Below are 243793 nucleotides of genomic sequence, written 5' to 3'. Positions count from 1 at the left end.
TAAAAGTAAGCATGCTGCATTTTCAGTTTGATTTTAAAATGGTATTTCTTCTTCCAAATAAAGTTTACAAGTAGAACAGTAATCATCAGTTTGGGGTCCAGACAGTCCCCACATCTCACCCGGCATTTCAGATTCCACAGTGTTATATTCTATGTCAACCACTTCTTGATTTTATCCCATTGAGATGTCCCCAGATTTCTCTGCTTCAGTTCCCTCTATATTTATGCCTAAATTTCAATGCCCTTTAATATTACCTCTGCTTTTTCTATCTTAAAATTGAGATTGAAGACAAGAATGTTAAAAGCCACATTTGCCAAATCGGTCTCAGCCAGTTCCACCCCCCCTCCCCCACCCCGCTTCCATTTAGTTATACATGACAGTTCTTGATGATGGGAAACTGAAACTAAGAGTCTAGAGTCGGATAGGAGAATAGAAACTGAAACCCAGTCCCTAGGCATAAAGGCAGGCTGCGGGGCGTAGGTGTGCCCAGTCCGACGTTGAGGCTCACCTGCGCTCAGTCCTGGGGCTTCCACTGGAGCTCAGCTCCGGCTCCTCTCCTCCTCTTTCCCTCGGTTAGGCGCGCAGTTCAGTGACTCTTTGGACGCTGCAGGTTCGGGATCCGGGATCCCGGGTCCCGAGTCTGGGGTCCGAGGATTCCAGTCCGAGGTGAGGAGAGAGGTGCTTCAGCACCAGCTAGGAAATGGGGAGTGTCAAAGTGAGGGATGTCCCTAGGGAAGGGCTGGAGCTGAGGTCTTCCGAGGGAGGTTGGAGGTCTCTTCCACTTCTGAAAGGATTGGTCGGGGAGGTGACCCTGGAACCGCTGGTGTAGGGTTCGGGGAGCGAGTGGGGCGCCCAGTGGACTTGGAGAAGCTGCGATGCACAGACCGATGGGCCCCAGAGGCTGCGCGTGGGGAGAGGCAGAGGGAGGGGTTGGGGAAGTTGAGGTGCGCACAGAGGTTTGGAGAGGGAAGCCAGTACGAGCATTTGAGGGATCATCTTCGAGGGGAACCTGGGCTATTGAGGAACAGCTAAGGGAAGTCTGATCTGATGAACTTGGTTATTTGACAGCAGCAAGTATGTTTCCTCCACATGGAACCCTGGGCCTGCTCTAGACATGCAGAACCCCAACCTGCATTTTATAAGATATGCCAGATGATTCCTATGCACCCTTACATTTCACTGACTTGAGACAATTTATGTCTCACTCTCATGAGGGTTAAAGGTATTCATGCACTGCTTGGAGTGGTGGTGCACGCCTGTAATCCCAGCAGCTCTGTTGGCTGAGGCTTCCTGGGCAATTTAGCAAGATCCCATGCCAAAAGGGAAGAAAGAAAAGAAAAAGGACCAGGGATGGAGAGCCCAAGGTCTATGCCTTCAGGTGCCAAGAGGCAGGCATTGGTTTTCTATTGTTGCATAAGGAATTATCACATACTTAGTGGCTTAAAACAATAAGAATTTATTTTTTACGTTTTCCGTGGATCTAAAGTCCAGGTACAGGTTAATAGAGTCCTCTTGCTCAGCACCCACCTCACTCTGCCAAACTCAAGGTGTCTGCCAGTTCTGTCCTCTCCTCCCAGGCCCTGGGTGCTCCCTCAGATTTTTAGCACAATGCTGATCTGTTTCCTTGCTGGCGGTTGGCTGGGCTTACTCTGAACCCACCCTCTGGTCCCTGTCACTTGGCCCTCTTACAAAGTGGCTACACCTTCCAAGCCAGCAGGAGACTTTCTCCCTTGTCTGCCATAAAGGTATCTATTACATAATGTAACCTAGTCATGGGAGAGGCTGTCCCATTACATTCACAGTCCTACTACTCTCAAGAGGAGGAGGTTATACAGGGCTTGTATGCAAAGGTGGTGGACTCCTGGAGACCCTCTGAACGTTCTGCCCTCGGGGTCCAATCAGCTCTCCGGGCAGATTTCCAATCAGGCGGCTTCATCATTCTGCTTCAATACATAACCCAGGTTTTCCCTTCTCTCAACTTCTCCTCCCTTCTTCCTCTTCTGTGCTTCCTTTATAAGATTTCTTGAATCAGAATGCAAATGCGATTCTGACAATACTTTGATTAGGTGACATGCTTTTTAAGTTTCTTTTAATTTCCTTATAATTTATTTGTTAAGATGTGTGTCCTGTAGAGATTTCCCCAGTCTTTTTGCAGTCACTTAACATGGTTCTCTGTCCTCTAAATGTTTTGTAAGTTAGTCGTTACTGATATAGACTTGATCAGATTCAGGTTTTTGATTGAGGTCGGGAGATGGGCTAGAGTTTTTCAGGGATGTTGAAGACACTTCTATTTTTGTCCTACTGTCACCTAAAAATACTAAGATCTGTTAATGCATTAGAAGTTGCAAATGGTGATATTCTATAGTTCCTCTTCTGTTTATTAGCTGGATTATCTCTCCCTTAGCCACTGCTTAGTAATCCAATGGTGCAGTACTTGTAATAAAGGCAGGAGAACGTCTCCATTCTAGAGGCAATTTTTTTTTTCATATATTATGCTTATTTTCTCTGAAATTCCTGTTGTGAAAGATGAGGAACTTAACATGTATTCTTCTACTCATCTTTTAGACCCCTAATTTATTATATAATTATTTTTATATCATCAAGGTTTATTATGCTTTCTAGATTTTGTGATATGAATCAAATTCTTGCAAAATTGTTTCTATGTTGTCAGAAGTGGAAAACCAATAAAAAGAGCACTTATAAAATATTGCTTATGAAAACAGTATTCACTGTAGAAACAATCTAAATTCCTGACTAGGAAATGCAGTTCTAGATCATAGAGACGACTATTTGAAATAGAATGTTCCTGAATTCAAAGTATCGTGTGGACTCCCTTTGCTTTGTAACTTCCTTAATTAATTTCTGGATCACACATAGTTTTATTTTTACTTGATTATCTTCACCGCTCTCCATTTTCTGTAATTTCTTTCATAAAATTGTCATTAATATATGTTTGGTGAAATTTCTGACTTAGTCTAGTTAATGTTGTTTTGCCTTTTCAATGAATCAAAAGACTATTTGGATAAAGAATTCTAGTTTCAAAGTATTCCCCCCTTAGAAATTTGAAAACATTGTTTTCTTTTGTCAAAATATTCAGCAATATTGCTTATTTCAATTTGTTCTAACTGTATGCCAGGCACTTATCGTAAGCCATTTGTATACATCAGTTCATATATTTAATTAACTTGAAAACAATTCGAGTGGAGTAATATTATTGTCTCATTTCACAGATGAGTAAACACAAAGAAAATAACTTGTCTAAATAACAGAACTATAGAATGTGCTTGAGAACCAGGATTAAAACCCAGGCCATCTCTCAATACTATTCATGAGTTTGTTCAATTCACACATGTTCTAGAATTCATTCCTTCATAACTCTCTGCTTCTCTCTTTGTTTGTAGAGTTTTGCAACTCTAAAGTATGGTTTTCTTTTTGGTTATTATTTCTGCTTAGTACTTGGGAAAACTTTTCTAACTAACTATGTCTGTTTTTTATCTTTAGTTATAGTCAATATTATATTGCTTTGAAAATATATCTTTGATTAACTTTCTGCCCATCCATTTTAGAATCCTAGCTCTCTTTTTCTGGAATTACCATTCTACACTTAGAACTTTTTCATCTGTTATCTATATTTCTTAGTATTTTTTCAATTTTTTAAAGCATCTCTTTGCCTTTTATGTGTGTCCTCTAAGAAATTTCCTGGCCTTTAATCCCCAGATCACTGACTTGAGATTTCAACAGGTTCATTGTATTGTTCTAAACATTAATTTTTTTCTGAAATTATGTTTTTAATTTTTATAAACACTTTCTGTTTCTTTCTTTGTAATAGTATTTTATGTGATAATATCTTTTTGATTCTTCAACAATGCTACTTAGAGATTTTTGAAGATCAGTCCTCAATCATGTTCCTCAATTTTTGAGGAACAGTCCTCAATCATGTTTATTCATCTAAGTTATTTTCTTTTTCTTTTTGCCTCTGGTGTCTGGGGATTCTGTGTATGTGTGTGTGTGTGTGTGTGTGTGTGTGTGTGTGTTCATTCAGTAGTAATGATAGGTGTACAGGTGGTAGATTATCTTTTCTGCAGCATGTCTCTCCCTGAAATGAGAGAGAAGTATGGATAAGGACCATGAATTCTTTATAAATGCTAAGACATGTATGTGTTTGGTGTAGAGTTTAATAGACATGCTTTATTGAGGGTATGTGAGAGAAGTATAGGCAGGCAGGCTATGGAATCCCTTAATTGTCAAAGTAAAGAGGGTTTTATTCTGCCACCATGGCAACTGTTGAAAAATAGTGCTGTGTCCAACAACCATGCACATCTCATTAGAAGTTATGGTTACTTTTATAGAAAACTATGCTATTCTTTTCAATTTAAGTGTATTATTTCTTCAAATATTTTCTGAGTTATCAGGACATAAATACTTAATTTGTTTGGTGTGAAGTACTTAATATACGGAATTATTAGGTATTTATTAAGTCCTAGCAGTTCCATTAAAAAAATTTCTGGAGTCCCTAAGGGTGCTGTGAATGTCTGGGAACTTATAAATTAGCCTATTTAATCTTGCGGAGTCAGACACTATCCCTTCCAAAGCTCTCTTTTCTTCTATGACATCCCCAGGGTTAATTTTCCTTGCTTGTTCAGTTCTGACTCACTGGTCTTTTCCCATGTGAGCTGGGTAGGACTTGAGAACCGAAGGAAGACAGTGCCACTATGTGCAATTAGCAAGTTTTCAGGAAAATGTCTGAACTCCTTACCTGGGCACAGGACCCTGTACAGTCTGATCGTACCTGCCTTTCCAGCCTCACCTCCAGTCAGTGCTTTGCCATGTAGAGCAACCTGCAGAGTCCCCAAGTTGTCATGCAGCTCCACATCTCTGAGTATTAGACTGGTGCTGATTTGCTACCTGCAACATCTTTGCTTCCATAAAATTCTTCATCTGCCCCTTATCCTGCATTGTTTGACTTCATTCTCCTTTACACCCACCAGGATGTGAGGACCACTCTCCATACATACTTGCCTATGTTGCATCAAGTACAATACCTGGAGAAGAGTAGATAATCTATCAATCATTGAAAAAGACAATAACTGGGTGAGCAGGTGACAGTGTTTACTATGTCTCCATTAAGTATTCTCTAAATGTCCCAGGGCACAGTATTTTCTTTCTTCAAACTTTCTCAATTTTAAAATCATATACATTCTTTCTTTTTAATTTTAACATCATTTCAATTTTTAATATCAGAGTGCATCACCATTATATGCTCTTCCTTCATGTCATGAAACAGTAATCTACATCTACACATTCATCCATCTGTCCTCTATCTATATTTAATGTTAACAACCTTTACACACTGTATGACACATGCCTATTTTGTTTCTATGACAAGATGCATAAGTGCATTTTTCTCCTGCCTCTTTAGTAGTTCTTTCTGTTATCTTTTTAGACTCTTCCTCCTTTCTCCTGCTGTTTATTAAATATTAATAATCCTCAAAATTGGAGTTTTGGTTCCTTCTCTTATTCCATGAAGCAGTCTCCTTCTGTCCAAGCAAACTAATCTATGCCAGTGGCCTTCCTTACCATTCATGACTTAAATAGTCAGATCTAGCTCAGACCTTGCATTTGACTTCTAGACCTACATATTTAATTACTTACTTAACATACCCTCTGGTAAGTCTCCAAAGTCTGCAGTATTCAGGTTGTCCTGACATTACGGTTACAAGTTTTCATTACAAAGTTTCCAGATGAGGGAATTACCTGTCATCCATCCCATGGCATGAGCTAGAATCCTGATTCATCCTCGACAGTGCCCTTCTTCTCTCTTCTTTATCCATATCTGATGGATTACCAAATGATGTCAAGCTCCCCTTTGTAAATGACCTTCAAAGAAGTCCCCATGTCTCCAGCTTTCTTCACTCAAATCCCCATCCAATGGCAATTAGATCGAACTACCATCATTACTGTCCTAAACAGTGACTCTCTCTGCTCTACTAACAAGAACTTTGCTCTCACCCTGTCTATTGCCTGTACTATCACTGGAGTCATCTTTTCAAAATGCAAAGCCATTATAACATCACCTGCTTAAAATAGACCAGTAGCTAGCCTTTTATTCCAAGATGGAGAGAAAATCCTGTTACATACCCACAAGTGCTCTGCATGCCCTCCTATTTCTGGAGATCTTCCTAGCACTGGCTTCACTGTCCCCACTGCATTTACACTGGCTTCTTTAAGAACAGTTCTATCGGTGTACCTTCATACTACAGAGTTTTTGCACATGGTGTTCTAGTGCTCCCTCTTGGAATGCTACTTTCTCCTTCTTTGCTTTGTTCTTGTTTAATCCTTTGGAAATCATCATCTCCAGCATTACTTCTTTAGGGAAGCTTGCTCTGATCTCTTTGTCACTTTTGAGATTTTCTATTGTTTATGAGATTATGTGATTAATAACTATCTTTCCTGATAGTTTTTAAGCTCCTTGAGAACTAACTGCACATTGACTTGGTATTTCCAGTGTTCTGTTGTTTCCTGTGCCTAATGGTTTACTTGACACATAGTAGTCATTCAGTACCTATTTGTTGATAGAATAAAAATTTTCTTATTTTTTCTCTTTCTTTGCAGTTCTGCCAATTTTATTAAAAACTGCCATTTAAAGGAACCAGAGGAAAGGGCATTTGATATAATATTTAATATTTGCCAGTTCAGATTGAAAACACAGCAGCAACCAGAATGGGTAATTTTCAACTTAAAATATTTATATAATTATAAAATATAATCTACTCAGAGTTAATGGAATTAAAATAATTGAATCACAGTTTCTGTTTTCTCAAGTAATAACCCCCTTTAAAAAGTTGGACTGAAAATAATCCACTTTCTTTGTCTTTATAGAAGAATGCACAGTGTTTTTAGAGACATTATCACAGTTCATTTTGGAACAAATGCCAAAAGCTGAGTGAGTATTTTTGTCACTGTAAAGAGCTGTGAACTCATATATTTCCTGTTTTCTATATATCTATTTGGCTTTATTCTGACCTATCCCTGTGTATCATATATACATATATACTCAGTGTATACATATATACATATGTATGTAATATATATGCATTATAATACATCAGTAGACAGCTATGAAACTAAATAAATTCAGCTAACTCACTTATGAATGATTAATAACTATGTCACTGCATTTTTGAGTCATTATTTAATTTATATGTGATTTCTGTTTTAATTCTTTTTTTTCATTTTAGCTATTCCAGTTTATTCAATGATTTTGTTGAATCTGAATTTTTTCTTATTGATGGAGATTCATTACTTATCACATGTATATGTGAGAAACCATTAAAGCCGGGACAGAATCTCCATTTCTTCTACCTGGTGGAACGCTATCTTGTGGATCTTAATAGTAAAGGAGGGCATTTTGCCATAGTTTTCTTCAAGGTAATTTGACAGTTGAGTTCTTCTATGATTTGAGATCCATAACTAAAATAGTTTAAATTATTTTATAATTTTTTTCTTTTATTACCAAGTAAAATGAATTCTTTAAAGTTCAGAAAATTTAAAGGGGGGGAAAAAAAGAAATATTAGCCACAGTCCTAGTATTCAGAAATCATCACATTTAACCTTATATTTTTAATTTGCAATTATGGAACTTTATTGTAAGGAGATGCAGATTCTTGAGGGTAGATGAGAAATCTCATCAGTAGCCCAGTTGTTTTCTGGGTTCTAATCCTCCAGCTCAAAGAACTATTTCTGTCTTCAAAACTCAGCAGTAAGTTTTTTTTTTTGAGCACAAAATAAAACATAATTGTGCCCAGGAAAACCCACTAATAATGCTTGGTTATTGTTTGCTCTATAGTAAATACCTTTGAGAGAACCTTATTTAGTGTTCTTTTACAGATATAATTAATATAATTTTAACAATTTTGAATGTATAACCACTGCCACCCCTTCCTCATTCTATTCTGAAAGGTCACTACCTAAGGAGTTTGGTATGAGTCTGTTCAATCATTTTGCAACCCACATTATCATTATAATTTTGAACATTGCTAATTGCCTGCTAGCAACATTTTGAACAAAGAGCTAGGGTTCTGGTTTAATGTTTACAATCTAGTTGGCTATGCAAATTTTGGTCTTTTGAGAGAAAACTTTGCTGTTTAAGGAAGGTCATAATGGGTTAAAATAGTTCTCTAAAGCAATGTGGTTCATTCCAGATAATTCCTGTCTACGACTTTTTACATAATTTCCCATCCCTTTTCTCTTTTGCATTGAGATTGGAGAGGAAAAGAATTAGATAATGGGGAAAAAAGCTGAGGTAAACCCTGAGTCTTATGGATTTGCTTTGCAGGGGAAAAACATTTTGAAATCCTAATTGTATTATATGGCATATCTGTGTGAAATGCCAGTCCAAGTTTTAGGGTCTGTTCCCAGATTATATGACAGAACAAAACCGTGTTGGATTTTAGTCCTGTAACGTCATTAGTGGTATGTCTTAACCAACTAAAGTTGCAAAACACTACGTGATCATTTCAAAATAATGTACTTCATCACCTCCTCCACAGGATGCTCAGTTTGCATATGTCAACTTCCCTGAACTTCTTTCTTTGAGGACTGCTTTAATTCTTCATCTTCAGAAAAATACCACCATCAATGTTTGCACTAAATTTTCTCGATGCTTATCAAAAGAGTGGAACATTTTCTTGGAAGAGAATTGCCCATATTTCCTGGTAGTCGCAGATGAAGGCCTGAACCATCTGCAAACACATCTTCTCAACCTTCTCATCATTCAATCTTGGTCCATGGAGGTCAATGTTGTGCTTTTCTCAGGCCAATCATCGGATATTCTCCGACTTTATGCATACTTTATGCCAAGCAATTATATGAACCGAAAGTTTTTCAAGGAGGTAATTTATATCAAAAAAGCAATGTTCTAGAATTTTATGAAATTTTCTAAATGACTTGACTCAGTTTTCTTTCCACCTCCTACCTGGGAATTATCATGGGTTTAACAGAGAATTATAGAAAATTAATAATAATGATCATTATCATAGTAATAAATAGTACTAATAGAAAATGATATTCAATAGTGCTTGGCACTTCTCATGAATGATTTTTATTTAACCTGTGCAATAATTCCATAAGGTAGTTGTTAGTATCATCTATAGTTTATAGCTGAGGAAATAGATACTTGAATAAGCAATCTGTTCATTATCAACATCAAATGAGTAAGAGAACAGATAGCTGAAAGGACACAGTATGACTTCAACCCCAATATCCTTATTGACTCCAGGTTAATAAAGGTAGAAAATGCATTAAATTGGAGTCAAAAGTTGTGTCTCTATTGCTGAGATATACTACTAAAATGATAGTTAATATGGTGGCCTTTTCTGAGAACACAATAGGGCAGGTTAATAAGGAAAAAAAAAAAAGGAATCGAGATAAGTTTGTTACTTCATTGAAATTCTCAGAGTCAAAAATGTGCACCTACTTGATAAATCTTGTTTCTGTTTATTTTTCACTACTTGTGAATTCTGAATAGGAAGATCATTCTGTGGTTCATCACAAAAATTTGGGGTCAATTAACTTTTATCACTTTTTGAGAATTGTGTCACAACCCTCATAATTATTGAACAAGTCCAGATGACTATCATAAAATGTTAAAATAGTTTATTTTGCTTCAATTAGTTTTCCTATCATTAAACTGTTTACCTCTGGCTGCCTTCTGTGAGCAGGAACAGCCCTGGTATTTGCTTTTATATTGGGAGGGAGGAAGTATTGGTAATTAGTTCATTTTATTCTATTAGAGTGATTTCTGAATCTGTTTTAAGAGTGTCCTACAAACATCCTGGCCAATCTCTCCTTAAGAACTCTTTTTTAATTAGAGGATTTTACTTCTGATAAAATAATTTATTTCCTAATTTTTTGGACTTTAAAGAGGTATTTCATCAATTAATTGTGGACTACCTGAAATAGAATTAAGAGCACAATGAAATGCATTTTATTAATTCAATTGAGGACCACTTGGAATGTTGGTAATGGCTATTGCTAGGGTGACGGGTACCTGTGGAGAGGTTACGCTGTTTGCTATTCATTTAATACAATATGTTTTATTTTGATAAATATGTTTTAAATAGGTCATTATGTTTGAAATTTGTCATAATGAAGTAGATTGCATTAAACAGAAATGATGCTTTTTTGGGGGGGGATGTTGGAAATGTTCTAAAATTAGCTTGTGATGACCCTTGCACTATTTGGTAAATTTACTAAAAACCTTGAATTGGACATTTAAAATGAATGAATTTTATGTTATCTTATTTACAGCTTAATGAAATCATTAAAAAATATAATGCATTATTTTCCCAGCAAAGATAAAAGAGTGCTATTTGGCAGGCTTACAAAACATTGCTGACCATTTGTAATTATGTTAGTACAGTTTCTTTTTTTACTGAAAGTATATTATAATTATATCTTAAGTATCTGATTTTCTGTAATTGGGAAATAATTATATATTTTATTTATGACAATTTATCTAACTTTTCTGTGTCTTGCAGAATGCAGGGAAGATTGTCAATACTTACAAAACCCTGCTTGAACAGTTGAAAGAATGCAGAGTTTTAGCCTTAGAACCTCTTTTGGGAAATTTAAAATGGAAAAATATGATGGAAGAGGTAATGAAACAATTTTTTTTATTTGGACTAACTTTTTAATTATAAAAAAACTTAAAAATAGTGTAGCGTTTCCATAATTCCAGCCCCCAGCTTTCCCTGATTTTAATTTCTAATGTAACCATGTGCGTTTATCAAAACCAGGAAATTAACATTGGTATGGTACTATTAACTAAGCTCAGATCTTATTTGAATTTCCCTTATTTTGTGACTAATTACTTTTTCTGTTTCAGGACTGTATCTAGGATGCCACATTTACTTAATTGTTAGGTCTCCCTGGTCCCTTCCAGTCTGTAATCATTCTTGTCTTTCATGATCTTGACAGTTTTGAAGAGTATTGATGTTATGTTTAAAATAGCCTTCGGTTTGGGCCTGCATGATGTTCTCTACTGTTTGGAATGAGGTTAAGCAGCTTTAGCAAGAATGTCCCTGAATTTATGCTGTCCTCTTAGGGCCTGATAGCAGAGCTCATGATATTGATATGTCTTAATACTGGTTAAGTTGCTTGGTGCGTTGAGAGCTCTCCCACCTCCCCTGTGAAGTCCCTGTCTTCCTTTTAGAGTTAATAAATATCTTGGATAATATTCTTTGTGACAATGCAAATTCTGTTTTTTCCCTACATTTTTGCTGATTAATTCTAGCCCGTGAAACTTGTCTGCAGATATTATGGATATTTTTGCCTAATGCTGATTTTCTATTTTGCTTTTTCCTGTGTTCCAAAACTGGAATTCTATTGCAAAAGAGCTTTCCTAATCCTGCAATCTCTTGTTTATTTTGTTAGTTACTTATGTCAGTGTGGACTAATGGGTATTTATTTTATAAGTTAAAATACAGTATTATTTGGTTATTTTAGTGCTTAGATAGTTCCAGGTTTGAACATTGGAAGTTCCTCTAGTTTGGCACCTGCCTTCTACAAAACTCTTATCTTTCGGGTCACTTTCTTAGTTTTTTTTTTTTTTTTTTTGCGGTACTGGGGATCAAACTCAGGGCTTTGTGCTTTTGAGGCAAGCACTCTACCAGCTGAGCTATCTCCCTAGCCCACTTTCTTAGTTTTTGAAATCCCCAAATGCTCTGGTCTTGTCTTATATTCTCCCTGGCCCAATCCCGAAATTAATCATTTCTCCTAGGAGTTCAAGTTGTTTTTTTTGGTTTGGCAGTGAGAAGCCCAGATCTGGGAACTCTGTTCATTGCTACTGGAATATCCTTGCTACTAGGACTTTCCAGAAGACAGAACTTGGAAATATATGTATACTAATTCCTGGGTGTGCACATGGATGTATTTTAATGATCTGTATTCCCACCTACATGTTTACCTACTTACCTTTCTATATTAAATATCATGTGTTCATACTGTCATCTTTCACTCCAATTCAATTCCATTGGTTCATTTTACTCTTCCCTTTATCTGTCATTCTTTCTCAAATTCTGAGAAATCCAGCTTTCATTGTCTATAATACACACACTTATTTGTTCAATTCTAGTATACACATAAAGTAATTTTAGAATTGCTAACATTATCCTGTGGGAAACATTCACTAAGAAGATTAAAAAAATTTGTCACAGATATTTTTATTTGTAGCTCTTAAATATGTCCATATACCATTTTCAAATTTATTCAAGTTAATTTTTCTTACCTTCCTACTGCAATATCATGTAACTATTATTTAGTATTTTTTTTGCACTTAACAGCATGTTTTGAAAATAATTTTAAAGCAGATTGTACATATAGTGTTATGTTATATAGCTGCATAGTATATAACTATGGAGTGGATGTACTGTATTGTTTTAGCCAATCTCATATAAATAGGATTTATTTTGTTAATAAAATCATTACTCTAATAAATAACAACATCATATGTATTTTGTACTGTTGGAGGTTTATTTTCAGAATAGACTCTAGATATGGGATTGCTGAAAGAAAAGATAAGTGGAGATGTAGTTTACTAGGTATTGTCAAGTTTCCTTATGGAATAAGGAATAAACACCTAATTTTTGCAGGCTTTTTGTTGTGGTTTTTTTTTTTTTTTTTTTGTATCAGGGATTGAACCTAGGGGCGATCAACCACCAAGCCACATCCCAGTCCTTTTTTGTATTTTATTGCAGTTAGGGTCTCTCTGAGTTACATAGGGCCTTGCTAAGTTACTGAGGCTGGGTTTGAAATCACAATCCTTCTGCCTCAGCCTCCAAAGTCACTGGGATTATAGGCATGTGCTGTGCTTTGGATTTGAATTTTAAGCATTTTATTATGTTACAAATATTAAGTCTTTATCTATGAAAGACTTATGAATATTTTCTCCCAATGCATCAGTTGTGTTTTGATTTGATTTATGGTGTTTTTTGTCTTGCACTTAAAAATATTTAATGTTATATCTATTAATCTTTTGTGGGGAGATTTTTTTTTTTATTTTAAAGTCATTGTTAGAAACCCTTTTCTTATACCTAGAAAGGAGAAATTTGTCTAAGGTTTCTTCTCATATTTATATTTTTCTACATTTTGATTAATAATCCCTTTGAAGTTTATTTTTGTGTGTAGTATGAGATATGGATATAATTTTTAAGTTTTCAAATGACTACTCAGTGCCTATTGTTAAAAAGTTTGTCTTTTCTCCAATTATTAGAGATGACATATTTCTTGTATACTAAATGTCTTCATGTATTTGGAATAATCCTGAACTTTATACTCTATTCCCCTATTTTATTTGAGACTTCGATGCTGTTTTGATTATAAAGACTTTGTGTTATTTTTAATGTCTCATTAGGCTAGGCTTTCCACATAGTTTTTCTCTTACAATGGTCTCAAATCTATTCTTGCATGTTTATTTCTCCATATGAAATTTTGTTCTCAACTTGTCTGTGTCAAAAAATATCTTATTGGTATTTTTAGCAGACTATATTGAATTTGTAAATTCAACTGGGAGAGAATTGGCATTTTTATAGTGATGAGTCGTTCCAGGCAGGCAGAGGGAATCTATTTATTTACATTTGTCAAAGTCTATTTTTGTGTCTTTCAGAAGAATTTGAAAAATTTCCTCACATACCTTTTATATATTTCTTGTTAATTTCTTCCTAAGGACTAGATCATTTTGGTGCTATTGTAAATGGGATTTTTTCCTGCCATTATATTCTCTAACCTATCTTTGTTTATGCTTATGAAATCTGATTTTTGTCAATTTTACATCCTAAGCTTTCATCAAATTCTTTTATTTTTGTTTTACTTTAATTATTGATTCTCTGGGTTTTCCCCATATCTTATCATCTGTGAATAGAGAGAAATTATTTTGTCTAGAATTGCTTTCTCCAGTCTAATTGAATTCATTAATGAATATGGTGAATAGTAGCAGAGTTAATGAGCATCTTTGCCTTATTCCTGATTTTAGTAGAAATATCTCTAGTGTTCCCCATAAAACAGGACTAAGATGATCTGCCTGTCTATATATCATCTATCTATAGATAGATATGTGCACATGTATATACATATATATGTACATATATATATATATATATATATGCTGTTAAAATGTAGCCCTAAACTTCTATGTTTGAGTATCATAAATGGATGAATATGCGTGTATAGATATATTCATAACTTTTTCTCTTAGCTTTATTAGTACTCTCTGTGACATTAATAAATTTTCTTACATTGAAGCAATTCTGCATTCCTGGTATAAATACTATTAAGTCATGGTGTATCACTTTCTTAATGTGGTGTTGGATTCTGTTCACTAATACTTTGTGTAGAAATTTTGCATTGGTATGTCTGAGGGATATTTTTCTGTAATTATCTTTCTTTATGTTGTCTGTATTTTATGTGCTTCGTAATAAGAATATTTTTTACCCTTTATTTAATATTGTGAAATAATTTGTAGATCTTTGGAATTGTTTGGTCCTTAAAGATTTGATAGGGTTTTGCTGGGTTATCTTTGAAAATATTAAACTGTGTATTGTTTTTTTTTCCTTAGTGTCTGGTAGTAAAAATATTTTCCATCTTTGTCTTTCATTTCCACTATTTCCTCTCTGACCTTTTTTCTTCATATTTTATGTCATTGGATTGTTTCATACCTTTCATCAATGCCTCTTACTACATTTTTAATTTTGGTTATTCTCTGTTGAGCATCTTGTAATACATTCTTTATTTCAGGAGAGCTTCACATTTTCTAAGATTATTTTACTGAATTAAACTAATTAAACTTATTCATTTTCTCTCTCTTTCCAATTCTGTCCCTAATTTTTAAGTTGCTGAATCAAGATCATTTTCAGCTCATAAATGCTTACTTAAGTATAGTGAACCTTATTTAGATTATAGACTTAGATTTCTTGTGCTTTATGGTGGTTGTTATCTTTCGGTATTTATGATGAGATTTTCCTCAGTTAATTTTATGTGAAATTTTGTCTCAGTTAATTTATGTTGGAATTTTGATTTTTGCAAGAGTTCTCCACTGCATTTTCATGATTTTGAGGGTGTGTCAAGATTCTTAATTTAATCATGCCATTTTCCATCAGTCAAGTTAATAGTGTTTTTGTTTGTGTGTTCATTTGTTTATTTTTCTGTGTTTGAGGGGTGGCGAGTCCTACAATTTTGAGGTTGTGTTTGACTTGAAGGGTCCTGAGTATTCTCCTTTGTACTTGGTACTTTTCCCACTTCACCACTTATTTATCAAAGGATTCTTCTTCTTTCCTTTTAGTATTGTTTTCAGAAAATTGTCCCTTTAAGTACTCCTGTCCTTTACAATTTTAAAACAATTTTTAAAACTTCTGTCAATATTTTTACTGACAAATCATAATCATGTACACTTATGGAATACAAGGTGATATTTTGATGTATGAAAAATGATGTTGGAATTTTGGTAGGAATTGCTCTGAATATGTGTTGCTTTGTTGCCTGGATATTTGCACAGTATTAATTATTCAATTCATGAACATGGACAACTTTCCATTTATTCATATTTTCTTCATTTTCATTCATCAGGTACTTGAAAGCCAGGTTTTACAAATAACTATTTGATGAACATCTTGATGTATAAAATCTTGGTGTACAGTTTGGATTATTCACTTATCCTAGAACTTGGATAACCAATCAAAAACTATTAACAATTTAATGATAATTATATGTATTTCCAAATACCCTTGCATTAACCCTGTAAATATTCCCACTCTCATTAGCAAAGTATAAGAGAAATGATACCCCATGTGATTTTTAGTGCTGCTTATTAACTTTAAAATGTACTTTGTTAACTTGAAAGTAAAATACACTAGTTATTTTTGTGTTACTAAAGAGACTGAACATTTTTATATTTTTATAATATCTGCATTTCATTAGAGAACTATAGTCTTATTAAAGGCTTAAACATTTTCTTATTGATTTACAGGAGCTCTTTACATCTTTACATTTTAATAGTTTCATTGAAATTTTTATTGAAATTATTTTCCCACTTAAAATTTTTATTTGTATAATATTTTAGTAGAAACAATTATAATTTTATAGTTTTATAATTATAGTTTTATAGTCATATTTATCTATCTTTTCTGTATGGTTCATTCTAGTAAGACTACTTATGGATAAACATATGCTTTTAGAAAAATAAATGCCATCACATGTTATAATTTGCTTCTGTGACAGGCCGGTGAGACTCTATTTCTGCTTAAGCAAGTCTGGCCAGAAGGATCTGACATTCGAAGTGTCCTTTGTGTTACTTCATGTTCGTGGTCTTTGGGAATGTATCATCGCTTTTTAGAAAACAGAAAGAAGACCTCCTCTGGTCAGATAGGTGACAATCAACAGGTGTGCTTGTTTTACCTTTCCTGGGAAACATTGTTCCGCTCCACTTTTGATATTCTGTTAATGTTCATCCACCATTTCCTCCCTTTGATACTCATGTTTTCCCCTTATTTATATAAAATTCAACTAGAGGAACAGCGCTAGAACTTACATTAATAAAGAAACATCTGCTGTGTTGCTCTGTGATTTAGTGTTTCACTGTACAGATGTTTCACCTAGTACACATTTAGTCTAAATCATGCAGAGGGAGGGGAAACAAGAAGGGGTATTAGCACGTGGAGGAAGCCTGCTCTGCTACCATGTTTTGAAATCTGAATTCATCATGCCAATAAATTCTCACAACAGCCTTTCACAGCAGGCATTATTATTCCTATTTCACCTATGGGAACATGGACTGAGTTTCAGGTATTCCAGAAAACATTCCTCAAACCAATGGAGCTAAATAGCCACACGGATTAAATTCAGGTTTTTTTTTTTTTGTGCAAATTCCACAATACCACAGTCTGGAAAGAACATGCCTCTTGTGTTGTTTTGATGTCACCCTAACTGGAGAGGTACTACAGTTCTTAACCTTCTTTATAGCTAATAAGGTCAAGAATCTGTGACCCAGCCTGGATCTCCTCTACAACTAAACATTCATCTCTACATGTATGTACTCTTGTATGCACACACACACACACACATATGCAGACACACTCACATACTGTGTGTACACGTGCTATTTTGTATGCAATCTGAGTACTGGGGTGATTTTAACCAAAAGTTCCTATTAAGGAAAAAATGAAGTTTTATCTCTATCCTTCACAATTTCAGAAAGGCACCAGGGATCACCATCATTTCCTCAGTATTGTTTTTGTTTGTCTTCAATCTCTCTCTCTCTCTCTCTCTCTCTCTCTCTCTCTCTCTCTCTCTCTCTCTCTCTCTCTCTTTTGTATCAGGAATTGAGCCCAGAGGCGCTTAACCACTGAGACTTATCCCCAGCCCTTTCTATATTTTATTTAGAGACAGGGTTTTGCTAAGTTGCTTAGGGCATTGCTCAATTGCTGAGGTTGGCTTTGAACTTGGTGGTCTTCCTGCCTCAGCCTCTGGGAGCAGCTGAGATTACAGATATGCAGTATGTGCCATAGTGCCTGGCTCAATATCTCTTTAAATATGTATGAAACATTTCTACATGATTTGGTATGCTATTTTAAATCATTCTCATAAAAAATGAGAAAGTAAGTCAAATCTCTCTGCAACTTCCAACCATTGGACCCTGTTTAGCCCTCTGGAGGGGCCCTAATGGAGTCTCACTCTTGCTTCCCTAACAACCATGCAAACATTTGAAGATAGACATCTTGTCCTGTGATATTCACTTCTTTCCCCTTGTTATTACTGGGTATGTTTGTCAAATATTGCCATTGTAGTGTCCTCACCCTGGTAACTTGCAATATTACTTTTAAAATTTAAAAATTTAAATTTAAAATTTTGGCAAATAGAACATGTAAGGTGTGGCTCCATCCATGCAGAGTCTTGTGGGTTCCTGACTTTATTAGTAGCTGGATCAACTCATGTGAAATTTGGCTTAACTGAAAATCCTGGAAAATGTCTTACTTTAACAATTATTAAGCTGGAAACTTCCTTTTTACTTCATCTCAATATGTATAAATGCAGTCAAGTTCATTAAGGAAAGTACTGTCTCAACATGCAGAATGAAGAATGCAGTAATAATGCTTTAATTCCTGCATGGAAAAGTTTGACTTCTAGCTATTGTGGTTCTGCAAGTTTATTATGCAGTTTTATAGGTTGCTGTTCTCTGGTTTACCTTCTTTATTTTGTTTAGGTGAAAGGTCATTGCTTAACCCTGCAGGAGCTGGAAGATTTGTGTAGACTGCATTGTCTCAGTGTGGTGTTTCTTCTCCACTTGCCTCTTTCTCAAAGAGCATGTTCCAGATTCATTACTTCCCATTGGATTAAAGACATTCAGCCTTTCTTTAAAATGGTAAATATACTCTTTATTAGATTATTTTTCTTTTGTTTCCATTGTTTGTTGGATAAAAACCATAATAAGCTGCAAAACAGATTTATATGTGCACAATATTGGCCCTTGGGGGGTTTTAAAGTTTCAATTGCTTAAATCAATCACGTATCTCTTTTCAACAACAATGTTTGGTAGTAATAACAAAATGTCATGATGTACATCCAACATAAATATCTTTCCTATTTTTTCTTCTTCAAATGTCTGTCAAGATCAGGTTTTTGTATCATCCACTGTAGGAGATTATTGGTGATTATGTGTTTTACTCTAAATAGGAACAGAAGAAATAACATAATACTTTATTATTTTTGTGTCCATTATAGATGATAGATGGAGAATTTGGAAAAGTTAGGAAAATAGAAAGAAAAAGCAAAAGAAAAACTTCACCAGAGACCCATCACTCAGATCATTGCTAGCAACTGTTAATATTTTGGTTTATTCTTTTTTAGTTTAAATGCATAGACTTTTCTATTGTTTCTCTAATTGGAACCACACACACATGCACATGTACACACACACAGACACATATTTTTCCTCTTCACATATATTTATATTTTCTTTCACATCACTGGTTAGCATCATTTTTAATGAATACTAATTACCTTTGAATGGTCTAATTACTCATTTCTGTATTATGGAGTGTTAAAAAAGACTTTGTTATGTTATAAATACTATTATTATATGAGTTTTTCCTTTTAATTTGGGGTTATTCACTTTGGCTCGATACCCAGAAATGGAATTAAGTATACTAAATGATATGGAAGTTTTTTTTAGGATATTGATAACATGTAGTCAAAATGTTCAAGGAAAGTGTTTTATATCCCCAATCAATTAATTAAGAAGTCAGTCCATGAACATTTATCTAGTGTATACATATTATGCTAATATGGTAATAGATTAAGGAAAACCTTATCCCACTCTAACTCTTTATTGGAACTATATTTTGCAAGGAAGACAGATAGAGTTTTAACAATTACTATGAAGGAGGAACTATAGGATGTTTTACAATCTGGTATAAAAAGAGCCAACCCAATCTGCAAAGAATGGTTTTGCTTAAGAAGTGAAGTGAACCAGGTCCTGAAGGATGAGTAGGAGTTAGCAGGATGGGGAAATAATGAAAGCTGGATTCCGAGAGAAGCTGCAGCATGTGTGATTGAGGATGTCTTGACCAGGGAGTTGAGATCCACCTCCTGCAATAGGATTAGAGAGCATGTGGGGGAGGGTTGAAGCTGAATAAGTGGGTAAAAGACAAATTAGAGGGGATCCTGTAGGGCCTGATAAGAGAGTGACCATATCACCAATCAGAAGCACTGAGAATCAAGTGGATGATTTCAAGCAAACCAAGGACACTTTCATTAAAAACAAACAAACAAACAAACAAACAAACAAACAAACAAAAAAACTCTGTCTTGCAGTGTAGACAAGGCAGATTTGGGAGTATTGTGTGATAACTACCTTTGTCATGTAAAGATATTGATGGTAATAGGGACTAAGGAAGTGGCCCATGACCATCAGTGGATCCAGTTATGTTGCTTGTGTGGAACACTGAACAGTGACACAAACTTGGACACAGGTACTCTTTCTCACTAAAACAAGAATGGCACTTGCAGAAATGCCTTGAATCAAAGGCTGGCATGTGGGCTATGCCGGAAGTTCACAAAGGAATTGAACTGAGCATGATGAAGTGATTGATTTGGACAAATTTTGCTTGGTAGTGCAGAGATTGCATTTACTGTATTAGCATCATGTAGATGTAAGGTCAGTAATTGAAGGTCAGGTATAGAAAAACACATTTCTTGATTATTTTGAGTTTTTGAACACTCATAACCATTTCTTTTTTGCTTTTTATTTATTTATTTTTAAAATTTTTAATACAATCTTTTTTTTATTTTTACAGACTGCATTTTCATTCATTGTACACAAATGGGGTACAAATTTTCATTTCTATGGTTGTACACGATGTAGATTCACACCATTCATATAATCATACATATACATAGGGTAATACTGTCTGTTTCATTCTACTACCTTTCTGTCCCTCACCCCTCCCAGCCCATTTTCCTCTACACCATCCAAAGTTCCTTCATTCTTCTCTTCCCACTGCCACCCACCCTGCATTATATATTGTCATGCACTTATCAGAGAAAACATTCAGCCTTTGGTGTTTTGGCTTGGCCTATTTTACTTAGCATGATCTTTTCCAACTTCATCCATTTACCAGCAAATGCCATAATTTTATTCTTCTTTATGACTGAGTAATATTCCATTGTGTATATATACCACAGTTTCTTTATCCATTTATCAATTGAAGGGCATCTAGGTTGGTTCTATAATCTAGCTATTGTGAATTGAGTTGCTATGAACATTGATGTGGCTGTATCACTGTAGAATGCTGATTTTGAGTCCTTTGGGTATAAATTGAGGAGTGGGATAGTTGGGTCAACTGGTGGGTCTATTCCAAGCTTTCTGAGGAATCTCCATACTGCTTTTCAGAGTGACTGCACCAATTTGCAACTCTACCAGCAATGTACGAGTGTGCCTTTTTCCCCACATCCTCGCCAACACATATTATTGCTTGTGTTCTTGGTAATAGCCATTCTAACTGGAGTTAGATGAAATCTTAGGGTGGTTTTAATTTGCATTTCTCTAATTACTAGGGGTGATGAGCACTTTTTTCATATATTTGTTGATCACCTGTATATCTTCTTCTGTGACATGTCTGCCCATTTCCTTAGCCCATTTATTGATTGGGTTCTTTGTATTTTGGGTGTGAAGTTTTTTAAGTTCTTTATAAACTTTGGAGATGAGTGCTCTGTCTGAAGTGTGTGTGGAAAAGATTTACTCCCACTCTGTAGGCTCTCTTTTCACATTATTGATTGTTTCCTGTGCTGAGAAAAAACTTTTTAGTTTGACTCTATCCCATTTATTGATTCTTACTTTTATTTCTTGTGCTATGGCTATCTTGTTAAGGAAGTCTGGTCCTAAGCCAACGTCGTGGAGATTCGGGCCTACTTTTTCTTCTATTTGGTGAAGGGTCTCAGGTCTAATTCCTAGATCCTTGATCCATTTTGAGTTGAGTTTTGTAAGGGTGAGAGGTAGGGGTTTAATTTCATTTTACTGCATATGGATTTCCAGTTTTGCCAACACCATTTGTAAGTTTTTTCTCCATTTGTAAGTTTTCTCCATTGTAAGTTTTTTTGCACCTTTGTCTAGTATGAGATAACTGTACTTATGTGAGTATGACTCCATGTCTTCTATCCTGTACCATTGGTCTACCTGTCTATTTTGGTGCCAATACCATGCTGTTTTTGTTACTATTGCTCTATAGTAGAGTTTAAGGTCTGGTATTGCCATACCTCCTGCATCACTCTTCCTGCCCAGGATTGCTTTCACTATTCTGGGTCTTTTGTTCTTCCAGATGAAGTTCATGATTGCTTTTTATGTTTCTGTGAGAAATGTCACAGGGATTTTAATTGGAATTGTGTTAAATCTGTATAGCGCCTTTGGTAGTATGGCCATTTTGATAATATTAATTCTGCCTATCCAAGAACATGGGAGATCTTTCTATCTTCTAAGGTCTTCTTCTTTCTTTAATGTTTTGTAGTTTTCATTGTAGAGATATTTCACCTCTAGATTGATTCCCAAGTATTTCTTTTCTTTGGAGGATTGTGAATGGAGTTGTTTTCCTCCTTTCCCTTTCAGATGTTTCATCACTTATGTATATAAATACTTTAGATTTATGTGCATTGATTTTATATCCTGCTATTTTACTGAGTTCATTTATGAGGTCTAGAAGTTTTCTGGTGGAGTTTTTTGGATCCTTTAAATAGAGAATCATGTCATCAGCAAATGACAGCTTGAGTTCCTCTTTTCCTATTTGTATTCCTTTAATTTCTTTAGTCTGTCTAATTGCTCTGGCTAGTATTTCAAGGACGATGTTGAATAGAAGTGGTGAAAGAGGACATCCCTGTCTTGTTCTAGTTTTTAAAGGGAATGCTTTCAGTTTTTCTCCATTAAGAATGCTATTGGCTATGGACTTAGCATAAATAGCCTTTACAATGTTCAAGTATATTCCTACTATCCCTATTTTTTCTAGTGTTGTGAGTAAGGAGGGGTGTTGTATTTTGTTGAACACTTTTTCTGCATCATTGAAATAATCATGATTCTTATCCTTAAGTCTATTGATATGATGAATTATATTTATTGATTTACGAATGTTGAACTAACCTTGCATTCCCGAGATGAACGCCACTTGATCGTGGTGCACAATTTTCTTAATATGTTTTTGGATGTGGTTTGCCAGGATTTTGTTAAGGATTTTTGCATCTATATTCATCAGAGATATTGGTGTAAAATTTTCTTTCCTTGATGTGTCTCTGGTTTGGGTATGAGGGTGATATTAGCTTGAATGAATTTGGTAGGGTTCCCTCCTTTTCTATTTCCTGGAATACTTTGAGAAGTATTGTAATGAATTCTTCTTTGAAGGTCTTATAGAACTCAGATGAGAATCCATCTGGTCCTGGGCTTTTCTTGGTTGGTAGACTTTTGATGGCTTCTTCTATTTCATTGCTTGATATTGATCTGTTTAAATTGTGTATGTCCTCCTGGTTCAGTTTGGGAGGATCACAGGTCTCTAGAAATTTGTTGATGTCTTTGGTATTTTCTATTTTGTTGGAATATAGATTTTCAAAGTAGCTTCTCATTATGTTATGTGTTTCAGTGGTTTCTGTCATGATATTTTCTTTTTTATCCTGAATTTTAGTAATTTGAATTTTCCCTCTCCTTCTCTTTGTTAGTGTGGCTAAGGGTTTGCCTATTTGTTTACTTTTTCAAAGAACCAATGTTTGTTTCGTCAATTTTTTGAATTGTTTCTTTTGTTTCAATTTCATTGATTTCAGCTCTGATTTTAATTATTTCCTGTCTTCTAGTACTTTTGGTGTTGTTCTGTTCTTCTTTTTCTAGGGCTTTGAACTGTAATGTTAGGTCATTTAGTTGTTGACTTTTTATTCTTTTCTGGAATGCGCTCCATGCAATGAATTTTCCTCTTAGCACTGCTTTCATAGTGTCCCAGAGATTTTGATATGCTGTATCATCATTCTCATTTACCTCTAAGAATTTTTTATCTCCTCCCTGATTTTTTCTGTTATCCATGTTTCATTCAATAGTATATTATTTAGTCTCCAGGTGTTGGAGTAATTTCTGTTTTTTTTTTTTTTGATCATTGATTTCTACTCTCAATCCATTATGATCTGATAGAACACAAGGCAGTAGCTCTATTTTTGCATTTCCTAAGGGCTGCTTTGTGGCATAACATATGGTCTATTTTCGAGAAGGTTCCATGTGCTGCTGAGAAGAAAGTAAATCCACTTGTTGATGGATGGAGTATTCTATATATGTCTATTAAGTCTAGGTTATTGATTGTGTTATTGAGTTCTATGGTTTCTTTGGTTGGTTTTTGTTTGGAAGATCTATCTAGTGGTGGCAGCAGTGCATTAAGATCACCCAGAATTATTGTGTTGTGGTCTATTTGACTCCTGGAGTTGAGAAGGATTTGTTTGATTTACATGGATGCACTGTTGTTTGGAGCATAAATATTTATGATTGTTATGTCTTCCTGATTTATGGTTCCCTTAAGCAGTATGAAATGTCCTTCTTTATCCCTTGAAGTTTTGGCTTGAAGTTCACTTTATCTGAAATAAGGATGGAAACTCCTGCTTTATTACTGAGTCTGTGTACGTAGTAGGTTTTATCCCATCCTTTCACCTTTAGTCTGTGGATGTCTTTTTCTATGAGATGAGTCTCTTGAAGGCAGCATATTGTTGGGTCCTTCTTTTTATTCCAATCTGCCAGTCGATGTCTTTTGATTGATGAGTTTAGGTCATTAATGTTCAGGTTTATTATTGAGATATGATTTGTATTCCAAGTCATTTGGGCTTATTTTTAATTTTTAACTTGACTGGGTTTCTCCTTTGAATGGTTTTTCTTTTAAGGTAGTTCCTCCCTTTTCTGACCTACATTGTTGTTTTTCATTTCCTCTTCATGGAATATTTTGTTGAGAATATTCTGCAGCACAGGCTTTCTATTTGTAAATTCTTTTAACTTTTGTTTATCATGGAAGGATTTTATTTCATCTTCAAATCTGAAGATTAGTTTTGCTGGGTATAGGATTCTTGGTTGGCAACCATGTTCTTTCAGAGCTTGAAATATGTTGTTCCAGGCCCTTCTAACTTTTAGAGTCTGGGCTGAGAAATCTGCTGATAACTATATTGGTTTCCCCTTATATGTAATCTGATGCTTTTCTCTTGCGGCCTTCAAAATCCTATCTTTATTTTGTATGTTAGGAATTTTTATTATAATGTGTCTTGGTGTAGATCTTTGTGATTTTGTGCATTGCGTGTTCTGTAAGCCTCTTGTATTGATTTTCCATTTCATTCTTCAGGTTTGGGAAATTTTCTGATATTATTTCATTGAATAGGTTGTTCATTCCTTTGGTTTGTATCTCTGTGCCTTCCTCAAACCCAATAACTCTTAAATTTGGTCTTTTCATAATGTCCCATAGTTCTTGAAGTTTCTATTCACGATTTCTTACCATCTTCTCTGTTTGGGCAACTTTATTTTCAAGATTAAATATTTTGTCTTCATTATCTGAAGTTCTGTTTTCCAAGTGGTCTAGTCTGTTGGTGATGCTTTCCATTGAGTTTTTTATTTGGTTTATTGTTTCCTTCATTTCAAGGATTTCCATTTGTTTGTTTGTTTGTTTTTTTTTTAAATCTCTATCTCTTTGTTGACATGATCTTTTCCTTCCTGCAGTTGCTCTTTCAACTGCTTATTGGAGTGATCATTCATTGCCTGCATTTGATCTCTTATCTCATCCTTTACTTCATTAATCATTTTAAATGTGTATATGCTGAACTCCTTTTCTGACATTTCTTCTACCATGCTGTCAGTGAATTCTATTAATATAGAATCTAGGTGTGTTTGGATCATTTTCTTCCCTTGTTTTTTCATGTAGTTCGTGTATCTTCCCCTCTAGCAGTGCAGATCTAGGGTATTGCAGTTTCCCCCCTATAGGCTTATAGTGACCCTATAGGTTTCCAAAACCTTTTCTTTAAGCAGGAGATCAATATTAGCAGTGCCCAGTACAGATAACATGCAGCCATAAACCAAATAGCCCCTATGAGGACATTAACAATATTGTCATAATAAACAGAATGAGTTCAATCATTATCTACAATATAACAAATAGATCTGCAATAAGGTCTGCAGTTTCTAATGGAGGACAAAGAGGATGGGGAAGGGTGTGGAATGTAGCTGTTAATGGGATAAGAAAAGAGTATACAGAAGTTCTAGATCGTAGAAAGAGTGATAGTATAATCAAAAGAAGTTGGTTGTTAGCATGCAAAAAGGGAGAAAGAGACTCTGAGAGAACAGGTATACAGAAGGAAAAATGAGCAAGAAAAGTAAAGAAATAAACACTTAAAAATTTTCAATAAGGAGAAAAACAAAAACTACACTATAGCAGTCATATAGTATTCAAACTTCCCAGTCTTCAGTAGCCTGATCTATGAGAGGTAACTGACAATGAGCTTCCAGTCTCCAGCAGTTGTCTCAGGATGATATTTGCCCCACCTAAAGATGGGAGATAAGACTTCCAGGATTATCCAAGATGGCCACTCTGGATTCCAAAGGTGTTGGCAAATGAGGAGCTGCAACTCGGGGTGTGGGTATGGTCGGCTGGGGGTCCTGGAGGCAGGGTATGGTCAGTCTGGTTGTGGGATCCTGGAGGCGGGGTGCAGTCAGTTTCTCTGGGGGTCCTGGTGGCAGGGAACAGTCAGTAGGTCTGAGGGCCCTGGAGGCAGGGAGTTGTCAGTTGGACTGAGGGGTTCTGGAGACCGGGTTCAGTCAGTCCGGCCAGGGGACCTACAGTTCCTGGCTGTTGTCTCAAAATGGCGGCAGCCACGTGTAACCAAACCTGCAGGCACTGTGACAGTGAACTTCCAGGCAACAGCAGGCAGCTGGCGCTCCACTGGCAGTCTATAGTCAGTCTGCTGGCTGTCATCAGATGGTCAGCAGGTGAACCTTGGGCAGTGGGTGATGGGCAGTGAAAGGCAGGCGATGAACAGGCAAGCGGCAGGCAAATGGCGGATGGTAGGCACGAGAGGGTGAGCCATCTGCACTCAAAAAGTAGTCCATATGCTGGCAGACTGCAGGTGATTGCAGTAGACAAATGGGGTAAACAGCAGGGGATTGATAAGCAGCAAAAACTGCCTCACCAAGAAACAGATTACCTCTGCTTCTCATAACTGTTTTAATGAAAATTTTAAGGAGTTTTGAGATGCAGTAAATATTAGATGGGATGAACATAGCACCATGTAATTTCTGTTGATGCTTTTATGAGGAAATACTTTCCTGGATTCCAAATCCCATTGCAGAACTTTCCTATAGGTATTTTGGTAGTCCATCAGGAGGCTGCAGACTGTGGTTCATCGAAAGAGGATAGGAAGATTCCATTTCTAGCTCCTATTCAATTTACTTAGACATTTTAACATAAATCTTTTCTGGTTAATAGAGTAAACCTGATGATACTATGTGTCAGATATTAAAATAAAAATTATAGCATTGATATTATGCTACAACTTTTGTTGTAAATTTATTTCTCAGAACTATTTAATTTTCTTTTATTATATTTATAGTGATTGAGTTATGTGTACTTAACTACCAAAGGGTATGAATGTAATAGTTGTGGTATTGAGTTACAGGTTTAAATAAAAGTTTTTTTTTTTAACCTAAAGATGTCTTTTATGAAGAATTTTCTACATAGTTTTTTTATTAAATGCATCTGAAAGAATTAGGTGAAAAAGATATTATAAAAGTTATAAATTTGGGACTGTTTTAAGATGGTTCTGAAGAATATGCTTTGTAACTTATGTGATAGAAATATCAGTCTTTAATTAGGATGATCTGGATTGCTGGAAGTCATAACAACACCATTATTTATTTTGCCCTTGCTCTGCATGTGTGGCTTTTATTTGTGTCACTTCATTTAGATATAACAACAGTTCTTTTATTTCTTCATTTTACAAATGAAAAACTTGGGCTCAGATAAATGACCCATGAGCACAATAATAAATGGCCAGGTTGAGATATGACTTCTGCCCTGTCCAGCTTCAAACATGTCCTCTGCAACAGTGGCTGATTTTCTGTGATCAGTCACCTTTCTCATCTTTCCCATACTCCATAGTCTCAATTGTTGGAAGCATCCTGTAACTTGAAATATAATTTCAGGAACCCCTGAAATTTTTACAACAGAGGATGTTTTTGAGACTCCTGGGAAAAGTTACTGGGAAAATTTGTGGGATAGCTCAGGGAGGTCTACTGTGGATCTCACAGTGGAGACCACACCAGAGGCACTTCTTATATCAGGTGAATGAAACCAGGCCCCATTGCTCTGCTGCCTTTAAATACTGTGGTTCACTCTGGGGCATCATGGGAAAGAGATCTGTGGAAAAACTACACTGCAGTCATTCTTAAAGTGTGGTTCCTGAAAAACTGTCAGTAGTACATGGAAACTTCTTAGAAGTGCAGATTCTTAGGCCTCCCCTCAGGCCTACTGAGTCAGATGCCCAGCAATCTGTGGTTTATTTAACAACTTTTCCAGGTGAGGCTTATGCTAACTTTTGAGGACCGTTGTTCTATGGATGTGTGCAGCTTTTTTTGGTGGTTCATTGGTAGATAAAACTACTCAATAGGTGGAAGATTCATGCTTTATTGATATTTATAACTTCATGATGAACCTTGGACAGTTTCCCTGAGCTACCTGGTTAGAGCCAGGCTATGTTGTACATTTAAAAGAAATATCAGAGAGATTGCACCAATTTGCAGTCCCACCAGCAGTGTGTCAAGTGTACCCTTTTCCCTATAACCTCACCAACATTTATTGTTACTCGTATTCTTAAGAATTGCCATTCTGACTGGAGAAAAATGAAATCTCAGTATAGTTTTAATTTGCATTTCTCTATGGAGATTCCTCAGAAAACTTGGAATGGGACCATATTTGACCCAGTTATCCCACTCCATGGTATATATCCAAGGGAATGAAAATCAGCATACTACAGCTCAATTCACAATAGCCAAGTTATGGAACCAACCTAGGTGCCCTTCAATAGATGAATGGATAAAGAAAATGTGGTATATATGTACATATAAATCACATTACTCGGCCATAAAAAAGAATGACTTTATGACTTTTGCTAACAGATGGATAGATCTGGAGACTATCATGCTAAGTGAAGTAAACCAATTGCAACAAAGCAAAGGTCAAATGTTTTCTCTGATGCATGGAAGCTAACCAATAATAAGTTGGCAGGGGCAGGGATTGAGGGGAAGAATAGAAGTGCAGTGAATTAGACAATGGGAGATGGGGGAAGGGAGAAGGGATAAGCAAAAAAAGACAAAAAAAAAGTGGAATGAATCTGACATAACTTTTCCATGTACACATATGAAAACATCACAGTGAATCACACCATCATGTACATCCATAAGAACTACACTCTAACTAGAATAAGATATATTCCATGCTTGTATATCTATATTGAAATGAATTTTGCTATCATATGTAAACATAAAAGAACCAATAAATAAAAAATAAAAGAGGGATGGAGTTGTGGCTCAGTGGTAGAGCATTTGCCTGGCACATGTGAGGCCCTGGGTTTGATACTCAGCACCACATATAAATAAATAAAAGACCCATTGACAACTAAAACAAAGAGGAAGAAAGAAAGAAAGAAATATCAAATTTCACAAAATTAGTGTGAAAAACATGCACACCGTTGGTTGATATTTTCACATTGATTACATGCTAAAATGATATTTTAAATCTATGAGCTAAATCAAATAAATTACTAGAATTAATTTCAGGTTGTTTTTAACATAATTTCTAGAAAATTTAAAGAGTAGCTTGCCCATGTTTTATTTCTATTATATAGCACTGGGTTAAAGTTCCCAATCAGTAGATAAATTTGTTCCCATTTGCAAAGCACTTGTATTTTGTTTTTAAGGGAGTGTGGAAGCAGAGAAGCTTTAGTTTCCTCTTTCAATTTAACTCTGCAGACTGCTAAGTGTCATTCATTAAAAGCTTAACTAGGTTCTGACTTGGATCCACTTTACTCAGAACTAAGTGTGGGTAGTCAAGACACTACCTGTGTTCCTTGGCAACATAGCCTCCCAGCCTAAACCTGGTTGGGTGCACAAGAGTGAAGGTGGATGGGAATCTTCAAGTTGAAGAATTCAGCATTTTTTAGATCCTGAATAATCAAAATCTTTTTAAAAATGCTCTTTTGACCTGAAAGTAAAATTGGAAAACATTAAAACCTAAGTAAGAAAAGAGGCACATTTGAAAACTCTACTGGCATGTATAACGAATTAGAACAAATAAAAAAAAATTTTAATAAAGTAGAAGTATTTTTGTAGCCTTGAGACTCTGTGTATCACAATGAGGAAAAAAAAATATTGAAAATCAAATACACAAGACTGGGGTTGTAGCTCAGTGGTAGAGTGCTTGCCTAGCATGTGTGAGGCTCTGGGTTTGAGTTTCAGCACTGCATACAAAAAAATAAGAAATAAAGGTCCATTAACAACTAAAAAATAAAAATAAAAATAAAAAAAGGAAAATCAAATGCACAAATTTCCTTGACTTGTGATAAATAACTGTACTAAATTCATCTGGGGGCAGTTTCAAATTTAATTTGTGCTTTAATCTTTTAAGTCATGAAGCATTCATCAGCACCCAGACTGAGTGAGCTTATATATTAATAAGAATTGGAACAGTTCTACCCACATACCTTGCAACTGAATTACAGAAGTGTATAAAGTCATTCTATACTTATTGCTAATGTGAAAATTATAAATAACTTGGTTTTATTTTCAATTTCAGAAAAGTTGGTGTGAATATTTCATCCTCAGTAATCTAAACATTTTCAAATCTTGGAATCTGAATTTAACTCACCTTTCTGACCTAAGTGATGGGCCTTTGTTGAAGAATATTGCTTTTTATTATGAAACTGAAAATGTAAAAGGTATCACTTTACCATATAATGATAATTAAACTTTCATACACAGGTAAACATTGTAGAGGTTTGAAAAGTTAAAAGAAATTTTGTTGAACTTTTACCTTATAACAGCAATTATTTTCCTTTCTTTTAATCTTTGTTCATTTATGTAAATAATTTTTACTTAGTTATAATCAGAATGAATATTGTATAAGGCTTACTCGTATATTTGCTATGTGTAATTTGTGTTTCTTTTAAAATTTTTTTCTTAGGATAAGTCCACTGATGTTTCTTAAATGTCAAAGAAAAATAAAACTCATTGTCATGAAACCATAACCGAGCTTTATTGAAGCTTTTTTGACAGGTTGAGTTTGGTCCCCTTGTATTGCTAACATTGGAATGAACTGGCTACTATAAATTAGTGATATTTTACTAATTTTTTTATCTCTTCAGAATCATATTTATGTGCATTTTTATTGACTATAAAATTATGTATGCTACATTTAAAAAGTATTAAAAATAATGAAAAACATTAAATATTCACCATCTGTTATTCCTAGTTACGGTAGTTATAATTTTAACAGTTATCAAATGGAAAAACAAGAAAAACTTTAAAATCTGCTATCTCAGTCAATACTAGTGACTATTTTCCTCTAGGTACAATGTATAACAGACTGAAAACATTTATATATGATGTACATTTAGAGCTTCATGAATTTAGTCAAAATATTTATCTATGCTTCTACACATGTATGAATGACTTTTAATATTTAGTGGTTATTTATGTAGGCCTACATTTGAATTTGGGAAATACCATCATGAGGGATTATGAACATCTCTGGAACACTGTATCAAAGTTGGTAAGACAGTTTGATGTGGGAAAGTCATTTCCTTTGAGAACAACAAAACTTCAGTTTCTTAGAAAGAATCCATCACCAATCAAAGGTAATAGATTCCTAATTTAATTCAAAATATAAACATTATTTCTCTGAAAATGTTTTGAAAGTACCACTAACCATGCTCCAGGAGGTATAAGTAATTTTCTGGCACTGTTTTTTAATACTTGTCATATCTTTGGGGTGGCATGCAATGTCTATAATTTTGGAAGATTTATGTTTTGCTTATAATTAGTGTTGTTGCCAGTTTAAAAAATGAGCCAGTTATATGTGAAATTTTGTTTTCAACAATATGGAAGTTTAGATTAAATGAAAATTCTTAGTGCAAAAACACTTGAAATTCTGGATAAGTGACAACCCAGCATTCCTGGGTTGGGGAAATGTACATTGTCAGGTAGGATGCACCTCTAGATATCTATTGTACTACATGAGGAGTACAGTCAATAGTATTAAATTTTGTATTACATGAAAGTAATGTTGGAAGAGAATAGATTTTAGGTATTCAGCACACACAAAAAGAAATAAAGAAAAAACAACCATCTGAAATGATGGATATGTTAATTTGCTTGGTTGTATTATCACATTACTAAGAGTTTATATATCAAGATAGGTATTCAACACACAGAGATAAAGATGGAAGCTAGAAAGAAGTTTAACTTTTAATACATTTTGGATATTCAAGGGAGAGAATGAACTAATGCGAGTTGGACAAGTTTTAAAGAAATGATTGAGCACTTGCCTGGCTTTACAAAAGGCAAGAATTTGCATGTTCAGGATGTATTATGAAACCCAATTGAACACATGTACGCATGTGCATTTAAAAATACATGTGGTAGAAATAGTTGAATTTAAAAATAAAAAAATTTAAAGTACCCGTGTAACCTACAAAGGAACAAAAATTAGTCTATTAACAACAATAGAATTCAGAATGTAGTGGAATTATTCATAGTTGTTAAAATATAAGAATGAAGGAGAAATGTGCACAATTTCAGAAAAACAAAAATTGATTTATTCATTATCACATCATCACTGAAGATACTTCTTTGTGATGAATTTCAGGAAAAATAATATGATCCAAAAGGAATGTGAGAAAGCTACAGGATTCTTAGGATAGATTGATAGAAAGATACTTTTCAGAATTTTCGAGAAAAAAAAATACTCTTTTCTTCTATCAGTATGAGTGCCACCAGACAAAGACCATTGAGTGCAAGTAGTTTATTGATCCCAAGAAGATTCAATAAGGGACTGCTTAGATAAGATCCGGAAGGGAAGAGCACCAATGTAGGACATGTTCATGAGTAGGTTTGCACTGAAACCAGTACAAGTAAATTTCAATGGAAATCTTAAAATGTGCAAAGCACCCTGGAGGTGTCTCAACTGAGGAGCAAGATAGTTGAGGTATTTATCATTCAACTCCTGTCATGTCCTTGGAAGAGGGCTGTCTGTCTTTATGGTGTTTCTCGCCTGTTTCACGTGGGCTGTAGGCAGAAAAGTGCTCAGCCAGGGATGCAGGAGCTTGGGACAAGAAGGTATCAGGGCAAACACAGGAACAGGGACATGGGAAGATAACAGGAAGAGCATTAGCAGCGTACCTAGAATTATGAACTAGTCACCATAGAAAAAGTCATTCATTATCCCATTATCATAGATACATCAGAATAGATGTCAGCTATATCTAAAATCTATGATATCTGTCTGTCTAACTCTCTATCTACCTATCAATCATCTATTTAGCTATTCTGTGTTAGTTTATAATATCAAGGAGGACCCAAGAGAATAATGTCATGGTAGAAAAGATCTCATTACCATCTCTATTTCCTCTACTTCTTTTTAATTTCATTTCATAGAAGTGTGTGTGTGTGTGTGTTAGTATGTGTGTTTGATATGAGACTTCCATCTTCAGATTCCTTGTCTCATAGTAGGGAATAATAAAAGAAAAAATATATGCAAAAAGAAGCATATATATATATATATATATATATATACACATATGCATAAATATATATCCAGATTATTCATCCATCCACCTACCTATCCACCTATACGCTTAATTTCTGTCTATTCTGCTGTGTTCCAAAATATTTTAATGTGAAAAATAGCTTTATAGGAAGGGCTTAAATTGATAAATGTAAATAAGATCAATGACAAACATTTTTAATGTGAAATTTTTAGAAACATGTATAATATTCTTGTATGACTATTTCACGTACAACCTTGTTTCAATATTTTGTTTGCAGATAGCTCTAATGAGAAGATGCCTAATTTGGGCTTTATTCCAGTGTCATCTAGTGTGATCAATAAGTTTACTGGAGACATTCTGAAAGACTTTCCTTTCCTAAAGAGGTAGATGGCTCAAAATGAACTTAAATAAATACTTGCATGGAATGGTGGTTATTTATTCAAGATTGTTTGAAATGTATTTCATTACATGTAATATTTGTTTGTAATGTACAATGAATTTAATATCAAAACATTCAGTGAACCAAGAGTGGTGGCGCATGCCTGTAGTTCCAGCTGCCTGGGAGGCTGAGGCAGGAGGATCACGCGTTCAAAGTCAGCCTCAGCAATTTAGGGAGACCCAAAGCAACTTAGCAACTTTGGGTCTCCCTAAATTGCTAAGCAGCTTAGCAACATCTCAAAATAAAACACAAAAGTGCTGGGATGTTGCTTAGTGGTTAAGCACCCTTGGGTTCAGTTCCCAGGACAAATATATACATATATATTTTTTTCAATGACCTTTGACCACTCCTATGTAAACATGTATGTGATTTTAATTTTAGAGTACACCACTCCAGTCACATGTTTTAATTAATGAATATTTGAGGATGTGGATGGGACTGTTAGAGACGTGGAGTGGTTCTAGGTTGTTAAGTTGCTTATAAACTCCTGTGTGGATTCTGTCACTCATATCATAGGACAGAGACCTATGATTTTCAGTAATTATTATAAACTGCAATTTGTGCTGTGCTATATTTGGAGGCAAGCAATCAAAGTATGTGTATATTTCATTTTGTTTCACAGTGACGATCCCATTGTTACTTCCCTTGTGAAACAAAAGGAATTTGATGAACTTGTGCATTGGCATTCTCACAGACCTCTTAGTGACCATTATGACAGGACGAAGCAGCCTTATTATGGTGAGCTCTGGGACTCTGATGAAATAAACGGAAATCGATTTCACTCTCTGCCTTTTATTTTATGTTGAAAAATTATCACATTTTTCAACAATTTTATGGGAATTCATTAGAATCACTTTTCAAAACTCATCATAACTCAAAGTATTAAGCCAAAGAAGGACAGTCATGAGCCACGAATTAAAATCAAAATAGTCTACAAGTATTAAGATGTAGCTCAGGAAGGATGGTAATAGAAAATTCTCATTTTGTTCCTGATGGTGCGTAGATGTCTTAGGAAGGTGTGCAAAAATAGGCATTTGTCTCTTCAAGAACTGAGCTCAGTTTTAAGGCAAGATAGTTGGTGATTTAAGAGATATGTGTATTCCCTGGAGTCACATCTGGTGAGACCCTAGTCTTTCCATCAATTTTAACTGTGGACTACATGTAACAAATACCAGTGTCGCATCTGCCTTCGTGCTTGATGCCACAAAAGGAAGACCATGGAACTACTACCAGTAGATCAGCAGAGACTGAATTAGGAATCTTGACTCCTCAGTTCATTCCTTGTCTTCATCTCACCTTTATCTACTTCTATGCTTACCCCACCCTCCTTAGAGTTGACAGAACTTACATTCAGAATCCTTTAATATGCTTGTATGAAATACTCATCAGTCTGTTTATAGAAATAGCTACCAAGACCCTGTAAGATATGAGGAGAGGTTTTAGATAAATCATTCACATCTTTCAAAGTAGTTGAACTTGATGTAAGTAGATTCCGACATAGAGAAATTAACCAGCTTTTTTATCCCATTCAGCTGAACCTGGTAGTTTCTTTTTTGTGTGAGGGGATATGGGAGTAACTCATACCTTGCTAGTTGGGCATTCTTCTGTCATTGGATTTTTAGAATGGAGAGAGCTTTCTTTAGCTGCCAAGCTCATGTCTGTGGTCCAGAGAAAAGATTATTATTATTTTTTTCTCATCTGGTGATGCAAGAAGGCAGAGTTTCTGCCTTCCTACTTTCCTCTTGACCTCATCCCTAGGGCATTTGAGAAATACTGCCCCCACTGTGTCGTTTTTTGGTAGTACCTAATTATTTGTTTTTGGAAGTAGCCCAAGAAAAACCCAACCTCTGTAAGTATGATCAGAAATGACTCTATGGAGAAGAGACAGCCTGAATTAAGATTTTCTTACCAAAAATAATCAAATCAAACTACTGTCCTATATCAGAAAGAAAAGTACATGTCTATGGGGTGGTGGGAAGAATTAGGTGGAAAATAATAGCAATGTGACATTTTCATCTTTTATTTTTCAGAAAACTCTAGAGACCCGTATGCTCTTAAATCCTTGCAAAAGTATCAACGTTTTCAACGCTTTTATGGGAATTCATTAGAATCAGTCTCTTCAAAACTCATCATAACTCAAGGTATTAAGTCAAAGAAGGATTGTCATGAGCCCAAGAGCAAAAAGACACATGTAAGTTTCTACAAATTCTATCATTTTTTACTTTCCTTAAATTGATATTTGTTCATCCTTTGGTGGTAAATTTCCAGGTGAGACTTTTTTCTTTTTTTTCTTTGATTACTTAATGTCTTACTTGCTAAGAAAATCTAACCTGCATGCAAAGCATTATATGTGATCCTCTGTACATAATAACATATTTATATGAAAAAGAAAAAAGACACCAAGTGACTAGAGGTTTGGATTTAGAAATGTTGAAGTAACATTAAGAATACAGTTGTTTATTAGTTAATGACAATGAAAAACTTTTTTACACAGGTGGTAAAATAGATAAGAAATAACTACCTGCTCATTTTTGCTTAACGGAATCATACATTCACATAGGGCAATGAGGTTTGATTCATTCTGTTATTGTTTTCCTTCCCCCCCACCCCTCCCACCCCTCTTTTCCCTCTATACAGTCCTTCCTTCCTCCATTCTTGCCCCCCTGCCACCCCCCATTATGTGTCATCATCCGCTTATCAGTGAGGTCATTCGTCTTTTGGATTTTTAATTTTTTTCTGTACCAAGGATTGAACCCAGGGGCATTTAACCACTAAGCCACATCCCCAGCCATCCCCCTCCCCCATCCCTCTTTTTAAAGACAGAGTTTTACTAAGTTGATTAGGGCCTTGCTAAATTGCTGAGGTTGGCTTTGAACTTGAGGTTCTCCTGCCTCCACTTCCTGAGTCACTGGGATCACAGGTGTGCAAATGTTTCCATATTAATTCTATGGCTAACCAGAATAGAGGAACATTTGTCAGAATTCCCTTGCTAACACAAAGTCAAATTTGTCTTTGTAGATGAAAAAGTCAGATTGCTAAAAACAAGGTAAAAGTGAGTCTGTATGGTGTTAAAGTCAATTGGAACCATTTTTCTAGGTAGGGGAAGTCATTTGTCTCTGTTGGTTCTTCCATTTCCTCCTGCCCATCATCATCTTTTTCTCTTTCCTCACGGACTCATCAAACATTATGGACCAAATGCTTTGTGCTTGGGACCTCTACGGCATAGTCCCATCAAGGATCTCAACCTAGTGAAGTATGACGAGTGGAATTACAACTGCAGTACACACTGATGAGTGCTTTGATAGACGCCTGGTCAGAGGAGTGATACATGACTTGGACATGAGAGAGTCAGGAAGGGTTTCGTGGTAGAAATGTCTTGAGTGACGGGGGACAGGAAGGTGACTTGGGAGAAATGGGAGAGGGCAGGTAATGCCAGCGAGAGTCCTGTGTACCACTGCCTGGACACACATGTTGCTTTAATTTTACTACATTTACTCTTTAATGTATAATCTATACCAACTAGAAAATTAGAAATTACCTACAGAGAGCCTTTCTACTTACTAATTTGATTTGTCATATGTTTTTAATTGATAGAGGCTTAATTTTAAGAAACAGACTTTTTAATGCCTATTCAAGAATGGAAGGATGGTCAAAATCATCAATACACATTTAAAAATATCATCTCACTCATGAAGTGTCATCGTGGAATGTTTTCAACTTATTTCAAAATATGATTTCTTTCTTCTTGGACAGGAGACCAAGGCTGAAATAATTACTAGAGAGAATAAGAAGAGGTTATTTGAAAAGGAAGAACAAAAAGAAGAGCAAAAATGGAATGCTCTGTCGTTTTCCATTGAAAAAACATTGAAAGAGAATTTAATCTCTGGAATAAAGAACCTGGAAGATTTTCTGAAATCCTGTAAAAGTAACTCGGTGAAAGTTCGAGTTGAAATGTTGGGGTTAACTGCCTGCTTGAAAGCATGGAAGGAACATTGCCGAGGGGAAGGTACGTGATTCTGTTTTCTTATTTTGGTGAGTTGGAGAACTAACACAAATGTAAAGGTGATAGTTGTCATTTATTAGCTGGGAATTTGTGTTATAAGACTTAACATACACGGAGGCTGAGGCAGGAAGATTGCAAGTTCAAGGTTAGCCTCAGCAACTTAGCAAGGTCCTTAGCAACTTAGTGACACACTGTCTCAAAATTAAAAAACAAAAGTACTGGGGATGTGGCTCAGTGGTTAAGCCTTGGGTTCAAACACCAGTACCAAAAAAAAAAAAAAAAAAAAAAAGTCTTACATATGTTATCTGATTTTATGTAGGTACTATTACCATTGTTTTATTAATGAACAATGACATTATAGAGAGGGTTTCAGTAGTGAATACCCGGGAGATTTATAAGCCCTATTTGCCAAGTATTGGGCATGGTTAAAGGAAATGACAATGAGGCACCCAGGGAGAATCTGTCACTTGCATTTGCTTTTGGGTTCCAAGGCATATTTTCTTCCTGGATAAATAAAAATTCTTGTTTTTCTACCATGCTTGGTTCTCCCAAAGATGCTGTGGATTCCGTAGTAGAATAACAGGTAGCAGGTAGTAGAAAAGAAAAGAGGCAGACAGAGGAAGACGAAGGTGAAATGGAACTGGGTAGAGACGTGCAGATCCATAGCAGTGAAGTGATCATGTTTCGTCATACCTCTGATGTGACAGTTCTTCTGAGTAAACCTAATGGATCTGTCTGGTTGAGCATTTTCCACACATGAATCCATTTACCATGTGACTCCCAGGTTCTCCTGGCCCCAGACTTTCATTCTACTATCTTCAATCTGCTTTAGCAAAGCCAGCCTCTCACTGTGTATTTTATCCCTGTGAGAGGCGTAGGCTTTAGCTTAGCATGTTTTCTTTTCAACTAAGATATTGAATCAGAATTTGCAGTTGTCTGTTACTAAGAGAGAGCAGGATTCACAGTGGCTTAAAGGAAATCCTGGTTTACTTCACTCATTTAAATGAGGTTCACACTTAGGCAATCCAGGGCTGCTCCAGCAGCCCCACTGTGACTTTAGGCTCTTTGATCTTTGTATTCCCTTATCCTTGTTGGCATGTGGTGTCCATTCTTCAAGTTATCTTGTTTTCCTGGATGACTGCATTCTAGCAAATATTAAGAGGAAGGGAAGAAGGCAGAACCTTCTCTTTGCAGCTCTGTGTTTCTCTTTTAAGCCGCTTTCCTGGCTGTGAACTTCTGCCTAGACATCCTTAGTCAGGACTTACTCATAAGGCCACAGGGTTCTGGTAATATAGACTTTACCAGGGTACATTGAACTTCCCAATAACATAGAGAATTAAATAAGGAATATTGAGAACAGAATTTTATAGAAGTATTTGCCACAAAAATAGCCTTGTCTTTATTTTTCATCTACTGAAACTCTACTTATTCTCTGAATCTATTCATGAAATGTCTTTCCATAAAGTCTCTCTCAATAGTCAGTTTCCTATAATACCTACAGGGCCAATCAGGTAACACACCTTGTCTTTCTAAGTGAACTGGAAGTTCCTGGAATGTAAGAACTCCCTATTAAATGTCCTTGGTACTCTCCTATAGCACTTAGTAGGTGTTTGATAATATTTATTATATAGATAAAAAATGAAAAGGAAGATGGAGTCCAAACAGCCCTGATATGGTAAGAATAAAAAGATTAGCAGAAGGAAAGGATACAAAGAATACATGTGGCTCTAAGAAATGGAGAGGGACTATTAAAGTCTGAATCTGGCTGTTGAAGGGCTCCAATGTTTATACCAAATACTTATGGTCGACACTTGTGCTCAATAATGTTGCTAAGTTTTTACCAAATATTTAAAGTTATACCAGTAGTTTTCTGTGAACATAGTAGAAGAAACCTGAAAGTAATAATGAAGAAAATATTTACTGTTCTCATTAAACATCTACAAAGTCCAGATTTAATGATCTTTTTTCAATCATGAGCTACATGATTTTTCTTTTTCTTTTTTTAGCCCTGATACAGATATTCTCAGTAATACATGGAGATGAAGCATGGATAATTACACTTTAATTTTATTTTGTGTAGGCCTCCCTACTCCCATTAATCTCCATTAATGCCAAGTAAGATAACAAATTTAAACAAAATTGATAGGTTAGATGATTCACCTTGGATAATGAAACTTTATTAATTTGATGGCTTTAATAAAAATTTGATTGTTTGTTCTTTACCAAGGTGAAACCACCAAAGATTTGGAGATAGCCATTCAAATGATGAAAAGGATCCACTCCTTGATGGAAAAGTACTCAGAGCTTTTACAAGAAGTTGATCGGCAACTCATAGCCAGATGCCTTAGGTACTTAGGATTTGGCCAGTTGGCACATTCCTTATATCCAACCCAGGTAATGTTTTTAAAGTAACTCTGTTTTAATAGCGTAATTATGAGGTATGAAGTGTCTTACAAATATAAAAACTTCTTTTTTTTTTTTTTACTGAAAATATCTTCATTATTAGTAATCCACTTGCCCATTCTCGAAGTATAAACTAGAATTACAAATCTTGAACAAATTCTTGCCTGGACATACAAATTAAAAACCAGATAATTTTGAAGACCTTTAAAATTAATCTTAATTCTAGCAAAACATCTCAAAACTATAGTGTGATTGTTCAATTCTTTTAACTATTTATCAGATGTATAGCCACAAATACCATAATGGATATTTGAAAGTCTTGATGTCTACTAATTAATTCACAATGAAGAGAATGAATTAAGTGCTAACATCTCTATGAAATTTAAAAGGGAATAAAATGCTTTTCACATGAAAGGAACTCAGTAATAAATATTTTAATTATTTACATGATGTAATTTAAAATCACTTTCAAAATCATCTTTTAAAATAATATAGGATGTGGTAGATGACATAAAGGAGAAGAAAAATAATAAATATTCAATTGGCATTGGGCCAGCTCGGTTTCAACTACAATACATGGGCCATCATTTGATACGAGAAGAAAGAAAAGATCCAGATCCAAGGGTCCAGGATTTTATTCCTGACACATGGCAGGTAATGATGTGAATGAAAAAAAAAAAAAATCTTGCATTTTCTTATTACATGTGAACTTGGGAGTTGCTCATTGTTTTGGTTTTATGTATTATATGTAATATAAGCTTGTTAATATTGACTCATGCCATTTAAAAATAATTATTTTAAATGCCAAGTATGCACTGTTCTTTTATTATTTAAAGAAAAGTAAAGTTTTTGTTTAATACATAGACAATTTCCTTGAAAGTATTTGACAAATTTACATATATTGATTTGAAATTTAAGATGTTCCTGTCATCCTCTGAATCATATGGCACAGCCTCCAGATTTGCCTTGTATCAATAGGATTTCATATGTAAACATATAAAGGTGCAGAGAGAAATTTGGGTGGTTTAAACAGTAGAGACAAGGGCTGGGGATATAGCTCAGTTGGTAGAGTGCTTGCCTTACAAACACAAGGTCCTGGGTTCAGATCCCCAGCACTGCAAAAAGGGAAAAAAAAAAAAAAAAAGAAAAAAGAAAAAGAAAAACAGTAGAGTCAATTGTTTAGATATATACACATGGCATCTGCCACCATTGTAGTTATTCTTCTATAAATGTACATAAAGCAAATTTTGATGGCTATCACTTTTAGAAGAAAATTATTCACTTTTGTATACATTTTGCATACATATAAAATTATCCACTTTTGCATGCTTTTTGCATACATACAAAATTTCTGATAAAGTGAGCATGTTTCTCTACAAAAATACAATTTCAGGGATTAAGTTTAATAGACTGCCCCACTCAGAATCAGACGGTATTCGTCAGCTTTTCATTAATATAGTGAAATACCTGAGTTGGCCTGAATTTGTAAAGAGGTTTATTTAAGTCACAGTTTTGGAGCTTCAAAGTCAAAGGTTGTGTGGCCCCATTGGTGCATCCTTCAGTGAGGGCCTAGCCATGGGATGGCATCATGTCACAGTAGGAACAAATGTGTGGGAAAGCATCACCTCTCAAAACCAAAAAGTAAGAGAGCTAGGTGGGGCCAGCCTCAAAGTTGTAATAAACCTCTCTTAAGAACTACCAAGAAGTCCCACCAGAACCACTGCTCAGGGCATGCCCCCAATGACCTCAGGATCTCTTAATAGGCCCCACCTCTTAGAGGTTCTAACACGTCCTACTTCCAGGATGTTTGGGGGACACTAAAACCATATCCAAACCAGAGTGTGGACTTTACCTTTCTTATGTCGATCATGGTGGGGTACCTCAAAAAATTCATGCTGCTTTTCCAGGAGCAGGAGAACCAGCTCCTTATTTCAGAGGCACTGTAATTTCGATGCCCACTTCACTCTGGGATGTGACCAGGAGTAGACCTAGATTGAAAGGGTGAGCAGGTTGGGATTTCCAGTATTTTTCCATCTTCTACCCTTCATGTAGATTTACACATCTTTTGACTGTTCATCATTTTGATGAATAAAAGCACAGCCTGTAAAGATGAAGTCTACCTGCCGTACAAAGTAGATATCTGGCATTCTTCCATATGGAAACTAGAAGATCAGCTGTAAAATGAAGAGTCTTTGATGTTTCTCCTCCTCAGCCATTTTTCATTTCCATTATTACAAAATGCATGTTGGCTGCTGTTGGTCCTTTATTTCTCAAAGCTAGTCTGCACTTCCTAAGTGAAAATCAACTGATGAAATCTTCCCACTAAGATATTTCATTCAGACTCACGTTCCACTTTTTAACACATCAAACTCACCTTTCAGATGCTCAAGAGCATAAAAAATTATGCCCTCTGAGAAAATGACAGGAGCTTTTTATACGTGTGTTGGCGACTCCTAGGCATTCCATCAGAGGTTCAGAAGATCAGACTGGAAATGTATTAATATGTCTGTTCTGGTACATGTTGTTCATATAATTGGCACAAATTGTACTCTGAACCCCACAGCGCGAGCTCCTGGATGTGGTGGATAAATATGAGTCAGCGGTGATCGTTGCCCCAACATCCTCGGGCAAAACCTACATTTCCTACTACTGCATGGAGAAAGTGCTGAAGGAGAGCGACGAAGGGGTGGTCGTGTATGTTGCACCAACGAAGGTAGGGTTCCAGAGAAGGCGATATTCTCTTTCATTCCTGAGCCTCTTTTAAAACATTGCACACAGTCACCTGGTAGATCTAATTCACTTTATTTATTTATTTTTCATGCTTATAAAAGCAGTAAGTGTTCATTGCAGGCAATTAATAAAATCTATGAAATAAAAGTTAAGATGATTAGAAGTACATTGGGAAATTCAAGATGCTACATATTGCCAAATGAGTCTTCTAAAATTTAAATTCATTTTTCTTCCCACTAGTAGTAATATAATATATATTATATTATATTAATAATGTATTAGTAATATAATATAATATTGTACCTTCTCTTACCTGTTCCAACCTTCCTATTGTCATTTAATAAGTTCTTGCCATACTGATAGATGAAACCTATTATCTCATATCTAGATAAGCATTTCTGTGATTCATAATTTGGGCACTTTTGTGAATGATTTAGGGGGGACTGACATTTCTTTATTCATAAGATATTTGTGGATACATTTACACTTTTCCTTATGGATTGGGATTGTCTTTTCATTAATGAAATTTTAAAAATTTTAATGAAATATTTAATATTTAATGAAAACATACTTTTCTGACAAATGATAATTATTTTAATGTAATATTAAAATATTTATGTAGGCTTTTATGTATTCAAATATAAGAAAATACATGAAAATGTTACCTCTAATATCTTTATGGTTGTGTTATAAAATTTACATTTTAATCTGTATGGATTTAAAAAATTTGTCATCAAGTGTGAAATAGATGCCAATAGGTTCATAGATTCCACTGGCTGGCTGGGATTCCCTACTTGATCTTGAGGAGCGTTCTACTCATTCATGTATACATTTAAACTTCAGACATCCTGGGGAATGTTCCCAAACATGAGGGACAAGTGTACCTGGCTAGTTCTCACTCGACTTTCTTCAATGGTAGACTTCCAGTTTCTAAGTTTTGGTCATCCAGGTATTATGCTGTTCACGTATGTTTTCTGATGTGTGGACAGCATTTCTTATTTTTATTTCAGAAGAAGACTTTTCTGTTCTACTTTAGGTTGAAGTTTATCAGTGAGGTTTGTATGCTTAGTCCAGTATCTCAAAAAGCACTTTAGCATATGCTACTTAGAAAATGGGTAGAAGGAAGGGGTTATTAATCTTTCTGCTCTCATGGCTGGACATACTTTTGGACGTCGGGGGTGAGGTTTCTCCTATCTCTACTTTATCATGAGACTAATGGATCTCTTTCCTTGTCAATCAGGCCCTTGTTAATCAAGTGGCAGCAACTGTTCAATATCGCTACACCAAAAATCTGCCCAGTGGTTTAGTTCTATGCGGTGTTTTTACACGGGACTATCGTCATAATGCCCTGAACTGTCAGGTAGGGTTTGTTAATTAATAAACTTGATATAAAATTATATGATAGTACTTAAGTATCTCTAATTAGAAATCTAATGCCTTTGCAAGGTCTTCTGAAAATAATTTCCTTGAATTTATGAAAGGCAAAAATAACTTTGGAGAAAATGTGATTTTGTTACATTTCAAAGAGTGAGAAAGAACTCACCCTTCTCTAAGGTAACTTACATTTTCCTTTCAGATTTCATTTTCAGTTCATTACTTCATGTTGGTTTATAAGTGGATTTAAAATCATCTGTAGATTTCTATAAATTGTGAAAAATTAACAGCAATTTCTAATCACAATTAGTTTCTCTTGATAAGCACTCATTATGTTCAGCATAATTTTTAAAATGTATTATGGATAGCGTACCCAGAGTTAACTAGAAGTCCTTATTGAGCTGGTAGCTCAGTGATTAAGACTTAACAGAAGGCGAGCATGCGATCATGGAACATTATGTAGTACACATGGAGTTATGCTACCCAGACTGCATTTCAAGAAGGACTTTTGCCCAGATGTGGGGAGTGTGGTCAACATAGACACCAGCTGTCAAGGTCTCCAGGTCTGCCTCCATAGTCCATATCCTTGTGATGGCGCTAGGCAGGGGGACAAACAGTGGGCTACTTTGGCTTGATGTGTAACAACTCTGAATGGCTATGTTCATCCAGAATACTGAGCCAGATAAGCTGAGCTTCCTTCAGGTCTGGTTGGCAGTTTGGCCTCTCCCTCCACCAAAAGGAACTTCCCTTGTTGATTCTTAGAAAATGTCATTCAGCACAACCTATAGTCAGGGTAAGGTTTTAAAGAATCAATGAATAATTCCTCTTTCTAATGTCTACTCATAAACCAGAATTTAAACTGCACATCTGGTATTTTAACTATTTTAGCCTTCAAAAATGGAAGTTTCATATGGTTCCAGCGAATGTCACAACATAATGAAAATAATTCTTGGAAGGAATATTGTATCCTCATTATCAGCGTGCATATTCAGAACTCATAAGCCTATCCTATAATCTTATAACTATGCTGGCACATAGTAAGTGCTTGAAATGTTAGTTCACATAATATTATTATTTTTAGGTACTTGTTACAGTTCCTGCCTGCCTTGAAATCCTTCTGCTATCTCCTCATCGCCAAAACTGGGTAAAAAGGATCAAATATGTAATATTTGATGAGGTAGGTGAGATGTTATTTCTCTGGGTTAATATCATCTATTCTTCATGTCCCTTTGGTTGGAGTTCATATTAGGGAGGCAGTTTCTTCTGAACCATTTCCCCAGTGGCTCACAATCAGCTTTTTGGTTCCTTTTTCTCAATAGGTCATATTGGCACACCCTGTGCAGCTCTGTGTGCAAGAGGAAACCTTCATGGGAGACTTTTGTTTTAGGAGAAACATAATTCAAACATCCAGGCATAAGTTTCCCTGGAGGGAGATTTCAAAATTCAATTTTTGATTTCTAAAGCAACAAAATTGGGTCTCTACCAATGAAGTCAATGACACAGATGATTTTATCTGTCTTTTCTGTCTTGTTAACCAATTCCACACTAAAAATTCAAGAATATTTTTCAAAATTGTATGTGAGGAATTCTATAAGGTGTAGTGTAATAATCCAGAGATAGTAGTGTATCCCTAGGCTGAAGGGGACAAGGTAGGAAAGTATTAAACTTAAAAGGAGATTCTGATTACGTTGGCTACATTGTGGGAGTAGTTACCGTAGTTGGGGAATGCAGTTGGCTCAAGGAAACCTTGAACTAAGGGGGCCAGTGGAATGAAGACCTCAGACTCTTTCTCCTCTCTTCATCTGATCCCCTGCCAAGACTCTCTATTGGCCAAATCCAAAGGAACCAGAGAACATGGGAGACCTCAAAAACCTATCGGTATCTCATAGAGTTCCTTCCCTGGGGAGAGAGAGAGAGAGAGAGAGAGAGAGAGAGAGAGAGAGAGAGAGAGATGAAAAACAATACAGAGTTATAGAGTCACATGGAAGATGTTTAGCAAAGTTCCAGAGCAGCATCATTAAGGATATTCGAAGATACTAAAATATTACAAAATGATATATTCTTTTGCTCCAAGGTATTTTTGATTTAAAGGGGGAAAAAGATAACAACTTTATATGGAACTTCCATTTTCCTTGTTATAAACTTGGAATTACCAAACAGATTGTGTTTTTGATTTGTGTGATGCCGATTTGCTGTATTTATTTTTGGCTAACCAGTACGTATTCTGTTCTGAGGACTTTGAGTATTCATGTTTAAAAAAGTCCAACAACTTTGTCTATGCAATTGAGAGTCTTGGATTATAGTCTTATCTTGAAACTTTGAAGTGATATAACATTGGGTATCTCTGTTTTACCAATTTTATATGGAGTAAAACTCCATAAAGACTTTGAACCTAATGTCTCTTCTGGCAGTCAGGGAAAAGTGCTAACCAATGCAAAACAGATTAATATTTTATAGAGTGATTTGTCATCTGGCCAGGATAAAACAAAATGGGCAGTGAGGAAATATGTATGTGTGTTTATATCCATACCTATATTTACATCTACATACTTAAAATTTCTAGCTCTTATAGTAAGTCCTTTTCAGTTGATTGCCAGATACATAATTTTAATTTGTTTAATTAAGATCACCTTTGAGAATCTTTCTTGAATCCACTTTAATTTGTTAAGGTAAAAAGACATTCATTGATTGATTCAGCGAATAGTTAAAGAGTGCCTCCTCAGTGCCAGGCATGTGTCAGTGCTAGGAATACCAGGTGTAAGGCCACAGTTTAACTGAGAAAGAGAGATTGTATGTGTAAGCACACAAGTGACTGTAAGCCCACATTGGTACCTACTGTGAAGAAAGGAGTGGGCCGCCAAGGCAGGGTGAGTTAGGAGCATGACTCAAGAATGGGGGGGTCAGAAAAGTCATTTTTAAGGAGGAATGTTAGGCTGAACTCTGTGTAGACTGAAGAAGAGGAAAGAAGTCATAGTACAGATGGAAGAGAGTGGCTTGAGATGAATCTATAGAGGCAGCTGTAGCCAAATAATGCCAGGCTTTATACATTGTTTTAGTGAGCTTTTTTCACTACTATGACCCAAAAACCTGACAAAAACAACATAGAGGAGGAAAAGTTTACTTTGGGGCTCAAGTTTTCAGAGATCTCAGTCCATAGACAGTTGGCTCCATTCCTTTAGGTTTGAGGCTGAACATCATGGCGGAAGAGTGTGGTGGAGGAAAGCGGCCCAAAACATCACCAGGAAGGAAGAGAGAGAGAGAGAGAGAGAGAGAGAGAGAGAGAGAGAGATATCTGCCCAACAAGGACAAAGTATATACTCCAAATACTCCAAAGGCACACACCCAGGGACCCACCTCCTCCAGTCATACCCTACCTGCTTACAATTACCACTCGGTTAACACCTAACAGGGGATTAATCCACTGATTGGGTTAAGGCTCTCATAATCCAATCATTTTACCTCTAAATCTTTTTGCATTGTCTCACACATGAGCTTTTGGGGGATACCTCATGTCTAAACCATAACATACATTCTATTAAGAAATTTTTAATTTGTTCCATATTCAAAGGGAAGATAGGGAAGAAATTTAAAGGGACATGACCTGATGTAATTTGCCCTTGAAATGTATCTTTTTTGGCTATGAAGTAGGGCACAAGAAGGGAAGGTAAGACTGTGGTTAGGAGAATGTGGTGGTAGTGCAACTAAAATGTAACAGTTGCTTGGTTGGCAGTAGATGTAGAAATGCATAGGATTGAAAGACAGTTTTCAAAGAATAATAAAGAGGAATTATTGGTGGGTTGGTTATGGGGATTGAGGAAAGTTTGGGTGACAAGATTTTCTATTACATGAATTTTCCAATATTTCCTTAAACTTGGCATGTCAATTATAGGTAATAGAAAGTATATATGATGAGTTCAAGGTTTCATGTTTTATTTTGATTTGCTATTTTTTACAACGAACTTTTAAATTGAGATTTTTTTTTTTTTTAAACAGGTCCATTGTCTTGGTGGAGAAATTGGAGCAGAAATCTGGGAGCATCTCCTTGTCATGATCCGATGTCCTTTTTTGGCTCTTTCAGCTACCATAAGTAACCCCGAACATCTCACTGAGTAGGAACTGGGCTCTATTCTGGACAGAATACCATTTTGAATGTTTGGATTTCATATTTTATGAGATCTAGAGTTTTATAATTTTGTTGCCAACTAATAGCTTATCTCTGGATCTTGAAGATGGTGTCTCTCTAGTACTCCTGACAGGTGTTAGTCACCCTGTACAAAGAAATAAGAAGGACTACCTCAGCCAGACCTGCAATTGAGTAGGGAATTTCTCTTCATGTCTCAAAAACTGTTAAGAAGAAATGATAGATGTATCTTCCTATTTTGTACTTCACTAGGAAACAAACAAACAAAAAAGGCATGACACACTTATCCATTGCCCTGAGATCTATTTTCCTACTCTGTAGAGATGTTTAGAAAGATTGCAAAGCTTCATTATTTGAAAGTGACAGATCATTTTTGTCACTGGGCTTTTTTTGCCACTAATAACAATTATAATAAGAAATTCTATACCTCCTATTGTTAGGTGCTGTTCTAAGGATTTTGCATCTACTAATTTATTTTAAAAACCAGCAACCTTTATGTTTACTATTATTTTCATTATTATTATTATCAGATAATAAAATGTAAATAACATATTTAAAATGAGGCACAGAAAAACTAAGTGATTCAACTGACAGTCACACAGAGAAGTAGTGAGACTGGGATTCCATCTCGGAGAGTCTGGCTCCAGAGTCAATTGCCTTCACTACAGTTTTTAAGGCCCATGAAATTTTCTTTACCTAAATCTTTTAATTTGGGAAAGTATTTCCATTTGCTCTCAAAATAATATGTAGATTTATTTTTTAGGTGGTTACAATCAGTAAAACAGTACTGGAAAGAAGAAGACGATATAATGGCAAGAAGAATTGCTTCTAAGAAAAATGCCAAAGTTCCCAAAGACTACTTGCAAGCCAGACAGTCATATAAAGTTAGACTTGGTATGTTCAATGTATTTATATCAGTTTTATCTTTCACTTCAAAATGATTTCAGACATTACATTTTCATTATTGAAAATTCTTGCTTTTCATTCTTAGTGCTCTATGGAGAGAGATACAATGATTTAGAGAAGTATGTATGTTCAGTAAGACACGGTGTCATTTGTTTTGATCATTTTCACCCATGTGCTGCGCTAACAACAGATCATGTAAGTAATACTTCAGCCATATTTGCTTTGAGAAATATAAGTTCTTTGTATTATATTTTAACTGAAAAGCTGCCTGATTTAAACTTAATCAGAATTATGAAACACATACTTGAAAACAGATATTTCAAATTTGATTTAAGAATAACAAGAATGATCATTGTTAGTTTCATTGATTCCTCAATGGTATCTGGGTCCACAGAGCTTCAAAACTATTTTAGGTTAAAATATTTGATAACCCCAAGCCTAGAATATAGAGGAAATCCTAGACTTAATAATACAATAATTCCCTCTTCCTTCCATCCTTCCCTTCCTTCCTTTTCCCTCCCATCCTCCTCCCTGCCTGTCTCTCTTCCTTCTTCCCTCCCTGCCTTTCTGACATTTTCATCATTACCTGGCATTTTAAAACATAGTATACAGTACTCTAAAAATATTTGTTTTGCATAAAATTGTGCAAGGCAGGTTATCTTTAAGCAGCAATGAGCGTAGTGGTTCAGAGTACATGCTGAAATGGTCACTTTGGTCCAAGCGCCTTTCCTCTATTCTTAGTGGCTATTAATGGAGTAACTGGAAAGCGAGAGAACCGCTGCAGTGTGCTCTGACCCCGTATGACTTTTGCAAAGGGCATGCTGTTGTATGAGTCTTCTTAAGACTTCTAGACTTTTGTAGCAGGAAGGCAGGGTAAATAGAGACAAAGGCTTGGGCATTATTATGTAGTTTTGACAACTGTGTGCATGGCATGGATTTATATAGGACATTTCCTGAAGTAGCAATGATAAAAAAATTAGTAGACTTCCAAATGGGTAAATAGTTTCTAACCTTGGGTTGTATACTTTAAGTTAATGTGAAAGAACCAAGAAATAAGAAGAAAACATAATAAATTCTGGCAACATAGAAAGAAGAACTGTCCACCTTGTTTCTTTCCTCTAGAGCAGTATCAGACAAATGATTTCAGAAGGGAAGGGACAGGACAGGACAAGTGAGCTGGCCTTAATCCAGCTGTGGCAAAGGATCACCCTCAGTCCATATATGGCTTACTTCTGGCCAAGAGCAGCATGGTTCCACTTTTGCTACCAATTGTCATGCCACGCAGGGATATCTGTTGACTTCTAAAGAGTCACCAGCTGAGGAAGCCCTTGAAAGAACTGCTGTCTCTTCCTGCTCAGTGTGGATCAATGCTTACCAGTGTTTGTGGCATTGCAGGCAAGGTGGACAGAAATAGTATTATGATAAAATGCTACTGTACTTAAAAATAAAAGATGGTACAAATGTATGACCTTTTATTTCTCTTCATTGTCTACTGAGACTGCCTCAAGTTTTGCCAGTTCATTCGTTATTGTGTAGTGGAAAAACAACTAAACTGAATTCCCAGCTTTGAGTCATAGAATTGCTAAATGGATTTTTTAAAAATTAACAATTATAAGTTGGTAATTAATTGATCACATTAACAGCTGAAGGACCAGTCACGTACCAGGCATTTTGATAGGTCTGTTACATGTAATATCTAATTTAATTCTCACAACAAATCAATGGCATAGGCAGAATTATCCATTTTAGGAATGAGAAAAAGTCAGGCCACTATAGAAGGATAAGACTTACGTCTTAATTAGTTAGGCAGCATAAGTAACCACTTTCAAGTAATAGTTGATAAGAGAACAAAATGGCAGCATTTCAAAATAATATGTTCATTTAGAATTTTGGCATAAAGCAGTCTTTACCATTGAGTCAGCTTTAAATGCTCAGATTAGGAAATGCTAAATGGTTATCCGTGCAATTTGTGTATCCTATGATTTTAAAAGTTTAAAGGATATGTGATTAGATTTACTTTCTTTGATTTAACCAATCTGTAAGTGGTGAAAGTATAAGTATTTTCATTCCAATATTAAAGATTTAGAGGTGGAGTTAGAGTCAGATAATCTGATTAAGCTCTTCTCAATTGTCCAATCTACCAAATATCATCTTCAGTTTTTTTCAGTTGTGTTGTGTTTGGAGTGGCTCCTTTTATCCCAGACTTTCCAAACTTGGGTTTTAGAACCCATTAACAGCCCTTTACTAAAACAGGTGAACTATTGTTGAATTATTTTGGAGAAATCTGCATACTCTAATTGCTTCTTCGAGGTTTTTTCCCAATGAGAAATCTTAAGGAATCCTGTTGAATAGGACACATGAAATTCCTCCCCTTCTTCTTTTATTGGCAGAGGTTTGAGGGATACTATCTTAGGTCATTGGGCAGGCTCCTATTACAAAAATACCAGAGATTACGTGACTTAGAAAACAAATATTTATTTTTCACATTTCAGAGGCTGGTAAGACCAAGATCAAGGTGCTTGCAGATTGGTGTCTGGCAAGGGCTCACCGTCTGATTCTTAGATGGCTACCTTCTTGCTATATCCTCACATGGTAGAAAGGGCAAGGAACTCTCTGGAGTTTCTTATATAACAAAATTAATTCCATTTGTGAGGGTTCCACCCTCATGAATAAATTACCTCCCAAAGACCTTATCTCCAAAAACCATTGCATTAGGTATTAGGTTTCAACATATGCATTTAGAGAGGACAAAAATGTTCAGTTTACAGCAAATACCTCTTAATGTTTCCAGGATCAAAGTTTCACATGCGATTAATTTGTAATAGTAACATCAAAATCAGTAGAACACATCACAGTAAAACTTTTTGAGGACAGAAATTTTTTATTTCCATTTAAAATATTTGTGGAAAAACAGAGTGGCCGGCACATACAATAGACTTCTGTGCAGACCTGTTAACAGACGTGTTAGTGGTCTCTGGAAGAAGTGTTTTGGAGTGTCTCGAAGGTGGTCTGAGATCTATTGTCTTGAGCCTGACCTAGTTCCTATCTTGGAACATAGGCAAAGATTTTCCCTTCTTAACCTTGCTCAGGACATTTAAAAGGGAATATTCATATTCTTAACTAAATTAATTTCAATTTTATTTGCAGGTAGAGTTTGTGATTAACAAAGTCCACAAATCTTTTGACTTCACAGCACTCTGATTTGAACTATAAAAAACAGTCCCCAGAAAATCAACCCAGTTGAAGTCTTGGGAAATAGATAAAAAGTTTTTGGTGAACTTTTTTTTTTTTTCTATTTTAGTAATTCAGGGTCACTCATGGAAAATATTTTATTAGCATTTAATACCTATGACTCAACAATTGATCATTTTAGTTTAATGCCTCTCAATGTTTTGAAACATAGAGTAAGTCAGAAGATAGAATGAAAAGGATATTAAAAAGTTCAATTTTATTTTAAACATAGATTGAAAGATGTGGATTTCCTTCTGATCTCACCTTTTCACCTCGAGAAAGCATACAACTTTATGACACCATGCTTCAAACCTGGGAAAACTGGCCCAATGCCCAGGTAAACAGTATTCATTGAATTAATGCCATTATAGAGGATGGTAATACTGCTGTTTAGAAAGACAAGCTCTCACCCTTTGTCACTGGTATTGATCTTTTAAAATTATTATTGGACCCTTTCCAAAATAAAATGGCCCCTTCTCATACATTCTTCTTCCTAACACTTTGTGTTTTAATGGTTTCTAAGTGGCGTTCTATTTTAAATCCTGCAAATGTTTCTTCTTTCAGTTTCTGGAATGCTTTAGTCTCCTCCAGTATCCTTGGATTTTTGGTCTGCTGTTTTCTTTCAAAACACTTGCCTCCTTATGTCCCAATTCTGTCTGTTTCCACCTTTGATTTTGTTGTTCTGCATCCTTTCCTTTAAAGAGGTCTTGCATCCTTATAGTTTTATGTTTTAGAAGGGGAGGTAAAAAGAACTTCAGCTCTCCTATCCCCAAGAGCTTGGGATGCTGTCAACGAGATATAAGTTGAAAACATCTTTAGATTTTCTGGCTTGATTTCATTTAATGTTGTGGTATTTGTTTTCCAGAAACTGTGTCCAGAGAATTTCATTCATTTTAAGAATAAATTAGTCATTAAAAAGTTGGATGCTAGAAAATATGAAGAGAGCTTAAAGGCAGAATTAACAAGTTGGATTAAAGATGGCAATGAAGAAAAGGTAATTTTCACAGGGTTTTTGGCAAAGCACTCATTAGCCTTTATTATTTTTTGAGTTATAGTATTCAGTTGATACCATTTTTGTGTTTTTTAATTTTCAGTGTTCATTTTAGAATTTTATGTTGAACAGGAAGTCTAGTGATTCTGAGATAGAATAAAAAGAGAGAAAGGAGTTTGGTCTTTGCCTGATCCTGTGTTCCCGACAACATGACCCAGAGGCTGTTGATTCTGTTGGGTGTTATTGCAGGCAAAATAGGAGTCAGTATCCTTAGAACTGCTGGTGTTGACACCTTGACAGTAGAAACCCGACTCTCTCAAGCTGAGAATTTTACTGTTTTTTCTTTTTCAGTCATGGAGTTTCTTTTATGATTTTTATTTCAAATTATGGGAACTATTGCTGTGTTAAAAATTTATCCCAGAATCATATTTTATAGATATTTATTTTAAACAAGTTGGCGGTTTTATATTTGTAGTTCATTGTCACAAATGGAGGCTTCTAGTTGCTTTAGGAGTGATGTATATTGGAATTGTTAGTGTGATATTTTTTCCCCACTGTAATTTGATCTCCTCCCATGCAGAGACATAATATAATTAGCTTACACTTTGTTTTGGTTATTTTTTTACTAAAGAGTTTTTAAAATGTGTTTGAAAGTGATTTTCCAGTATGGTTGGCAGAGGAACTGGCTCCCCATTGCCTCCTGCCATTGTGGAACCAGCATTCATTACTGAGTCATCTTCCTCTTTCTGACAGATTGTGCTGCCTTAAAAACTACACATTAAATTGTGTGTGTGTGTGTGTGTGTATGTTTCTGACAAATTTTTGTTTTCTGATCTTTGGAGACTCTTGGCATAGTTTCATAATATAGCTTCTTAGGACTATTTTAAGGAACCACAGAAAAGGATCAGACAACTATGGAAATATTTTAGCCAGAAATAGTAACTCCATTCTTTGCTGTGTAGAACTAAACACAAATGTGTTTTATTCCTTCCACAGGCCAGAATGGTACTGAAGAAACTGAGTCCTCATTCGAGCCATTATTCAGGAAATATGCTACAGCTGTTTCCTCTTCTTGTTGAGAAGCTAAAGGAAATGGGGAAGTTGCCTGCTCTGTTCTTTTTGTAAGTCACTCAATTATTTTTTTATTCAGATTTATATTAGAATCATTCCTTTAAGGAGGGGAGAGTTATACAAACTTCAATATTGTAATATACTATCTATTACTGTTTTTGGAGCCCATTTATTATTCACAGGCACATGTCATTTAAAAATACACCTTACTAGTTCAATTCTTATAAAATATTTTAGGTGTGCTATCACAAATTGTCTTCTTTCTTTACTCTGATAGTTTTTTCTGTAAACTATTTTTATTACTCTATTATTATTATTGTTGATATTTTTAGATCTTCTTTTTTTAATATATTTTTTAGTTTTGGGTGGACATGATACCTTTATTTTATTTTTTATATGATACTAAGGATCGAACCCAGGGCCTCACACATGCCAGGTAGGTGCTCTACCACTGAGCCACAACCCCAGCCCCATGGTATTTTTAGGTCTTCTTAATTTTCAGTACTTACCTAGGTCTTTTGCAAAACAAATTGAATGTACATGCTCACCAGGGTCTCACATGAAATTAAAATGTCTTCCATATGCTAGATTATTTATTGGCAGGGTGTTTTATTATTTTTAATTCATAGTAATTAAAACTATGACCTAGAGGCATTGATATCTTGCTAAATTTTATATATTATAGATAATATAACTTAAAATTAAACACAGTAGTTCAATTAGTCCAGCTTTGATAAACTGGCATCAAAGTATAATTTATGTGGTGGATCATACTCTATATCCTGGATTAACCTTGATAATGCAGTTTGGGTTCAGCATAGAATACTTGATTCACTTTAGATACTTTCAAACTACACTTAAGCCATGGAATCTTTATATAAACAAAGTCACAAAATCTTGCTCAGGTACTGAAGTTTAGAGAGATTTGTTCACATGTAAATAGTAATAAATCATTGTTGGCGATGTATATTCAAAAAAAATGATGATAGGCGAATGTAAGATTTTGTTTGGAAATTTTAAGGATTGTGATGAAATCACTCCTTTTATCCTCATTATTGGGACAAGAAACATAAAATTCTGCACTGTGAAGAATTCACACAGCTCACTTCTTTCATTTTCAGGCATCACCGTGGATGTCAGTGAGACACAAAAATCATTGTATCTCTGGAATATTTATGAAAGCCCCTCTACAAAATAGAAAAAAAATGGAATGTTTGTTTTCATAAACACATAATGCAGGGAAGGCAACACTTTACCTCTGTCGCCTTCTTGCTGAATTTGAGAATGAAATGGATGTAAGAAAGAGCAATGGGAGAAAATCCTACAAATTAATTTTAAAATAAATTTTATGTGGTATGGGATCTTTCATAAACAAAGATCCAAAGACACAGAGCTGCACACTGAATACCGAAATGGGCAAAGAGTAGCAAGTTGTGAAAATGTGACCTGAGCAAAAGAGATTGGATCTGGGTGGTTAATTGCATGGAGAAGTGATGAGGATGATAAGATTTAGTTCAACCAAGTTTGTATAAGATTTTCCTTGGCTTCAACTTCTCATCCTTGATGATAAGAATGTTATTTTCCTTTTAGGATGAGGAGAATATCTTTCACATGGGCATTTAGTCTCCTACTTTTATGAAAAAGTTCTTCTACCTGCTATTTTTCAAGTGCCTTTAACTCAAAATAGTTAATATGCTAGAATGGTATCATTTGGGGGTGGCATGCTTTGAACGCCTGGATGTGTGTAAAGTACTCAAGAAAGAAAATATTTCACAAAAACATCAAAGGTTTAATTCTGCTCAAGGAGTTAAATCCTGGTAACTTTCTATGGAATCCTGGGTTCTCTATAAATTAAATGGTGAAAATCCTTGGTCTGAAGCAGTGTGATTTAGTCCTAAGTAGTCCTAGATTGTCAGAGACCTGAGGAGTTGTTTGGACTTAAACTCTACCTCTAAGAGCTTTTCAAAGAGTAGTGTAGCTGTCAACTTTCTATAGCCTGGGCTCTGTGAAAAAAGAAATGTGTGGAACACATTATTTGGTGGCAACATCAGTGTATGCTTAAGGACATACACTTAACAGCCTGGCCCAAGCTTGTATGCCACCTCGTCCCCCTATTAGCTGTATTACTTCTGAACAACTACATAATGATTGTAAGCCTTAGATTTCTCATTTGCAAGAGGATATGATAAAAATTATAATGCACAGGGTTGGGGTTAGAAAGAAAGCAATTATTACACTACTACTGAATACTGGCTAAGGTCCAACCTCTAGGTCACATTCATCCTATATAGGTAATCAGAGAGATTTTAAAGGAAAAATTATTTCTAAATGATCTAGAGTTTTTTTTTTTTTTTTTTAAGTCTGTGCTGAAATACCAGTAACTTACGTTATTGTAAAAAGAGAAGCATCATCACATTATAGTTAAGAACATAGGTTTGGAGATCAGACTCTCCCACAGACAAGCTGTGTACTCTTGGGCATGTCACTTAATCACTTCGTATCTCCATTTGCACTTGCATAATAGAGATAGACATAGTGCCTGAAATAATACATTTAAGCCACTTAAAATAGCATATGACAATAGTAAGTATAATATAAGTGTTTAATATTATTATTTTGTTGTCTGAAGTATTAAGTGTCTTGCTATATGGCATAGACTGTCACTTTCTTAATCCTTACTTCACCAGTGTGCCAATTTATTTACTTTTCATTAGATAACCACATTTCCTTTTAATGCTGGCTCTATAAAGACTTTGTTAGAAAGGACCTTTGCCTCACAACTTAGACTTTAATACTTTATTATGTAGACCCAGCCTATTATTCGCTATAATAAGCTCTGGTTAGAATGGTGATAATGCCTATTGGCTACTTCTAGTCACCGCATTTTCTAACAAGTTTTAGTAGCAAAATAAAATCTTCCGTGCATTTTTTCTTCTTTTTTTTTTTTTAATCAGGGCTCTTTATAGAAAGCCCTAGATTGCAGATGCTGGGAAATGCATATGATGTAAACAGAAGGAATGTTTACTTTTAATCCTCTAGAGATATTTTACTTTTCCCCTCTGAGAATTTGATCTGCAGACAAATTAATTGATCAGATAAGACAGAATCAAATGGTTACAACCTGTACTAAGTCCATAGGTTAAGCCTCAAGGTGCCAAGAAGTCTGGACCAGTATTCCTAGGTATTGACATTTCCAATGGTATGAAGACTAGACCTTGCATTTCTGGATGGTAAAGGCACAACACCTGGGTTTTATCTGATCTCTGGAAAGAAGTAGTCATGTTGCAAAAGGTTAGGAGTGAGAACCTATGATTCTTTCCAACCTGCTAATAAAACCAGTCTTTGGATTGATCAAAACCTTTTTATCCCCCTTCAAATGTCAGACAGTGTTGGGAAGGATGGAATAGCTGTCTCTCTTCTGCATGTAAATATTCTCCTCTGGAATGTCTGAAATTCCCATAAGTGATGGGAGATGGGGGGAACTTCTGTTTACTATAAAAGTAGTCAGTAAGTTGGTGGATCACACCATCTCGTATGTAATTCATGATAAAATTCATAAAGATGGACTTTAAAAACCCAACAGGTATGTGTTAGGATAGCAGCAATAGATGGAAATATGATTTGAATTTTATTAGGATATTATTTTCAAGGAAAGCATTCTTCCTGTTTCCAGATTCAATATAGGAAATGTAGAATACAGTGCTCAGAATTTGATGGATTTCCTGGAGGAAAAGCAGGAGATGAAAAGGCCCCCCAAAGCTGATAAGGAAGCCCACATCATGGCTAGCAAACTTCGAAAAGTTAAAAAGTCCTTGGAGAAACAAAAGATAATGTAAGTATTTCACTAAATGAACTGGTCATCAAAGAGTTAGACATACCTCATGTGTCCCAGTGGGAAATACACTCTGAATGTGCTTTACAAAGAAGTTCTAGTTATTGTTTGGACTTACTTGCAAATTTGAGAGAGAGAATGGGGTAAAGGTAAGTGACCATTATTGTAACTGAAAACTAGGTCCTTGTCCCCCATGACAGTTCAATAATTGGGATACAGTTTTAAGAAAAAGAAAAAAAGTTTTATTGCTTTGCTAGCAAAGGAGAAACAGGGTACTCCTGTACCAGAGGCTGTGATTCTGCCTATCAGGAGGAACAGGGGGATTTTAAAGGAGTTATCCAAAGGCCACCTTCCAGGTGTACCCTGACCCTGACGGGAGTCCCAGGGTGCCCTGAAGGTATGTTAACATTCATTTGTTAATTTGGGGGATATTCACTTCCTAGATCATCTGGCAGATATCTCCTTCCTGTGGAACACAGATAGCTCAGGGTAATCTTGTTCTGTGTCCCCTAGGGAAGGTGAGAGGAAGAAAAGGAAAAGGAAAACTTGTCCCTTCTAAAAATAGGATAGTAGACTGAGACAGACAGTATTACTCTATTGTATATGTATGATTACATGAATGGTGTGAGTCTACATTGTTCACAACCATAGAAATGAAAAGTTGTACCTCATTTGTGTATAATGAATCAAAATGCAGTCTGTAAAAATAAAAATTAAAAAAAAAAATAAGCCTCAGAGCTATATTCAAAAGGTCAAGTGAACCACTGTTACATTATCTCATATTCCTTAGTTGCACAGATTAGTCTCCAAGATTGGGAGAGGCAGGAACACAACCCATCAGTCTAGATAGCTTACAGAACCTGAGGTAATCATCCTGCAGAACCAGCACATGTGTAAATTCTTCCTCTCAGTCAGTCCTCCGAAGACATAAACATTGCCTGTGCACTTGGTCTCAGGTCAGAACAAAAAGCATCACAGTATGATTCACAGAATCAGCTGGGGACTGGTTTGAAAGATGCCAGTTATTTCAAGGGCTTTGCTATTGTCTCCTCTTCCTTGATCTCAGTGCCTAATTCTGTCAACTCTGGGGCCAGCACGTGTATGCTCTCCCTGTGGTCCTCTCTGTCCCGGCCCGTGGGACATCAACGCAGGACGGCGAACCTAAGAGAGAAGGAATGAAAGGGACAAGAGACACAGGAAGTGACAGCAAGACAGGAATTCTGATCAAGCTGCAAATTTTTATTGTTCTCACGGGTATTTATGCTGAGGGAATGAGGGGTATGACGAGGTGCAGGCTGGTTGGCTGTGTTCTTCTATTGGGCTCCTGATAGGGTGCAAGTTCGCGCTGGCGGGAAGGTGAAGTTCGCGCCGGTGGGAAGGTGAAGTCCCGGAAGAGAAGCAGGGACAGCACCATAGGCGCCATACTGTCAGAATTATCAGCCAGGAGGGGGGAGGTGCGCTGCTGCTTATTGTAAAGGTCAGAACGTTCTCAGAATGAGAACTTCTTCTTGGTCCCTGACACCTCTCCATCTTTAGTCGAGTCCTGGTTTCCGTGCTCATCATGTCTTCCCTGGATGACTGCACAGGTTTTCTTTTTGGACTTCATATCTTGATGTTCACAATTCTTCAATGTGGGGGGGGGTCCTCTCTGTCACATCCCATGTGGAGGAGGAAAGGGTTAACTGCCAGAGGAGGATGTTGGCAGGTTTTCTATCTTTTACCCCCAAAATTTATCTACTCAATGAACACACAAGAGCCAATACTCCTTTTATGACAGAGGGGGATGATGGGTCTGGCCATACCAGTTCTGGCCTCTTACAACAACTCGCCCAACTCTCCTTTATTTATAATATACAGGTGAAGGGGGTAAGGACCAGGAGTAACTTCTTCTGTGATGGACAGGATAGGGTGGAGTTAGGGGAGTCATTCTCTTAGGGGAAAATTCCAGAAGGAGACAGGGAACCACTTCTACTTAGTGCCAAATGCTTTCTGGAAGTTCCTAGAAGCCAGGCCTCTGCATCCCATGGGTCAACCTAGTCTGATTATACTAAATAACTGCTTCTCACATCTCCCCCATTTTAATATTTTAAAATGCAAATGGCGGGCAATTATGATGAGGTTCCGGATCTTGGTTTGGAGAGCTGCTCCGAGGTCCCAGTTCTTGATTCTGAGGTTATGGCAACCTATTATCATGACACAAGAAGAATTAGTAGCAAACATATCATTTCAATACCATTCAATTTAGGAAATATCTGATCAATCAGGAATGCAAAGTTCATGAGATCAATTCTATCTTTTGAATACCCTGGATGTAGCCATGCAATTTTACAAAATCCAGGCTATTATTACTGCTATGTCAAATGTCCATTAGATGATCCTTAATTATCTCTTAGTCCCATTGGGAAGTAGAATATTTAGTTGCAACAACATACATACTTACAGTCATTATGGCATTTAAGACTTTGTTTAAACTTGAGAGCAAAAGGTTCATCACTGATATTTGAAATAGTAGCTGTAAAAGCATTTAATTTAATCTCAATCATTCTATTAATACTTAACTTTCAGGGGCTGTAGCATCTTAACAGAAGGAATCATGCCCCTAGATATAATGAATGTGGGAACGAATAGAAACCTGAAAGAATACATTAAAATACATATGAACCAAATGATCATCAAAGAAATAACTTAGAATATAAATGTGAATTATTCATCTCTCTAGTGTAATATCAATCAGTTTGTTTGTAAGAAAAATGTGACTCGGATCCCAAGGCAGCTTCGACCCTTAAATTCAGGGGAGCAGGTGTTACGGATGCCCAGTCTGAGTCGTGGTCCAACAATAGCACCCAGTAAGCCACTCCAGACATGAGACCTCATGCAAGAGATTTTATTATGCAGACTACTAGAGCTTCCGCTCGGGGCTAGAAGGAAGGAAAAAGAGAGAGATGGTGTGGAAGCTTCTCCCAGATATTGGAATCTCCCAGGCTGGAAGGAACCAATAGCAGAGAAGAATACTTGCAAGCTGACTGATGAACCAATGGCTAGCTAGGATGTTCACAGACTGACAAGCTAGGATGTAACTTGGGAGGCAGGAAATGACTGAAATGTAAGGGGCGGGGAGAGCAGCTTTCAGACTGACAAGCTAGTTTGTGATGCAACCTAAAGGACGGGGGGGGGAGCAGCTTTGTATTACATTGTTAGATACTAATTTGGTCTTAATTACATGGATACCAGTAGTGCAAAATAATATCTGGAATAGTTCAAATTACATGGAATTTCAAAAATCAGAATGATCGTATTTTTAATCTTATTTTGTATTCTGAAAATATTTGTAAACAACTCAACTATTTGCCTAGTTTCTTAGATCTTTCATAGCATTAAAGATCTAGATTAAACTTGGTGGCTTGTAAATAACTATCTTTCATCAACTTTTTTATTTTTTGGGTGCTGGGGATTGAACCCAGGGCCTTCGCTTGCAAGGCAAGCACTCTACCAACTGAGCTATCTCCCCAGCCCCTTTCATCAACTTTTTGAGGTCAATCCAGAAACATATCCATCACCTTTAGAGATAATATGTACTATTGGCAAGACATCAAATAAATGTAAATAGTAATAATAATTTCTTCCCTATTTTAAAAAAAAAACATTAGAAACAAGGGATATAGATCTTAAATATTATAGAATTTAGCAATTTCACTATTTATTTGACCACTTGGAAAAATGTAAATTAATTAAGAAGCCTTTTTACCTGGAAAAATGTGAGTTAATAAGTATAAAGAAGCCTTTTTTATTTTTAGTTGTTTACCCAATAGGTATTAAATCTCATTAATTCACGTGGATTAAAATTATATGGATCCATTTTTATTTTAATTTTAAAATGTGAGCATGCTTCTTGAACTGTAAGTAAATTTTGAAATCATATAATTTATATATAGTCATTGTGTGCACACATTTATAGATCAGTCAAGAAATGGGCAGTTTTATACTTATTTTGAGTGAAGCTACATCGCAATGAACAAACATGTAAGTGAAGCTCCACAGCAATGAACAAACATGCACTAAACATTGATGTAATTTGTCAAAGAATTTAAGATATAAAAAGAAAAACTTCAGAATAATTCAGGTTGCTAGCTTTTGTCCTGATGATTGTTATTCACCTTTAAAATCATCCCTAAAAGGCAAAAGATTAATCCATCAAAAAGCACAATTAGAACATCTTTTATCAACTTCAGAAAATGTTTTCTTTCTCTTTTTTTCCCCTTGGATCTGAGTGGTTTCCTAGGGAGCCTTCAGGCTTCTCCATTTACATTTCAATGTAAGAGACCTTAAGGAACTAAAAGAAAAATTAATGGTTCCAGCAAAAACTTGATGCTGAGGGCATTTTAACCATTTCTTATTTTTAGGACAGGTTTGAATGTCGAAGAAAATCATGAGACCTTATTTTCTATTACTTTTGAGAATGAAGCTACTAGGCTTCTTGGTGTAGAGTTTGTTTGTTTGTTTGTTTTTCTGAAGGATGTAAAAAGGCTTAACTAATTCTCTATATCCAGGAATCCAAGGCCTGCAGTACCCACTTATCCCTAGGAAGCCTCTGTAATGCTTTGATATTCCTCCTGTGTAGTAGCACATAAAGGATGTCAGCTACATATTAAACAACAATTACAAGTGTTTTATCTCTGACTTTTGTTAAGTCCTTAGGTAGGATTTTTCCAAACAGGTGAGGGTTATCTCCAAATCCTTGAAGCAACCCTGTCTGGGTTAGTTGTTACAAAGTCAGAAAAATTTTCCTCTGACCCCTGCCAAATTTGGCTGGATTTAGAGTTTTCTCTCTGGGCAGGTAATTCTCTCCATTCTCTTTGTACATATGTTCTTAGTTGAGCATAAGTTTTTAAGTCATAAGTCAGTTGTCCCAAATCAGTAAATTGTCCTGAGCAGGTAAGCATATCCAAGGTAATTTGGACTCCATTCAATTTATTAATTTCTGCCTGATCTGAACAATGCTCTATCCAATTGCATTTCCATGTTAAATATTCGCCTTCAAAAAGGCAGGTGCTAGCTAGTAGGAGTCAATCCTTAGGTGGCAAAGCCTCACTACATATAGATTGCAGGAGACTTAACACAAATGGTGTGTTCACGCCATATGTACAGCATGCAGATTTTAACTCCCTTAATGTTGTAAAAGGAAGAGACACATGGGTTCTTTTTGTTCCTTTAGAATCATTTTGCTCAAAAATAGGGTATAACCTGAATTTTGCTAATTCCTTCTCTGCTGTATTAACAGGGGTCAGAGTTCTTGTCTCCTGACTTCTCCAGAGGTAGGGCAAGGCACTAGAGTAGGACCTTTCAAATGTGAATTACAGAAGTCCCGTGTTAGCTTATCTTCCTCTACATCTGGATGCCTTCCAGTCCTCTGAATAGAAACTTTGCCCCCACTATCAGGTGACACTCTGTCTGCAGAAACAGGCGTGGGGCTAGTTTCTGAATCTTTTTCTTTTTTTATCAACCAATAATTCCCCAAAAGACAAAGAGGTCCTGGAGGACGAGCATTTCTGATTCTTAGATCCAAATCTCTTAACAGCATTTCTAAGACTCGTGGTCAAATCTTCCAAAAAACACAAATCGACATCTTGGTCCAAATAAAAGCGAGTTTCTATTACAGTCCAAACTAAATTCCCATAACCTGCCATTGTGCTTCCAATCCCTGTGCTATGTCTCCTCTCATCAAGAGGCTTGATCCTGAGGGGCTCTGCCTGAGCAGGGAGCAGCCATGTTTGATAGGCTTCCATCCTTCCTCGCAGGGAGCAGAAACCACTGTTTCTGGAGGGCTGGAAGCCATGGCATGTACACACATACTTAAACTAGGAAACTCGCTGAGGAATTTCCACTTATAAGTTTAAAATATTCTCTGAATTCCCGATTAGGATGTTTTCTTCCCAGGATTCTAAATTTTGCACCTACCTCAGCCAAGTTAGTTCTCATACAGTCACAGAAATGCAGGCAGACCTGCCTGATCCTCTGCACTATTCAAAGCAACCAGGTCTCTATTTACATTTCAAGGACTGTGGGAGTTGCCTTCTTTCCACTGAATTTTCACTTTGGCTAAGTATTGAAAATAGCTGAATAGATCTATTTTTATTTCTCTCTCTCTAGAGAGCGAATTCCCCAGGCTCAGGAGGTAGAGGCTGAGGTAGAAGGATTGCCAGTTCAAAGCCAGCCTCAGTGGCTTAGTGAGGCTCTAAACAACTTAGCCAGACCATGTCTCAAAATAAAAAAATAAAAAGGGGTGGGAGTGACTCAATGACTAAGTGCCCTTGGATTCAATCCTTGCTACCAAAAAAAAAAAAAGGTTATTACATTGAGTGGTACTGGAGAATACAGTGTGATAACCCTAGAGTCTAAGGGTTTGTGGAGGGGTGTCTTAGGTCAGATGCCCTTAGTAGCACATGCTGAGATGGGGTATCTGTATAGTGATTAATTGATGGAGTGTGCTCATGAGGAAACTGTAAGGTAGAAAGTGAGGCAAGCAGGAAAGGGAAGGGGAAGAGGAGAAGCAGAGGATGTCTGTCTGTTCTGCTAGAAAACAGCCTGAGTCTAGGTCTTCCGGGAGCTGGGGAGTGCCACAGAACTGCCCCGCCTGCATCAAGGGGGCTGATTTTTAGAACTCATATCTGTGGGCCACATCCTTACCCTCAATGGAGGCTGGAATGGTGCAGTTGGGTACTTTCAGCAACCAAACTCAGGGCAGTCATGGCTGCTGCTCCAGGACGGAGGAGATTGACCTGGAATTGGCAAGGAGAAGGCCTGCCTTACCTCTGGGCTGAGTGTCATGAAGGTGGAGAAGGGAGAAAGTCGTCTTTTAGCACGGGAAAGCAAGGTCACGCTAGAGGACTGGATTGTGAGACCACAGCATCACATCACAGGAAAACACATACACCTGGAGCTCTCTCGCTAGGGACCTAAGCTCCAGAGGTGCATGAGAGGGAGACTGAGTCATGATCATACAGATGTGTGTGGCAGCGATTTGGCAAGTCTTGGGCTTCCAGGGGTGGCTGAACATGAATGTTCCTTTCTTAACAATTTTTTTTTTTTTTTTTTATAAACAGAGACGAAAAAAGCCATAAAAAGCCCAGAAACTTAGATAAAACCTTCATACATGAAGCTGAACATGATCATCTACTGAAGAGCCTGGAGAAGAACCTGGAAATGCCTCAGGATTGCACGTATGCTGATCAAAAAGCGATGGACGCCGAGGTCAGCGCTTAGCAAGGGACGTTTCTCCTAGAGAGCATGTCACCCCTCAGCTGGAGCTTCTTAGTTCTTGGCAGAGTTTAGGATGATAACTAGATGTAATTCCTACCAGAAGAGAACTTCTGGCTACATGTAACTCTCGAGGCCTCTGCTCTGCGTTCCTATCTGAAAAGGACCGCTGTAGGATTTGGACTGCTGTAGGATTTGGAGATCATGTCTTAAGAACTGTTCACCCCGAGAGCGTCCATCCTTTCACTGTTTCTTTCGATCATATTGTTTTCACAACTGAATTCTAGACTTCGGCGTCATATGCCTCATTTGAAAATGTGGGTAACTACATGGCCTAGTACCCTTCCAGTGGTCTTTACAGAATTTCTCAAAATTAGAGGCTTTTTAAATTATACCTAACATGTTCTGCCAAAAAGGCATTAAAGCACACACACACACACACACAGACAAACACATACACACACACACACACACACACACACACACACACATTCATTCTATTGTATACCTTCTTTTGTAAACTTCATGGCTTCTTCCCTTTTTATAACCATGTATTCACATCATATTTGAATGGATCCTGGGCATTCCACTGCACAGATAACTGCATAATTAAAATAACCAGCAGCCAGACTTCCACTTTTGGACTCTGAAGTTCCACCTCCAACCAAAAGTAGTGTTTATCTTTGTACCTAGAACTCTGGGTCCCGCTAGAGTTTTTCCTTAGGACATGGATCTTCTTAAGGCCATTCATGACTGATTTGCAGTGAGAAGCAAGGGTTCCCTAACCTTCTAGGATAGAGACTCTGCTGTGTTTTCCTAGAGAAGACTGTGTCCCTGGGGAGAAGTCCAAAGGTTCCCGCACTGACACCTGACCCACTGCAGGCCAGGGTAGGTCCTGTACCCACACCTCCTGTGCTGTTTTGTTGGAACTTTTCTCTCCACAAGTCGGGTGAGGCTATTGGAGAGCATCTCTCTAAAGAATCAGGAAGATTTTTCTTGCAGTTATTGTTGCTGTCATAGAATTTTCTTTCTAGTCTTGTGGAGTTGATTGCTAATAGTTGCCTCATGAAGTCAAATTATTACATTGTATGCTTCTTATTTTCATTTAAACTTTTAAAATATGATTTAAATTAAAATAAGGTGAAAAATTATCCAAATCTCTAAATCCTTTGCCTCTTTTAGTCATTGCAAATGGTGTTTCATCGAGTAAGATATGAAAGAAAAGGACCAGAACTGAAAGCTTTGGCAGAAAGGGGCATTGGATATCACCACAGAGCCATGACTAACAAAGAAAAACAATTGGTTGAAATTCTCTTCAGGAAAGGATTTATTAGGGTAGGTAAATGTTTTCATTCTAAAAATTGAGATTATGACTATGTGTAGCTGAATGTTCATGAAATGTAAAATACAGCTATTGTTTGTCTTTTTTCTCATATGATTATGTCTTTTTGTCATTGTCTTTTGTTACAACCTATGATGTGACTGTGTATCCTCATCTCACTTTAAAGGGGGAGGGGACTTGAAGTGTACCATTCAGTTTATACCTTTTCATGAGAGTAAAAATATTTCCTAAACTGATACTTTTCTGAATATTTTTGCTATGAAGTATGCCTATGTTGATATTGGCATAACCCAATGCTTTTTTGTCTGTAAGATCTAGGGAATTTTGTCAACTGTTTTTATGATTTTGTCCACAGGCATTCTTTCATGGGTTAGGAGGACATTTATAGCAGAGTTTTGGTCAGATCTTTTTCTTTTTTTTTTAATTTCTTTTTTAGTTGTAGATGGACACAATACCTTTTTTTATTTGTAGATGGACACAATACCTTTATTTTGTTTATTTATAATTTATAAATATAGGGTGCTGAGAATTGAACCCAGTGCTTCACCCGTGCTAGGCAAGTGCTCTACCACTGAACCACAACCCCAGCCCCTGGTCAGATCTTTTTCTAATACATTAGCTGAAATAAGGTCAAGAGTCTCTTGCTTCCTCAGGGCTGGCTGCTTATCTCAGCAGTTTTTTGATATGTCACTCAGTGTTCTCTCTCCTACCACTGAATATGGACAAGAGGAGGAGTTGATAAAATAACTTTTAAGCCAAACCCTTTACGTTTTGTGTAGCATGTCCCATGGGTACATGAGGAGAGTCTGAATAAATTCACAAAAAGATTTATACAATTGAATCTGAATCTTGAATAATGTTTAAAAATAGACCCTACCTTAAAAATTACCTGTTTTTAATTTTGTGTGACATAGACTGCATTCCTGTGTGTGTGTGTGTGTGTGTTTGTGTGTGTGTGTGTGTGTGTGTGTGTGTGTGAGAGAGAGAGAGAGAGAGAGAGAGAGAGAGAGAGAGAGATGGGGGGGAGGGAAAATTGATATGGATCCTGCTAGGCTAGTTTCTTTTAATCATAATAAATTTAAATGTAGAGAATCTTACATTATAGTAAAGGGTAATTGTGATATCTGGAAAAAAAAAACAATATATCATTAGTAGCTTTCCTTAGCCTTTCTCTTAACTAATAACTATTTATTTATTTATTTGTGTTAAAGGTTCACAACCAGAGAAAAAATTTTCTGTTTTGTAAATTGAGGGAAAAGAGACACACTGTTTTGATCAGCACATCCTGTGTCCAAAATAGTATCTGATTAATTGTAGTTGCCACATTACTAATAGCTTGATACATGAGTAATTATATCTCTCTAGGAAAGGACCGATGGAAATAGTGATAGGTTTGTTACAGATAACACATTTTTAAAAAGGCATTTACTGTAGTTATTTTCTAAATTCAGTGTTTTACTTTCTCTGCATTTTCATTTTTTTTAAAGAACTAAAAAAAATTATAAATAACATGGCACATTTTGCTGGGTATATAGGACTTAATTACAGAATAATTAGAGAAAGTTACTCCCTGAACTTAATACTAACCAGGACTTAATTATAGAATAATTAGAGAAAGTTACTCCATGAACTTAATACTAACCAGGACTTAATTACAGAATAATTAGAGAAAGTTACTCCATGAACTTAATACTAACTTAATACTAACTTAATACTTTCTCTGCATTTTCATTCTTTTTAAAGAACTAAAAAAAAAAATTATAAATAACTTGGCACATTTTGCTGAGTATATAGGACTTAATTACAGAATAATTAGAGAAAGTTACTCCATGAACTTAATACTAACCAGGGCATGTATGGTGATCAAAATAAAGCATTAGATTTAAAAAAATGAACAAGTTGGATTACCTAAGTAAACTTTAGAGCTTTTCCTGTCAGTTATTAAGGAAATTTAGGGGAAGAAAAAAAAAAAAAGAAAACTTCTTTTGTTCTTACATTACTGTGATGTTTTCTCTGTAATATAATCTCAATGAATTTTAATAGACAAAACTAATTGCAGCAGAATTGGGTTTTTGAAAGTATCATTGCCTTATCATAGGGAAATTTTCTTTCTAATAATTTATTTAAAATATTTACAGTAACATCTGTCATATACCAGACACCTTTCTTGGTACTGGGGATACATTGGTGAATGATACTTAGGTTCTGGTATAAGACAAGTAAACAGACTAGTCATGTTATTGAGGTAAATGTTAGTAGCCAATAGGACAATAAATAATGCGGACAGAGAGGTAGATCATGATAGTAAAGAATGATTATTTTTAATGCTGTGGTCCATTTGAGCAGACAACTAAAGGACCTATACAAATGAGTATTTTGGGGAAATATATTCTGTGCAAACTAATGATCTTGATTTGAGAATGTGCTTTTTGTGTTTGTGAAGTAGAAAGATGCCAATGTGTCTAGCGTCTCCAACTGAAAGAGATACTGGAAACTTTTTCAGGAGCTTTATGGAAGTAAATAGTTTCATCCTATTCAAACACTAATTCAGGAGCTGATTGTTTTTATCCTCTTTGTAGGTGGTAACAGCTACTGGAACACTTGCTTTAGGAATCAACATGCCTTGTAAATCTGTGGTTTTTGCACAAAACTCAGTCTATCTGGATGCCTTAAATTACAGACAGGTACTTTATACATAAACTTCTTAACATTTTGCTAAAATACGGCCATAGAAGAGTAAAACCAAACCAAATTACACCATGAACCATAGGTTTACCAATATGTTGCAGTTCAAAATCCAGCATACTTGGCATTCATTCCTGCCTGGTTACCATTTTTAGCCATTGTATCATGGAGAGCACGTGAGTTTGGGATTATGGGACCACTGCTGATCAGGTGGATGACCTTGGATAGGACATATAAACTGCTTGATTTTCTTTTCCTATCTTCAGAATATGGGTGATGATTGCTATCCTATGCATTTACAAAAAATGAATAAAGTGATTTGCAAAAAAGATACACATCAAAGATGCTTGATAAACATTTCACTGTTCATTTCCTGTGCACAAGAGTTTGAACCCTGACATTATCATCAATGCTTTTCTATTCCTTGCTCCTGGCACATGGCCTATTAACCAAGACCACTCCATCACTCTCCTTTGTTTTGGATTTTTGCCACATAGTCTCTGAATCCACCATCTTTCATCATATGATCTTGGCCTTGTATTATTAGACCAATTTTCTTGATTTTCCATTCTCCTTATTCTACTGTGTCCTGAAGACAGTATAGTTTTTCTTCATATAGTTTTCTTGCTCAGGGATACTTGACTAAAATTTCTTACTGGCTACATCAAATTTAGATGTCACCCAACATTCAAGTTTTTATCAAACCACCTCCTTCCCTTTGATTCTAAGTACTTCTTAATCTCCTTATAGGTCTTCTTCCTACCTAATATAATATGCTTGTAATTTCTCACCAACTTACCATCCCCTGTCTCTCTTTGCTTCTACATAAACTCTCCTCTTGTCTCATCTTCGGGGATCTCTGGAGACAGGGCGTTGAGATATTTGGAATGATGGGTTTGGGGATTGAAATGCCAGGGATTAAATTCTAGATCTCCTACTTTCTGGTTGTTTCACTATGGGTCAGTTTCTTTTCTTTCTTTCTTTTTTTTTTGTTGTACTGCGGATTGAACCCAGGAACACTTAACCAATGAGCCACACTCCCAAACTTTTTATTTTATTTTTTTATTTTGAGACAGCGTCTTGCTAAGTTGCTGAGGGCCTCACTAAATTGGTGAGTCTGACTTTGAACATGCAGTCTTGCCTCAGTCTCCTGAGCCCCTGGGATTACAGGTGTGTACCACCCGCCCCCAGCTGGGTCAGTTTTTTACATTTCCCATACTCAAGTTTCTACATTGTACAAGGGGGATAGTGATTATATCTATCTCATATATTGTTGTCAGTTCTGCATGAGAAAAAAAAAAGGACTTAGCATTCTCTATACTCTTAATTAATGAGAATTAATATAGCCTCTGTAGTTTGTTCTTAACTTGCTTTTGCAAATAACATTTCTGAATTTTATTTCACTCATGTAGTTCCTTGACTTGTGCACAACTTTTATTTTATAACTTGTAGCTTAACATATTTGTATGTGAGAGAGAGCAGGAGAGAAAGGGATGAGAGAAAGAGAGGTAAGATGAAATTAGACAAGATGAGAAGGGAGAGAAAATCTGTATCACAGAGGTCGGTTTTTAGTGAACTTCAAATCAGTGTCTAGTCTTTCATCAGTGTGGCTGTTTTTCTTCTGGAGATCATTTTTACAAATCCCTGATACATTAATGGCATGAAATAAGTACATAAGAATGGCAAATGTCTCATCTTCCACCTGTTTCAGATGTCATAAACTTCTTAAGGCCTACACAGTTACACATCCATTTCAGTTAAATAATGTTTGGATATAGGCACACTTTACAAGCCTGAAAACAATGTCAAAGATTCAATTCTTATTGAAGATAGGAAAAGCACTTAGGGAATTTCACATTGTGATTCTTTTCTGTTTCCAGATGTCTGGTCGTGCTGGAAGACGAGGTCAGGATCTGCTTGGAGATGTGTATTTTTTTAATATTCCATTCCCCAAAATAGGAAAACTCATGAAATCCGAAGTTCCTGAGTTGAGAGGACAGTTCCCTCTCAGCATAAGCCTAATTCTGCGACTCTTGCTGCTGGCTTCCAAGGGGGATGACCCAGAGGATGGCCAGGCAAAGGTACCACGCTGGGCACTGCTTGGGGCTCAGCCTTTTTCATGGGCCTGACTAGTCAGATCTGCAAGATCCCTCACTCTCATCAGCCTATAAGTGCTTCCTAATGTCTCCTGAGAGGATTGGGGGAAGTTGAGGAGCATAGTGATTAGTCTTGTTTGTTCCCACTATGCGACATAAAATTTGTGGCTGGATGGGTCTTGTGAATCACTCAAATAGGATTCCAGTTTCCACGTGTGATAGATATCATCAGATGGCAGATAAGGGTGCTGGCCAGGAATAGGAAATGATCTGGGTTAGATTCCTGTTTCTATCATTAAGAAACCAAAAGGTATGTTTTCATGATTTTGTAATAACATTGATTTTTTCATAAAAAGGGATCCAAGTTCATTAAAGAATATTTAGGAAATATAGAAAGTTGAAAGAAGGAAAAAAGTATCCATTCCTAGTTCTGCTCCTCAAAGGCAATAACATTAGCATTTTGGTATTTTTTCAATCGGTTTTCTAAGGCATGGATATGTATTTTTTTTGAATGCTGATGAATATAATTGAACTTCAGAATATGGTTATAAACTTTACCTGATATTTTATGCTGAGATAAATATTTTGTCTCCAATCACACAATGGAAGGCTTAAGATTAATAATTAAGTAATTTTATTTTCAAAAATGAAGATGCATTGTTGAAAGGATCTGTATCAGATTTTTGTTTTTTGTTTAGTTTTGTTTTTGCCAATAACATAATGCCTAAGTCTGGGTGAGTTACAGAGAAAAGAGGTTTATTTTGTCTCACGATATCCCAGGGTGGCATCTGCTGACGGGCCTTCTTTCTGTCAGAGTCCCAAGGTGGCACAGGACATCACATGACAAGAGACAGGAAGCATGTGTGTGTCTCTCTGGTCTCTTTTCCTCTTCTTATAAAGCCACCAGATTCTATCATGGGAAGTCCAACCCCATGACTTTATTCCTAATCATTTCCCAAGGGGCCCACCTCTAAATACCATAGTCAGATCAAGTTTCTAGTTTTTTAGTACCTTACAATGGGTAACGAGTATGAGTTTGGGGATGAATCATATTCAAACCACACCGCGACCCATTCTTCCTTTTTGTTTCTGTTTTGGATGTTAATTTGTGTGCTCAGATAAATCAGATACGGTTTGCTGAGGTGAGAATTCTAGGACTCTTCTGATGGGTTGGCCAATTCTACAGAGCAGGCATACATTCTGCAGAGCAGGCATAAAGTGGACACATTTCCCTACTATTAATTTATACATTCCATTTCTATGGAAAAATAGGCAAAGACATCTCTAAGATGCTTCTTGCTTAAAGAGGAAAAAGTTGGGGGAAATAAAACAGAGTTCCTTGTTCTCTATGAGGTGGGGCATGGAGAGTTAAAGGTATTCAACATCAGAGCAGTTCAGAGTTCCACAGTGGCAGATGGCAGGTGACTGGACAAGGCATACATAGGGCAGGGATCAGCTAAGACAGTAAAGCACTACTTTTTTTGTAAACAGTATTACACAAAAAGCAAGTAGTATTTCATTTCAGCCAGTCTCTGAAAAACCATGTAGACAGGAACTCATAATCATGTCAGTGAAAAACAGATTGATTTTATCAGTGTAGGAAGTTAGGAAGATTTGCAGGTCTATGAGATCAGGCTCAAATTAACTCAGGACAAACTTGCAACTCTAGAGTCCTTTGTGATCATTATATTAATCATTATTATTATCCTGCTTCAGTTTTCTCACTAAGGATTGCTTTGGCTATTCTGGGTCTCTTATTTCTCCAAATGAATTTCATGACTGTTTTTTCTATTTCTATGAAGAACATCATTGGAATTTTCACAGGAATTACATTAAATCTGTAGAGTGCTTTTGGTAGAATTGCCATTTTGACAATATTAATTCTGTCTATCCAAGAACATGAGATATCTTTCCATCTTCTAAGGTCTTCAATTTCTTTCTTTTTGTTCTGTAGTTTTCATTGTCTTTCATCCTCTTATGTTAGATTGATTCCCTAAATTTTATTTTATTTTATTTTCTGAGACTGGGAATGGGATAGTTTTCCTAATTTCCTTTTCTGTCGATTCATCACTGATGTATAGGAGCATAATTGTTTTATAGGTGTTAATTTTATATCCTGCTATTTTTCTGAATTCATTTATGAGTTCTAGAAGTTTTCAGGTGAAGTTTTTTTTGGATCTTCTAAATATTTAATCATGTCACCAATGAATATGGATAGTTTGAGCTCTTCTTTTCCTATTCATATCCCTTTGATTTCTTTTATCTAATTGCTGGTGGCTAGAGTTTCAAGGACTGTGTTGAATGGAAGTGGTGAAAAGGGCATCCTTGTCTTGTTTCAGTTGTTAGAGGGAGTGCTCTCAGTTTTTCTCCATTTAGAATGATGTGGGTCATGCGTTTAACATATGTAGTTTTTGCAATGTTGAATTATGTTCCTACTATTCCTGGTTTTTCTAGTGTTTTGAATGTGAATGGATGCTGTATTTTGTCAAATGCTTTTTCTGCATTCATTGAGATAATCATGTGATTCTTGTGTTTAAGTCTACTGATATGGTGGATTATGTTTGTTGATTTCCATATGTTGAACTAACCTTACATCCTTGGGATGAACACAACTTGATCATGGTACACTAGTCACCTAGTATTACTCTGTTGTGGTCTATTTGATTCTTGAAATTGAGAAGGGTTTGCTTGATGTATGTAGATGCTCCATTATTTGGGGCATAAATATTTACATTTTTTTATGTCTTGTTGATGCATAATTCTCTTAAGCAGTATGAAATATCCTTCTTTGTCCCTTCTGATTAACTTTGGCTTGAAGTCCACTTTATCTGATACGAGTATAGAAACCCCTGTTTGTGAATGATATGATTTTTTGTTTTCCATTCTTTTATCTTCAGTCTGTGGATGTCTTTCTGATGAGGTAATCTCTTGGAGACAGTATATTGTTGGGTTTTATTTTTTATTCATATATGCCAGTCTATGTCTTTTGATTGATGAGTTTAGACCACTTACATTCAACATTATTACTGAGAAATTATTTTCATTCCCTATCTTTTTGCTTTATTTCTGGTTTTAAATTTGAACTAAGTTCTTCTTTGATTGAGTATTCTTCTAGTATAAGTTCCTCTTTTCATTGCTTTTCACTTTTATTTTCATTTCTTCTTCATGAAATATTTTATTGAGTATGTTTTATTTTATTTTATTTTTTTGCATTGCTGGGGATTGAACCCAGAGCTTTGTGCTTGCAAGGCAAGCACTCTACCTACTGAGCTATCTTCCCAGCCCTATTGAGTATGTTTTAAAGTGTAGGCTTTCTAGTTATGAATTCTTTTAACTTTTGTTTCTCATGGAAGGTTTTTATTTCATCATCTATTCTGATGTTTAATTTTTCTGGGTATAGCTGGGTTTATATTCTTGATTGGCATCCATTTTGTTCATAGTTTGGTATATATTCTTAGCTTTAAGGGTCTTGGTTGAAAAATCAATTGGGATAGAATTGGTTTCCCTCCTAATGGGACCTGTCATTTCTCTCTGGCAGCCTTTACAATTCTACCCTTATTCTGTATGTTAGACATTTTCAGAATAATGTACTAATAGTGTAGGTCTATTGTAATTTTGTATAGTTGGGGTCCTGTAAGCCTCTTGTATTTGATTTTCTATTTCTTTCTTTTTATTTGGGAAGTTTGCTGATATTTCATTGAAAAGATTGTGTATTCCTTTGGTTTGTATGTCTGAGTCTTCATCTATCCGGATAAATCCTAAATTTGGTCTTTTCAGGTTATTCCATAGTTCTTGCAAGTTCTGTTCATGGTCTCTTAATGTCTTTTCTCCATGATCAACTTTATTTTCAGGATTATATATTGTGTCTCCATTGCCTGAAACTCTATCTTCCAAGTGATCTAGTCTGTTGGTGATGCTTTCCTTTGAATTTTTAATTTGGTTTATTGATTTCTTTATTTCAAGAAATTGTTTCATTTTTTTTTTTCAGAATCTCTATCTCTTTATTGACGTGATCTTTCACTTCCTGTATTTTCTCTCTAATTTTACTCTTTACATCATCCTTTACCTTGCAGATCAATTAATTATGTAAATTTTAAACTTCTTCTCTGACATTTCTTCCACTGTAGTGTCAATGAATTCTGTTATGAAGTATCTTAGTTCCTTTGGGGCATTTTGCTTCCTTGCTTTTTCAAGTTGTTTATGTGTCTACCCATCTAACAGTATGGATCTGAGGCAGTAGAGTTTCCACCCTGTGGACCTACAGTATTCCTTAATGGCGTTTACTCACCGTTTGGGGGAGACCAAGAATAACAACAACCAATGCAAACAATATATAGCATTAAATCAAATAATTCCTGCTATGACATCTACAATGTTAATTGTCACAATAATTAAATGATATGATCAATTATTGTCTACAATAAAAACAGTATGTTGGCAAAAGTGTTTACAATTTCAAATGATGGACAGGGAGAGAACAGATGTGATATAGGATATGATGATTATGAGGGTGGAGGAGAGAAGAGAGAAGTAAAAAATTAAAGGAAAAGTCAAAGAGAATTATAGAGTTTGGGTGTGAGCAGAAGAAAAGAGAGAAGGAGATTCAAGGCAATCAGATAAGTGAGAGAAAAATATATATAAAATAAAAATTTAAGAAATTAAATAAAAATAAAAATAAAAGAATACAATATAAACTGAAATATACTAATTGAACATTCTGACATTAAAATACTGATCCATGAAAAATAACTGACTTCATACATACTAGAAATGAGAAAAAAAATATGAATATGTATAAATGTCCATGAACCATTGAGGTCACAATTAAACAGAGAAAGAAAAGAAGTTTCAGTGAAAAGTTAAACAATTGTTTCTGTTGGAGTTCATCAGATTCTCAGCTTCCCTTCTTAGCAGTGTTAGTTGGGATCCTCTAAAGTGTGATGCTTTCTCTATCCTCAGGATGGAGTTGCTGGAGTGAGAAAGGTAATCTTGTAGGTGGAACTCCTGGAGGGGGTGGTTAGGTTTAGGTATGCACCAGGTTCTTCCCTGAATGCCTATTGGTCTGGAGGTCTTAAATCAGTGCACCTTCAGGATCCAGCAATTGCTGGTCCATGCTGGAAGACTGCACCCTAGGGATCTTTCTTGGGTTCCTTTTGTGTGGTGGAGGAGCCAATCCTTAGTCCACTATGTCACTGTGGACCCCACATTTCCTGGGCTCTTGAGTTCAGTTTTCAAACTCATTCTCTTCTGTCTCTACCCTTTACAATTCCAGGCCAGTTGTGTCTCTTCCCATTGGTCCTGTGAGCAACTGGGCTGGAGGGGAGGGGGAAAGCTAGGTGTGTTTCCACAACCAGTAGTCCCCTGTGTAAACCTCTCTCCATGTTTGATTTTTTCCTTGTCACTTAGACATACCTATGTCATGCAGTGTGGGTTTTCCAGGCCTGTATTTTGGGCCAAACTCAGGTTTGCAGGAATCACTCCCCCAGTTGCTGGCCCCTGCACCACAGCTGCAAAATGGTTCCTTCCTCTGTCCTCTGCACACAGCTGGGAGAGATTCAACTTCTTTCCTGCACAAGGATATTGTGAAGCAGACCTTTCAGTTTAGTTTCTAAACTCTCCATACACAGACATGCCTGAGGCCTCCTAAAATGGGAATTACTTTAATTCCCTTATTCCTCCACTTAGCTCACAGAGGGTACACCCTTGCTGTTACCCTGGGCATTTCTTCCATATTTTATTATATCGAATCCTAAATGCCCAATCTTCTTTGAATGTCCAGAATTAAATTCCAGTAAAGCTCCTTGCCTCCACTTTTTTTTATGTGTTTATCCACCTTGCTGAGAAACTGCCTGTCTGCTTTCTTGATTTAACACCACAGAGCAACCAGGAAAGTGACCTTCTTTATTCTGACATCTGAAAACCCCCCCTTAAAAAGAAACATTTCTTAAATATATCCTTGTTATTTTCTTCTTTTTAATTCAGTTTCTTATTCATGAAAACTTGCAGTTTTTAAAAAGTAAAACCCTTTATTTCCTACTCTCCATTGCTTGATCTCACTCTGTTACCTCATGAAATTCTTTGCTCTAACATTACTGTCATTATGAGAGAACATAAAACTTATCTTCCACATCACTGTTGCAGTCCTCAAAGTGTCAATTCTGTTCTTTAGTAATTCAAAGGTGGATTTTGATTCCTCTGATAGACTTGGCTTTCTTAAAATTCTTCACTATGTCATATATCACTCTTTCATGTCACAATAATGCATTAATTTTTAAAACTGTCAATTTATCTTGTCTACATACCATATGCTCTTGTGCTTTATCTCATAGAGGCTGTATTATTTGATATTCATTAAGTAGACCAATTAATTTTCTAAAACAATTTTTTTGCATATTTAAAACAAATTCCATAGATGAGCCCTACAAACTCTCATAGCTTACTTTAAAAATTAGAGTAAAAACCAATGTTCTTATCATAGTCAATGAGGTTCTCTAGAATCTGATCTCTAGTTACTTCTTGGACTCACCTCTTGGTGTTCCATTTGCCCACTACCTGCTTCATCAAAAATAAGGCACATAATAGTCTGAGAACAATGGTTTCTGCTATTTCTTCTCAGATACATGCTTGGCCTACTACCTTACCTCATTACGTTCTTTGCTCTAACATACTGTCACTGATGCCTACCTTATCACCCCTCTTACGTGATGAATGTTAACCCTGATGACTGCATTTGCAATTCATAGTCAGGAATACATACTTACATTGGTTAGATATACATAGTACTTACATCACATAAAATATCTACCTATCCACGTATGTCTACTTATTTATATCTATTTCTGTTATGTTTTTATTTTCTCTTTATTTCCTAATACAAGAAGCATCCTAAGGCCAAATGGTACTTGTTTGCCTGATTTTTTTTCTTTTTCTTTTTATAATTTATTTTTATTGTAAACAAATTGGATACATGTTGCTTTTCTTTGTACATGGAGTAACAGCATACCATTTGCGTAATCATACACTTATATAGAGTAATGGTGTTTGAATCATTCTGTTACTTTTTCCTTCACCCCACCCCTCCCACCCCTCTTTTTCCACTATACAATCCCTCCTTCCTCCATTCTTGCACCCCTTCCACCCCTCATTATGTGTCATCCTCCGCTTATCAGTGAGATCATTCATCCTTTGGATTTTTGAGATTGGCTTCTCTCACTTAGCATGATGTTCTCCAATTTCATTCATTTACCTGCAAATGCCATAATTCTATTATTCTTTATAGCTGAGTAATATTCCAATATATATATATATATATACACCACAGTTTCTTTATCCATTCATCAAATGAAGAACATCTAGGTTGGTTCCACAGACTGGCTATTGTGAATTGAGCAGCTATGAACAGTGATGTGGCTGTATCTATGAAATATGCTGATTTTAATTCCTTTGGGTATAGGCTGAGGAGTGGGATAGCTGGGTCAAATGGTGGGTCCATTCCAAGTTTTCTAAGGAATCTCCACACTGCTTTCCAGAGTGGCTGCACTAATTTGCATTCTCACCAGCAATGTATGAGTGTACCTTTTTCCCCACATCCTCTCCAACACCTATTGTTGCTTGTATTCTTGATAATTGCCATTCTAATTGGGGTGAGATGGAATCTTAGTGTAGTTTTGATTTGCATTACTCTTATTACTAAGGATGGTGAACATTTTTTCATATGTTTGTTGATTGCTTGTAGATCTTCTTCTGTGAAGTGTCTGTTCATATCCTTAGCCCATTTGTTGATTGGGTTATTTGTATTCTTAGTGTAGAGTTTTTTGAGTTCTTTATATATTCTGGAAATTAGTGCTCTATCTAAAGTATGAGTGGCAAAGATATTCTCCCACTCTGTAGGCTCTCTCTTCGCATTGCTGAAAGTTTCCTTTGCTGAGAGAAATTTATTTAGTTTGAATCTGTCCCAGTTATTGAATCTTGCTTTTATTTCTTGTGCTATGGGAGTCCTGTTAAGGAAGTCTGATCCTAAGCCAAAAAGTTGAAGATTTGGACCTACTTTTTCTTCTATAAGTTGCAGGGTCTCTGGTCTGATTTCAAGGTCCTTGATCCATTGTGAGTTGAGTTTTGTGCAGGGTGAGAGATAGGGGTTTAGTTTCATTCTGTTGCATATGGATTTCCAGTTTTCCCAGCACCATTTGTTGAAGAGACTATCTTTTCTCCATTGCATATTTGTGGCCCCTTTTTCTAGTATGAGAAAATTGTATTTATTTGGGTTTGTGTCCATGTCCTCTATTCTGTACCATTGATCTATCTGTCTCCTTTGGTGCCAATACCATGCCATTTTTGTTACTATTGCTTTGTAGTATAGTTGAAGTTGTGGTACTGCGATACCCCCTGTTTCATTCTTCCTGCTAAGGATTGCTTTAGCTATTCTGGGTTTCTTATTCTTCCAGATGTATTTCATGATTGCTTGCTCTATTTCTGTAAGGTACATCATTGGGATTTTAATTGGAATTGCATTGAATCTGTATAGCACTTTAGGTAGTATGGCCATTTTGACAATATTAGTTCTGCCTATCCAAGAACATGAGAGATCTTTCCATCTTCTAAGGTCTTCCTCAATTTCTTTCTTCAGTGTTTTGTAGTTTTCATTGTACAGATCTTTTACCTCTTTGGTTAGATTGATGTCCAAGTATTTTATGTTTTTTGAGGCTATTGCAAATGGAGTTGTTTTCCTTATTTCCCTTTCAGCTATTTCATCGCTTGCGTATAAAAATACTTTAGATTTATGCATGTTGATTTTATAGCCTGCTATTTTGCTGAATTCATTGATGAGGTCTAGAGGTTTTCTGGAGGAGGTTTTTGGATCCTCTAAATATAGAATCATGTCATCAGCAAATAGTGACAGCTTAAGTTCCTCTTTTCCTATTCATATCCCTTTAATTACTTTAGTCTGCCCAATTGCTCTGGCTAGAGTTTCGAGGACAATGTTGAATAGAAGTGGTGAAAGAGGACATCCCTATCTTGTTCCCGTTTTTAAGGGAATGGTTTCAGTTTTTCTCCATTAAGAATGATGTTGGCCATGGGTTTAGCATAAATAGCCTTTACAATGTTTAGCTATGTTCATGCTATCCCTATTTTTTCTAGTGTTTTGAGCATGAAGGGGTGTTGCATTTTGTCGAACGCTTTTTCTGAGTCAATTGAAATAATCATATGATTCTTATCCTTAAGTCTATTGACATGATGGATTACGTTTATTGACTTATGGATGTTAAATCATCCTTGCATTACAGGGATGAACCCCACTTGATCGTGGTGCACTATTTTCTTAATATGCTTTTGGATATGGTTTGCCAATATTTTGTTAAGGATCTTTGCATCTATATTCATCAAGGATATTGGTCTAAAATTTTCTTTCCTTGATGTGTCTTTTCCTGGTTTGGGTATGAGGGTGATATTAGCTTCATAGAATGAATTCAGTAGGGTACTCTCCTTTTCTATTTCCTGGAATACTTTGAGAAGTATTGGAATGAATTATATGAAGGTCTTGTGGAACTCGGCTGAGAATCTGTCTGGTCCTGGGATTTTCTTGGATGGTAGATTTTTAATGGCTTCTTCTATTTCATTGCTTGATATTGATCTGTTTAAATTGTGTATGTCCTCCTGGTTCAGTTTGGGAGGAGCATATGTCTCTAGAAATTTGTCAATGTCTTTGGTAGTTTCTATTTTGTTGGAGTACAGATTTTCAAAGTAGCTTCTCATTATGTTCTGTATCTCAGTGGTATCTGACATGATATTTCCTTTTTCATCACGAATTTTAGTAATTTGAGTTTTCTCTCTCCTCTTTGTTAGTGTGGCTAAGGGTTTGTCTATTTTGTTTACTTTCTCAAAGAACCAACTTTTTGTTTCGTCAATTTTTTGAATTGTTTCTTTTGTTTCAATTTCATTGATTTCAGCTCTGATTTTAATTATTTCCTGTCTTCTACTACTTTTGCTGTTATTGCGTTCTTCTTTTTCTAGGGCTTTGAGCTGTAATGTTAGGTCATTTAGTTGTTGAGTTTTCATTCGTTTCTGGAATGTGCTCTATGCAATGAATTTTCCTCTTAGTACCACTGTCATAGTCTCCCAGAGATTTTGATATGTTGTATCATCATTCTCATTGACCTCTAAGAATTTTTTTATCTCCTCCCTGATGTTTTTTGTTATCCATGTTTCATTCAATAGTATATTATTTAGTCTCCAGGTGTTGGAGTAATTTCTGTTTTTTTTTTTTTGATCATTGATTTCTACTCTCAATCCATTATGATCTGATAGAACACAAGGCAGTAGCTCTATTTTTGCATTTCCTAAGGGCTGCTTTGTGGCATAACATATGGTCTATTTTCGAGAAGGTTCCATGTGCTGCTGAGAAGAAAGTAAATCCACTCGTTGATGGATGGAGTATTCTATATATGTCTATTAAGTCTAGGTTATTGATTGTGTTATTGAGTTCTATGGTTTCTTTGGTTGGTTTTTGTTTGGAAGATCTATCTAGTGGTGGCAGCAGTGCATTAAGGTCACCCAGAATTATTGTGTTGTGGTCTACGTGATTCTTGAAATTGAGAAGGATTTGTTTGATGTATAGGGATGCACCATTGTTTGGGGCATAAATATTTACTATCATTATGTCTTCCTGATTTATGGTTCCCTTAAGCAGTATGAAATGTCCTTCTTTATCCCTTCTGACTAACTTTGGCTTGAAGTCCACTTTTTCTGATATAAGGATGGAAACCCCCGCTTTTTTACTGAGTCCATGTGCTTGGTAGTTTTTTTCCCATCCTTTCACCTTTAGTCTGTGGATGTCTTTTTCTATGAGATGAGTCTCTTGAAGGCAGCATATTGTTGGGTCTTTCTTTTTATTCCAATCTGCCAGTTGATGTCTTTTGATTGATGAGTTTAGGTCATTAATGTTCAGGTTTATTATTGAGATACGATTTTTATTCCAAGTCATTTGGGCTTATTTTTAGTTTTTAACTTGACTGGGTTTCTCCTTTGAATGGCTTTTCTTTTAAGGTAGTTCCTCCCTTTTCTGACCTACATTGTTGTTTTTCATTTCCTCTTCATGGAATATTTTGTTGAGAATATTCTGCAGCACAGGCTTTCTATTTGTAAATTCTTTTAACTTTTGTTATCATGGAAGGATTTTATTTCATCTTCAAATCTGAAGGTAAGTTTTGCTGGGTATAGGATTCTTGGTTGGCAACCATGTTCTTTCAGAGCTTGAAATATGTTGTTCCAGGCCCTTCTAGCTTTTAGAGTGTGGGTTGAGAAGTCGGCTGCTATCCATATTGGTCTCCCCCTATATGTAATCTGATGCTTTTCTCTTGCGGCCTTCAAAATCCTATCTTTATTTTGAATGTTAGGCATTTTCATTATAATGTGTCTTGGTGTGGACCTGTTGTGATTTTGTGCATTTGGTATTCTGTAAGCATCTTGTATTTGATTTTCCATTTCATTCTTCAGGTTTGGGAAATTTTCTGATATTATTTCATTGAATAGGTTTTTCATTCTTTTGGTTTGTATCTCTGTGCCTTCCTCAATCCCAGTAATTCTTAAATTTGGTCTTTTTATGATGTCTCATAGTTCTTGGAAATTCTGTTCATGATTTCTTAGCTTCTTCTCTGTTTGGGCAACTTTATTTTCAAGATTAAATATTTTGTCTTCATTGTCTGAGGTTCTGTCTTCCAAGTGGTCTAGTCTTTTGGTGATGCTTTCCATTGAGTTTTTTATTTGGTTTATTGTTTCCTTCATTTCAAGGATTTCCATTTGGTTTTATTTGAGAATCTCTATCTCTTTGTTGAAAAGATCTTTTGCTTCCTGCACTTGCTCTTTCAGCTTATTGGTATTATCAGTCATTGCCTGCATTTGCTCTCTTATCTCATCCTTTGCTTCATGAATCATCTTAATCATGTATAATGTGAAGTCCTTTTCTGACATTTCTTCTAACATACTGTCATTGGATTCTATTAATATAGAATCTAGATTTGTTTGGATCATTTTCTTCCCTTGTTTTTCCATGTTGTTCGTGTATCTTCCCCTCTAGCACTGCAGATCTGGGGTATCGCAGATTTCCCCCTATAGGCTTATAGTGGCCCTATAGGTTTCCAAAACCCTTTCTTTAAGAGGAGGTCAATATTAGCAGTTCCCAATTCAGACACTATGCAATCCTAGACCAAATAGCCCCTATGAGGACAATAACAAAATTGTTATAATAAGCAGAATGAGTTCAGATATTATCTTCAGTAAAACAAACAGATTTGCAATAAGGTCTGCAGTTTCAAATGGAGGACAAAGAGGATGCAGAGGGATGTAGAGTGTGGCTGTTAATGGGATAAGAAAAGAATATACAGAAATTCTAGATAATAGAAAGGGTGAGAGTGTAATCAAAAGAAATTGGATGTTAGCATGCAAAAAAGAGAGAAAGAGACTCTGAGGGAACAGGTAAACAAAAGGAAAAGAAAGCAAGAAAAGTAAAGAAATAAAAACTTAATTTTTTTTCAATAAAGAGAAAAAAGAAAATCTACAGTATAACAGTCATATAGTAATGAAACCTCCCAGAGTTTAGTAGCTTGATGCATGAGAGGTACCTGACAATGAGCTTCAAGCCTCCAGCAGGTGTCTCAGGATGGGTTTTGCCCCACCTAAAGATAGGAGCTAAGGCTTCCAGGATTATCCAAGATGGCCGCTCTGGCTCAAAATGTGTTGGCAAATGGGGAGCTGCAGCTCAGTGTGTGGCCATGGTCAGCAGGAGGTCCTGGAGGTGGGATGCGGTTGGTCAGGCTGGGGTCCTGGAGGTTGGGTGTGTTTGGTGTTGTTGTGGGATCCTGGAGGCCAGGTGCAGTCAGTGGGTCTTGGGTCCCGGTGATATGGCGCAGTCAGTTGGTCTGGGGGTCCTGGCGGCAGAGAGCAATCAGTCGATGTGAGGGCCCCAGAGGCAGGGAGTGGTCAGTCAGGCTGAGGGATCCTGGAGATGGGGCTCAGTCAGTCCGGCTGGGGGTCCTATGGAGCCTGGCTGTTTCCTCAAAATGGCAGCAGCCACGTGTAATCAAACCTGCAGGTACTGTAACAGTGAACTTCCAGGCAACAGCAAGCAGCTGGTGCTCCACTGGCGGTCGGCGATCAGCTTGCTGACTGTTGTAGGACAAGATCGGTAGGTGAACCTCATGTGTTGGGCGATGGACAGGTAAGAGGCAGGCAAATGGTGGATGATAGGTGCCTGACGGTGAGCAATCTGCACTCAAAAAAGGCGTCGATATGCTGGAAGATTGCAGGTGATTACAGCAGACAAATGGGGTAAACAACAGGGGATCGATAAGCAGCAAAAACTGCCTTACCAAAAAACAGATATCCTCAACTTGAAACCGGAGTTAGGGAGTGACAAGGAATGCAGCCTCCCTCTAGTCCACCATCTTGGATCTCCTTGCCTGATTTTATGGCATAGACATTTAACCAATATTATTTGTAACATGACTTAAACACTTTAGGAAGATAATCAATTTTTTATGAGGAATTACTCTGTCCTGGATTTTCATATTTTATCACTTATTAATAAAGATACATCTATCCAAATCTGGTAATTTTCCAAGTAGTAAGATGTCTGAGATGTCTTCAGATGAACTCTGTCCTACCTAAATACTGTTAAAGTACCTTTTCAATGCTGAGGCTTGAGTAAGAACAGCTGAGCTAAATATTAGTCTCAGCAGGTCTTCCTCTTATGCCGCTTTTCTGAACTGAAATGCCGAATTCTCCTGCCTATGTTCTTGATAAATGAATGACAAGGATATTGGTAATCACTGTAACCTACACTTTGCAGTGTTTCAGGATTCTTGTCATCTTCGTGAGGCTCATTGTGGGGTCTCCCTTTGTAAGGTCACAGTGAATCACTGTCAGTTTCTCACCTCCTTACTACTCTGCTTTTTTCTGACAGTTGCAGTCTCTGACAAGATATGGCACGTGGGCAAAGATATATAAATAAATAAAGAATAAAAATAAAGGTTGTAGAAAAGGCCATTTTTGGTGGTCTTAAAATGTATCACCCCACAGAAGAGTTTATCCCTTTCTCCCCTTTCCTCCTCTCTCTTTCCCACTCTCCCTCCCACCCTCCTTTCCTTCCACTTAGCCCATTCTTTTTATAGAAACTAGAAATTCTTCATAGGATCTATATACTATCCATCCTAAAGGCAGTGAGGTTTAAATTTTGTTGATGTTAGAAAGTTTTCCTTTTATTGAGACTACATAGACGTTTTAGAGGGAAGTCAAAAGCTACATGAACTTCAGTGTGTTTGACTCTGGAAACCAATCAGTATTTTTACTTCTTTGGTTTTCATCAACCTAATTCAATTTGTTTTAAAAAATACTGCAGGATACCAAATAATAAATCTTTTTTTCTCTCTTTCAGATCAAGACCTATAAGCTTTTACACTAGAATGACTTTTGCTATCAGATTGCTTGGAAATGCATTTTATTTCTTACTGTTCTGTTCTGTGTGCTCTGTTTTGTCATAGGAAGGATGTGCTATGTAGGAACATGATACATGTATGAAATCTAGTTGAATCTTGAATATTGATGATATTTGTGTGTATAAGAGATATGGAAAATCGATAGCTACTCTGTATTATCCACTTACAAATGTATTTCATGTGCTTATCAGTGAATAAAGAAGAGTGCTCTTTTTAATAGGTGCTGTCAGTGCTAAAGCACTCATTGCTGTCATTCAAACGACCCAAAGCCACGGAGATGTTAAAACTCTACTTCTTGTTTTCTTTGCAGTTGCTGGTAAAAGAGGTATGATCACACTTTTTATTTTTAAGATGGGTTTGTAACAACTAGATGTTTTACCATGTCAAGCTCATTGTAATCCTAATAAGGTTATATCCAATGATTAATAATATCACTTATAATTGATATAATTTTCAAAGTTGGATCAGGTAATGGTTATCAATCTTTCTTATATTGTCATTAAGTAACTATTTTAAACTGGCAGTTAATAAGTCACTTATTAATTATGTGGTGAGAAGAGTCAAACTAATAATTTTATCTATTTTTTCGTTCTTTAGGGGTATATAGATCAAGAGGGCAATCCTATGGGGTTTGCTGGACTGGTATCACATTTACATTATCATGAACCTTCTAATCTTGTTTTTGTCAATTTTCTTGTGAGAGGTCTTTTCCATAATCTTTGTCAGCCAACTCACAAAGGTAAGCCTGGGGTTTTAATATATATATATTATATATATAATATATATATATATATATATATATATATATGTGTGTGTGTGTGTGTGTGTGTGTGTATGTGTATTCCCCCAAAATAGCAATAGATTAGTAGAAAGTTAGTACTTCAGAAATGTTTTTTCTCTACAAAGAAAATACAGTTAGTATGTAGGTAATTTACAGATACCCAAATTTAGATACCAATAAAATACCCACTAATATTGACTATATGGGAAACAGCCATATTTTGTGACACCTACTGTAAAATGTTTGCTTCTTGAATGTATTTCCTCCACAGGCTCCTTGCCTATATGATTCAGAACATATTGAATAACATACAATATTTAGGATATTTTTCTTCTAATTAAATATAATATATTCTGATCATAAAAAAGGGTATAGGAAAGTAGTGTGTTAGAAATAGATAATTATCCAGAATTCTATTATCCATTGATAATCATTATTAGTATTTGTAAATATTTCCTTATAATCATTTTTTAATATATTTGTATGGTATATTTAAATAACTGATATTATATTAATTGTGCAATCTAGAATCTTGTTTTACTCCTGAAAATATTGAATTTTTGTCCGTATCATGTAATTTTTTAAAATAATGCCCATTTAACACAATTTTTATTAAAAGACTTTGATTACACATTTAAACAATAAAAGTTCTTACATAGTATCCCTAAAATAAATATTGCCCTTTCATAATATTTGTGCTTGATTGTTACATTTCCTAATGTCTGGTAAACTCAATGCCTTTTACATTATCTTACCTTCTATATTGATTGATAAGAACACTCTACTTTGCACAATAGATCTAGTTGTTGTGTTGTAAATATGCATTGTTATATGACATGAGGTTATTCAGGGAATTCTAGTCTCCAAAAATGTGTGAAAGGGGGAAAATAATTTCAGGCTATAGGAAGTACAATTCTATTTACTGATGTGAAGATACTTGTATATGGTTGCAAACAAGATTAGAGAAAATTTGATAACTTTATGAGGCAGACAATATCAATAGCATTATTTTGTAAACAAGGAAGTGAAGGCACAGAGAAGACAGAGAAGTTAAATAAACTGGCATGGTCCTGTCCTACAGTTTTAATAAGTCAAAACCAAGATTGAAATATAAGCAATCCAACTCTAGAACCAATGTTATTAAGTGTCACAGTTTTTTATTTTTAATACTACGGATGGAACTCAGGGGTGCTTTATCACTGAACTATATTCCTAATCCTTTGTATTTTTTATTGTTGAGACAGGCTCTCACTAAGTTGCTGAGAGTTTCATTAAGTTATTGTGGCAGGCCTCCAATTTGCAATCATCCTGCCTCAGCCTCCCAAATTTCTGGGATTATAGGATGAATGACCACACCCAGGAAATTTCAGTTTTTTAACCATTATAGTATAGTGTTCCTGTGCCATGAACTTACAGCAACTCAAGTTGACAATAACTTAGGTCAGGCAAGCAGATAAGGCCAGGAGGCTATATAGGGGTTAAATTTTTGAAATTCTTAGATGATAAGTTAAGGAAGTTGGATTTTGTTTATCAAGTCATTGAGGTGCCATCAGATATTTGAGTAGATGAGAGACATGAATAGAATTCTGATCATCTACTAGAATAGACTAAAGTTAGGAAAATCTAGGTAAGGAGATAAGGCAATTCATGGTTGGGATGACTAGAATCTGAACTCAGGTGGAAGCAAAGCACACATGAAAACTGTTAGCAGGTACAGTGATTCTGTAGTACTACATTTGTCTCAAACGTTTAATTTGTATGAAATAAAATATAACTTTAAACATTAGAAATAGGTCCTTTTTCACATTTATAATGAGACATTATTTTTCATAGGCTCAAAACATTTTTCTCAAGATGTTATGGAAAAACTAGTATTAGTATTGGCAAATCTCTTTGGAAGAACATATCTTCCAGCAAAGTTCCAAGATGCGAACTTGGAGTTTTATCAATCAAAGGTAAAAGTATATGATTCTGATAACATTTATTAATTAAGGTTATTAAGTAGATGCTCTCAGAATGATACAGCAGAAGGATTTTATTAAGATAATTTGTTTTGTAGAATAATTTGTTATTTTAATAATTTGTATAATGTTTAATCTGTAATTCAAAAGTTCCCCTCTATAAATCTATTAAAAGTTAAATACCTTGAGTAAAAATTAAGATCAAAATCATGTTTTTCATTTGCTTGTATCAAATCACAGCATTAAGACACTACAAAAACAGATGTGGGTAATTATATATTTAAGTAAACAACCATTCCCATTGGTGAATCTACAGTTCCCTTAGGATCTTTTTACCTTGAGGTACTATATGTTGTGAACTACAGCAAATTCACTGAGAATACTTTAGTCATCTAGGAAATCATCACTTTACTCACAGAGATCAGAATATTTTCCAATTTTATTCACTACATTTTCTTGATTCCTTATCTTTTCAAATACTGTTACAGATGTAGTTCATTAGAATCTGAGATCAGAATATTTTTCAATTTTATTCACAACATTTTCTTGATTCCTTATCTTTTCAAATACTGTTACAGATGTAGTTCATTAGAATCTGAAAAAGTAGGATATGCTGGGTTCATACCAGATAACCTTAGTGCTATGGAACAAAAAGAGAAGAGTTAGTCTACAGCTTCTAATCCTGCATTGTTGAATTATAAATCTGTGCCCTCACAAAATAACCTCTAGATCAGTGAACACAACAATAGTCATTGAATCACCATCACTTTTTTTCGCCACATGTACATTCTTGAAATACTATTTAATTGTTCTGTTTAAATTTGTATTTACTTAGAACTAAGTTAGCATCTCTAGTCTTAAAAAGAAGGCCATCATAAAAATAAATACAAGAAAAGAAGATTCTGAGGAGAAACCTTTTTCTCTATGTGTCTGTGTGTGTGTGTGTGCACGCACTGATGATTGGAAATTGTTCTACTGCCAGGTAAGATATCCTGGATAGACAGTTGGAATTCTTACTGCAACAGAGAGCTGTGAAATCTGTGATGACTATGTATGTTGAAATTGCAAGAACTTTTCCCAGATGTGATAGAAACCTCCAACATAGTTTTTGTCTCAGAGAACTTGTTGACTCTGGACATGGGATGAAGATTGAAGTTAGCATACGCAGAGGGCCTCTCCAGTGAGATTTTAAAAGCCCAATAAATTTTTTGTGCTTATGTAGAAATCAAGTTACAGATTAGAAATTTTATAGACTATAATCATGTAATGAATTTTCATCACTCTGACATACCAGCTTTATGCTGAAAATCCCAAGAGAACATGACCTAGGAATGGAGACAAAGAAGATATATACTGAGTATTAGTAAAATTGCCAAACAATGACAATTCACTTAAGTCAACTTGAATGGAGGTCATTGCCCCTTTCTCTCTTGGCCAAACAAAAATATGGGGAAACTTACTCTGGTGAAAGATAATATCTGAAGTCTATAAAACAGTTTTATAAGTTATTTCTGATTTGAAAGCAAAACAAAAATCCTTAAAAAGTGAGTAAGCAATAATATATTCCCAATAAGCAGGAATAAAAGCAGGCAATAGTAGAAGGTTCACAGATTTCAAGTTAGTATAACTAATATGTTCAAATCAATAGGGAGAAACATAGACAAAAATTAGTAAAAATGATAGATTTTTTCACCAGATAATTAATATATTTAAAAGTGATTAAGTGAACATTACAAAACTGAAAATACAATACTTGACTCCCAGAATATATGCAGCATAAGTCAGGACCAGGAAGTTAATATAGCTCATAGAAAATATTCAAAGTGTAACCCAGAGAGAAGAAGTTAAAATAAAATCAGTTGCCATAAAAGATATGTGGATCACACTCAAAGTTTTAATGTATATGTAATTGGAATCCCAAAAGAAGAGGAGGAATAAACATGACAGTTGCATATTCAAAAGACTAATGACTGGGAATTTAACAAGTTGATGAAAGACAGAAAACTCACAGTTTCAAAAACTTAGAAACCCACAGTTTCAAGAACTGCTGAAAACCATAGAGTGTCATGCTTCCTTCAAAGAAGTGATAGCTAGAATGACACCTGACTTTTAAATAAAGACAATAAAAGCTAAAAGCAATGGAATAATATTTTTAATGGGCTGAATAAAACAATTCCTAATCTGAAATCTGAAAATATTCTTCAAAATTTATCTGAGATTACAGTGTGTTCAGGCATGAAATCTGAACTTTGCTGCTGTTAGGCTTGCAATAAAAGAAATATCACATATTTTAGACAGAAGGAAAATATCCAAAATTTGTAAACATAAAAATGCAGAAGAGAATGAGGAACACAGAGAGGGTGGTAGAAGGAACACTGAATTAAAAGAGAGAGTAGAAAAAGAAAAAAGGTAACATAACAGATGGTACAAATGCAGAAAAAATAATAAAGTAGAAAACTTAATTATAGAACTAATTAAATTAAATGTAAATGTACTAAATATACCAAGTAAAAATACTAGGATTTTCAGGTTGTATTTTTATTTTAAAATAAAGCCATGTGCTTTATATAATACTCAAATATGTGTTGACAGACAGCACAACTAGATCACAATTTTGGTATGAAATCTCAAGAAAAGTTGTAAGTAGAATAATGAAAAAAGATGTGGCAGTTAAACACTAACCGGAAGTACTTTAATTGCCTGAAAATTAAACAAATCAATTTCTAAATACACATAGAACAAAAAAGAAGTGGAAATCATAAAAATATTTTAAATTAATAATGGTGAATAAATGAAACATAAATTCTAATAAGATATAATTCATGCAATGCTTTGAGGAAAATTTATAGTATTAAAATCACATATTAGAAAAGAAGACAGGCTGAGAAAACAGCCTAAGAAGCTATGAAAAAAAAACTTACAGTTTAGACACGAGTTGTCCCCCAAAAGTTCATGTGGGAAATAATGCAGAAAGTTGAGAGATGAAATGATTGTGTTATGAGGTCCTTTGACCTAATCAGTGTTTTAATCCACTAATGGATTAAATGGGAGGTAACTGTAGTCAGGTAGGGTGTGGCTGGAGGCAACAAGTCACTGGGGGACTGTTTTTCAGATTTATATTATGTCCCTGGTGAGTGGAGCTCTTTCTGCTTCCAGATTTCTGTCTCCTGAGCTGCTTTCTTCCACCACACCCTTCTGCCATGATGTTTTACCTCACCTCATGCCCAGAACAATGGAGTCAGCCATCTAGGTACTGAGACCTCTGAAACCATGTGCACAAATAAACTTCCTCTGCTAAAATTCCTCTTGTCATATCTTTTGGTCACAGCTGCAAAAAAAAAAAAAACAAAACAAAAAAAAAAACAAAAAAAACCTGATTAAAATAACAACCTAGTGTACATGGAAGGAAAGAAATAATAAAATGAGAGCAGAAATAAAGTAAATTGAAAACAACTGTACATAAGGGAAATCAACAAAACCTAAGTCAGGTCTTTATAAAGAATAATAAAATTGATTAATATCTAGCAAGTCTCAGAATAAAGGGAGAAGTGCAAATTTCAGGAAAGAAAATGGAACATTACTTCAGACATCAAAAAGAGCAAAAGAGGATAGTATGAATTACTTTATGCTAACAAATCTATTTGGATAAAATGGGCAAATTCCTAGAAAATTTGTATTTCTAAGACCAACTAAGCAGGATACAATAAAATTGTAAATGTTTGATATCTATTAGAGAATTTAATCTACCATTTAAAAAACCATACTGTCCCATTAAAAAATACCAGAGGCTCAGATGACTTAACTGGTGATTTACTTCACACATAAAGAATAACACCAATGTATATGTACATCAAAGCATGAGATTGTACACCTAAAATATGTACAATTTTTATTTATTAAGTATGTCTCAAAAAGACTGGAAAAAAGAGAAAAACCTCAGTCTTGTGAAGCAGATAAACTGGGTTTTAATCATTCACACACACACACACAATCCCAGTCTTTCACAAACTCTCTGCCTTTGGACTACTCTAACATACCAATGACTGGCGGACTAATATATGATGGAGGCTGGGAAATCCTAAATCAAGGTGTCTTGCAGGGACATACTTTCTGGTCCAAAGATGGTTTTCTTGATGCTCTGAACTCACAAGGTGGAAGGGGCAAAGGAGTACTTAGAAGGGGTCTGTTTTATTAGGGCTTTAATTGTATTCACAAGGTGAGGGGTGCCCTTAAAATTTAATCACTTTCCTCAAGCCCCACCTCCTAATACCATTATATTGGGAGTTAGGATTTCAACATATGGATTTTGTGGGGGTGGAGGGGATATACAAATATTCAGTCTATAACAGTTTTCTAGGGGATACAGAAAAGCAAAAAAAAAAAAAAAAGGCCAGACATGGAGTGGTACGCCTATAATCCCAGGCTGAGGCAGGAGGATTGCAAGTTCAAGGTCAACTTCAGTAACTTAGCGAGGCCATAAGCAATTTAGTGAGAACTTTTCTCAAAATAAAATTAAAAAATAAAAAATAAGTAAAACAAGTGGTAGGGATGTGGTTCAGTGGTTAAGCGCTCTTGAGTTCATCCCAGTACCAAACCAAATCAAACCAAACAAACAAACAAAAAAACAAACAGAGGAAATATTTACTCTTTCTAGGAGCAAAATGTAATACCAAAAACTGAAAAGTAATGTTACAGAAAAGAAAAAGCATTTATCTTTCGTAAGTATAGGTAGAAAAATAATTCATAAAATATTTGCATGATGAATCCAGTTTCAAAAACTCTCAGAACCAAGTGAGGTTTATCCCAAGCGTGCAAATATGCTTTATCTTATTGGTTGCTCTCCAAATGTGTCACCAGAGTCTTTGAAATGTTTGCAAGTCTAATGTCTCTTGAAGGCATGCTTCTACTTAAAAAGTAGTTCAAAGCAAATTTTTAAGAGCAACGAGTATAGAATTTGGTTTTATAAATGCAAATAGAAACAAAAAATGAATTTTACCTCAATTCCACTAATGAAGGAATGAAACAATGGCATTGTTGAATAAATATATTATGCTGCACAGTCCTTTGCCTTTCTTATTCCAACAATTCAGTTTTTAGGGAAAGTATATGAATTGCTTTGAAATATGCTTGACTTCTAGGTGTTCCTGGATGATCTTCCTAAAGATTTCGGTGCTGCTTTAGATGAGTATAACATGCAAGTTACGAAGGACTTTGCCTGTTTTCTACTAATCGTGTCCAAATTGGCAGATATGAAGCAGGAATATCAACTCCCATTGTCAAAGATTAGTAAGTATTATGGAACAGTTGAAGGGTAAAAAATCTTGCCTGAGAATATTTTATCTCAGGATCATGGTTGTAGCTCATTGGTAGAACACTTTCTTAGAATCTTCAAGGTCCTGGGTTTGATCCCCAGCACTTGAAAACGAAAAAGGTACACACACATATATATAATTAAAATATGTTGTATTTTAATATATTTTATTTTATATTATATATATCCATACATATGCATACATACATTTATTATATACATATATGTACATATACACCCATATATAATTAAATTATTAAGTATATATATTTTGTACCAGTGATTGAACTCAGGGACACTCAACCACTGAGCCACATCCCCAGCCCTATTTTGTATTTTATTTAGAGACAGGGTCTCACTGAGTTGCTTAGCACCTCACCCTCTTGCTGGGGCTGGCTTTGAACTCACAGTCCTCCTGCCTCAGCCTCCAGAGCCACTGGGATTACAGGCATGTGCCACCACACCCTGCTAAAATATATTTTTAAATAATATATTTTTAAATCAAAAACGTACTTTTTAATCTCGGAAGAAGACTGGACTCCTGGAAAGGACAGCCTGCCTTAATAAAAGGGATTCCTTCTGTTTTCCAAAGAAAGAAACTGATTATTAGAAGTTGAAAGGAGATTGGAAAATGAAGCTAAGTAGTCATTCATAAGCCATCTTGATTAAAGGCTGCCTTTGAGTCAGGTCTGGAAAATGGAGTGAGGACATCTGTGAGATGAAGAGAGAAACTAGAGACTAATTAATTCTGTCACTCTTTTTCTTGAGAAGAAATATGCTTAGTCCTCATGAACATAGGCTCTGGGAAGATTCTCTGGGTCCAAATTCCAGTTCTGCTACTTATTAGTAGTGAGATCTTGGGCAGGTGACTTCATAGTCATGCCTTAGTTTTCTCCACAGGTATATGAGAGAATAGCATTATCTATCTAGTTTTGGTGAGCTTTTAAATGATGAATATATGTGAATATCTTAAAATAATAGTGCTGGGCACATTGTATACAATTGTCTCGCTTTTCTTTTTTATGACTAATAGGTGGAAACATTCTAGGGGGAAATAAATGGGAGAAGGTGACAGAGATAAAGAAAAAAGTGTGCACTTCAGGTAGTTGTATAGTGGTTTCATTATCCCCTAAGATCCTCAACTGGGAGGTGGAGCTTAGAGCTTCCCAGGTCATATTAAGGTAGGAAGCAGTTTGAACAAAGGCAGACAGTGAACATCACAGGGGAAGGAAAGTGGGGGCACAGGAATATCCTGCTTCAATTGCATATGAGAGCCCAGTTGGAATATATGACCTGGATCTTTATAAGAACATGAATGAAAATGCACATGTTCCCGTACGCCATTCCTTAACCTACTCGTAATGGCTGGCTGGAACATCCCATCTAGAAAGATTCTAAGGCCCAGTCTGAATTCAGAGGGCTAAAGTACCAAAGTAATAATCATTTTCGGTTAAAAGAGCAAACAAGGTGAACGGGTATAGTGGGACACACCTGTAATCCCAGTGGCTCAGGAACCTGAGGCAAGAGGATCACCAAAGTTCCAAGTTCAAATCCAGCCTCAGCAACTTAGTGAGACCTAGGCAAATCAGTGAGACCCTGTTGCTAAATAAAATACACACACACACACACAAGGAGGGCTTGGAATGTGGCTCAGTGGTTAAGTACCCCTGGGTTCAATCCCCAGTACCAAAAAAAAAAAAAAAGGTAAACAATGTAAATTCAGTTTCTTATTATCTGTTGATAAAGCCACTAAAGCATAATGCACATTTTTAAAGCAGCGATGCTAATGTTAGCAGTTCACACTTGTTGAATGTATCCTAGCCCCAGCTGAGCTGCTCACTGAGAGCCATATAGTTCCTTCAGTCTTCACGGTGACACAGTCCCTGAGAATTTGAATGGCTCCTCTGTAGCATCTAGAGCAGGTGCACAGGATTTGGCAATATGACTCAATCCCCAAAACTAGCCTATCCCAATTCTTGATGGTCAGGCTTCACAGGTAAAGAATGTGAAGACTCCCAACTCGTGTCTCACCTGATGAACTGCAAAGAAGGAAGAACAGCGATTTCGCCATTTGTTTGTCTCTCTGGGAATTTTAATGATGTTTTACTTGAACCAGGAACTCCAAGTCATGTAAGTGAAGAGTGGGGTTTATTAATAAACCTCTGTAGGGCTTTACCCCATTCTCAGTGGTGTGCTATTATAGACTGCTTTTGAAGGGTGATAAGTTCTGGCATACAAATGATTAAGGATTGCACTTGAACTTATGAGAGCAATATTTTAGGAAGTTTTGTTTCCTGTATTTTATATGGATGATTACTTCTCTGTTTTGAAGCATCTTGCACAGGTGAATATTTACAGAGCATTGTTTGATGGTAATGCCCTTTGCCTTATCCAGCTCACTTTATACAATTTACTAGTCAAGTGCAAGTTATAATCTCTTAAAACTTCTCATTTATTATTTATTACAGTTTTATTTAATACTAAATATACAGATATATTTCTTTAAATAGCATGTAGATGAGTGATGAAGCATAAAACTGTAATGAACACCCTTTAGAACTGAGGACCCATATGTTTCTCCTCTGTTATTTCTTTGTCTCCCTTCTTTCCCCCTCCCCAAAGTCTCCTAAACTTTGTTTTCCATTCTTCTTTTTAAAAATGTCATATTACAAATTCATTTTTTAGGTATGTTTGCTTTTAATTTTACAAAAAGCAAGGGAATTCAGAACTAGAGTTTCCTGAAGTGACTTTTTATTTTGTATTCCACATTATGCCCCCCTGATTCATTCATGTTGTGACTTGAATCTATTTTATTTTTTCTACTTCATACTATTTCATAGTGCAACACAACCTGTTGTTCCATCTCCTGTTAACAGTTGTTTGGTCTGTTTCTGATTTTTTTCTGTTACAAATAGGGTTGCTGTGAATGCCTGCTGCCATTTACAGTCTCACTAGCAGTACAGTAGGGGTCCCATTGACTCTGTAAAGTATAGTTCACAGAAATAGCAGAGAACCATTTACTTGCCTTCTTCCTCTCTTTGTTGTCTTTCTTCTCTTCCCTCTTTCCTACCCCTTTTTTAGAACACGATTACCAGAATAAAAGTTGTTATTTTTCTCTAGTGACATACAAGCTTCTAGCTCCTTGGTCCCCTGTTGGCAAAGTTATTCGCTGTCCTGATGAGGATAGTGATTGAATTTTAAATTAGTTTTTTTCCCCCCCGGTTAGTCTAGTGGTGGATGGTTGAACTTGCCATCAGTCCATCTTGGAAGCAGTGATTTTCATGGTTGGAGCTCACCCAGTCTCCAGGCACCGTCAGCATGTGGGAAGACACCTCTTCTTTCCCCACCAGGAGTGTGCTGGAAAAACATTGATTAAAGGAAGTGACTGCGAGGTGCAACATAAGAAACCACAAACTTTCTTTACACATAAATAATAAGAAACACTGTGTTTCTTCAGGTTGTCCTGCACACAATTGGTCTCAATCACATTGAAGCACCTGTGCTGTGGCCACAACACTTCGACAGCCAAGGAAGAAGAATGCCCCTCAATGCTTATGCACTTGATTTCTACAAGCATGGTTCCTTGGTAGGATTAACTCAGGACAATAGGTATGTCTTCTCTCTCATCTCCATGAATCAATTAAATGAATTTTAGAAGAAAGCCCTCTTTACAGTTTCAGGTAGAGGTTAATCATGTTAATCATATAAAACTTTTGCTTTACAGACAAATGGCAACAAATGACAAATTCTATCCTCGTGTGTGTGTGTGTGTGTGTGTGTGTGTGTGTGTGTGTGTGAGATACTGGGGTTTGAACCCAAGGGCACTTAACTGCTGAGCCACATCCTCAACCCTTTTTATTTTTTATTTTGAGTCAGGTCTCACTTAGTTCCTTAGGGCCTCACTAAATTGTTTAGGGCCTTGCTAAGTTGCTGAGGTTGGCTTTGAACTCTTGATCATCCTGCCTCAACCTCCCAAGCTGCTGGGATTACAGGCATGTGCTGTCATGCCCAGCCATTCTTTACTATTGTAAAGTAATTCAATACTAGTAATTCTTTACTGGTATTTTACTAATGCAAACTCTGGGCACTGAGGTCATCTCACTTGACATAAAGATAGACTCTAAAGATCACAAATATATTTTTACTTCTTAGATCCTATTTATCTATTATTAGATATTTTTAAACTGAAAGACAAATGAAAACAACCCCATGCTCACTAATATCTGAGAGGAGTATACACAGAGTATGTAACCCACACATCTGAGGACTGAGTACACGACAGTTGCTCTTTGCCAGGGATACCATTTTCAAAAGTAATGAACAGGGTTATACACCTTTAAATTTATCTGGGAAGGGAAAAATTGTCTCAATTCTGAGTATATAGATGTGGAGATGGGCTCATCGAAGCAGGGATTCAATATGCATTTTACATAAAATTTTGAACAATCCTTATTAAAGTATTTAAAAATTCTGACATTCTTCAGAAATGTAGAGCATTTTTGATTTTTAGATCTGCTTATCGTGAATAAAGTTGGTGTTACCTCAGTAAATAATATATTTCTGCCTTTAAGTTTTGAAACTACTTTTTATTGTTTAGGCTACATGAAGGGGACGCTTACCAGTTGCTGAAAGATTTTGCACTCACCATTAAATCTATCAGGTATGTTAGATATTTAAATATTGAAAAAAATTTTTAAATATTGAAAAATTATTCAATAATTTAATTGCAATTCAAAATAATATCAGAGTCTTTCTATGAGCCAGGTACTTGGAGGTGCCATTGAGCCTCTTTACATTCTCTGCATTTCAATTTTCCAGAGGGTCTGGAGAACATCTCCTCAACACCTTGTTGTGTGTTTTCTATAATAGAATTAATTCCAAAGTCCATCTGAGATGAAGTTGCATGATTAAGGTACCAGCCCCAGGCACTATGTGCCAATAGACGGTAAAATTCCAAAGCCTCACTAATCCCAGATCCTAATATTCTCAATTGTCCACCTATAGTGTGTCAACATACTTCAGAAGACCCCTTATGGCTCCATCAGGCCTTGAGTTTATGTCCACTTGCATACTCTTAAATCTCTTGCTTTAACCAGTGTTTTCTCGAGGCTTCATCTGACTGTGATCTCTCATTTTGGTTCCTGTTTTCATCTTTAACAAAGTCATCTGGGGAAAAAATGATACCAAACTTTATATGGATGCCCACACTTTTAGGTTCCATTGACCGTCTTAAGCTGCCTGCCAAGATGACCATCTTTCTCAAGTTTCAAACTGCATGTACTTCAATACTTTACAGATATTTCTTTGCTCTGTCAGGTAGTTATATACATTTAATTTGCTATAGATCTCTTTATTATTGGGTTTTTGCTAATCAGGTCACCATCTTTATTTCTTTGACCTGAGTTGAATGAGGCCTGTTTGAACTTTTAATACAGAGAGTGAAAATTTGAGGATGCTAGAGTACAAGAGAATGGTTTTGTTCACCTGGAGTATGCTAGACAGATTATTCCTCAAATTATTACAATCTCTGGAACAGGCCAAGAAACTCCAGAAATTTTTGGAGCTATGTGCAGAGATGGGCTTATGAAAATCATCCATTCATGCATTCATGTGACATGTATTGCAGTATTATTGGTTCAGGTCCCTTTTAAGCATCTGAGATATAAAGAATCATTAAATATATCCCCATTTAAAAAAAAAAAAACTTGTGTAGTGAAAGAATCAGACTGGTGGATGTTATAAACATTATAGTAAGCATTATGATGGCAGATATAGAGTGAGAAACTCTGCTTGGATTTAAAGAATTTTAGTTTTTTTTTTTTTTTTTTAACTAAGTTTGAAAGCATGGGACAAGGGAGATAGGGTTATCAGAGTGCAGAAATGAGAAACATTCTGATGTCCAGGGATAGGCTTCAAACTCAGTATGTTGAACATATAGAAAACGGGACTTGTGATGAGGATGGGAGAAGATGCGGAGTTGCTATAAGCAACAAGGGAATTTGTAAAGTACTTTAATACTTTGCAGATGTATTTGTGTTTTGGGAATTTAGTTCAATGTCAGGAAGGGTGCTAATTGTCACATATGGAGGTTGGGCTTAGTATTTTGAAGAATATATAGAGAGTGGCTGAGTATGGGTGTGGCATGTCTATAGTTTATATATGTGGCTGTCTCAAAGTCCATAACTGTAAAAAAGTGAGAATAAGTGAAGGTCTGAATTAATGAAATAGAAGTAATGACACAGAAGAGTAGTTAGGGAAATATTTATGATGCAGAATTCAAAGAGATTGGTTTAAGTTTCAAGCAGCTGGTGAAGGTGATAGAAGTTTCTATTTTAGTTAACTATACATAGGAAACAGAGAGAGAATACGATATTTGGGGATGAGAACCAAAAATAGTGAGTTAGAATTTATTCATGTCATGAGATATCTAGGGACTTCATTCAGGAGACAATGCCCAGTAGTTACAATTATAAGTCTGTAATTTGGGAGGAAATTCAGTGTTACAGACACACATCTGATCATTCTTGGTGGTAATTCAGTGAAGAATCTAGGATTAAAAAAACCCTGAACTCTAGTGGAAATAAGGTGAAGCAAATAATGAAAGACTAGTAAGATGTTCTGATATTTTTTTCAATTTTTGATTAGCCCAGTTGCATTTTTCTTTTGTGTATTCTCTTTTCTCCTTTCTTAATACTGCTATATCAGATTGCCACAAACTTAATGGTGTAAACCAGCACAAATTTGCTCTCACAGTTCTGGAAGCCAGAAGTTCAAAAATGTGCCTCACTGGGTAACATCAAAATGTCAGAAGGGCTGTATTTTTATCTGGAGGCTCTAAGGGACAATCCCTCTTGTTGCCTTTTCCAACTTTTGGAGTCTGTGGCATTCCTTGGCTCCTGGGTCCCTTCTATCTTCAAGACCAGCAGTAGTCAGTAGAGTCTCACGTTGCTGTGCTAACACTGTCTCCTGTCTCCCTCTTCCTCTCTTGAGTAGCTTTGGGATTACATAAGGCTGACCTAGGCAATCCAGGGTACTCTCCTCATTTTAAGGTCAGACAATTAGCAACTTTATTTTCATCTGTAGCCATGATTACCCTTTGCCGTGTAACATAATGTGTTCATAGGTTTCTGGGGATTTGGATTGGGGACACACTTAGAGGGTCATCATTTTTCTTATTTTCTTATACACGTAGGTAAAGAAAGAAACATTTTCTCATTCCATAGGGGTAGTCGTCTGTGGCATAATAGCAGAAAAAACAAATATGACTCCATAAGATACACATAAAGAAAGTCGAGCTGCATTATGGGAGAGAGGAGGGATCAGTTTTACATGGAATTTGGCGGCTTTTCAAATGCTCCTGGTAGTAGAGGAAACTCATGGGAGTTGTCTTATCTTTTCTTGTGTGTGTGTAAGGCTTTTTGGAATAAATATTATTTCTTATCACTATTCCTCATATTTAGCCAAAATTGTTGGGTCATCTGAAGGGATTTACTTACTTCTGCTGACCAGGGAACACCCTTACAATATTCAATGTCAATAAAATGGGTGCTATATATTTTTTTTCTTTTTTTTTTCCATAAAAGTACAGTATTTTTAAAAAAAATGATTTATTTTTAAATTTTTTACAGACTGCAGTTTGATTCATTTTGCACAAATGGGGTACATCATTTCGTTTCTATGGTTGTGCATGATGTAGATTCATACCATTCATGTAATCATACATGTACATGGGGTAATGGTGTCTGTCTCATTCCACCATCTTTCATACCCCCTCTCATTTTTCATCCCAAAAAACCAAAGGCCGAATGTTTTCCCTGATAAGTGGATGATGACATATAATGGGGGTGGGAGGTGGTGGAGAGTAAGAGAAGAATGGAGGAACTTTAGATTATAAATTTATTTTTTCTACTTGCAGTGTTTCCTTGAGGGAACTATGTGAAAATGAAGACGACAATGTTGTTTTAGCATTTGAACAACTGAGTGAAACCTTTATGGAGAAATTTGCACAAGTCTGAAAACAAAGTCTATGCAAAAACCACTTTAAAATACTGCCATAGAAATTTCGTGGGTCGTGTTTTTTATTCCTGTATTCTTTGTCAGAAAAATATACATGACAAAACGAAGAGCTCAAGCACAAGTCAAAGAGAAGCAGTCAAGTCTGCCATCTTTTATCACCTGCGCCCTTGGACAAATTATTTAGTAAATCTGAATCTCAGTTTCTTTTTGTAGTTGCTTATGTCTCAGGTATGTTGAGGACTGACTGACAATGTGCAGAACTTTGTGTGGGAATGAAGAACGATTTACTGTGAGACCAAAAAATATTACATTTAAAGTATTTTTCTCCCCACCACCGTCAAGATTTGTAAAAAGTTTCTAAGGCTTAAAAAAAATGACTGCAGTATCCTAAAAGTGAAATATATTCTTACCAATTAATGTAAGTGGTACTACCTGATTTAGACATATAGCTATTGAAATACTACATTCTAGTAAGTGAACTACTTTTAAAAATACAAATGACAGTTTTGGTACAAATTTTGTGATGCTTTAAAAAGAAAACATAGCTAAAGATTTTATTATATTAATTGTATATACATGACTGGAAAACCAAAAATAAAATAAAATGGGCTAAATCTTTTAGCATTGGTTCATTGTGTGAATCTTATGCAGCCATCAATGCATTTTTACACAACTATACATTATATATACATATATATATATATAATATGTTTATGTTATACATATAGAATAGTTTTTATGTAATCATTTGAGGTAGACATCTGGTTTCCCCACCATTCTGGGTCTCTTCCTAGTAAATCCACTCTTGCCTCAGCCCACAGGAAGTTTTCTAAGTGCCTGCATTCATCTGGGCAAAGATTGTTTTTAGAGATGACTGCAAAAACAAACAATGAAAGCAAAGTGTGACAAAAGAAATTTTATATTAAATTCAAACTCTAAAGTTCTGTTCAAGAGAGAAATAATCAACAGAATGGGAGAAAATATTTGCAAATTCTTCATCTAACAAGGGATCAATATCTAGAATATAAGGAACTCAAAGAAATCAACAAAACAAAGCAAAACAAGAAAATCCCCAAATAATCTAACTTCAAAAAATGGAAAAAAGATCTTAACAGACATTTTTCAAAAGTAGTTATACAAATAGTCAAAGGGTATATGAAAAAATACTCAGTATCACAATCATCAAGAAAATGAAAATCAAATTCACAATGAGATATTATCTCATACCAGTTAGGGTGACTCTATTGAAAAGGCAAAAAATTGCAAATACTGGAGAGGATTCAGAGAATTGGGAACTTTCATACATTGTTGGTGAAAATGTAAATTAGTACCACCAGTATGGAAACCAGTATGAAAGTTTTTTAAAAAACTATAAAGAACTAACATCTGATCCAGCAATCCCAGTATTGTGTATATTCAAAGGGTTAAAATAATTAGATCAAAGAGACATCTGCACTCAAGTTTTCTGCAACACTATTAATAATAGTTAAGATATGAAATCAAGCTAGGTATATATTAACGAATAAAAATACAAAATGAAAACAGAATGCTATTTAGACACATTCCTTAACAATGGGACCAAGGTCCCATGATGGGAACACAGGCCAGTGTCTTGAAGATGGCCACTGAACGGGGAGGGAGAGTAGGGTAGGGAAAAATCTGATACTACAGTTTTCTTACTGTTATGGTTTAAATGTGAGGTGGTCCCCAACAGCTCAGGTGTGAGACAATGCAAGAACATTCAGAAGTGAAATCATTGGGTTGTGATAGCTTTAACCCAGTCAGTAAATTTAACCCTGATGGGATTAACCGAGTGGTAACTGAAGGCGGGCAGGGTGTGAGTAGAAGAAGTGGGTCATTGGGACCATGCCTTTTGAGTTTATATTTTATATCTGGCCAGTGGAGTCTCTCTCTGTTTCCTGATCATCGTGTGAGCTACTTCCCTCCTCTACACTCTTCCGCCATGATGTTTGGGTGAGCCCCAAGGAATGGAGCCGCCTGTCTATGAACTGAGACTTCTGAAATTGTGAGTCCAAAAATAAACTTTTCCTCCTTAAAATTGTTCTCGTCAGGTCTTTTGGTCACAGCAGTGATCAAGCTACCCTATTCTAAAACATCTACCCTATTCTTCACTCAGAGTTAATACTTTGACTTTTTTGGGGGGGCAGGTAGGGTATGACAAGTTGATTCTAATAGTTTTTGTTTCACTCTTTTGGGATGTTTTCTGCTAAGGGGTAGACTCTTGCAACTGCCTACTCTGCTATTTTCATGGACACGACTCATGGCTGGCATTATTTTTAATGTGTGTGGAATATTTAACTCTGATGATATTAATGTGCTAGTGTATGAGAGTACCCAAAGATGTATTTTTTAGTCTAATGATTAGCCTCTCTACTAGTCAACTTATAGTCAAACTAACTATAGTGAAATACTGCATGCAAAAGGCATGATCACTTCTCTGCTGACTTTCTATATTTGGCTTTATTGTGTTTCTGGCTCAGCCAGGAATTCAATGGCTGTTTACTATTTGCTGTAGGTTGGGTGCACAGCAAAAACAATTTTATTCTCTTCAATGTTGCTTTCTTTTTCTTTTTTTCTTTTTTTTTTTTAATAAGCTAAATATGGGAGACACTTTTAGCTTAATCAGAGACTTTGTCCTTGCTATTCAGTTTCAGGTCCAGGAAACTTTTTTGCACTTTGAGATCATATAACCAATGTAGCATCATTGAAGCATAAATACCAATGAGGATAATTCAAACGATAAACTTTGCACAGAACTTCAGAGTGATGTATGTGATGATGAAAATTATTATGTTCTGTCAGCATTTAAACAACTGTACGAGGCATTCAACACACCATGCTTGGAAAAAAGGAAGACGCTGACAACATTAAACTTTACTTAAGTACTGTGTCCTTTTGTGTTTCAGGAAATGATTTAGGCCCATGCTTCCTCAATATGACTTAGGTAAGATTCAAGACCCTTGTTTTCCTACGATAATCCCTGATACACCTTCCAAATTCCCATTCTTTGTCTCATAAGTTAACAGATCAACACCCTCCCCCCCCCCCCCAAACAGCTAGAGAAAACACCACTTCGATTGACTTCACCATACTCTAGTTAGACTTCTTCCCTCCTTAGGGGTTCCTGAATTTGACTCATCTTCAGACTGAGCCTCCAATGAAGAGCTACTTCTTAGCCCTGATTCCTGAAAGCTGCCTGGTGACATTCTCTGGTCAATTTTCCTGGTTCAACCATCCAAGCATAGATCAGTTGTCACTAAGAATATTAATCAAAGCCCTTCCCAGACAGACAATTTAATCATATTTTGTACTTATCTTACTCTCTCACACCTGATTCTTTCTAACCTTATTTATTCAACCCTATCATTGAAAAATCCCTTTTCTGATTGATCTTCGAGGTCTCTGCACGTCTCCTAGTCAGAGCTTCCTCTTCCTATTGCACTCAGCCCCCTGTCCCATCCCAGTGGTACGAGTATACTATTGCAGTAGTCTTTATGAATAAAGTCTTCTGAGAGCCAGCTTTGGATTTGCTTTTGTCTTGATAACAACATGTTGTGCCTAAGGAAGAAAATGTGTTTTCTAGCTAATGTAGAGATTTCATAGCTATTGAACTACTTATAGAAAGATAAGTGAGGAAAGTTTCTTTTTTTTAATATCTAAATTCTCAACAAGAATTCTAACATCTTGTTTTTTATGGTTTTTAGTTGACAAAAGTAATAGGGATGCTAAATATCTCCAACAATTATTGGTTTTGGCTTGAAATGCTGATCGTGATTTTTTAAAAAAGGAAAATCAAGCCCAATTTTAAATAACATCATACATTTACCATGGCAGTAAACTGAAATCTTGACAGTGCTCTCCAAAGTCTAATCTTCTTCTTCCTCCTCCTTCTCCTCCTTTTTCTTTTACTTAACTGTTTCATGTTGCGTCCGCTGTTCTCCATGTCCCATTTCATCCCCTGTCAGATGCCAGGTTCCAAATACACTTTTGCCCTCTGAGATTAGCAGAAGCAGATCCACAGAGACTGGGCCATAGGCTATGGAAAATAGTTCCTTGCAGAGTAATAACTTCTGTTGTCCCCACAGGTTCGTCTAGATTCATTGCTTCTCCTACTTCCCTACCCCGGCTTTCTGTGGTACCGGATTCGCGTTTACTTTGGACTGGGAGTCCTCCGGGGTAGACCTACCCCTCCCTGCTTCTGCTTTCATTCTTGGCAAGACTGCCACATCAGTGAGGTTCTCCCCAGTATCTGATCTCAGAGAGTATTCTCTTTTTTTACCCCTAATTTAATGTATTTGAGAGATAAAAGGAACTAGGTTCCATTGATAGCATAAAGCTTATGGTAATTTCCAAAAGTCTTTGATGTTAAGAAGTGAAGACAGTGAGCAATAACTTCTCTGGCATTTCTTGGGCAAATAGGTGATTAAGTATTGATTCAAAAATATAAATTAAATAGCTAGAGATAAATTGCCTTTATCAGAGTATTTGTAAATACTAGCAAAATATTCACATATACATGTACTCCCCCCCACAACACATTCTTTGAATATAAGTCTACATATAAGTTTCTTATACATCTAATCCAGATAAATATGCATCTTGGAGCATTTTATTGTTTTATACCTTTTATTGTCTTTTACGACTAGTCTGCTTTAGGTGCTCATTTTAGCTTTATTGCATTTGTACAAGATTCTAGAAAATTCCTCTAAGGAGAATGGTGTCATACTGCATTATCATTGATCTCCCCAAACATGCCAAGGACAATCTTGAGCTGATATTCTTGTTATGGAATAAAAATAAAAATAAAATTTTAAAATTTTTATTCTGAAAGAAAATTTTATTCTAATACAATATCTTTTCTTATTCCATTATGCATAATTTACTTAATTGTTGATTGATACAGATGCAAACCCAAGATCACATATTTCCAGTGATAGATTTTTTTTGGCTTGGAATAATTTTAAAGGTAGAAAAGAAATATGATTCTGTAGTTTTGTTATAGTGGTAATAATAATAAATTTAGCAGAAGGTCCATCTTTTGGTGTGCCTTTAAAAGGGAATGCATGATCCTTCAATTCCTTCCTTTCCTTCTCTTTATTTTAGTAGTCGTCCACATCACCAGCACAGATAGCAAGCAGTGCTTTCTCATAATGTCCTGAAGAAAAATTCTGGAAAGGAAAACACATATTGTATATAAAATAAAGTCTCATCGTAGTTCTAAAAAAGACCCATCATTCTTTTAAGTTGAAGTATGAAAGACCCACGGACCATTTGTCTTTCCAAAATTATTTATTCTTTTAATCTAAATATTTAATATTTTCTGAGAACTATTCCCAGTGAAAGGTATTGAAAAATTATAACATGGTTATAGCCAATAGTAGGTGGCTTATATAAAGTCAGTGGAGTCCTAATCTGCATTTGTCAGTACAATTAACCTACATTAAAACGAAGTCTTCTCAACTTTACAAAGAGGTGCCCTAATATTGTTATTATCATAGATCAGTGTAGAGTCCCGAGAGCAAATGGATAATGTGTTTCAAAAGATTTAAAAATATTTATACTTATTCATGCTGTAATTTTATCTGAAGAAAGATGTTTTTAGGAATCGAGTATCGATTATTGCTGAGCACAGAGATTTATGCTAAGATTTTACACAACATACAATTAAATATAGTAGTGAAAACTGAAAAACAATGTGAATAATAAGCAAGGTAGTTTTTGTATTTTATAGTTTATACAATGGGATACCATGATTCAATAAAAATGTCCCCTTTCAGTAGCAAAGCATCATTTGTTTATTTTAGAAAAAGGTTGAAACTACCATCTTAGTCCATTGGCTTCTGTAACAAACTTCCGCACAGTGGGTGACCTATAAACAACAGGTCTTTATTTCTCAAGGTTCTAGAGGCTGGGAAATCCAAGGCCTAGGTGCCAGCAGATTTGGCGTCTGCCTGCTTCTCATGGACAGCCTTCTCATTCTGACCTCCCATTCTGGAAGGGACAGAGGTGCTCCACTGTTTTATTTTATAAGGACATTAATTCCACCTTGGGCTTACCCTCACTACTTAACCAACTCCCCAAGGCCCAACCTCCTGATAACATCACTGTGGAGGAGAAACAAACATTCTGACCATAGAAACACTTACAACAATATTTCATTACTGGTTACCTGTGATAGAGAATTAGGGCAAGTTTTGTTTTCTTTTTGTTTTTTGATTTTTCATAGTTTCTAAATTTTCCAAAACAACAAGAAAAGTAATATTATAAAATTGAACTTTGTTAAAAATCAACTATTAATGTTCTTTGATGCAAGACTGTGTCACTGTGATTCACAGCTTTGAATGCACATAGAAAAGTTGCTTTAATTATCTGTAAATATTAGTAGATGCTGAGTTGACTGTGATTAATTATGAGAAGTGTGTACACTCTAGTTTATTCATCTAGAAAATGAGTGGTATGTATTTCTCAATGGGAAATGTTTATCATCACTAAAAGAGTTTAACATTTTGAAGGTGGATATAATGAGAGTTTTATCAAAGATAAAGGAATAAGATTTCTTTAAACTGTTCCATCAACTTCTAAGAACCACTTTAACTTTGAAGGGCCTATAAGGTCTTCTGAATTTTGTGATTTCTTGATCTTTGGGTTTTTGAGTTGTTTCTGAATCACTCTGTAAATAAACTAAAAAGCTGTTTCTTGCTATTGGAAATTTTAGTTGAAAACAATGTGAACCAGGTTAAGTGTTTATCTATGAGCAAAATAAAAATGAAGATAAGATTCTCAGGTCCCTGTGCTGAGTCTAATTGTTTGCTATACCATCTTGAAAGTCTTTGTGTAATTTTTTGAAGAAGGGGCCAAGCATTTTACTTTTCACTGGGCCCCCCAAATTAGTTAGGTGGTCATACATACTCTGATAGTTCTTTGTTAGGTTTTATAAAATATCCAGGGTAAAGTTCAGAGGAATCAGAATGAAGCAATTGCTTGTTTACTTCTGAATCATTGTTTCTTTGCCTTCAAAAGGCTAAAAGAATAAAGTTGTGCAAACGTTCACCTAACTAATAAGGTTAAATTCCTCCTGATTACAATTGATGGTATTTGACTGGTTACCTTGCTTTCCATGATGCCCTGGGAGGAGACCTGAACTGATGTAAGAGTCCTTTTCATGATTATGGGAACTTCCTGCAAGACACATTTTTTCTGGATCCTGAGCATACCTCAAAACTTAGCTCTTGAAGCACAATTACAGGGAACATATATTTTACATGATGATGTCAGTGATTTTTCTTAAAATACAGACAAAGAGATTCCATCGTTAAGGTAAAGGAATTTTCTTTGGCACTTGTTCATATATTAAAGGCTGTCTGAAGTGTGAAAGTAGATAATTCCATCAGAATAGTTAACTTTCAGACTGTAAATGAAATTATTTAAATGAGAGCTTTTATCTCAGTTTCAAAAAGGATAAAACGTAGGCCAAAATAAATCATAGGTAGGAGACTTACTTTGATATCGTGAAATAGGGATTTTCCATATCTCTCTTTGTATCGTTTCCTTATGGTCAGCAGGTCTATTTCACTTCTGGCAATTAGAATCCTGATTACTGTTTTATTATGAAAACCGAAGTCCTAAAAGATTCAGGAAAGGTGGGGTGGGGAGGGACAAGAGAACAGTGCCGTAAAGTCAGCATGTCCAAGGTGAACTCATCTCCTTTTATAGTCATCTGTTCTTCGACTTGTGTTTCTCAAACTTTAAACACATCACTGTCCCTTCAGCCTCCATGTCAGAACCTGAGAGCTGCCCTGCCTTGTGACTTCACTGTCCCTCCCTGTGCTCACACTGAGTCATCCTCTTCCATCTGTCTTCCTTAATCCCCAAGGTCACGCCCTTGCCTCTGACCCTCTTTCTTTCCCCCACCTCTGCAGTAGGTTTCTGCCTTTAAGCCTTGTCAGTCTTTATACTGTTTCCTTCACCCCACAGGGTTACCTGCAGATCTGATCACAGGTCTTCCTAGGTAAACCTTTCCTGTGGGTGAAATTTCACTCAGGTGAATGTTGGCCAGTCTGAGACAGCAATCGCATTTTCTTTATTGAAATATTGTAAAACTAAGAATTCCAGGTACTTGACATATTGGCTGATGGAAATTCAAATACCGAAAAACAAAATCCACATCTGCACTAGCCCCAGAAACACTGATGAAGGGTGGGTGGGAGGGTGGGTGAGGAGTGGGGAACAGATATTTATTTTCCAAATGGAGTAAAGATGACATCTGGTGGCCATTAGGTGTAATTTAATTTTTGATGTCACTGTTTTGGATGTAGATCTAATAATTTTTTTTTTTTTATAATTAGAGGTGATTAAGATGAATGCGTAACAAAATTCCCTGTTTTAAATTGTAGATACCTCAGAGTGCTTGGAGGAAATCATAGAAGGTTTCTTTGTTTAAGGATAGTGAAAAAGTTTTTTTTGCACTTGAGGTACTCATGTATAAAAATTGATTACTAGAATACACATCCTTCCTCTTTACCTCCAAACTATTTATGAATACAGATACCTTCTTTCATCTCTGGTAAAAATAGACCAAAGACATAATTTTTGTTTATTATTGAAACACATGTTCCTGAATTTGAGCATAGTCAGACTGAGAGTAATTGCTTCTGCTTTTCCAGGATCACTCACAAGTGAAGTTTTATTTATTTTGTAGCTGTTGGTTCCTTGAGAAAGAGACTGCTGAAATCACCTTGCAAAATTCCCAATGTGTTATGTAAAATAGCTTCGGTTTAACAAAATCAATCTTTTCTCCTTGGAAACAGTAAGAGAGAAGCAGAGTACTGTGAGCATTGATCTTTCACCTGTGTTCTGAGTTGGCATGGGTTCTTCTCTTGCATAAATAAAAAAAACTTTAAGCATGAGATATATAGTTAGATATTCTTGCTATTAACATATTTTCCCTGTGCATTGACTTTTTTTCAAAAAGTTTACCTGTAAAAGTTACTTTGAGGGTAAAACACTCTGATTATTAAACTTACTGTAATATTGGCCTATTTTCATGGCTATGAAATACATAGAGTGATGTATATGAGATTCTTTCTTTTTTAAAATATGCTTCATCCAGATTATGGTAAAATGTACACTACCTGATGCACTTCAGTGTTGCTTTCCTTAAACATGATTGCTCCAAAGGATGTGTGATTGAATATCACATTAAAGCATAAAAACATTTCCATTTAATTACAAAAATAGCTTTAGAGTTTATTGTTGTTTAGTTAGCTCTTTAATTTTAGAAAAATAATACTTTATGCTCTAAAATAATCAGTGACATTATTTTGTGTTTTTAAACTTCAAAATTACAGCAATTTTTATTTGCTGATAATTAGTAATGTTTTGACATTTCGTGATTGATGTCAAATGTTTTATACTTGTGTAAGTATGAGGTAGGTGTCTATGGATAAATACCAAAGCATTTGGATTTACCAGTTTCTTTAAATGCTAAGAGATTCTAAAGCACCTGAGAGAGCTAGGCTCCAGAGAAGAATATTTCTTAGGTATCTAAATTTGATGTAGAAAGCAGAAATTATCTTTATTTGATGGGTTCTCCTTTGGGTGTATAACACATTATTTTCACTTGGGCATATTTCTTTGAAATGTATATATTTAAATACAAGGGAAAATATGAGTCAATATTTATATAATGGAAATAAAATCAAGAGAAATAGATCTATATCTGGAGAAATTTTTAAAATATGTAGGTCTTACTTACATGAATTGCACTATATAATCTGTAAGCAAAATAGGCTGGTTTGTCTCGAATGCAGAGAACTGGGAGAAATTAGAAAAGAAATGTTAGTGAAAAGATATGATTTCTTAAAAATTCAAGAAACAAGGTGAATATATTTTTTCAGGTTAAAATCTTCATCTTGCGTTACAGTATCAACACGGAATAATGTTAATGTTATAGCTCATCAAAAAATATACAGCAACAATCTTCTAATGATTCATTCACATTTTCATTTCATTTATCTCTTGGAACTCTGCCAGCTCCTTCCTGTAACCTGTGAAGAAAAATTTATCTTCTTCATCTGAAAATTAAATAGTGCTTCCAAAAGCACTAGGTTATCAATACTGATTATTATTATCATAGGATTCTATGTAACAAAGACCGCACATTATCCATTCTGAAGGCTATGAATTCAGATGACTTTTCAAACTAATTTACACCAGTTATGGTCCACGTGATTGCTCCTTAAGAAGCTTCATATCCCTTATTCATGAGTAGATCTGAAGTCTCTTCTAAGGACAATAACAGGCCTGGCCACATCCTGTAAAACAGACTATGGAACTACTCATGCTTTATCTTGTGCTGCACTTTAACTTGAGAACATCCAAGCCCAGGACTATAAATGAAAAGTCATTGTAAAGTAGCCATTCAGTAGGTGTTTATCTATTGATCACTTAGATAATTGAGGAATAAATGAATATTGTGATTTTTCCATTCTTAGAATGACATAGACGTACATAGGCATGGGAAAAAAGAGATAATAGAGTGTAGTGTTTATGGTTTACCTAGTAAAGTCAAAAAGGCAGGGCAATTTCTATGAAACCCCTAAAATAGTATATGATGATGGATGTTTACCTATTTTTCTGAGAATAAGGTGCATATTTTCCATCAAATTCTCAATGAGATTTTATTCCCATATGTCAACCTTAAAACCCCTCGTTTTACAAACAAGGACTGCTCCAGCGTCTGTCAGCCAATTAGCAAAAAGGTTATGACTAGAACTCAGATCATAAGCATTAGTAGTTCCATAGTCATTTTATAGAATGTGGCTCAGTGGTCAAGTGCCCCTGAGTTCAATCTCTGGTTAAAACAAACAAACAAACAAACAAACAAACAAACAAACAAAAACCCCCAAAAAACAGCAAAAAATGACTGCCACTGTTTTTTTCTTTTATAGGAATCTCTTTACTCAAGAATGCCTGGGAGGCGCTTTTCTCTCATAGTAACCTGTAGAAATCACTACTAAGTAACAACTTGATAAGTCTCTTTTATGGTAGGATTGACTCCTGGGTGAATTTACTGGAGATGGTCACTCTCTCTCCCACACACCCACACCCACCAAAACAAACAAAAATACCCCCCAAAACAAAAGAACAACAACAACAAAACCTCTTCTTAGAGAGAAGGAAGCCACATTGCTGGAATTTATCTCTTCTTGAACAAAGGAATGGAAGTTGATAAATATGAAGTGGACTTAACAGTATAAAAACATCCTTCCTGAGAGAAAGCATCAGATAATTCTGTTTCCCAGTATGAAACCTGAACCAGCCATTAGGGGAAGATGGCAGGTTATTAATGTCATTAGTTTGCCAGCTTAGTGCACTATATCAGTAGCTGATATACTTTTCTTCTATGGTGTTCAAAACCTTTTTAAATAATTGCATTCAGGGGAAAATGACTCAATAAAGAGCTTACTATCCATGCACCTTTAATTCAGTCAGAGCCACTCAGCATTTATTGTGAAATAAAAGGTCTACTGTGCACCCAATACATTATTACTTACCAATTGCCACCAGCAGCTCCTTTAAGTATCCGTCATAACAATCATTAATGGCATCTACTATGTCTTGCCCAGAAATATTTTGAAATTCCTGGAAAACTTCAACAAATTGATGTAACTCAAAGGAACTGTTGTAGATACTATGAACTTAAATACAAATATTGATTCCATTGCTATACATACTGAAGGTATTTTCTCTCAAGTAATTGAAAATACTACCATCAGTGTGTTTATTCAATGCTTTGAAACAAATACAACTACTCTAAGTTAGTGGAGTTGGTATAAATCTTGTACTTCAAAGACCTGCTTTTGCTCGGACCTGGGGAACAACTGCTGCCTCTAGTAGGACTCACTGACTCACTGATGATTTAAATTCAGAAGAAACACATGTCCAGACAGTATTTATGAGTCATTTGTTTAGGACATCATAGAAATCAATCAGACTTATTTCAACAGCAAACTTTCTGCTAGAGCTTAAATATGAAAAGTTATTGTAAAAATCCTGAGTGATGATTAAAACAGTGGTCATAAGATCTATAAAGAATATTCTGAGAAATAGGAAATCACCTTTATGTTAGTCTTATTAGGAAAATTATGCTCAATTAAACTTCCTTATTCAAGAACTTACTTATCTGATTTTATCCCAAGTAACTTTTAGTTCTCCATTTTTTTGACAGTAAATTGGAAACAAGGAGATATCTTTTTCTTATTGGTATTAATATGTCTAATTGACATTACAAAATATAGATATGGGAGCTGAATTAGGGTAGACCATCTTTTAAAAAACTTTATTGACTTTTGTGCTTTATAAATTTTTTTAATAGGGGAAAAAGAAAGGTGCAATAGCTTAGAGAAAGTAAAACATAGTGCAGATAAATATGAATTACTTCTAAGACTAATAAAATACTACCTCTGTCACATAAATCATGATGTCAATAATGACCTTGACTCATGATGGGCTGATTACACTGTGTTCACTGAACACTTTTCAAGACAACATATAGACAACATATCTAGTGGAAAATAGCTAATATATCTCTAAAACAGTGATAATTTTTAAAAGATTCACTATTTGGAAGTTATAAAATTCATTTATTAGAAAAATAAAATTATGGAGGAAACTTATTTCTTAGTAATGCCATTAATGAGGCTTATATAATTTATAATCCAAAATAAATGTCTTTGAGAGAACCAACTTTCCTCTGTTTCTATGCAACACTCTCTTTTTCTTACTTAACTACTTGCTTTTTATTCTATAATCAAGAAACTGGAAAGAAGCCTGATTTCTAATTACCCAGCCACAGCTGCTGGTAGCTCTTGTTGCACAGGATCAGTTGTAACATGGTTTTATGTTCTCCTGTTCTCTGCTGACAAGCTTCCCATAGGACCTGAAATACACATCCAGGAAGAAGCACCAGAATCAGCTCAGACCATCTGAACAAAGGCTCTTTACAGCCTGTTGGAGAGCTGGTTCTAGTTACCATTGCATCCTGAGCAGCCATAGCAGGGTCCGCGTATCCCTCCTCTCTGGATCCCTGTAAAGTAAACATAGGTTTCCTTCTAAATGTTCTTAATCAACAATTCATATGATTTTATTGAATCAAAAAAAAAAATCCTTGAATCACTGAACTCTTTGGTAATTCCTGAGGAAGTTCTAAAGTTATTTGGAATAAGACTGTCTTCATTTCTTGAATACTTTTTGAAAGCCTATATAGGCTTTTAAAAAGCGTGTTATAATTTGGATATGAAGTGTTCCAAGAAACTCCGGTTTTCACACAGGAATGTTTGAAGGTGAAATGTTCTGGACTATGAGAGCTGCAACCTAATCAGTCCATTCTAGTTTGGATGGACTGACTGGGTGGTGATTATAAGCAGGTGGGGCGTGTCAGAGGAGGTGGGTCACTGGAGGTGTGCCTGAAGGGTTCATCTTCTCTGTGACCCCTTACCTCTCCCCTCCTCCTCTCTACTTCCTGGCTGCCATCAGGTGAGTGTCTTTCTTGTCCTTGCCCTTCAGCCATGATGCTCTGCCTCACTTAGACCAGAGCAATGGAGTCAGCTGTCTGCAGACTGAGACTTCTGACACCTTGAGCCTCAGAATAAAGTTTTCCTCCTCTAAGTGTTCTTGTCAGGAATTTTAGTCACTGTGACAAAAAGCTGACTAACACAAAGGGAAATTCATTTCCTTTTTTCTTTTGCCACAGTGGTAGTCCTTTGAAAGACACTGAGGTTTTTTTTCACTTCTCCAATTCTCTACAGAATTTTTCCCCCCATTTAATTGGGGATCCATTGCCTGGTGGTGGGTGGCAGGGGTGGAATTTAATATTGTTAGAGTGAAAATGCAGAGAAAGAAAGAGTCAGCATTTGGCTTGCAGAATAGGATTTGTGCCACAACAAAATAGTCCTGAAACCAGTTTTGAGGAGAAGAATATTTTGTAAATTTTTTTACTATCTTTTTTATCATGTAAAGAACCTACGTAGTCTACTTGACCATATAAACAGAAAAAGAGGGCTAACCAAAGAAGATGCACTGGTCCCGGAAGAGTGTTCACTTGTGAAAGAAGAATGAAGTAGATGGAGCATACAATCAGAGTTTATTTAACCTTTCCTTTGGGGTCAAGATGGGCCAGGGAAGCTTTATTAAAAATCCTTCTGAAAGAACACAGAGGGTACAGTGGCTTCTTTCCCTATATCAACTTTTAAGACTCTGGAAATGGCTGCAGAGTTCAATGAGGTAGCAAGATTGGGCAGAGGGCGTCCTGAATAGAACCTCAATCCCTAAGTAGCATGAATAGGACCTCAAATTTTTGAACTGTTTCTGATCAAGGGTCTTACACTTTGGCTGAGGACCTGGTGGGGGAACTTGCTAGATGGAGTCATCTATGATCATGGCAGGGAAAGGGTGTCCCAATAACCAAGGGATACAGGTAGACTGCATTGACCTGAGCTGTGTAGGAAACACAGTTAGACCTCAGGGGGACTCTTCAGTTCCAGCGAGAGTAAAGGTGAGGCTAAATCATCATGCAGGGTTACGTGGCTCCACCAAACTGAGACAGAGAAAGCATTATAAGTAACTAGTTGCACATTTTGACGGCTAATAGTGAGAAGGGTCCACAACCTGGACATCAATACCTCATGTGTTTCATATTTAGAATTGCCAAGGACCATGAGGTGTTTTTGTCCATGATGTCCAGGTTGGATGCAAAAAGGTTGATGATCAGCAAAGATGCAAAAAAATTTCTTGATGATCTCATGAACGATGCATATAGCTCCCTACCAAGGGCACTCTTGGAGAGAAGGACTGGGTTGGCCAGAACACAGAGGATTTGATACTTAACTCAGTAAATAGGTATAAGTGAGATTGAACGTGCACCCATTGTCTATGCAAAGTATTGTATGGATTAAATTTGCCATTTTAAGCTAAATATTAGATGTTTTATCTTTATTACTAACCAAAAGCTGAAGGCATCTGAGAAAGCTCAGTTTATTCATAGAGAAATAAATAAGCCATATTCTCTTGCTAGTAAATTTGTAGTCCTGGAAAATTTAATATATTTTATCATAACTCAGAGGCTGTATATCATCTGAGGGTAAACAGATGATGGGCAAAAGAAATGAGCCTGTCAGACACATTTCTCTTGCCTCATTTTCTTTGCTTACTTAACATACCGAGGGAGTAAAAATGTACACATATAATTTATGTTTTTAAATGCTGTGTATTTACATCTGTATGATATGTATTTTATGCATACATGTTTTATGCATGCACACATTTTATATATTTTTAACAAGAAGTAGAGGACAATATTTAAAGAGTGAAGGAAATTTGTGGGGATGGTAGGATTACGGGTGTTATCTTTAAATCATAAAATATGAAGGGGTAGGGACCTGAGGGATCATACAATTCCCCTCCTTATTTTAGAGAGGAAAATAAATGGACCTAGGGAGATTAAGCAAGGGCTGATAGCTAGAGAAGACTATTATTAGATTCCAGGGGCATTGCTGGCTGTGAGATCTGGTTAACCATTCTTGAACTAATTCTTTTTGAACAATCTCTTCTGGCCTCCTTTCCATTCTCTCTGATGGTTTTAATTTATACCAAATGAAAATAAATAAAATGCCATAATATCATTCTTCTTTATGGTTGTTGCAAAAAAATGGATGGAATTGGAGAATATCATGCTAAGTGAAATAAACCAATCCCCAAAAAACAAAGACTGCACGTTTTCCCTGATAAATGGATGATTATATATAATGGGGGTGGGGTGTGAGAGAAGAATGGAGGGACTTTAGATTATGTAGAAGGAAATGAGAGGGAGGGGGGTATGAAAAATCATGGAATGAGACAGACATCATTACCCTATCTATTTACATGTATGATTACATGAACAGTATGAATCTACATTGTGCACAACCATAATTTGTGTACAATGAATCAAAATACAGTCTGTAAAAATAAAAACAAAACAAAAAACAAAGAGAAAATCAATAAAAGCAATTAATATGCTATATCTTCTCAGATTTTAGACCATTCATTTGATAACTAAGCTCATTATGGTAATTCTTAGTCTTCATGTTATTTGAACTCTCAGTAGGCTTGGTTGCAATTGGCTCTACATTTACCTTTTATACTTTGGTCACTTGGCTTCCAAGATCTCTTTGTATTTCCTTCTGTTTCATTGCAAACTCCTCAATCTTGAGAATGGGTTCATCTTACTTTTCGATATCTTATTTTGGAAGATTCCATAAGAATCTTTACTTGCCTTCTTCCCTGTATGTATGCTCCCTTCTCTTGGTAATCTTATCTGCTGATGTAGCTTTAAGTTCCACCTATATTTGTATACAGATACATTTGTATCTGTAAATGAAATGTATTATGTGTCCACATTTATATCAGTGTATGAAATCTATTATCTGGAGGAAGAAGAGATGGCAGATTAGCAGGGAGTGGTTTTTCTCATAGCTCAGTGACTCGAGACTCAGACAGCAAGGAAACTACAAATCAACACCAAAAGCAGTAGACTGGAAATAATTAAAATCAGAGTTGAAATCAATGAATTTGAAACAAAAAAAATTAAAAAAAAATCAACCAAACGAAAAGTTGGTTCTTTGAAAAATAAATAAAATTACAAAACTCTTAGTAAAGCTAATGAAGAAAAAGAGAAAACTCAAATTACTAAAATTCATGATGAAAAAGGAAATAACACCATGGACACCACTGAAATACAGACAATAATCAGAAGCTACTTTGAAAATCTATACTCCAATAAAATAGAAAATCACAAAGACATTGATAAATTTCTAAAGATATATGATCTACCCAAATTGAATCAGGAAGACAAAGAAAATTTAAACAAGGTTCGTTTGATGAATGTAGATGTTCCACTGTTTGAGCATCAAAAGCCTACCAACAAAGAAAACCCAGGACCAGAAAGAGTCTTAGCTGAGTTCTGCAAGACCTTCAAAGAAGAACTTACACCGATACTCCTGAAATTATCCCATGAAATAGAAAAGGAGGAAACCCTTCCAAACTCATTCTATGAAGCTAGTATCACCCTGATACCAAAACCAGACAAAGACACATCAGGGTAAGAAAACTTCAGACCAACATCCCTGATGAACATGGATGCAAACATTCTCAATAAAACACAGACAAATTGCACACAAAAACATATTTAAAAGATAGTGCATTATGATCAAGAGGGGTTCATTCCAGGGAGGTAAGTTTGTTTTACCAAATGGAAATCAATAAACGCAATTCACAACATTAATAGACTTAAAGACAAGAATCCCATGATTATGTCAATAGATGCAGAAAAAAAAATTGACAAAATTCAGCATCCATTCATGCTCAAAACATTAGAAAAACTAGAGATATTAGGAATATAGCACAACATTTTAAAAGCTATATACACTAAACTGAAGGCCAATATCATTCTAAATGGAGAAAAATTGAAAGCATTCCCTCAAAACTGGAAAAAGAGAGGGGTGCCCTATTTCACTACACCTATTCAACATAGTCCTTGAAACCTAGCCATAGCAATTAGACAAAAGAAAGAAATTAAAGGGATAAGAATAGGAAAAGAAGAACTCAAACTATTCCTATTTGCAGATCATAGTTCTAAATTTAGAAGACATAATAACTACACTAGAAAGCTTCTAGAACTCGTAGATGAATTCAGCAAAGTTGCAGAGTATAAACTCAACACCCATAAATAAATTGCATTCCTATACACCAATGACACATTGACTGAGACAAATCAGGAAAACTATACTCTTCACAATAGCTCAAAAAAGTAAAATACTTGGGAATCAACTTAACAAAAGAGGTGAAAAACCTCTGCAATAAAAACTACAGAATACCAAAGAAAGAAATTGAAGACTTCAGAAAATGGAAAGATCTCCCATTATTCTTGGTAGGCAAAATTAATGCTGTTAAAATGGTCATACTGCCAAAAGTGCCATAGAGATTTAATGCAATTTCATTGCCCTATGTATGTGTATAATTGCACGAATGGTATGAATCTACATTGTGTACAACCATAGAAATGAAATTATGTACCCCATTTGTGTACAATGAATCAAAATGCAGTCTGAAAAAAATTAAAAGCTAAATAAAAATAATTAAAAAATTAAAAAAAATTCCAATGACATTTTTTGTAGACATAGAAAAAACAGTGGAAAATTCATTTGGAAAAATAAACAGCCCAAAATAACCAAAGAAAAGTGAAGCAGGAAGCATCACAATACCAGACACAGCTAGAGTAACAAAAATGGCATGAAGGCCAATGGAATAGAATAGAAGATGCAGAGACAAACCCACATAAAAACAGTTATCTCATACCAGACAAGGGCACCAAAAGCATACATGGGAGAAAAGACAGTCTCTTCAACAAATGGTGCTGGAAAACTGAAAATCCATGTATAGTAGAATGAATTTGAACCCCTGTCACCCTGATTAAAATTCAACTTGAAGTGGATCAAGGACTTAGGCATTAGACCAGAGAATCTGCATCTACTAGAAGAAAAAGTAGACCCAACTCTCCATCATGTCAGTTTAGGAAGCAAATTCCTCAACAAGACTAATGAAGTCCAAGAAGTAAAATCAAAAATCAATAAATGGGATGAACTCAAACTAAAAATCTTCACAGCAAAGGAAACAATCCATAACAGGAAGAGAGAGCCTACAGAATGGGAGAAAATTTTTACCACTTGCACCTCAGAGAAAGCATTAATCTCTGGGATATGCAAAGAACTGAAAAAACAACAAAATAAGAAATAAACTGATCAATAAATGGGCAAAAGAACCCAACAGGCCCTTCAAAGAAGAAGAAATATGACGGTCAAAAAATATTCAACATCTCTAGCAATTAAACAAGTGCAAATCAAAAAATATGCAACATCTCTAGCAATTAGACAAGTGCAAATTAAAACTACACTGATTCTATCTCACTCCAGTCAGAATGGCAATTATCAAGAATACAATTGAAAGTAAATGTTGGTGAGGGTGTGGGGAGAAAGGTACACTAGTACATTGCTATGGGACTGCAAATTGGTATAACCACTCTGGAAAGAAGTATGGAACCACCATTTGCCCCAGTTACCTCCTTCCTCAGCATATATCCAGCAGACTTAAAATCAGCATACTACAGTGATGCAGCCACACCAATATTTATAGCAGCTCAGTTCACAATAACCAAGCTAAGGAACTAACCTAGGCACCCTTCATCAAATGAATGAATAAAGAAAATGTGGTAAATATACACAATGGAATATTACTCAGTCATAAAGAAGAATGAAATTATGGCATTTGCTGGTAAATGGATGGAAGTGAAATAAGCCAGTCTCAAAACACCCAGAGCTGAATGTTCTCTCTGATATGTGGATGCTAATCCATAACAAGGGAGAGTGAGTAGGTGAAGAATAGAAGTCTACTGAATTAGACAAAGGGGAATGAAGGGAAGGGAGAGGGGAGGGGAATAGGAAGGATAGTAGAATTAATTGGACATAACTTTCCTATCCTTTTATTTGAATACATGACTAGGGTAACTGTGCATCATGTAAGAATAGGATCCTAATTAGCGTAAGTTATACTCCATGTATGTGTAATATGCCAAAGTACACTCTACTGTCATGTATATCTAAAAAGAACAAATGGAAAAAAAGAAATCTATTATCTGAACTTCAGATGAATGTATTCCAGTTGCTAACATAAGAGCCCCTCTTGATTTTCATATGTATATATTTATGTATATCAAATTCAACATGTTTAACATGCGACTTTTAGTCTCCCTCCAGCTTAAAACCTTTCACATTCTCTCAGTTTTCCACTCCTCTTATTGTTACTCAGACTAAAAAACTGAAAGGCACTTTTAATGGTTTTCATTTTTTTCATATATCACCTCTTATTCCTCAGGAAATAATGTGGACCATCTTCAAAGCCCGTCTGGAATCCGGCACTCTCCTGGGCCATTGCTCTTCTATGGGCCCAAGTTGACACTGTGTCTTGGCTTTGCTTCGGGCAGAGTCACCCCATGGCTTCTGTTTCTACTCTTGTCTCCCTACAGTCTTTTTTCAATTTGGCATCTACTGTGAATGCTTTAAAGCATAAAATCATATCATTCCTTTGCTCAAAATCTGGTGAAGATTTAACTCAAAACCTGGTGAAGACTTAACTCTCTTCTATTTCACTAAGAGCAAAGACCAGTTTTTCCAGTGGCTATAAAACTTGACATAACCACCCCCACTTGATGCTTTTTTGAGCTCATCTATGCATCTATGCATCTACTACCATGGTATCTGCCCTTTGCTTGCCTCAGATGACTCCTGTAGTCCTCCTTGCTACTCCTCACAGCCATTGGTGATTTTCTAGTCCGCGACGTTTTCTCTAGCCGTATACCTCACCTGGAATTCCTATCCCCTCTGTTCATTTGTTGATGAACTTATTCACACATTTGCTCAATTCTCATCTTCTTAATGAGATCTATCCTGATTAAGCTACAGTCTACTCCCTCTGCCTAGACCTGCATTTCTATCTCCCATACCTTCTCTGCCATATTTTACATCACCTTCTAAAAATTCTGTAAAGTGCCTATTTATTAGACTCATTTAATTGTTCCTATTGCCTTGCTAGATTTGAGTTTGATAGGCCTAGGATATTTGTCTCTTTTGTTCACCAAAAAATAAGTTTTGTTCACCAATAAATAAATTTTGTTCATGTCTAAAATCATGCTTGGCATATTATTGGTGTTGAGGAAATCCCTTCTGGGAAGAGAAGGAGTTTTTGGACAGCAGAGTTCAAAGATCAATTGGCAGATGGGGAAGATTTTCTCAATCCTTCAAGTTTTCTTAATGATCTTCAACCTACTGATATAACTAAATAAAATTCTACCCTTGCAAAGTTTGTGATAAATATTGTGGAATTTTCTACAGTTCTACAGAGCTGAACTGTTGTTTGAAAAGATAATATTCCTGGACATTTAACTTGAAGTGGTGCCCATTTATTTATTTTCCTATGCAGTTAATTATCACGAGCACTTTAAACAGACTGTTGGATTAAAACAAAGTCAGGGAGTAAGTTTGTGATTTGATTTTTTTTTCCCACAAAGGCATTCTGTGTTACATAAAGAACCTCAGAGAGCATGATAGTGGAGTTGATTTCAGTGCCAAAAGGATGGCAAAAGTGAGTACAGAATTTAAGTAAGGAATAAGATAAAAATGTGAAGAGAAGAAATTAAGGGAACTCAAATTTAGTTGTGAATATGTGAGCCTGTTAATTGACTGTAAACCATTACTGAGAACTGACGGCAACCACACCCGGAAGGCCTCACTATTCGAGTTTGAGAAACTGTCCTCGGGAGAACCCTGAAAGCCAAGGTCAAGAGGAAGTATCCATTTGGGTAGTCTCCATTCTTGCCCTCTGCAAAAACATTTATCATCTCCACTGTAATTTGCACATATTGACTGATGAATCTCCAAGTGACTAATTTTTCATTATTTGACAGATAATTAGATCTTCTGTGAATCTAGTTAATAAAAAGCATGCGGGAAGTGTTGGGAGCCAATTTAATGACTGGTATTAGTTTTCAAGAAAAATGTTTTCCAGATCAGCTGTTTCCTTAGTAGAAATAGTCCTCTCAGAAAACCCCTCGTAGGTTAAGCAAAACACCTCATCCTCCTGGAAAATATGACGATTGTTTCAACACTTTCCATTTCATGAATACCTTAAAGCTCTTATGCTCTAATTCCTCCAATATCCCTTAATTCACACAAAAAGGGCGTCTTTGCATTTAAATGATTTTAAAAAGATAGAAGCCATGAATAATCTTGCCTTTGATTTGGAAAGTGAAGATGCACAGGGAACAGAGAGCATGATTACATGATTATAACAACTGAAGAATTAGAGAATGTTTGTATTAGGAAGACCCTGAGAGGAGAATGAGTTCACGTTCAGGTTTACAGAGCAGGGACCTGAATCTCAAGGAAGTTAAATATAAATACAAGGATATGAGTCTGAATTATAATGAAGCCAAGAGAAAAAGGAGGGTCTGTCTGTCTTATCTGTCTTTATGTATATCTACATCCACCTTGTTGTGTGTATGTGTGTGGGTGTGGGTGTGGGCAAGAGAGAGAGAGTGGGGAGAGGGAGAGAGAGACGGAAACAAGGATTCAACCTACAGTGTGGGAGATAAAAAGTGTAGGAAAGATTAAGGAAAAATTTGGTTATATTATAGTGCCCCACAGGTATCTGGTTGGAGCACATCAGCTCAAAATTTCACAGTCCTTTTAAGAAGAAATTCCATTTCCCTTTTATAAAATGTGGAGACAGATTGGAATGGTGTATGTCGGAGAGAGTGGTCAAGAGAAGTAATGGACTTTTCAGTTTCTCAATTCTTTACAACTTTTTTTCCCACATCTTCTAAATTTACTGAACTGAATCCTAAATCAGAGGTTTCACACTGAACAGCCATTAATATAGAAGGAAGACGTCAATAAAAAAAAAAAAAAAAACCTTCATAATATTTAAAAACATATCAGGTATTTCATGATATACAGATATCATGCATGTTAGTAAGCACTCTGGAACATCTGGTTTTCCAAAATGCTATTAAATGAGATTATATTAAGTCACTTAGAAATCTATCTTCATTTTATATTATAGGTTAGGTAATCTCTGAAATATGCATTATTGTACACTTGTGTATTTTACACTTTAAGGAAATATACTTTTAGCTTTATCAATATAAAATGTTAAAGTAGACTTTATTTGTAAATATGTAATGTTAAGAAAAAAGAAGTAAAATTGAAAATTAAGTAGAAGAAAGTAAAATTGAGTAAATTTAACTAAATAAAAGCAATTTTTAATTAAAAGTTAAGATTTTGAAGAAGCAAGGAAAATTAAGTAAATTAAGGAATTTTTTCTTGCTGCTTGTAAGTCTCAATTCACCCTTAATCTTCAGTATACTATGTTGAAAGAAGAATTTTACTAAACATCAAAACAATTTCAAGGCTAAACTTACACCCATACTTATTCAACCTTACAACTTCAGAAATCAAATTTAAGAAGTAATGCTTTGTTCTGTAAATTTATAATCCAAATTAGATGAAACCCAGTAATAAAATAAATTATTGTGTGGTTTTTTTAAACTATATTTAGGTACTTACAAATATAAGTATGACATATATATAGATACACAAACTTACACATATACTCTATCAGTGTAAAGCACCATTGTTTAATTTCAGAAATAAGAAACTGAAATCATGATTAAGATTGATTTGCTGTTAAATCAAGGGAAGGTACTGTTCATTACTTTTTTCCTTGTGATTTATTTTCTCTGCATCCTACTTATTATGGAATCAACAACTATGAAAGGGAGGGAAAAGAAGCATGATTTAGTAGAGGGAGAAGTGAATCCATGCTGTTATCCTCATGGAATTAAATGTAATCCCAAGGAAAGTAATTTTTTCCTATTAGTAAACATATTTTTCTTCAACAAATTGAAATAAATTTCTGGTTGGATATTTTAAAGAAAAACTTGTTTGGCATCAGGAAGCAGCTCATGGGTTTACAATGAACTACTGACTTTAATCTATTATGAGTAATAACTAAGCCAAGGAGAACCCCTGAGTAGAAACTATTGTTTTAACTTATATGATGCAGCATTACTCTAAAACTTTAAAAAGATGATTCTCTTCTATATTGTGAAGAATGTCCTAATTAAAATCAATCTTATGAAAAATAAAAGGGGATATGCAACTGGTATATTAGCAAGTGAGATTAAATGTAAATGACTAAAAATGAGTTTTCCTATAAATGGGATCAACCTCTGTTGCAAATTAACATAAACTTATTTGTATAACAACTTACCCAGAGGTCTCAGTTTGGACTCTGACAAACTGAACTATCTTCTTTCCATTGACACAGCCCTCAACATTAGCATCCTTTTATAGGATGAGGTTGGTGATATGGACAGTTTAACGAACATAGAACCAAACCAAGCAAAATATACTAAAACCAAACACAATAAAGCAAATCTTGATTTTTCCTAATAATTTAATATAAAATTGAAAAAAATCAATGAATTTGCTTGGTAACATGCCACTTTTTAAAACTGAACAATTTGATGGAATCCAACCAGCTCGTTACCAGTTTTTCCTCAGTGTGGAGTAGCTAATATTTGGCTTTCTCAGCATTTAAAAAAGATACGTATTCTTAATTCATAACTGACAATAACTTGGATGCAGGAGCATAAACACACACACAAAGGATATAAAAGAAAATCCATGTTGCCTGGCAATGAATAGAATTATTAATTTGTGTTCCAGGCTGACATAGATGTTTATTCATTGTTAATTGAATCACATAAATTATATGTGAAGCACAGTATGAAGTTTTAATCACAATAAATACACATTAAAGAAAACCACATCTCCTGTTTGGATGTGTTAATCCATTCCAAATGAGGCAGAAAGCAGTGTAACACAGGAAAAGAAATGAAATAGCAGTTACTTAAACTTGCAAATTGCCATTGTTTTAATAACCATTTTTTTCAATTTGACTATTTTCCATAAACAGATCATTTTAGACCATGTAGAATTAATTCCTTTGGTGTATGAAATCATAAAGTTACTTCAGAAGGAGGCATAGAACAACAAGAACAAAATAGAAATCTCTGTAAGATTTCAAAACCTGTAATTTTGGGGTGAGGAGTCAACAGGTGGCTTTGGGTCTCTTTTCCTGATTAGCTGGGAAATATTGTCTCCCCCTTCCCTGCCCTCACTGCACCTCAATGTTTTCTTGTCCACTTTCATCCTGTAATCTGAGCTCGGAGAGCATGAATCTATCAGCTCTCACTTTTAAAAGATGGCCACTAAGAAAATTTGAGCAATAACATAGAGGAAATCTTTTTAACAGCTTTTTCCTTCCCTAAATTTATGTCTCTTGCCTCCTGCTGAATTTTCTCATTGTTTATTGTATTACTTCAGCTTATAGTCAGGACACATCTGATTGATTTGATGAATATCATCTCAAAGAGAAGAACAAAAGTACAGAAATTAAACAGATATTAAGAAGGAAAATTAGTTTTCATTTTTAATAAATCACATTTTCTTAATTTTGGTTACAATTGAGGCTCTCACTATAAGTTTCCTTCATTTGTCATGGTAAATGATTGTGATGTGTGCAGATTTAAAGTCATCACCATCATGTCACATCCTGCTCAAAAATGTATTGGTGACTCTCTACTGCTTATAGGAACCTTTTCTTCATGCATTTCAACCAGCACTCTAATCAGACCAGCTCTCCCTCTTCAACAGAGCTCTTCAAACCAGCCAGTCTGCTTATGCAGCACCTTTCCATATACCTGGACACCCTTCTCCCCAATCCCATTGCATGTAAAAGTGCTCATGTTCCAGGACCTTGTTAAAGACTCATCAAATAGGATGCCTTCTTTAATTTTTCCAGCCATGAGCTTTGCTCACTTGGATTTTCTAAAGCATTTGTTAATTGCGCCATTTATTTCCAAAGAACATGAATTGCTTACCATATACCATGTGCAGAGCTTAGTTTTTATTGCAAAGCTGAGTGGGATGGAATGGATGTAGTTCTCATGTGATAAGATTTTAATAGAAATGCACATAAATATCTTGGAGGAGAGAAGTCCTCATGGAATTGAAGGAGGCTGTGAAGAATAGATTCCTTGAGAAGTCTGATGGAAAATGATTACTTAAGTCCATTTCAACATTTTAAATTTTTTGCTTTTTTGATTCTTTGTTGGAACAAATCAGCAAGATTTAAAAAAATGCAGGTACAGTTTCGACCTAAATTTTTTAAGTATACTTTATGTCCAAAAGAAAACAGAAGGATTGAGAGATGAAAATAAGCAGCAGCTCTTGACTTTAATTCACCTCCTAGAATGTGATTATTCATTGTACATTAATTATATAGAAATCTGATATATTCAGATTAAAGTGTTATATTCTTACTCTTGATATTTTATTTCCTCTTTGATTCTAAAATAAGCATCATCACTCTCCAAGTAAGATTAAAGGTAGGACCAAGAAACTTTCATTCACTGTTGTGTTTTTTTTCTTTGTACCTAACATTTTTTTTTTTTTTTATTATCCCTGACTTCACCATTAATCCAAAGTGAGACAAGGTCACATGTATGTATATAAATCTTAAATTGCTTCATTAAGCACTATGTGATTTATGTCATTGCATTATGGGAAACAACTGGTCTTTTAAAAGGTCATTTGAAATGGTGACATAAGAAGGACAAGTTCACAAACATAAGCATAGATAAAAATGCAGAGACATTTCCTTATTTATTTGTAAGAAAGATCACACAGAACTTTGCTTTTCTTGTTTGTTTGTATTTGCTACCTTTTTGGAATTTCTCTTTGTGCCTGAGACAGTCATCTTCATAGATTTCAACTTCTTATCATGTGGTCTTCATTCTTCCCACCTTCTGCCGTTCATTTGTGAATCCTGGTTGCAAAATTCAATTCTCTTGGCAGTTTTGATGCTTGGTGATAACTCATTGTCAAAGTGTGTCAACCTCTTTGAAGACAAATAGATGGACTATATTTTGTGGCCACTTTGATATTAAGTGGGGTTATTTGAGGTTTAGCCAGTAAAATTTGAGCAAAAATGATATGCAGCTCATAAAAACTTCCATGGACAATTCTCCATTGTCCTGCTCCTACAGATTGAAGAGAGCCATGATAAACTAAAAAGCTAGGTAGGAAGGTGAAACAGACTGAGTATCTGGATCACTTTTTTTTTTTTTTAATTAATTAATTAATTTTTTTTACGTTTACATAGGGTAATGATGTTTATTTTATTTTTCCCCTCCCCCCCACCCCTCCCACCCCTCTTTTCCCTCTACACAGTCCTTCTTTCCTTCATTCTTACCGCTCTCCTTAGCCTAACTCTAAACCTAACCCTAAACCTAATGCTAGCCCCTCCCACCCCCCATTATATGTCCTCATCCGCTTATCAGCGAGATCATTCGTCCTTTAGTTTTTTGAGATTGGCTTATCTCACTTAGCATGATATTCTCCAATTTCGACCATTTGCCTACAAATGCCATAATTTTATCATTCTTCATTGCGGAGTAATATTCCATTGTATAAATATGCCACAGTTTCTTTATCCATTCATCAACTGAAGGGCATCTAGGTTGGTTCCACAATCTGGCTATGGTGAATTGAGCAGCAATGAACATTGATGTGGCTGTATCTCTGTAGTATGCTGATTTTAAGTCCTTTGGGTATAGGCCAAGGAGTGGGATAGCTGGGTCAAATGGTGTTTCCATTCCAAGCTTTCTGAGGAATCTCCACACTGCTTTCCAGAGTGGCTGCACTAATTTGCAACCCCACCAGCAATGTATGAGTGTTCCTTTTTCACCACATCCTCGCCAACACCTATTGTTGCTTGTATTCTTGATAATCGCCATTCTAATTGGGATGAGATGAAATCTTAGGGTAGTTTTGATTTGCATTTCCCTTATTACTAGGGATGTTGAACATTTTTTCATATATCTGTTGATTACTTGTACATCTTCTTCTGTGAAGTGTCTGTTCATTTCCTTAGCCCATTTGTTGATTGGATTATTTGTATTCTTGGTGTAGAGTTTTTTGAGTTCTTTATAGATTCTGGAAATTAGCGCTCTATCTGAGGTATGGTTGGCAAAGATATTCTCCCACTCTGTAGGCTCTCTCTTCACATTTCTGATAGTTTCCTTTGCTGAGAGAAAGCTTTTTAGTTTGAATCTATCCCAGTTGTTGATTCTTGCTTTTATTTCTTGTGCTATGGGAGTCCTGTTAAGGAAGTCTGATCCTAAGCCGACATGTTGAAGATCTGGACCTACTTTTTCTTCTATAAGATGCAGGGTCTCTGGTCTGATTCCGAGGTCCTTGATCCATTTTGAGTTGAGTTTTGTGTAGGGTGAGAGATAGGGGTTTAATTTCATTCTATTGCATATGGTTTTCCAGTTTTCCCAGCACCATTTGTTGAAGAGGCTATCTTTTCTCCATTGCATATTGTTGGAACCTTTGTCTAGTATGAGAAAATTGTATTTATTTGGGTTTGTGTCCATGTCCTCTATTCTGTACCATTGATCTACCTGTCTATTTTGGTACCAATACCATGCCGTTTTTGTTACTATTGCTTTGTAGTAGAGTTGAAGATCTGGTATTGCAATACCCCCTGCTTCGCTCTTGCTACTGAGGATTGCTTTAGCTATTCTAGGTTTTTATTCTTCCAGATGAATTTCATAATTGCTTGCTCTATTTCTGCAAGGTACATCATTGGGATTTTAATTGGAATTGCATTGAATCTGTATAGCACTTTAGGTAGTATAGCCATTTTGACGATATTAATTCTGCCTATCCAGGAACATGGGAGATCTTTCCATCTCTAAGGTTTTCTTTAATTTCTTTCTTTAGTGTTCTGTAGTTCTCATTGTAGAGGTCTTTCACCTCTTTTGTGAGATTGATTCCCAAGTATTTTATTTTTTTTGATGCTATTGTGAATGGGGTAGTTTTCCTAATTTCTCTTTCTGAAGATTCATCACTTATGTACAAAAATGCATTGGATTTATGAGCATTGATCTTGTAACCTACTACTTTACTGAATTCACTTATGAGTTCTAAAAGTTTTCTGGTGGAATTTCCAGGTTCCTCTAAATATATAATCATGTCATCAGCGAACAGGGATAGTTTGAGTTCTTCTTTTCCTATTCGTATCCCTTTAATTTCTTTGGTTTGTCTGATTGCTCTGGCTAGAGTCTCAAGGACGATGTTGAATAGAAGCGGTGAAAGAGGGCATCCCTGCCTTGTTCCCGTTTTTAGGGGGAACGCTTTCAGTTTTTCACCATTTAGAATGATATTAGCCATGGGCTTAGCGTAGATTGCCTTTATAATGTTTAGGAATGTTCCCACTACCCCAATTTTTTCTAGCTCATTCCAATACTCCTCAAACTATTCCATAAAATAGAAGAGGAGGGAACCCTCCCAAACTCGTTCTATGAAGCCAATATCACCCTGATACCTAAACCATCGAGGAAAGAAAATTTCAGACCAATATCCTTAATGAACATCGACGCAAAAATTCTCAACAAAATTTTAGCAAATCGCATACAAATATATATTAAAAAGATAGTGCACCATGATCAAGGGGGTTTTATCCCAGGGATGCAAGGTTGGTTCAACATTCGGAAATCAATAAATGTCATTCACCATATCAACAGACTTAAAGTTAAGAATCACATGATTATTTCAATAGATGCAGAAAAAGCATTTGATAAAATACAGCATCCCTTCATGCTCAAAACACTAGAAAAAATTGGATCACTTTTTGAAGGTGAGCTATTCTCTGATCAACAGCACCTGTTCTGGTCTTCAGATGAGCTTGAGAAACAGTGTTTACTTGATGCTTTTGGCCATGTATCGCAAGAAAGAGATGAACTCAGAAAATAAATAGTCAGTTTACAAGTAGAAATAAGAGAAAAGAGATAGTTTAGAAATTTGATGCCTTGAAGAGCAACTACTTTAGAGTGACCTGAGAATTCGAGAGACTTTGGAAGGCAAGGACATTTTATGACTCAGCCTTGCGGTAAACACACAGCTAATTTTTCTGTCTGAGAAAGCCTTGAAGCAATTGTTTTTAAGTTATGAAAAAAAAAAAATAAAGAGGGCAAAAGGGGAATGCAAGGGTGCAAAGAAGTAGACCATTTTGGAGAATTAGATCTAGGAAAGAACTTTGGGTGTGGTTAAGTGGTATATGGATCTAACTGAACAATTCTTCCAAGATTTTTAGGAATACTCATTTTCAAAGACTTCATAAACTCAGATGAAAGAAAAGGTATCTTACTTAAGCCATAAACAAACCTAAAGACCTCTCAATTTGCCAAATTAGTCTATGAAAGGGGTAGAACCCTCAAAGAGAATAAACCCCAGATTTAACCAAGAAGGCTAAAGCATAAACACAGACCTCTCCCAGGTTAACAGCAGTAACAGAAATGTCTAGGTTAAAAACAATCCAGGAACTCAGAGAAGCAACGGGGCACTGGAGTGTTTTCAGAGAAAAGAAGAAGGAATGCATGACGGTTCAGTTTGCACGATCAGCTGGTGATCCCAACTCCTCACTTAAGGGTCTGGGTCTCTGGGTTCCTGAGGGTGTTTTGAGGAGTGGTTACTCTAGTTTCCTCCTCAGAGTCCTTTTCTGTCTACCAATGAAACTTTCATTTATTCTTTCTTTAGAGGCTGTGGAAGATTTTCTTAATTCCATATCTTCCTGTGCAAAATTTCACCCGTCTGTAGCTTTTAATGAAATTCTTTGCTAATTACTCAGTTGTGTTTTTTTGGTGTATAAAGTGAAATTCTATGGATTTAGAAATACTTTCATTTGAAATACACATACATGCACACACACAAAAACACACAGACACACAGACACACACACACACACTACAAAACCAAACTGAATTATTGGCTTTTAAGACATTTTCTAGATTCTCTTTGAATAGTTAAGAGTTGAACACTGACTCTTTTTGCTTTTTTGAATGACTTTGCTAAAGAGGATGACAGGCACATTTGAGAATATGCATTAGAAAGGTAATTATAATTTAAAAAATGTTATTCTTATTACAATGCTAATAGTTGAATGTTTTTAGGAAATGTTAATTGAATGAAAATTATTCTATACCATTTAGTCTGTACAGAAAAATAAGATAAATAGCAAAATATAATTTTAATTTGAAGTAATGTATAGTAACCTATTTGGTAATGTATAGTATTATGGAATTTTTATAGGCAGCTCTGTGATCCTATGCTGGTACTGAAGAGTCTACAGAACTCAAACAAATTTTTAATTTCTACTTATTAACTCATTGGACAGTCAGAGCTAAAACCATATGTTTTTGATTTTTTATGTCTTCATTTCAAAAATGCTTATAATAATATCTATATTACAGAATTTTTTTGTTGATAAATGAATAGTATGCTTCTCTTCTTACACAGTGCTAGGCACATAGTGACAACTCAAGAAAGTTAGTATGCCATCATCCCATTTAGCAATTTTTAAAAATGGGGTTAATTTTAATTAAAAATTATATCTGTAATATTTAAAGTCTCTTAACTCCCTTGGAATATTTAATTATTTATGCATGTAGGTACATTTATAATCACTTAAGTAAGGTAGATGTTTAATTTTTTTTTTTTAGAAAACAGTTGTAGCCTACTCATATACCCAAGTCAAGCTTTTAGTTGAGTTCCTGGAGCATGGATGATATTCAGTAAATGTTGTTATACAAAACTTACTCTTTGTGTTATATTGGAGTTATCTGTTGCATTTATTGGAAATGACATTTATTTCTTAATAGTGAAAAATGATATGAATTTTGGAATGGCATACCTGGAGCAAGTTCAGGAGAGTATCTCTGAAGTGTCCTGAGGTCTCTGAATAAATGTCCTCTTGAAGGTTACTGCTGTATTCTGGGCAAGAAACGATCCACATTAAAGGTGTGATTGGTTGTGGAACCACAAACCAATGTGCTTTGAGTAAGTCAGTGCCACTTGCCCCAATGTGAATGCAAAGTACAGGAAATACAATCTCATGACATTCTTTGTCAACAAACTGTTCAAGAAATCTGTCAACTAATAGTATCTTTGGCAAAGTCTATTGTCTTAAAATTATCTACTACGACTTTGAAGAAAAGAGTTAAGAATCATTTCACATTCTCTAATTCTTAAAATTCAGAATTATGCACTCTATTTGCATAGACTGCTTCCCAGCTTAGTACCCTTCCCAAGTGCTTTGTCTCATTTTAATATTTTAAGTGAAGATTCTGCCTTCATTTCCCTTGGGAAAGTCTTGTTTTTGCTAAGAAGCAATAGAGGTGACTGTCTAGAACAATTTCTTAACTTCAATGTTGCATAATGCACGATGGGATGAAACTTAAGGCATTAAGACTTGTTGAAAATAAAAAGTTACCTTTTTACATTTGAACTGTGTAAAATCTGATTCTGAAGTAGATTACAGGGACTATGTAATTTATATAAAGTGGAAGCAGATGTATATGTAGAATTCTTGAACAACTAACTGTATTTTGCTTCGTCTTTCTAGATTCCATTTCTCTCTTGTGTAAGAGAGAAAATGCCCTCTGAACCAAAATGCTGGACACTTTCCTGTCATAATGAAAACACTCACTGCATATATTCTTATAATTATTTTCCTGGAAAATCGGCTTGATTTTCTAGGGGATTTTAATTTTTGTATGCTAATCGTCATTTTTACTTGATGAATCCATTGGTCTTGAGTGAGTCCTATTTGGTTTTTCAAAAATATTTTGTCTTATTTTTTCTTTTGATTGACATGTAACAATTGTATATATTTGTAAGGTACAACATAATGTTTCAATCCATGAATCCATTGTGCAACGATCAAATCTAGGTATTTAGCATACCCAGCACGGTTAACTTCCATTTCTTTATGATGAATACAGACAAAATCCTCTATTCTAGTTATTTTGAGATATACAATGCATTATTGTCAGCCCTACTGTGCAACAGAATACCAGAACTTATTCTTTCTAAGGGTACTTGTACCAACTCACCAGCTGCTGCCAATTCTGCCTCCCATCCATTCTCAGTCCCTGGTAACCACTGTTCTACTCTAGTGAGTCATATTTCATATGGTATCATGTCTTTAAGATTCTTTAAAATATATAAGTGGGAATATTTTTATGTTATTTGAAAAATATGAAGTTTTTTTGTGTGTACAATATATACTCATATTGATATTGAAATTTTCTTACGTAAACAATACGCTTCTCGCATCTGGAAAATTTCCCCATTTGTTCTTGAAGCCAATATATCAATGAGGCAATTCTCATCAGTGCCTGCTCCCTAGAGAGAGAGGGAGAGAGAGAGAGAGAGAGAGAGAAATATAAGAGCATTTTCATTTAAAACAATAATAAACCTTATATTTGATGAAGGCATACAGCATTCTGGTGTTCTGAGAGGTGACAAGAGAGAAAGGAAGTATTTGGGATAAAGAGCACAATTCAGTCCTGAATCTTCCACTTACTCACTGTTTAGTCCTGGGAAGATAACATTATTTAAGAAATTTCTTTTCCTTCATTGAGAGTAAAACAGCATAGGCATTTCTAACCAATGTAGTAAAAGACACTGAACATTTCCACTCACTACTGGAATGGAATTTGATATACCACTTGTTAGACAATCAGTTCTTAAGCAAGCTGAAATTAGGACACATGTCTTCTACTTTTCCAAGGATGTTTTGGGGATCAGGTTCCGCCTCTCCCTAGATGTGTGATTTTGCACAATTTTCCTTAGCATTTGAACTGTGAACTTTCTGTGGGTTCTCATAGACAGATGAATCTATTAGTCTGTGATGGTGATTTTAAAGACACCACATCTTTTTTCAGGCAATTCTCAGGAATCCTTATCGTTCTATGAAATTTCATCTAATCAGCAACATAGGATTTTTTTTCAAGTTTTAGTCACATAATTTTGAAAAAATGGGTATGCAACATTTTAAAAAGTGATTAATAGAAACTCATATGACTTTCATACAATGTCTATTTTGATCAGTAAATATGATGGCCCAAATCTGTGTTCCTTTAATTATGTTGTCTCTTGCCTCTTTCCTGTCACACGTTCCTCACATATTGTGGTATTCTGGTAGTTGTCAGGCATCATATTGGAATGATTGCTTCTGCAAGTGTTTAATGTCAGTTTTGGAAAGAAGTAAATTGCTCTCTTTTTCTCATATCCCTAAACAATAAAATCCGTAGTCAATTTATTTCATGGAAATGAGTTAATTATTTTTTCTGCAAGGTGGAATCATTCTAATCCTTCGAAAGTAAATTTGATACATTTGAGCAACAGTTTTTGTAAAGGACAATTTAATATCATTAAAAAAAAAAAACTTGTTCTCTATAAGATCATAAAAACTAAAGACGTCCTCTATGTTTGTTTCTGATTTGGTATCCGGTTTTGAATCTGAACCAAACTTTTACAAATAATTTTAGAAAGTCAGATGATTTTTAACATATCTTCTTTAATATATGAACACATATCAAAGAGAGACAGATTGGAATAGCCCTGGAGGTTAGTTCACTTTTTCTTTTTTTATTGATATCTCAGCTTGGAGTTGGCTGAGTAAGTCTGAATTTGTACAACTAAAGAAGAGACTGATCCCAGCCACAGGGCTCTGGAGACTCCCTCCTCCTAACAAGGCTCTTTCTAAGGACCACAGTATTTCCATTGTTACATCATTGCTTAGGTATCCTCTTCTCTCTCGCCAGTCATAGAGGTATATGGGAGCATCACGGGGAGTTTCCCATCTATTAAACATCAGATTGTACCTGCTGCAGGTGTATTTTTGCAAATAGATCAGTACCTTCATGGCATGCCATAGTTCGTGAGCATCAAAAGATGGTGGAGGGTACATAAGGCCAACCATAACGTCTTTGAAGTGTGATGAGAGCTTCTCTTTCAGGTCCCCAATCAGGTCCTGTGGAAGAAAAAGTTCTTTTTATAATATTAGTTACCAAACTTACCAGAGAAATGAAATAATTGCAGGAAGTCTGCTAATAAGAGTTACCGTTCTGTATTATTTCACATAAGAAGAAATCTGGTTTGACTCATGCATATATCCTTGGGTTTCAAAAGAGGATTGATTTGAGGGTTTGAAAATGACTGATTTAATCATGCCTCTACATGATAAAGCCTATGGACTTGTGGTCATATCAACACAGAGGAATTTTCTTTCCCTAATCCCCAACCCCAAACCTTTTGATCTCCTTAGGAAAATATGTAGAAGTTGAAGCCTGAAAACATTTTAGTTGAGAGTTATTGGTTTTCTTGTGTAGAATTAGTGAAACATCAATTCTTAAGGAAAACATGTATTTTACCATCCTAGCAGTTTTTTTTTAGCAGGGTGTTCTTGTTTATGCTATGGCTAAAAACTTATATAAATTGATTAAATAATCTTAGAACCTTCTTCAAACAACAGGCACTTTATTCAAGATATCAAAAGTTAAATGCTTCCAGAGAAAAATGTTCATTGTTCTTGGAATACAGGCATAAAAAAATATGAAATTGATATTTTTAATGTTTTTGCCTTTTATTTTTCTAGTTATAGAAAGGAAATTAAGAAAAGTACATGCCAAGATAATTTTCTGTAGTTACCAAGACATCTGAAAGATGTTTAAAACTTACTGTCTCTTGCTAGAATGTGTAAATATATAGTCTTACTTAAAATATACAAGAGTATTTTAGTTCTGAAGTGACTCAATAATAGAATTGCAGGTGTGCACCACCATGCCCTGCTAGCATAGTGATTCTTTAATAAGGATGGGATACAGTCCATGTGAGAATGCTTCAGGGGACAGGAGGAGTTTGTAGAACTAATCAGATGAGGTTCATACAGGATCCTGTTTGGAAGTGGGATGTGTATTCTTTGGTTCCAACTGAAAATCACTGAAATGGAAAAATCAGGACATAAGCATTTAAAGATATTCTATAATCTAGAATATAATTAAGAGCCAAAATGATACCCTGAAGGGTGGGACTTCACAATTTGGAGAATTGTAAGAATTCATTAAAAAGAGATAATGTCAGTAAAATAGAATTTCATGGAATGTGTAGTTATGAGTGAAGCCTTGAAAGAGGAAGTGGTGTTCAGTCAGGTGAAGGCTTAGAAGATACCAAAATAGACAATGTTCTAGGATGGAGAAGGCCCTGGTCTGTGTAGAGTAGAATGTGTGTATGGAATATTCAAGCCAGCTTTCAATAAGTGTTGGATTAATTTGAAATCTAAATGCTATAGGGAGATTTCAGATGTCATTTATTCCAACCTCCCTGCAAGTATAAAGAGGAAAGGGCTTCACAATGGAAATTTGAGCAGGTGGTGGGAGGGCTGATGATAATAACCACTAATGTTTCCAGACTGCTGCCTAACTGCCAGAAGGTATTCTTATTAGAAAAACTGTTTTACTTCACTACTACCACTTATGACTTGGAAGCTGTGATCATCACACTGTGTAGATGAGAAATCTGCACCCAGAGGTCACCTAGCTAGCCCATACAATTGAACACCTAAGTGAAGGAGCCTGGATTTGAAACAAAACATTCTGACCCTCCAGTCTCTCTTCTTATGGTTTGTTGGCCATAGGAAACCATGAATGATACATCAGCAAGGTGATGAATTTTGCATGTGGGTGGTTGATGTGGCATTTCTGGACACTTAGATCTGGTTAACCCTCCATTGAAGGTTTGAATGCAACTAGGTCAATTCAATCTATATTCATAATAAGAGGATAATGGTACTTGGCCACCAATGGAAAGATAAAACTTTACGATTATCACTTATTCCATGAGCCTGCCTCTAAGCTCCTTGATTATTTGTTACCACTCTCTGTCTTTGAATATGTGAATATGCTATACTACATTGTAATAATCATGATAATCATGCCCTGCAGCATCAGGGCATGGACTTTCACAGAAACCTTCCAAAATTCAGCATTTAGACCTTGTATTGATGGTTATACAAAGTGAGTATATACAATATATAAATGAGTTTATAAACAGATGAAAGAATAAAAAAATGAATAAATGAATGTGGTATAAAGAATAAAGACAATATTCTATCTAAAGAGGACTTAAGCATTGACAAAAGCCTTTTATTATTTCATCTTTAGTCTCATTTATTTGATCTCTACTCTCTTTGTATACATCTATAACAATATCTTTATTTATTTTACCATTTTGTACAAATACTGAATGCTTGTGTGTATTCCATTGTAGGCTGAGATTAGTAATGTCACTAGATGGCGACATATATCCATGTTTTATAAAGGGTGTGTGTGTGTGTGTGTGTGTGTGTGTGTGTGTGTGTGTTTTCAATGAAATATCACAATTTAAGGAAAAGAAACAGTATCAGATTTCTTCTAATGTATTTAAATATATAGTTTTCAATCCTGTGTAATGGACATATTATAAGATTGCCAGTATGTTATTTAACCTCTGAGTATACTTCCCTATCTGGAAAGAAAATAATAGTACCTACCTCACAGGGTTATAAAAGTTATTACTACTTTTTAATTAAAAAGTTATTATTATTACTTTTTAATTGTTATTTTATCACATTTTAATAAAAGTATTAAGATATTTAACTTAGGCGAAATTTTAAAAAAATATTTTCTGGCACAGATCAGATACTCCAAAAATATCTTTTTCCTCTCAAGATATTCGGTGATCCTTTGCAAACCAAAAATGGTTATCAGCAGTGCCAATATTAGATGGTCTCTGTCCCCTTAATCTCTGCTGCTTCTTTCTATCTCTCCACCTCAGAGTTTCGACTATTATGTTGAATTTCTTCCAATTTTTACTACATCTAATTGTGCTTGAGTGAGCTCCACTGTCTCTAACTTACAAATGGAGTCATGCTCTGCATAACAATGGGCTGCAGAAGTGATTATCCATAAGAATACAATGGAGTGTAAATGTCCTATTGCCTAATGACATCTTAGCTGTCTTGGTTCATGCAAGTACATACTAGGAGGGGTGAGCTACGTGGAGATCACTTGAGATATGTTGCTCAGAACCCGTCTCATCCTTCAGTGGCTCGTGCCTGTGTATCTGGAAGCTGATGCATTTTTACCACTTTCACTACTGCCACGCCCACCCAGGTCGCCATTATCACTCCCTTCTATTAACATAGTAGTCTCTAACGGGTTTTCCTTCTGTGCTTGTGCCCTGTATTCTCTCAACACATCTGACGATGTGATCCTATAAAAACACAAATCAAATTAGTCATTGCCCCACTTAAATGCTCCCTCCCTCCACACTTCACAATAAACTATCATTCTTTTTGTGGTTGATTTCAGAATGAAGCCAACACTGAGTCTTTTAGCCCATGTAAATGTAAGTCCTTAAGTTGACAGGGTAGCTGGAATATTCTCGGTCACTTCTTGCCATCCTCTTCTACCTTTCTCTCTGCTCCAATTACCATGGGCTTTTTTGGACACTGGAATAGCAGCTTGATATCTCAAGTTCTTTGCTTTTGGCCTTCACTCTATCTTCAACAGCCTTCCTGCTTCCTTCAAGGGCCTGCCTCCCGCTCCTCCCTCAGCCTTCTCCATGAAACCTGTCCTAGTTGCCATGTTTAAAACTATACCTGGGTCCCTGTCACTTCCTGTATTTCTCCCCTGGCTCCTCTTTATTCCATACACTTATTGTCTTCTACCATGACATATTTTTGCCAATTTATGATCTTTCTCACCCAGGTAGTATGCAAATTCCATCATGGCAGAGCTTCTGGTTTGTTTTATCCATGGCTATTCTACCAGCCCATGGAACAGTGCCTGCTACATAGGAAGCAAGCATATAAATTAGAAGCATATGAAACAGTTCTCCTGGGCATAGTGAGCGCCAAATAGGCCCACAATAAATAAACGAAAGAAATGAATGAATAGGACCACTTGTAGTTCAGCAATTATTTGTTTGTAGTCATTTTGGGCAATTCAAAGGTAAACAAGAAAAAAGTCCCTATCCTCAAGAAGCTTCTTGAGCAGATGGTGTAGACATACAGGCATAATAATTTGTAACAATACCAAACATGGTGAGGGATATCATAGAGGAAATAGTGTGATATTATCAGGATACAGAGAAGGAGATATTATTTTCAGTTGGGAAGATAAATATTGAATAATATGTTTAAATAACTAAGCTTTGCAAGTTCAAAGAGGAGCATTTAAATAGGCTTTCTAATTAAAGTCTCAATTCTCACTTGGAGTTACATAAATAACTTTGCAGATGCAACCTTTGCAGTGCAACTATACCCAGTCTTAACTGCGTCTGCTTTTCTGTTTTTCCAAGACTTGCCCTAAAGTGGACTCTGCCGGAGTCACAGCTTGGCCTTACATTAAGCTCATGGGTACTTGCTTTTCAAATCTAGCTCTTCTATGTGGCTGATGAAACTGCAGATTACCCATGTTGCACCTCTTCTGACCACTCCACGTTAATTAAAAATAAAATGGCAATTTCTTAGTCCTCATTCTCCTTATCTTATTATGGGAGAAGAGTGGCAAGATGTAGAAGTATGAGTAATATTTTGCTTGTCTAAATATGCTCAGGCGAACTGTTTCATATGCTTTTAATTTATATGCTTTTTTCTATTATCATAAAAAATGATACTTGCTGTTTAAACACTCAATGATGCAAACCCACATAAAAGGGAACTCAGAATTTGTCTTAAACTATACGCACTCCAGCAGTCACAGTGCAAATACTTGCACAATATTATGTTCTATTATAAAATCATTTGTACAAGTTGCCTTTTTACTTTGCAGAAGTAAGTATTCTTTCAAATAACCTCTGTTCACAGTTTATTTAATGATTCAAGTATTAATGAAAGTTTGGGCTGCTTATTTTTATCTAAAATAATGATAAGACTTTAGTAAAGGAACACATTATATTAAAGCTACTATCAATTGGATTTGCAATGTCCCTCAAAGGTCCATGGATTAAATGCTTAGTCCCCAGTGTGGTGTTATTGGGAGGTGGTGGAACCTATGAGAGGTGGGGCTTAGTGGGAGGTCTTTAGGTTATTGGAGACATGCCCCTAAAGGGGAGATGAGACCCCAATCTCTTTCTTCCTTTCTCTTTGTTTCCCATCCTTGAGGTGAACAGTTTTACTCTGCCACATGCTACCACGGTGATGTGCTATCTCATCACAGGCCCCAAAGCAACATGGCCAATAAATCAAGGAATAAAACCATCAAAACTATAAGCCAAAATAAACCTTTTTTCTTAATTAGCTGGTTACCTCAGGCATTTTGGTATAGTGATGAAAAGATGATTAACACCAAACTAATCTCACCTCTGAACACAAAGATAAACGATAGCAAAAATTATTTTTTCTTCTTTAAAAACTTTTTTTTTTTCAGTGCCTCATGTATGCCAAGCAAGCACTCTATCACTGAGCTACACATCCAGCCCAAACATTCTTTTAAAAGTATATGTCATCTCAGAAGAAACAAGAACCTCTGGGTATAAAAAAACTAGGGGGAAGATAAAAACCAAAAGATAAGCAAATGAGCTAACCTTGGAGTTGATCTTGTAGGTGACTGGGGAAAGTAGGGACTGGTTTTGAGAACTGGTTTGGATTTTAATGCTTAATGTAGGGTATTATATGATGGAAGAATATTATTGGGATGGCCTAACACAGGTTGTTAACTCTGAAATTTTACATATGAATCTAGAACTCTCAAAGGAGTGTATTTTTGGTATATTACTACTCTTGATAATAGTGATAACTAGGAAAAAATTATCATTTAATGTTGGAAAATGAGCAGAAAGCTTACCTCTCATTGTCTGAGTTTTAAGTAGAAAGATTTTGTCCTTAATAATTTGAAGCAATAGAACTGTATTAACCTTCAGATGGAAGTTCAGATTTATTCTACTCTTATGAACTGAGACCTCTGAAAAGAAATCATCATGAAAGTTGATCCTGAGCTGGATGATTCTCCTGGGACACCAGGAAGAAGCAAATGCAAAACCAATCTTCAGAAATTCTTGAACTTTCCAAAATGAAAAAGATTCTCACTTAAAAAAATGAAACAAATCAAACCTCATTTTAAGAGTTTTCACAATAAAAATGTCATGATATGTACTTAGAAACAATTTCCCAGAGTGACCGTGGACTCTGCAAACAGCAGAATCAAAGCCTCATGAATTTGAGACAATTAATAGTGATGTGAAAGAACACTAGGAGAAAGGTAATAGAACTGAAAATTCTAGAAATTGAAAACATCTAGAATTAAAAAATATAATACATGCCTTAAAGAGTAGCTAATAGTCAAATATGGAACTAGCAAAGTGGAAAAATATCTTTAAAAATAAAGAAAAATTCCTCAGAGATAGACAAGAAATAGGTATTGGAACGGTATGTCTGGCATTGTCTTTTTTCTCTCCTATTTTTACGTCTTACTGGACAGAAGTTTGTCCTTGTCATTCTGTCTTCCCAGTCTGTTAACGCCATGGAGTCCATTTTCTCTATGACCCGTTAATTTTTTTTTTTTTTCTTATGTGAATCAAACCCAAGTCAGATAAAGGGTGTAGTCCCCTTGGCTGTGACCAGAAAGAAATGTGATTCAGTCAATATTCCAGAAGGCTAAAATATGGTGTTGTAATGACGAACTTGCCACCTGACACAGGACTTTGCATAGGCCAAAAGCATTGGAAGTTTATTTGATTGAGATATGCACAGCTTTCACACTGAAAATAAATCTGTCTTGCTTACTGTTGTAGAACCACTCACTCCCTCATGTTCCCTGCTCTTTCCCTTTCTTCTACCCCCAAGTCTTGCGTAACTGAGGACCCACGTCTTCCTATTCCCACGCACATTTGTTGGAGTGTCCTGGGGAACTTGGGAAGCAGAACAATTCGAGTTTTTATGAACTAATTGGATATAGGTAACCAAGTCCACTTGTGAACATTGGTGGAAGTACACCCAGGTGCAAATGATGTGTTTGAGGAAGATGTGAAATGGAGAAATGAAGGAAAAGGACCTTGTGATTTGGGGACCTTTTGGGTTGATTGAGTGTACTGTTATTTTCACTTCCGCTATCAAGTTTACCTGGTTTTATTTGCTTTTTCTTTTGCTAATGATATTAAGTACCAGAAGGAAATAAATACCCTCAACAGACAAAAAGCCTCAATTAAAGAAGTGTTGCTACCTTTGGACCCCCTGACTCTAGTGATCACTTTCAGCTGCAAGTCTCAGTGACAGATGGTTTGCTGATTGGAGCCTCTGGCAAAGGAAGGCAGCCTCCCAAAGGTGCATCTGAATGCTTCAAACTCCTTAAATTCTTGACATAACTTCCAGGTGCATTGCTTTTGAAAAACAGCCTTTGGATTGCTCTTGGACTCTTGGAAGAACTGAATGCTTAATCTGAGGAGGCCTTGTGGCTCTCCTGCTCGAGCTCTTTCAGGTGGGTCAACTGGGACCCATGACCAGTAGGTCTCACCTGTCAAAATGAAATGGCACATGGAAGAACACATGGGCCTGACCCAGCATCATCCTGCCCTTACGTGAAAATACTGGCAACTGTTCCTTTAGGGGAAGTTTTAACTTCCACTTTTGCCTGAAGCAAGCTGCTGAATCAATGGGGTGGTCTTAAATGCTTCTGCTTGGTTCACCCATGATTCAGAGAAGCTGAAACCAGATAGTGTTCACTGACTGCTGTGGCTTCTCTAGGCAGCTACAGATGTGCAGAACCAAAAGCAGATGGTTAGTGCCCCACAGACAGAAATCAAGGCTTTTTTGATAGCTCTGATAAGTGTTCCACTTAATCAACTTAATCTTTTTACTCACTTTATATTGTTAGGTCTACCTCTTTTAACACTTGGAAAAGTACCAAGTACATATTCAAAAGGTGTTTCTTTGGGTCTCTAGTATGTGGAAAAATAACAGTGACTTCTCATATTAGCTTTCATGTTTGCAGGTGTCCGTCGTAAGATCTTATTGGCTGGAATCTAGTCTGGCTGAAGATCAAGTCTGCGTTGTCTGGATTACACCACTGCTACATGGATCTATCAGCAGATTGGGCATCACCACACACATACCACCACAAACTAGGTTTGTAGCAAAGAATTATATGCATCTGATACCAAGGCTACCACTGATTGCCAATCTTGTGACTCCTGTCAAATTTGACTTGCTTTCTTTATGCTGAAGGAAGTTAGTACACAGGGCATTGCCCCAACAGTCTGGGCGGATGGACTGTGTCAGACTTTGATTCCCTACTAGAAGAGCTACTACCATAGTTGGTGCTTTGTCAAATTCTGTGGCTGCTATTTCTGTTCAACCAGCTGACTCCAGTGATACCATCATGGTCCTTGAGACCAAGCTATGTCATGTGTTTGACTTTCCAGACTACTTGCAGTCTGACCATGATGGAGTTTTTATTACAAAAGCCACTCAACAACAGAATAAGAGGAAGGCATCTGATACACCTTCCATGCAGTCCATCACTCCTAGGCTCCTGGTAGTGTTTCTAACTGATCAACTTGGTAAGATTTCTGACTCTCTCCTTTGCCTCTGTTATGGTTCAGAAATGAGGTGTCCCCCAAAGGCTAAAGTGTGAGATAATGCAACAAAGTTTAGAGGTGAAATGATTGTGTTATGAGAGCCTTAACGTTACAGAGCATTAATCCCCTGATATGATTAATTGGGTGGTAACTGTAAGCAGGTAGGGTGTGATTGGAGGCAACAGGTCATGTGTGTGTGCCTTTGGGGTTCATATTTTGTCCCTGGTTAGTGAAACTCTCTTTTTCCTGCTTGTCATGTCCTGGGCTGCTTTCCTCCAACATCTACCTTGATGTTCTGCCTCATCTTGGGCCCAGAGCAAAGAAGTTGACCATATATGGACTAAGATCTCAGAAACCATGAGTTCCAAAGTAAACTTTGCCTTCCAAAAATTATTCTTTGCAGGTCTTTTGGTTATAGTGGAGAAAAATCTGACTAAAATAGCCTCTGAGTGATCCAACTTAGTAGGAATTTTAGTTACTGAACAAAGTAGTTTCTGGAAAAGAATCACCTCTTTCAGTTTTCTTTTGGATAATGCCCATGATTTAGGGGAAATAGGATTACACAGGCCTATTTTAAAAATCTGGAATTTTATCTGAAACATTCCTGAGCATGATGCTTCTTTATTTCTCCTAACCAACCTCTGGACATATTGGTTGGTCTACTCTGGGTGGGAGTCAAAAGTGGGCATAGGAATTCAAACTTAGTCCTGGTTCAGCTACCTGGACTCTCATTAAATTTTCATAGTCCTAGATCTTAAGGATAAGGACCTCTCAGTTGAGTATATTGCGCATGTATGTGACATGATGTCTCTCTGGAAATTTTGTAAAAATATCTGTGTTCCTCCTGTACCTGACCATCCAAAAGTAAAATTCTGGACATATATCAGAAATAATAGGCTAAAAGGTGAAATTAGTTTCTGGAATGGAACTTGTAGAGCAAGAACAGCAACCTGGGGAAGAGAATGCCTAATTATTCCATTTTGACCCTGGAAGGCACTCAGAATAGTTTTAACTCATTGACCAGGATTAATACAGATGATAGATTTACCTCTGACTTTCTTTTTGTGGACTAAGGTGATATCAGTGCCATAAGTAATAAATCCTGCTAAAATATCCAGATTAATATTGCAACGAAATGGAAGGTGATTACTAGAACTTAGAGAGAAATTCTCCTTATTTTCTATATTAGGCCCTAATGATTTGTAGAATTTGTTTAGTTGCTTGGTTTAGGACCCTGTCGGGGCATGGTTGAGGTCAATATAGCCAGTTTATCTTCCTCCACTATGTGGAGTCATGTCGACATGTCAGGGGTGGGCTCTGAGGGCCCCAGAGTCGCACCCTGGCCTGATCTCTAAGATGGCACCTGGCAGCTTGCCAGACATAGCTGCACTCATAAACAAGTTTTAGGAAGTAACTCTGGTTGGCTGTTGTACATGAGGCGATCCTGGTATCTGCCTGGAGACTGTTCCTTGATAGGCTGACTTTCCTGGTAGTCTACTCTCTGATAGGCTGATGTTCTCCATATAAGTCTGAGACTTGCGGAATAAACTCCTTTTGGTTCCTGTGATCAAGAAGAGCATACGCGTTGTGATTGTCCCTGCGGGCGGTAGGCGATCATATCGATAGAAGCTTTAATTTGATACTGTTTGAGACAAATTGATGAATTTATTCTCAGCCTCTGTTGGTCAGAATAGAGTCTGGTGTACTCCAAGAAAAATTTGTCAGTACTAAAGGTGGCAGAGAAATGAGGAGTGACTATTCTCTGTAGGTCTCATATTTTTGAATGCTATATAAACTGAGGCACTGATAGCCTTTTTGTTTTCTATGCTATCTTTTCAAGGATGTTTGTGTAATTAATAGCTTTGGAAGATATAGGGTGTCCCTAATAAGCAAAGGATAGGCATGCATTCTGTCCACCATAAAAGATTCAAATTTCCTAATCTCATGGTTTCTCTTGTGTAATAGGACCCACTGCATGTGCAGATGTTTAATCTGGCCATTTCACATTGTTGCATGGAAAGTGAGACTCTGGGATCTATTACAACGGTGCCAATACTCTGGCTACCACTATTACTATGAGTGGCAAACTGTCTTTTGTCTCTGACCCAGGAATGTCATGTCTTCTACCAGCATTCATGCCATCTGGGATGATTAACTTGCTATTTCATAAATAGGTTAAAAATCCCATCCTTTTCTCAGTTCTTGACACAAGATGGTACAACATAATTTATTAAAAATACACATATATTTGAAGAAAATATCTACAATGTACATATCCAAGAAATTATTAGTGTAAAAATTTTATAAATAATTGTATGTAGATCAATAAATGACAATTTCCTAAGTGAGAATTACAAAAAGAATATTAAGAGCTAAGTTAAAAGAAGAAGCCATTAACAAACATGAAATGATGCTCAACATTATATTTTATCAGGAAAAATGCGATTTAAAATTACAAGAGGATTCCATTTATACCCCTAATACTGCTCAACCACAGATCAGTCAAGTTAAAGAAGTTTTATATCATCCAGAGTTGGTAAGAATTTAAGAGAAAAGGTAATCATATATATTGCAGGTGGAGGTGTAAATTTATAGAACTGCTTTAGAGAGTATTTTGAAGTTGAATGAAGCTAGTTTATCTAATTTTATTTTTCTCTTTTCTTCCTTTTTGTCTATCTTTTCTCCTTCTGTTCCTCTTTTCTTCCTCAGCAGAGACTATATATGTTATTCAAAAGAGAAATAAGTTGTCAGGTTATAACAAACTTGCACAGGTAATTTTCTGAACTTATAAAACTTTATTCCTATGGAAATACATCTAAAAATTATATTATTTTTCCTGGTGGTTAAGCTCTGAGGCTCATCAAGAGGCGTTTTTAAACTTACTATGTATTTGAAAGATAATTATATCATTTTAAATTGTATTTAATTTATGTTCATAAAATTGGTCTGTGATAAAGCACATAATGAGCTCCAACTTTTGAGGCCTAAACTATGTGTACCGACACCTCTCCCAAACCAAAAGTGAGGAGTATAGGAGAAGATACAATACCTGTTACTCGTACTAGTGATGTGCTAATTGTATCTGTAAAGTAAATAAGATCATTTTCTATCAAGTCATTTACTAGGTATATTAATCTTCAAGTATCAGTATTTTAACCATGAATCTGAGAGACGATAGGAGTAAATATGTTATGAGAACAAGGTGGGTTTGAAGTGTGAACTCTTTATATGTTCACATCTAATTTTCTCCTAGACATCTTTCTCCTAAACAACTTCCTGTTGTTTTTGGGTACCAATTGTGTTACTCAGCTCAAGCTGCCAAAACAGAATACTATTTGACCAAATGACTTAAACAACAGAAAGTCATTTTCTCACAGTTCTGGAGGCAGAGAATCCAAGGTCAAGGTCTTGCAGGTTTGTTTTCTATTTCATTTTGATTATCTTTTTGTCTTTTTAGTTATACATGACAGTAGAGTATAATTTGACTTCTTTATACAAACATGGAGCACATCTTATTCTAGGTTTGGTTTCTAGTGAGGTCCTTTTTCCTAGCTTTCAAATGGTTACCTTCTTCTTGTGCACATATATCCCTGGTATCTCTTCTTCCTATGACATCAGTCTTACTGGATTAAGGGCCTTATCGTTTTGACCTTACTTAACTTCTATTACCTCCTTAAAAACCTGTCTCTAAATGTAATGATAGTGGCGGGTAGGGCTTTAACATAAACGTTTTGGGGAACACAAGTCAGCCCATAATACCTACCACGTGGCTGCCGTTGTTGTGGGTGTCTGGAACACATTAGTGAACAAAACATAGGTTCCTCCCCTGTGGGGCTTGTTTTTTAGAGGGAGGTAACAATAACTGGTAACTATAATAGGTAAGTATATTGTGTAATATGTTAGCAGATAACAATTATAATGGAAGAACAATAGGAACAGATAAGAGGAATATGAAGTGCTAGCCTTGGGGTGGGTGACAATTTAAAAAGACCAAGTCCTCAAGTGGTTGACATTTGAGCAAAGCCCTGAAGGATGTGAGGTAATTTGGAGTATAGATACATGCCTTTGTTAAGTTTGGTGTTTATTTGGTTCAGAATGATGGGTATTATTGAGAAGCTACAGAAGATGCAATTTAAAGACACATAAATTTGGTTGGAGTCCTACCTTCGAGCAAATCCGCCTCTGCACTAGACTGCATTACCAACACCACAGGTTAAATGAGTAACAGAAACCAGCACATTTTAGAGCTGATTATCCTTCCCATTATAGATGAAAAATGAGAAAACAAATTGCTTCAATGTTGCTCTTGAACTCCTCCAAGAATCACTGTCTGATTATCAAACTTGTTGGGTAGGGACAGCTGTCTTCCTATTTCTAAAGGTGGCACCTTGTTCCCTTGGTTCCATTTCACTGTCAACAGAACAGCACTTGCTTTGGTGGGAGAGATCAGTAGTAACCTTATGAATTATATTATTAATATGTCAATTGGCTGCATTCCAAATGGCTTTCCAGGATTAGTTTCTGCTTTGGGTAAGGCACAGTTGTTGATGGAATTCAGCCGCCTTACACTTAAGTGAAATATCAAGTAAGAAGTATTTATGGAGCATGCCTGGAACTGTACTTAACTCAGAAGCTGAGCAAACAATTTTGTCAATTCTTGATTACCCATGTTAAAAAAAAAAAAAAAAAAAAAAAAGAAAGTATCGTGATTGACACAGAGAGGAACATGGACAGGTGGAAAGTAGCAAACGGAAGATGGGAGGAATAATTTTGAAAGTGAAGAGTGGGGAAGGTCAAGAAGCTCTAACTGGAGGTCAGGCACATTAACTTGGGAGCAGTCATAGCCAGGAATGAGAGATTTGAGAAATCAAGGCAATTGATGAGCATCCATTTTTACCAGAGAGTCCATAAAAGAGTATAGTTTCCTTTCTTAAAAATTAATAAAAAAATATCTAACAGGCAGATTATAATTCCTTAGATTATTTAATTATATAAATGAAGTACCTCAAATATCAGATCAGAGCTGAGCTCTGGAGGGATAGCAGCAAATAATCTAATCCCTGTTTTTCCAGGAGTGTTCTCTGCAAAGTATAAAGTTAAACAAACAAACCCAGCATAGCAAGAGACATTATGGACAGAGACCTCTGAGAAGTAAGCAGGAAGCATCTAGCCCAGGGCAGAGGGTGAGACAACAGGCTGAGTAGGTCTCCAGGAGGAACCAAAGCCTGAATTCCTCTTATTGGAGGGGTTACAGTTAGCTGTGCCATCACAGAGTCATTCAACAAACATCAATGAAGCCACCCCAGGGAGTTAAACACTTGCAGTAAGTTTTGGTATGAACAAAAATCCTTCTGACAGCCAAGACTTCATGCTCTGGTAATGTGAAACTCATAGAAACATGCTGACAGATGTGTCATTAGGTATTTTGAGAAAGTTATAAAAAAAGGTTGCATTAGCAGCACCAGTCTGTTCCATGGGATGTAAAGTGTGCTGGGGTGAATGTGGTGTCCCATGTCTGGGATGACAAGTGAGCAGGAAGTGGAATGGAGAATTGGGTCACTAGGAACAGATGAAACACCAGGACCAGAGGTGAGGAGCAGGCAGAGTTAATTTGGAGAACTAGAAATAGACTTCTTTTGGCTAAAGATGAAGTGAGGAAAGGCAAGAAGGATTAAGATGGGAAATTTAAATGAGGTGAGCAAGGCTTTCTGTGCCCTGTGAAGGCGCTTGGGTTTATTCCATGCACATATGGATATTTATGAGACACATGGGGTAAACATGCAGGGCTTAAAGTGGCAAAGTAACGTGAAGATTTCGAGTTCTAGTCATGGTGGCCTGAGTTTGGAGAGTGGACTGGAATGGGCAGGCTCGGTGGGTTAGCAGGGACCAGTTATGCATTTCAGCATTAATCTGGGCACAAAAGGATGAAGATCTTGAGCCAAGACTGTATACGCGAGGAAAAGAGAGAAACGTGAGAGGAGAAATAATGTACAGAACTTGATAATTGATTGAATGACAAGGGTATTTCAGAAATAAGGGACAAGTATGGGTTTGTGTCTTCCAGTCTATACAATTCAGTGATAAGCCAAGCTTTCCCCAGGACACGTGCTTATTCAGGAAAAATGAGGGCTTAACAAACTCTAAGATCTTATATAGAGAGTAAAAAGCAATTCAGTATAAGTTCTTTAATGGATTTTAAATCCCTTGAGTGTAAGTACCTCATTTTTAAATTATTTTAATCTGCCATAGCCTAATTTTGTAGAACTTGATAAAGTAATACTTCAGCATAAACTACCTTGAAAAATGTAAAGAAAAGCTATATGTCAACCTCTGGGTTAAAATAAAAGTTAATAAAAAGTAACATTCCTTATAGTGCTCTGCATATTAAAACTATATTAGATTAACAACAATACAACTTTTATAGGTTTTTAATTTTCTTTCAAAAAAACCCCCCAAAACTAGCATCACTGTCCTGGGACCATTGGTTTTATGTGGAAAAAAAGGTATCCTGATCTCCTTTGGCTTCATTTAATTAATGTTGCTGCCAGTCGTGGCTTTTTGGATTACTGATTGATTCTAAAACAGAGGGTTATCTTTTATTTCACGCATTATAGTTGTTCAAAGACTGAGGTTTAGAGATGGAGTAAATTTAAATGGACTAACTATAGAGAAAGTTTTATGATAGTGTTTCATCGATAATGCTCAGTTGACAAAGTAATTGCTGTTTCAGGTCCTTTTGGCCTGAAGAGCTTTTGTTCTGAATCTGTGGTTTAAATGCATAACAAAAGCAAGGAATCTTTAATGGTACTTTCTTTGAAATTAGGATGTGATTACTTTAAAACACTGTGGATAGTTTTATTGCCTTCAACTATTTTTAAACTGCCATTCTTTTTTAATGGTCTTTATAACTGCATGCTGTCGAGAAGAAAAGCTAGTAGAGAATTCGCTTTGGTTGAGAGTTAGGTGAGGACCTGCAGAGAATTCCTGGAAAAGATGTCATTTTTTTTGACCCGGTGATCATTAGTCCTCTCCACGCCTTCCCTAAAGCTCCACACCAGGGCGTTTCCAGCACAACACTTTAAGCCTAATTGGACCAGCTGACAGTGGAAGGTGATCAAAACTTTTCTTTTTGGGATGCTCTATGGTTTCAGAAAGGACCGGTGGTCACCGTGATTGTGAGCATCTCACAAACATGTACATTTCATGACACTACTTGAATTCCAGAAGTGTGTGAGAGGGGCATGGACAGGTTCTAACCCGCAGTGAGGTCTGAAATCTTTATGATCTGTAACACTGAAAAAAATTATGGATCCCGTTCTCTGAAGAGCTTTGTGAGTTCTCAGGAGTTTGTGGAAGAAACAAGTCCAAGTAAAGACTCCTTACCCGGCCGTACATGCTTTGGTATGCCTCCGCAATCATCTGCCTTTGCGCGCTGCAGCGTTGCGTTAGAATGTCAATCAGCATGTCTTTGTCACAGTCTGGGAAAGAACGGTATCTGAGATTAGTGAAGCTACTATTCTGTAGTTAGAAGAAACCCATTATCTAATGATAAAAATCAATATGCAAGTGTGATGCCTCTTGGTACCTTAGAAACAGCAATTTGAACTAAATTGGAAGTCACCTACCAATGCTAGATGAAGCCTAGGTTCTTCCTGTCTCTCATTTTAGTGCTGTTACTACAGATTGTCCTCCTTCCTTTGTAAAGAGCAGATAGAAAATTCAGAAGAGTAAGAAAATACAGCTTTCCTTCAGCTACCTGTCCTGTCCCATCAAAAACGGGCTTCCCTGACTTGCAAGGCTGATGAATGGCTTGTAATGGGCACATTTTTCCCACTGTACGGTTAGCTGCAGCTTACCAGGAACATGGCTTGTGAAGACGTGGCTGCTCTTGTCAGCACCTCCAGGAAAAGGAGTATCAGAGAAGTGAAATCATGAACGTGCAAGGCGTGGTCTGTACATTTCTGAGAGATGCTGTGAGCCCATCATGCTTTGCATGGAACATGGTCTCTCTCACTTTTAATCCAGGCTTAGTATCTGGGCTGTGCATCCTTCATATCATATCACATCATCACACGGAGGAATGGACCAACTTAACGGACAACTAGTTTAGACACATTTAACTTTAATCATAGACATAGTAGGTAGACCAGGATGACCTTAACCTTTCCCTGAACTTAACTAATATTTAGACAGGTTTCTTTCTAACTAAAATCCTCCGACCTCTGTAAAAAAGGTCATTTATTTTAGAAAACTAGCAACTGTAGGTTCTCTCTCTGCTCCTTTAAGTTGTAATTCTTCTCCCAGCCTCTTGGCAGTTTTACCATCCAGAAATGTTTCTCAAGGATCTGGGGACCATGGCTTTGAAATGTTATCAAGAAAGATGGAGCCTCGGGGCTGGGGAGATAGCTCAGTCGGTGGAGTGCTTGTCTTGTAAGCACAAGGCCCTGGGTTCGATCCTCAGCACCCCTGCCCCCCCCCCCCATAAAAAAAAAAAGAAAGAAAGAAAGAAAGATGGAGCCTCTATCTGCCATTCTTTGGGTGGGAGTAGGAACCTAACTTGGGTAAGTGCTGATCAGCACTCACAGCTGGCCTAATCACACAGGCCAAGTTCCAAGCCCATTCCAGTACCCTCATGCTTTTCCACCAGCTCACCCCACGCTTCATCCTCCCGTTCTATATATCAGAAGGGGTTGAGTTCAGGCTCGCTCCTCTCTTGGAATGATCTTGGTGTCTATTGCAACAGTACTGAATAAAGTCTTCCTTGCTTGTTTAATCTGATTTGGTGCAAATATTCTTTGATAAGAGGAGCTATTTATAATGGATGGTGAGGGCTGGGGATACAGTTCAGTGGTAGAGCACTCGCCTAGCATGTGTGAGGCACTGCATTAGATTCTCAACACCACATACAAATACAAAATAAAGGTCCATTGACAACTGAAAAAAAATTAAATGGATGGTGGAAAAAATAAATTAAAATTTCAGAATGTTGAGCAAGTCATCTTTTTGAAAATTAAATACATCCTGGATGGTCTTAGGATCACAGGCAAGTTATGAATTGGGTCCTAAAATGTCCAGTGAATGGGACAAGGGACTAGCATTTACATAGATGACTGTGCTGTTGAGAATGGAGGCAGGTGAGGGGGAAGATCAGAGTACTTTGTGCATGTGAGAGAAATAGTCCTGAAGCTGTATATGGAGGGAGGAAAGCATAGACGCACATCCAAAGACTGAAAATAGTGTCTTTTGAGAGAAAAGGAATAGAGTGAGGTGTGATGTGGAATCTGGTGCTAGCCTCGTTAAGTCACGGACTCAAAGGAAAATAAGACACAGGTAAGTCTGTTACCTTCTTTCCAAAATGCACATATTTTAAATAACTAACAAAAGGTTTCTCAGTCGCATCCCCTGTGTTATTCTTATAATCATCATATTTATTTATTACATATTCCTTATTATTTTGTTTTTTATTCTATTGAAATTATCCACAACCTACCACTCTGAATTACTCTTCATTTTTTAAAGTTTCTGTAGCTGTTCTTCCTTATTTAATCTCTCAGAGATATTTCAGAATAATTATTTAATGATAATTTTTAAAATTTTATTAAAAGTTTTCTTAAAATATTTTAGTTAGTAGAAACTTAGGAATTGATTATGAGAGTTTTCTTTCCATCACTAACATGATGAATCTGCCAAATTATTTTTGACTTTTCTAAAACACTAACTAAAGATTTGTAGAGCTTATTGCTAATGAAAGGAAACTTTATTTCTCTAAAATTACTCATTTTGCATTCATATTTGTACATTGAATTATATTTTTTAAATTTTATTTTTTCACACTTAATGGTGACTGAAGACATGTTACTGAATTTTATGTTTACCTTATATCAGAAAAAAAAGGAAAGAAATCAACTTTTCCTAACTGATGGCTATATAATACTGAAGCAACAACAACAGAAAACCCATTTTTTTTTTTCAAGTTCACAAGAAAAAGTTACCAAATAGTCCAGATTCTGGGCCATAAAACATAACAAATTTAGAAAAATATAAACCATGCAAAATTTGCTCTAAGATTGTAAGGAAATTAAACTAGAAGTCAATAACAGAAAGATAGCTAGAAAACCCGGAAATAGCTAGAAAAAACACACTTCTAAATAACTCCTGATGCATTCAAAAAATTTAAACAAAATAAAAATGAAAACACATCAAAATGTGTGAGATACTGTGAATGCAATGCTTAAAGGAAAATGTATCAGATAGATGGAATATATAGGAAAAGAAGAAAGATTTGAAATCAGTACTCTAAGCTTCTACTTACACAACAGCAAACAACAAAATAATACCTAAACAGAAGACAAGAAATCATAAAAATGAGAGTAGAAATCAATTAAATTGAAAATAAGAAATCAACAGAGAGAATCAATAGCACCAAAAGCTGGTTCTTTGAAAAGACCAGCAAAATCTATGTGCCTCTAGACAGTTTAAGAAAAAGAGAGATACAAAATACCAATATCAGAAACAAAAGAGGGACCATCACTACTGGTCTTATAAATAGCAAAAGGCTAATAAATGAACATACTGAATACCTCTATGCCTACAGATTTGATTGTCTAGGTAAAGTAGATCACTTCCTTCAAAGATACAATTGGCCCGAACTCAAAGAAAAAATAGACAATCTGTAAAGGTTTTATCTGTGAAAGAAATTGAATCAATAATAGTCTGTCAAAACAGAAAGTACAAGATCAGATGTATTCTCTGGTAAATTCGGCCAAACCTTTAAAGAGAAAATATTCTCTATAATATCTTCCAGAAAATAGAAGCAGAGGAAGTACTTTCTAATTCATTATTTCTATGTGGTCAATATTACCCTAATGCCAAAATTAGAGTAAGATATTACCAGAAAATTACTGACCAACCTCTCTCATAAACAAAAATGTAAAAAAACCTTAAAAAATAACAAAATGGAATATAACAATGTGTAGAAAGAATTTTATATAGCTATGCAAGGCTGGTTCAACTTTTGAAAATCATTCATTTAATCCATCACATCAATAGTCTAAAGAAACAAAATTATATGATTATATTGAGAGATGCAGAAAAAGTATTTTACAAACTACAATCCCTGTTAAAGATAAAGATGTCCAGCAAACTAGGAATAGAAGGAAAGTTCCTCAGCTTGATAAAGGACATCTCTAAAATCTTACAGCTAGCATCATACTTAATGGAGAGAAAAATTAAGAACAAAATGAAATGTTTCAAAAACATCTGTGTTTCAAAAAGTTTTAGATATTTCAAAAAGATTAATTTTGATTTATGTGCTCCTTTGTGGAGATTTAGGACTATTGCCTAAAAATGTTTCCATTTGTCCAAGATCTTACAGAGATAACTTGGCAATTACATATGTTGATATATACAAAATAAATACAGTTGTTTCAAGAACTCATGGATAGGAATTCCTCAACTAGACTCCCAAAGTGCAAGAAATAAGATCAAGAATCATAAATGGGATCATATCAATCTGAAAAGATTCTTCACAGCAAAGGAAATAATCAAGAACATGAAGACAGAATGGGAGAAAATCTTTGCCACCTACGGATCAGATACAGCATTAATCTCCAGGATGTATAAAGAAAGCAAAAAAATTAACACCAAAAAATCAAATAACCCAATCAATAAATGGGCAAAGGAACTGAACAGACATTTCACAGAAGCAATACGAATGGTCAACAAATATATGAAAAACTGTTAAACATCTCTAGCAATTAGACAAATGTAAATTAAACTACACTGAGATTTTATCTCACTCCAGTCAGAATGGCAGTTATCTAGAACGCAAGTTACAACAAATGTTGGTGAGGATGTGAGGAGAAAGGTACACTCATACATGGCTGGACTGCAATTTGCTGGGACTGCAAATTGGTGCAACCTCTCTAAAAGCAGTATGGAGATTCCTTAGAAAACTTGGAATGAAACTACCGTTTAACCCAGTTATCCCACTCCTAGGCATATACCCAAAGGTCTTAAAATCAGCATACTATAGTGATGCGGCCACATCAATGTTTATAGCAGCTCAATTCACAATAGCTAAGTTATGGAACCAATCTAGGTGTCCTTCGACAGATGATGGCTAAAAAAAATTGTGGTGCATATACACAATGGAATATTACTCAGTCATAAAGAAGAATGAAATTATGGCATTTGCAGGTAAGTGGATGGAACTGGAGACTATCATGCTAAGTGAAAAAAGCTAATCCCCCCAAACCAAAGGCCAAATGTTCTCTCTGATATGTGGATGCTGACTCACAATAGGCTGGAGACGGGGGTAGGAGTGGAGGTTCACAGATTGGACAGGGGAGAATGGGAGGAAGAGAGAGGGGATGGGATTGAGAAAGACAGTAGAATGAATCAGACATAACTCTACTATGTTCATATATGAATACATGACCAGTGTAACTCCACATCACCATGTACAACCAAAAGAATGGGAAGTTATACTCTATGTATGTATGATATGTCAAAATACATTCTTCTGTCATATACAACTAAGAAGAACAAATTTAAAAAAAAATCAGAAAATCAACAACACAAATGAAATCATGGGTAGGAAAATAGCTTCTAATAGCAGGGAATTAGAATGCAGACTTCACCATTAGGGAAGGTTAATTGAGAAGTGTTTCCTTTTTAGATTGAAATTAGTAAGTTTTTACACAGCTTAATTCAACTTTTGTTAAAGCTATTCATTTTCATTTGCTTTAGAATATATTTTTGCTTTCATATTTTTCTAAATCAAATCGTCTCCAGGGAAAACATCAGTAATCATCCTTTTCAATTGCACTTTGCCCAAGTCTTCAAGGTGGATGCACAGGGGTTTGCTCTGGCATGCTACAGTGGACACTAGGCAATCAAAACCAGAAGCTTCTGAAATCTTTCAGCCTTGAACATTGACAAGCAAAAAAATTACGACGGTCAAGATGAATCCATATTCTGACCCTAAAATTGCAATGACAGGAGAATTGAAACTGGAACACAGAAAAAAATATTGTTTTTTGGTGACTAGATTGCTCTGACCTATAGTTTTAAAGTGAAAATCATACTCTGGAAGAAAAGTTAATCTGTAACTTTTCCTTATCTTGTCCCTATATTTTTCTTACCATGATTGAGATTTTTAAAGGCATGAAAGTATTGCAAACTTTTAAAGTCAACTTTAGAGAACATAGTTGAAGGTTTTTATTGTTTTCCTCTTGGATGCTGCTAGTGAATAAAGCACACAAATGTGTGTGCATGCATGTACACACGCACACACACACACACACACACACACAGTTCCTGTTAAAAGTGACCTTGTCTTTCTAATCAGGAACTTGCTTTCTTATGAAAGCCTTTGCATGTTTTATGCAAACATTTCTTTAATGTTTATCTTTGCCCTAAAATGGGTTTTAAAAAGAAAATATGTGGCTATTTAATTATGTCATATGACATTTTAAAGGTTCAATCTTAAAAAAAAAAAAAAAAATCTAAAAATTTTCCTCTTTTCTTCTTTCTGTAGGTTTTTTTCTCCAGGTTCATTCAGTGAATATCCATTTGGCACCAATGAACCAAACTCTGAACTCTAAAAGCTCACAGTCCAGGCAGCCAGCCATGCTGGCACAGGCATTGTGCAGGTGAGGCTGGAGACGGGAGCCAGGAAGCAAGGGATCTGGGAAGGCAGGACTGGTGGGGCGTGGAGGGCTCAGAGCAGGAGGCAAAGAGGAAGGCTCATTGCAATAGATTCCTGAAGGAAGAGAGGTTGGATGAAAACTCAAGAAAAGAAAACAGCACTCTAGGCAGGAAGATTATTGGGCCAATTTACAGAGATGTGAAAGATCAGAGCCACTGGGGAATCTCGCAAGTTTGATTTGGAAGTGAAAACAGCAACAGAAATAGGCAGAAAGCAAACAAACGCAAAGGTCAGGAAGAATGTTCTGTGCTGGATTAAGGTGTTATGCTTTGGAATTTCATTTAGTAGTTAGTGATGAGGTATGTAAGGACTTCAGGCAAACGTGTCAAGATCAGACTTGCAATTTCTCAAGGTAAATCTGCTCACCATAATTATCTTTTACTATTGTTTTTCTTCTCAGTTCATATCCTTGTCCAATTTTTTTGTTAATTTGCATCTGCTTTTTGTAAGACATCAGTTGTTTTATACCCATAGTGTAGACTTAAGGTAAAGCAAAACCAGTATTACAATAAAGGATAGTAGAAATTTCTAGCCTTACCAAATCCTTGGAGTGCTCCTCCTAGCATTTGGGCATCCATTATGGGATTGAAATTGGGAGCTGGGAAGATGGTTCCTTGTACCTGGTAAGAAAAGTTGATAAGAAAGAGATTGTAGTAATTCACATGAATGATTTCAATATTTCTCCAGAGGAATGAACACAAAGATATATTCTACACATTTAAATTATTATAAGACATGTACACAAGTCTATTAAACGAATGTCCTAATTATATGCTAAGTATAGAGAGCAAATTTGATGGGGTTGATTTTATCCATTGACCTCTATGATTTTGGAATCTATTATTTAAATTGGAAACTGAGATACTAGAACCAATGCTAGAAAAATGTTAAGAATCAAAGTAAAAATATATGTCTTCTTAGCAAACAATAGCATTTTCTTATGAGTTGGAGACTATTTCACAGAACTGAAAAGAATCGTGTTAGGAAGATGCATGTCATTCACATGAATTAGAAGTGGCACTTGCCACCACAGCTCTTTTGCACCTAAGGGGTCCTCAAATCATATGAAAGAAAATTAAAATATTTGGATTTGGGCTATAGGATTCATAAAAATCTGGGTGATACAGACAGGGCAGAGGTTATTTAGCTGAAACTTGTCGCTGCAAGGCAAAATGTAAAAACCTGACTGACATTCCATTTAAATTCTCTCTCTTGTCAAAAATAAAATGGCAGAACATTTCAGGCAGGTTTTGGAACCACATGGTCTATTATTTCAGACAGAGTCAGCCAGGACTACCATATCATAACAGCACAGGAGAGTTGTCAGTCAAAATTTATTAAAAAGAAGGACAGCTGTCCCCATTTCTTGTCATTATGCCCCAAAACATTGCAGGGCCGAGAAATGGCTTCTTATAGTGCATAAGCGTACAAGTCCTTGAGAAAAACTTGGACACTCACTGAGATTTTCTTAACAATACAATCTTAGTTGAAGATAAAACTTCTAGTGCCCATTGTCTAAGAGTAGGAAATTAATTAATGAGAATAAAACTAGACTATAATTTGTAGTTCCATGAATATAAATATACCAAGAGCAAAATACTGAGGAACAATTTTAGAGGATTAAGAACACTGTTCACTTGAGTTAAAACTAATAATTAAATTTCACTTGGATTCTACTTTATTGACGTTAATAACATGACGTATGCATTTGAAGTAGACAAAAAAACCATATAATGATTGTGATGTGGCCATATTTTTATATTCAGAAGTACAACTATGTTAGTGGAATGTACTTCTTAAATGCCTGTATGAACAAATATATGTAATTGAAATAAGAACCTCATCTGTATCTTACATTGCTCAAGCACATTCATTCACAAATGAATTTCCAATTTGCTTCTGAGATCTCAAGTTTATTGGAGATGGCCTACAAAGAAAGTTCTCTTGAGCTAATCCCTGAACCTAGAAGCTGTTTATCAGGAAAGTACATAGTAGTATCAGGAAAAAAACATAGTAAACATATCAGAAAAGGACATAGTAATTTTATCTCTATTTTAGCACAAAATCCAGTGAGACTCTATTAAGATATTAGACTGATTCTTATTTAATTTATTAAATTAAGTTCAGATCACAGACTCTAAAGTAAATTTCCAGTTTGATTCTCCTGACTGCAAACATTTTCTTTTTTTTTTTTTTAATATTGTGAGCCTAGAGGAGCCTGAGACTTAAATTTTTGAAACAATACCCATCTACCTTTAAATGTGAAAGGCTGCATTTGTTACTGCCTTTTACTAAATTATTTTCATCTGTGTAGTTCTTCATCAGGTAGACGGCTATTCTGTATTCACAGAGACATTGAGATTATCCAAGGATTGTACCCCCACACATGCCCAGTCTCCCCCATTATCAACATCTCCTACCAGTGTGGTACACTTGCTACATGAACCACATTGACACGTCATAATGTCCAACAATCCCTATTTTACCTTGGGGCTCACTCTTGTGGCCGCACATTCTTTGAGGTTGAACAAACTTATAATGACATGCACCTACCATTATATCACACAGAATAGTTCTGATGCTCTAAGGAATCTCTGGGCTTCACCTGTCATGCCGTTAAAGATTTTTGGAGGAATGAGTAAGGGATACTTTATTTTCTGTTATGGGGATTGGAAGACTTGTGTGTACATTGTCACTTACTGCCTGGATGGCCTTAATCTTGCTGAGTGACACCAGTCCAAGGCAGATTAACCTTTTGAGATTTAAAAGAGAAAGTGTCCTTGAAGACAATAAGATATATTGTTAAGTATGTGTAAGTTATCTAGACAATTTCTCACATGGACTGAACAAATGTCCACCAAAAAACATCTCATTAGTGGCCTGGCTAGGATCTCTCAGAATTTCTACTAGAGTATTGCTATAATGAAACTATATTCCTTTTTGGAGGAAGCAAAAAAGCCCTGAAAGTTACAGATAAGGAAAGTTAGAGATGTCTATAGTGATTTATCAGACAATTTGTATTCTACATTTTTCTTCCTGTTTTTTTTTTTTTGGCCCTACATCCTTGTAGAGGTTACTGGTAGAGTGTAATTTTGTAATATAATGTAAAAATTTTGCAGTATAATGTAATGATTTTTTTCTTCACAGTTATCTCCTTTGCCATTTAAAAATATTAGTTCTTTGCCAATTTGTCTTAAAATAATATTCTAAAATATTCTTGGAATAATTCAACATTAAAAAATAAGAAAATGTGAGTACTTGGGAATGCACAAAACACACTTTTTAAGTACACATTTGTCATTTATATGTATTTATCTAGCGTATTATATCATTACACTCATCTTAATGCCAATTACGCTACGGTAAGGTTGAAGTCAGCAACGTTATTACATGTAAGGCACATACTTAAAGTTCCTTTCACTTATTTTGTTGTTGGAATACTGGCTTTGTCTTTGACTGATCATTTTGACTGAACTGACCAGTTGACTCTACTGAAACAGTCAATTGCAGGTCTTAACTTTATTTACTCCCTGAGTTAAATAATTATTTGAAAGTATCAATTGATTTACTAATGCTTTGGGATGTGAAAGTATTTTCTTAACTTTCATATGACTACCATATTCAGAGCTACCAATTGTTTTGAGGTTACATTGGATATTCCCTGTGCAGCCCCCCAAATTTGGACTAGCCATCTCCTGTGAATTCCTTAACACCACTTCCTGTAGGAGGTGAATCTGTCCTGAGTCTTCTTTCACTTTCTCTTCCACTTATAGCATTTTTCTTTGTAATTAGTACCTTATGTTTTCTCATTTGTTACCTGTTGTTAAAACTGGGAATTTATCATATCTAGTATTATATATTGCTGCACCACATAATTGCTCTATGGTTTCACTTTTTAATCCTTCTATTATATTTATATAAATCTATACCATGATTACCTCTATACTAAGTCTTCTTTTTAAATATTCTTATTTACTGGTGATGTCATTTATACACATGATAAATTTTCTTTCTACATTGCTTGGATTTCACACCATTTAATCAGGATGTTTGAGGTAATTGTACATGTGACCCCCATAAGCTCCATGGGACAAGTCTCTTCTTGAGCCTTCTAGACTATGCATTCTTAAAGGTAAGGATTTTATGTTTGTAGTATTTTATTAGTGGTGTGATATTTGAATTAAAGTAATGGCTGGTTTCACTTTTGTTCAAGTTTTTAATAGAATGCCCAGAACTTTGATTACACAGATTCCTTTACAAATTCAACTTGAAATTTGGTTAAATATGATAGCCTTCAGTTTTAGTTATTGTCACTCCGTACTTTAGTTCTATACTATATAATGTCATGATGGACTTGAAATACGTGTGAAAATTCCCAGTTAAGTGATTTCCTAATCACTTGATGTGTATAAGCAACATCCTTTGTATCCTCTTAATACCCTTTTATTTCTAATAAGATTAGAAAGTTCAGACACAATATCAAGATGCCATATACTTGAAAAGACAGAAATTGGTATGACTTTTAGAGAGTGGGTTTTATTTGTTGAAGATGAAAATAGAGGATGAAAAGTTGATTAGCTGAAGACAATGAATTAAAGAGCATATCTAAGGGGAAAAATGAGACAAGATGGGAAATAAAGAAAAAAATTTCAGTGTGCACTTTTAAATATGGGAATATGATATTTTATATGCCCAAACACCCAAGCTTGAAAGTTAGTGAATAGAATGGAATTTTTACTTGGAGCATTTAGTACATTAATAATGTATTTTAATCAATTTTGGGAATTGACTTTGGTATTTTCAATTTGACTTTGGTATTAACAAAAGACAATGAGATAATTAGCTTGAAAAAATATGTGCATTTTGATTAAATTGTAGCTCATACTTATTAAAATTTTATAGGATTTAAATTTTCTAGATTTGAATAATTAGATAAGTATCTTAAGTTCATAGTTTAAATAACTTTATTTTTAAGCATGCATTTACTACATAATGTAAGTCAACTTAAATATTGATTTTAGTTTTAGATATGATAGCTTAACATGTCCCCTGACAAGTTATTCATTATTCTGTTTATTCAGTTAAATAGGTAATCCATGTAATCATTTGTGCTACATACTGTCAGTAATTTTATTAATATAAATGAAATAAATCTACATAACTGATTCAAGAAAGAAGATGACGAGACTGGGAATATAGCTTGGCAGTCCAGTGCTTGCCCAGCATGTGCCAAGCCCTGAGTTCAATACTCTAGTTTCACCAATTAAAAAGAAAGAGCAAGAAAGATGATAAGTTACATCAGAAAGGTCTAACAAAATACCACAAAATCTGGAGGAAACAGTCCTCAAGTGGAAAATAGGACAAAGGTTAAGAGAAGGCCTTTGTGAAGAGGTTTGCTTTCCTTGTTTTTATGCATAAATACCACGTTTGCTATGAAGAATATAAGTAGTGCAGAAAATTGCAAATAAACAAGGGAAAAAGAACCCTTAAATCTGACTATTCAGAAGTAACAATGAGAAACACCAATTGAATAAACAAATAGAAGAATATTTTAAAAGATAAAATTGTTTTATTAAGCTTTTATATTGAAAAGACAAATATACACACAAAATACCAAATCTTAAGTATATAACTGTATGAATTTTTACATAGGTGTATTACCATGTGACTATGCCTTATATGAAGATATAAAGCAAGAAATAAATACATTTTAGGAAGCACAATTTATGATAAATACTACTTAAATCCAACAAAAAAGATTAATGAACTTATACTGAACAATTTAATGAATTAGAAAAATTCATTAAAGTATGAGAAATACTTTTTTTTAAAAAAAATCTCATCCTCTGGTTAAGAGAAGACATAAAAACTTTAGAATTGGAATCATCATATTGTCAAACAATGTTCCAGTTTTGGATGGATTGAAATATAAATGTGATACAAAAGACAAGGACTTAATTCTCCCACCTCTTCTACTTCCTCTTTTCTCACTTTCAACGTTGTTAAAATTAAAGTTAACAATGCATTTACTACATAATGTAAGTCAACATTGTTAACATGTTCATTATTATGATACCATCAAAATGTATAACATTTATATTCTGCATCATTACCATAACGCCTGCAGTTGTCCAAAAGAATTGCAATAAAGTATAGAAATGCATTAGGAGAGTTAAGTCTTATAATCAGCTTACCTAGACTTTTCTATTCCTGAAATGTTAGTATTTTCTTAACTGGGTTTTGTCAACAATTTTATCCCCAAGAAGTGCAGATGAATGGTGGTGTTTTACGTGAGGCGAAAATCTCACGTTTGATTAACCTTCAACAAGTAGAAAAGTGCTACTTGGAAATTTCATGTCGTTGGGAAATGGGTTTAAATAAATATGATTTTACAATTTTTCATACCTAGAAATACTTCTAAAACCAAAGCTTCATTTCTTGATTTCTATTCTGTGAATTTCATATCTATAAAGATTCCTATATGTGTATTTCAATGATTCACTCAAATCCCATCTCCATGAAGTATTTTTGATTACCACAATTAAAATTTTCTTTCATGAATTGCTATAATTGCTACAATAGCTGCCATTTACAAAGAACTAAGTATTGCACCAAGTTCTGTTTCACAGTCTGGTATTTTCATCCTCAGGGTCACCTTATGATATTAAATCTATATTATCCCTATTTTGTAAATGGAAAAGTAGGCACAGTGAAGGCAAGGAACCACAGTTATGTGGTTGCACAGGTTCTTAGTGACAAAGAAGAAACCTGAATAAAAATCTACCTGCGTGCCAAGCCCAAACACTTAAATACTTCTCTAATTTCTCACACCACTTCTTTTGGTGGTGTAAACTTTAGTGTAGCAATATCTTATCACATAAGTAACTTGTTTGGGACCATAACCAAATTGTATGCCCCCTTAATTAGGGAAGATGCTTTATACAGCACTTCCTATTTCTCAAAACACAATTCACAGCACCCTGCCTGGTTTCATAGTTAAATGATTATCTGAAGTGGACAAATATTTCAAACTTAGCCCATCTATTAACTGAAGACATATATTGAAGTCTTTTAACCTTTGCTAAACTTTCTGATAGATATTCATCTGCATTGCATTACTCAGTATAAGTCATTAAATTCAGGTACCTGAACCTGGTGGTGGAGTGAACGGCACAGTGTAAACATGGTCCCATAGAAGGGTGGCTGGCTGCTTTAGAGGAACTACAGACTCTCTTGAAAGTCTGAAATTCCATCATTCTGTGGCAACTGCTTCAATATAGCTGTATATGAGAAGAATCTGCTAAATAAAAAGCACTTTATGAGGCAGGTGCATGTGCTAACAGGTTTTCTCAGTTTGCTATTATAGCCAGTTTCCAATTGTGTGGATATGCAATGTGAATTTTTTTGACTCCTTTTACTAGGGTTTCTCTATGCAGTTCCACCTCATTTCCTGAGATAGTTTTATGAGCTGACACTAGTAGATCCTTTTTTACTGTATCATATTATTTCCAGCCTTATTTTCTCATCACAAATCTAAATAAGTACTAAATGCTTGGAACTAAGAAGAGAACAAAGGATCTTTGAAAGCAACTTATACAGCATGGAAAAGATATATCAAGGAAACATTAGATAAAAATAAGGCTATTAATTGATAAGTTTAAAAATTATAAAATGAAATATTTCTGATAGGTTTTTTTCTTTGTACAAATGTTGCTAATTTAGAATTAGTATAAAATATAGTGATAAACACTGATGATCATAAGTAATCATTTTTATTCCTTGAAATTCTTATTTCTCAAATAAAGAATTATACCATAAATGTTTCCTTAAACATTTTATTATTATTTTGAGAATCATTTCTTTTCCAGTTAAAAATAATCATATACATATATGTATACTTCTTTTTAAGTAAATCTCTAAAAATATCCTTTTCCATCATGAAATGGCTCAAAAGGAGAAATGCTCTCTAGTGCAAAATACATTTCACAAGGCTTCAAACACCTCCTTTGAGGGTTATACTGGTTGGGTTCTCAATAATTCTAGCAACAAAGCCGGGTGCTGTGGTGCACTCCTATAATCCTGGCAGCTTGGGAGGCTGAGGCAGGAGGATCTTGAGTTCAAAGCCAGACTCAGGAAAAGTGAAGGACTAAGCAACTCAGTGAGACCTTGTCTCTAAATAAACAATACAAAATAAGGCTGGGGATCTGGCTCAGTTGAGTGCCCATGAATTTAATCCCTGGTTACCATCCCCCTCAAAAAAAATTCTGGTAACAATTCCCCATTCATTAGTACGACTTATTGGAAAAGAAAGAACACTGGTAAGATCTTAGAATCTCTACTCTCTCACAAAGTAATCACAGTAGAATTACTTCTCCCTTGCATTGGTCTAAAAAGATTTTTCAGGGACTAGTAGTTAGCATAAATCACAGAGCAAGAACCTGCAGAGTTAATGTGGCTTCCTTCCCAGGAAATGCATGTCTGGGATCTCTGGCTGTAAGGCTCATCATCAGATGATATTCTTCATAATCGCTTCAGCAGAAAGAGTGAAAAGGCAGATGTTTGGTAGGTGAGTATCCCATGTTAATAAGGACAAGGGCACATTCTTTCCCTTTTGTCTTCAAAACTTTACACCAATCCCTAATCCTTGTGGAGCTACACATGGGAGATTCAGTTCCTACTTCAGAAAGTTTAGTATGTAGCTGGTGATAGAAAGAGTGTTTTTAAGAAATGATGAAATGATGTGAATTATTTCCACTAAAAACAAGAGCAGTAGAACATATATTTATGTATTTAATCATTAGGTGCAGCTTTGAAAGAAGTTATTTTGGAGGACACACTATTATTCCAATGTTCAAACATAATTTTGGAAAAATTACTTCAGAATTGCCTTTGGGGTATTTGCATATTTATAAGTTAATGATAAATTGATATTTACAATAGCCAAAGTTGGGACTAATGATATGCTGAGTAATAGAACTATTTAACGTCATTTTATGTGTGTGTTAAAGATACTATATGATATTAATAAATCTAGAGGCAATTTCTAAAACTGAAAAAATTGCATGTAAATTGTATCATGTTTCAATATTTGTGGATTAAATAAATTGAACTCCACAAAAGAGTATGTGTTAAAATGTGGATAGATTTTGTGTAAACTGATAAATACTTCTGGAAAAGCATCTGCCCTACTGAACCCTGGCATTAGTGGTTCTATATGAAGAAACACACAAGTTTCTAATATCACCTTTATTCAATAATGAAAATGTTTCTTTAATTATCAGAACATTTGATAGTTGCATATAAATTGAATTACTATAATAATAACAAATGAAATATATTTTAAGATAGTGCCTTTTGTTAATTTAATGTTAATAAAACTCTCAGACATGTTTGATTTAGCAGATTAGGCACTGACAGTTCCAGTTATTTTTGGGGAGGGATCTGTAGATACTAATTTTATTTTTTTCTATTATCCTGATGATAAAGGTGGCTGTAATAAATGTCAATTCTCTCGGTGTTGTCCAAGTAAATGGTCCCTGACTTACTTCTGGTCCATGTGTAATATGATTGGCTCAGAGGGATGCTACAAATGTAATTTGTACAAAAAAGGACAGATTCAGGGAAAGACAGCTGGAATACAAGGATTCTGTGAAAAATCTCCAAGATAGTCACAACTCTAATCAACTTTTGGATTTTATTCATGCTTGTCAATAGACTGTTTAATAGTGACTTTTTAGACATAGTTTTGAAAAAGAAAATTATTTTTTGCATCTGTTTCATCTACATGGATTATATCCCACCCAAAATTCCCAACCCAGTACAAACTCCGCCTCTTCTGTGAAATCTTTTCAGATTTAATCAAGTATTATTTTCACTTTGCATCCCTATTATATGTGAACTTGCATGTTCTGCATTTGTCTTTATCTCTAAATTTTAAACTTCCCGAGCACAAGTAACTTTTTCCTTGCTTTACAAAGCATCTAATGAAGTACCTTAGCTATATTGCGGGCCTGAAGAATTTTTATTAAGTATAAAATTCCATGTCTCATAGTGACATCTTTAGTTTACCCAGTAGTTTTAAAAACTCATTATTCATATAGGCAGGCTATGCTCCAAGCATTTTTACCTGCATTTCCCCAGTAATCATCTCAGCAGTCTTGTGAGACTGATACTATTAATCTTATTTCATACATGAGGAGCTTGTAAGGCTGAGTAAGTTGTTGAAAACTACACAGGTAGTGTGACAGGAAGTTGACCCTCAAATCCAAATCCAAATTTAACTTCATGGTGAGTGCCCTTTCCATTATAGTTGTAATCGATGTAAAAGAAAATAACATGTACTACTCAGTTATTTCTTCATTTTTTGAAGAGAAAAAAATATATTTTCACTTGCCAAGGACCCACAGGTAAAAGCAAAATTCGGAAAGCACAAGCCCTTATTTTTATGTCACTACAAGAGAAAGAAGAAAGTTGTGTCTGTGGTGTGTGTGTGTGTGTGTGTGTGTGTGTGTGTGTGTGTGTGAGAGAGAGAGAGAGAGAGAGAGAGAGAGAGAGAGAGAGACAGAGAGAGAGAGAGGAGGGGTTGAGAGAGAAAGGTAGTCAAAAAGAAATTTCCATTTGTTGGATCTCCAAAATGCATTTAAGAACAAAATGTCTGAGATTTAATTGAAAGTTATTTGCAGAATACCAGTGCAAACCCCTCTGTTGTCATGAACTCCCAGTAGAAGTTGGTTGGGGTAGTTTCTTGTTGGTGGCATGTTGGAGGACTGGGCTGGCTACCATAATGGGACTACCCAGCATTAAGAAGGCCGGCCTGCATGTCCCCTAAATTAACAAGCAAATGGAAACAGTGTCAATTGAGCAAGAGAGCCATCAACCTTCATTCTCTACATTCTTGCAGCCTTAGAAAAACATCTTCAGGGAGACAGAGTCACTGGAATGAGATTTTTATTAACTTAATTTGAATCTCTAAGGATGATATGACTTCAACTTATATCTATGTTATTACTGAAGAAGAAAATATGTATATGTTATCTAATCAAAATAAAATTTATGACTAGCTCATTTGTACCAGCACAGCTAGTGATATTAGGATACATTTAGTTTTTCAAATTGATGCAGTAATTTTTTTTTTGGTACCAGGGATTGAACTCAGGGGCACTTGACCACCGAGCCACATCCCCAGCCCTATTTTGTATTTTATTTAGAAACAGGGTCTCACTGAGATAAATATGAGGCAATTACTAAATCAGTTGTCATAAAATCCTCAGAACTTAGTACTTAGATGTCAAGGAATTCAAGGGAGAGACTTCATTTCATCCACATAGCCTCTTATAATTAAGATGTAAAAAGCATGTTCACTAATATGATTTTACTACTTTAGGAAACAATTTCCAGGAAGATGAAATCGAAAATATCTTTATCTTAGTAGAGAACCACTAAACAAACATAACTCAATTAAAGTAAAATAGAAAGCATTAAATGCTACTTATTCTTCAAGTCTCAAGATATCCAGTTTGTAATGACTAGAACCTATGAATGTTGATTTCCATGGCAGGTGCAATTAACTTAAGTATTTGGAGGTTATCATGGATTATCTGGGTGGGCTACAAATATTATTCCAAGTACTTTGAAGAGAGGAAGAGAAGGAGATTTAACAGCCAAAGAAGAAGGTGACACAGTGATGAAAGCAAGATTCTATGTTGCTGGGTTTGAAGATGAGGACAGGAACTTGGCCTAGGGAATGTAGGTAGTCCCCAGAAGTTAGAAAAGGCAGGGAAACCATTCCTTCCCTAGACTCTCCAGAAGGGCCAGCCCTAATGATACCTTGACTTCACTCTATGGTAGTTAATTTTAGATTTCTGACCTCCAGAACCATAAGAGCATAAATTGTGTCAGTTTAGACCAGGCTAAATTTGTAATAATTTGTTTTAGTAGCAACAGGAAATGAATACATTCACTCTGAAAACTTTGCCTCTGTGTGTCTGGCAATCAGAAACTCTTACTTTGCAAACATGCCCAATCTTAAGCCTTCCACACTCTCATCAAATGATGTGTATACATTTGGAATAACAGGGCAATGAAAGAAAATCAGTAATAAAGAAAATAAAGAAAAACTTAGAGGCAATAAAGTTATCTTTAAATGAAAATAGATCACCTAATATTGGAGAATTAATAAGAAAAAACAAGATTCATGTTTATGACATTACATTTAGACATATGTGTGTCATTTATAAAGGAAATACTTTGGCATCAGAGTTCTTTTTCATAAAATTAAATGTGAGAAGATATTTGATGCTTTTCAGAATTAAGAGGAAAAGATATAGAGCTCAAAAGTTTTAAACCAGCAAACCTATAATTTGGAAGAAAAGTAAATGGAAAATATCATTTCTATATCCTTTTTAATAGATAGTTCTCAAGAATGATTCCAAACAAGTGAAAGAGGGCAGTAGCACATGTCTGTACTCCCAGCAATTGGGAGGCTGAGGCAGGAGGATCCCAAATTTGAGATCAGCTTCAAGAATTTAGCAAGACCCTGTCTCAGAATAAAAAAAAAATCAAAAGGGCTGGGGATATTCTCAGTGGTAAAATGTCCTTGGTTCAATCTGTATTATAAATAAATAAAAAAAAAAGAACAAAGATGAATCAATGTACAGAAGTAAAATGAAGAAAATAAATTGTTCAATCCCATCAATACCACAATCCCGACAATAGTCAACACTCAGTGAGCTTTCAATATGTGTCAAGAATTATGCTAATTAATTATAAGACCTTATGCTATGGTTTGAATGTGAGGTCCCCTCCAAAATTTGTGTCAAAACCTACTCATCAAGTGATGGCATCAGAAGCTGGAGTGGGAGGTGATTGACCTCATGAATAGAATCAGGTACCCTTTACAGAAGGTCTTGAAGGAGAGAGTTTGTCCCTTTTAGCCCTCCACTTTCTATGTGTGAGGACACAGCCTTCCTATCCTGCAGAGAACAGTGTTCAAGGTGCCATCTTGGAAGCAGAGATCAGACCTTCACCAGAGAAGGAACCTGCTGGTGCTTTGATTTAGACTTGCTGCCTCCGGAACTATAAGAAAATAAATTCCTGTTCTTTATAAAATTTCCCAGTCTATGATATTTTCTTATAGCAGTATGGAAAAGACTAACACATTCTAATTCCCAGGGATTAAACAACAAAATAAACAAACCAATGGAGTTGCTCCTAGCTAACATTTATGACCCACCCGGATAATCCAGAAGAAGCTGAGATGTGAGTTTAATTTCTGTTCCTAGGCATGCAGTCAGTAAGTGTGGTTCAAACCCAGATCTACATCATTCCAAAGTCCACACTCTTAACTGTGGGACTGACTCGCCATCAGAAGAAATATAATAGGGACATTTTTATCATTGGGTGATTAGTATATATAATTAATACAAACAATTTGGCAAATAAGAAATTCTTGGACAAAAAGTTGAAAAAAACATTTATGATTTTTGTTTACAGATTATTGTTAAATATTTTAATCACTGTCTTAAGAAGAAACAATCTTCCAAGTGCCCTTCTTGTGCTTTTCATATCCTTACACAAAGTCATAAGGTATTTATTTCCAAATGGAATCACCTGGACATAATGTTTGGTAATCTCCTCTTTCTTTTCACTCAATATTTTCTGAAGTCTATTGTACTATTTTCTTATCTTGGAAGATAATTATCATGGCACTTGCTACTTAAACTTCCTTATGAGTTGCCTAATTCTTAATAAGATGTTATAACATTCTTTATTTTTACCAATCATTTAATTTAAAATAATTGAAAAAATCATTTAAATCTAATGAACATATATGTGTCCTGAATAGTGTGCAAATGTATTTTGCAAAACATGATATTCCAGAGGTGAAGCAAACACTATACTTATTATATGTTAAGCTACTATGCAATTTAAACAGCATCTTTATATTCTTTATCTAATTTGATGTTATTGACAGACTGTATAATGCATGGTAAGAGTTACTATTTTTATATTACATATGAAGAATTATGATAATATTTATACACAGACACTGGCTTAACTGGCACCATAAAATATGAATGTTTCCATTGTAAATCTAGTACTTTTCTAGTACATATTGATCTGTTAGTCTTCTTTTTTTACCCTTTGGTAATAATTATTTTCCTATTTAAAAAAATTAAAAATTTTGAGGAAGTGATGAAAGAGAACATTCTAGCTTGGTTCTCGGTCTAGGGCAGGTTGGAGTGAAGGGGAAAGGCTGGGTAAAGTGTTCAGTATTCCATCTTTAGTTATCCTGTTAGGCATAGGTTTTTGTAAATGTCTTATTAGATTAAAGAAGTTGGCTTCTCTTCCAAGTTTGCTGAGAGATTTTAACATGAATAGGTAATATACTTGTGAAATGTTTTTTCTGCATCATATTTTGTTAACCATATTACTTTTCTTTTTAAATTTGCTCATATGGTGAATTAGACTGATTGATTTTTGAGTATTGAGCCAACCTTGTACCATTGGCCTAAAATTCACTCAATTGTTCTACCGTGCCCTTTTTATATATTGCTGCCTTGGATTTTCATTTTGGGTTCGGTGCATATTTGCATCTATAATCATAAGAATTCCTGTTCTTCAACTTTCCTTTCTTATAAGGTTGATTTAGTTTTGGTGTTAGTATAATCCAGTTCCACACACTGAATCACTCAAGAATGCGGATATTTATTCGTAGCCTGATATCCATTGGGAAAATTGAATTGGTGTTCAAAACCTTTTAACAAAGGAAAACTTCAGGCCTACATAGTTTCACTGGAGATTTCTACTAACCATTCAAGGAAGAAATAATACTGTTTCTATGGAATTGCTTCTAGGAAATAAAACAGTAAAAGAGAATGTTCTAAGCAACTTTGGAAAAGAGAGCTTTGACTGAACACTGTAAAGCAAAAAATGAATATAAACGGCGTATTCTCCATGTTAAAATTTCTTTTCACAGAGTAATGGCTAGAAAATTTTGAACTATATGTATGATAGGGTTCAATAAATGAACAAATGTGTTTCAAATATTGACAGTTTTATGGTGTGGATCTGAAATGTCACCAAACAGCTCATGTGTCAAAGGCAATGCAGTAATATTCAGAGGGGACTTTCAGGAAGTTATTGGATCATGAGGGCAATAATCTCATCAGTGTATTCATCCATTTGATGGATTAATAATCTGATTGGACTACTGGGGGGTGACTGTAGGCAGGTGGGGCATGGTTGGAGGAGGTAGGTCACTGGGGGCATGTTGTTTGGAACTATATCTTCTTGTCGCTGGTTCCTTTTTCTCTCTCTCCCCACCCTCCCAACACTCTGTCTCTCTCTCTCCCTGCTTTCTTGCTACCATGAGCTGAGCAGTTTTACTGTGCTGAAGTTATGTTTGCTTACCTTTGGCTTAGAATGATAAAGCCACCAACCATAGATTGACACTTTTAAAAAGAGACAAAATTAACCTTTACTCCTTTAAGCTCTTTGAGTCAGGTATTTTGATAACAGTGGGAAAAAACTGAGTAACACAGATAGTCATGGTTTTAGTGTGGGAAAAACAACTTACAAATAATGGGGAAGATTGAAATTGTGATGTGGATTAGATCAGAGGTATGAGAATGAAGACAGATGAAAAGTAGATAAGATACATACATATATAAATGTGTGCAGATAAATGGCTTTGTCTGTGTAGTCCTTTGCATTGTCCACTAACAGATCACATAAACAGTGGTATTTTTAGCCATGTGTACACCTAGCATCAAGATTTTTATTGCATATATCAATATCAGTCTTTATGTAAAGGAGTCAGAGATACTTTGAAAAGTGATTAATTCCAGGGCTACTGTAGGAAGAAATGCAAGATGAAGTTGGCACAGCTTGTAATAGCAATAAGAAAAAAACCTCAAATAACTAAATCAAGAAATATAAAAAATGAGAGTCAGTTTTAAAGTATTCCTAAAGACCAAAGATGGAACAATTTGAGTAACAAAGCAAAAAATGATAGTATTGGGTCATAACCTGAGAATGAGGTAAGTATCTTTTCGTGTTTACTGTATTAATAGATCAAAAAATAAGATTAACCATATGTATGTCTCTTCTTCATAGAAGAATTCCAATTAGTAAATGTAGAGAGAATTAAGAGAATGAGAAAATCAACATTTTAACTCCACAAGGATAATTCTGCAAGTAAAATCCACCAAGGATACTAAAATCACTAAGAAAGAGCTTTTAGCAGAAGAGATTAATTGGATATACTCAAAGCATTTAACCCCAAATATTTGTTAATTACAAAAAGTTGCAGTGGAGGAGACTCTGGCCTCTTCACAGCGGAAGAACCACAGGACACCACATGAACTAAGTGATCACTGCAGGGAGCCTCCCGTGGCAATAAGGGACACTCTGTTACCATGCGCTTGGTACGCTGCATCCACTCTTCCTCCCAACCATGAACATCCTCCACCGAACGAAGAAAAATCTCAGACAATCCCAAATGGAAGGACATTCTGCATATAACTGATGAATACTCTTTAAAAGTCTCAAGACCATAAAATCAAGTGAAGACTGAGGATCTATCACCGATGAGAGGAGGTTAAGAGACACGGCCACTCAAAGCAATGTGGGGTTAGTTCCTGGGATGGGTAAACAAGGGGACATTAGCAGGAAACCTGGTATATTCCAAATCATATCTGTGGTTTAGTTAGAAGCACTATGCTTGTGCTCCTGTCCTAGTTTTGATGACTTCAGCATGACTTCAGTATGAATATGTAAACTGTAAACAGTAGGGAAAGCTGGGGGAAGGTGATTGGGAATTTGAAATTATTTTTACAACTTGTCTGTAAATCTGAAAATATCTCCAATTAGAATGTTAAAAAATAGTTGTAGGCACAATTCTATTCTCAGAAAGCCAAAGATGAGAAACTGTTAAATGAGAAATTGCTACATTGGTTTGAATTTAGCACCACATAGTAATGTGACAGGATTCCCTGTGGATTGTAGCTGGAGAACTAAGAGGTTCAAACATAAGAATGATAATGGGGGGGCAGTAGAAGCAGAGGGGGCCCAAACGCTTGTAAGTCCTAACTGAAGAGCAAACTATACCAGGGGGACGAGTGGAGTACTTAGAGCTAAAGCTGAGGAAGCCTGTGCAGGGGACTTACTGAGGGAAGTAGCTTATGAAAGAAAAAGGACAACAATCAAATAATCCTAAGAAATGTCTTGCTCCACTGATCGGACTGAAAGCTATTCTGTAGTGAATCTGTTGTACATCACACTCCGGGGCAAGAAGCTTCTCGTACATTGAGATGGCATGAGGGAAGAAGATGACCAACAGAACAAAGTATTTTTTAAAAATTTATCTTGTCTGCCTGTCTTTTGAAACTAGGGAGAAAAACATGTCAATTTAAAAATCGACTAAATGCAGTAAAAATTAACCAAATGCCTTTAATTCCAAAACACCATTCAGTGATACTACCGACTTGACTACATCTAGCCTAACAATTAGTTCCCACTAAATTTGAGATTGTGTGAGTTTTCCTTTGAATATTTTCTTACTATGTAGAGAGTATTGTGAAAGAAAAGAGAGGAAATCAAACGAGATCTTATAACTGCACTCCTGCATCTTTTGGGAGAGGGGAATGGAGCCTAAGAGCTGAAAAGGAACAAGCCTCTTTCGTTGTAATTCTTGGCAGACAAATGATGTGTTAACCTGTGACTCTGAGGAGTATTGTTGAATGGCTGACATCATTCTTTCTAGAAACTATGTCCATCTCTGAAGGCTTCAGATTACTCCCCATCAGTATCAGACATAAGAAAAAAGGCTAATTCTGCTGTCATTAACATCTTGTAGGAAGAAGACACAGTCATTCTGGTATTCATAATTCATAATGTCTGAGATAAATGACAATCAGAACCCCAGGGGTGTGGTCCCCCAGAATTTCTACTGACTATTTAAGTTTTTATTTATTTATTTTAATTTTTTAACAGACTGCATTTTGATACGTAGAGGGAAATGAGAGGGAGGGGGGTATGAAAAATGGTGGAATGAGACAGGAGGCATTACCCTATGTACATGTATGATTATGTGAATGGTGTAAAGTTTACACAAAGTTTTGAGGTTTCATGGGTGACCTTCCTTACACACACACACACACACACACACACACACACACATCATCATTTCAAAACTGGAAATTCCTTTCTCATTGGATATTCCTGAATCTAAACTTCTTTTGCTGTGCAGGGACTACTGTATTCACTGTGTGTATTTACTTCTCTGTATTCTCTGTATTCTCAGGCACCCAGCCGTCAGCACAGTAGGAGACACAAGGTACACAGAAGGTGCGTGTGCCCCCAGGCACCAAAGCGCTATCTCTCAGCACTTGTCTGTTTTCTTACCCTTTAGAACAATGGCATTTTGAGACTGGCAGCTAAATGAATGCCTACAGGAATGTGTGCACACATTCAACGGCTCCAAAGAGTTGTACAATAACTTTTAAGCAATGGCAATTACAAAAGAAGGACCCGGTTATAAAATACAATATGCTTTACATAATTTTTTTCAAACCATTATTAAAACATAGTACTTAGAATGATGTGTTTACTGGGGTTAAAGTGATTTCTTTTATTTCTAATGTGCAATATTGCTACAATACTTTTAATTCTGGCTTATTTAAAATTATAATAGTATGAATGTTTCAATTAAGAGAGAAAATGACAAATACATTAATTAAGGTATCCTGTTGCTTTAGTATAAATTGCCACAAAAGAGAGATGAAAACCAATGCCAAGCAGCCTGTGAGTGAAGTGGACTCCTACTTTATCCAGACTAGGAATACATAAGACACATGATCTTGTGGACAAATTAATTTTATGTTTTGGACCTGATTTATCATGGTTTGTTGATTTTTTTTTTCCTGATTCCTTTTAGCATAGTAACCAGAATGTCTGAAGGACATCAATGAAAGTATAATTGAGAGAGAACATATTTGTAACTATGTGTTGTGATATGTGTGAGGCTAGAAAAGAAAACGGACCCTAAGAAACAATTCTTACTCCTCCTTACATGAGAAATGTGCGTTCATAAACTATAAGGGGTCCTTCAGCAATCATTGAAGAAAAGGAAAAACAGGCTGAGACTGAGAGATGGACAGCATGAACTCTAGGTAGTTTAAAAAAATCCTGTAATCCCTTTCTTTTGTTGAGTAAGGCTGAGCCACTTCCAATGATAATGAATTTCTGCTGATAGAAGAATTCCACAGCAGATAGAGGGTTGGGTGTTGGCCTTGGAGTCTGAACTACAATGAATTGGTAATACCATGTAAATGACTTCTTTCTTTCTGCTTTTTCTACTCCACCTAATTACAGAAATTTATGACTTATTAAAATAACTATGACTCACATTGCCCAAATAAAATTTCTAAGACATTTATCTTGTGATTGGATAAAAGAAGTACAGTTTTTCAAAGGTTGTGATTTGTGATAATCTGCTGACTTCCTTCCTGTACTGTTCAGTAAGTGGGTTGATTCATTAGGACAAATACAATGAAAATATCATTTACCAACTTTTCTTCATCGGGGATTTCAAAACTTAAATTTAAGGAGGGTTCTAGGTTTAAAGTAATATTTTAAATCAGTACAATGAGTTAATGGTAATAGTAGAGCTAAAATTTCAAAATAATTTTCCAGACAGAAATTTTCATCTAGAAAGCTCTGGCATTGCAGAAAAACCAATACATCTAGAGAGGTATTCCTCGTTTTGCACGACCTTTGATCTGTATGCTGAAAGTACTTGGGGAAAAGCAAATTTAATTTTTATTATTGTTATTGTTATTATGGTAAATATTCTAAGGACTTGCAAACTCAGACCAAAGGTTTTCTCAAACATGTCCTCTTTAGTTAATTTACCTTCTACTCCAGTACTTTATCTAATTTCAAAATGATGATGGTTCCTATAAATCAAGGGAATGCATGTTTCAAGAAGGCAGAGTCTTTGACATTCATATTCACTTCTGTATTTTCAGTACCTAGACCTGGTACCAAGAGTGTCCCCAGGAAGACCAGGTTTGGGGCTTCCACATAAAGCTGGTAGGTGATGATCATGTAAGGTAAGAGAGAAATAGCAGGTTATTCCTGACTTCATGTTTTAATTTTTTTACTTTTACTCATGTATTTATTTATTTTTACCTGCATTAGTAAGGTAGAGTTTCATCATAAGATGAAGTTTCCTCTCACTGAGTAAATACTTGATTATGTGAATATGAATTTCAGGCAGAAGTGCCAGGTTGAGATGGTAATTCAAAAAAACCCTTTACACAGATCATAAGTGAAAGCATGATATTAGGTAGTATGACCCAAGGAATGGCCATAGAAGGAAAGAAGAGAGTTTTAAGAACTTAGCCCTAGAATACTCCTGGCAAAGGAAACACCCACATATCTAGGAAGAAGAAGAATAAGAACTGGTATGGCTTCAGACATTTGGAGGTCATTGCAGTTAAGTATTTTGTGGGAGAAACCCATAAGCATGGATTCAGAGAGAATTGATGGAAGGCATTGATATAATGAATGTTAACACTCTTGAGGAGTTTTATCATATAAATAAGAGAAAAGGAATTGCAGTAATTGGTAAGGAAAGTGGTATATGAAATTCTTTAGGCCCTATTTACAAATAAAGATTATACTGATTTGTACAGAATATATACTTACATTCATAACACTTTTGATGTCACTAACATTTATTCATCAACTTTGGAATAATCACACACACATATATCCATATACATATCTATTTAGGTATTCATTAATAAAGATACACAGCACCTCTCTAAAAGCATGGTGTCCAAATTCTGGGTTTTTGGGTTAGAGAGTTAGATTCAAGCTCTGGCACTTTATGAAACTGTGAATAATAGCTCACATACTAGCTGCTTGCCTTCTGGGGCTGCTTTCTAAGCTCCAGGTATTAGTAATTTATGTGCCAATCAATTTTCTAGAGACCCTTATTAGATAGGCACTATTATCACACCCTCTTAATAGGCAGGAAAATTGAGATGCAGAAAGATATGAAAATTATTGTCAGTCACATCACATGATTTTAGGTGACAGGGTGAACTTTGTTTTTTTTTTAGTTTTTAATTTTTAATTTTTTTGGTGGTGCTGGGGATTGAAGCAGGGACCTTATCCTTGTGAGGCAAGCACTGTACCAACTGAGCTATCTCCCCAGCCCAGCTTTGACTGTTGAACCCACTGTTTTGTACTCATGAGTAACCAGCCCCTGCATTAAAATCAGCGTGGGATTGTTGTAATTGTTTTTTGTTTAAGTTAACGATATGCTCATATCCCACTCCAAGGAAAAAGTTACTCCCTCTAATTTAAAGGAAGTCCAATAATTACTAGTTCCATAGCAGCTTCAGTAAAAGGCTGAACCATAACCAGCATGACTCCTAACTTTTGTTGAATCAAAGTGTGTAAAGTTCAGACGATATGGTCTTGTGATGGTGAAAAGCAATCTAAAGTATGAATAACCTTTTAATAATATTTGTTCAGTAAGTCATATTGCAGATAAACAATCAAAGTTGGATTTCTTCAGTGCAAGTTTTTCTCCCAGGAACACCTTTCTATATGAAAAGTCAGCTTTGAAAATAATCTTGCCTTATCAACAGCCTCTGTTCCCTGGTGATGTCTTCTCAGTCTGCAATCACCCCTGGATAATATGCCCTGAATTTGTTTCTGATATGGAGTGCTTTTCTTTCACTCCATGAAGTTCATTGCTAAAAACAACGCTATTCCATTCTAGTTGGGCTAACATACTGAATGCCTCTTTGTCCTCAGTAGATGTGGCCTAAGTGGCTGTTGCCTGATGTTGGTGTTCCTGAGTCAATCTGGAACAAACTCATGGGTAACAGCTTCTAATCTTACATCTCTAAATAGATTTGATAAAGAATCTACTCTTTGTTTCTTAACATGAAGACTGAACTTATGAAGGATGATCATACCTAAGCATCTCTCTCTCACTCCTTCCTTCTCTTCCTCCTCCTCCTTCTCTTTCTCTTTCTCTGTAGAAATGAATGGTTTTGCAGTCAGAATGTGAACACAGAAATTAGGTAGGATTAGGCATTTCTTTCTGTCTCTTCTCTCTTCCTCTCTCTGTCACAATGGATGATTTTGGAGGTAGTCTAGATCTCATATCTGCCGCTTTCTGGCTTTTTATCTCTGAGAAGGGTAGTCAATGTCTTTGAGCCTCAATATTTTCCTCTGGAAAATGAAGATGGTAATATTTTCCTTGAAAGTTGTGAGGATTAAAAATAATGTAAGTCAAACCACTGAGCAGAAATCTAATGCCTCCAAGAAGAATTTCTAAACCTTATATAGTAAATGATATTCTTATGAAGAATCTGCTGAATACAAAATTAGACAAGTTATACAAAGCTCCTCCTGTAATACAGGAGGTTTGTTGCATAGGTGCTCAAAGGATTAATAATAATTTCTCCATATAACACACGTTAGTTATCTAGGTATGGAGTATATGGACATACGATATTCATATGTTATATTGCTTTTAACACTGCTATGATTAACACGTTTCTGCCAGTCAGTGAATATGGTAGCAATATGAAAATGTGCAAAAAGGATCAAAAAGGGAATAGGAGTAAAGTTAACATAGATGTCAAAAGAGATCTATAATAAATAAAATGATACTGTATAAAAAGGGGAAAATTGGTTGGTAGCAAAACGGGACAAAATCAGCAAACAACTTCTCTAGCAGAATCAGGGAAACATAGTCTGAAGAGGCGATTTTGTTTTAGTGGAAAAGTTTTGAGTTCTAGGGATCTAGGGATGCCTGGGTTTGGATCCTGGCTTGGATTAATCTTCTATTAATACTCTGTCCTCCATTCTAAGAAGGGTACTATAATAATATCTTCCTGCAACATGATTTATATTGACTAATTAATAAATCAAAATGCTCCCGAGTTTTCAGAAACCAATTAAATCTTGATATCAGTAGATGGTCTTATAGTCAAGCAAATAAATAAGAAAAAACTATTACACCAAAGATAAATTTACCTTTGTAATGTAACAAACACACTTAAACCACATCATCTAACTCCATAATTCTGGAAAGTAATTTTAAAATATTACATATGCTTTTTTCTAACAGAAATGCAACTACTTTTCTATCGATCTTTCTTCTTGCTTGATAGGTATAAATTTTCTATATTTTGTAACTGACAGTAATGAGCTTCTTGGTGTCTCTCAAAAATGGTACCATTTTTATGTCAAGTGTGCATTTTCAAATGTTGTCTATATTGAATCACAACTGCTGAGTAGAGGCCTATTTTTATCAAGCAACCCAGTCAATAATTATCTGCATTATGAAATGAGAACTTCTTGTCTATGAAATAGCTTTCCTCTTACTTGATGATATCAGATCCCAAATGGAGATTAAATCAAAGAAGTTGGCCTTAGATATTGGTCTCTTTAATGCCAAATTCTAATCACTTGCAATATCATGATGATAATAATAATAATAATTAATAATAATAATAATAATAATAATGATATATAATGTCTTGGGTTTGTATGTAGGAGGGAGAAAGAGAGAGAGAGAGAGAGAGAGAGAGAGAGAGAGAGAGAGAGAGAGAGACTTATTGGATTTTGACTTCTTTAATGTCAAACTAATCACTTGCAATATAATAATAATAGTAACAATTATATATAATACCTTATGTTTGTGTAGAGAGAGAATTGCTTTAAAATGCAACATTGATGATATAAAACCATTTTACTACCTATACTTGCTGAGATTATATGTAAAGCATAATATTAAACTTTAATATGTTTAATATAAAATACTTAAAACAAATTTTTAGATGTGCTGATATCTAACTTTTCAACTTACACATTCCTTTATTTGCTCTAAAAGTATAGCAAATCATTATATTTCTTAAAAATTTTGCTGACATGGAAGCTTAAATCTTTGAAATACAGTTTATATATTCTTAATGTTTCTTCTGAAAAATTGATATAAATATGAAGACTATATCGTGTATAACATATGATTATTCCCAAATAATAGTACTCAAAAAAATAGAAAGAGAAAACTATAGGCTTGTACAAATTGAATCATTTGCCACGCTGGTCTAAATTACTTGATAACATTTTCTTCTCTGTAGTGACATATAATTGTCTCAATTAGTAAAACAATACTCATAACTTACAACTGAAAAATGAGATCCTGGCTCTCAAGTTAAAACTAAGATTGTTACACCAACTGTGATGGAAAGTAGCCACATTTGAATCCCTCATTCAATATTTGTCTTGAAAAATAGACTATATAAACTTTTCTAGAAATCCATACTTTGGGAATGAATAAACAAAAAAGGGTTTTGTGTCAAATTTTAATGAAATAAATAATGCCATTTTTTTGTATAAAATCTTTCTAGAAAGTTCTTTTTTATAATATAGATTTTTAAAAAAAATGAACTCACACATGTATAATTTCTGAGGCCATGTAAAGTGGGTATCTTTTCAAATAATCTGTATAACCATATGTGGCTCTTCAAAATTTAGTAATCTATCAAAATTTAGTAAACTATCAGAGTTGTTAGATTGGAATTATTCAGACAAGAAAAAAATGAAATTAATTAATTAAAATAATCTAGATAATCTGAAGGGATAATGGATATAAAATAAAAATAGTCATCAAAATTATTTTAATTTTTTATAGACAGAAGTAAATATGGAAACAATATCTTATAACTTCAGTTAGAATTCTGAGTCAGGTTACTTATGAAAGTAGAAGTAACTCAATTGTTTCTAAGGGATAATGCATTTAAGATTTAATAATATTAACTCCATTTAATAGTTATATGAAGCATCTACTAATTAAAGCTTTAGTGAAAACAAATTAAAACATCAATATTTTCTGTTGAAAATGGAAATATTTCATAAATAAGGGTTAAATAATGAAAGACTAGAAAAACTTGCAGATAACCATAATACTTACATAGTCCCCACAAAACATTTTGATGATAATGAATGACTTCAGTGTAGAACACAAGATTCTAGTAAGCAATCAATTGCATAGAGTGGTTGTACAGTGAAGCTAGAAAGAATTGAGGTTCACTGTTGAATCCAAGTGAAAAATGTCCAGTTGTTCACCTCAGTCTCTCAGACAGGAAAATTAGGGCCAATAATGGATACAGCATGACTCAAGATCCAGTATTTATACTTAGGGGACTGAGGTATCAATCATAGGTAAATAGGCAGAATTATTGCACAAAATAAATAGAACCATTAGCCTGACCCTTGGTTGTGTGTTGATTTAAGAGGAATAAATTGACTGAACAATGGAAGAAGTGTAAACTTTCGCAAATGCTAATGACTCATGGAAAAGTAAGTTGATTAGCTCCAAAGTTAATGATTTATTTTCAGTTTAATGGCTGTTAACATTTCAAATCTTTCAGGTACTTCAGCCCTAGTTTCATATTTTAGATTTCTAGATTCTGTGTGCATCAATACTACATATATATGTGTGTGTATATAGTGTAGATGTGATTATAGTATATATATGTAGTTTAGATGTGATTGTAGTATACTATATATACATATATATGTACACTATAGTTGTGATATCTATATGTGTGTGATATCTACATATCTGTGTATGTGATTGCCAAGAAATAAAAGTCTTTGGAGAAACATATCCACCACAATTTTTTCACACTTCATTTTCAAGTATATTGTTTTAATATTTTATTACATCTTATGGAAACAAATGTAAACAATTGTCAGTGTCCAACATAGTGTCAAGAACTGTCTATCCTCATAAGTTTCATATGTCATTCTAAAAATAGCAAAATTGACTTGTATTATATTATTTTCCCATTACTTGCCAATTAATGAGCAATACAGCATTTATTTATTCTGTAAAAATTTTAAAACATTTTGAAGAATTAGAGATGAATAATTCTTGGTTTCAAGAAGAGAATATTGAAAATGAGTATCAATTAATCAACAACCATAATTCTAGAACTCTTTGCTCAAAATAAATCTGATATTAAAATAGGAACAAAAATCATTAAACAGGATGTCTTAATGTAGTATATACAAAGAACAGCAACATATTTACATTCTCCAGCATTCAATTTATAATATATTTGAATTAACTTAATAACCTTGGAACTATGAAAAGCATGTTGTGTGCTAACAGAGAGATTATAATATGCTTCTAAATATTCACAGAAAAAACTCAAGAGGCTTCAGAAACAAAGCCTCTTGAGTTTTTTCTGTGAATATTTAGAAGCATATAGTGATTCTTAAATAACAGACACATTAAGCATATAGGACCCAGAATTAGAAATCAAGCAAAGAGTGTTTTCAATTAAAGTCACTATCTCTTTTTTATGATTGATTTAAAAAGCCATTGGTCTTAGGACTTTAATTAAAGACTAAATATATCAGTGTGAAATGAAATTTTCAAAATACTTAAGGCCAAAATATTTTCCCTAATGTTACTAGAGAATTCAGAGGAAAGAACTTGGATAATACTCCCTAATTTTCTCCCAGATAATGATTGGTTATTTAGTATTCATTTTTATTCATCATAACTTTGTGAGTTAGTTTTAAAAACAATGTCCCCAACTGAAACTGCTATGTCTGGGGTTTGCTTTATGATGCTTCATGGAAAAAAAGTTATGTGAGATGTGAAGACAGTGTGGCAAAATCTTAAAAACTATTAGGGAGATGGCAGTTTATTAGATAATTCTATTTTTATGTATATCTAAATTTTTTCATAGTAAAATTTTTAATCATTTGGATTTGACTGACTCATATTTAAGTATGGCTCCAGTATCTGCTATTTGCAGAATGATGAATGCCAGCAGTGAATGAGCTCTTAGTCTATTTTAGGCATTGTTTCAAGTGAATATTCCTGTGTCAATAAATTTAATCCTTACAATAGCTCTGCGGGCTAGGCACTATCACCCATATTTTAGAGAAGAGGAAATGAAGGTTCTGTGTATTCAGGACATTTTCCTAAAATCCCACCCTATGAAGTGGTAGAATGCAATGTGAACACAGGTGAATCAAGGTCAGAACCTGTGACCTCTATTTCTGCTCTGCAGCACTGGGTTAAGCGATGAAATGAAGCAACTATTAAAAAGAAAAAAATAAGGCATGTTTCTTGATTCAAAAAGAATCAAGTGTAGTAGGGGGAGAAAATTAATAGAATACAAGATGAGAAATGGTAAGTGCCAGGAGCAATTCACATAAAACATGATGGACAATTCTGTATGAGGCAAGTTTCTTTAGGCAGTAAGTAAATGAGGAAGGCTTCACAGATGAATTAACATTTGAAATGTGACTTCGAGTGGAAGGAAAGAGCCTTCCAGGTACAGAAACCAAGAACCCAACACAGGGATGAGCAGGGAGGCAGAAGGTATGAGGTGTGTATTATAATTTTCTTAATTCTGCATTTGACTTCATTAGTTGTATGTGGTGTACAAGAAAGTGATTTTTTTTCCTGCTTCATTTATTTGAGTTAAAATTCAACCTGGAGTTAAAGTTCAACAAAGGAGAAATAATAGCAGTAGCTAATACCTTAAATTTATATTGTCCCCTAGGCATAAATAAGCACAAATTGAATTACAGAGGAGATATGCTAAGTGAATCTAAAAAGATAGAATGATTTCTGGGCCAATAAGACATGATTGTAACCTTTAAAAGTTTGTAACTTATGTAAAAGTCAAACGAGGATAAATGAAAAGGAAGGTCGGTCAGTTAGTAATAGAAAAATGGGGCAAATATTCTGAGTGAACAGCTAATAAGCACAGTTACGAGATGTATGGTTTGCAAACATTTTTTTTCCTAATCCATAGGTTGTCTTTTCAAACCAATAATTATTTCTTTCTCATGCAGAGGCTTTTTCACTTAATGCAATTCCCTTGATCTATTATTTGTGTTTGTTGTCTATGCTTTTTGGACTCTTATTCAAGAAGTATTGCACAAACCATGTTATGGAGTTTTCTCCCAATGTCTTATTCTAGCTGTTTATAGGGTCAGGTCATTTGTTAAATCTTCAATCCATTTTGAGTTGATATTTTCATATGGTGTCAGATAATGGTCCAATTTCATTCTCCTGCATGTGAATATCCAATTTTTCCACCATCATTCATTGATGACACTGTTCTTTTGCCATTGAGTTTTCTTGACACCTTTGTTGAATATCAGTTGGCCATAATTAGTTGAGTCTATTTCTGGACTCTCTATTTTCTTCCATTGATTAGTGTGTCTGTCTTTATGCCAGTACCATGCTGTTTGATTAAACATCTTCATTGTGTATTTTGAACTCAAGAAGTATGATTTTTCTAGCTTTGTTCTTTCTAGTTCAAACTTGATTTGACTATCTGGAGGGTTTTGTGATTCCATGAGAACTTTAGAGTTGTTTTTTTCTGATTCTATTAAAATTGTCACTAGTGTTTTGCATTTAAGTCTGCAGATTACTTTGACCTGTATAGGCACTTTAACAGTATTAATTCTAACCCATAAATATGGGATATGTTTCCATTCATTTCTGTGGTCTTCAATTGCTTTCATCAATTTTAAAATAGTTTTTAGGGTACAAATCTTTCACCTGGTTGGTTAAAATTCACTCCTAAGTTTAAAATCTTTTTTTCTTGTTGCTATTGTAAATAAATTTTTTCTTAACTTCTTTTTTTAGATAGTTCATCATTATTGCATAGAAATGCTACTGAATTTTGTATGTTGATTTTTTTTTTTTTTTCGGTGCTGGAGATTGAACCCAAGGCTTTGTGCTTGCAAGGTGTATGTTGATTTTTGTGACCTGTAATTTTACTGAATTTATCAGTTAAACAGATTTTTGGTGGTAAGCGGTGAAAGATAGAAGCTAGTCCCTTGAGATATAACTATAAAGATTGGGGTCTTAGATGTGTATTTCAGATCCTTCTTTTCCCTATACCAAGGAAAGAGTTTATAGCAGGTGCCTTTATTCTTGTTCAGATTGCTCATTTGAACCGAGGAAGATAGTCACCGACAGCTTGCAAGTTTCAAAATCACCTTTTTGTTTTCTGGCCTAGCAGATTCAGAAATTCAGAATCTGTTACTCTCTAGAGCTAGATAATTTAGAAGTCAGTCCCCAACTTCACAAGTTGGGGAGAGTCTGAAGATCTGGATTTATTGCCAGGGAAGGAGATAGGGAAGTACCCACTTTCCCATTCAGTCATGGGGAGCAATCCCATCTTCCCTCCACCGAGAGTTTGCGGAGTTTACACTAGAACAAGCTGAGAAAAACATGTGGAGGTGCTGTCCCTCCTGTTTAGGCCTGAGAAGGCTTGTCGTATTTGTAACACAGATTCCCCGATACAGGCTTTTCAGGTACCAGCACATCTGGGAGCTGATGGGAAAGTGTGTGCCTCATCCTGCCAGGAGGAAGTCGGAAGCTGGATGGATCCTGGGGCTGTCACGGCTGGGAGTAGCCACACGGTTTAAAATTCCCCTTTGTTCATTGTGCTCAGACACCCTATCCCTATTGCTTCTTAAACAAGGTTAAAGCAAATTCTCTGACGGGTTTGTAATAATTGGGAGCCACATGTGTGGTCCAGACCCCCCCACAGCTCAGGATCCAGCTGGGAATCAGGGATTCCTTCCTGATTTTCAGGCTCAGGATGTTGCTAGTATTCTGATACAGCTCTGCTTTTCCTGTCCATCTGAATGTGAATATTTTCTCATTTATCTACTGGGCAGGGGTCTTTTCAGCTGGACTCTGACTTTCTCTTGGTGGGGACTGGTGCAGGTACAGGTGTCTACTCAGCGAGTCTGTGTGAAGACCCATAGTCAGCAACTTCCCATTCTGTTATGTTGCTAAGGTCAGTTTCTGAGTATAATTTGAATTCCTGTCTAGTGTACCACATTAGCAAGGCTTTGCTAGTCCTTTGAGTCTCATTTCCTATCATTCATGCCATTTATTAGCAAATGTTTATTAGACAATATGATAGGTGTTTGAGATACTTCACTAAGACAGACAAAAAGTCCTTCTTTGCACTACTTGCATTTATTAATGATTTGGAATATTTATTTTATACATGATGAAAAAGTATACTTAAGTTAATTTAAGTTTATATGTATTTGTGTATAATTAACACTGCCTCCTTGAGAACTGGAAATTACCTAAAATAGTTAATTATAAGAAGGCTATAAATGGAAAAAGATTTTATTCTAATTAGACACTTATGTCTTCCAAGTAGATTACTGTTTTGTGTCAATATTACCCAAAGGATTTTGAAAAACTATGTACCTCCCTGTTATTTTAAAAGTAGTCATGTAAAATATTTTCATTCACATTTAGATAGCTGCAATGTTTTTCTACTTTTCTAAAAACATCCAGAGGGATCTAAAACTCATAACAATTCAGCATTCATATTCATTAAAAATATATAAAATAATAAAATAAGCTCTTAACAGTTGAATGATCTGTATTTTTCTTCAATCTTTTTGAATTCTGATTTCCATTTTGTCTTATGTGGGTTCATCACAAAGTAATTTTTGTGTGAAGTTCATTGGGATCTTGCCTTATCATATATAGATTATATTTATAATTTTTTTCTCTATAGAGAAATCTCTGTAGAGATTTCCATGTTCATTTAAATCTGTAAGTAATGGGTTCCTCCTATTAATCTTTGTTTTTTTCATAAACAACTTCAATGAAGTATAAATTGTCTATAGTAAACCATCTATTTATAGTGTGCTATTATTAAGCGCGGAAAGTGTATATATATACATATATTTACATGTATATATATATGTATATATGTATATGTCTATCTGTGAAATTAACAGCACAAAGTTCACATTTCTCTCACCCACAAAGGTTTTCCATTTCCTTCTGTTTCCTCTACTCCCCATGCAAAAGCTGGTCTGTGCTTGGTGACTATACCTTGTTTTGCTTTGCATAGAACTTCATATAAATGGAAGCAAACATTGTGGATTTTTTTCACCATAGTAATTTCAAGAGTCATTCATACAAGTATGAAGAGATCTTTCCTACTTTTTGCTGAGTAATATTCTATCGGATAGATATACCTCTTACCTATTCCCGTTGAAGATCATTTAAGTGTTATAAAGAACAGTTCAGGCTAACATTTTACATTATCTCTGTTAAATTTTAGTCATTAACCTGTTAAATATTTGTGCCATATTTTGCTTCTAATTTGCAATTCCCTTTGACTAAGAATGCAATCTTCTAATATGTTAAATGGCCATTTTTACATATTTTTATGTAAATTGTTCAAATTTTTTCAACATTTTTAACCTAGTTGATAGCTTTAGTATTGAGTTGTAAAAGAGTTCTAAAAATTCTAGACACATATTCTTTATTCTTTATTGACAAATGCTTGCTTTCTGTCTGTGGCTTTGTCTCTTAATTTTTAAATAGTGTCATATATATATGTATTATATACATGTGTGTGTATATATATATATATATATATATTTGTTTAATTCGATTCTCTGGATTCTATTGCATTCTTCTGAGGGCTGTGGGTTTTGTTCTAAGAGGTAGTTACTTAACTAGAATCCAACAGAAAACCGTGTCTTCTCTACGTTATGCAATTGTTGATATTTCTCTGCTCCTATGACTTCTAGCTGCTGCTTTTCTTGTCTTATTCCTTAAGGGGTGTTTTGAATGTCTGCATTAGATACGAGGTATCCCCCAAAAACTCAAGTGTGATACAATGAAAGGCTGTTCAGCAGTGAAATGATTAGATTAAGAGAGTTTTAACCAAATCCTCCACTGGTATGGATTACCTGAGTGGCAACTGTAGGCAGGCAAGGTGTGGCTAGAGAAAATAGGGTCACTGGGGGGGGTGTCTTTGTGGTTTATATTTTGTCCCTCATGGGTGGAGTTCTGCCTCTGCTTCCTCGTTGTCATTTCCTGAACTGCTTTCCTCTACCACACCCTTCCATCTTGGAGTTCAGGCCCAGTGCTGTGGGGTCAGTTGTCTATGGATTGAGACCTCTGTAGTCATGAAAGCCAACACTTTTCCTTCTCTAAATTGTTCTTGTCAGGTACTTTGGTCACAGGGATGAAAAGTAGCCTTAGGCTACAAGAAGTCAGTCATATTTTGAATCAAGATCATATTTAGGTATGTGGTTCTACCATGCTTTGATGCACATTCAATTTCCCACCACTGTTCAGTATAGGGTTACTTCCACATCCTGTGTGAGTGAGGGAAAGGGTTTCTGTTGGAGGAATGTGCTGGCTGTAGATTACTTACTAAGAAATTTATTTAATAAAATAGGCACAGGAGACAATTATATTTTTAAATTAAAGGGGGTGTGGTGGATTGAACCATGCTAAGATCTGGCTTCTAATAATAAAGGAGAAGCCCAGCTTCCCTTTATTTATAGTCACACAGGTAAAGGGGGACCACGTGGAGCTTCTTCTGTGAGGAACAGGATGGGATGGAATTAAGGAAGCCATTTACTTTAATGGGTCATCCCAATAGAATTAGCATTTTCTCAGGTGGTGAACCACTCTGCACAGAAGTCACATACCTCAGGCTATCTGAAACAGTCTCTCATGACTGCCAGTTCCTGGAAGCCAAACTTCCATCTTCCATGGCTCAGTCGAACCTGATTCTGCTAGTCATGGATGGCTTCCCATAGTTCAGGCCTTAAACTTTCTTTTGTTTAAACCAATAAGACTTCTGTCACTCAATCTGAATATGGTCCAAGAATGCACTCAGTTAACTGAGCAGGAGAGTTGCAAATCTTTCAGGGGTAGACTTATCCCTGATTGCTGCTGCCTTTTTATTGTAACATATCCTCACACTGTGGTTTGGGTGTTCCTTTTACAAATCTACTTTCTATCAGTCAAATATGTGATTTAGATTTAGGTTCTCATTTCTTCTGTGGTCAGCTTGCTGACAGGATTTTACCTCTAGGTTTCCAACTAGTCTTCTAACCTTGAACCTTAATTTCTGGTACTTTAGTCATGTAAGATTATGCTTTTCTATGGCCTGTTTGTATCACTATAGCTGTGGGAATTGAGAAGGCTCTCAATCTAAAAGCCAAACATTCAGACTTGAAAGTCTCAAACTCACATTCCTTACTCTTTGGGGGTTATGTTTTTAAGAGTCAAATTTCCTAAGACTTCAATCTTATATTGGATGGTTTCTAGTGACTTTACTTGATTTTTAACTTTATTTAACTTTTACAATTGTTTTGGTGGGAGGGTTTAAAAAATAACTTTACTAGAACAACATTACTGAAAGTTTTTCTTCTGCACATTATAATTTAATTTTTAAAGAATCTATGAATGTAAGTCTCTAAATGTTAAAACTGATTTTATCGATGGGGATTTCCTTATAACAGAGCAGAATCTGCCAAAAAATCTTTCAAATATAAACAGAATGAGATGACTAAAATTGTTTACTAATGAGCACATGTATTCTTGGATAGCTATGATGACAAATTACATATATTCTGATTTTACATTATTAATAGATAATTAATGAGTGAGAAGTGTATTTACACAAGTCTTTTGGGAGGGATAGAAGACATTTTGTTATAGGAATGTGACTCAATCCTGTGAAGTTCCAAATGAGATAAATATTATAATTTATCAAAATATTTATCAATTTTCTAGTTGGACAAATAGATTTGGTTCAGAAGAACTTGTTATTCTGTTGTTAAAACAAATCATTTCAGTTTCTAGTAAAGTATATCTAAAAGCAAGACTGCTCAGACTATTCATTTTGTGGTTATCCTTTTGTTAGGATCATCTTGTCAGAGTTAAGAATAGACATAATGGAGAAGAGAAACTCTATAAAAGGGAAACTTATTAGTCTAACTGCTTCTGTCACCTGGTAACAAAGTCTATAAAATAATGCCTATATTTAATTTTCTTGATTATCTTAAAGTTTTTTTTTTTTTTTAATGATTTGACTAGCAGACAAAGCACAGGCACTTTAGAAATGTTATGTGGTAGTAAAAATATTATGTAGTAATTCAATATCATGTTTGAAAATAATTAAGAATTTTGGCTGATGGAGCAGCACATCAACATCAGAGAGAGAAGAGAGAGAGAAAGAGAGAGAAAGAAGAAGAAGAGGAGGGGAGGAGGCGGAGATGATAAAGGAGTGATTCTAATTGAATGAATCTAGTTTTCTAAAATCCTAGGTATTATGTCCCAGAATACAGTAGAACTTATCCATACATAAGTTGGTGTTCTTAGAATGCAAATTCAATGACTTCGTAGATATTAACAAAAATGGAGTGGATAACTCCCCTATTAAGAATTCAGGGCTTACACATTATAGCAATAATTTTTACTAAGTGAATTGGTTGTTATAAAATTCACATAGTTCTGTTATGTTTAGCTAATATGGTTGAAAGGCAGGTGAGTGGAGAAATACATCTGATGAAGTGATTATGCATATAGAAAACACACACATGATAAAACCATCATATTGATTGTGTTCACTTGAATATGTGATAGCAAATATCAAGAGTATCAGCCTTCTGCTCTCCTGAAGGTCTACGTCTCACCTCCATTTTCATCAAACTGCAAACCTCCACATTCTTCCAGTGTTCTTTTAATTTTCAGGTTATACCTCCCTGTTTCATTGGGAATATATCCATCAACACAAATAGTTTTCTCCATCCACTTCCTATAGGCATCTGTACCCTCATATTCTTCTTTCCCACCCTCCCGTCACAACAATACTCATTACTTCTAACTTCACTCCTTTTCCTACCTATGTTCATACACTGGACCGAGGCATTCTCGCTGACCCAAGGACTTCGATCTTGAAATTATCCCATTTCTCCTCAACATCATTTTATTCTCATGTTATTTTCAATCGCTCCTAATCATCTTATATTAACTCTTATTTTCAGAAAACAAGTAACCAACAAACAGAAAACACATTCCCTTGACTTCTCAACCAGGTAGAACTCTATTTTTTTTTCTTTCCTAGGAAAAGTACCTTTAAACCGCTACCTTTCTCTCCACACAGACTTCTTGCTTCAAACCATGCCAATCAACTTTCCTCCACCACATAAATTCTGCTGTTGCCACAAATGATAATCATCTTGCAAATGATTTCTTCTCTGTTTTCATCTTCACGGAGTTGTCTTATTCCCCCTTCCTGGATGCACATTTCTTGGAGACATCATATTTTCTGGGTTTTACTTTGACTTCATTGGTTGTTTCTTCTCAGTCACCTTTACTATAAATTCCACATACAATATTATCTCTACCTTATTCTGATGTATTTTATCTCTTCACTAGTGGATATTATATTTTTCCTTTATTTTTAAATTTGTTTTTACCCCTAGAATAAGCTTTGTGAGGATAAAAAATCTTTTGTTCTTGTTCACTACTAGAGTTACAATACATAAAATATTGTGTGAAATATAAGAATATTCAACAATTGTTTTGTCATGAATAAATTTAGTTTTCTAAGAATTTGGGACTGAGAGTAAGACCATTGACCATCTTTATAGTACCATTAAAATTTTCCTGGTGACCATAATCTTTGCTAGTTCTCTTAAACTCTGATATGTATATCAAGGTATGTGTTAGTCTAAGGACTAATGATATATGTCATCAAATTCTGTGTATTGTTTGTTTGAATTCCTTCTTAAAGAACTTAAAAAAATGTAATATTTGTTACCTTACCTAGTAACCTCTTTAATCTCACTTTTGTATTCTTTAAGATTCTTTTTCAAGAAAAATAGCAAAGGTAATTTTTCTTGAATTATATGGTTTATACTTTGTAGCAATAGATTTTTATCATATATACTACAATTATCCTACTCAAAATACCACTATTGTTTTTTATGGATTGATAGGAAGAATTGAAATATAAAGCAATTTGTCAGATAAATTCACAAACAATATACAATAGATATTCATATTTTGGTAAATAAGCCAAAGGTGATTTTTAAAAAAATCTTCAGTTTTAAACTTTAAACATATTGTGATATTCTAAAGTTCAAATTCACTCTAATTGGAAATTTGCACTGACCCTTTCCATTCTGAAGTGATAAAAGTCATGAATAAAAATAACCTGATTTTAATTATTGTCCAAATCATATCTCCAAATCCTTGTAGAATAAATTTAATTAAAAGTCAAAGAAAAAAGTAACTTCCTATAAAATTATTTTCACCACTTTGAAAATTAAATTCTAGTATATTAGTCATGTATATTAATTAGAAACAAAGTTCACATCCCTAGAATAGTAATTTTCATATATTTCATAGAGATTGGAAATAAGAGATTATTATTAAAGAAAAAGAAACATTTGTGCTATGAAACTGGTCTCTTTGGAATATGATTAATAGGTGATATTAAGACTAAAAGAAAAACATATTTAAAAGCAGTATCAAATGTTTCTTGATCATATTTACCTTTTGGTTTATACATACTTTTTTCTTTTGTCTGTGAAACAAACTATATACATACGTCTCATTCATCTTCGAAGAGCATGGTCTTATAGAGCAAATATTCCATTAGCACAGGCTTAAGTTTGAAGTCTTCTTGAAATCAATAAAGTTCATATCATAATATGAAAATACTATTTTCATATGTGTGTTAATCTTATTTATTAGAATTTAAGAAATTTTTTTAATAAAATATATTCTTCCATTATGATGTGTGACTGTAAGGTAACTTTATATCTATGTCTCCAAGTCTATATTGTTCTTTACACTGTTCTTTACATAATGATGCCATTGTTCCAGTCATAAAAGATACAATTTTAAAGCACTGAATGTGCCAGCTCTCCTCTAAACACTTTAGATGATTTCGTTTATTCCTCTAAACAACCTTATGAAGTATTGTTCTGTAATACAAATGATGATTGCACAAAATAAAAATTAGATTCACATAATTGAAAGGACTTACAAACTCAACAAAGCATTTTTGCATAAGGCTTTTAACATAGGAAAGGATGTATTACAGTAGGATGAAGAGACTTCAGGTGAACGTTAGGGGTCTCCTTATCCAAGTTCATTTCACTCACACAGGAAATGTTTCATCTCCAGACTGAACTGACTGAACTATTTATGCAAATAACCTTGTTTTGGGAGAGCGTTTAGAAACTTCTGGTGGAATCTCTCATCTTTCTGCTTATGTAGCTAAAGCAGGCTGACTAGCCAGCAATGACAGTTGACAATGTTACTTTGGGAGTTATTTGGGGAAAGCTTTATTTTTATACCCATCTCAAATTCCATAGCAAATCTCAATGTAGTACCTTTTGCTGGGGTTACTATATCTTCTATTATATCAGACCCATTTTTTTGGACCATATTGTAATATCCCAAAACTGACCAAAAAACAGTGGAACAAGATGGTGGCTGAGTAAGATCCTCCAGAGATCATTTACCCAAAGAAGCCTCAATTTGGACAGCTATTAGTGCACCAAACTACCTTCCTCAGAGCTAAGAAAACCAAGTGTGAGATCCCACATGATCTGATTATATTATGATAATAAGAAAAGACATTGAAAAAGACAGGAAGTAAGGAATTTTCCATTTTTCCTCCTACCTCAACTTCAAGCAATGAAACATGGAGAGAGGGCATTAAACCCAGACCTTATCCTGAAAATTCAGTAGCAGGCCTACCATGGTGAAACCCAGTATCAGGCAGAAACCCACAGATCCTGTTCCCTGGTCATTACTCCCAGACCAAGTCTCTGAACTTATTAGGCTAAGGGTTGACCTACAGAATCCCTCTCACAATCTCAGGCAGGAAAGCCTGGAGCAAGATTCCAACCATAGAGTCATTGGACAGGAAAATAAGCATAGGACTTTGCCTTGAGAATGGTGTTGCAATGGTGAAACCCAACATACAGCATTCAATAAGTAAGAACTCTTGGAATTCAAAATAACTGTTTTAAGGAAAGTCAATGGAGTTCAAGATAACACAGAATAACTAGCAATTCAGTACTCTATCAGGGAAGCTTAAAGAGAGATTAAAGTAATTTAAAAAATCAAATGGAATTCCTTGAGCTGAAAAGTACATTAAGCACAATTGAAAACATGACAGAAGACATCCATACCAACCAGAGCAAATAGAAGAATCACTGAACTTGAAGGTAGGCTGTTTGAAAACACATGGTTGGAGGAGAAAATAGAAAAGACAGAAGGAGGGATAAAGAGAGCTTATGGAAAATTTGGGACAGTGTTAAAAAAGCAAATATTTGGGTTATTATTTTAGTCAGCTTTTTTTGCTACTGTGACTAAAAGACCTGACAAAAATAATTTGAAAGGAGGAAAAGTTTATTTTGGGGCTCAAGGTTTCAGAGGTCTCAGTTCATAGATAGCTGACTCCATTCTTTGGGCCCTGAAGTGAGGCAGAACATCATGGTGGTAGGGTGTGGTGGAGGACAATGACTTGGAACATGGCACCAGGAAACAGAGAGAGGGCTCTCCTCACCAGGACAAAATATAAACCCTAAATGCATGCCCCCACCTCCTCCAGTTGCACCTACCTTCCTTCACTTGTGAACCAGTTAATCCCTATCAAGAGATTAATGCACTGATTAGGTTAAGGCTCTCATAACCCAATCATTTCACCTCTAAAATTCTTGCATTGTCTCACAAGTGAGCTTTTGGGGGATACTTAATCTAAATCATAATAGTTATTGTTTCAAGAGAAATTTGAGAATGCCAAAGGGCTATAAAGTTATCCAAAGAGATAACAGAACACTTTGCAAATATATAGGAGGATACAAATAGCCAGATTCAGAGAGGTTGAAGGTTACCAGTCAGATTTTACTCAGTTAAATCTATCTCCTGAGATTATAATCAAGGTTTTAAAGTTTAAAGATAAAAGGAAGACTATAAAAGCAGCAAGAGAAAAGAAATAAGTGTGCTCCAATTCATCTGACAGCAGACACCTGATGGGCCAGGTAGAAGGAGGATAAGATTTTTCACAGTGATGAAGGAAAAACCTGCCAGACCAAGAATTCTGTATTTAGCAAAGCTACCTTTTAGAAATGAAGGAGAAATGAAGGAGAGATAAATACCATCCCCAGACAAGGCAGGACTGACAGAATATATCTCCACTAGATTTTTCCTACAAAAAAAATGATAAAAAGATTTCTTCAAATTGAAAAAATGATTAAGAAGAAAACATTAGAAGATATTAAACACAGTTAAGAGTAAATGCACAGGTTCAGAATTTTCTAATATTATAAACCTTTTATATTCAACATTTGTATTTTTATGAACATTAAAATTATAAATAATAACTATTATTATGTTATCAAATAGACAACATTGAAAGATATCACACAACAAACAATATTCAAATTGTGGTGAACAATGGAGTGCAAGTGTAATTTTTAATTAATATTCCCTCTTGTTTCTTCTATCTTTATGATCAATATTTAGTTGCTATCATTTCAAAATAATTTGTTATAATCAATGATTTTTTTAAGCTTCATGGTAACCACAAAACAAAATTCTATAATAAAAAAACCCACAAAAAAATGAGGAAGATATCAAAGCACCACTTGAATAAACCACTTAACCATAAAAGAAGACCGTGGAAAGAGAAAGGAACTATAATAAAACTAGAAAATAAGTAGCAAAATGGTAGTTCTAATTTATAATGCACTAAATTCTTCAAATAAAAGACATAAAGTGAGTGAATGAATTAAAAAAAAAAAGACCCAATTATATTCTACTTACAAGAAACTCACTTCATTTCTCAGGACATTCAAACTAGAAGTGAAGGAATAGAGTAAGATACTCCATGCAAATGAGATCTAAAGGAAAACAGAGGTAGCTATACTTTTATCAGATAAAACAGACTTTAAGTCACAAGTAGTAAAAAGAGACAAGGAAGATCATTATACAATGGTAAGGGAATCAATTCAGGAGGAGGAAGTAATATTTAAAAATACTTATGCAACCAATTTTGGAGCACCTAAATACATAAAACAAATATTAGTAGACCTAAAGGGAGACAGAAACGCCATAATAATAGGGACTTTTACCACCCACTTTTAGTCATAGATAGGTCATCTGAACACAAAATCAACAGAGATTTTTTTTAACAGTAAATGCCATCCTAGACTGAATGGACCAAGCAGACATCTATTCCATCCAAGTCACAGAAAACACGTTTATTATTAATGAGCATGGAACATTCTCCAGAAAAAATCAGATGGGAAACCATGAAAGAGGTCTTGACAAATTTTTAAAAATTAAAATAATGGCAAAATTTTTTCCCACCATAGTGCAATAAAGCTAGAAATGATTAACAAGAAAAAGTTTGGAAACCATTCAAATAGATGGAAGTTAATCAAGCTACTCCCAAACAACAAAGAATCAAAAAGGAAATTAAGTAGGAAGTTTAAAAAGTTCTTGAAACAAATAAAAGTGGAGATAAATCTAATGGATGCAGAAAAAGCAGTACTCTGAAGGAAGATTGTAACAATTAGTGCTTGTATCAAGAAAGCAGGAAGATCTCAAATAAACTATTATTGCATTTTAAGGACCCAGAAAAAAAAAAAGAACAAGCCAAGCCTCCAATCAGCAGATGGGAAAAAAGAATAAATATCAGAACGGAAACAAATGAAATCGTGATTAAAAAACCTACAAAATATCAAGGAAATGAAAGCTTGTTTTTTTTGAAAAGATAAATAAACAAATTCCTACCAAACCTAACTAAGAAAAAAAGGAAAGAAGATTCAAGTAAACAAAATTAGAGACAAAAGCAAAAAAGACACCTTACAACTGATCACAGAAATGCAAAGGATTATTAGAGATTATTATGAACAACTGTCAACAAACATGTTATCCTGGAAGAAATGGTCAAATTCATGACACGTATATCTTACCAAGACTGAATCATGAAGAAAGAAAATTTGAGCAGATCGATAAGGAATAATGAGATTAAATCAGTAATGAAAAGTCCCCACCAAAGAAAACCCAGGACTTTATGGATTCCCTGCTGAGTTCTACCACATTTAAGTAAGAACAAATACTAATTCTTCTTCAATTATTCCAAAAAAATTTAAAAGAGAAAGGAAATTTTCCAAATTGATTCTATTAGGCCAGCATTACGTTGGTACCAAAAGAAGATAAAGACACAATAGAAAAAGAAAGCCACAAGCCAATATCCCTAATGAACACAAATACGAAATATGTAACAGATAATAGGAAACTGAAGTCAACAACACCTTCAAAAGATTATTCACTAATTTGCAGCCCCACCAGCAATGTATGAGTGTATCTTTTTCCCCACATCCTCGCCAACACCTATTGTTGCTTGTGTTCTTGATAATCGCCATTCTAATTGGGGTGAGATGGAATCTTAGGGTAGTTTTGATTTGCATTTCTCTTATTACTAGAGATGTTGAACATTTTTTCATATATCTGTTGATGTTGCTTGTAGATCTTCTTCTGTGAAGTGTCTGTTCATTTCCTTAGCCCATTTGTAGATTGGATTATGTGTATTCTTGTTGTAGAGTTTTTTGAGTTCTTTATATATTCTGGAAATTAGTGCTCCATCTGAAGTATGAGTGGCAAAGATTTTCTCCCACTCTGTAGGCTCTCTCTTCACATTACTGATAGTTTCCTTTGCTGAGAGAAAGCTTTTTAGTTTGAATCTATCCCAGTTGTTGATTCTTGCTTTTATTTCTTGTGCTATGGGAGTTCTGTTAAGGAAGTCTGATCCTAAGTTGACATGTTGAAGATTTGGACCTAGTTTTTCTTCTATAAGATGCAGCCACTCTGGAAAGCAGTATGGAGATTCCTCAGAAAGCTTGGAGTGGAACCACCATTTGACCCAGCTATCCCACTACTTGGCCTATACCCAAAGGACTTAAAATCAGCATATTACAGAGATACAGCCACATCAATGTTCATAGCTGTTCAATTCACAATAGCCAGATTGTGGAACCAACCTAGATGTCCTTCAATTGATGAATGGATAAAGAAACTGTGGCATATATATACAATGGAATATTACTCAGCCATAAAGAATGATAAAATTATGGCATTTGCAGGCAAATGGATGAAATTGGAGAATATCATGCTAAGTGAGATAAGCCAATCTCAAAAAAACCAAAGGACAAATGATCTCACTGATAAGTGGATGATGACACATAATGGGGGGTGGGAGGGGTTAGTGTTAGTGTTAGGGTTAGGTTTAGGGTTAGGGTTAAGGAGTGGGGCAAGAATGGAGGAAGGAAGGACTGTATAGAGGGAAAAGAGGGGTGGGAGAGGTGGGGGACAAGGGAAAAATAACAGAATGAATCAAACAACATTACCCTATATAAATTTATGATTACACAAATGGTATGCCTTTACTCCATGTACAAACAGAGAAACAACATGTATCCCATTTGTTTACAATAAAAAAAAAAGATTATTCACTATGATCAAGTGTGATTCATCCCAGGGATGTTGGAGGGTAAACATACACAAATCCAAAAAAAAAAAATGTGATATATCAACAGAATGAAGGACAAAAACCATATGGTCATTTCCACAGATGTAGAAAAGAAATTTGACAAAATTGAATATGTCTTCATGGTGTAAAGTCTAAAAAACTTGCTATAGAGTGGAAGTACCTAAATGTAATAAAGTCATGTATAACAAGCCCACCCATAGCTACCACCATAAGGAGAGGGGAAAGTTTAGAGTTTTCTCTGTAAGAACTAGAACAATACAAGGATGCCCAGTTTTACCATTTGTATTTGACTGGAGGTCTCAGGCAAAGTAAGCAGGCAAGATAAAGAAGTGATGGGCATCAAAATTGGAAAAGAGACGTCAATTTGTCATTGTTTGCCAATGACATGATTTTACACAGAGAAAACCTTAAAGACTCCATCAAAAAATCTATTAGAATAAACAAACCCAGAGAAATTTCAAGATATAAAATCAACATACAAAGATGAATAATATTTGTATGTCAATTGCTAATTGTCTGAAAGGAATTTAAAAAAAGAGTCACATTTACAATAGCTACAAGAAGAATATATAGGAATAAATTTAGCCAAAGAGGAAAAACATGTTTACAACACAAACTATGAAATATTGATGAAAGAAATTGAAATATACACACAAAAATAAAGTCATCCCATGTTAATGTATTAGAAGAATCAATATTTTTAAAATGTTCATACTCCAAAAATATATCTACAGATTCAATGCAATCTCTTTCAAAATAATAATGATATTATTTACAAAAGTAGACAAATTTGTATGGAAACACACACACACACACACACACACACACACACACACACACACTATTCCAGGTAACCAGAGCAATCTTTAATAAAAAGAATATAGCAGGAGACATTATATTGTACTACCTGACTTTAAATGTATTTCAACATATTGTAAGCAAAACAGCCTGGTGTTAGCATAAAAATAGACACAGACCAATGGAATAGAATAGAGTCAATAGAAATAACTCAAACTTCTACAGCCAAATAATCTTCAACTAAGTTTCTACAAACATTCACTGGAGAAAGTACAGTCTCTTCAATAAATGGTGCTTATAAACTTGATATCTAATATGCAGAAGAATGAAACTAGACTTCTTTCTCTTACCAGGTGCAAAAATCAACTCAATATGGACTATAGACTTGTAAAACCCAAAACTATGCAACTACCAGAAGAAAACAGGGGAAACACTTTGGGACATTGGAATGGCCAAGACTTTTTCTGAATCTCCCTCCCCCAAAAGCACAGGAAACAAAAATAGAAATAGACAAAATGATTGTATCAAACTAAAAAGGTTCTCCACAGAGAAGGAAACAGCAGTGTGTAGAAAGAACACAACGGAGGCCGTGGTTGTAGCTCCTTAGCAGAGCGCTTACCTAGCACATGTGAGGCACTGGGATTGATTCTCCGTACCACATAAAAATAAATAAATGAAATAAATGTATTGTGTCCGTTGACAACCAAAAACTTTTTAGAAAAGAACAAATGGGAAAAATATTAGCAGTTTATGTCTGTCAGTGGGTTAATATCCGGAACACATAAAAAATCAACGATAGAAAAAAAAAAAACCCAAAAATTCTGATTAAAAAACAGGCAATAGATATACATAGACATTTCTCAAAATAAAACATACAAATGGCCAAGAAGTGCATGAAAAAATGTTCAACATTACTAATAAGGGAAACAAAAATTAAAATTAAAATGAGGTATCAACTAACTCCAGTTAGAATGTTTAGTATTCAAAAGATAAAAGATAGGTGCTGGAGAGGATATAGAGCAAAGGGAATCCACACCCTCTTGGTAGGAATGTAATTGGTGCAACCCTGTGGCACACAGTATCAAATTTCCTCAAACCATTAAAAATAGAACTACCACCAGGCTCAGGCTCCGTGGTGAGAGCCTGCAAATCCAGTAATTTGCGAGGCTGAGGCAGGAGGATCATGACTTTAAAACCAGTACTAACAACTTAGTGAAGCCCTCAGCAACTTAGTGAGACCTTATCTCTGAATTAAATATAAAAAATGGGGTGGGGATGTGACTCAGTGGTTAAGCGCCCCTGGGCTCAATACCTGGTACCAAAAGAAAAAAAATAAATACAAACAAAGAAACAAACGAACTAACATATGGTCTAGTAAGGACATGAAACCATCAGTGATTATTGCATATTTATTGCAAAACTATTTACAAGAGGGAAGATATGAAATCAAGTTAGGTGTCTCTAGTGAGGGATGAATGAGTAAAGAAAATGTGACCTACACACACAATGGTATATTATTCAATCATAAGAAATGATGAAATTCTGTCATTAGTGGAAACACAAATAAAATTGGAGGTCATTATGCTAATTGAAATGCCAGGCACAGAAAGACCACATGATTTCACTTTTGAGCGGAATCCCAGGACAATATGCATCTCATGTCTCAAAATAAATTCATGTACTTCTGCAATAGAAACAATTTCAACTGAAACACTCATAACCATAACAAGCTGAGAACTGTTTTCAAGTTGTGCTTACCTTGAAATTGCAATTGGTTGTTTTCCAGTACAAAATACCAGCAATTACCGCTAGGTGTCAGTCATGGGCTTTTGCCAAATGCTTCGGTCAGGATGGAGGAGCCTGGCTGTTTTTATGGGATATTTTCAAAATCACTTGAACTTGAGGAGTCTTAAGGTGAGCATAGGGATAGTAGATCACAAAGGGTTTCTTTGAAAATAGAGTCACAACATGGTTCTTTGAAGTGATGAAATAGGGAAAAACGGCTGCTGCTCAAAGTCCCATTCAATTTCAGTTGTTTTTCTGGGTAATTTTGTGAATTGAGTCCTATACATGATTTCTTGGATGATTTTTCCTGAAACCAAGTAACCTAGTCAATCTTTGTGCTTCTTGCTTTGATTTTTGGCGTCAAGCAGAAAAGTAATTTATATTTGGTTGTCTGAGGGATCTCTGTCCAAGGGAGAGTCAGGAAATTCACATTTTTCTGAGCCTTGTACTCTAGTTGGGTTAACCAGACATCTTCTGGGATCATACGACTAATAAGCATCTATAATTCAGTTTTAGTCTAGTGTTCAAATTGAACTATAAACATTATATCATTAATTGAATCAAGTCTGTCTTATCAGGTACAGCAATAAGCAAGACAGCATAGTAAATGTGTGTTTTTTAATCCTCCTCACATGAATGCAAATTGGCTTTGGATTTCTTCAGTAGAGATGGAAAAGAAAGCATTAGCCAAATTGGTCACAGAAAATAGTCTCCTTTAACTTGCTGAACAGCTTGAACCGTTAATATAATACTCTGCATTATTGTGGCTTGAGGTTATTATTTATTAATATATCTATAATATGCAGTGACTCCCTAGGATTCATCAGCTTTTCTTACAGGCCATTAAGCAGGGAATTTGTGGGTATTGACATACTTGTATCTAAAAAAAATCTTTAATTGAAACCAAAATTTCTTTATGCACCTCAGGTATCCAACCTTATTCCATTCTTGTCTATTTTTTAATTGTTTTAAATTAGCCAGTTGAATGAGCTTACATAATTCTAGTTTCCCATCTGCTATGCTCCATTAAAAGAAAATGAAAAACAGATTTGCAGGACAACTTTTCCCAACAATTTAGGTAAGAGTCCTTCAATTGAAGCTCAGGTTCATTTCAATATTACATTTTGGCAGAGTGAGAAAGCAACTGATAACTTTTGTTAATCAATTTCTACATTTTTAGCAGTATTTTTACTTGCTATCCTGTGCAATTGTTTATCCAATTTAATTATATTGTTTGCTAACTTTTCAATATCAGGTTTGCATGACATTATATTGGGTACCAGAGCTGAAAAATCTGACTATAGTTCCTTTACCATCCTGAAGTCATTTTACCTAAATGAAGGCAAATGACTTTGGAACCATTGCCAAGGGTTGAGCCAAGTGACCACAGTCCTTTTTCATCTCAGAATCACACTTCTTAGCACTGTATAACTGTCTAATTGGCCTTGACCCCGAGGGATTATACATTCCTTCATGTACAATAATTATATTTTAAAGAATTTGTAAATGCTAGGGTGACTAGGCAAAATCTGTCACTGTCCTCTACAATTTGGAGAATGGGTGGGATGGTGATTCATTACAATTTGAGTATACATCATCTACTCAAAATTTTAATTTAATCAACCTTCGATTTTTAATCAATCTTCTGCACACTTACATTCAATTATATTTTTCTGAATTTTCCCCCCATTTATTTTTTCCTTTCTTTTCAATAATTCTAATCATTTACCATCATCAGCTCCCATTTTCAGTATCTTGGCAAAGACAATCTCCACCACTATGGTTTCCTTCACCTCTTCTTGTCCCTATAACAGTGAAGAAAGCCAGAGTTCAAGCAGGTTGATGTAACACAGCATTCACTGTATCTTGACCAAAAGTACAGAGTTAGGAGGATCTTTAAAATTACTGCAGTTAATAAGAGTTGCTTATATTCTTAACATCCCTCCAGCAGTCTCAGAAACGTCACATTTAGAATTGAAAAGTGAATTGTGACTATTCTCTTTTTCAAGGCTATGTTATTTACCTTTGCCTTTATGGGGCTTAACAGATTTGAAGTTTGCTTCTCTCTTCAAATTTTTGCCAAAGCTGCAGTCAGTGAGGGTCCTGAGTAAGCACTAATATGCTTGTCCTTTTGACAGAATTTGACCAGAGGGAAAGAGTGCTTTGATTTCCCATGTACAACACTGATTTTGGTAGAGGTTCAGAAGTGAATTTATTATAATCTACAAAATAGTTTAACCTTTCCACTGCATGTCTTTGTACTTCTGTAGCCTCTGTATTCCCTCCTCAGTTGGCACATGCAAACATTTAATGATTTTTGTATATACATGAACCATATTTTGGTTAAAACATATCTTCCCAATTCACTTTGGGCATTGCACTTTGAATCACATGCTGTAAGTATATTCCCCCAGAAGTCACCACCTGTTTTTCCAGTACTATCTTTTTTTTTTTTTTTCCTCCCCTGGAATAGAAAAGAGCAAGACAAGGCACAGTATTCTTGGGTATCTTCTACTCTTTTTGTGTATCTTTTGTAATCTATTTAACTTCCACTCCAAGCTGGGCATTTTCTCCAGCATCTACTGATAGGCATTTCCTGCTAACCATAGTTGCAACCAAGTGGTTTGGGTCATTTCATGCCAGGGATGCACAGAAAGTCATGATGTCATTAATAGCTCCTGACCTCCTCCTCCTTTTAATATTCCCCAAGAGAGCCTTCACCATTACTTAGATGCGCAGATTCTATCAGGTGTCATTATGGACAGGGCTCACAAGATTCCACAGAACATACACATGGAAGGTTTTAGTGAAGACAAAAACAGAGAAGACCCCAGAGAGATCTCCAGGCACAGTGCCTCAGTCTTGCCTGCAGGGAACAATTTTCACCTCTAAGATGAACCGCTGATATCTGGGTTAAATCTTGATTTACTGAAATCTTCCTAAAAGTTTCTGGAAGGATCCTTTATGCTCCTGATCACTTCATCAGTTAAGGTTGTCTCACTAGAAATATCAGGTGAAAGTCATTAATAACTATGCCAGTTTGGCACCACTGGGGAAGCTTTGAACTTTAAAATGGTATCTTATAAATTACTAATTGCAATGCCCCTTCCCTTCCCTTAACCAAGAGTCAGCTCCAGTCTTCCAGTTGACCCTGGGATAATAGAAGTGGTTTAATCAAGTTGTAAAATAACTATATTTTACATGGACATTCTAAGGCACAAAAGGCCTGGTCAAAGTTATAGTTAAAGATCAGGGTTTTAAGTTCTAGTGTTTTCTCTGAGGTCCTATGCTAAGCTCCAGACCCTTGCAAGCATTTCTATAGTATGCTATAATTGCCTTTGGAGTCATTTAGAACTTCATATGACAAAAATCACTAAATCGTCAGCTTCTATTGAACAAGAACTACAACTTAGTCTTCTTCACATGCTCAACTAGTACAGTGACTACCCTACTAGAGCTAATGTTTGTTATAATAATTAAAAACTAAATTCATCATATTCTCAGTTTATGTTTATGTATCATGTAAATCCAGAATAAGAGTTCCAGTCTGGTTTTAATGAATCATGCAAAAAGAAAGGAGGCATATGAAAAGTTCAGGCTCTGGGGCCAATTCCAGTCTTGACATTCATTTAAATTATGAAATAATTCAACTGACTCCTTCTGAGAAACTGAAATTAGTCATTGTAGAACCCTAAGGGCACTCTTTGTTGCACAGGCAATCTCCATGACTCAAAAAATATGTCTAATTTTCAGCCATAGAAACCATTTTTCCAGTGTTTTGAACACATACAAAAATGTAATGCAAATATATGTTTGTTTGGATTTAATTTTAAATTGATTTCCAAATTTGATAGGAGATACACTGCAAATGTTAAAAAACTATTCACTTGAAAGACATGTAATTTTATAAATATTTATTAGGTTTTTGTTATCATATTAGATTCACCACCATGTTTTAAATGATTGAGAAACATACTGCCTGACAACTTACAATATAACATAATGATTTACGTGTGTGTGTGTGTGTGTGTGTGTGTGTGTGTGTTAAGTGAAGGATTTAAACAATGTATAACATGATAGATCGACACAGAAATGAAGCCCACCAATTCTGAAGCAACCCAATGAGATGGGTATTATTATTTCTTCCATTTTGCAGAGAAAGAAACTAAGAACCAAGAAATTGTTTAAGGTTGAAAGATTTGTAAGTGATAGAACAGGGATATGAGTTGTTTATCTGTAATCTAATAGCTTAACCATTACAGTGAGCTTCTTCCATTGAAATTTTACTAATATCCATAGAACAGAGTTGTTGAAAATATTGTTGATTAAATATTCCATTGATCCATATAATTATTGATTTATTCCAAATAGTAATGAGATTTAATGGTTTAATATCTTAATGGCAATTTCAACTTTCTATGAACTCACAGTCAATCAGAATCAGAAACATGTGGGGTTGAGCAAAGTCCCATTTGATTTGCACCGATTTGATTTAAAACTGGGCTCCCGGTTTGTGGACTAATCCCAGCGCAGAACAGAGTGAAGCTACTTGCTTCATCTGAATGGGATCACTTAGAACTATTACCTGCAGCTGCTTGTAGGGCACAGTACATCAGAGGGAGCAAAGAATTTTCTAGATTCAAAAGGAAAGTGACTTAGACAATTCAAGTCTCCCAATAAGCCAGGTATATTGTTTTTCAACTTCAGGCAATTTTCTTTTGAAGTAACGCTTTCCTGTAACAATCTTAATTTTCCATTTCTACTTGTATGTGGTCCTAGTCCTCAAGTTTATGTAAATTTTTAGAAGAAATTTGGTTTGTTTGTTTTCTTCTGTTCCTCAACAAAATTATTTTCTCATAATTATTTTAGTATAAGATATAAATGCCTGGGAAGAGTCATTATTGATCACTATCATTTAATTTTTTTGAGGCTATGCCAATTATACTGGAGGCTTATCTTAGCACAATGTTCTTTTCCATTTTTAAAACAAAGCTCATGGTGTTCAAGATGGTAATGTAGACTTATTATTCTGAATATAAGGTCAAGTCTTTTCCTGTATTGATTTCTAGCTCCAAGCGAATTTTTTAATATAGAAAATGTACAATGATCAAGTTGGAGCAAACCCTATGACATCCATCACTAGCCCAGTGTATATTTAAATTTTGTTAAAAGATGTACCATAGACAAATAATTTACTAATAAGTAAATATGACCGTAAAGCAATGACTCTTAAAAAGCATTCCCGTTTCCATCAGTAGCAACAGCACCTAAGAAATTGTTAGTAATGCATAATTTCCTAGTCTCATCTCAGACCTACTGGATCAGGATTTCTGGGCAAACGAACCTAGTGATCTTTAACCACCCCTTCCAATGGTTCCAATGCACCTAAACTTTGAGAACCATGGTTTTAAAGGATTGTTGTGCTTCCCTCAAATAATGGTTGGGAAGTAGTAATTTGTCATTCAACAGGATCTCCGTTTTGTTTCTCACTGTTCTCCTAGTGTTGTATCTTTCCTCGCATTCTTCTCAGCAAGAGCTTGGCTGTAGCAAGATAGTGCAGAAGTTATTTTATGGTACTGAGAAGTGGAGATGGAGCCAATGAGGATTCTGTTCCGGGCTGAGTGAGAACTGGTGTGTTGTTATGCACTGAGAGCAAGGACTTGAAATTGGCTATGTTTTCATCACATTGCTGAAGTTCTCAAGCTAAGACCTACTGAAATGGAGAAAAAAGAACTGGAGGCTGAACTTCCCATTATCCACTCCGCTTACAACTTCACCTGAGCAACCAGCCACTCCATGGAAGTGTTGGATTCCAAGGATATTATTCATCCCAACCCTGTCACTGAGGCTTATACAAGTCCACTGCCACTTATTGGCTGCTTATCTTTGTCTAAGTGATACAACCTCTCTAGTTAGCTACATTGTCATGATGTAGCACTGTGCACCTATCCGGCAGATTTATTGTAGGTTCTTCAGCCTTATTTAAATAATCATATAGCTTAATTAATTTATTTAATCTGTTGTAAATTGTAGAGCCTATTTAAAATACAAAGCTTCTATGCTGTAATTTATTTTTTATTACCAAATGTGCTGACATCTATTTATACAGAGCATTATTAATTACAAAGAATTTTCACATACATTACTTTTCACTGGGTCCCACAATGTAATACTATTTTAAGGTGAGAGGGATCATTATCAAAACTGCACTGAAAAAAAGTATGAGGCAGCTGAATACAGGAAGATGAACTTGACCTCTCTCTGTTACTCGGTGCAGTTACCAAGAGAAAGCAAAAGGTTTAAAAATCATTATCACTATTTAAAAAAGGAGAATCATTTTTAAAAACTAAAGGAGGCTTTTTGTGTATTTTGAATTCAATTTTGCTTGAGGGAAGAAATAAAGTAAAAAACAATCTCTGTGTGAAAATAATCTAGCTGCCACTCTGAGCTCCAATTGATTAACCAAAATTGATTTTTGCTTATTAATTTGCGTCTCGTTTTGCCCCTTCTGGGAAATCCATAGACACGTGCAGTTGCATAATTTAAACAGTCACTTAATCTTTTCCCTTCATCATCATATCTGTTAAAATATAGACTTTTAACATGAGAAAATGACCCTTTTAATCTGGTTAAATTCAGATCTTTGGACAAAATGTGGGAAACAGAGTAAGCAATCTGTATTCACTAATTTAATTGAAACTAAATGGGCACATCAATACAACAAGAAAACAATCTTGTTAAATGTAGTACACTACTCAAGCAAATGTCTTAATTTTGTTCCTGAATTTCTCTGAATCCCAACCACACCAAACTTGTGCTTGTGATTATAACTCTTGTTATTTTAGGTACATAAAGTGTTTGTTATTACCAGCTTATGATTTGCAATTCTTATAGACTAACTTCACAAACTGAAAATGACAGTCCTGTTGTTATGTTAAGCACTAACTATTCTAACATAAATAGAAAAGAGACAAATAATGAAGAACAGCATATTGAGTCATTTAGAATTTTGGGGCATATATAATTTTTATTTTATTTTCTTGCAGAAATATAGATTTCTAGATTTTTTTCACTCTTTATTCAAAACCATTGTTCTGATATATTTAAGTATATATAGTAAATATTATATATAGCAATATGTTTTTATATCATATACTATCTCTGGTCTGCAATGATTTCATTTTGGAGTCCTTGTTTATTTTTCTTTGGGAATATTGAAGTTTTTGAATATGTGACCTTATAACTTTCACCTAATTTGAAAACTTTTTGGTCACTTTTCTTCAAATGTTTTTTTAGTGTCCTCATCTTCTTTCTCTTCCTTTCTAAAACCTCAATTACATGTCCTTTAGTTAGCTTAATGTTATCCCATAAATTACTCAGACTTATTTGATAGCTGCCTTTAATACTTTGTGTTATCAGTTTGTATAGTTGGCATCATTGTAATTTTGATGTTACTGATTTTTTCCTTCTGTGGTGTTTGTTTTGCTTTTAACCTGGACCAACACATTTTTCATTTCACACTGAACTTTTTAGGTTCTGCTTGTTCTTATATGTGAGTTTGTATACCCTTTCCCTACATTTTCCTCCTTAGTTTCATTATTAGTATCAAATCTTGGAGTATTTTTGTTATAGCTGTTTAAGGAATTTGTTTGCTAATTGTAGTATTTCTACTAATCCTCGGTTTGTTTCTATTCAATGAATTTTACCCAGTGTATAAATAAAATTTTATGTTTTTGTGTTTTTCCACTGATTTACATACAGAACTGTTTTTCATTAGATGCAGTCATTGCATTTATTATGTGGTTGAATATCTCTGTAGATCTTTGGGCTTTCACTTGGCAGGCAGTTAAAACGCCAGTTTCTGGCTTATTCTTGAGTTTTGTTAGGCTGGATCTAAAGTAGTTAGAATTGCCATGTAAAATCTAGGAAACTTATTTACATTTGAAATTCAGATAACAACTCATTTTTTAGTATTAAGTATGCTTCACGCAGTATTATAAATAAAAGGTTGTGGCACTAAATTGAAATTTCTATTGTAATATTTGAGATATGCTTATGGAAAAAACATTATTTATCTGAAATTCAAGTGAACAAGGTGTTCTTTATTTTTACTTTCTCAATAGGGACCCTTAGCGGTTGATTGTTAAGGTTCTTATTTATATTTTTTTAATTACTTTTATATATCATTACAAAGTTAGAGCACCGTCCACAAGACGACCCTCACATGTGCAGTTCACTAGAAGGACTCACAGGACTCACCGAGGCTCTTAGACTCACAGCTTCAGTTTATTATACCTGAAGGTGCTGATGGAAGTCACTCACGGGAAAGGTACACGGGACCCAAGAGTGGAAATTCCATTTGTCCTGTCTCCAGTCACGGACAGCATTACTTTCCCAGTATTTCTGTGAAACAATACACAGGGAGCATTGCCAACCAGGAGTCCTCACCTGAGCCTTGGTATGTTCAATGAAGACATGGTGGGAAGGAAGGGTCACTGAGAAAATGACTGTCAGGCAGACTTTCAGGAGGTGAGATGAGGTGAGAGAGCAGGCCATAAAGATTTTTGGGGGAAATGTGCTTTATGGTTAGGAAAGAGTCTGGCTAAAGTCCTCAAATGTAAAGTGTTTCTGGCACGTTCAAAAAAGAACTGAGGCTAGTGTATTTGTACTTGACTAAGAAAGGAAATAGTAGCAGTCATTAAGATCAGAGAGGGACACAGCCAGCTTCTCCAGGTTCTCGGAACGGAACTGGCCCGCTAGTGAGAGCCTTTCTGACCAGAACAAGCTCCGAGTCCCGGAGCCACTGCAGCGCAGCGTACTCCGGCAACGAACCAGCGGAGAGCCTCGATCCGCAAGCAGCCTCTGGGATCAGGGCAGGGCAGCCAGAGACCTCTTCAGGCGGCTCTGCCCACTCCGGCTGCAGGCTCTCTTCACGGGGCGATCCAAGATGGCGGCCTAGAGGGAGACTGCACCCCCAGTCGCTCCAGAACCCAGGAGGTAAGAAGGGGAGGCATTGAGAGACTCGGACTGAAATAGAGCCATGGGTGAGTCTGCCCACTGGGTAAAGCTCGGCCTGGGTGGCAGGCCCAGATAGAGGTGGCTTATTGGAGCCAGGCAGGGCAGCTAGAGTCATCCACAGGCAGCCCTGCGCACTCCGGTGGTGGGCCCCGCCCACACAGCCAGCTTCTCCAGTTTCTCGGAACGGAACTGGCCCGCTAGTGAGAGCCTTTCTGACCAGAACAAGCTCCGAGTCCCGGAGCCACTGCAGCGCAGCGTACTCCGGCAACGAACCAGCGGAGAGCCTCGATCCGTAAGCAGCCTCTGGGATCAGGGCAGGGCAGCCAGAGACCTCTTCAGGCGGCTCTGCCCACTCCGGCTGCAGGCTCTCTTCACGGGGCGATCCAAGATGGCGGCCTAGAGGGAGACTGCACCCCCAGTCGCTCCAGAACCCAGGAGTTAAGAAGGGGAGGCATTGAGAGACTCGGACTGAAATAGAGCCACGGGTGAGTCTGCCCACTGGGTAAAGCTCGGCCCGGGTGGCAGGCCCAGATAGAGGTGGCTTATTGGAGCCGGGCAGGGCAGCTAGAGTCTTCCCAAGGTAGCCTTCCACACTTCGGCAGTGGGCTCCTCCCACACGGCCAGCTGCACGGTGCAGGCCCACAGTGAGAGCATTTCCGCACAGAGCCAGTTCCAAACCGTGGAACCAGTAGGGGGCTAGGGGCAGTTTTCTTCTGATGAGCTGCTTTATCAGATTCCTCCAAGACATCAGGCTACTAAAGGCTGGGAGGTGATACACTGGAAATCTACCGGGACACTATAAGCCAATAGCGGAAAACTGCAATATCTCAGGGTCCCACTGACAACTGACCAATATGAGAAAACAAGGGAAGAAAATGTCCCAAACAAACCTAGATACTACATCAATAAAACCCAATGAGCACAGCACAAGAAATGTCAGAAAGGGAGTTCAGAATGTACGTAATTAAAACGATCAGGGAAGCTAATGAGGAGATGAAAGAGCAAATGCAGGCATTGAAGGTGGAGATGAAAGAGCAAATGCAGTCATTAAATGATCGCACCAATCAACAGTTAAAAGACCAAATACGGGAAGCAAGAGATTATTTCAATAAAGAGTTAGAGATACTGAAAAAAAACCAAACTGAAATCCTTGAAATGAAGGAAACAATAAACCAAGTTAAAAACTCCATAGAAAGCATAACCAATAGGATAGAACACCTGGAAGACAGAACCTCAGACATTGAAGACAAATTATTTAATCTTGAAAGCAAAGTTGGCCAAACAGAAAAGATGGTAAGAAATCATGAACAGAATCTACAAGAATTATGGGATATCATGAAAAGGCCAAATTTAAGAATTATTGGGATTGAGGAAGGCTTAGAGAAACAAACCAAAGGAATGAACAATCTATTCAATGAAATAATAACAGAAAATTTCCCAAATCTGAAGAATGAAAAGGAAAACCAAGTACATAGAACTCCAAACATACAAAATTACAACAGACCCACACCAAGGCACATTATTATGAAAATACCTAACATACAAAATAAAGACAGAATTTTAAAGGCCGCGAGAGAAAAGAATCAAATTACATTCAGAGGGAAACCAATAAGAATATCAGCAGATTTTTCAATCCAGACCCTAAAAGCTAGAAGGGCCTGGAACAACATATACCAAGCCCTGAAAGAAAACGGATGCCAACCAAGAATCTTATACCCAGCAAAACTTACCTTCAAATTTGACAATGAAATAAGATCCTTCCATGATAAACAAAAGCTAAAGGAATTTACAAAAAGAAAGCCAGCATTATAGAACATTCTCAGCAAAATATTCCATGAGGAAGAGATGAAAAACAACGATGCAAGTCAGCAACAGGAGGCGCTAACCTAAAGGAATAGCCAAATAAAGGAGAAACCAAATCATGTCAAAAACAAATATGAGTCAATTGACTGGGAATACAAATCATATCACAATAATAACCCTGAATGTTAATGGCCTGAATTCATCAATCAAAAGACACAGACTGGCAGATTGGATTAAAAAGAAAAATCCAACAATATGCTGCCTGCAAGAGACTCATCTCATAGAAAGAGACACCCATAGACTAAAGGTGAAAGGATGGGGAAAAACATACCATGCACACGGACACAGCAAAAAAGCTGGAGTATCCATCCTCATCTCAGATAATGTGGACTTCAAACCAAAACTAGTCAGAAGAGATAAAGAAGGACATTACATGCTGCTTAAGGGAAGCATAAATCAGCAAGACATAACAATCATAAATATCTATGCCCCGAACATTGGCTCATCCACGTACATCAAACAAATCCTTCTCAATTACAGAAATCAAATAGACCACAACACAATAATACTAGGCGATTTTAACACACCTCTCTCACCACTGGATAGATCGTCCAAACAAAAATTGAATAAAGAAACTATAGATCTCAACAACACAATCAGCAATTTAGACTTAACGGACATATATAGAATATACCATCCAACAAAGAACGAATACACTTTCTTCTCAGCAGCACATGGATCCTTCTCTAAAATAGACCATATTTTATGCCACAAAGCTAATGTTAGCAAATACAAGAAGATAGAGATCCTACCTTGTACTCTATCAGATCATAATGGATTGAAATTAGAAATAAAAGACAGAATAAAAAACAGAAACTTCTCCAATACCTGGAGATTAAATAATACACTATTATATGATGAATGGATAACAGAAGACATCAGGAGGGAAATAAAAAAATTCTTAGAAGTAAACGAGAACAAAGACACATCATATCAAAATCTCTGGGACACTATGAAAGCAGTACTTAGAGGAAGATTTATTTCATGGGGTGCATTCAAAAAAAGAAGTAGAAATCAACAAATAAACGACTTAACACTACAGCTCAAAGCACTAGAAAAAGAAGAGCAGACCAATACCAAAAGTAGGAGAAGACATGAAATAGTTAAAATCAGAGCCGAAATCAATGAAATTGAAACAAAAGAAACAATACAAAAAATTAACAAAATAAATAGTTGGTTCTTTGAAAAAATAAATAAAATTGATAAACCCTTAGCCACACTAACAAAGAGAAACAGGGAGAAAACTCAAATTACTAAAATTCGGAATGAACAGGGAAACATCACAACAGACAGGAGTGAAATACAAAACATAATTAGAAGCTATTTCGAAAATCTATACTCCAACAAAATAGAAAACCTCGAAGACATCAACAAATTTCTAGAGACATATGAACTACCTAAACTGAACGAGGAGGACATACACAACTTAAATAAATCAATTTCAAGCAATGAAATAGAAGAGGTCATCAAAAGCCTACCAACAAAGAAAAGTCCAGGACCAGATGGATTCTCAGCCGAGTTCTACAAAACCTTTAAAGAAGAGCTCATTCCAATACTCCTCAAACTATTCCATGAAATAGAAGAGGAGGGAACCCTACCAAACTCGTTCTATGAAGCCAATATCACCCTGATACCTAAACCAGACAGAGACACATCTAGGAAAGAAAATTTCAGACCAATATCCTTAATGAACATTGATGCAAAAATTCTCAACAAAATTTTAGCAAATCGCATACGAATATATATTAAAAAGATAGTGCACCATGATCAAGTGGGTTTCATCCCAGGGATGCAAGGTTGGTTCAACATGTGGAAATCAATAAATGTCATTCACCATATCAACAGACTTAAAGTTAAGAATCACATGATTATTTCAATAGATGCAGAAAAAGCATTTGATAAAATACAGCATCCCTTCATGCTCAAAACACTAGAAAAAATTGGGGTAGTGGGAACATTCCTAAACATTATAAAGGCAATCTACGCTAAGCCCATGGCTAATATCATTTTAAATGGTGAAAAACTGAAAGCGTTCCCCCTAAAAACGGGAACAAGGCAGGGATGCCCTCTTTCACCGCTTCTATTCAACATCGTCCTTGAGACTCTAGCCAGAGCAATCAGACAAACCAAAGAAATTAAAGGGATACGAATAGGAAAAGAAGAACTCAAACTATCCCTGTTCGCTGATGACATGATTATATATTTAGAGGAACCTGGAAATTCCACCAGAAAACTCTTAGAACTCATAAGTGAATTCAGTAAAGTAGCGGGATATAAGATCAATGCTCATAAATCCAATGCATTTTTATACATAAGTGATGAATCTTCAGAAAGAGAAATTAGGAAAACTACCCCATTCACAATAGCATCGAAAAAAATAAAATACTTGGGAATCAATCTCACAAAAGAGGTGAAAGACCTCTACAATGAGAACTACAGAACACTAAAGAAAGAAATTCAAGAAAACCTTAGAAGATGGAAAGATCTCCCATGTTCCTGGATAGGCAGAATTAATATTGTCAAAATGGCTATACTACCTAAAGTGCTATACAGATTCAATGCAATTCCAATTAAAATCCCAATGATGTACCTTGCAGAAATAGAGCAAGCAATTATGAAATTCATCTGGAAGAATAAAAAACCTAGAATAGCTAAAGCAATCCTCAGTAGCAAGAGCGAAGCAGGGGGTATTGCAATACCAGATCTTCAACTCTACTACAAAGTAATAGTAACAAAAACGGAATGGTATTGGTACCAAAATAGACAGGTAGATCAATGGTACAGAATAGAGGACATGGACACAAACCCAAATAAATACAATTTTCTCATACTAGACAAAGGTTCCAACAATATGCAATGGAGAAAAGATAGCCTCTTCAACAAATGGTGCTGGGAAAACTGGAAAACCATATGCAACAGAATGAAATTAAACCCCTATCTCTCACCCTACACAAAACTCAACTCAAAATGGATCAAGGACCTCGGAATCAGACCAGAGACCCTGCATCTTATAGAAGAAAAAGTAGGTCCAAATCTTCAACTTGTTGGCTTAGGATCAGACTTCCTTAACAGGACTCCCATAGCACAAGAAATAAAAGCAAGAATCAACAACTGGGATAGATTCAAACTAAAAAGCTTTCTCTCAGCAAAGGAAACTATCAGAAATGTGAAGAGAGAGCCTACAGAGTGGGAGAATATCTTTGCCAACCATACCTCAGATAGAGCGCTAATTTCCAGAATCTATAAAGAACTCAAAAAACTCTACACGAAGAATACAAATAATCCAATCAACAAATGGGCTAAGGAAATGAACAGACACTTCACAGAAGAAGATGTACAAGTAATCAACAGATATATGAAAAAATGTTCAACATCCCTAGTAATAAGGGAAATGCAAATCAAAAGTACCCTAAGATTTCATCTCACCCCAATTAGAATGGCGATTATCAAGAACACAAGCAACAATAGGTGTTGGCGAGGATGTGGTGTAAAAGGAACACTCATACATTGCTGGTGGGTTTGCAAATTAGTGCAGCCACTCTGGAAAGCAGTGTGGAGATTCCTCAGAAAGCTTGGAATGGAAACACCATTTGACCCAGCTATCCCACTCCTTGGCCTATACCCAAAGGACTTAAAATCAGCATACTACAGAGATACAGCCACATCAATGTTCATTGCTGCTCAATTCACCATAGCCAGATTGTGGAACCAACCTAGATGCCCTTCAGTTGATGAATGGATAAAGAAACTGTGGCATATTTATACAATGGAATATTACTCCGCAATGAAGAATGATAAAATTATGGCATTTGTAGGCAAATGGACGAAATTGGAGAATATCATGCTAAGTGAGATAAGCCAATCTCAAAAAACTAAAGGACGAATCATCTCGCTGATAAGCGGATGAGGACATATAATGGGGGGTGGGAGGGGCTAGCATTAGGTTTAGGGTTAGGTTTAGAGTTAGGCTAAGGAGAGCGGTAAGAATGAAGGAAAGAAGGACTGTGTAGAGGGAAAAGAGGGGTGGGAGGTGTGGGGGAGGGGAAAAATAAAATAAACATCATTACCCTATGTAAACGTAAAAAAAAAAATTCTGTCAAATCACATACAAAAACACATTAAAAAGATAATGATCAAAAAAAAAAAATAAAAAAAGATCAGAGAGGTAGCTGGGTGCAGAGGTGCATGCCTGTAATCCCAGCAACTCAGGAGGATTGATAGTTGAAACCTAGCCTCAGCAACTTAGCAAGGCCCTAAGCAACTCAGTGAGACCCTGTCTCTAATAAAATATAAAAAAGGGCTGGGAATGTGGCTTGGTGGTTAAGCACCCCTGGGTTCAATCCCTGGTACCCTCACCACCACTGCCCCCACCCCACCCCCCAAAAAAATAGAAAGATCAGAGAGGTGAGGCAAGAGCTAATCCAGTCTGGGACTTGCAGATAAGAATAAAACCTTTGGCTATGGTCCTAGCAGAGATCAGAAGAGGTTGTCCAGAGTGACTTGATCTAAGCCATCTTTTAATTGTCTGACTTTCACTATTGGGTTAATAAGAGACCAAAGTTGGGTGAGGGAAAAATAAGCAGCTAGAGTAGTTAGGAGGCTAAAAGTGTAAAAAAAAAAAAAAAATCATGAAATAAGCCAGGGAAGTAGTAGAGAAAGTGATGTGAGACATTCAGACTATGAAGCTGGAGTCAACTTGATCACAGATATGTGTGGGATGTAGAGCCAAGAGGGAGTGGAAGATGCTGCCTAGATTTTGGCTTCAGGATCTGCAAAGATTAAACTTCTAATAGTTGATATGAGAAAAGTCGAGGGAGCTGATTTGGGGAGGAAGGGGAGGTGCGCTCTTTGACGTGTTAACTTAGATCCTGTTAGACCTTAACGTAGAGATGAAGTATAGGCACCAGACTGGAATTCCGGTGTGAGGGCAAGACTGGAGGGAGAACACGAGGCTCCTGAGTTTGGAGACTGTTAAAAGCCACAAACTTTGACGTGCTCACCAAGAGCATGAGTACAGAGGAGACAACCAAGGACTGACTTGACATGAACACCTTTAAGAGGTCTGGACAACAAGAAACAAGTCGTCAGTGAGCAGGAATAAAACCAGTATCTTTTTTTTTTATTAATTTTTTTTTATTTTTACAGACTGCATTTTGATTCATTGTACACAAATGGGATACAGCTTTTCATTTCTATGGTTGTACACAATGTAGATTCACACCATTCATGTCATCATACATATACATAGGGTAATGCTGTTTCATTCTACTATCTTTCCATCCCCTACCCCCTCCCACCCCTTTTTCCTCTGTACCATCCAAAGTGCCTTCATTCTTCTCTCCCCCGCCCATTATATATGGTCATCCACTTATCAGAGAAAACATTTGGCCTTTGGTTTTTTGGGCTTGGCATGATATTTTCCAGCTTCATCCATTTACCAGCAAATGTTATAATTTTATTCTTCTTTATGGCTGAGTAATATTCCATTGTGTATATGTACCACACTTTCTTTATCCATTTATCAATTGAAAGGCATCTCAGTTGGTTCTACAATCTAGCTATTATGAATTGAGCTGCTATGAACATTGATGTGGCTGCATCACTCTGGTATGCTGATTTTAAGTCCTTTGGGTATAAACCGAGAAGTAGGATAGCTGGGTTCAATGGTGGTTCCATTCCAAGCTTTCTGAGGAATCTTCATACTGCTTTCCAGAGTGGCTACACCAATTTGCAGCTCCACCAGCAATGTATGAGTGTTTCTTTTTTCCCACATCCACACCAACACTTATTATTGCTTGTGTTCTTGATACTAACCATTCTAATTAGAGTTAGATGAAGGTTTTCCTCTTAAACGCTGGGAGTAAATCTGCAAATATCCCAGTCTAGCCATTCTTTTTGGGTGAAGGTAATTGGCAACCTGAATGACAGCATTTTTGTGGACTGAAAAGGAAGGTCCTGATTTAAGAGGACTGAAGCCCCGTAAGACTTCTTGTCAAATGATAAACTCCATAACACTCAGGAGGGCTGCAGAAGGCAAGGCCAGGACCATGCTTGGTAGCTTTGGTATTTCTTCGATGAACTTCTCTACCTTTTCTCAATTCAGAGGCATGTGTTCTTGAGTTGCCCTTGGTTATGTTGGAAGAGGAGAAGAAAAGAAAAGCTGTTTAGTAATCTTACTATGGTGGTTGGTTAAGATCATGATCAAACTGAAATTGTTATGGGAGTATAAGAAAGAGGCAATGCCTAACACATAGGAATGATCTATTATTTGCAGAATTTCAATGAACATTGAATGGAGATTCTGGGTTTGACCCCAGAATCAATGAAAGAAGATTATCTGCATAGGTAACATGTCCAGAATTCTTCCATTCAAACCACGTAGGCAGTCATCTATTCCACTCTTGCAGAAGGGCTTCTTGGTCATGTTAGGGAAGATGCATTTTAGGTGTTTGATTTCATTACTGGTTTTGCTTTAGTAGAGACATTGAATGGAAAAATGATATATCTCTCTAGATATATCTCTATACACATATGTGATACATATGTATTTGTTTTTGAAAATAAAAAACTATATGAAGTCATAAAGCATATGTACTTCTAAACTTGTTCAAGAAACTTGATTTTCTGCACTGTGTGTTTGTTCTTCTCTCAATAAAAGTTGAGCCTTTCTGCATGCTTTGGTTTTGAATACATCTATCATATTAGTATGGTAGATTAGTTGGCACTATTTACTGAATCATAGCTTTTTAAATACAGCATCTCGTTGCTGAGCATGAAGTAATTATAGCCATGTATAATCTCTCCTAATCAGTAATTATTTTTATAAGTATGAAGATTTTGTAATGTCTTACCAAAAAAAGTCAATTGCAATTGAAGTCTATTTTGCCTTATTTTGATCACTTATCAATAACATATATCTATATGTGTGTACATGAATATATATATGTGTACATATATATATACACATATATATATTCATGTAGACACACAGACATACAGACATGTATCTTTGAATTTTGACAACTATAGAGAGGACATCTTCATATATGAAGAGAGAGAAATTCATCTAAAAGGAGTCTTCACTCCCATTTATACTCCCATTGATACTATTTCTTCTCCCCTACTTCACTTCTTTAGCTCTCTGTTTTCCTTGCAGTGCTAGGGGTCAAACCCAGAATCTCCTGCGTGCTAGGTAGGTGATCTACTACTGCACTAAACCCCTGGCCTTACTACTCTTACATTTTTGCTTCACCTTAGACAACTTTCACTTCATCAAAATTAGTCCTTAATAATAAAACTCTCCTTTTATGGAAAAACTCATTTGAACCAAGATAAAGTGGAATATTATTCAGTCATAAAGAAGAATAATATTATGGCATTTGCAGATAATGGATGGAACTGGAGAATATGATGCTAAGTGAAATAAGCCAGTCCCCAAAAACCAAAGGATAAATGTTTTCCCTGATAAGTGGATGATGATATATAATGGGGGTAGTGGGGTGGGGGGTGGGAGAAGAATGGAGGAACTTTAGATTACATAGAGGGAAATGACAGGGAGGGGCGTATGAAAGATGGTAGAATGAGACAGACTTCATTACCCTATGTACATGTATGATTACAGGAATGGTATGGATCTACATTGTGTACAACCATAGAAACAAAAAGATATACCCCATTTGTGTACAATGAATCAAAATACAGTCTGTAAAAATAAAATAATAGTAATAAAAAAAGATACAATACAAGGTAGTAATCTACCTTGAACAAGCAACTTATTTGTATTCATCTTGCTGTTTTCCATTTCATCACCCCGTCCTATGACTCAGAATCAGACTTGGTATACATTCCCAATTTGATTAATTTTCATTAGCTGTGAGCAAATGTACCTAACCCTTAAGAGACAGTCTCTATATACACTCTTGTGAGGGAAAAAAGAGAATTTCCTATAAATTCTATATCCTTTTTAGCACAATGACCCAGAAAAAAAATGACACTTGAGTCTAAAAAGAAGCAAGAGTCTAAGGGCAGGTGAAATCAGATCATTTCTGGTGATGTGATTTTTTGGCATAGACGTGTTTGATCCACAGAGACTTGTTAACCCCTTTTATTCTTTTTTCTGACTAAATCTCTTCTGTCCTTCGTATACTGCTACTTCTGTTCACCACAGACACTGACATTTTTTTTTTCTAGTTCCTGTCAAACCATGTAACTTTTAAATTCAGTCCTGTTATCTGAGAGACACAACAGAAGACATTAAAATAGCATTGTATTCCAAGGTAGGGAGATTTGGGGTTTTGTCTGACTCAACCAGATAGGTCATTACTTGACTTAGAGAAGCTTCCTTAATCTTGTGGGTCACTTTTCCACTTTAGGAATAAAGGGGTTTGATATCGACTAATCTTTTGCTCACCACCAAGCCAGTGGCCCTCTTGTTACCATGCAATACAAAAGAAATATTAAGAATGAACCTACAGTTTCAGACTTGCAATTTTGCTAAAAAAGAACTTTAAAGAGACTTACGATTACCATCATTTCATAAAAGAGTGGATAATTGGATATCAGAAAATGTTGATGAGATATAATCTTATAGTTAAATGTTTTGTTAGCAACTGCTATTAACTTCAATTTTTTTTCCCTAATGCTAAAGGTGTGACTTTGCTATGAATACCTACCATTCTACAAACAGGTGTTTAGGCAGCAGCGGCCTAGACCTATGGTTCTCAAACTTTGAATTCATTTACGTAACTACTAGGACCATTTCAAACAGACTGCTAGACTCCACTCATGAAATTTCTGTTTCCATGTCTGCTTGGGGTTTGGGAGTTGGTATTTTCTCCTGTGTTCTGAGCAGATGCTGATGCTACTTGTTTTGGACCATACTTTAAGAACCACAGCCTAGATAGTCCCTAATATCCGAAGCATACAAATCTTGTGGCTATGCTGATTATCCTGTGACTAATCATAAGCAAATCAGAGTGACACAATGGAAATTATGAATGAATATATTTGCCACCTACTAAAGACTTTTAGTAAGATTTTAAAAACTAATGTAGGCAATGTGTTCAATACAAGTATATTTGAGGAAATTGGAACTTAAATATTAATTTTTGTCATACCAGTGTTACAAAGTATGCATTAATTATACAGTTAAAATTTAAAACTATATGAAAGGAATCACAACATACAAAGAAAACTAGGTTGCATAAATTTTTTTCTTGTAAATACATCTTTAAAGTAAAAAAAAAAATCATAAAACAAAAAAATTACCACCGAGTGATTGTTTTAAGGTCTCATGTGTAAACCTGGTTTTGTTTTTTAAATTTTGTATATGATTTATGTGAAAGGGAAATGGCTGCCTTGAACCTTCTTTTTAATGTTAAATAAAGTGACTTCTTTTAAAAATAGAAGAACTCTCAAAATATTGGAAAGAATATTTTTCTAACTGGCAATAAAGGAAGGTTTCAGGATATAAATGCTGTGTAATTATTTGCTTTCAAAACTAGACAAGGAGGTAATCAGACATAATTAATAGTGTTGCAGTATAACTTTAATGGTAGTGTGTAAATGCCAAGGGAAAAATATCTGACCCTAGAACTGTAATCTCATAGATGTTTAACTTTATACCTTGTGCCCCATTGAGGAAGCAGACTGAATAAGCCAAAGGAGCAAAATACCCACCTTTTAGTATTCAGCCGTTACCTTGACAACGGGTAATTGGTATTAACTGTTGTTTCATTTGTAAAGTGAACTGATTTCATTTTAAGCAGGCACTTTTATTAACAGCAGTTAGTTTAAATATATAATTGTGAGCATCTCAGCACAATTGGTATTGTATGTGCAGATGGCTGAAAATGTTATTGTAATTGCTTTTTATGATTTTTAACTACAATATCCATTCATCAAGCAAATAAATGTGTTTCATTTAACTTTCTGAGGGTTAAGGTTATAAAATTCTTTTTCCTATTCATCTTTCTCTTTTCCTGAGTTTTATCATCTCTCTCTATATATACTTAGCTTTAATTTTTTTTTCTTTTTCAACTATTCATTTTTGCAGATTAATTTTTAGGGAAATAGTATAGGCTGTCTTTCAAATGAACAAATTGAAGAAATCATGACAAAAAAAGTTATATGTGACATATGTTTCTGACATCCAAATATATGCATGATAACTTTCCTTATGTATATAAGGCTTTGAATGAAGAGCAGATAAAATTTAAAATCCCCTTCTGGGAAATAATTAAGGACAGGATGCATTTTTTAAAATGGAAAATAACAGTATTAACTTTATGCAGAGCTTTTACATTATCAAGATTCAGAGAATGAAAGTATATACCACTAAGGTGCCTGCTAATATTCTTTATGGCAATGACCCACCTGTAGAAGTTGGTTAATCTGCAGGATACTGCCTTTCTATTACAGGTTTCACCTTTAAATTAGAGGATTTTTAGTAGTCATCCCTAATATTCCAAATGATGCCTTCTGGTTACAAAACTTAATTGGAATTGGACCAAAACCAGGGACAAAAAATGTATTGAGTGAATAGTTTAATCTAAGCAAGAAATTGTGGCTGTTTCAGAGGATAAAAGATGAAAAAGTTGAATAATAAATACATAAAATAATAAAAGTTGAAAGAGATATTTTGGAGGTTGTATCTTCAACATTAAATAATTATTGAATATGTGGTGGAACAAATTTGTGGATAAGTCCATGATTCTGGGAGCAACTAGGTGGTTTTTATGCCATTAACACAGATTGGATAATTTGGATATTTGAAATGCCAGTGAACAGTGAGAACTAAGTAATCACTAGGCAGATGGAAAGAGAAATATAAAACTCAAGAGGGAGATACAGATTTGGAAATCCTCAGGTTTCCAATTTTAAGTTGACAACATGGGTGCAAGTTAGATTATTGGAAGAGAATGTATAAGAACAAAATGAGAACAGAATTGGAGCCTATCTTTTGGAACATCAACATTTGAGAAGAATGAGAAGAGAAACCATTCCATGAAATCTTTAAAGAAGTAATACCTGTATTCACAAAATGTCCCATAAAATAGAAATGAAGAAATTTCTTCTCAAACTAATTTTATGTTGTTGATAATATATAAGCCAAAAATGTCACAAGAAAAATTCGGGTCTATGTTAGTCATGCATATAGTTACAAAATCTGTTAACAAAATATAAGCAAATCAAATCCAGCAACATATGATAAGAATGCACCTTACCCAAGTAGGATTTATCCCAGAAATCCAAGATTGATTTAGTATCAGAATATTAACTAACACACAATATTAACAGCATAAAGGACAAAACTATAGGATCATCATTTAACAATATCCAGCACACATCCTCAGAAAACACTTCCACCAAACTAGGAAAATAAAGAAAATCTACAACTGACACTGTACTTATTGGCAATGGTGAAAGACTAAATGCTTTTCCCATGAGATTGGGGAAAAGGAAAAGCTGCTCTCACTGCTCCTAGTCAACAACAAACGGAAGATTTTACTACCACAATAAGGGAAGATAAAGAGAACAAAGGCATCTAGACTGCAAAGGAAAAAGTACAGTTGTCCTTTCTCACAGATGGCATGACTGTGTATGCAGAAAGATCTGGAAAATCCACACCACCACTTACAGAGCTATCAAAAAAATTCAGCAAGCTCCCAGGATATAAGAACAACGTCGAAAATCAGCATGAAGTTCATGTTAGCATCAAGAGTGAAATGCATTGGCATAAATTCAACAAAAAGTGCCAGACTGTACACTGAAGATTACGGACATTGCTGAAAAAAATTAAGAAAAAATATAAATGAATCAAGAGGTATTCACATTCATGTATTTGAAGATATTTAGTATTGTTAAGAATGGCTATCTCTTAAAAACTCCATTTTGTAGAAATGGGCACAGAACATTTATGGAAATGCAAAGGACCCAGAATAGCTACAACAATTAAAGTTAAGAACGGGAGGACTTACACTTTCTTCTTTTATCATGAAGTCACAGTAATCGAGACAGCGTGATACCAACATAAGCATAAATATTTGGATCTATGAAACAGAATTGTTTATAAAAATTTTATGTTCATGTTCAATTTATTTCCAACATGAACCAAAATAATTCAATAGAAAAGGATAGTCCTTTCATTAAACAGTGTAGAGACAGTTGGACATCCACATTCATAAAGATTAATTTTGACTCTATTTCATACCATTTACACTTACCACAACAAAAGAAAACAAACAATCCCAAATCTAAAAAAAAAAAACCCAAATCTTAATGAATTAAACATCAAAATTGGAAAGCATTTGATCTTCAAATAATGCTTTAAGAAGATTTGCATAGAAAATATTTGAAAATTAGATATCTAATAAAAAGTCTATACAGAACATATAAAGAACTCTGAGAACTCAATCATAACAACACACTCATTTTTTTTAAAAAAGTAAAATATTTAACTAGCCATTTCAATGAAAAAAGATGTAGAAGTGACTTATAACATGAGAAGATACTCATTGTTTCTGAGAAAAGTGAAAAGTAAAAACACACTGAAGTACCATTTCACAACCACTGAGGTGGCTATACTAATAGTAATGAAAAGAACAATAACAAGACAAGGATGTGGGAAAATGAAAACCTTGCCGATTACTTATGGAAATGTCAACTTGTACTGCCACTTGGAAAACAGCTTAGTAGTTTTTAAAAAATGTGAAACCTTTGTTTATTTGTAATGTTAGTCCAACATTTCTATGAGTAAGTCTCTACCTCCCAAAGAATGAAAATATCTATCAATGCAAAGACTTACATCTGAGTTTTTGTAGAAAGATAATTCACAGTAATCAAAAAGTGAAAACAATTAAAATGTCCATCAACTGGGACATAGAAAAGCAACAACAACACAACAAGTAACTGGATTCTCCATTGAGTTGAACACTATTCAGCAATAAAATGGAATAAACAACTGGGACATGGTAGAACACAGATGATCTTCAAAAGGATGAGATGAAAGAAGTCCAATTCAAAGAATTCTGTATTGTATGATTTCATGTATACAGAGAAGAAGATGAATTTTAGTGTTGAGGTAGGGTTGCAGAGAGCGGGAAGGTGGGTTAGGAGACAAGTGGAAAGGCTACCAACTACAAGGGGCACGTAGGACCTCATCATAGTGATGGAAATGTTCAGACTGGATTCTGTGGATGGTTACATAACTCTGTCAATTTACGAAAAATCATGCCATTGTATGCTTTATGTATTGTTTGAAATGTAATTTGAAGCAAAAGTAACAGTAAAAATTAAGAGAAAAAGATATTTCCTTACTATGATAGGCAAACATCTATCAAACCAGAGCATAAATACTATAGAAGTAATTTAAGAATATAAAGGAAAGGCATTGTAGTTTAAATGCAGGATGCGTTTAAAATGTGAAAGCAAATAACTTGAGGAGTTTCTCATCATTATATGTGTTAAACAGAGAAAGCTAGTTAATCTATAAATGTATTTAACATGTTGCCTAATATTTATTTAAAAAACACTAGGGGAGGTGAACAGAAATCTTTTTAAAAAATTTCATGAGATGTTTATTTACAGAATAGATTTAAATGAGAATGATATGTATTTTATTTGGCTCTTAAAATTCATTGAACTCAACACTCTTGATGGAGGTGACCACTGTCAGAGATGGGCCTGCAAGAGCAGGCCATGAGGTGGCTTGGGTGGCCTGTTGGAATACGCGTTCTGTGCTGGATGTTCTTATGGGGGGCAGTTGCCTTAAGGTCTGGTCTATTGTCCTAAGGTGGAGGCTACCATGTGTGTGCGGGGGCTATGGCAGTGGCTGCAGTGTCCCAAGATAGAAGCTGGTCTGGGGACCCACAGAGACTGCAGGGTGGGTGCTCTCCTCTCCTCCAAGAGGTTGGGCCAGGCCGCCTTCTTTCACCACTTATATTCAACACAATCCTGAAACTCTAGCCAAAGCAAATAGGCAAAAGAAATAAATTGAAGTGATATGAATAGGAAAAAATAACTCAAACTCTCCTTATTGGCTGACAACAATTCTATATTTAGAAGAACAAAACCAAACAAGACAAACAAACAAAAACTCCACCAGAAAGCTTCTGGAACTCACAAATGAATTCATCAATGTAACAAATGTAACAGAATATAAAATTAACATCCATAAATCAATTGCATTCCCATATATCAGTGATGAATCAACTGAAAGAGAAATTAGGAAAAAGTATCCCATTTACAGTAGCCTCAAAAAATATAGTTACAAAACACTAAAGAAAAATATTGAAGAAGAATTTAGAAGATTGAAAGATCTCCCATGTTCTTGGATAATCAGATTTAATATTGTCAAAATGGCCATACTGAAGGTGCTATACAGACTGAATGTAATTCCTATAAAATTCCAATGATATTCTTCATAGAATTAGAAAAAGCAGTCATGAAATTTATTTGGAAAAATAAGAAACCCAGAATAGTCAAAGCAATCCTTAGTAAGAAAAGTGAAGCAGGAGGCATCACAATCCCAGACCATCAATTGAACTATAGAGCTATACTAAGAAAAGTAGCATGGTATTGGTATCAAAACAGACAAAAAGACCAATGGTACAGAATAGAAGACACAGAGATAAATACAATTATTGCATACTAGAGAAAGGCATCAGAAACATACATTAGAGAAAAGATAGCCCATTCAACAAATGGTACTGGGAAAATTGGAAATCCATATGTAGTTGATTGAAACTGAACTCCTATCTCTCTGCCTGTATAAAACTCAACTCAAAGTGGATCAAGGACCTAAGCATTACAGCAGAGACACTGCATCTAATAGAAGAAAAAGTAGGCCCAACTCTCCATCATGTTGGCTAGGAACCGACTTCCTCAATAAGATTCCTAAAGCTTCAGCAGTTAAATCAAGAATCAACAAATGGAATGATATAAGACTAAAAAGCTTCTTCACAGCAAAGGAAACAATTAGAACTTGAAGACAAAACCTACAGAATGGGAGAAAATCTTTACCATCTGCACCTCAGATAGAGCATGAATATCTAGGATATACAAAGAACTCAAAAAACACCAAAACAACAAAACAAAACAAAACAAAAAAACACCCACAAATAACCCAATCAATAAATGGGCAAAGGAACTGAATAGTCACTTCACAGAAGAAGAAATGCAAATTTTCAACAAACTTATGCAAAACTCTTCAACATCTCTAGCAATTAGAGAAATTCAAATTAAAACTCTAATATTTCATCTCACTCCATTCTGAATGGCAATTATCAAGAATATAAGTAACAATAAATGTTGGCAAGGATGTGGGGAAAAAGGTACACTCATATATCGCTGGTAGGATCGCAGATTGGTGCAACCACTATGGAAAACAGTATGGAGATTCCTCAGAAAACTTGGAATGGAATCACCATTTGACCCAGTTATCCCACTTCTTGGCATATACCCAAAGGACATAAAATAAAATTGGCATACTACAGTGACACAGTCACATCAATGTTCATAGCAGCTCAATTCATAATATAACTAAGCTATGGAACCCACACAGGTACCCTTCAACACATGAATGGATAAAGAAAATGTGGTACATATACACAGTGGAATATTACTCAGCATTAAAGAAGAATGAGATTATGACATTTGCTGGTAAATGGATGGAACTTGGAGACTATCATGCTAAGTGAAATAATCCAATCCCAGAAAACAAAGGCTGAATATTTTCTCTGATATGTGATACTAATACACAAGTTGGGAGGAGAATAGAACTCCATTGGAATAGACAAAGGGGAATGAAGGGAAGAGGGGAATGGAAGTGGGAAAATATGTAGAATGAATTTGACATAAATTTTCTATATTCATATATGAATACAATGACCAATGTAACTCCACATCATGTACAACCACAGAATAGGAAGTTATATTCCATGTATGCATAATATGTCAAAATATACTCTACTGTCATGCACATAAAAAAAAAGAAAAATTTTTTAAAAAGTTCATTTCCTTTTACTTCAAATGTAATTTTTTTGGAATTAGTGTGGTTATTTTTAACTCAAAATTATAAGATGATAAGTTGTTCGTCATGTCATGAATAATGGTTGATTATCTGAATGTATATGGTCTAATTAAATTGAATATAATTGTGTTATTACAAATGTGTTTTATTTGTATAAATGTGTTTCACTTTGATGCTATTCTGCAAGTAGTGATTTTTACGTTGTTTTAAACAATGAGGTTAAATCTGATTTCCAATGACTATAATTACAGTATTTTTGAAAGAGAGAACTTTTTTGTCTGAATTGATTCCAAATTTCAGATTGGTTGCTAAAATCAGTTTTAGCAGTGAAATTAAGTTACTATAAAACATTGCATTACATATATAAGCCATATCATTTTATGTAATTTTTTTCCAATTCTTGGTAACTTTTCCTACATTGAAACTTTTACTAAAATTATCAAATATTAACTTTAATCTTTGAATTTTTTTCTCTCAGGTTTCTGGTATTCAAAAATCAGTATGCTACAAACTATTTTTATATATGTCATAGTTAAATCTTTATTTTTATATCTATTATTGGGTTATTATCTTTTTATTATTTACTTAGGATTTTTTTTAAGATAACCAATATGAAGGGTTTTTAAATTTTTATTTTGATGTGTGTGGGTGTGTATGTGTGTGTCTTAACTGAACATGAGATATAACCTGAGAACACTGAAAAAAAATTTCACCTCTTAGTGAAATTTTAAGTTTATAATACAGTATTGTTAATAATAGACAAGATATTATAGGCAGTGCTATAGGGCTTACATTTAACAGTTTGAATATTATTTACTTATTATCTTTTAATAAAAGTTTATTTGTGTTCAAAGAAATTAAATTTGTTTCAACTATGCTTTTAGCTCATTGAATAATCTACCAAGAATTGTGATTTTATTTTATAGATTTTTAAGAATCATAATTGTAGTCTCCAGAAACATTTAGTTTTAACTTTTTTTGTTATTCTTAACATTAGGATTCATTTTGTCATAATTATAAAAGTATAAAGTATAAATTATAAAAGTAGAAAAGTATAAAGCTAGAAAGATACGTAAATATGAAAGCAGAAAAACAGACTAAAGTCATTTCATAAGCAAAGATAATGAAAGGAAAATTTCCTTCGGTAAAACATTTTACCTTTGTTATACTCTTAACACCAACTTTGGGTTACTTGTGGATTATCAAAGGATAAAATAGAATACATCTGAGATAATATTTAAATAAGCAGAAGAGAATTTCATGGGAGTCTACTTGCTGTTTAATCCAGGGTCCCAGGATTAGTTTTTAGATGCTAATAAAACACACACATACATACACACTCTGTACACACACAACTCAGAGATTTTCCTAAAAGAAATGATCCCTATGAGAACTTGTATCAAGCCTTGTAATATTTATATTTTGTGAATCTGGTACAAGTGATGTAATATTTAGAAGTAACGAGTTAGTTGTAATAGGCAATTAATGATGTGTTTACTTTTAATTTTAGTCTAAACTTATTTTTTCTTTATTTCATTGACTATTTTGCCAATACATGCTCGAAAGGAAAAAAATAATCATAGATGAATTTTTACTACTTTCCATACTTTACAAATAATTTCTGGGCAATGATTTTCTTTTTAGATACAAATCCAAAAGCACAGCAATGAAAGCAAATAAAAGACAAGTGGAATGACATCAAACTAAAATGCTTCTGCACAGCCAAAGAAGTGATTGCAGAGGGTAGGGACACGCTCCTGAATGGAAGAGAATATTTGCAAACCATACATCTGATAAGGGCTTAATATCCAAAATGTATAAAGAACTCAACTCAATAGTGAGAAAACAACTCAACTGAGTAAAATGGGCAAAGACCTTGTGAAAGTAATTCTCAAAGACATACCTATGCGCGATGGGGCATAAAAAGATGCTCAACAAAACTAATCATCAGAGAAACACAAATGTAAACCACAATAAGAAATCACCACATGCCTAATTTAGCCACCACACAATGTGTGCATATTGTCCATGATACAAATAATATACATTGTACATGGTACACATGTTCAATTTTTATTTGTAAACTAAAAAATGATCAAGATATATTATTTAGGCTTTTTATTTTCCTATGAAGCTGTGTCAAATAAAACCTTCATATATTTTTATCCAAAATTACGTTGCAAAGTTTAATTTTAATTGCCTGAGGACATTGCAAAAGTACTTTCTTGTACATGAATTCTGTGCATAAATTCTGTTTGAAGTACTCTCTATTCAGAAGTTCGCTTTTGCTATTTTCTGAGCGCAACATTGTTCTCCAATTCTGGAGACAACTTGCTATAGAGGTCTGCACAGAGCAGCCCCATTGACGGTGTAAGACTTTGTGTAGCATTTTCCCTAGGATCACTTGTCCACAGCTCTCAAAACTAGTTCAGAAACTAAAAGTTTGGTTAGCTTTGTCCACATGGACTATGTAGTTCATTGAGCTATTACAATTTTCATACCTTGTTTTCTACCTGAGGAAGTATGAAGATGGGTTGTATTTCGAATTATTGACTATATTTGAGAACCATTAAAAATTTCATACTATATTGCACATTAAGACATATTTGCTCTGCTATTTACCCAGTTGCCAAGCCCAGAAACCAGTGTTATGTATGTTATGGTTTGGATGTGAGGTGTCCCTCAAAAGCTCATGTATGAGACAATGCAAGAAGGTTCAGAGGAGAAATTATTGGGTTGTAAGATTCTTAACCCAATCAATGAATTAATCCCCTGATAGGGGTTAACACAGTGGTAACTGAAGTGGTGCGTGTGACCAGAAGAGATTGGAATTGGGCCGTGGCTTTCGGGTATATATTTTATATCTGGAGAGTGGAGACTGTCTCTCTCTCTCTGTTTCCTGATGATGCAAGCTGCTTTGCTCTGCCACACTCTTCCACCATGTTGTTCTGCTTCACCTCAAGTCCCAGGGAATGGAGTCAGCCTTCTATGGACTGAAACCTCTGAAACTTTGAACCCTCAAATGAATTTTTCCTCCTTTAAAATTGTCCTGGCCCCATCTCTTAGTCACAGCAACCAGAAAAACTGACTAAAACAATGTATACAACATCTAATAAATTACAAAAAGCTAAATATTCTACCTTTCTATTAGTGTCATGTAGTCTATAGCTTTTGACATTTGCTTGATCTATGAAAATAATTCCCTACTTGGTCTCATGACTAAATTTATGTTTTTGGCTAAACTGCTCCATTTTCATTTTCCTGCTAGAGTTTTCTTTCCAAATTTTTCTACCAAAAAATTCAATTTCTTTAAAACAGTCAATGTATTCTTTTGTTGGTAGGATACAATGTAAATGCCGTATTTATGTTTTTTTTTTAAGAGGTCATTTACAGTCTAACACTAGCCCATGAGACCTGCCTTGTCTTTAATCATAATCCAAACCTCTCCCTTCCTTCCTCCTGCTTTAAGTTTTGTGCAACATTGAGCTCTTCAATAAATATGCTAAGTCCTGTAGGACTAACCCCTAAAATGACATTTGTCTCTCTTTTTCAGTTCACAAGCACTTACCCATTCTTCAAGATTTGGCTAATGTGTTTCTTCCTGTGGGGTACGTTTGAATATCAATGAAGGAAAATTTCAAAATGAACTTTACCAATTATGGAGAAATAAGAAACAGAACTTTTTTGTTATTAGAGTGGTTTGAAGTTTTGAATGTTATTTTGATAACATCCAGGGGATTTTTATAATTATTTAAAATTTCTAAGGAAAGTCATCATTATTAAATAAAACATTAAATATGCTGTCCAACTAATGGCATATAAATAATATGAATTTAATAAAACAATTTTTATTTTATTTTGCATTTTATGTTTCTGTTGCTATTTTATCTATTATAAATAATTTCAACACTCATTTTCAATAAGGTGATTAATATATTTGTTTTATTTAGAAGTATATCATTACATTTATATTCTATAATTCTCAAAATCTTCTATTGTCAAATGATGCAATATCTACACTTTATTGTCAGCTTAGCATTACATTTCATATGTATTTACATTTCAAAATTGTTGAGTACATAAAATTTATTGTCACTTAAATTTTAGAGAAAGACTATTTTGGAAACAAAAAATAAATCTTTATAATGACTTATACATTGTAAATTAGAATTTTACACTCTTGCAGTATATGAGTAACCACAAATCTTATTTTGGTAACTTGCTTATATTGTATGCTGACACATAAGCTTATGATTATCATAGATTAGACAAGCAGAGGAAGGTTATGTTCCTGTAATAATTAAGTTATATAGGCAGAATTTATTCTTTTAAGCTTTCAATGTGTTTAGCCTAAAAGAATTGAAAATTTAAATTGTCATTGACATATTTTTAGTGGGGGAAAATTTTATTTCAATGTAGCTTTAAACTTAGAGAAAAATCATACCGATAGTGGAGTACAAATAATTTCCACATAACATTTGCTTGTACTCATCATTTGTTAACATATTGTCATTTTACTTTAGCATTTGCTCACTCTCTCATTTCCTTTCTGTGTTCTTTTTCTCTCCTCCTCTCTCCTGTTCTCTATTTTTCTATATACACACATATGTACATGCACACTTATCATTTGAGAGTACATAAATTAATAGTTGCAGAATAGATGCAAACATGCACTTTTAGCTCTACATATTTTCTTTTATTTCTGAAAGCAAAGAAAATATTCTTTCTGAACTAGTGATTTAATATTAAGGAACATTATTATGTAACCCACAGTCCATGTTGAAATTTTGCCAGCTGTCCCACTAATGTCATTTATGACTTAATGGTTAATTCTAGTTCCAAATTTTCCATCCTTGAAAATTGTTTCTCTAAGAGTAACTTTCTTTTTTTTTTTTATTATTGTAAACAAATGGGATACATGTTGTTTCTCTGTTTGTACATGGCGTAAAGGCATACCATTTGTGAAATCATAAATTTACATAGGGTAATGTTGTTTGATTCATTCTGTTATTTTTTCCCCTTCCCCCCCACCCCTTCCACCCCTCTTTTCCCTCTATACAGTCCTTCCTTCCTCCATTCTTGCCCCCCTCCCTGACCCTAACTCTAACCCTAATACTAACCCCTCCCACCCCCCATTATATGTCATCATCCACTTATTAGCGAGATCATTCTTCCTTTGGTTTTTTGAGATTGGCTTATCTCACTTAGCATGATATTCTCCTGTTTCATCCATTTGCCTGCAAATGCCATAATTTTATCGTTCTTTATGGCTGAGTAATATTCCATTGTATATATATATATACCACATTTTCTTTACCATTCATCAATTGAAGGACATCTAGGTTGGTTCCACAATCTGGCTATTGTGAACTGAGCAGCTATGAACATTGATGTGGCTGTATCTCTGTAATATGCTGATTTTAAGTCCTTTGGGTATAGGCCAAGTAGTGGGATAGCTGGGTCAAATGGTGGTTCCATTCCAAGTTTTCTAAGGAGTCTCCACACTGCTTTCCAGAGTGGCTGCACTAATTTGCAGCCCCACCAGCAATGTATGAGTGTACCTTTTTCCCCACATCCTCGCCAACACCTGTTGTTGCTTGTATTCTTGATAATCACCATTCTAATTGGGGTGAGATGGAATCTTAGGGTGGTTTTGATTTGCATTTCTCTTATTACTAGAGATGTTGAACATTTTTCCATATGTTTGTTGATTGCTTGTAGATCTTCTTCTGTGAAGTGTCTATTCATTTCCTTAGCCCATTTGTCGATTGGATTATTTGCATTCTTGGTGCAGACGAAAGAAATGAAAGGGATACGAATAGGAAAAGAAGAACTCAAACTATCCCTATTTGCTGATGATATGATTGTATACTTAGAGGAACCAGGAAATTCCACCAGAAAACTTTTAGATCTCATTAGTGAATTCAGTAAAGTAGCGGGATATAAGGTCAATGCACATAAATCTAAGGCAAATTTATACATAAGCAATGAAACTTCAGAAAGAGAAATTAGGAAAACTACCCCATTCACAATAGCTTTGAAAAAAATAAAATACTTGGGAATCAATCTCACAAAAGAGGTGAAAGACCTCTACAATGAGAACTACAGAACACTAAAGAAAGAAATTAAAGAAAACCTTAGAAGATGGAAAGATCTCCCATGTTCTTGGATAGGAAGAATTAATATTGTCAAAATGGCCATACTACCAAAAGTTCTATACAGATTCAATGCAATTCCAATTAAAATCCCAATGATGTACCTTACAGAAATAGAGCAAGCAATTATGAAATTCATCTGGAAGAATAAAAAACCCAGAATAGCTAAAGCAATCCTTGGCAGAAAGAGTGAAGCAGGGGGTATCGCAATACCAGATCTTCAACTCTACTACAAAGCAATAGTAACAAAAACGGCATGGTATTGGTACCAAAATAGACAGGTAGATCAATGGTACAGAATAGAGGACACCGATACAAACCCAAATAAATACAATTTTCTCATACTAGACAAAGGGTCCAAAAATATGCAATGGAGAAAAGATAGTCTCTTCAACAAATGGTGCTGGGAGAATTGGAAATCCATATGCAACAGAATGAAACTAAACCCATATCTCTCACCATGCACGAAACTAAACTCAAAATGGATTAAGGATCTCGGAATCAGACCAGAGACCTTGCATCTTATAGAAGAAAAAGTAGGTCCAGAGCTTCAACATGTCGGCTTGGGACCAGACTTCCTCAACAGGACTCCCATAGCACAAGAAATAAAAGCAAGAATTAATAACTGGGATAGATTCAAACTAAAAAGCTTTCTCTCAGCAAAGGAAACTATCAGCAATGTGAAGAAAGAGCCTACTGAGTGGGAGAAAATCTTTGCCAATCATACTTCAGATAGAGTACTAATCTCCAGAATCTATAAGAGTAACTTTCTTCTCCAAGAAATCTGGTTTCCATAATTGTAACATGGTTCCTCATTTGATTAATTCTGCAGAAACATTCAGAACAAATGTGTCCACTGTGATAAAGATGCCTATTAACCAGAGGTCAATATTTCTTTTTTCAGTTTTGTTTTGCCTTTGGAAAAAGTAAGTTATGTGGACTAGTTCTTTCTTCACCTTTCTGTCTATTTATTTGAAGTATAGTTTGTTTCATTTATAGCTATTTGATATTCTCTTTTGTGGTGACTGCCTTTTTATCTTATGGAAAGTTATCATATTGTTTTGGATTCTATTTTTGCTGAGTGAAGCAAACATCCAAATCACAGTAGCTCAAAAATCTATTTTATTTTATCTATTGACCCTGGAATTCAAGAGTTCAAGAATCCAGACAGGGATCATGGAAAGGTTCCATGATTTCTGGATCCTGTACTGGGAAGCCTTTAATACTGGAGATACTCAATGATTGGTCCTGTTAAACTCTGGAGACTCCTTAGTCAGGCATTTTGCGAATGACTTTGCTTCTTGACTAGAATTTTACCTGGGACTGTTAGCCCAAACTGCCTACAAGGCAGTCATCTGAAGTTGAATGTTCTATCACTACACAACAAACCTGCATCACTTTTTATGACCTACCCTCAAAAGCCACATAGCATTACTTCTATCACATTTTATTGGACACCAGTGAATCACAATCCTTCCCAGACCCTAAGATGAGGGCAATTATACTTCTTGGATGACAGAATGGCAAGTTTCCAGAAGAGGGTCCTGGATGAATAATATTGTTACATATATCCCTGGAAAATAAACTTTACCCACTAGACATAAGAGTCAACATGAGTAGGAAACTACCCTCTAACCAAAGTAGTTCACATCTTACCATATGCAAAGTAGATTTTCTTCCTCTCAATAGCACACGAGTTTTAACTGAATCAGACTCAGGCTTGTGGTCCAGGATATTATCATTTCAATCAGGTCTAGGCTTGTATAAGGATCTTCAGATGAATTCTCTGTTTGAACTCTCTTCTTTTTTATTTAAAGACTGGCAAGCCAAAAAGACTTATCTGACCATGCCCAATATACAATGGGAGAATGAGGATATACTTACTAAAAAATTGAGGAAATAGGAGGCAAACAATAGTTATTTGTCCATAGCAGTTCTGAAATTCTGTGGGGGACAAGTCCTCCATTCCCTGATTAGGATTTTGCCTTTCTTACTAAGAGCTGTTTTCCCAGGACTCTGGCTGTGCTTACTGGACTTTTGATTGTTTTCTCCTAATCATCCTTTCTTTTCTAGAATGAATGGCTAGTATTTGCAAGTGGGTTATTTTCTCAGCCAACAATCTAGCAGTTTAAAAAAATATGGGAATGTTTTTCATTTTCAGTCTTTCTGTTCCTTTCAGTAAAATATGATTCCTTTAAAATATTATGGGATTAAAACATATGAATATTTATTATCCATAAGAATAGCCAAAAAGACCCTGGAAATGTCTTTGAGAAAAGGCATTCTCTTTTTTGGGCTTCATGTGCTGAGAAAGAACTCCCAGAAAACTCTCATAGTTAATGGAGTCAAATGAATCTGGGAACATTTCTTTAAGACTCTGAAAAAACCTTTATCAGTGAAATGGCAGATAAAATGACATTTTCGAGGTCATAATGAGAATCTTGAAGTTCAATCCTGAATCTGATCTTTGCTTGAAAGTCATTATAAATCATGAACATTTTGTTGGCTGAAAAAACTGTACAGATCTTTTATGTTTCCTCTGAATTGCAATAAAAAAAACTAGTCATTCTTTCACATATATCTCTCTTTTCTCATTTCAATGTGGAAAGCTAAAACAAAACAGAATCAAACAAAACCAAACAATATAATGAGACAGCACCCTTAACATATGATCTGAAAATTTGCTAGACTTAATCAAGTCCATTAGTATTTTTTCTGTTTTCCACAGTACTATGGGAAACATTTTTTTCTTTTCTTTTCTTTTTTTTTTTAACTCTCTGTCACCATCTATTAAGTTTCTTCTTTCTTCTGGTGCCTAATAACATTTTCATTCTTTTCCTTTAAGACTTGCTAGCATCTCTGTCAAGTTGTTTAAGGTTTCTACTAACATGTTTTATAAGGTCCTTTAGCTTTTACTAAAAGTCTTTCGATTCCTTCCTAGCTCATTCCTCTCCACACTACTACTCAGCCTCAAAGCCTGATCACCTATTTTAGTTTTCGTTATCCTAGTGTTTAACATCCTAGTATCAACTTGCTGTCAAGAAGGATTTGGTCAGAGAAGCAGAACGAGTATGAACAGTATGGAAGAAAGAATTTATTATAGTCATCAGACCTCACGCAATCACGGGAGCTGGTGGGCATTTTCCGTGTGTCTTGTGTTCAGTCTTAGGTCATAGCAAGTTACACTGGTATTCAAGAAGGAAAGTGGATGTGTAAAAGAATACCAAGAAGAGGAAACTGAAAGAACAAACTGAAATCAACAAAGACCCAAGGGGCACCCAAACTGGAGCTGTGTTTTTCTTTCACTCCCTCCAGTCTCGATGCCATGAGTGATCTTGAGAAGTGATGGGCTCCTTTGCCACAGAGTGGCACATATCTGAACAGTTGAATGATATTACTAAGCAGGAGCTGGAGGAGCTTAGGACCAAGCATTACCTCATACCAGCCTAGTAACTGAACAGATCAACAGCAATGTTGACAAACGACCACCATACCTAGAGTCCTGAAGTGACCTTCAGAACCTTAACATGCCTGTTATTTCAGTGTGATCTTCCAAGTTGGACACATGACAGACTCTAATCTTGAAACACGTGAAAGAGAATCTTCGGAAATCTAGTTCCAACTTAACTAAGTTGATACATGCATCATTTTAGTGTACGCATACATTACACACATGTGTACTCTCTGTGTGTGTGTGTGTGTGTGTGTATGTATAATCACAGATACACACACATGTACATACATATACTTTGTACTTTGATTTTATTTAAATTTTATTATCTCAAAAATCACATTATGTTGCCTTGCAAGCACAAGGCCCTCGGATTGATCCCCAGCACCGCAAAAAAAAAAAAAAAAAAAAAAAAAAAAAAAAAAAAAAAAAAAAAAATCACATTGTGTAAGTTCCAACATAGCTTTCTCAGATTATTTCTTACATTTTTGTTTTACAACTAAATATAACTCCATTGGGTATAATGTTTAATCCCAATTTCAATTCCTTCTGTATAAGTTAAAGTTGATTCAAACAGTTTTCAAGTATAAAATTACTACATTTTTGCAAATATATATCAAAGGTATATGAATGGTATGAATTAATAACTTCAGATATTAAAACTTGTCTAAAAATTTTTGAATTCTATTATAAAAGTTTAAGGTCATGTAAATTTGATTGTTAATTTTATGTGTCAATTTGACTGGACCATGGAGTGCCCAGGCATTTGATCAAACATGGTTTGCGTATGTTGGTGAAGATGTTTCTGGATGAGATTAATATTTGAATTGATAGGCTGAGTAAAGCAGATTGCTTTCCCTAATTGGAGGTGTCTCATCTAATCAAATGAAGTCCTGAATGATTATTGAAACTGGAACATTGTTCTTCTTGAACTCAAAGTTCGACAGTACATTCACTCTTCTTCACCTTGTTGGGTTTCAGATCGGAACTTACATTATCAGCTTTCCTGGTTCTCATTTCTTCAGACTGAGACTGATGCTATGCATTAGATCTCCTGGGATACAATCATCTATTTGTTCTGTTTTTCTGGTGAACCCTAATGTACTGAATTTAGGAATGCAACAATTCTTTATGCTATTTAACAGAAGATAGACTGGGGTGCATTCAGAACAAAACCACTGTTATAAAAAAGAAACTTTCAAGCTATTTCAGGAATTATCAAAGGAAAATGAAAGTCTTAGAAGAATTTGTACAAAGAGGAGAAATGATAAGTCTTAATAATAAAAGAAATGTCAGGAAGATGGAATTACCTGTTATTTGATCTGGTTGGTTTGACTGGTTGAAAGAAAGGGAAGAATTGTTTTGAGTGGAGACTGCATAAAATATGACAGCATGGGCCACAGGGAGTCAGGAATCCAATCCTTCCTGTTAAACTTTTATTATTTCAATTTAAAGAAATAAGTTGTGTGATGGTGAAAAGTTTAAATAAAGAACAGATGGAAACACCTCAGAAATGGTGAAAAAATTCGAACAAATCCTTTTCCCCAAATTTCCCCAAATATATAGATTAGTGAATGTCTATTCAAGTTGATTTTACACCATAGTGGTTTATATGTTTAAACTGTTTGTTTAGACTATCTTTGAGTATAAATAAATTGATTATTTTTCACTAAATTTAATGTATTTGTTTCTGGGATAAAAGAACTAATGACATTTATTATCATAATTATTAAAATATGTATGCAACAACGTGATCAATAACTTTGCCTCAGTTTTTGTTTTAATGAAAAACAGAGCTTATGTGAATAATTTCAACTGATAACAAATAAAGGTTACTTTCATGGATTCAAGGGAATGGTGTAATTATAAATTATTTGTGGTTCCAACCTATTACATTCTGCACTGAACTCAGCAACTGTAAATTTACTTGAAATGAAGCAATGTGAAATTCAACATTTTGTACATGTTTAAGGTTTGTTGTAACTAGATAAAATTTTAAAATTTCTACTGAAAGAAAAAAAAATCCAACATTGCTTTTATTTCTGTTTAGAACAAGCTGCTACTTGATTTGTTTACTTTGCTCTGATTCTGCAAATGAAACTCTTTGAAGTACCTGGCTTATGCATCAGTTATGTCCTACCAGCCTGACTTTACTGATTTTTATATATATGCTTCTCTGAATGCCTTTTCAGGTGCTACCATGAAACACAATCAGTTATTTTTCTACTTAAAAACAAATCACTAATGGGTTTCAGCAATCGCTAGCTTTGTTTTAACTTCATTAAATTGAATTCAATCATTCATTTTGTAAACTAACGTATACTTAGTCCCAGGATTTAAGGTGTCTTGTGCATAAGTTGCCAATTTTTATTTCCTTATTATTATTTTTATATCATAATTCTTATTCTTATGTCTCAGGATATTAACTTCACTGAAAGCTAATCACATCTCCAACACTTTATAGTGTAAGTGCTGATATATTACTAATGTAGACATAAGATATGTTCATAAATGTTTGTGCTGGAAAGATTTTCATCTTATGGTGTTGACCTTCTCTTTTTCTCACTTTACTTTGAATGCTGTAATTCATATTTGAGTTTCTTTTCTTAACGTTATCACAGACTCTATGCTTGAGTACATATTTTAGCTGTTAAAAATCAACTTTGATTTTAATTCAATGCAAAACTGACAAAGTTATCTTAGATGTTTAGTGAAATTATTGCCAGAATGTGATTCCTTATGGAAACATACAAGTGAAGACAAAATATTTCAACAATTGTCATAAATGTTTGCTAATGAAGACAGTCTTTAAAATTCAAATGGTTTCAAACCCTTCTCATTTAAAAAAATACATATTCAGCTAAAGAAAAACACAGTAGTCTTCATATTCCCACAGTCTTTTTTTCTCCAATAAATTATGCATG

At 35.3% G+C, this 243793-nt stretch overlaps 2 protein-coding genes across 7 annotated transcripts; one reads left to right on the top strand and one right to left on the bottom strand.

Annotated features, from left to right (window-relative positions):
* The first annotated feature begins 501 nt into the window (after nucleotides 1-501).
* On the top strand, nucleotides 502-103008 carry LOC124983792 (probable ATP-dependent RNA helicase DDX60). Of its 6 annotated transcripts, XM_047551364.1 has the most exons (39): nucleotides 502-666; nucleotides 4989-5091; nucleotides 6613-6724; nucleotides 6880-6943; nucleotides 7239-7428; nucleotides 8550-8891; nucleotides 10539-10655; nucleotides 16270-16431; nucleotides 18251-18409; nucleotides 30378-30519; nucleotides 31282-31437; nucleotides 33626-33731; nucleotides 34410-34525; nucleotides 35818-35978; nucleotides 37541-37793; nucleotides 40018-40184; nucleotides 40689-40847; nucleotides 42757-42906; nucleotides 44164-44283; nucleotides 45379-45474; nucleotides 48291-48406; nucleotides 49202-49332; nucleotides 49430-49539; nucleotides 52808-52912; nucleotides 53441-53569; nucleotides 54563-54687; nucleotides 58311-58469; nucleotides 65570-65717; nucleotides 66906-67058; nucleotides 69645-69749; nucleotides 71631-71831; nucleotides 86556-86660; nucleotides 86933-87074; nucleotides 88950-89071; nucleotides 94216-94363; nucleotides 96376-96518; nucleotides 97846-97997; nucleotides 98986-99048; nucleotides 102304-103008. In XM_047551364.1, exons 3-39 carry the CDS (start codon nucleotides 6721-6723, stop codon nucleotides 102401-102403), a joined length of 5121 nt encoding a protein of 1706 aa, XP_047407320.1. In that variant the 5' UTR covers nucleotides 502-666; nucleotides 4989-5091; nucleotides 6613-6720; the 3' UTR covers nucleotides 102404-103008. The 6 variants fall into 6 exon arrangements, 5 of the variants coding, with proteins under 5 accessions (XP_047407320.1, XP_047407321.1, XP_047407322.1 ...); XM_047551365.1 differs by lacking the exon at nucleotides 4989-5091; XM_047551366.1 differs by lacking the exon at nucleotides 40689-40847.
* Nucleotides 103009-107524: 4516 nt separating this feature from the next.
* Anxa10 (annexin A10) lies at nucleotides 107525-175827 on the bottom strand. The gene is made up of 12 exons (XM_047549644.1): nucleotides 175615-175827; nucleotides 159853-159934; nucleotides 152987-153081; nucleotides 136908-137021; nucleotides 135298-135388; nucleotides 133896-133975; nucleotides 115459-115512; nucleotides 115272-115365; nucleotides 113981-114076; nucleotides 112180-112238; nucleotides 109925-110047; nucleotides 107525-107593 (listed from the first exon to the last, which is right to left on the bottom strand). Exons 1-12 carry the CDS (start codon nucleotides 175825-175827, stop codon nucleotides 107525-107527), a joined length of 1170 nt encoding a protein of 389 aa, XP_047405600.1.
* Between the last annotated feature and the right edge of the window lie 67966 nt (nucleotides 175828-243793).

The sequence above is a fragment of the Sciurus carolinensis genome, chromosome 4 (assembly GCF_902686445.1).
Source record: "Sciurus carolinensis chromosome 4, mSciCar1.2, whole genome shotgun sequence".
Taxonomy (NCBI): Eukaryota; Metazoa; Chordata; class Mammalia; order Rodentia; family Sciuridae; genus Sciurus; species Sciurus carolinensis.
Note: the sequence above shows the minus strand (reverse complement) of the source record. Positions and strands in the feature narration are given on the sequence as shown.

Bases quoted from the DNA above. Each gene is read 5' to 3' on its own strand.
- Anxa10 (XM_047549644.1), bottom strand. From the start codon at position 175,827: ATGTCCTTCCATTTGGGATTGTCTGAGATTTTTCTTCGTTCGGTGGAG. The intron at 159,935-175,614 runs GTAATTAACAAA...TTTTCTTACCAG, and splicing joins CTCCTCCACTGCAACTTTTT to GTACAAGGAACCATCTTCCC. The intron at 153,082-159,852 runs GTAAGGCTAGAA...GTTCTTTCCCAG, and splicing joins AGGAGCACTCCAAGGATTTG to ACTGTGACAAAGACATGCTG.
- LOC124983792 (XM_047551365.1), top strand. The intron at 34,526-35,817 runs GTGAGCTCTGGG...TTTATTTTTCAG, and splicing joins GACGAAGCAGCCTTATTATG to AAAACTCTAGAGACCCGTAT. The intron at 97,998-98,985 runs GTATGTCTTCTC...TTTATTGTTTAG, and splicing joins GGATTAACTCAGGACAATAG to GCTACATGAAGGGGACGCTT.